The following is a 288358-nucleotide window of genomic DNA, read 5'->3' as shown; positions in this document are numbered from 1 at the left end:
TAAAACCGTGCCCTTAACTACTATGACTTAGAGCTTCCCTTGAGACTTAATGAATTCCAGAAATAGTTGAGAAGAATTCAGTGTGAGGTATGGAGGAAGATTTTGCCCTTGCTCACATGAAGTTAAAATAACATAATATTGATCTGAGAAATATAAGTGATTTTATTTTGTTCATGACTAACAATAAAAGCATTTATTAATGCTTTTAATGCTTAATAAAAGCATTCCTTTAAAATTTTACCAACTAGACAAAAGCCAATTTCTACTCTGATTTTTTCCTGTTTTTCCTGTTGGTGTCCAAATTGTTTTTCTTATTAATAAACTATTTTTTAGAACAGTTTTAAGTTCAGTGGAAAGTACAGTGAGTTCCCATATACCACCCACACATGTAAAACCTTCCCCAATACTAACATCCACCACAGTGGTACATTTGTATATTCAATGAACCTACAGTGACACATCATTATCACCCAAAGTCCACTGTTTAGATGAGGGTTCATTTTTGGTATTGTACACTCCATGGGTTTTGACAAATGCATGACACGTATCCACCATTGTAGTACCATATAAAATAATTTCACTGCCCTAAAAATCCTCCGTGCTCTGCCTATTTATCCCTCCCTCCTCCTTAACCCCTGGTAACCACTGATCTTTTTACTGTCTCCATGGTTTTGCTTTTTCAGTATGTCATATAATTGGAATTATTATGTAGTATGTAGACTTTTCAAATTGGCTTCTTCCACTCAGCGGTATGCATTTAAGGTTCCTCCATGTCTTTTCATTGCTTTATAGCTCACTTCTTTTTAACACTGAATAATATTCTGTTGCCTGATATACCACAGTTTATTTATCCACTCATCTGCTTAAAGGCATCTTGGTTGCTTCAAAATTTTGGCCAATTATGAATAAAGCTACTATAAACATCGGTGTGCAGGTTTTGTGTGGATATGAGTTTTCAAACCACTTGGCTAAATATCAAAGGGGTGCAAATGATATATAATATGGTAAGAGTATGCTTAGTTTTGTAAGAAACTGCAAAACTGCCTTCCAAAGTATGTGTACAATCTCACACTCACAGCAGCAATGAATGAGTGTTCTTGTTGCCACACGTTCTCACTAGCACTGGTGTTGTCTGTTTTGGAGTTTGGCTATTCAAATAGGTATGTAATGGTATCTCATGTTTTAATTTGCAATTCCCTAATGGTATATGATGTTGAACATTCTTTTCATATGCTTATTTGCCAACTATATATCTTTTTAATGAGGTGTCTGTTCAGATCTTTGCCCATTTTTAAATTAGGTTGTTTTCTTATTGTTGAGTTTAAGAGTTCTTTTTATGTTGTAGATAACAATATTTTATTATATATGTCTTTTGTCAATATATATATATATTTTTTTGCGGTATGCGGGCCTCTCACTGTTGTGGCCTCTCCCGTTGCGGAGCACAGGCTCCCGACGTGCAGGCTCAGCGGCCATGGCTCACGGGCCCAGCCGTTCCGCGGCATGTGGGATCTTCCCGGACCGGGGCACGAACCCGTGTCCCCTGCATCGGCAGGCAGACTCTCAACCACTGCGCCACCAGGGAAGCCCCCTTTTGTCAATATTTTCTCTCAGTCTGTGGCTTGTCTTTTCATTCTCTTAACATTGTCTTCCACAGAGCATAAGTTTTTCATTTTAATGAGACCTACCTTATCAATTATTTCTTTCATGGACTGTATCTTGAGGTTGTATCTAAAAAGTCATCACCTTACCCAGGGTCATCTAGGCTTTCAATTTTTTAAAATTTTGTTTTGCATATAGGATAGCCACTGTTTTAATGCCTAGACATGGAGTGTTTATTTTTTTTAATTTTTATTTATTTATTTTAAAATTTATTTATTTATTTGTTTATTTATTTATTTACGGCTGTGTTGGGTCTTCGTTTCTGTGCAAGGGCTTTCTCCAGTTGCAGTGAGCAGAGGCCACTCTTCATCGCGGTGCGCGGGCCTCTCACTATCGCAGCCTCTCTTGTTGTGGAGCACAGGCTCCAGACGCGCAGGCTCAGTAGTTGTGGCTCACAGGCCCAGTTGCTCCGTGGCATGTGGGATCTTCCCAGACCAGGGCTCGAACCCATGTCCCCTGCATTGGCAGGCAGATTCTCAACCACTGCGCCACCAGGGAAACCCTAGGCTTTCTTTTACATGATCTTCAATGAGTTTTATAGTTTTATATTTAGCTTTGTGATTTATTTTGATTATTTTTGTGTGCGTGAAGAGTGTAAGGTCTGTTTCTAGAGTTTGTTTGTTTGTTTTGCATGTGGATATCCAGTTGTTCCAGCACCGTTTATGGAAAGGTCTATCTTTGCTCTATTTTACTGCTTTATTCCTTTGTCAAAGATCATTTGACTATATTTATGTGGGTCTATGTATGAGCTCTCTATTCTGTTCCACTGCTGTATCTGTCTGTTATTTTGCCTGTACCATGCTGTCTTGAGTACTGTATTTTTTAAGTAAATCTTAAAGTTGGGTAGTGTCAGTTCTCCAACTTGGCTCTTCTCCTTCAGTATTGATTTGTCCATTCTGGGTCTTTTGATTCTCCATGTAATCTTCAGAATTAGTTTGAAGATATCCACAAAACAACTTGCTAGGATTCTGTTTGGGATTGTGTTGAATCTATAGAATAATCTGGGAAGAACAGACATCTTGATGATACTGAGTCTTCCTATCCATGAACATGGAATGTCTCTCCATTTATTAGGTTCTTCTTTGATATATGTTATCAGAGTTTTGCAGTTTTCTACCTAGACATGTTTTACATATTTTATTAGACTTATCAGTATTTCATTTTTTAGATGATAATTTATATGGTACATGTTGTTAATTTCAAATTTCATTTGTCCATTGCTGGCATATGGGAAAGGAATTGACTTTTGTATATTAATCTTGTATCCTACAACTTAGCGATAATCACTTACTAGCTCCAGGAGTTCATTTGCTTTTCTTGCCAATTCTTCAGATATTCTACATGGAGACTAACCATATCATCTGCAAACAAAGACAATTTTATTTCTTCCTTTCCAATCCATATACTTTTAATTTCCTTTTCTTGTCTTCTTGAATTAGCTAGGACTTCTGGTACAACGTTGAAAGCAGTGTTACAAGGTTTCTCACCATTAAATTTATCACCATGAAGTATGATGTCAGCTGTATGCTTTTTGCAGATATTCTTTATCAAGTTGAGGGAAATCCCTCCTATTCCTAGAGTTGTTTTTTTTTTAAACCATGAATGACTGTTAGAATTTTTCAAATGATTTTTATTCATCTATTGATATGGTCATGTGATTTTTCTTCATTAGCCATTAGTGTTAACATAAACTGGATTTACTAATTAATTTGCAAATATAGAACCAGGCTTGTATACCTGGGATAACTCCCACTTGGTCGTAATACATAACTGATTTTATACATTGTTGGATTTAATTTGGTAATATTCTGTTGAGGATTTTTATGTCTATGCTCATGAGAGATATTGGTCCATAGTGTTCTTGAAAATATCTTTGGTTTGGTATTAGGGTAATTCTAGCTTTATAAGATGTGTTAAGTAGTATTCCCTATGCTTTTATTGGGTTGGCCAAATTTTAGTTTTTTTTTTTTTTTCTGTAAGATGGCTCTAGTAGCACTTAGTTGTCTTTAACTTCATTCAAAACAATTTTGTTACATTGTATGTGAAAACTGTCATATCAGCATGCATTTAAAAAAAGACATCAAAATTGGTGAATTTTTGTGTAGCCATTTTAGTACTGAAGATGGAAGAAAAAAAGCAATATTTTGGCATATTATGCTTTATCATTTCAAGAAAGGTAAAAATGCAAGTGAAATGCAAAACGAGATTTGCGCAGTGTATGGAGAAGGTGCTGTGACTGATCAAACATGTCAAAAGTGGTTTGCGAAGTCTCTTGTTGGAGATTTCTCACTGGACAATGCTCCATGGTTGGGTAGACAAGTTGAAGTCAATAACAATCCAATCGAGACGTTAATTGAGAATAAACATTATACCATGTGGGAGATAGCTGACATACTCAAAATATCCAAATCAATCGCTGAAAATCATTTGCACCAGGTTGGTTATGTTAATTGCTTTGATGTTTGGGTTCCCCATAAGTTAAGTGAAGACAACCTTCTTGACTGTATTTCCACATACAATTCCCTACTGAAATGTAATGAAAGTGTCCATTTTTAAAACAAATTGTGATGGGCAATGAAAAATGGATACTGTACAACCATGTGGAATGGAAGAGATTGTGGGACAAGTGAAATGAACCACCACTAACTACACCAAAGTCCAGTCTTCATCTGAAGAAGGTGATGGGATTGGAAGGGAGTTCTCTATTATGAGCTTCTTCTGGAAAACCAAACAATTAATTCCAAAAAGTGCTGCTCCCAGTTAGACCAACTGAAAGCAGCACTCGACGAAAAGGGTCCAGAATTAGTCAACAGAAAACACATAATCTTCCATCACGATAACACAAGGCTGCATGTTTCTTTGATGACCAGGAAAAAACTCTTACAGCTTGGCTGGGAAGTTCTGATTCATCTGCCGTATTCATCGGATTTGACATTGCACCTTTGGATTTCCATTTATTTAGGTCTTTACAAAATCCTCTTAATAGAAAACATTTCAATTCCCTGGAAGACTGTAAAAGGCACCTGTAACAGTTCTTTGCTCAGAAAGATAAAACGTTTGGGGAAGATGGAATTATAAAGTTGCCAGAAAAATAGCAGAAGGTAGTGGAACAAAAGGGTGAATACGCTGTTCAATAAAGTTCTTGGTGAAAATGAAAAATGTGTTTTGTTTTTACTTAAAAACCGAAGACATTTTTTGGCCAACCCAATATATTCTGAAGAGATTGTAGAGAATTGGTACAATTTCTTCCTTAAATACTTGATAGAATTCACCAGTGTACCCATTTGGGTCTGATGCCTTCTCTTTTGGAAGGTTATTAATTATTGATTCAATTTCTCCTATTCAGTTTCTATATTTCTTCTTGTGTGAGTTTTGGCATATTGTGTCTTCCAAGGAATTGGTCTATTTAATCTAGGTTATCAAATATGCGAGCACAAACTCGTTCATAATTCTCCTTTATTATTCATTTACCGTCTATGGGATCTGCAGTGATATCCACTCATTTCTGTTATTAGTAATTATGTCTCCTCTCTTTTTTCTTTATTAGCTTGGCTAAAGATTAATAAATTTTATTTACCTTTTCATAAAACCAGCTTTTAGTTTTGTTGATTTTTCTCTATTGATCTTCTGTTTTCAATTGTGTCTTTAATTTTTATTATTTCTTTTCTCCTGTTTATTTTGTATTTTTTTCTTCTTTTTCTAGTTTCCTAAGGTGGAAACTTAGAAGACTGATTTTAGATCTTTCTCCATTTCAAGTGTATGTATTTAATGCAATAAATTTCTCTCAAGCACTGCTTTCACAGCTTCCCACAAATTTTGATAAATTGTATTTTCATTCAGTTTAAGATATTTATTAATCTCTCTTGAGATTTCTTTTTTGACCTATGTGTTATTAACAGTGTGCTTTTAATCACTAAGTATTTGGGGACTTTCCAGTTTTCTTTTGTCATTGATTTGTAGTTTCATATCATTTTTACCCAAGAGCAGACATTGTATGATTTCTATTATTTTCAGTTTCACTAGACTGTGTTTTATGGTCCACATTGTTGTCTCTCTTGGTGAATCCATGTGAGCTTGAGAAGAATGCATATTCTGCTGTGGTTGGGTAAAGTAGTCTATAGATATCAATTATATCCAGTTAATTGATGGTGCTGTTGAGTTCAAATATGTTCTTACTGATTTTCTGCCTGTTATATTGGTCCATTTCTGATAAAGAGGTGTTAAAGTCTCCAACTATAATGGTGGATTCATCTATTTCTCCTTGCAGTTCTATCAGTTTTTGCCTTGCATATTTTTATGTTCTGTTTTCATACAGTAGAGATTGTTATGTCTTCTTGGAGTACTGACCCCTTCATCATTTTGTAAAGCCTCTCTCTATGCCTGATAATTTATATTGCTCTGAAATTTGTACAGTTTGACTTTCTTTTGATTAGTGTTACCATGATATTTTTTTCTCCATCCATGTAGTATTATTCTATACATGAATACATGGTCTATGTATTCAAAGTGGGTTCCTGTAGACAACATATAGCTGTGTCTTGTTCTTTGATCCACTCTCGTAATCTCAATTTTTTAATTGGTATACTTGATGTTTAAAGTGATGGTTAGATTAATATCTACCATATTTATTACTTTAAAAAAATTTATTAGCCTATTCTTTGTTCCAATTTTTTTTTTTTTTTACCTTCCACACTTTTCCTGTTCTTCATGGTTTTGAGCACTTTATATGACTCCATTTTATCTCCTTTCTTAGAATATTAGTTATATTTCTTTTCCCTTCTATTGTTTTAACATTTTTAAGCAGTTGGCCTAGAGTTTCCAATATATATTTCCAACTAATCCCAATCCTTTTTCAAATAACATTATACCACTTCCTGAGTAGTGCAAGTTATAACAAAGCATTCCTAATTCCTCCTTCTTGTCCACTGTATCATTAGTGTCATTCATTTCAGTGATGCATAAGCATAAGAATACACTGTCACTATTATTATTTTGAACAATTATTGGTTATATCAATTAAGAATAAGAAATAAATATCTTGCATTTTATTTCTATTCATTCTTCGATGCCCTTTCTTTATGTAGATTTGTGTTTCTGACCTGTATCATTTTCCGTGTTTCTGACCTGTATCATTTTCCTTGTCTCTGAAGAACTTTTTAAACACTTTTAACAAGGCAGCTCTACTGGTGACAAATTTCCTTAGTTTTTATTTGTCTGAGAAAATCTATTTCTTCTTCACTTTTGAAGGTTACTTTTGTAGGGTACAGGATTCTAGATTACTAGGGGTTTTTTTCTCTTAACACTAAATATTTTACTCCACTCTTTTCTTGCTTGCATGGTTTCTGAGAAAAAGTTGGGTGTAATTCTTATCCTTGCTCCTCTATAGGTATTATATTTACATTTTGCTTCTTTTAAGATTTTTTTTTCATTTTTGGTTTTCTGAAGTTTCAATATGATATGCTTAGGTAGAATTGTGTGTGTGTGTGTGTGTGTGTGTGTGTTTATTTATCTTGCTTGGTATTCTCTAAGCTTCCTGAATCTACAGTTTGGTATCAACGTTAATTTGGGGAAATTCTCAGTCATTATGCTTCAAATATTGCCTCTGTTCCTTTCTTCCTTCTCCTTTTGGTATACCCATTACGTGTATGTTATACTGTTTACAGTTGTCCCACAGTTCTTGTTATTCTGTCTGGTTGTGGGTTGTTTTTTTGTTTTCGTTTTTGTTTGGTCTTTTTCAACTTCTAAGTTTTGGAAGTTTCTATTGTTATAGCTTCAAGCTCAGAGATTTCCTCAGCTGTGTCTTGTCTGTTAATGAGCCAACCAAAGCATTCTTCCTTTCTGTTAGTGTTTATCCCTGGCATTTCATTTTGAATCTTTCTTAGAGTTTTTATCTCTCTGCTTACATTATCCATTTGTTTTAGTTTATTGTCTATTTTGTCCATCAGAGTCCTTAGCATATTATTCATAGTTGCTCTAAATTCCTAGTCTGACAAGGCCAGAGGGAACTGAAGGTGGAATTTTCTCTTCCTTAAGTACGTTAGGCTCTGGGAAAATAGTTTTTCCTGATGGCAGGGCTTATTAAAAAGAACAGAATGTTCTGGTGTATTCAAAGATGGTCACTTTTCCCCTCTCTCTGTTGAAAACATGAAGAAATTTTTTTCAGATATTTACTGTGAGAACCTGGTAGAGCTCCTAAAAATAATAGTTTCAAAAGGAAGCCCCCACTCCTTTCCCTGTGATGGATCCCTCTGGAATTTTTAACTCTCCAACTTGTTCATAATGAGTCTTCAGCAATTTACCAAATACAGTTTAAGTTTTCATACCCCAGCACTGGATCTCACGGAGGTTTCTGCTTGTGGGTTTCTGCTTTGCTAAGTTGTGATTCTCTTTTTCCACCTGTCTCTTTCTTCAATTTAGGGGATAGCAGTTTGCCTTGTGACCTCACTTCTCTGATGGACTGAAGAAGAGTTCTTGATTTTGAACATTCATTCAGCTCTTCACTTGTTTTGTTAAGACAGTGTAGAGACTTCTAAGTTCCCTATATGCCAGACTGGAAACTCCAAGTCTGAGTTCCAGCTTAATGATATTGTCCTCTACTGCCAGCTGAAAGATAAGGACATTTTCTAATGCCAAGGCATCTTCAGATACTATCCCTCTAATTACAGAAAAATCAAATATTATGGCCTGGATCTTAATTTCCAAAATTAATAGAAAGTTCAAGTTCTTATTTATTAATTTACTTTAATTTACTATTTAAATAATGTATGGAATTTTAATTTGAAAGTAATGGAGATAACCATTTACACGTGTGAAAGAAAAAGAGTGTGGGGATGTGGGGGAGAGAGAGAGAGAGAGAGAGAGAGAAAATGAGTTTAGGGATATTTAAGTGAGTACCTTCTATACAAAATTTCAGTAACAGAAATATAACCTCAGTGGTAAATGAAAGAAAAGCCCATTATGAAGTAATGGTGAGTAGTCTCCATGAAATCTACACTTTCACACTAATCCACTGATTCATTTTAGTTTCTGTAACCCTGTGGTCCTGCCAGGAAACTTCATGATAAATTAAACCCTCTTAGGCTTCCCTGACTCACGAAATCTCATACTTACCTCCTCTCATTCCAGAGAGAAATGGAAAATTAATTAATGAATTGTTAATTTTACTAATAACATAAAATTAATACAACTCACTCTTCTTAGGCTAAGGAGAAGCTGCCATCTAATTAAAAGAGCAATTGCTGCTCCCATCTTAGGAGATGGAGTGCTCATTTATTAAGAGGAACATTACCTTTTAGTCAAGGCTGAAATGAGATCACTGGAAGTACAATGTCCTTTCAGAATTGTTTTTATCTTAATGAGGTATGAACATCTACTTCCACTGAGTTTCACTTTCCCTAGAAAAGCCTAGTGTGGATATGATATTGATGTAGCAAGTAGTGACAAGAGAACAAGAAAAATGAAATAATGCCATTTGCTGCAACATGGATGGACCTAGAGATTATCATACTAAGTGAAGTAAGTCAGAGAGAGAAAGACAAATACCATATAATTTCGCTTATAAGTGGAATCTAAAATACGACACAAGTGAACATATCTATGAGACAGAAACAGACTCACAGACATAGAGAACAGACTTGTGGTTGCCAAGGGGGAGGGGAGTGGGGGGAGGGAAGAATTGGAAGTTTGGGATTAGCAGATGCAAACCAGCATATATAAGATGGATAAACAACAATGTCCTACTGTATAGCACAGGGAACTATGTTCAATATCCTGTGATAAACCATAATGGAAAATAATATGACAAATAATCTATATATGTATAACTGAGTCACTGTGCTGTACAGCAGAAACACAACATTGTAAATCAAATATACTTCAATAAGTTTTTTTTAAAAAAAGAGAACAAGAAGAGGGTAATATTGTAACATATTTTCTCTATGTTCTCCTCATCATCTAGTACAGAGGAAGTACTGAAGATGGGCTCCCTGGTTTGAATTTTCTAAAAAACTTTATCACTGACTACTGAGAAACCAAGATAATGGCATCAATTTTTACACCTTTTAAGCTGGTATTCTTGTGCTTCCAATTTATAGAAACTGACTTCAAACATTTCAACCAATTAAGGGAAATACATTAGAGATACTGGGTGATTTCTTAGAAGCCAAGGATAGTGAAAGGTCTAGAACCAGAGACCAGAAAGCCATTCAGGACTATGGCTGTAATTTACTTTCATCTTTCTCCTATTCTTCTCTCCCATAGTACTAGCTTTCCCAAAGCTCCAAGGTTTACATTTCCTCTATTCAAGCAAACAGGTCAGACTGAGACATATCTCAATCCAAATGCCAAATACCTGACAAAGAAAATACAGCTGATCGACTGCAAGTCAGGTGTCTACCCTGGTCCATTCAGTTATGGCCATGAGAGGGAGATAGGGTCACATCATATAAACATGGCTTCTAGAGCTTACCCCTCCGAGTGGCTATGGCAGCTGTCAGAGGAACAGGATCATTATAGTGTGACTATATGTCCACCAGTCTACCTAGAGCTTTGTCCTGAGATGTATTTCTCTTTCTAGAAGTCTCTGCCCCTGTCAAGGGGCATCATAATACTACAGAGACACACTGGTAAGTGGTATGACAATTAATCCAACAGATCTCCATGGTAACCTGTTTATCACCCACCCCCACATACTTATTATGATTCTTTGGTTTCTCTTTGGCTGTCTTTTCTTATTTTTTTCCCCTCAAAGAGCAGATGTGTCCTTTGAAAATTAGATTTGATATAGCATTGTCTCCAGATGTGTCCAATTTAGCAGCTCAGTCACAGGATGGCAAACAAATGCTTTCTAGGGAGAAATCAAATAATGACATTTAAGTCTTAATTGCTGCTTAGAATAAAACCGTTTTTAATGTTTGATTCAAATATACTGACTCTCATGGTTCTGTAAGTTTAACTTAAAAGAGCTGTTGAGTTAAAAAAAATACAATTCACTTCTATAGCATTTCTTAAAACTAAAAGAAATGTAATTTTGTACAACTGTTTTTATATTCATGAAGCATGACTACTATGTATTTAGTTTTATCATAGTTTATACCTCATCTCCCACATACCTACTGATGTGCAAAATATATTTCTTATTGTAACATGGAAATACTGCAAACACCTGTCATCTTATATCCCTCACAACTATATAACAATAGGATCTTTTGTTTGTGAAGAAGCAAATTAGCATATTTTCTTTCTGACAGCCCTGGTGCCTAAAACTGTGCCCTCAAAATATAAATTATTTTATTTAAAGAATGTGCTTCTAGTAGTCTACTGTTAAAACTCGAATACTACGAGGAGAGGCAGTACATTCATTTATTAGCTGAGTGACACAATTTAGTTCAACATATGGTGAAACTTTGCAAGCCTATGCTAATAGACTTGTCCAAAGGAAAAACGGCATGCCTGAAGAGGTGATGAATTCCCTACTGTAGAAGGTTCTCAAGTAGAGGCCAAATAGCCACCTGGATAAAGTATCAAATATACATATTTAGGCACTAAATAGAATATTAAACATAATGATTGCTCATATACATGAAATTCCATCAGTTTGCATCTTTCCCCATTCATTCAGGCATTCATCCATACATGCATCCATTCACCACTGTGTATTCAATGTCTGTTACTATTATAAACTCTGGCCAATCAGTTGTAAACAAGAAACAGAGACTGATGCTGAAGAGATTATAATCAAAGGCTCTATGATTAGCCATTGGTATTACAGAATGAAGTTGGCTTACGAAAAATTTAGGCATGTAACTGCTCAAGCAGTTACAGATAATTATATGGTGGGAAAACTGCTAAATCTGGTCCAGCAGATCCCTAAGATCATAGGGATAGGGTACCAAGGATAGAAGAGGCCAGGAAAACACTGGACATCAGTGAAAATGTACCTGGTTACCTATAGTATGATGCCAGAAAGGCACTTCTAGAATCAAAGGGTCATGAACATGCCCAACCCATGTCAAATCCTCTCCAAACCCTTTGCTTCATCCTTTTTAAAGTCAATAATAACTACTTTGCTGTCTCCTCTTGAAGCAGGCAAACTTTCATTATATTCTAGACCTAACTACTAATAATGTTAACAAGAACACCAACCACAACTAGCAATTATTAAGTATGTACTATGTGTCGCACATTGTGTTATTTATCTGCATGTAAAATGTCATTTTAATCTGTGCAAATGCCCGATGAGATAAAGTCTAACATCATCCCCACTTCACAGATGAGATTACTGAGGCTCAGGACAGTGAAGTAATGTGAACATGGTAACACAGGACTGGCCATGCTGGAACTCAAACCTAGGCCAATCTAATATTCAAATTCTTTCTCTGATTTTTTGTATTGGGCCGACGTCGGTTTCTCTGGAGCTTCAAACCACTAGTTCTGATTCTACTGTCTGGACTTTCATAAAAGATATACTGCACATGACATTAAAGATGTTCCCCAGACTAAATATCTGATTAAATATCCCCATTTTCTTCATTCTGGCTTCATAGGATGTGGCTTCCAAACGCCACCTCTGCTTGGTCTCTTGTCTCCCTATTCATTAGAATTCAGCAACATTCTTAAACTCCCTAGAAGTGGAATACAGAAGTGATCTGACAAGCCCTGAGGGGGGCAGGGTCAACAATGTCATCAATATCATTCATGACCATCATCCACTGCCATTATCACAAAAGCAATTAATATTCCAATTCAAATTCAGAGTTTACAAGCTCAGGATTTAAATACACAAGAGCTCCTGATCTTTACAATTTCCTACTGTTTCTAGACACCAGTAATACAGCCAAAGCCCATTTAAGCTTTTTTTTCCTAGAAAATTCCTCCATGTCATGAGTTGAAGCCTATCTTCCTGTAGCTTTTAGGCTTTATTCTCAATTTTGCCAGTAGAAGTTCACAAAAACAGTGAGAGGAGGGGTGGGGATTCAACCCAGGTCTATATAACTCCAAGACCATCCTCTTAGCCACTTTGCTTTAATTTGTTTAGTGTCATGTTCAAATGTAGTCAGCATGTGCTACCCAAATTACTAACAGAATTGGTCAATAGAATTAGGCTGAGGAAATAACACTGTTAGTTAATCTTCATGTACTTTTTCCTTCACCGAGGATTGGGCTCTTTGTCCAACCTAGAACTCATGAGAACATTTGAAAAGTCAATTAGAATCTCATCATACCACCTGGCAAATTACTCGTCCCTATTGCCCAAAAAGCTATAAAAATGGAGTCCTCTCATCTATTTCATATTACTCTGAGGAGCAGAACATTTTGATCATTGCTCAGGTGACAGCAGTTTCAGTACCAGAATCTTTGGGCAAGACAAAAATACTGGATTTTAAATGATGCTTTTAACTCAGAACCACATACTTAGTTGACAATTAATTATTATCCCTTTGGAGTTATGTTTAACTCCTTTAATACTAATAACTGAAAGCTGAATCTAAAAACTATATTATTCCCATAATTTTTATATCTATCACTCCCTTTTTTCTCATGACAGAATAGATAGGAGAGGGATTATTTCTCCCCCAAATGGTTATGAAGCAATTTAGACACAGAATTAACATTTATAATCTGTAAAGAGTCTCATAATAGCAACAACAACAGGATTAGGGTGGCATAAAATAAGACAGATATTACTTGAAGTGAGAGGAATGTCAAAAGAATGAAATCTATATAATTAGGAAATGGAGAAGGGTATTATTATTGTATGAAAGAACTCAGACTAACAAGAGTTACTACTATTTTCTATGAAAATTAACTCCAGGCTTCTTGGCAGCCAAGAGGAAAAAGGAAAACCTACAGACTCCATAGGGTCCATCATTTAGAAAAGGAAGGATACCAATCCACTGGGCAAGAGAAATGTGCATCACAGAAGTCACAGAACTGCTTACATAAAATATACCAAGGAAGGAGTTTAAATAAACATATAACCACACACTTCAAAAACTGGAAACAAATTCAGATCTCCTTGAGTGACCTAATTTCACAGACAGACTTGGGCACAGAGAAGAGAAATAAATTTCCTAAGATCACCCAGGTCATAGAGTGACTAATGCTAGGATCAGGAGCTCAGAGTCCACCATGTTTCCCATATTGCTACATTACTTACCTTGAAATCCACACAGCTCCTTCCTGGGGAAGGAAAGAGGAACCACATGGGTCCTGATTCCCAGCTCTGTGCTGAGAACTCAAAATATAGAACCAAGCTAGTTCAGATTAAAGAAAGGCTCAAACTTCTTTCCCCTTTTTCTCTTTTAAGAAGTCTAAGTTTAGAGAGCTATCTTTAGCTAAGTCTTGGTTGACAAGTAGAACTGAACGAAAAATTATAGGGCACAAAGTCTCTGCAGTTCTCAAGGAAAAATATGACAAAGGAAGGAGAACAAAAAAAAAATGGTTTGCACCAATTTTAATCAGAGAAACAGAAGCAACAGTATCTATGGCAAAAACCAACAGTAACTGGAATCTGAATGTGTGCCAGACACAGCACTAAGTACTTTACATGCATTATCTCATTTAATCTTTACAAGATTCCTGTAAAGTAGGATCCTCATTTTATGGATAAGGAAACTGAGGCAAAGAGGTTATATAAATTTTCTAGAGATAAACAACTTTTAAGGGATAAAGCCAGAATTTGAACAACGGTCTGTGTGAGTCAGAAAATCCTCCTTTCTCATTTTGCTATGGCATGAGAAGAACCTAATTCAAAAGTAAAGTAAATTCAAAAATTTAATAAATGTGTCTGTTTTGTTCAGGTTTTGTTTTGAGCCTCTTTTTTAGATTTTTATTCTTTTTTTAACTTTTCCGTAACATGGAAACCAAGTTTCTGTTTCCAATGATCAAAAGAATCTTGACCAATACAAGCAGTACCGTACCTCACCCTGTAGGTCAGAAGTCACAACTAATAAACCCAGAACAGCAAGACTGCTGGTCTGGAGCACAAAGGTGGCTCTGATCCAGGACTTCTCACCCCATATATTCACTGCCGCACTGCATTCATTGCTCTTGGTCATATTTTAACTATCAAGAAAGGACAGTACTTCTTCCTTATTTGTGTCCTACTTCTTTATGTGCCCTGTTCGTGTTTTACATAATTAGAAAACAAGATAACTTTTTAAAATTTCCAGAATGAAGGGCAAAAAGGAGATGAATGAATTCAAGCACATATCAAATGCACATAACCACAGAGAGAAGAATTATTTCAAGTGACTTTTGAAGGACAGTAATTTAGAAGTACTGATACTTCCTTTTGGGGGGATATATCCTAAAGACAGAGGTAACTGCAAAGAACTTTTAGCAGCTTTTGGTTATATTATTAGTGAAAATACTATTGACAATGTACTTCCAATATAATATAAATAAATTATAGGATAGAGCAAAAAGTCTAGATTTGTCATTAGAAAACAAGAATTTCAACGTAAGAGAAATGTGATATAAATATAAAATCAAAGAAGTTAAAGTCCTGTAATCATAAATTTCAATTGGAAATAATAGTATATATTCAAGAAGTATGTTTCTTTTCTTCTTTCATTTTATTTTCACTGCTTATTTCCTAGCTCTGTCCACTGAGAAGAACTATAAATGATACATTAAGCTGGTAGCAGTGAAAACCCTGGGTATCCACCTTATGGTCTCCAAATGTAATTTCCTAATTTAAAGGGACCAGGGATTTTTGAGAAAGGCTGATTTGAGTTTTGAGATAAGAAATGCATAAGAGGACCCTAGAATTTTGTCATATCAGGCACCAAAGGAGTTATCCATTACTACTAGTGTCACGTCAAAGAGACTCAGGAGCCAGGTTGAATAGGCTCAACTAGGAGTGTTATGGGGCTTTATTCATAAGAATAATAACTGCAATGGCTTAAAACATATCTAATAATTTTATAAACATATCTAATAAATGTATAATTCATAATAAAGACAAATAACAGCATGTGGGAAAATGTATTGGTCAACCTTACCTTATGACAGAAAACAGAGTTTATCAGTTTGAAAGCTGGGAAGTAAAGGAAATGAATCATGTATTTATCCTGCCTTTCTTAAATGAACAGTAACTTGGGATACTCCATGAATGGAAGTTTCCAGCCAACCACTTTCAGTTCAACCACTGATAAAATCAACAAACAAATAAAATAGCTATTATGTGCCATCTGATGGATCTACACATTCCACTTATGAAAATTCTTGCCAAAAGAAAAACCATCGATATAATTCTCAAATTACAGAAAATTTGGTGAGAGAAAAATATGAAATCAGAAGAATCAAGAATATAGGAAATTCTATAAAAAATAAAATTGTTTCTTTAACAAATACATTAGAAGAAAAAAGTAAGAGATGGAAGGAGAACTTAAAGATTAAGGAACTTAAAAGACATATCAACCAATTAAAATGTACAGACCTAAGTTTTATTTTTGGAACCATTTGTGAAAAACAGAAGAGAGAGAGACACAAGGACATAGAGCTTCTGAGACAACTGTGAAACTGTCAACTACTTTAATAATTATTGTTTGTATCTACTTAAATGTGATAATATTGTAGTAATTCTATATTTTTAAAAGAATATTTTTAGAGATATATGCTGGTATATTTATGAATGAAATGACATGACAGGGTTTGATTAAAAATCACTCAATATGGGGTATACATATGGAACAAGATTGGCTATGAGCTGTCTCATAAAAAACAATTTGAGAATTGTTTTCTTTTTTTCATTATCTAAAATAAGCACCAAGATTCTGTGATCTTTCTATCTTTGTTAGAACTCCCCTGTGAATCATCTCGGTCTGATGCTTTATTCGTGAGGCAAAGGAGTGATGTGGTTTTAAGTGTACACCTTTTGAGGCTAGACAGGAATTTGATTTGGTCCTGCTACTTCCAACTTAAACTTACCTAGCTTCAATTCAAGAGTAAAATGAAGATAATAATGCCTAGAACCCAGGCTCTAACTTCCCATCATCTAGAACATTTACACATGATGTTTCTTCTGTCTAGATTTCTATTCCATCTCCTCTTGGCCTAGTTAATTCCTACTGATCCTTCCTATGTCAATGCCACCATCATTTCTTGAGGAAATCCATCCCTTTTCCTTCCTAGCCAGGTCAAATCCTTTATTACCTGTTCCTGTAAATTATACACTTCTCCTTTGTAGCTCTGATTACAATTGCAAGTTCACATTCGTTAGTTGATATTTGTTTCACATCTACTCTCCCCATTAGACTCTAAGCTCCATGACATCAAGGAAAAGTGCCTGTGTTCAGCACTGATTCTCTGTGACAGCTAATATGATACATTTACACAAATATTACTTGAATATCTAAATGAATCAGCAAATCAATCAAGTGCTTAGCACAGTACCTGACTCAGAGCCAGAACTCAGTAAACACTGTTTGTTAATGTTACCTCCACTGTTATTGTTTTCTGGTATTAGACTCCTGTAGTAGCTGAGAAGAAAGGGACAGGGAGGTTAAGAAGAATATAGGGTGTTAAATGTAGGGTAGCAAATATAGGGTGATAAGATTTAGAGCAGTTCTCCAAGCTTAGTAGAAACCAAGAAATTTATATGGTAGCTGAACAGAAACCCAACTGTACAACCTGTTCATTGTGGACCTGTGGTTTAGAGGGTCTCCTGCCCGACACACATACACTGAGTCTATCTACGTTCTATGACATTCTCAAAATCCAAGCTTCCCTGGTCAGCAGTTTAGGCAGAATGGGGTTGGAAAAGGTAGAGGGCTCATTCTCCACCTTACTTTCTGAGTGTTGAGAAGTACAGTTTCCTCTAAGTTTTCAATGTGTGTATTGAGTTGATTCTCACTGTGTTGAGCTCAGTTGGTATAGAAGCAATGACATGTCATCAGAACATGTTGATCACAAAAGAACAAAAGGTTAGGCTTCTGGTTTCAAAAGTCTTGTGATATGAAAGCATGTAAAAGGAATAGATTGATCCAGTTTTGTCATGATTATTCATTTGCTAAATTTCACCCCCTGCTTTTTGAGACAGAGGGAATAAAAAAATAATGAATGTCAGTTCTGTAGGCTGCTGAGAAAGGGACTACAAAGTATCCCTATACCATTTGCTAAAAGTTTGTTTTAATTCTGCAAGCTGGAGATGACGTGTAAGTATTTTTATAAAACATCTAAGGCAGCGTTCTTCAATTTTGCAGTTTATAGTTCTCTCTGAGATTCCAAAGATAAAAGCTGATCTTACTCTGAAAAATTCTAATACAAACACCAAGTTTCCACAATCTGCTTCAGGATGTTCATGGAGTTCTTGGAGCTTAAACAGAGATCCTAGGGCAGGAACAACTGCTGTGGTGCTATGACCATGTGAGTGTGTTCCATAGATTAAATCTAGCTTTTCACAATGTGATGGCTTCTCATATTTGCTAAATCTACCAATTAATGGTCAATGTTCATTGAGAAATAAACAAAAACAACCACAGGAAAAAACACCTAAACATACTACTGAGTTACTAATTATATCATTTGGATTAAATTGATCATTTCAATTCCTTGCAACAGTAAAAACAAGCTGTATCTATATGTACCATTACAAGTTTCAAAATCATTCAGGTAAAGAAAAATATGACTTATTGATACATATGGTTAATGTTATTTATATTAAATGCAAAATATATGTATATATATTTTGTGGGAAAAAATAGGTAGCAGAAAAATAATAAAATATTCATAGAAATTGTAAACACCCAAATTCATGATAATGTTTATTTCTGGGCAGAGTGGGAGGGAAATGAATATAGGTAGAATATAGGGGATTTTAACTGTAATGTTTTCTTCATAAAAAAGGGAGAGAGAACTGGAGCAGATACAATTTTAAAACTTGAAAAATATGAACTGGTGAGTACAAAGTGGTTCATTATGTTATTCTTCCTTATTGTCCATATAAGTATATCAAAATAAAGATTTGAAAAATGAAAATAACACACTGCCTAGGTCACAGGGATGTCATTAAAAACAAACAAACATTTAAGTGAAAGTGCTTTGGAAAATGCAAATGCCACTCAAAGGTCACACAGGTGTGTCCCCCACCTAAATTCAATTCATCTCATTAAAATTCAACCCAACAAATATTGACTAAGTACGGCTAAGATTTCATCAGACACAAGGACCAAATTAATATAATAATCACAGACTCCAGATTCTGTGGGGCCTTGCTATTCATCTTGTTCAGCAGATTTCAAAGGGGGATATAAATAGGGATAAAGGCAATGTTTAATTTGTCAGACGTTTGGGCGCTCATCATGCTTCAACCAGAAGAATTCTTTATGTTATATGTATTTTGTGAAATAATTCATTGGTAATATTGATTCAATGCTAAAAATTTACTGAAAACTATTAATCTGATTTTATCACTTCTCTAGGATTCCAGTACTATGATGGAAACTTGTCACTTCTGCTACTGACATTTCATTTCTTCTTATGCCACCAGAGACTCGATTTTGTTTCATGTAATACACTTCACACATCGGATACTGTCTGCTGAGAGAGCAGTGAAGACACTTCTGGTCAGGAGTAGGAAATCTTATCCAGACCATGATGAAGGTCAGGGGACTCACACTTAAACTCTGAGCCAGTGCTGAGACTTCAACATGAACACTTGACAGAGAGGGGTTCTTATTTTCGTTACACTCAGAATTGATCCCATAGCATGTAAATCTGACTCTTCTAGAAGCCATCTTGCCAGTATGAGGGACCAAGACTTGCCTGGGATGATGGAGCTGACAGATGAAGACAAATGGATCTATCATAGAAGATAATAGAGTCAAGACATAGATAGACACTGGGTCCTAATGATACTGCTTGAGCCCCTGGATTCTGCTGGGACTGTACTATTCAGTCACCTGAAACAATATATTCTCTCTTTCCATTAAACAGACTGAAGAGTTTTGATATGTTGTTATTTTTCACTTGAAACTGAAAGATGTCCAAATCAAGTGGCTCTCAATGTTGCCATACCCCCAATTACTCCAAGTGATGGGGACCTTACTGCTATATGTGAGTTCCATCCTTGGGCTGACTTTAGAAAGTTCTTACGTTTAGATAAAATTTGTTTCCTAGTCTATACCCGTTTTTCCTATGCTTTCATTTGGAGTCAGATGGAATATGTCTTCTTCTTCATGTAGGAATGTAGATATTGGGATATAATACCATCCCTTCTTCTTCACCCATCTACTCTTCTTCACCCATTCTCTACCTACCCCCTGCCCAGAGTTTCTTACACATTGAGACTTCAAACCTAAACTTTAACCTTTTCTAACCCATAAAATGTTTTAATACGGGAATCTCAAAATCACTCTATTTATTACTGTGAATAATTGTTCAATTAAGATTAAATTATCTTTAGGTGTCTATGCACAAGTTGAACTTTCTTCTTTTTTTTAAACTTCTGAAGCTGCTTATAAAATGTAAACACTTGAATGGAGAATGATTAATACATTCCATTTATACAGAATAGTGGAAGCCCACATATCCCAAAGCAACATGGAAACAGCTGCCAAACCTACTCACTTCACTTTTCATGGAATGGGAACAGCTGCTGAGTGTCTCATAAACCTCTAGGGCAACACATAAAGAAATTGCAAGGGAAACCCTTTCAAAGCAGGAAGTATATGTTCCTAAATCCTTGAAAAATAATTTTAAACAGTGGTAAAATCGGCAAGATGTTAAAATTTACATATGGGTTCCAGAGAAGACAAGAGATTTTCCCAAAGTCAGAAAGAGATAGCAATGGATCTCAGGTCTTCAGACCTTTGCATTCTTTCTGTTTTGATGCCAATTTCACACAACAGCATTTGATTAATTATCAAATAAATTGGTTAGATAGAAAGTGCCCTGGATTTGGAAGAGATAATCATAACCAAGTGTTCCAAAAAAATTAGAAGTGGACTTGATAGGCATTTTGTGAGCTTGGCCAATGGCTGAGATTTAGCAAGGAATTTCATCTCCATTCTGCCTAAATTCCTAATCTAAATGTAATCTAATTTAAAAGAAATTCTATGAACCAAAGGAAATTTTATCAGAGTCAAGGTGCTCAAGTATTCACGCAGATATGTATTTACCAACCATTTTTGAGTACCATCGACAAGGCACTGTGCTGAATGCATTGTACATGTCGTGGAGGCAGAGGGTGTGGCAGCGGGTGAGAAATAGATGATGCCTGCTCTCAAGACATTTACAAACTCTGAGGAAGTCCCTATGATATGTATTTTTATGTGTTAACTAACAATAAATGTAGTGTTACGTTAACTTTGTCCTCTCTACCTCATGGGGAACTCTCTTTGTCTCTAGAACAGAGTAGACCACGCTGACCTTAAGGGGTAAATAAACGTTTGGATGAAACGTTGAGAGTCTTAAATTGTGACCTTAAGTGCCCTATCTCTCTCTGCTTTTATTTTTTCAAAGACTACCCATCTTCAAAATCTATGCTAATTCTGTGCTCATCTCCAAACTTTCTTTGAAGTCTCCTGCACGGACATTAACCGTTCTATGAGCCCTTGTAATATATATTACCGGCATATTTTTTGGATGCTTAAGCATATGCTGCCTAATATAGTTACTTAACTGCTTTCTATGTTAGGGCTTAGTTCTCCAGCTGGATTGAGCACCTGGACAATAAATGCTTTACATTTTCCTCAGTTCCTAGAACAGCTCAATTAAAGTGTTTCCTGTGATTCAAATGAATAAGTGAGCTAATACCACTTCCCTTTGATCCTCCATGGCTAACCAAGACTACTCTAGAAAACTTTTCCTGTCAGCTGTCTAAACCCAGTCATGCTTAAGTTACTAGAAAAATGTATCTTCAGGACAAGCACTGATTTTTATTTTAATTGTACCACACTTTCCCTAAATGAGGAAAACTCCTTGGTTCACCTACTTCATCCACTAACTAGCCTGTGGGATGTGTGTGGAGGAATGAAATTTGGTGATAAGAAATAATTAAAATCAAATTAGAATGGTATAAGATTATCACTGAAGCACAAAATAATCCAGAGAAGTCTAAACTAACAGAAGTTCAGCCATTGAAAACTACAATCAACTTGTCAATGATCTTACTGGAAAATGCAAGAAATTCCAAAAATCTGGTGTGTGGAGGGAATATGAGAGATATTTCAATGAATGTGTGGAGTTCATTGTTTAAAAAATACAAATTTAGAGCTCAGTCAATTCTAGAAGTGACAGTCTAAGTAGCTGAGGAGGAAGAAGAGGACTAAACTTTAATGATCCTTAATGGGACCTTGGTAGGCTACAAGGAAGATTGATCTATCTATCATCTATATATATAAAAATTTATATATATTAAGATATATATATATCAAATATATTCATGTGTTTATATACATAAGTATATTTTCATGATATTGCATGACTTCCAACCATAAAAACAAAAGAAAGAGCTTCCATGTCTGATCACTTAGGTCCCTTGGAATACCCTCTCAGTAGGTGAGGAACTTATGTTGAGAATTTCCTCTTAGGCAGAGGCAATTTTTAAAGACGACATCAGGCAAGATCAATGCTCATGATCTGCCCTCAAAGGAACCACCTTAAGGGAGAATTTTTACCTTTTTTGTTCTCCTTAGTCTCCAACAAAAGTAACATATGTTAACTGAAATACAGAAAAAGAGAGAACAATACAATAGGCCCACTTAAACCCAGTTCAAAGCTGAAGCACATCCAGAAGAATGCCAATTCAATTATTAAACGGCAGAATGTATTTGTTCTAAATGAGTAGCTGGAGCTTATGTAAGTGGCAGGTCTTTGCAGATTCTCACCTGCTAGAAAGAACATCCTTGGCTATAAGGCAGTGCACATTTCAATTCATTAGGGAAAAGAGAGTCAAGATAATGTGGTTTATCTGAAAGCTTGTAGCAAGCAAAATCCTCACCAGCCTTCTTTTCAATTTACAAATATTCTACATTCCTTTTTGCCTCTTAGCCTTTGTACATACTGATCATTCAATCAAAACTACTTTCCCTGCAAGTTGGATTACTATAGAGATCATGCTTCAAACCAGAACAATTTTGATAGTGAAAGGTTATGCTAAAAATTACAACTCATGTACTATTGAAATGATTATGGACCCTTAAATTGGTTTTACAATATTTATGGTTCTATTCCTAAACAAGTCTCAAAAATAAAATATAAAAGCAACATATCTTTGTACACAAAATTTTTAAACTTTACATTGATTACTTAAATATTAAAAATAAAATGATCAGAAGAAGCTTTAATCAAGTACTTTAATCAGTTTCCTGGCCATATTTGTCTTTAAAAACATGTCACATTTTTTTCCTGAGGAATGTATGTTTTCCCCAATATTATGGCTTTGTTATCATAATTACTTTCTTCCTAAAATTAGCTTTCAACTTCTTCAACATTGCATTTTGTGTTTAATAAATTTGAAAAATTTGACAACTTCAAATGACTCTATAAAATTTTTTAAATTATAGTAATACTATAAGACCCATAAGGTGACTTTAATAAATACTCAAAATTTTCTGAAACCCAACTGAATTTGGGTAGCAAAGAGAAAAAGTGAGTATGGCCACACAGAAGGTTTTTTACAAAAATACATTCAACCTCACTGTTGTTAAACAAATGTTGTGGTTTAATTATTCTAACTCTGCATGCATAAAAATGTTTGTAAATTTTGACAATTGCTGTGTCTATTTTGTTTGGTAAAAAAACTGTATGTTGTTTAGAGGCAATTATGTATGTGGATGTCTCACAAATAGCACCAAGGACATTTCAGCTTCATAGATTTAATTTAGTAAGAACACTTAATTTACTAAGAATATAATACTATATCCTAGCAAAACGTGCATTCCTTTTACCACCACAAAAATTATTTTCAATGATGAAGTTTTAAATTAAATTTACATTAACAATCAAAATAAGTCATATTTCACAACTGACAGGTGAAGTTTTAAAAATTTTACATTGATTCCATGAATTGCTTAGCACTGAATCATGGTTGGAATGAACTAATTTTATATTAGAAGCATCTGATGATAACAATGGAAAACAGGCATCATTAACAACTTGAAAGTCCTTTTTCTGCTAAACTGAGGCCATATATTATCAGTTATTGTTTCATTTTCTGTGTATTCACAGAAATTAGAAATGAGAATGAAAAATATTAAATGAAGAAGAGTATAAATTTGATTTTTGATTAGACATTTGTTAAATATGCAAATTCTTTGACCCTGATCCAGACCTACTTGAAGCAGAAACTTTGGAGGTGGACCTCAGCGGTCTGTTTTCACAAGGCCCCCAGGATATTCAGCTGCACGTTCAAGTTTGAGAATGTTATCTCAATGAAAAATCAGTGTCACAGAGTGCTCTGCAAATGTACCTTCTGCAGTTAGAAGTGTTAAATCCATGTTTTGGAGAAAGTCTTCATAAAACAACCACTGAGTCCGGAAATAGACCCACACATATATTTTTAATTGATTTTTCAACAAAGGTGCCAAGGCAACTCAATAGAGAAAGGATAAGCTATCAATAAATGGTGCCATGTGCAAAACAAAACATAAACAAAGAAACCTCAATCCAAATCTCACACCATATACAAAACCTAACTCAAAATTGATCATAGATCTAAAAATAAGTGCTAATACAATAACCCTTCTAGAATAAAAAAGAATAGGAGAAAATCTTTGTGACACACGGTGTGGAAGAGACTTTTAAACAAGACACAAACAGAACTATAAAAGAAATCAATAAATTAAATTTCACCAAAATTTCAAACTGTGCTCCTCATAAGACTGTGAAGAAAAAGAAGAGGCAATCCACAGCCAGGGAGCAAATATTTTGCAAGACTCATCTCTTAAAATAAAATAAAATAAAACAACAAAAAATCTTTGCTTTGTTTTCTTTAATATTTTTGTTTTTATAAATATCTTCACCTAGAAATAAAATATTGGTCAAAATTTGAACAAACACTTCACCAAAGAAGATATAAAGATGGCAAATAACCATATGAAAAGATGCTTATCATCTTTGTCTTTAAGGAAATGCAAATTTAAAAAGCGGGACAGTCCTGCACACCCATTAGAATGGCTACAATTTAAAAAACTGACTATATCAAATGTTGGCAAAGATAGGAATGGGAAGTCTCATACATTAGATTGTAAAATGGTACAATCTCTTTGGAAAAGTTTGGGATTTTCTTAAACATATTCTACCATACAACACAAGCACTCCACTACTACGTATTTACCCAAGAGAAATAAAAACACATATTTACCCAAAGACTTGTACACAAATGTTCATAACAGCTTTTTTGTTATAACCAAAACCTGGAAACAACTCATATGTCCATCTACAAAGAATGGGTAAAAAACATTGTAGTATATCCATACAAAAGAATACTACTTAGCAATAAAAAGAAACAAATGATTGACACATACAACATGAATGAATTTCGAATAGTTACACATAGTGAGAGAAGCCAGATCCCCCTACATACCCATAAGAGTATATACTTGATGATTCTATTATACAATTCTCTTGAAAATGAAAATAGACCTATGGTGACAGAAAGTAGATCAATGGTTTTCTTGGGACAAAGTGAGAATGGGTGGTGGGTGAGGAAGGGCCAGGTTGCAAAAGTGCTGAAGAAAACTTCTGGGAAGATGAATATATTCATTATCTTGTTTGCGGTGATATTTTCACAAGTGTACACATATATCAAACTTCATCATGTTAAACACTTTAAATACATACAGTTTATTGCATTATTGGGTCAATGGCAAAATATGAGTAGCAAGTGTATTAGCATTACATCTATGTTAAATTTCCTGATTTGAAGAATTGTACTGTGGTTATATGTAAGTGAATATTCTTGTTCTTAAGAATACACACTTAAGTGTGTGAAGTGCTAAAAGGGCAATATGTCAGCAACTTATTTTCAAGTGGTCCAAAACCAAAATCACAGGGAGACTGGGAGGGGAGAGGGAGAGGTGGAAAGATCAGCAGAGCAAAATGGAAATAAGAGTACTTTGTAATATTCTGACAACCTTTCTGTGAGTTTGAAATTTTATCAAAATAAAAGTGACAAAAATCAGACAAATGGAAGAAAACAGAGGGTGCCCACCTCTGCACCCTCTGCTTTTCCAGAGCCCCCTGTTCACACCTCCATTCACAGTGTACTGAGCCTCCACTGTGCCCTGAAGTCACTATGCTCTTTGTGGTTTACACTCAACTACCCGGAATGTGTGGACCCCATTTCACTTGGGTAATTCCTACTCCTTCTTTCAAATTCATGGCAGGTTTTCTGTCCTCTGTGGAACTTTCCCCGGTGGTCCCCAGCCCACCTCCCTTGCCTTGAGTGCCCCTCCTATAGCACGTTCTGTGCATTCCTCTGTCATAGTTCTGGCCACACTATCCTACTGTCCATCTCCTCCACTGAACAGTGAGGGCTTTTTGTTATTGTACTTCAAACCCCCAGTCTCTCACAAAAAAAGGCAAACTGTCAAAAAATGATGAATTGATGGTTGAATAAATGCCTTCCTTTAAGAATCAGCATCCAACACTGTATATATTTTAGTAGATCTTTTAAGAATGGGAAAAGAAGATTGCTGAATTAACTTATTTCTATGCTTTTTCTTTCAGTATATATTTATCAGAGCATATATTACATGCACTTCACTGTATAGATGATAATAGAACCCTTAAAAATTGCTATCTTCTGACACAGATAGTTATTTTTCCTCTTCCCGTTTCTAGGGAGACTAAGTCCTAACAACTGAGCAGCATTTGTTGAGTGAGCACACATTATCTTTCTGCAAACATCCTCATATTGAAGCATGTATTAATGATGGGTATGGCTGGGCTGTGGTGGACTTGAATTACTCTGCAAAAGAAGACAAGGATACAGGAGGAGGATCTGGGAGGAGGACAGGGCTGATGGCTGCCCATGGGGAAGTGTGAGAGGAAAGTGAGAGACCCAGAGACACAGAAACTAAAAAGAGAATAATGGGGAAGAAGAGACATTCTGGTATATGGTAGGCATTTAAGAAACATTTCCTTAATAAACCATGAAAGTGTGATGTATATTTGGGAAGTGAAATTCTGTGTACTATAAAATCCTTTTATCTTTGAACAAAGCCTTCAGTAAGATAACTAGTTTCATTAATGTCTAACAGAGCAGATTGAGGGTAGGAAGATGGACAGACTTGCTGAGCAAGTGCGAGGCTGGCAAGAGAGAAAAGAGGATGCCCATGGGAGCCTTCTCCTTGCTCCATTTGAGGTGCATGACACGGGCACTCAGTGAACAGCACAGAGTGCTGCTAGGATGAAAAATCTATTCCTCTTTTCTCAAAGTTCTAACTAATGAACAGTCAGAATTTCATGCAAGCAGAGTTCAATTAACATACTTAATACATTCATCAACTACTAATTTAATTAGGACATTCAGCAAATTGCCATCAATGTACCCAAAGCTGGTGGAGTGGCTTGGATACTTTGGGGAAGTCAGGATTGCAACACAGACATGTTTTGCATCTTTAGGGACCTACAGTTGAAAGGGAAAAAAAACAAAAACAAAAACTGTTTCTCCCATCATTCTCACTCTCAAGCAATTTGGAAAAGTTGACTTACTCCTAAGAAATTCAGACCACCAACTGATTTTTCCAGTGGCCAGAACAACTATTTCCATTTTCAAACCTATATTTCATATTTCTCTAGAGCACACTTTACCCTTAATTCAGCAGAGAATCTATTAATCGTGAGCTTTTGTCTTAATAAAACCAGTCTTGGTTATGTTATGCTATGTTCAATTAGATTAAGTAAAGAACTAACATTAGTTGTTATTACATTTAAAGGTTCAATCTGGTAAATAACTAATACAAATACAAGTTCCACTCCTCGATAGCTTGCCAACAGCAGACATGACTAATCAATTACTGTACTTTTCCCCTGCATATCTCCAGGACACATTAATTACCTGAGTCCATTCTTATCTTTCTTTTCTAGTCTCATTTGACACCCTAAGACTGACCACTTTTACCAAACAATATAGTTCCTCAAATCCCTCCCTTGATGCCACATCTGAACTCTCCTACTCCTCTTTTATCACTCTCCACTAAACCTAGAAATCATTTGATTTTTACTGATGCTTAACACAAACTTCACAAGCCTAGTTAGAAGAAAAAAAATCAATATATTGTCAGAGCTCCAAATTAGCAGCATGTACTATAAACTCTTTCTTTTTCCTTACCATACCGCCCCCCCTCCTATCACACTCCCCCTTATCCTTCCCTCTCACTCTTTCTCCAGGGATGCTCTTCTCCTGAAAGCTTAAATGTGGGCAATTACTTTAACCAGAGCAAGCCAACAGTGAAGAAATCACCTCTGTTGTTTTCCCTCACTCCTCAGGCTGCATGTTAATTATGGCTGTCAGAGGCTACTAGTAAAGGAATTGGGTAGGGAGCCCTGGGACTGGGCAATTGGGTTATTTGAGCTCTGCTACTTCTTCCTACCACCCAGGATGAAAGGGGTGATGAATTTGATAGATTTTAAGGCAGACCAACTATGCAGGGTGGTGATTCAGTAAAACAGGAGTAGAGGCTTTTTAGTCATATAAACCTGGGTTCCAACCTGACCTCTGCCACCCTCTGGTCCAAGGACACTGGCCAATTCTGCCTTTTCTACACAAGGGTATTAGTAATTACTTCTCACTGCATTGGTGCCACATTAAATGGGATAATGAAAGTAGAGTTATCAGAACGTTGTTTGGAACAAAGTAATCATATAATAAATTCTTATCAAATTCCATCAACATGCAACACCAAAAAAAGAGATGACAAGTTTCTCTTGATAACCAAGAGTGTCAAAGACACTGGACACATTAGGAGAATTACAGTGGTTGCCAAATATTCTTATGTGATATAATAACGGTAAGTGCTTAACACATAGCTCACACTCAGTAAATCACCTATTTTCTTAATTCTATAATACTAGTTTTTATAAAATTTTACTCTTTCTGAAATTAGGATGAGCCTTAAAATTGATTCATGCATTTAACATGATATGTACAACTATTTTCTCTTGAAAACTTGTATTGAAATCAACAGGGCGTCTTATAATCAATAGTGTTTTAATTACATAATTAAGTAAAATAGTATTATTAAAAATGCTTCATCTCCTTTAAGAAATGACCAGATCTATACTCTCAGAAGTCTGAAAGACCTAGCTGACAGTCTGAAGTGTCACCAAACTTTCCCTTTGAAGTTTTACTATGTCCTTGAGTCTCTCACCTTGATTCTTTACTGCCATCCCTATCTTCTAACTACTATTTTCTGATTACTTGCTATGTTCCAACTACAGTGCAAAATGCCTTATAAATATTTTATTTTACTGCATACAGCCCTAAGCCGAAATGAAACATGAGGATATTGAGGCTTCGATGAGAAAACTGAGGTGCAGACAAGTAAACATGGCTCTAGTTCACAGTAGCTGATATATGGGTCAAGTTCAGGTGTGACTCCTAAGCTGTGATTCTTAACCATGACTGGAGTTCCTTGATTATAAGGAAACGACTTCAACATACAAAGCAATAATCCAGTTCCCATAGGAATAACCTCAGAGTTAGAGCCTAAGGGAAAGCAGAGGAGGGGGTTATCCAAGTAGCACCAGGGAAATAAAATTATCAAAATCAAACTACATAATGTGTGCCTTCAGAGGTATTTTTATATCAGTTCATAGTATATATTTTGAAGATGTACTTTAAGTACAATGGAAAATAATATGCAAGGGAAAACAAGATGGATATTGTAAAGAATATATTTAATATTTTTATTCCCTATATTTTTGCATTTTAAAAATAATAATTTAATAAAGTCTATAGTGGGAAATATTTTGTTGGGACTACAATTCAAAATGTGACAGTTTCATCTTTTAAACAATGTGGTTGTGAAAATCACTGGGGTAAAAACTGTAAATAATAAAGGTGTTAGGATACAGAAAAAAGAAAAAAAAACAAACAAACCTAACAAAGGTAGACTAAGGAAGCAATAATTGACTAGTATTCCTATGTTATGCTAAGTTTAAGTCACTTATCTGTTGCATCCATAAAATATCCTCAACCACACATACTTTATTCAGTTAATGCCTAGAACAACCCTGAGTCTCCATTTGCCTAAGGTGGCCCTGGCTTATGCTGATGTCCCAAAGCAATTGTCAATACCCTCAAAATTGTCCCAATTTAGATGATAAATCATATGGTCACCCTAATAATACTCAAGAACCTTAACTTTTTATTCTAACCTTGCCTATTATAAATCATGAAATATTTTTTAATCATCAGATTCTTCTATAAGGCAATTCACCCATGTGAAATAGTAGAAATATTTATTATAGCTCACTCAAAAAAAAAAAAAAAAAGCACCACAGAGTTGCAGAAGCTTAGAAGGTAAGTATAAGTTGATGTCTACCTCTCTCTACCAGAGCTCCTCTTTGTGAGAGTGTCTATTTGTTTGACCCACAAAAATGTATTACAACCGTAACTTGCCACTGCACCAGGCTTCTTGGAAAGAGAATGGGGTGGGCTATAACTTATAAGGAGAGATGAGGCCTAAGAGTTGTTTATCAGCAAAATATCTCTCATCAGAAGCATGTCTGGCCAGCCACAATTTCTAAAATTTTTACAACTAAATAATTCCTTTGGACAAAGTCAATTTTTTCCTCTAGGTCCAGGTGTGGCCTAGTCAGAGTTTTCAACAGGTTTTATTAGGCACTCAACATTCCTTTCTCCTTTATTTATTCTTTATAGAACTCTACATATGTTCGGGTTGCTAAACTTTTCAAATATGACTCAAGGAAAGATGACCTTATCATCTAGTCCAGGTACAGATTTTGACTGGTCCAATCCAGCAGCCCATGGTCTTTTCTGGATGACTTATAGGGTTCAGAAGTGACCTCATTTGGTCTAAATGGAACATCTCGGTCTATGCTTGTTTGACTGGCTTCAATCTCAGTCTGTGTGTGTGTGTGTCTGTCTCTTTTCTACAGAAAGTAAACAACAAACCACATAAGTCACAAATATCAGTAGAAGTCACATTGTCACCACAAAGTAATCAGCATTACAATAAAATGAATACTGAGGAAGGCAGAATGGAGACATGGAAAAAATTGGATCCATGGTAACATTATTAAGCCTAACCCACCTCTGAATTTTCAGTTATAGACATAATAAACATACTATATTTTCAGCAGCTTTGAATCAAAGATTTCGTTACTTGCATCCAAAAGCATGCACGTGGATCCATTGCTTGGGGAGGCATAAACAACTGATCAGAGCTAACATGGAAAAGGAAACTGTCTTAGTAAATGGCAGCAACATCAATCCAAATGCTCAAGCCCCAAATCTAGAAGTTATCTTTGGCTTTTTAAAAATTATTTTTCACTTCAGGTCTGTTAGAAACTTGTGTTTATTTGCCTCCAACATATTCTACATTCTATCTACTTTCCTTGAACTCCATTCCAGCACAAGTATCCTGCAATTTGTTCCTGGGACATTACCATATGCACATAAATGTTCTCCCACTACCAATAATAACACACTCCAATTATTCTCATTTATGCCACTAAGATAATTTCAAAACCTTTTCATGGCTTCCTATCACACTTGGAATAAAAGCTGTATATTTTTAAAAATCAGGACACAGATTCTTGCATGACCTGCCACCCACCTCTGCAACCTCTTCTCTTTTCCCAACACTTGTTCCATCTCAGCCATCTGGCCTCTTCACTGGTTTGCTTATATTTTTTCCTGCCCTAGTACCTTTACACTTTCTTCTCTACCTCAAATGCTTTTTCTATGGCTTTACATAGCTAAATCCTTCTCATCCTCCAAGTTTCAGCTTAAATATTATCTCCATCAAGAAACATTTCTTGACCCCTTCATGTTTCAGCCCATGATTCTACCCCACTGTGTTAAACACCGATCACATCATCCCATGTATTTCCTTTATTGCACTTGTGAAAACCTAGTTATATTTTGTTGTTTGTTTATATGTTTTTGTTTGCTTGTTTCCATCTGTTTCTCAAGGAGATCAGCTCCATGAGAGAGGAATCTTAGTGGTTACATCTGTCTACCTAAGACACTGACTTAGAAGGTAACTGGTTATGGCAGGTTTAGAAACTGGCTGTAAATTCTTTGATACTCGTTCCACTGAGAGGTGGGATCTATGCTACTTGCTCTCCAATCTGGGAAAGGTTTAATAAATATGATACAGTGGAAGTGATGCTTTGTGACTTTCAAGACTAAGTCATGAAAGTCCCATGCAGCTTCTGCCTTGTTTGCTGGGAATGCTCACACATGGATCCTGAGCTGCTATATAAAAGTTCATAACTCATGGACTACCATGCTGGAGGGGCCACACATAGGTGCGTTGGTAGCTGATCCCTTTCTTTAGCCATCCCAATCCAGGATCCAGGTATGTGACTAAAGAATCTATTCTCATTCAAGCCATCCCAGGTGAAGCCCTGGAAATTATAAAATCATAGAGCAGAGAAAAGCTGTCCTGGTGGTGCCTGTTCTGATTTCTGATGTGTGTAATCAATAAGCATAAAAAAAATGATTGTTTTTATGCCACTAACATTTTAGGATGTCTTCTAATGTAAGGATGTTTTCTAATGTAAAAATAGGTATCTGGAACAAAGGCCCTCCAAATTTTGAAAAATATTTGTTGAATGAGGTTGACCACCCACCTTGTGGGGACACTCATCCAGAGACCTGGGTTTTAGTCCAAGCTCCATCACTAATATATTATCTAATCTTAGGAAAATCCTTCCCATATACAGGTCTCAGGTTCCTCCCACGTGCATTGAGGTGATATGACTAGCTAACTCTTAGGTCCTTTCCACTAAATTCTTAGTCTATAGATGAGAACTAAGGGTTTCAACAACAATTAAAAAATGTAAATAGCCAGGAATTAGGGGCTCTCTCTTCTCTGGGCATTAAAATGAGCTTAAATGATGTGATCCTTAGAGTTCTCAGCATGCTTGGTGGAGGAAGGGATTTGACAAGGCAGTTATTTTCCTGAATATTGGTATTCCCAAGGAAACCATGCCTTTGTCCCTAAAGTGGATCATGTGGGTGGAAGGGCTTAACAGACAGATGGGTTAACTAGGGGGGAGGAAGGGAGGGAGGGGCTGCAAATAAATGGCTTCAAAAGCCTTCCGTTTTCTAACTAAACCATTTTCCTTGTTTCTTTCCAAGATCCTGCAATGTCTCTACAGCACTGACTCCAGAACTCAGAGGATGGAACTATGGCAGCAGCAAAAATGTAGTAGAAAGACTGCTGGGTCTGTGGGCTATCCCTGAAAGCTGGGAAGCCTTGACCAGTCACCACTCTGAACTTCTGCTGTGTAAGATGAGGATAATAACTCCTCTCCGCTCTTCTTCATTAGGAAATGGAGGTGCCTTTTCCCAGGGCACACAGAATATCAAATGAAAATAGGATAAGAACATGGGTCTTCCAATTTGCAATCCAGTGCCATGTTATTGCCTCAAGCTCCCAACCCCTCCCTTCATACATCACTCAGCATAGGAATCAGGTTCTAAAGAAGAGGAAGCATGGACAGCCAGGTATGAGGGATGTGAGCACAGTTTTTCCACCTTTGGAATTTCTGTGAGATTATTCACTGGGACTAGATCTTGGAGTATGATTAGGTGAGGATCTAGAGAATAAAAAAATAATTCCTGGGAAAGGTCATTCCCATGATGAGTAGGAGTAGGGAGGGTGATGGTCTTAGCTTGTAGACTTATTAGTTGCTATGGTTCAGACCCTGAACATAGAAGAAGCACATTCTGGGAAGAAGAACTAAGAATATGGGGTGGGGGGCGGTTGAAGGGGCTATCATTTAAAAACTCATTAAGCAAACAGCTCAGCTTATACTATGTCACATGTTGCTTTAGAGTTCCCTGACCTTCCTTCTGCTAAGTTCAGATGTAGCCTCAGAATCTTTCTAAGCCCAGAACAATAATAGCCATAGCCAAGAGATTAGAGCTATTTTATGAGACCAAAAATATTTTCTATCTCTGCATTCAGACTTCCTCAGAGGGAGGAAGTGATTCTGAATATGGCCTGATGTTCAGGAATCAAATACTTTCCAATTGCAGCCCCCTGTGAAAACATAAGGACAGATATGTGTACAATAAGAGGTATCCAAGGTGGAAATATTTTAATATAGTCACACAATGTGACAAAAAACCCAGGTTGCCATTTCTGTGGTTCAATGCCCCTTGTATTACAGTGCAATGCTTTTACGAATTCTATCTAAGGATGCAATGGCCTATAGTTAGAACAGGCTAGAAGAGCCGTAAGAAACAAAATAAGTGGCAATAATTTCATATGATATGATTCTGTTTCATGTTACCTGTTTGAATTTAAGTGAATTTTATAGAGGGACTTAGTATAGAACATGCAAAAATATTTTTCTACTTGGCTAGCTAATCTATATCATTCCTTTAAGCATAAAAATGAAAAAAAAGTGGTCTATAAAATAAAGTACTATAAACGTAAGTGATTATTACCATTAGTAGTCTCAGTGTACCTTTAATATTCTGATTTCCTTTCAAGGCAAATAAACTGGTAGAAGATGGATGTTTATTGGGCCACCAAACAAGTATTCCACATTATCACTTTAGCTAAAATAAATTTAACTCTAATCAATCTTCTGTTCAGAAAGAATGGGGTTAGAAATCAGAATGCAAGTGAAAGAAAGACACCATCATGTAAAGAAAAAAAAATACTGCATTTGAAATGTAGTTTACTGCTTATGTGAGTAGTCGTCCAGCCATAATGAGGCAGGGAGAAAAAGAGGACAGGGCAAATGTATGGTGGTAAACACTCAGGCCACCATCCCCTTCTCCCATACACAGTACAGGCATTACAAATTAATCACAGAGCTCTTTTCTTTTAAGAATTGGGGTGATCTCAGAATCCTTCTCCAAAAATAATCCAGACAGCTACAATGGCCAACTGGACTTGACATATGAGATAAGATCCATTTGCAGAAAGTTGGGTGCTAGTCACAGACTGGGAATTAAGATCCCTGTGTTCTAGTCCCAGTTTAGCCAGTGATCTACTCTGTACTAAGGACTAATTTCTTCCCTTTCTAGGTATCAACTGCCCCATTAGTAAACTGAGGTAAAAACTTTCAATACTGCCTATGCTAGAATCACCAAACTTCCCTCCCTGCCACCCACCCTGGAAGGGATCTTACAGATTAGCTAGGCTTGCCAAGCCACTGCAGGAAAGGGTGTGGATGGCAGGCAATGTTTCCCTGCTACTTTTGTAAAGATATTTTAAATTCACAGTTAAATAAAAGTGGAATAATGTCATCTCAAATTATTACCAATTGCTTTCTTTCCTACTGTAGCTGGTTTAACTCTAGCCATTGCAGCACAGTTAGAGAGAATTCCTTGGGGACATCTCAGAAGGATGCAGTGGATCCTGAGCAAATCTGGAAGCCTGACTTTTGCTCCTCACCAGTTGTGTAACTTTGCTAAAATAATTTCTTCTCTAGGATGCTTCCTGTTCCAAACATATCTATCCCTGTGTTCCATACTCTCAGCTCCTGAAAAGGACACTCGAGTGTCCCACAGAACAAATGAGCAACCATATTGTTTCTCTCTTGTGAATCTAAAATATGATTCACAGAAACCAAAGCCAATCCGGGGAAGGCTTTTTGGTGAGAGGTTACAGAGACAGGATTTGGGCAGCAATGTTGCTTCATGTTCAAAATGAGTAGGGAGAGATAAGTGTTCAAGGGAGCACAAAGCAGAGGCCATTTAAGAGATTGAGTTATTTGCCTAGGTTCCAACTGTATAGTTTGGGGGGGGGGGTTGTTGTTTAGTTAATTAATTTATTTATTTTTGGCTGCGTTGGGTCTTTGTTGCTGCGCACGGGCTTTCTCTGGTTGCGGCGAGAGGGGGCTACCCTTCGTTGTGGTGTGCAGGCTTCTCACTGCAGTGGTTTCTCTTGTTGCAGAGCACGGCCTCTAGGCACGTGGGCTTCAGTAGTTGTGGCACACGGGCTCAGTAGTTTTGGTGCACGGGCTTAGTTGCTCCATGGCGTGTGGGATCTTCCCGTATCAGGGCTTGAACCCATGTCCCCTGCATTGGCAGGCAGATTCTTAACCACTGCACCTCAAATAATTTAGCAAATCTTGAAAATGATAAGGATTAAAATTGTGGATGTATAAAGGACACAGAAGCTTGGAGAACTTTAAAACCATCTATTTCTCTCCTGTTTCCCTCAGACAAGGAAATGAAGGCTGACACTTTAGCATGGTTTGGAAATCCTTCTAAAAAGTATCTGACTTTCTCTTAGAATTAACAAGTAATTTAAAGTTTTAAGAACTGCAGAACTGATCACATGAATTACCGTAATTTAGTCAAGAATTTTTTTGAATATCCACTTTTGACAAACATTGTACATATATATACCAGGTTGTAGAGATGAATAAAATCATCCTTAGTCTCAAATAACTGAAAGAAAACTCCCCCAATATTAGTGAATACTGAGGAATTAAGGATGATGCTATGAGAAAACTTTTATAATGTGAAATTTATTAAGTTAAATAAAATATTGTGCTTTTGAGATTAGAATGACTTGATTTTGTTCTAATGATACTGATGATAGACAGTGGTTGTATTTTGCAGAAGTTTTATGGGAGCAAAATAAAAACTTGATAATGTGATATAAAAAAAAATAAAAAAAAATAAAATATGTATGTAAAATATCTTATACTTCATATGTATGAGTTTTGCTCCACAAATGTGAGATCTTTAAGAGCAAGAACTTGCTGTGCCTGGCACTTTTTTCTTTCTCATCCCCCAAACAATTCATCAACGTACTTTTGATTTTACTACCTAAATGTATCTCAAATCCATCTCTCTGGGCTCTTGACCTCTACTGAGATGAATAATTATGATGTTAGTTAATGGTTATACAAGGGCTCCCAAATAGGTGCTCATATCCATATACACAAAAGAAGTTAGGAGGATGGAAAGAGGTAAACTGCCCTAGAATCAAGGGATGCTTAGCTCACGGTTTACCAGCTTCAAAGCCTTCCATAGGAAAGCTTGTTCTGTTCTGTTTAAATAAAAGCTTGTTTATACATTTCCTAGATGGATAGCTCTATCTAATATATAATGCCCCCTTCTTATTCAGCTAAAGTTCATCTTTCAACAACTTATATAATTGCTAGTTCAAATTCTTAAACCCTTCTGGATAAGTCTCATCCTTTGTCCTTCTGATATCCCTCCAGACACTTGAAGTCAATGATCTTATCTCCATATATTCTTCCTTTGAACCTGAGCAATGCTGCCAGGTCTATCAGATTACAGCAGAAATAATTAGACTGGCTGGGGAAGTGTAACAGGGAAATATTCCAGGCAAGGACCAGAAAAGTCAGTCTCTTCAGCAGGGAAAATGGAGAGAGGTAAGTGTTACTTGATATGACAGAGGAATCTAAACGAAATGCCATAGGACATCTAATTGGGTGTTCCTTGCTACCTGGTCGTGTTGCCTACCCGGAAGGGGACACTAAATGAAATTAGCAGAGCCAAAATTTAGAGAAGATCAAAGGAAATCCTTCTCTACACAATATGCAATTATCCACTACTGCAGAATATTATTGAGGCAAACTAAAGCAAAAAGAATTTGGAAAAGGATTAGGTGCTTATATGAATAAGAACAGCTTGTGCAGTTACTAGCAAGAATAATAATTACATGGCCAATTAGTCCCCTGGTGTCAGGGTATGCACTGAGCTCAAGCTTGGGTCAGAGAATGAACAGCCTATAGAATAGTACAGTAGTATCCAATATTCTAGGTGCATTATCAGATTTTCCTTTGACTAACTGTTCTGAAGAATCTAAGGGAAAATACTTCAGTTGGTAAAGCGTGAATTGCTTCAGGTTTGGCTTTTGCAATCTGGGTCAGAAATAGAAATGGCCTCTGAGAAATCTCCCTATAAAGATGTGGCACCAAAATCCTGAAACAACTTTTTAAAAATGGCAGAATGGGAAAGTGCATTAGTTGTCTAAGGACCTGGGTTTCTGGTCCTGTTTCACATTAGCTGATTGGCTTGGCAAGATCGCCTACCTTTGTGAACTTCAGTTTCCTCATGTACAAAATGACAGATGCTATCCTAGCCCTGTCTATGTAAAATATAACCCTAGTTCCTCAGGCTTCATGACTAGGTGGGTATCACCAAGAATAAAGTGATTTTTAAATTTACATAGAATCAACGGGCAAATCTACACAGAATACATAAAGGCAGTGAAAAGTTTGTGCTCCAGCTGCCCATGAGAAGAATGTCTCTCACATATGTAACTTGGGGGCCCACGTGTCCTCATTGTTGACAATCACCCCCATCTTCATATGCCATGGAGTCACTGATGCTGACAACTCTCTCACGTAAAGGTCTTAGCTGGTTCTTTGCTTCCATATCTCCTACAACCAACCTTTCCCCAAGTCTCTACAACATGAAAGGCCCACCCTTAGATTCATATGTAACCTATGTGGGAAAACTTTTCTGTTTGATTCCCTTGGACAAGTTTCTTCAAGGTGAGGTCAAAGGGCAATGTGCACCTATAGGTAAAGTTTGGGAAGTGGGGACATTCTTTTAGCTTCATGCACTTCCTTCTCTTCATTCTGCCTCCCCACTCAAATGACCAAAAGAATACGATGAGGGGAGAAATCCAAAACAGAAATGGAAATGAGGAAAGGACTGCACGTGCTACAAAAAATGGGAAATATTTTGAAAGAAAAAATACAGAGCACACCAAAATGAGAGATGGACAAACTGACCCATAAATAACCACAGGTAAAGGATGTATTGGCTTAGGAAATAAATGAATCTCCAGTGAACACCCACTTATCTATATTCTCTAATTTATAAAGGGACTAGAGGAAAAGAATAATTAACAAATGGCACATTTTCATTCTAGAAATGTATCTGGGAAGTATCCATATGGCATATTGCTGTTTATTCTACGTTCTACCCAAAGAATATGGGCACAGTAGTAGAATCTCCCCCCCAAAGACCACTCCTTGGTGAGAGACAGGTTATCCCAGCTAATTTGGGGCTACTGCAACGAACGTAAAGAAGGAACTTCTGACTATGTTCAAGCTCTCTGGCTCAACCACTGCCCACCAAGCTCTTCTGCACACATGGATGGATATCCCAACCCTCAAGTAAAGCTACAATTTTTGCTTGTACAGTGTTTGTTGGTTTGGTTTATTTTTAAATCTGAATTTAGAAGATTCAAGTGCAGAAACACACAGAGTCTAATATTAAGTAGCTAAGCCTAAGATTCACTTTGGAAAGATGAGAGAAGAGAGAAAGATTTCTGAACAACAGGAAAGCTACCATGGTTCCAGTGAAAAACAAACCAGGGATAAAGAACAGCTGTCCCCTCCATTTAATGAATGTTGTTTCAGAGATATGGGCTTTTTAGATGGCTCTAAAAATAAGGCGTCCAGACAGTTAATAACATGTGAGATGTGGGGAGGGGATGAAACTGTGGACACAAGATGTGCTATCCCCTACACCCTGCTCAAAGGCTTCAGCAAGTAAGGGGTCTTCTTCCACCTACTCTCATCAGGCAGCAGGCTAACATCATTCTGAAAATAAAACCTAACCAAGATATACATATATATATATATATATATACACACACACACACACACACACACCTATATATATATGTATGTATTTTTAAAAATCCTCTCATAAAATGGAGAAATACTTGTTCAAAATAAATCTAACTTAACGCCATTTAAAAAGAATAATGTATCATAAACATACAGGGATTATTTAGGCGTGCAATGATGTACAATATTAGGGAAACTATTTGTGTAATTTATCAATCAAGAGATCAAAGTAGAAGTAGTATTCTCTCAAATGAGGCCAAAATTCAACTGACAAAATTCAACAGACATTAGGGATAAAAAAAAACACTTGGTAATTTATAAAAAGAGTACCACTATCCTAACATGGAAAAAAAAGTGTATTTAAAATCAACTGTCAACATCGTACTCAAGGTGAAACTATTATGGCATTCCAACTAAAATCTGAAAAAAAGAAAATAATGCTATCACCACTAGGTTCTAGAAATTCTACACATTAAGATTGGGTGAAATCATGTAAGATAAATGGAATAGGAATATGAAAATTATTAGAAAAGTCAAGGACAAAATTTCATTAACTACTGAGGTATTGTGAATAAGATGATTTATATAATAAGCCTAAGGGAAAATAGAATAATTATTAAATCTTACTAGAGTTTGGTAAGATAACTTGTTACAAAAAAAAAAAAGAAAAAAAATGCCTAGAATCCTGCAAAAACCAGTCAGAAATATGATTTTTAAAAATCCTATTCATATAGCAATCAAAATTAGAATATTCACTGAACTAAACTTAACTAAAAATGTGTAGGATACATTTGAAATAGACCTTTAATTAGAGACATAAAAGATGATTTGTAGAAGTGAAAATAATTGCTATTTTTTTAGTAGAAAAGTTCACAGTTTTAAATATTTTAATTTTCCCCAAGTTTATTTTAAAATTCTGTATTATTCTTATTCTCAGTGAATCTCAATGGAAATTATGTTTCCTTCATAACTGAGCAAAATGATTATAAAAGAGGTAAATGAGAAAGAAAAGTGAAGAAACCTTTCAAAGACAAACAATAGTGAGTAACTTACATTTCCGAGCATTCAAACTATGTATAACAATTTAGTTAATAGAATTCTGGTAATGGCTACAGAATAAGCATTCAGATGAATAAAAGAGAAGTGAAATACATGAAGGGGGGTTTGTTTTTGTCAACTGTGACATCAGCTCCTGTCTGTTTAGCTGTTTTTTTCACAGTAATAGAACACAAGTAGCCAGGGGAACAGCAAATCGTGGATGTCAAAATTGGTTCCCACCCACGTCCCTCATCACATACACACAAAGGTTGCCACTGCTAATCCTGAAAGACTGAAAGTCTTATTGCTAAGCAGATTTAAACATGACCTAACACAAAAACTTTCAAGACAGGGCATTAACAGAAAGAATGTCCATCTAAAAGAATCTGGCATGACAGATGGTCGAAGGAAATAGCACTGAGGACCTAACAGTCGGGTGGTATTTTTGGTCAGCCAAGGCCAAAGGGAAACTGCAATGTGTTATAGAGATTCATTTTCTGACAGTAGACATTATATAAATGCATATGCAGAGACCATTTTGTCTTTCATAGGGATTAAACTAAAGCAAGAATTTACCACATAAATCTAGGTATAAAGGACATTTAGTGACGTAGTGCCTCTTTCCTCAAAGTGAAGCCCAGGGACTAGCAGCAATAGCACACCTGGGGAGGGTTAGAAATGCAGAATACCGGGCCTCATTCCAGACCTCCTGAATCAGAGTCTTCAGCCTAACCAGATCCCCAGGTGATTCATATGCATATTCAAACATTGATGTAGTGGAAATAATGTCTTCAGCTCTGGTTTTACAATAGGATGTAAATCCTGGTTCTCTATGGGCCAGAGGGATTCCTTAGTGGAGAAGATCAATAAGGGTTAGTCTATAGTTCTGATACTACCCACTCAGGACCAGGGTCACTTCTTATGGGCATCTGTTGAAGAACAGAACTAGAGAAAATAATTGTGTGAGGGCAGAAGAGATCTTAGCAAATGTTTGAACAGGGCTCTCACGTGAAATAAGAAGAAATACAAGTTGTTTGTCATTAAGAAGGGTATGCCTACACTGATTGCCAGAAACTGAAGATAAAACATTCCCTCGATATAAGTAAGAATTATCTAACAAATCAGTACAAATGGAATAGACTATCAGAGGGCTAATGTTACTTCTATTACCCCCACCACTCTCTCAACCAGCAGGAATTAACTGCATCCTTATTCTGTTCACCTGTTTTTCTTCGTAGGTATTTTACCTTTATATAACTAACCTTTTAAAATTGTTGTCAAATCACATGAAATTCAAAGATGTTAGATAATTTATCTAAGGTCAACCAGTTAGCAAGTGGGAGAACTAGCATTCAAATCCAAGCCATACTTATTCCACAATGATTCTGAAACTAGAGATACTGAAGAGGGTCTTCATGCATCAGATAAACTAGGGGCAACTTAATGCTTCCCAAACGCTACTTGCTAAGTACTGGAGCCATCCTAAGTACTTTTATAAAAATGTAGATTCTAGAGCCTCATTGCTGGAAAGTATGTTACAGTTAGGTTGGTGGAGGTGGGTGGGAGAGGGGTGGAAAACATGCATATTTTGAAAAGTCCCTTGATATTTGGGGTAGATTTTTATTCTGTGCTTCCTTTGATCTAATTTAACACAGGTGTGGGACAAGGGAATGTGATGTACTACACAGCTAATAATTCTTCCCATATCAGTCCCTGGTTGTTACAAATAGTCGAAAGCACCCAGAGCCAAACAATTTCTCTAGAAAAACACATTTTTAAGTGCATTAGGTGTCCAAAAAAAGACAGAGTTGCTTTCAATTTTCTTTACTCTCATAAAGCTCATTAGCCAGAAATTACACAAAAAATATACATGGAAAAATAGCTATAGTCTTTGAATTCTGTCTGCTGGGATGTCTCAATATACGAATGAAGAATAAAAGAAAATTCATACGAACTTAACAATCTAGTCAATTTGAAGCCATAAGTGCACAAATCAGTTCAGCGTACTATGATGAAATACTTCCTGAATGGAGGAAGAACATGTTAATACCTAATATATGTTAGAAATGAACAGTAATTTAAAATTATAAACAGTCATCACCAGGAGACCTTCAAGATGGCAGAGGAGTGAGGTGTGGAGATCGCCTTCCTCCCCACAAATACGTTAGAAATACAGCTACATGTGGAACAACTCCTACAGAACACCTACTGAACGCTGGCAGAAGACCTCAGACTTCCCACAAGGCAAGAAACTCCCCCACATACCTGGGTAGGGCAAAAGTAAAAAGAAAAAACAGAGACAAAAAAATAAGGATGGGACCTGCACCTCTGAGAGGGAGCTGTGAAGGAGGAAAAGTTTCCACACACTAGGAAGACCCTTCACTGGCAGAGACAGGGGGTGGGCAGGGGAGGAAGCTTCAGAGCCACGGAGGAGAGTGCAGCAACAGGGGTGCAGAGGGCAAAGCAGAGAGATTCCCCCCCAGAGGATCGGGTGCCGACCAGCACTCACCAGGGGCGGGTGGGGGCTGGGAACTGAGGCTCAGACTTCTGAAGTCAGATCCCAGGGAGAGGACTGGGGTTGGCTGCGTGAACACAGCCTGAAGGGGGCTACTGCACCACAGCTAGCTGGGAGGGAGTCCGGGAAAAAGTCTGGAATTGCCTAAGAGGCAAGAGGCCATTGTTTAGGGCTGCACGAGGAGAGGGGATTCAGAGCGCCACCTAAACGAGTTCGAGAGATGGGCATGAGCTGTGGCTATCAACGCGGACACCAGAGACAGGCACGAGACGCTAAGGCTGCTGCTGCAGCCACCAAGAAGCCTGTGTGCAAGCACGGGTCACTATCTAAACCTCCCCTCCCGGGAGCCTGGGCAGCCCGCCACTACCAGGGTCCCGTGAGCCAGGGACAACTTCCCCAGGAGAACACACGGCACGCCTCAGGCTGGTGCAACGTCATGCTGGCCTCTGCTGCTGCAGGCTTGCCCCACATTCTCCGCACCTCCCTCCCATCGGCCTCAGTGAGCCAGAGCCCCCTAATCAGCTGCTCCTTTAACCACCTCCTGTCTTGGTGGGGAACAGACGCCCTCAGGCGAACTACATGCAGAGGCAGGGCCAAATCCAAAGCTGAACCCCAGTAGCTATGCAAACAAAGAAGAGAAAGGGAAATTTCTCCCAGCAGCCTCAGGAACAGCAGATTAAATCTTCACAATCAACTTGATGTACCCTGCATCTGTGGAATACCTGAAGAGACAATGAATCATCCCAAAAATGGAGGCGCTGGACTTTGGGAGCAAAGATATATGTTTTTTTTTTTTACTTTTTCTCTTTCTGTGAGTGTGCACGTGTATGCTTCTTTGTGTGATTTTGTCTGTATAGCTTTGGTTTAACCATTTGTCCTAGGGTTCTGTCTATCGGTTTTTTTTTTGTTTGTTGGTTTTTTATTTTTCTGGTTTTTTTTTTAGTATACTTTTTAGCACTTGTTATCATTGGTGGATTTATTTTTTGGTTTGGTTTCTCTTTTCTTTCTTTCTTCCTTTTTGTTTTCTTTAAAAATATTTTTAAAAATTTTTTTATTTTATCATTATTTTTTTTTTTTTGCGGTACGCGGACCTCTCACTGCCGTGGCCTCTCCCATCACGGAGCACAGGCCCCGGACACGTAGGCTCAGTGGCCATGGCTCACGGGCCCCGCCGCTCCACGGCACGTGGGATCTTCCCAGACCGGGGCACGAACCCGTGTCCCCTGCATCGGCAGGTGGACCCCCAACCACTGCGCCACCAGGGAAGCCCAAATTTTTTTATTTTTAATAATTATTTTTTATTTTAATAAATTTCTTTTCCTTTCTTTCTTGCTTTCTTGCTTTCTTTTCTCCCTTTTCTTCTGAGCCATGTGGGTGACAGGGTCTTGGTGCTTCGGCTGGGTGTCAGGCCTGTGCCTCTGAGGTGGGAGAGATGAGTTCAGGACATTGGTCCACCAGAGACCTCCCGGCTCCACATAATATCAAATGGTGAAAGCTCTCTCAGAGATCTCCATTTCAACGCTAAGACCAAGCTCCACTCAATGACCAGCAAGCTACAGTGCTGGACACCCTATGATAAACAGCTAGCAAGACAGGAACACAACCCTACCCATTAGCAAAGAGGCTGGCTAAAATCATAATAAGGTCACAGACACCCCAAAACACGCCACTGGATGCAGTACTGCCCACCAGAAAGACAAGATCCAGCCTCATCCACCAGAACAGAAGCATCAGTCCCCTCCACCAGGAACCCTACACAACCCACTGAACTAAACTTAGCCACTAGGGGCAGACACCAAAAACAACAGAAACTATGAACCTTCAGCCTGTGAAAAGGAAACCCCAAACACAGTAAGTTAAACAAAATGAGAAGACAGAGAAAAACAGCAGATGAAGGAGCAAGGTAAAAACCCACCAGACCAAACAGATGAAGAGGAAATAGGCAGCCTACCTAAAAACGATTTCAGAGTAATGATAGGAAAGATGATCCAAAATCTTGGAAAAATAATAGAGAAAATAAAAGAAACGTTTAAATAGGACCTAAAAGAACTAAAGAGCAAACAAACAATGATGAACAATACAATAAATGAAATCAAAAATTCTCTAGAAGGAATCAATACAGAGTAACTGAGGCAAAAGAATGTATAAGTGAAACTGGAAGATAGAACAGTGGAAATAACTACTGAAGAGCAGAATAAAGAAAAAAGAATGAAAAGAATTGAGGACAGTCCCAGATACCACTGGGACAACATTAAAAGCATCAACATTCGAATTATAGAGTTCAAAGAAGAAGAAGAGAAAAAGAAAAGGCCTGAGAAAACACTTGAAGAGATTATAGTTGAAAATTTCCCTAATATGGGAAAGGAAATAATAAATCAAATCCAGGAAGAACAGAGAGTCCCATATATGATAAATCCAAAAGAGAACAGTACGGAAGTTCCTTAAAAATCTACCATATGACCCAGCAATCCCACTACCGGGCATATATCCTGAGAAAACCATAATTCAGAAAGGGTCATGTACCACAATGTTCATTGCAGCTCTATGTACAATAGCCAGGACATGGAAGCAACCTAAGTGTCCATCGACAGATGAATGGATAAAGAAGATGTGGCATATATATACAATGGAATTTTACTCAGCCATAAAAAGAAATGAAATTGAGTAATTAGTAATGAGGTGGATGGACCTAGAGTCTGTCATACAGAGTATCATAAGTCAGAAAGAGAAAAACAAACACCATATGCTAACACATATATATGGAATCTAAAAAAAAAATTGGTTATGAAGAACCTAGGGGCAGGATAGTAATAAAGATGCAGATATAGAGAATGGACTTGAGGACACAGGGTTGGGGGATAGGTAAGCTGGGACAAAGTGAGAGAGTGGCATGGACTAATATATACTACCATATGTAAAATCGATAGCTAGTGAGAAGCAGCCGCATAACACAGGGAGATCAGCTCAGTGCTCTGTGACCACCTAGAGGGGTGGGATAGGGAGGGTGGGAGGGAGATGCAAGAGGGAGGAGATTTGGGGATATATGTATATGTATAGCTGATTCACTTTGTTATAAAGCAGAAGCTAACACACCGTTGTAAAGCAATTATACTCCAGTAAAGATTAAAAAAATAAAATCATCGCCTACAACCAGTTTCATTTTCTGCTCAAAGGAAGATTGTTTCTCTCTAGACAAATGTTATCTTTTCTTGTACATGATCAACAACATCATCACCCTGAATAACTTCTCATTGAAAATAGGTACAGTGGAAAAAATAGGAACATCTAAAAGATAGACCTCTATTAAACCTCATTTCCAACACCTATTAACTATCTATATACTTGGACAATTTCCTTAATTTCTTTGGGAGGTTAGAATAATAGTTCTTCCTCAAATAAATGTTTTGACTTTCATACATAATTTATGTAAAATATTTTTCATAGCACTTAGCACAATGTAACCATTCAGCAAGTGCCATTTTCAAATTCCCCCTTTTGGCTAGAGTGGTGGAAAAATGGGAGGATGTCTCTCATGTATGGTACCCAGACCCTCCAAATAAATGCTGCTTTGTAAAGAGGCTTCCTGTCTTGAGCCAACAGAATGGTCCTCTAGTCCTTGAATTATGCATAAGACAGTTTGAATTCAGGTACAAATGTCATGTGAATCTAAGAATGTGCTTGGTTTTTAATGCCTGGGGAGAGATGCAGGGTACTTGTACATATGAGGTCTATAGTGCCTGGCCTCTCTTAACAGGAGTCATGGGTGTACATTTAAGCCTCATAAAAGAAAGTTTTTTGGCCCTCTAACATCCAGATGGAGGAAGATACATACACTTCAGTCTGTGCTAAAGCACCAAATAGAACTTGTGGACAAAACTGCCATCTCTGCTATGAGTGGACGAGGTGGCCCAGCATCCTGGGGGAACTGAGTTTTGTGGAACGATGCCTACTTCTCCCCATCATCTGCTCATTGCACACACTACTATCCTGGAGTGGTAATAACATGACCCTTATTCGCCCCTGAGTTCAAGGCCCTCCTTTTCCTTCCACTGGGTCTGTAATTGGCAGGAATTATCATTACAATTTATTTTTAAAAAATTCTTATCTAGAGAATCTTGTATTCCATATGAGAACCCACTCAGTTACAGGAAGAGAGTTAATTCTTAGTTTCAAACTTGGAACTACAAAGTGTGTCTCTAACTCACCTGAAATATCACCAAAGCAAATTTATGTGGCTCTCTGAGCAAAAGCAAAAACATCAAACAATGTCTGCCCCAAAGCAGCCTTTGCCCCACACTCCCCAGTGTGTGCTTGGCCCTGCATGTTGGAAGAGAACCCAGTCTCCAGCAAGCCTGGTTTGCTCCTTTAGCTCAGGAAATGGCTCATTTTCTCCCCACGATTTTACACCGAGGGGCTGAATCCCTTGTTTCTTGGGGCCTTTTCAGACCTGACTGTGCATGGGCCAATAATTCCATTAGTTTGAGTTTTCCATTTGTTAACATTTTTGATGAACTTGGACTGTCATTTGTTACCATCTCGTCACCCTTTCTCCCACTTAATTTAGCCTTATAAATTAGTGAATCTCTAAACCCAGCTCTTGCTCTTTTGTTCAATTCCAAGTTGGCTTGAACACTCCTAGGTAAGTAAATTCAAGGACAGGGCTGCAGATAAGATGTCCCTGGGCATATGATAAGAAAGCATGCCCTTTTCCCATGACATATGGTTGGAGCTGAGCCCCTACCTCTCCATCTCCTGGATATAGGTAGTGATAACTTGCACAAGATATACTGGGGACCTGTCAAAGAGTACTAGAAACATAAATGTGGGTGAATCTCCTTAGATGACCAACTTTACTCTCCTCAATTTGCGTAAGCCCTGAGCCATCAATACTACTTGGGAACTGCTCTTAAATATTTAAACTACCTAATGCAAGTGAGAAGGGCTCACTTTTGGTTTGTTTGTTTGTTTGCTAACCCTGCATGCTTCCTAATCAGCCTTAGAATTAAGGGTTACAACTAGAATCTGTTTCACTTATTCAGAAAATAGATATTGAATGCTGACTGATGCAAACACTGTGTAAGACATTTTACATTCATTAACCTGTTTAATATTCCTAAGCACTCTATTTTGTAGATAGTATTGTCATCTTTAGAGATGAGAAAACAAAGATGCGGAGAGGTTAAAGAGCTTGTCCGTGTTTGCTCAGCTAGTGGATGGCAGATCAGGAATATGAACTAAAAGCCTGTGGTTTTTCTAGGATACTAAATTGCTCTACTAGAAATTTCATTTTCACTTTATAGGAGCTATTAAGAGCCCCTTTTAAAATTTTTCAGGGACTTCCCTTGTGCTCCAGTGGGTAAGACTCTGCGCTCCCAATGCAGGGGGCCCAGGTTTGATCCTTGGTTGGGAAACTAGATCCTGCATGCATGCTGCAACTAAGAAACCTGCATGCCGCAACTTAGAAGCCCACATGCCGCAACTAAAGATCCTGCGTGCCACAACTAAGACCTGGCGCAGCCAAAATAAAATATATATATATATATTCAAAGCTCATGGGTTCTTCCTTATTCATAGGATATGTTTTTTAATTGAAGTATAGTTGATTTACAATATTATATTAGTTTCAGGTGTACAACATAGTCATTCACTATTTTTATAGGTTATACTCCTTTTAAAGTTATTACAAAATAATGGCTGTATTTCCCTGTGCTATACAATATATCTTTGTTGCTTATCTATTTTATACATAGTAGTTTGTATCTTTTAATCCCCTATCCCACTTTGCTCCTTCCCCCCTTTCCTCTCCCTTCTGGTAACCACTAGTTTGTTCTGTGTATCTGGCAATCTGTTTCTGTTTTGTTACCTACATTTGTTTGTTTTATCTATTTTAGATTCCACATATAAGTGATAAAATAGAGTATTTTTCTTTCTCTGACTTATTTCATGAAGCCTAATACCACCTAAGTTCATCCACATTTTTGCAAATAGCAGAATTTCATTCTTTTTTATGGCTGAGTAATATTCCACTATGTATATATACCACATCTTCTTTGTCCATTCATCTGTTGATGAGTACTTGGGTCATTTCCATATCGTGGCTATTGCAAATAATACTGCTATGAACTTTGGGATGCATGTATCTTTCCCAATTAGTGTGTTCATCTTTTTCAAATATATACCCAACAGTAGGATTACTGGATCATGAGGTAGTTCTATTTTTAGTTTTTTGAGGAACCTCCATATTGTTTTCCACAGTGGCTGCACCAATTTACATTCCCACTGACAGTGTACAAGGGTTCCCTTTTCACCACATCCTTGCCAGCATTTGTTATTTGTGGGCTTTTTCATTACAGTCATTCTGACATGTGTTAGATGATATCTCATTGTGGTTTTGATTTGCATTTCTCTGATGATTAGTGAAGTTGAGCATCTTTTCACGTGCTTATTAACTATTTGCATGGCTTCTTTGGGAAAATGTGTATTCACGTCTTCTGCCCATTTTTTAATTGGGTTGTTTTTTGATATTGAGTTGTACATTGTTGCTTTATAATGGTGAGGGAATTTCTGAAAGAGGGAAGAACATGTAAAATAATCAAGGCAGGAAATATGACAGATATGATCAGGTCACAGTGTGTAATTCAGGTTAATCAGTACATAGAATACGTGAGCAGAGGGCTTTTCCTTGCAGATGACTGAAATGTTCATAGTGAGAAGAGAGGGAGAAGCCATCAGAGTAGCAGTGAGAAGGGGAAGCAGAAGAGTAAACAACCATTGTTTAGTGGAAGGCAGAAGGATGGTACAGGTCAAGCTGTCATTTTTTTCTGGCTACTTTTGACTTTTTTATCATTGCAATTTCACTATGACGTATCCAGAAGTACATTTCTTTTCTTATTCCTTTTTTAGATTTGGCTTTAGATTCACTGGTATTCTTGAATCTGTGGTTTGATGTTTTTCATGGCATACAGAAGTATTTTAAGCCATTAGCTTTTCAAATACTGCCCTTACTCCATTCCCTCCCTCCCTTGAACTCCAAGTAAACTTCCATTAGACACCTCCTTCTGTGTTCCCTATCTCTTAACAATCTTTGATGTTTTCTATCATTTTCTTCTGTGCCCCCTATCTCTTAAGAATCTTTGATGTTTTCTATCATTTTGTCTCTCTCTGCTGCATTCTGGATAATTTATTCTTACCCATCTATTAATTCTCTCTTTAGCTGCATCTAACGTTTTTCAATCTCATCTAATCAATTTGGAATTTCAGGTGTAGGTTCTATTTTTAGCTTTTATTTAATTAAAAAGTCTGCAGTAGTACTAGTTATAATTTCTTCTCTTTATATACTCTCGTTTGTATTTTTTTAGATTAAATATACTAAGTTTAGCCATTTTATAATCTGTAGTTGACAATTTTACTACCTGAAGTTATGGGGACTCAGTCGCTACAGCTACTGTTTCTGCTGGTTTCTACCCTTGGGCGGTTTATTGTTTGGGGTGTTTGCTTATCTGGGACTGCGGCTTGGTTATTGGCTTTGAAAATTTATTTTCAGGGATTTCTTAGGACCTAGAATGAGGAAACATTCCTCCAGAGAGAATTTTTGCCTCTTTTAGTCTGGAACCTGGAGACTGAAAATGGGTAAAGATTTTAGACTGAATACAAGGTTTGAGGGGTTTTGCAGTCATATTTATAATGTAAAGTTGGACTGAAATTTCACTAAAGAACCAGAATATAATGTCCTACCTGCCAGAGATGTGCCATCTTCCTGCTTACATCAAACCCGAATCATTCATCCAAGGCAATGATCACTCTAGCCCCAGAAGGGTAGGTTGAGGAGGATGGTTTACTCTGGTTTGCCTTCACCTAGATTCATGTGCAAGTAGTGCATATTAGACTACCCACCTTAGGCTAGTTTTGAGTTTCTACTTTATCACTCCCAAAGATATCAAACACAAGCTCTTTTTCTTCAACTCTGCTATTTCTTCTGGATGGGCAAATGCCATCAATGTAAAATGAGCTTACAGGCTTTTCTTACTATTCTGAGATCCTGTAATTTCCTGGACCTTGACATGGTAATTCTCCATTATCTTTTAGCTTTATAGTAGATTTAAGGAGAATTTTAATATATATTTTGTCCAGTGTTATTAGTAGTTTTTTAGGCAATGTGGGCAATGTGGTTTGGAGAATCTAGCTCATTATTCCTAGAAGTAGATAATGGAGGGACAATGGAGCTACAAATAATTCAATGATTGTTCAGAGAAGATTTTTTTCATCCTATTCAAAAGGCTCATTATTTGAGAAAAAGGCAATAATAAGAGTGACCACAGAAAGCATTTTTACTAGTATTAGCTCTGTTTTATGAATGAGGCCCTTTAGGCACAGAAGTTAAGCTAACTTCTTGAGATTACCCAGCTAGTGAACAGTAAAGCCAGGATAAAAACCCAGGCAGACTATCTACTGAGCCCACATTCTTAACCATGACAAAAGCATGATTTTGGTTCCATCCAGGCAGCAATATGGAAATTGCTTTATTTCATAGAATGTCTTGATACAACACTCTATTACCTGGCCCTAACTTACTAGGTTTTATCTTTAAATATTCCCTTGACCAACTTTGTATTTTTACTATTCTTCTCCTTTCAGTGCCATGGTTGCCTGAACTGGTGTATGCCTTAGTTTCTTCTACTTAGACTCCTTTTATACCTCACTCAATTTCACCTATCCAAATATTTTCATTCTTCAAGTACCAGTATAAATACCACCGCTCTAAGCCTCCCAGTGTATAAAACACCAGACACTTGGCTAATTTCATCCATCGTGTCAGTGTTATTTTAAAGTGAAGAAACTGAGTCTCTGATGAGTTAAACAACTTTGTTATCCCCAAACTGGTATACAGTCAGGCAGGATTTGATTCCTTATTTCTTTGCCCCCAAAGCCTGTGTTCCTAACCATTATCCTATATGTATCTCCTGTCTCTGAGTATAAATGCCCTTTATGAACTTTCTGAGGTTCTTTTCACTTTATACCTTGTAGGAGCATTCTTTCAGGACATGTCTTATCTTTTCCACTGTACAATAAACACCTTGGGACCCAGGATTATATCTCATACAGTAAGACTAGCATGATGTTTGTACATAATAAGTGAACAATCTGTCTTTTGATGGCTGGATAGTCTGTTGAATATAAGGAGGAATATTTCCCCACTGACTTAAATTTGGCTTATTTTTTGAGAGTTTTCACCGATATTTAATATCTCCTGTGCTTAACTACTTTATTAATATATTACTCTTGGTGAGATGTTCCATATTAGCTTGATGTCAATGGATTTCTGAAAGGACCTTCATTGGTGTTTTAATTACTGATTGTGAGATAAGCCCTGATTAGCAAATAATGTTCTAAAAATTACAAAGACACTGTCATTGGTTATTGGAAGGAGCCCATGAAAGTTATACAAAAATTGCTGGTGTTTAATGAATAGTGGGAAAACAATTTTAGGTCATCCTTTCAGATATCAATTGGTTATCAATTTAAAGTCTTTAAAAAAATGTTTGGTAACTAAATGCTGCAAGAAGCCACACAGCTTACAAGCAAATTGGGAATGAATGCAGGTAAGGACACAGACTAGGAGAAGTGCAGAAAAGAAGATCAATATCTCTTGTTTCACTTGTTACACTGTACACATCATTATGTTAATCCTGCTGGTCGTGCTCATCATAAACAGGTGAAACTAATTACCCAATAGGGAGCCACAGAGCACTGGCCTCTAAATTTATTTATAAAACCTTATGAGGTGTCCTTTGAAACAGGAACTTGGTCTCATTAACACATGAGAGCGATGTGCCTATTAAATTGGAAACACAGCCATTTGGAGAGACATAAGGGTTCGTATGCTCCCCACGGTTGCACTGCAGAGTCAAAGGCTCCCAGTGATGTGCCCCAAACAACTGGGCTGCGCTGTTGACCCTTGTGCAGATTGAGAGGTTTGGGGGTTTCTTCTCCATTCTGAGCCTTAGGTTCCTCATCTTTAAAAAGAAGAATTTGAGCCCAATAATCTCTAAGATTCATTCCAGTTCTAAAATTTGTGACAACATGGTACATGGCACATTTTAATCAACAGGCAGTTCTTTTGCTGCTCTTCTATAATAAACTCTTGTCATAATAAACTTCAAAGCCCTTTGTGACTAAGTAAATGAGCTTCAGGCAGAGGTGAGAATGTCGAAAGACAAATGTATAGATGCAGACTCTTTTATGACCAGGCAAACTTTTGAGGACTGTGATGGAATTAAGAGTGATAGGCTTAGGGGTGCAAATGATGGTGACAATGAAGATGACTAACATTTGGTGAATTTTTACTATACTCCAGGCATGGCTCTTAGCATTTTGGAGATAGTATTTTTATTGATTTCCCAGACAGACCTAAGAGGCTAGCACTATAACCACCCTCATAACACAGGTGAGGGAACCGAAGCACAGAGAAGTTAGATAATTATCTTAAAATCACACAGCTGCAGAGTGGCAGAGTCTGGATTTGAATCCAGGGAGTCTAGCTTCAAACAGTGCTCTCTTCATCAGGACAATTTTCTGCCTCTTTAAAGGTAAGTGTTGTTTGAAACAATGTGAGACTTTTGATGGTATTAAGAGGATATTATGATTGTGCCAATGTTTTCTCAGGTCAGTATCCCAAGGCAATAGAAATAAAAACAAAAATTTAAAAATGGGACCTAATCAAACCTACAGGCTTTTGCACAGCAAAGGAAACCATAAACACACACACACACACACACCCAAAAAAACAAAAAAACAAAAAGACAACCTATGGAATGGGAGAAAATATTTGCAAATGATGTGACAGACAAGGGCTTAATCTCTGAAATATACAAACAGCTCATACAATTCAACAACAACAAAAAAACAAATAACCCAATCGAAAAATGGGCAGAAGACCTTAATAGACATTTCTCCAAAGAAGACATACAGATAGCCAGTAGGCACATGAAAAGATGCTCAACATCACTAATTATCAGAGAAATTCAAATCAAAACTGCAATAAGGTACCACCTCACACCAGTCAGAATGGTCATCATTAAAAAGTCTACAAATAACAAATGCTGGAGAGGGTGTGGAGAAAAGGGAACCCTTCTACACTGTTGGTGGGAATGTAAGTTGGTACAGTCACATGGAAAACAGTACAGAAGTTCCTCAGAAAATGAAGAATAGAATGACCATATGATCCAGCAATCTGACTACTGGGAATATACCTGGACAAAACTATACTTCAGAAAGATACATGCACCCCTATGTTCATAGCAGCACTATTTACAATAGCCAAAACATGGAAACAACCTAAATGTCCATTGACAGATGAATGGATAAAGAAGATGTGGTGCATATATACAGTGGAACACTACTCAGCCATAAAAAAGAACAAAATAATGCCATTTGCAGCAACATGGATACAACTAGAGATTGTCATACTAAGTGGAGTAAGTCAGAAAGAGAAAGACAAATGCCATATATCACTTATATATAGAATCTAAAATATGGCACAAATGAACCTATCTACAAAACAGAAACAAACTCATAGACATAGAGAACAGACCTGTGGTTGCCAAGGGGGAGTGGGGGAAGGAGAGGAGTGGACTGGGAGTTTGGGATTGGTAGATGCAAACTATTATATTTACTATTACATGGATAAACAACAAGGTCCTACTGTATGGCACAGGGAACTATACTCAATATCCTGTGATCAACCATAATGGAAAAGAATATAAAAAAAGAATGTCTCTATGTGTATAACTGAGTCACTTTGCTGCACAGCAGAGATTGCCACAACACTGTAAATCAACTACACTTCGATGAAAAAAATTTTCTTTAATTGGAAAAAAAAAGAGGATATTATGGAACATAGCTATGACACCTACAGAGTCCCCAAGGGAGAGAGAAACACAGGGACATCAGTAAACATAAAGCAAATACCCCTTTTCTGTTTAGTGAACTTGTAAACCTAACCATGATGCCAGGAAGCTCTGATGAATGCGGCTGGAACACACATTAAGATGAAGCTTTAAGAACCTCCCATTACTCCCAAACTGTACCCTGCATTCCTTACCACCTCAGATCCACAATCTCAGTGCACGAAAGGAACTGCTGAAGACAAAAGAGAAGAATTTCCTGGAAACTGGCTGGGTCATTTCCAGGAGAGCAGACACTAATTCCAATCACTCCTCTTGCTGTTAAGAATAGACCACAGGGCTTCCCTGGTGGCGCAGTGGTTGAGAATCTGCCTGCTAATGCAGGGGACACGGGTTCGAGCCCTGGTCTGGGAAGATCCCACATGCCACGGAGCAACTAGGCCCGTGAGCCACAACTACTGAGCCTGCGCGTCTGGAGCTTGTGCTCCGCAACAAGAAAGGCCCGCGCGCCGCGATGAAGAGTGGCCCCCACTCGCGGCAACTAGAGAAAGCCCTTGCACGGAAACGAAGACCCAACACTGCCAAAAAAAAAAAAAAAAAAAAAAAAGAATAGACTACAGTGTAAAGAGAGAGGCACATCTTGACACATAGCTTGGAATTAAGTGATTCTACTGTCAGCAAAAGTTTTCCAATAAATATCCTAGAACTTGGCCAATCATATTTATGTATTTTCCTGGGGATAGGGTGCAAGATGGAAGAATACATGGGAAGAAAAGCAAAGACTTTCCCTTTCTTCCTAGAGTCTTGTAATTTCTATTGCCTTGGGAAAATTTAGAAAGTCTTATTTGTAGAGACTAATTTTGAAGTGAGCCCAGGACTTGTGCAGGTTGAGAAGAGAGATCGGTATTCCAGACAGAAAAGGCAACGTGCAAAGACAGAGCAACTGTATGGCAAAGGAGAAGACTAGAGTGTACGTATAGGGTAGCAGGACAAGATAAGACAGAAGAAAAAAGAATGGAGCCTCAGCAGAAAGAAGAGGTTGAGGAAATGACTACATAAGATTTCTGTCTACAAATCCAATCAGAAGCTTGTTAAAAAGGAGAGCCTGAGATGTGGAGAACAACGGCATTGCCAGAATTTCCCTATTTCGTTCTATTTGACCAGCTACTGTAAACAGTTATCAGAGAATCAACCTCACTGCTTCGAGGCAGCCCTTTGGCTGGTTCTAAATGCTGTGCTCTGGTCCCCCTGCGGTTACGTCCTCTTTCACTTTGCTCTTTGCTGTGGTGACAGGACATTCCCAAGAGGTCAAGCCCGCCTCCCTCCTTTGCCTTCCCTGACATAAACTGCTTTATTAAAAAGCTATTCCCTGAGTGGTTGCCTCCTTTCCATACGTCTGAGTAAGCAATTGTTGCCTCGGGGTGGTTCAGAAAGCAGCCCCCAAAGCATCATCTCCTTCCTCAGCAAGAGCGAGCCAGGAAAAGCCCAAAGACTTGTTATTCTCCACTTGAAGGAGCAGCAGGGACAGCACAGTGTTTCCACAGGAGGGAGTAATTAAACAGAATGAGTGGCAAGATGACATTTCCAAAGTCAGATGGAAGACTTGGAGAGCCTCCACTCTCAGTCAGTAAGTAGACAGCAACTTAAGGAGGGGCTGGGATTCCTAACTAAGGAAAAACAGTTAGATAGTGTGGGTAAGGCACAGGGATAGGAGCTAGGAACAGTGCTACTTTCTCTGACTGATCATTCCTTACTGCAGCCCCTGGATGATCCATATACACCAGTGTTGGCAACGGGCAGAGTACCAGTGAGAGTCATATCTTTTGGTCCTTTCCACCTGAGAGTTAAAGTGGTCAGTAAATGTGTGACGTTATAGCCACGTATCATAGAAGGAGCCCGGGACTCAGAGACGGGTCTCTTGGGCTAGAATTCAGAATACACTACTTAGTGGGTTCAGGGTTCTTAAATTGACAACTTTTGGGTCAAATACAGCTTGAAGGCATAGGTTGCTTAGATCACACACATTTTTTTTTTTTTTAAGTTCTCATTGGGTGCTAACATTTAAAGACTGGGAAATTTCACACACTAATCTAGTTTTTCAGCTTCTCTTGGCAGAAGTTGTGTGGATCTTACAATCTTCCAAGTCCTCTTTGTATGGTCCTGATTACTCCCTGCTGTTTTCCAATAATAAATAAGAGTAATCTGCATTTATCATGCTTGCAAGGGACTTTTTATCCTACATATTTGAGAAGTGTCTTCTATCCCCTTATTTTTAATACAGTGTTGGAAAATGAAAGACCAAAAGAGCTGCATTTTTTATGCCTGACTCATTTACGTGATCTTCCTGGCCCCTATATGGGCACTAGAGCTTGTGTCCCCCTGTGGCAATAGCTTACATTATTCAACACTCTGTACGTGCCAGGGATTCTTCTAGTCTCTACATATTAACTCATTCAACAAAGCACCTAGCTACTATACAGTACTCCTATTATCTCCACTTTGTAGATGAAGTAACCAAGGCACTTAGATATTAGGTAACTTAACCAAGGTTACACAGCTATTGTGAAACAGGGCTCAAACCCAGATTTTCTGGCTCCAGAATCAAGTCAGAACCTCTCCAATACACTGCTTCTATCATAGTAACCCAATGGGAACAGAAAGAGAAACAACCACAGTGAACATTGGACGTATCCCTGCCATTAAAAAGCAGCATGGCTCATTCTCATGACAGGGCATTTAGTTACCTCACATTATTAAAACGTTTATGGGGAGCAAGGTGTCCTGAGCACAGACAGGTGTGCAATAGGGGAAAGATACAAATAATAAAGTACATTTTTCCTGAGCTCCAAAGTTATAGCTCATTTATCTCTTATTATTTAAGCTCAATTTCCCAAATTTTGTTCAATGAACTTTTACTGTTATCAAGAGAGAAAACAAGAAGTTACATTCAACAAAATAGTGTTGCTGCTGTAGCTCAGAAGAATAATTCCTCCATGCCTCTCCATCTTGAGTGTGCTGGAGACTGACTAGCAAATGGGACGAAGGTACCTATCCACAGGCCATTACAAAAGTTGGCCAGATCCCAGGATTCTATTTTTCTTTTCCCTTTCATTAGCAAATGGTTTGGAGGAGGATGACCTGTATCAGTAATACAGAAGGCCAAGACTTAGAATTACGGCACTGACTGCCTGAAAAAAATCCATGTATCTCTGCTTATATAATTACCTCTGGCCTCTTTCTCCAGCACAAATAGTTGTGACCACTCAGTCTACAATTGACTAAAAGAATGCCTTTCTTTGGGTATTTGGGACCCAGGATCTATTTACAGATCTCCTTCCTGGGAAATGGTCTCTCTATCCAGAAAATAGCCTTGTATGTCCCATTCTCAGAAGTTTCTTACACAACCCAGAAATGACCACACTGTTTGTCGCAATTCTATACCTTTTGCTCCAACCCTCTCCCCCAACCAAACTATATGTTCCAAGCCTAACTCCTACTGCCAAGCCTGACATCTATTTAGTATACAGTAAACATATGAAGGACAAAAAGAGGAAAATGTTGCTTGTGCTTTGCAAGAAAAAACCTTCCTTACACGTCTTTGTTTGTAATGAGGGTGACCATGTAATTTTGCAGAGGTAACTAGAAAAGAGGCTAGAAATTTCTGGGTTCTCATAAAGCTGCAATCTTAGACAATGTTTCATTATTGAAAGTGTTTTGGAATTGACATGTCTTTTTACTGCAAATAAAATCATGTTACCTGATGGGAGGTTATCAAAGAACATATAAACCAGAATGGTCACATGTCAGACGTGGGCAAACCTGATCCTGAATTGGGGCAAATTAAAAAATATCATCCCTCTAATATTAAAGGCAGTTCTAAAGAAAAGGAGAAAGAAAAGAAATGATTTGGAAGAAATCTGGATATATTTAGATTGCTAAAAATCTGGATATATTTAGAAGAAAACAAAACACAGAGGGAAGAACACCACACCTCCCACCTTTGGACACCAGCAACATTTGACTTGAAACTTCCGCCATGAAGCCTTCCCAGACCACACGTGTAGATTTTTGTCTGTTTTCTGCACTCTCACAGAGCTTCTGTAACTCTGCTATAGTACTTCTACTGTGCGCACTTATCTCTACCATAAGCTTGTAAGCTCTATGATTCTACTGTAAAATGTCTATCTCCAAAAGTGACATATGCCACACACTGAGAGATTAAAGAAAGATTGAAGATCTGAGCTTGTGCTCTTGAAAACTGCTGGGTTGAAGGAAACAGCAAAATTATCTATCTAGTCCAGATGTCCAAGCTGCTCTTAAATGCTTGCGTGGCAGGGTCGTGGACAAAAGGAATCACGAACAGAAAGAGGGTTGTTTTGGAGGACGCTGGTCTTCTGTGTACCTTCTCTGACAGTGACACCGTGCTCTGCTATGAGGATGCTTGTTTGCAGTAGGCTGCTGACTCCATTCCAAACTTGCAAACGTTACTTTCTTGCTCATGTATCTGGTTCCAGGAACTTGGCTTCATTCTGCTTCTCTAATGTCCTAAGGCTGTTTATATCTCATCACGCTTCAACTTGGAGTTCCCTTTGCCTGGTAAGCACCTTCCCAGATCTTGGCACCTTAGGCTTCAAAACTTACTCACGTTACAGCTGCAAAATATCACTTTCTCCAAGAGGATACAACTTACCACGCTACAAAAGTAGCGCTCCCTCTAGCATACCCTGCTTTTTACATCATTGTTTTTATCTTTATGGCATTTATCACTACCAGGTATTATTTCGGTTGTTTTACTCATTTATTTTGTTTCCCCGCTTTGTTTTTTTACTCGTTTATTTTCTGTGTCTCCACTGAAAGCTTCAAGAGAGTCTGCCTGTTCTGTTCCTGTCTCATGTCCCCACTAATGCCTGGAACACAGAAGTTACTGAGTGAATATCTATGGAGCAATGAGTGCAAAGGAGAAACATGCTTATTCAGCATCTACCATGTGACTGGCACTGTACTGAGTGCTTTCAAATACATTGTCTCATTTGATTCTCAGGTTGGAAGGAGGCAGTACTAATCCCCAATTTGCAAGTGAGGAAAAAGCCTCAGAGGGGTGAAGTAATCTGCCTAAGGTTACACAGCAAGCGCTCAATAAATATTTATGGAAGGAAGAAAGGTAGGCCGGCAAGCAGGCAGCTAGAGAGGGGCAGCTCCACCCAGGCGATGTAGCTCCAAAGTCATGTGTGCTTCATTTCCTCATACAGTTTTAATGTGCAGCAACCTCTTTTTTGACAAGGTGAGCAGTATATTTTGTGACTCCCAGGTCTGACCTTTTGACAGTTATCTTGCCTACAGTTGGAATCGATACTTTTTGTGTCAAGCTGTCATTTTTCACCACCGATCTGACACACTATTCCCATGTAACTCTGCCTCCTTTGATCCAGGCTGAAGACTGTCAGCCTCCATTTGGGAGAGAACAGAATTCGAAGTGAAGATTGTTACCATTAGTTCCCTACCACAGTCGGGAGAGGACCCATGCCTTCAGTGATCGTTTTTAAAAATGCAAAAAGCAGCTCCCTCCCTTTGGGCAATCTGACATTTGCAGTCTCCTTTTCGCCATCTTTTCAGTCAGATGCTGTTCTCCTGTTGTGGTCTGGGTGGAATCTTAAATGGCTTCACATGGCCTACAAGGTGCAGCCTGATCTGGTTGCTGTCTACTTCTTCATCTCCACCTCTTGCCCCTCTGCCTTCTCACATCGCGTCTCAGCGATTCACTTCTGATTTGTTTTCAGACAGCACTCCGAGAGCCTCTAACGTCTTCCTGCTTGGGCTTTCTGTCAAAAGACCCTTCAGCTACTTCTTCGTCTACCCTAATTCCTCTTCATTTTTAAGATTTTTTTTTCTAAATGTGGCTTTCTCTCTAAAGCTTTCCCTGTTCATCCACATTTTCTTGGCCAACTTTGATATCTCTTTATTGATATTGACAGTGTACCCTGTAATATCTCCATAATGATTATGTTGCATTTTCATGAATTGTATTTGGTTTTTCTTTCTACTAGATTACCAGCATTTTAAGGCCCAATATCTGTCTCATGATAGAAGTAGTAGCAGAAAGAGTTCACATTTATGCAGTGCTTACAGGGTGTTGGGCGTTGTATCAGACACGTTACATGTATTAATTTCTTTAATTCAAGCAGTAGTAGCATTACTGTAGATTGAGCATATCATTTGCTCTATTGAGTATATTATTTTGAAGGTATCCCTCAGACATAACTTTGAGTTCTCATAAAACTATGTAATATGTATCATTATTCCCATTCCACAGATGAAAAACTAAAGTCCAGAGATGTTAAACCATTCACTCAAGGCAAAGAACTAGCAAATAACAGAGCCATGATTCAAACCCAAAAGGAACACTCATTCTGTATTAGATTATGTACCTGTGGAAATATCTATGCTTCATTTCTATCAATATCTGTTGAATGAACGAATTTGTTTACTGAGTGTTGTATTTGATGCCAACCATCAGCCAGTGTTATCACCTATTCAATCTCATCTATCCAAAGACTCTCTGAGCAAGCCAAACTAACGTTTTATACTTCCCAGACTCATTCTGTTCACTCCTGACACGCCTCCTTTGGCTCAATCTGAAAGGTTGGCATTCTTCCTCCTTGTCTATACAATATCCCCTCAAATCCCAAGTTCATATTTCAGAACCTCAAATAGGAAACTATAGCAAACTTCTTCTAACTCTGATATCACTATCTGGTGGTGAATCTTGGTACATCTTTAGCATGCAATCAAGCAATAGATGATATAGGAAGAAATTAGCTGCCTAGAGTTCAGCTCCAGAGTTCAACAACTTTAGTTCAAGTACCAGGCCCTATGACTTTGGGCCAGTACTTAAGCTTCAGTTTCCTTTTCTATAAAATGAAGATAGCATTATTACCTGACCTCGTAGAGTAGCTTGTAAGAATTAAACCAGAGAATTCACTTCCGTCATTAGCATAGCTGCTGCTTCATTCTAAGGGATCAAGAGATATATATTATCTCGTATTATTATCTCATTAGATAAGAGGTCATCAATACTGAAGTGGACTAAATCTTTGCATTTACAAATGGAGAAACAGGCCAAGAAAGGGAAAGCAACTGATTCAGTCACACTACTCAACTAAGAATCTCATCTAAGATGGTATGACTTCCAACCTCAAGCAATTGTTTATATAGCTGCTTCATTCTGAGAAATATGTGCAACTGTAAAGAACACTTACTTAATGTTCTATAATATTCTTCATTGCTCCTAAACAAGTGCATATTAAACATTTTCCAAATAATGGGTTCCAAAGTTTCTAGAAGAGCAATATTTAGCTGAGTCTTAACATTCAGCAGTATTTTTCTCTGCCATGGTATTGGCTTCCTTTGAGATTGAGAATAGAGCTAGAGAGTAGCAACAGTATATTCAGAAAGGAGGAGAAAGAAAGGAGGAAATGAGGAAAGAGAGGCCCATTATGAACAATTCTAGAAATAGAATCACGAGGCTTGCAAATTCCAAGCATCTGGGGAAGGAATCAGACTTGTTACAGGAAATGGCTATTTACTGAGAGATGAAGGGACTTTGTTTCCCTAATCCAGGACTTGCTAAACCTTATGTTTCTCAGTTTCAAAGAAAATGCAAATTGAAGAGAGAACAAAATCATTTCTCTTTCTCAAAGTTTCTCTTATCTAACCCAAGACAAACTTTCCCCAGACTTCTAGACCATTGTGAGCAGTTTCCTCTTTAAAGTCCAAAGACACAGGGTGTGATGAATCCCTCAGAGCTGTATAGTTTAAATGTATAACTCTTCTTTTATGGACTACCATTAACAAAGTTAGGAAGGAAATAAAGTTTATCAACTCCTATCTATGAATCATCTCTGCTTTCCTCCCATCTCAGGCATTTATTCATCATCTCTAACCAGGCTCTCAGGCCACATACCACCCCCTGGATGGCCAAAGCTTTCACCAGAGGGTAACATCCCACCCAACTCAGGTTCCCAGAGCTCAACATTCACAATCTTCTCTCAACATTCTGATTCTCTTAATATGAGAATCATAACTCTACTGTAAGATGCTGGACAGTGGGGGCTTGTCTTATGAATATGTCTCTCCTAGAGTAGCAAAAAATACATAGTGGGGGCTTCCCTGGTGGCGCAGTGGTTGAGAATATGCCTGCTAATGCAGGGGACACGGGTTCGAGCCCTGGTCTGGGAAGATCCCACATGCCGCGGAGCAACTAGGCCCATGAGCCACAACTACTGAGCCTGTGCTCTGCAAGGAGAGAGGCCACGACAGTGAGAGGGCTGTGCACGGCGATGAAGAGTGGCCCCCGCTTGCCACAACTAGAGAAAGCCCTTGCACAGAAATGAAGACCCAACACAGCCAAAAATAAACAAATAAATAAATTAATTAAAGAACCCTTAATTTAAAAAAAGAAAAAAAAACATAGTGAAAAGTCAGTCCACATTTGGTAGGCCTGTAGGTGGAATTCACTAAATGTAAGAACAGAAGAAGCTACACAAAATAACTTATGACCAATATCATAGCTCTCCCATTGGTCCTTTCATTTTAGTAGGCTATTTATTTTTTTCCAAAGGCAGTATTTCTATAGAAGATATGTGGGACAAATGTCTTTCTTCATAACCTCCAATAACACCTGTAGACAGCCACATACTCTTCACATTTAGTAAGATCTGGATGTGTGATGTATACGTATCTAACTTTTTCTAATAGGCAAAAGTGGGAATGGGTTTTAGACCCACTCTGATCTTGATAAGCTCAAACTATATTCCTGCCACTCCCAAAGGATATATTAACACAGAAAAAAAAACAATAAATATAAGAATATAAAGCCAAATGTTAGGGATAGAGGTAAGAAGTTAGATAATATAAAGAGAACTTGAGTTCAAAATATCTAGTATAGAACAGGCTATGTCCAGAGCCAACGGATGAAACTCATTTGAGGAGAAATTAGAGTTGAAAACTTTGTGGGGAAAAAGCGAAGATATACATTCTTAAAAGGGCTATGGGGACTTCGCCAGTGGTGCAGTGATTAAGAATCCGCCTGTTAATGCAGGGAACATGGGTTTGATCCCTGGCCCAGGAAGATCCCACAGGCTGCAGGTTAACTAAGCCTGTGTGCCACAACTACTAGCCCCCGTACCACAACTACTGAAGCCCACGTGCCCTAGAGCCCATGCTCTGCAACAAGAGAAGCCACTGCAATGAGAAGCCTGTGCACCGCAACGAAGCCCCTGCTTGCAGCAACTAGAGAAGCCTGCACAGCAACAAAGATTCAATGCAGCCAAAAAACAAACAAACAAACAAAAGGACTATGATAGGATGATAGGCAGTTGAAACTGATATAAAGGAGCTTTGCACCATAAATGTGAAGACCTGAATTTGATTTCTACTTCAACACACACTTTCATTCTAGGGTCTAGGGCCATTTATTTCATTACTCTAAACCATGTATCTCATGTACAAAATAAGAAAGCCAACTGCAAAGTGCTGCAAGTATTCATTTTAATGGGAGGGAGGCAATGTTCCCACTAAAGAAACATCATTACTGGAGAAAATCATCAGGACCCCGTGTGAGGAGCCATTCTCTTTCCTCTGCTCCCACAGAGAGAAGGACCAGGGGGCCAGATGAAGCTCCCTCCTCACAGCTCAGGCCAAGCTTTCATCAATTCTGTATTGCATTTAGGATTTTGCAATACCCAAAGTTTTGAGGAGACCAGTGATTCACCCTCTTTCTTCAGCCAGCCGACAGATCACACAGTGGCCGTGGCTCTGTGGTGACATGAGCAGTTGTTCAAAGTCAGAACTATTTCAATTTATCTCTTCCTTTTCAATATAAGCTTCTTTCCAAAGGGGCTATAAACTATTCTGATTGAAGCCATTCCTTTCATCAATGCTCCCTCAGATGAAAGACAAGGCAAACATCAGCCAGTATGACGATGGTATTTGGGGGCTTTGCTTTCTATCTTGTTGAAAAAGAATGATGAAATTCTGACCTGAAGACCATCCGATAGGAACACTCCAGGCAGGCCTCTTATGGTCTTAATGTTTATATTGTAAAAAAGTCTAAAGCAGCACCATTCAATAGAAATATTGATATTATCATAGTAAGTAAAGTCAGACAAAGACAAATATCATAAGATATCACTTATATGCACAATCTTTAAAAAATGATACAAATGAACTTATTTACAAAATGGAACTGTTTCCAGACAGTTCCAAGTCTGTGGAACTCACAGACTTAAAGAAAGAACTTATGGCTACCAGAGGGGAAGGGCTGGGGGGAGGGATAGGCTGGGAGTTTGGGATTGACATGTATACATTGCTATATTTAAAACAGATAAATAACAAGGACCTACTGTACAGCACAGGGAACTCTGTTAAATATTCTGTAATAACCTAAATGGGAAAAGAATTTGAAAAAGAATAGATACATGTACATGTATAATTGAATCACTCTGCTGTACACCTGAAACTAACAAAACATTGTTAATCAACTATACTCCAAAATAAAATAAAAATTTTTTAAATTTAAAAATAAAATTTAAAGAGATAAAAAATGTGAATCACACATGTGAGCCACATTATTTAAAATTTTCTAGTAGCTACATTAAAAAAAGTTAGAGATGGGTGAAATGAATTAGCCTATTATATTTAGTCCAACATATCTACAATATTATCAATATAGAATAATTTGTAGCATTTTTTTCCTAAGCCTACAAAATCAATGTGTATTTCATACTTACAGCATATGTCAATTCAGACTAGCCATTATTCAAATTCTCACTAGATCCACGTAACTATTGGCTGACTTATTGGACAGTGTAGCTCTAGACCTTGGCTGAATTTGTATGTTTAACATATATTTCATTAGTAGGGTATACAGAGGCTTTTTCTCCAGCAGGAATGAAAAATTAACACAGAGTAGGCTATCAATAAATGTTTGCTGCTTTGGAGATGAAAAAGCATATTAATCATTTATTTTTTTAATGTCAGGAATCCTCATTTTTTGGGGGGGTTGCAAGGTCACTGTTCTACAAAGAATTAAAGATGATAGAGCCATGATAGAGATGGCACTTATAAATGGAAATAGCATCTTAAGCCATTACATTCCTACAGTGAAGATAAGACAGTTGTTTTCAAGATATTTAAACATCAATAAAATCAGTAAATATCTAAATCCCCAAATGAGAGAAACAACCAATACATTTTATAGAAACTGAAGGGACAAAATTCTACCTCTTAGATTGTTAAATATTGTAAAGGTTGCTAATGTTCATGGCTGAGGGAAGGGGGAAGGGGCCACACTTCTAGTTGCTACTGCAAGTAAATGTGACAGCACTCATGAGGAAAATTTGTCAAATATCCTTAAAACTTGTATCTTTCAACACAACCATTTAAATTCTGTATCTTTTTTTTTTTTTTTTTTTTTGCGGTGTGCGGGCCTCTCACTGTTGTGGCCTCTCCCGTTGAGGAGCACAGGCTCCGGACGTGCAGGCTCAGCGGCCATGGCTCACGGGCCCAGCCGCTCCGCGGCACGTGGGATCTTCCCGGACCGGGGCACAAACCCGTGTCTCCTGCATCGGCAGGCGGACTCCCAACCACTGCGCCACCAGGGAAGCCCTAAATTCTGTATCTTAAGGAAACTACTGAATGAGGACATATAAATGAGCATAAAGGATGTCTACTTCACTGACATAAGACTTTTGAAAATTTGTAAACAAACGTAAATAGCCACTAAGAAGGCAATAACATATTGTAGCTTTTTTGTGTAGATATATACACAGATAGAATATTATATAGCTATTAAAATGCCAATGCAATTTTATACTTATTGAAATATATATACATATTTATTATTAAACAAGAAATTTCAGGTTTTGGAACAATGTATAGAAGACACCATTTAGGACAAATGTATCGGAGTGGGGATATTTAAATTTCTGTTTTGTATTTTTTTGAAATAACACTATTTTAATAAGCATACAATCTTTAAATCAGAACACAAAATAAATCTCTACATTTTGATAATGAACTATACCCTGGAAACTTTTAGAATAACAAAAATATATAAATAAAGGATTATTGTGTGCTGCAGTGGTTAGGCAAAGTTTCTTCAAAGAGAAGAGCACGGGGGCCCTGAACCAAGATGGAGGAGTAGAAGGACGTGCTCTCACTCCCTCTTCTGAGAACACCAGAATCACAAACTAGCTGCTGGACAATCATTGACAGGAAGACATAAACTCACCAAAAAAGATACCCCACATCCAAACACAAAGGAGAAGCCACAATGAGATGGTAGGAGGAGTGCAAGCACAGTAAAATCATATACCATAACTGCTGGGTGGGTGACTCACAGACTGGAGAACACTTATACCACAGAAGTCCACCCACTGGAGTGAAGGTTCTGAGCCCCACGTCAGGCTTCCCAACCTGGGGGTCCAGCAACGGGAGGAGGAATTCCCAAAGAATCAGACTTTGAAGACTAGTGGGATTTGACTGCAGGACTTCAACAGGACTGGGGGAAAGAGAGACTCCACTTTTGGAGGGTACACACAAAGTAGTGTGTGCATCAGGACCCAGGGGAAGGAGCAGTCACCCCATAAGAGACTGAACCAGACCTACCTGCTAGTGTCGGAGGGTCTCCTGCAGAAGCGGGGGATGGCTGTGGCTCACCGTGAGGACAAGGACACTGGCAGCAGAAGTTCTGGAAAGAAATAATTGGTGTGAGCCCTCCCACAGTCTGCCATTAGCCCCACCAAAGACCCAGGTACACCCCAGTGTTGGGTCACCTCAGACCAAACAACCAACAGGGAGGGAACCCAGCCCCACCCAACAGCAGAAAAGCAGATTAAAGTTTTACTGAGCTCTGCTCACCACAGCAACACCCAGCTCTACCCACCACCAGTCCCTTCCATCAGGAAACTTGCACAAGCCTCTTAGATAGCCTCACCCACCAGAGGGCAGACAGCAGAAGCAAGAAGAGCTACAATCCTGCAGCCTGTGGAACAAAAACCGTATTCACAGAAAGACAGACAAGATGAAAAGGCAGAGGGCTATGTACCAGATGAAGGAACAAGATAAAACCCCAGAAAAACAACTAAATGAAGAGGAGATAGGCAACCTTCCAGAAAAAGAATTCAGAATGATAGTGAAGATGATACAGGACCTCAGAAAAAGAATGGAGGCAAAGATGGAGAAGATGCAAGAAATGTTTAACAAAGACCTAGAAGAATTAAAGAACAGACAAACAGAGTTGAACAATAAAAAAAGCTAAAATGAAAAATAGGGCCTCCCTGGTGGCGCAGTGGTTGAGAGTCCGCCTGCCGATGCAGGGGATACGGGTTCGTGCCCCGGTCTGGGAGGATCCCATATGCCGCGGAGCGGCTGGGCCCGTGAGCCATGGCCGCTAAGCCTGTGCGTCCGGAGCCTGTGCTCCGCAACGGGAGAGGCCACAACAGTGAGAGGCCCGTGTACTGCAAAAAAAAAAAAAAAAAAAAAAAAAAAAGAAAAATACACTAGAAGGAATCAATAGCAGAATAACTGAGGCAGAAGAACGGATAAGTGACCTGGAAGACAGAATGGTGGAGTTCACTGCTGCAGAACAGAATAAAGAAAAAACAATGAAAAGAAATGAAGACAGCCTAAGAGACCTCTGGGACAATGTTAAACGCAACAACATTCACATTATACGGGTCCCAGAAGGAGAAGAGAGAGAGAAAGGATCCGAGAAAATATTTGAAGAGATAATAGTCGAAAACTTCCCTAACATGGGAAAGGAAATAGCCACCCAAGTCCAGGAAGCTCAGAGAGTACCATACAGGATAAACCCAAGGAGAAACATGCCAAGACACATGGTAGTCAAATTGGCAAAAATTAAAGACAAAAAAAATTACTGAAAGCAGCAAGGGAAAAACAACAAATAATATACAAGGGAGCTCCCATAAGGTTAACAGCTGATTTCTCAGCAGAAACTCTACAAGCCAGAAGGGAGTGGCATGATATACTTAAAGTGATGAAAGGGAAGAACCTACAACCAAGATTACTCTACCTGGCAAGGATCTTATTCAGATTTGATGGAGAAATTAAAAGCTTTACAGACAAGCAAAAGCTAAGAGAATTCAGCACCACCAAACCAGTTCTACAACAAATGTTAAAGGAACTTTTCTAAGTGGGAAACACAAGAGAAGAAAAGGACCTACAAAAACAAACTCAAAACAATTAAGAAAATGGTCATAGGAACATACATATCAATAACTACCTTAAATGTGAATGGATTAAATGCTCCAACCAAAAGACACAGGCTCGCTGAATGGATACAAAAACAAGACCCATCTATACGCTGTCTACAAGAGACCCACTTCAGACCTAGGGACACATACAGACTGAAAGTGAGGGGATGGAAAAATGATATTCCATGCAAATAGAAATCAAAAGAAAGCTGAAGTAGCAATACTCATATCATATTTGAAGTAGACTTTAAAATAAAGAATGTTACAAGGGACAAGGAAGGAAACTACATAATGATCAAGGGATCAATCAAAGAAGATGATACAACAAGTATAAATTTATATGCACCCAACATAGGAGCACCTCAATACCTAAGGCAACTGCTAACAGTTATAAAAGAGGAAATTGAAAGTAACACAATAATAGTGGGAGAATTTAACACCTCACTTACACCAATGGACAGATCATCCAAACAGAAAATTAATAAGGAAGCACAAGCTTTAAATGACACACTAGACCAGACACATTTAACTGATATTTATAGAACATTCCATCCCAAAACAGCAGACTACACTTTCTTCTCAAGTATGCATGGAACATTCTACAGGATAGATCACATCTTGGGTCACAAATCAAGCCTCAGTAAATTAAAGAAAATTGAAATCACATCAAGCATCTTTTCTGACCACAACGCTATGAGATTAGAAATCAGTTACAGGCAAAAAACATAAAAAACACAAACACATGGAGGCTAAACAATACGTTACTTGATAACCAAGAGATCACTGAAGAAATCAAAGAGGAAATCAAAAAATACCTAAAGACAAATGACAATGAAAACACAACAATCCAAAACTTTGGGATGCAGCAAAAGCAGTTCTAAGAGGGAAATTGATAGCTACACAAGCTTACCTCAAGAAACAAGAAAAATCTCAAATAAACAATCTAACCTTACACCTAAAGGAACTAGAGAAAGAAGAACAAACAAAACCCAAAGTTAGCAGAAGGAAAGAAATCATAAAGATCAGAGCAGAAATAAATGAAATAGAAACAAAGAAAACAATAGCAAAGATAAATAAAACACAAAGCTGGTTCTTTGAGAATATAAACAAAATTGATAAACCATTAGCCAGACTCACCAAAAAAAAGAGGGAGAGGACTCAAATCAATAAAATCAGAAATGAAAAAGGAAAAATTACAACAGACACTGCAGAAATACAAAGCATCCTAAGAGACTACTACAAGCAACTCTATGCCAATAAAATGGAAAACCTGGAAGAAATGGACACATTTTTAGAAAGGTGTAACCTCCCAAGACTGAACCAGGAAGAAATAGAAAATATGAACAGACCAATCACAAGAAATGAAATTGAAACTGTGATTAAAAATCTTCCAACAAAAAAAAGCCCAGGACCATATGGCTTCACAGGTGAATTCTATCAAACATTTAGAGAAGAGCTAACACCCATCCTTCTCAAATTCTTCCAAAAAATTGCAGAGGAAGGAACACTCCCAAACTCATTCTATGAGGCCACCATCACTCTGATACCAAAACCAGATAAAGATTGTACAAAAAAATAAAATTATAGACCAATATCACTGTTGAATATAGATGCAAAAATCCTCAACAAAATACTAGCAAACAGAATCCAACAACACATTAAAAGGATCATATACCACGATCAAGTGGGATTTATACCAGTGATGCAAGGATTCTTCAATATATGCAAACCAATCAATGTGATACACCATATTAAACTGAAGAAGAAAAACCATATGATCATTTCAATAGATGCAGAAAAAGCTTTTGACAAAATTCAACACTGATTTATGATAAAAAACTCTCCAGAAAGTGGGCATAGAGGGAACCTGCCTCAATATTAGAGGCCATATATGACAAACCCACAGCAAACATCATTCTCAATGGTGAAAAACTGAAAGCATTTCCTCTAAGATCAGGAAAAAGACAAGGATGTCCACTCTCACCACTATTATTCAACATAGTTTTGGAAGTCCTAGCCATGGCAATCAGAGAAGAAAAAGAAAGAAAAGGAATAAAAATTGGAAAAGAAGAAGTAAAATTGTCACTGTTTGCAGATGACATGATACTATACATAGAGAATCCTAAAGATGCCACCAGAAAACTAGCAGAGCTAATCAATGAATTTGGTAAAGTTGCAGGATACAAAATTAATGCACAGAAGTCTCTTGCATTCCTATACACTAATGGTGAAAAATCTGAAAGAGAAATTAAGGAAACACTCCCATTTACCACTGCAACAAAAAGAATAAAATACCTAGGAATAAACCTACCTAAGGAGACAAAAGACCTGTATGCAGAAAACTATAAGACACTGATGAAAGAAATTAAAGACAATACCAACAGAGGGAGAGATATACCATGTTCTTGGATTGGAAGGATCAATATTGTGAAAATGACTCTACTACCCAAAGCAATCTACAGATTCAATGCAATCCCTATCAAATTACCAATGGCATTTTTACAGAACTACAACAAAAAATGTTAAAATTTGTATGGAGACACAAAAGACCCCGAATAGCCAAAGCAGTCTTGAGGGAAAAAAACGGAGCTGGAGGAATCAGACTCCATGACTTCACACTATACTACAAAGCTACAGTAATCCAGAGAATATGGTATTGGCACAAAAACAGAAACATAGATCAAAGGAACAAGATAGAAAGCCCAGAGATAAACCCATGCACCTATGGTCAACTAATCTATGACAAAGGAGGCAAGGAAATACAATGGAGAAAAGAGAGTCTCTTCAATAAGTGGTACTGGGAAAACTGGACAGCTACATGTAAAAGAATGAAATTAGAACACTGCCTGACACCATACACAAAAATAAACTCAAAATTGATTAGAGACGTAAATGTAAGACCGGACACTATAAATTCTTAGAGGAAAACATAGGAAGAACACAGTTTGACATAAATAACAGCAAGATCTTTTTTGATCCACCTCTTAGAGTAATGGAAATAAAAACAAAAATAAACAATGGGACCTAATGAAACTTCAAAGCTTTTGCAAAGCAAAGGAAATCATAAACAAGACGAAAAGACAACCCTCAGAATGGGAGAAAATATTTGCAAATGAATCAATGGAGAAAGGATTAATCTTCAAACTATATAAACAGCACATGCACCTCAATATTAAAAAGACAAACAACCCAATCCAAAAATGGGCAGAAGATCTAGATAGACATTTCTCCAAAGAAGACATACATATGGCCAAGAAGCTCATGAAAAGCTGCTCAACATCACTAGTTATTAGAGAAATGCAAATCAAAACCACAGTGAGGTATATCACCTCACACCAGTTAGAATGGGCATCATCAGAAAATTGACAAACAATAAATGCTGCAGAGGGTATGGAGAAAAGGCAACCCTCTTGCATTGTCAGTGGGAACTTAAATTGATACAATCACTATGGAGAACAGTATGGAGGTTCCTTAAAAAATTAAAATTGAACTACCATATGATCCAGAAATCCCACTACTGGGCATATACCCAGAGAAAACCATAATTCAAAAAGACACATACACCCCAATGTTCATTTCAGCACTATTTACAATAGCCAGGTCATGGAAGCAACCTAAATGCCCATCGACAGATGAATGGATAAAGAAGATGTGGTACATATATACAATAGAATATTACTCAGCCATAAATAGGAACAAAATTGGGTCATTCGTTGAGACGTGGGTGGATCTAAAGACTGTCATACAGAGTGAAGTAAGTCAGAAAGAGAAAAACAAATATCATATATTAACGCATATTATGTGGAACCTAGAAAAATGGTACAGATGAACTGGTTTGCAGGGCAGAAATTGAGACACACATGTAGAGAACAAACAAATGGACACCAAGGGAGGAAAGCAGCGGTGGGGAGATGGTGTGATGAATTGGGCGATTGGGTTTGACATGTATACACTGATGTGTATAAAATTGATGACTAGTAAGAACCTGCCGTATAAGAAAATAAATAAAATAAAATTCAAAAATTAAAAAAAAAGAGAAGAGCATTGGCACAAGAAGAGAAAATAAAAGAATATTCTTCTTCAAAAGTACTGCATTTTCCGATGACTCATTTATCTCTAAAGTAATTTAGTTGCAAGCCCTTGATCTTCTTTAACTTGAAATGTAGGAGAAAAAAAAACACATCATAATAGGACTGTAAGATGAGTCCCTATTTGGAAAATTTAAAGATTACAACCTTCACTTGGACGTGCATTCAAGTTTACCTGGGGAGGGGGGGAATGGAAGTGTTGAACTGGGAAATAAATAATAGCAAAGCAATTAAAACATATTTTCAGCACAGAGAAAGGTCAACTGAGGATGTGTCCTACACAGGGAAAAACACAGGCAGGGCCATTTGATGAGGAAAAACAGAACACAGGGTTTCTCTTAGTTCTCTGAGAGAGATCCAATCTTACTCTATCTCCCTCCGCAGCTCGCACTGTGCCCCATCTACCTCTCCCTTTCCCTCTCGTTTCCCAGAGCCACGGTCAAGTCCACCTCACCCTTCCCCACCTGGACTACCCGATAGCCTCACACAAGCTCTCAAGCCTCTCCCTCTCAGTCCCCTCCTCTCAGTCCCCCCTGAGTGCTGTCCTTTCCAGATTCCTGTCAAGTTCTCCCTGGTACGTTCTAGACAGCCCAGAGGCTACCAACATGCTGTCAGCAGATTATGCCCTTAAATGTTTGGAGTTTTGTCATTGCTGTTATTTTGCTTCACACAGTGGTTAAAAAAGGTTTAGCTGGCCAGCCTTAGAATGTAGGATATTTCATATTAAGGCCTAGATCTGTCCCTCATCCTGAAAAATTACATGATGAGCAACACTGAGCTCCCATCCATGGTACACAAAATGTCCTTGAACTGAAAACCAGCTGCCCCTTATCAGTAGCAGCAGTGTCCTTGGTGACTTGTTTTCCTTCTTGCCTGCTTCCTCTTGCTCTCTCCTCTCCTTCTTTCCCTCCCTCTGCTCTTTCCCTCTCAGTTTGCTTCACTTATATTCCCTACTTTGTCACTGCAGATACAGAACCTACAAGCCTCCTATGGTGTAACTTGGAATCCTTCCCAATATAACCTAACCTACTTTCCCAGACTTATTCATTTGATATCTTCATTTACTGGTCTATTCTCTGTGTACTTCCAGACCTCGTATGCTGCCTTCATATCTTGAAGACAACCCTTAAGTTTCATGCATAATGTTTTTACTGTGTCCTCTGAGTTTTTCTGACCACCTGCAAAAGTCAACTCTTCTTCCTCTAGGTTTGGTCAGAAATTAGCATCCAGATCTTTCATCTGATAACTATGAATTACCCTCTGCCTGTGTTCTGACACTCAGTAATGCTTCGCCCAACAATGTTGTGTTCCTTAGAGAACAGAGGATGATGCTTGACAAATTTCTGTGGATTGATCCATATAAAAATTAGGCCATCTGTGTCTGCTTTTCTCATCTGGTCTTTTTTCAGCCACATGTCATTCATGAAGCAGAAAACAATCAGATCTAGAAAGCATGATCTTGGTGATGGACAGATTAATTGGAAAGTTGCCAGAAAGTCACTCAAGTCATATCCAGTGAGCAGCTTCTTAGTAATGCAGGAAGGATTGCTTTGATAATTATCAAGGCCCTTTTCGAATGAATGAGTGCTATGATTATGAAAGAGCTTTTGCTTATTTCACTTTTCCATTGAACCTACAAAAAAGACCTCAGTTCCAGGGTCAATTTGTAAACTTACATTTTCTCTAGCTCCCTTGCTTACTGCAAAGCATTTCTTATGACTTGTACTTTCAACAGAGACAGGCTCTTTTCCTGAGAAAAAGATACATCAATTTTATCTCGTGCACATCGGCTGTAAGTGAAGCCTTTAGTAGTTCTGATTCGTATCTCAGCGATCACACATTACTTGTTGGCTTTCACTGAACTATTTTTCTCTGCTTGTTCACCCCACAACTAGGGTTTAAATATCTCTTATCTTGACCATTCATTGAAGAGGTCCTCGTTAGTCTTTAAGTCCAAGGAAAGAAATTTAGGTTAAGGTATAAGAGCAGAGAGAGGGTAAATGCTTATCCTTGGCCATAGTTAGCAAAAGGCAGCTCTAGGGCTAAAATTCAGCCCTACCCTTATTTAGTACTATTTCTATTGTCTTCCCTTCACACGCTGTAGGTTATTAAGCCCCTCATGCCAACTCTAATCAGGAATTTTCTGAAATATTGGATGTTTGCATCAAATCCAGGATGGCCCTAGTTCAGCAATCAGCAAACTAGAGTATGTAGGCCAAATATGGCCTGCCACCTGCTTCTGTAAATAAAGTTTTATAAACAAAAGTCATGCTCATTTGTTTGTATACTGTCTACAGCTGCTATGCATAGGAAAGTATTTGAATAACTACAATAGGGAGCATATGGCTGCACAGACTAAAATATTCACTATATGACTCTTTACAAAAAAAAAAAATTGTAGATGCCTACCTTCTTGGTTAAACAGAATGAACTGCAAGTACTACCAAAGGCCGATCATCCCCCTTACAGAACACTAAGTCCCACCTGATAGATAAACAGGCAGATGAATGAAAAAATAAGTGAATAAATGAACTTTTGGGGGATTAATTTAGAATACCCAGATGTGGAGCAGGTCAGACGGGTCTCACCAAGGTCACAGAGATGGAAACTGAATCCAGGAACTTGGATTTTCTTGGTGGGGGCTCCAAGTCTCTAAGCTCACCTTAGTTGCTGCTTTTGTGAGTAAATGTGACAGCTTTCACATCTTGACTATTTTATCGACTCATCTTTGGTTCTCTTCAAACCTTAATGATAAAGTGTTATTCCTACACTCCTAAAGTCTTGGTGCATCACAGGGATTCAATGCCTGTACAGAGATGCGTCTACACACAGCTCACATGAGACTGCTTCCAGTGGTCCTCACCCATCGTGGGGGCTTTTGCTCTTCTCACTCTCATTGAACTGACAGTGAGGGAACAGTGAGAAAAGTCTGAAGGCTCTCTGACCTTTAGTTAATTGAACAGCAGATTCTGCAGCTTCCAGAAACAGCATGAAAAGGAAAAGGAAGTGATGTATCACACCAATAAATATTTTCTGATCTAAGTATCAAGTAAGGTATATGTGTGATTATATAATATTTTCTTGGGGGGAGGGGAGATAAAAGGAAAAGGTAGGTGTCACCTCCAATGAAAGCTGTTAATGTCTACTTTGCGAGACTTGCCATAATGTTGTGTAAATTTAAATTAGTGTAATACCTCATGCCAAGCCGGTATTTTATATCAACAATTAAAATGACAGTTTTACAGACACTAAAAAGATGCTATCAACCTAAGCTACTACCACATTGGTACTTGATGTCAGTTTTAGCCAGCATTAATTTTATTTTACACGGGGTTGAGGGTGAGGGGACCTGAACAGAGATATTTTTAGAGGAAAGATTACATTCACTAATGGTATTCTCTAAAGCTCTAATGCTACTCACTCATGGGTACTGTTTAAAATTTCTTTCCTATGGGGCTTTGCTTTCCCTGTTGGAATTTCTCCATGTTGGAATTTGGGGTAACAAATGTGTTAAGAGCCTATTATGGGCTAGAGCACTATGTTATATTTAGGGTGGGACAGAGAAAGACCTGCACTCAAAGGGCTTAGAGTCCAGTGAAAGAGAGGAAAAGAAAAAAACAGCAAAACCTTGAGGGAAGATGCTTCCACTTTGGTTTCATTTCTTAGCATTTGCGTCAGTGAGGAGTTTGAAATGACTGGAAGCAGGGAGAGGGGGCAAAATGGTGAGGTGAGCTAGGCCAGTGGTCTAACCATGAGTTCTCTTCAAATGATTCCTCTTGCTTTGGTATAACCTGTGATAACCATTTTTGAATGAGATTCCCCAGACCCACATTCAGGACAGAGGGAAAACAGGATCTCTGATAGTACAGCCTGGGGATCTGCATTATAACAAATGCCCCAGTGGATCCTTGAGCACATTAGAGTTTGGGAACCAAACACATTCCCTTCCATCAAACCCTAAGTCAGAAACCATAGGTCATCTTCCATGTGTTCTCCACATCCCTGACATCAGTGGGCACCAAACGCTATGTTTTTCAGAGTCAGCTGGTGGGGGTGGGAGGGGAGTGGCTAAAATGCACTGGGCTCTGCTTCTGGGAGCCTGATTCTGTCTCTCTAGGGTGGGGCTTTTAATGCAAGTAGATTCCCAGTTACGCCATGAGAAATAATCCCATAAATCCAACTGGCCAGCAAATCCTTTTGCTTTTACTTCTTTAACATTGCTAATTCTTCTTTCATCTTCTCTCCTTCCCCACAGTCATAGCATTAGGCTGCTCTCATCTCTCACTAGAAATTTGGAAAGAGCCTGCTTATTATTCTTTCTGCCTTCCGTCTTGCCCTCAAACCAGTTGTTTAAACTGTTATGAAGTATCTCAAATATACACAACTAAGCATGCTTCTTCTTGGCTTATGTTTCATCTATGATTTCTCATCCCTTTAGGATAAAGCCCACATTTCTATTCCTGGGGTACAAAACCCTCTGTGATCTGGCCCCTACTTTCCTATCTCATTCGACCCCATTCTACACAGTCTCGGAAATCTCACTCGAAGTTCCTGTCCTCTCATTATACCACCGTGCAGTATTATACTGTTATGTGATGACTTAATGAAAGCCAGTCTCCACACTACAGTTTAAGCTTCATGAGGGTAGAACCACATCTGTTTGATCCTAGTGTCTAATACCTTATCTGGCCTTATATGAGAACTCGTTAAAATTCTGTTATGTAAAGGAATAAAATATAAGGCAGTCTAAAACATGTTAATGCTCAATGCCTAAAAATGTTAATTTTCTGGCTTGGGATGACTTCTTCTCTTTATCTCTCTGCCTCTACCCATCAAATCATTCAGGTCCTAGTTCATGTGCTCTGAGCTTACTCCTTTCTTGCTTACTTTCCTTTTTTTTTTCACATCTTTATTGGAGTATAATTGCTTTACAATGTTCTGTTAGTTTCTGCTGTACAACAACTACTTTCCATTTTTAAAGAAACTTCTCAGTCATATCATATCCTTTGATATGACTCAAAGTTTACTGGTCCCACCTACTGTTCTCTTTACATACCTGACTGTACTTATCACACTATATTGCAATTATTGGCTAGAATGTCAATCTCTGCTATGGTACAATGAGACAACTGAGAGCAGGGGCTGTATTTCATTCAATTTTTGAATTCCAGTACATAGCACAGTACCCGACATAGACTAGTTGCCTGATAAACGTTGGTGAATGAATCATCATAGAAATGTATAAGTCAGTGAATCAATAGGTGAAACAATCTATGGATGAATTAATGACCATAGGTTGGAGCAGCAAGCTTTTATGCAAACTCTCCTGACAGCAGATGGAGGTCAAAACCACAAGTTTCCAGTCCAACAGGAGAATATGGCCAGTATTTAGATTTCTCACAAATAGGTTACTGACACTATCTGGAAGCCCCACTGGGGCTGGGAACACAGGTAGAGGTTGGTCAGAATTTATCATCTTGGAGTCAGAGTCTTTTCTAAATACAGATATGGACATGCCATGGCTTTCATCATGGACTTTCAACCATTTCCCAGTTCCTGTAAGAAAATGTTCAAATGCTTTAACCTGTCATTCAAGACTACCTAATATCAAGGTCCAAATTATCTTTTAGCCTTTGATCCCTATTCTTTCCTCACACACACTGTTGCCCCTATAAAGACCATTGGATCTTCTCCTGGGACTCCTACCTTTCTGTATTTTATCTTATGCCTCTTCTCCTTTAGTGGGCAGTCCTGGCCCATTTTCTCCAGATGAAATCCTATTCATCTTTAGCAACATCACAAATACCACCTCCTTCATGAAGCCTTCCTTGATTCTTCCTAATATAAGCATGCTGGCTTTTATACAGTACAGTGGCAAAGTATACACATTTCAGGGTCAGACTCCTTGGGATTGACTCGGCTCTATTATCGATCTGTTGTACAAGCTGGACAATTCACTTACTGCCACTTTAAACCTGTTTTTTTTTTCACCTGAAATAGGATCCATAATAGAATCAATCTCATAGGAATTATGTGAATTAGAGACTAAATGAGTTAGTCCATTGGAGGAATTATACATAATGCCTGGCAAGAAGCAGACATTCAGTAAGTCAGTTGTTCCACTTTTTCTCCTTCTCCTCCTCATTATGGCATTCCCACTATCCTTTGTCAGCACATGCTTTGAGTCTATATACCATTTGCTCTGAAAACATCATTAAGGATTGCTGGTATGTCCAGAATCCTTTTTCATTTATTTTGTTTCATTCTGATACCTTCTGTACGAAACTTTCGCTACTTGACTTCATTCTCTTCCACTGGACCATACTTATTTTTGATATTTTCAGGGTTATTGGTACCTGGCTAAATTTTTCTGAGCCTTGTTTTATTCCACCTAGGAAATTAGATAATACCCCTATGTTTCCAGGATGTAAGTATTTAATGAGAAAATGTGTACAGAGTGCCAAAGTTCAGTCACCTTCCCATTATGACCCACCCAAGGTAGTCACTCAGTCACTCACTGGATGTAACTGAGTACATGAGATCCCTCAGAAGTGTTTTGAGAGTATACATTATACCCCAAATCACTGGTTATCAAAGCAGGGAGGAACTTTAGAGTTAGTCTAAAGTCATTCCTCTCTCTAAAGATCAAGGAACTAGTGAATGCGTTTACCTCTCCGGGACTGGAAGTCCACACAGTAAATGAATCTAGGTCTCCTGAGTAGTAGTCCTCTGCCGTAATTTTACCCCACTGTGTTTTAACTTTATACCATACCTTCCTTTCACCTGACATTGCCTCTTGATTTGTGTGTCTCTGTGATCCATATCTATGACAGTCATTCTGAAATATTTTGCTTGAAAAAATTAATAATTAAATGATTGACGTGACTATGGACATCATGTGTTTCTTCTGTTGTCGCTCACTACCAATTTGCCATTCCCGTGTTACTTTATAGCTACTCCCTTCTCAAGGCAGAGAAAAATGGTTTCAGAAGGAAATATATATAACAAGTCTAGGAGCTGAAAGGAGATAATAAGATCTTTCTTGAGTGTGATCTCTGCACTTTCCCACTCCTCAAGCAAGCAAAAATAAGTTCTACTGACTGCCCAATAAACAGCACAGGGTTTTCCTCCTTTTATCCAAGACCACTGTTAGTTTTTCCCTTAAGAGACAGGAGTACTTTATTTTATATTATTTTATTTAAACATCTTTATTGGAGTATAATTGCTTTTCAATGGTGTGTTAGTTTCTGCTTTATAAAAAAGTGAATCAGCTATACATATACATATATCCCCATTATCTCCTCCCTCTTACGTCTCCCTCCCACCCTCCCTATCCCATCCCTCTAGGTGGTCACAAAGCACTGAGCTGATGTCCCCATGCGATGCAGCTGCTTCCCACTAGCTATCTATTTTACATTTGGTAGTGTATATATGTCCATGCCACTCTCTGACTTCGTACCAGCTTACCCTTCTCCAGCCCTGTGCCCTCAAATCCATTCTCTATGTCTGCATCTTTACTCCTGTCCTGCCCCTAGGTTCTTCAGAACCTTTTTTTTTTTTTTAGATTCCATATATATGTGTTAGCATACGGTATTTGTTTTTCTCTTTCTGGCTTACTTCACTCTGCATGACAGACTCTAGGTCCATCCACCTCACTACAAATAGCTCAATTTTGTTTCTTCTTATGGCTGAGTAATATTCCATTGTATATATGTGCCACATCTTCTTTATCCAATCATCTGTCGATGGACACTTAGGTTGCTTCCATGTCCTGCCTATTGTATATAGAGCTGCAATGAACATTGTGACATGTGAACATGTCACAGCAGACTCTTTTTCAATTATGGTTTTCTCAGGGTATATGCCCAGTAGTGGGATTGCTGGGTCATTTGGTAGTTCTATTTTTAGTTTTTTAAGGAACCTCCATACTGTTCTCCATAATGGCTGTATCAATTTACATTCTCACCAACAGTGCAAGAGGGTTCCCTTCTCTGCACACCCTCTCTTGCATTTATTGTTTGTAGATCTTCTGACAATGGCCATTCTGACCAGTGTGAGGTGATACCTCATTGTAGTTTTGATTTGCATTTCTCTAATGATTAATGATTTTGAGCATCCTTTCATGTGTTTGTTGGCAATCTGTATATCTTCTTTGGAGAATTGTCTATTTAGGTCTTCTGCCCATTTTTGGATTGTGTTGCTTGATATTTTGGTATTGAGCTGCATGAGCTGCTTGTAAATTTTGGAGATTAATCCTATGTCAGTTGCTTCATTTGCAAATATTTTCTCCCATTCTGAGGGTTGTCTTTTCATCTTGTTTATGGTTTCCTTTGCTGTGCAAAAGCTTTGAAGTTTCATTAGGTTCTATTTGTTTATTTTGTTTTTATTTCCCTTTCTCTAGGAGATGGGTCAAAAGGGATCTTGCTGTGATTTATGTCATAGAGTGAGTGTTCTACCTATGTTTTCCTCTAAGAGTTTGATAGTGTCTGGCCTTACATTTAGGTCTTTAATCCATTTTGAGTTTATTTTCGTGTATGGTGTTAGGGAGTGTTCTAATTTCATTCTTTTACATGTAGCTGTCCAGTTTTCCCAGCACCACTTATTGAAGAGGCTGTCTTTTCTCCATTGTATATTCTTGCTTCCTGTATCAAAAATAAGGTGACCATATGTGCGTGGGTTTATCTCTGGGCTTTCTATCCTGTTCCAATGATCTATATTTCTGTTTTTGTGCCAGTTCCATACTGTCTTGATTACTGTAGCTTTGTAGTATAGTCTGATGTCAGGGAGCCTGACTCCTTCAGCTCTGTTTTTCTTCTCAAGATTGCTTGGGCTATTCGGGTTCTTTTGTGTTTCCATACAAATTGTGAAATTTTTTGTTCTAGTTCTGTGAAAAATGCCATTGGTAGTTTGATAGGGATTGCACTGAATTGAGACAGGAGTACATTAAATGACAGTAAAGGAGGCTACCTTCTTTCCTTCCATAACTGAGAAGCACACAGTATGGACTACTAAGGTTCAGAATACAAGACACTTCAGCAGTTGGACAGAGCCACAAACTGGTTTAGGAGAGCCTACATTCATAAAAGTAAAATATGTATGGAAAACACTATAAAATCAAATAAAAACTTTTAAAATTATCCATTATCCAGAGATAATTTGCTAAGCTAGCACAGTTGCTAGAAAGAGCAGGATCTAAAGAGACTATGCCTATCAAACTACTTCCTAGGGAGAAGAGAAGAACTTGGCAAAGACTTGAGGGGATAAGGTTAAAGCTGACTGTTGAGGCTCAGCCAGCAAGAGTCTACTTTGACAGCCTCAGCTGACCTGGAATATATTTTAAGGGGCCTTTCTCTCCCCCCTCTTCTAGAAATGAGCTCTGCTGAGGCCTGGGGGCATCAATCATGTCACACATGTCTGCATGGATGTGGGGACAAGGCAGAGAGGAAGGTCATATCAGGGAAATGACATGATGTCAGATAGCTTTAATGAAGAAACCTCAGCAAGAAGACAGGAAAACTCAGGTTCATGTTCTGGCTCTGCCACCAATGGGCCATATGACTTAGGGCCCCCTTCTTCCTCTTGCCTGTTCTCAGCTTTTGTGTCGGTAAAAGAAATGGACTAATTGTTCTCAATCTTAGATATACATTAAAATTACCTAGGTAGCTTAAACAAACAAACCAACAGTGATCAAGTCCTACACTGGATCAATTAAATTTGAATCCTAAAGATAAGGTTGAAGCAACAGAAAGTTTCCCAGGTGCAGGCAGGCCTGAGAACCGGGTTGGACAGGTCATAAGTCTTCAAAGCTTAGAAGTATCAGAGTCGATTGCTCAGCTTGACAAAAGCTGAATGTGCTATGATCTCACAACAATTCAATAATTATAATGAGAATGAAGAATTTACATTCTTACATACTACCCGAAGGGATTTTAATAGACAACAAAATCTGAAAATATTTGGACTAGATGGGTTTTGAAGATGCTTTTAGAGTTTTACAAGTTACCATTTTGTGGGCTCCATAACTGTGGGGCAAAATCATAGTGATGGTAGAAAAACTGAAGCATCAACTGATTAGGTTCCATTCAATCTCCAAGCAACAGTGTTTGAAACAAGCTAGGCTTGAGAACCAGTGTAACATGTGTATTCAAGTAAATGTGTGAATGTATGTTTTATGAGCCAGAGTAGAGAGTGGTTCAGAGATAAGGCTGGATTCACATTCCATGGTTTAAAAATGGGTTTCTCATTTAATAGTTCAGCAACATTGTGTACTTTAAAAAATATATCCAAGTCTCATTTTTGTCATCTATTAAGCAGGGATAATAATAGTGGACACACTGTCAAAATACGAGAGAATGCAGGTAAAGCACTTAACACTGGCAAGGCCCGGCACAGAGTCAGCACACAGTAAATGAAACTAATCATCACCACTATCATTCATAGCACTAAATGGACTAGGTTTTCTCCTCCTCTGTACATTTATAAATGGCCATTCTTCAAGAGGTCGGCTCAAGCCCTGTGTCCTTCATGAGCAAAAGTTCTTGATGGCTCCAGTATTCATTCACCTCTTTTCATCTCTGATATACTAGAGCATCAATAGCAATACTGTACGCTTGTGCTTCCTCTATGTCCTGTATCATATGTCATCCCTGTACAATGTTCCATGCATATACAGTGGACCTGTCTTCCCAATAGTATTACATACTTCTAACAACCCTTTGACTTGTTTCGAGAGGAGAAAATGGGAATAGAGAAGAAAAACATCATGGTATTATGAGAGATGAACTGTTTTCCTTAGAGGCACCTACTGTATCTTCCATCCCAGCATCAAACTACCCTTTGAAAAAGTTTCCCTCCTCCAACCTCAGACTACATATTTGACTGACTTCACTCCTAACCCCAAGAATTGGATATAATGTAGACTGGGCCAACTGGTACACATAATATCCCTGAAACATTGATGTGTGTAGGAATAGGCACATGTCCTAAATATACCCAAATAGAATAATCCCAAAACTTATGCAGGAAATAATGAGAAAGAAGTGGTTCCTTCCTACTGGAGATCCCAATCTGATAGGATGATGGACTATTTTTGCTGGTGAGCATATTATCATCATAAGATAAGAGTCTACCTAACAATAAAGCCATAAGAGAAGTAAAGTTTCTTAGAGATAATGTCTCTGACAATACGGAACATCTGGATCCAACAGTACCTGAAGTCAGTATACCAATTAATTTTTCAGATATGTCAAATCCTTCCCTTCCCTTTGCCTTGACTTTAATCAGTTTGAATCAAGCTTGTATCATTTACCACTGGTGGATAAGTTTCTGACTAATACAACTGGAGAGAAATTTCTAGACAAAACTATCCAATTATATCATTATCCCATAGATCTCTCAACTGAGGAAAGAAGAAAGGTAGTAGCATTGGTAATATCCTTATGCTGTCTTAGGATTTATATGAGCACTTTATCCATATTATCTCATTAATTACTTACAACGATTTTTTATGATGCAAGTGTTACTATTTCCATTTTACGGAAGAAGAAAATTAAGACTCAATAAACTCAGAAGACTTTCCTAAGGAGGTGACTTCTAGAATGGCAGAATAAGGACCTCTGAAAACTCTGCTCCTCCATAAAAGTAGGGAGAACACGAGCAAAAACTGTCAAAAATCAGCATTTTTAGAACTCTGGAAATTAACTAAAGGCTTGCAATAATCTGAGGAGTGTTTATTCAAGTATCTTGTTAAGAACAGCAAGCTTTGTGGCAATTTAAATTGCCCTCACCCTATTCCTGACTTCCCGGTACCACTGTAGCCTGAAAAATCAGTTTAAGAGTACAGTGATTATGAATACCAGCAGGATAGAAGCCACCAGAAGGGCCAGAATGGACGTGGAGATTCCTAAAAAGTTCATCCCCCAAAAATTGTCACTATTTGACCTGACAACTACTACAATGAAAAGTTCTGTTTTCAAGGGTTATCTTTATTCAACCTCACTCAGAGCTTTGTTTGTGTTAAGAGCCCTGCCTGTAGGGTATTTGTTTAAAATAATCAGTTGCAATTGTTTAACACTATAACTGCCTGAGGTGGCCTTGCCAGCCTGTTTAACAAGATATCAACTAAAAAGCTTAAGGGTGAAACTGAGCAATAAGATGTTTACAGGAGATTTTGTAAAGCTCTGATGTACTCTTTGGAATCTAGAAGATCATGTACAAGCATAGGGCTGTTGGTATGCCAAGGAAAGACCCAAGAAAGACATATTGCTGACTTTGAGGCACTTCACTAGTAGGATGTAAATGTTAAGGCAGAGTTGGGGTGTTGGATGCATACTCCAACCAACAGACACAGCCCCTCAGCAAAGACTGAATAATTCACTGGTTTGAGGCATTTAAGGAAATCTCTGTCTACTAAGCTAACTGAGCAGAGACTTCAGTGAACACACATGACAAAGTATACAGACATTAAGGAATTCATCCAGGAGTCACTGAACAAACAAGCATCAATAATAATAAATCCTGGGAAGGGAGAGAATTTAATTTCCAGAATTACCACACCATATTATTTAAAATGTCTAGTTTTTCATATATTTTTTGGCATAATGAAAATCATAGAGTTTGATATACAATTTATTTTAATTTTATGCTGGTATGTGCCCTATAAGTTTTGTCCACCTTACTTTTTTTCTACATAATTTTCAATATTAGTGGACATTTTTATACATAAAAGTTTGTGGAATGTTAAAAAGAATCTAGTTTTCAACACAAAATTAAGAGACAAACAGAGAAACAGGAAAGTATATTCACAGGATATCAAAATCAGTCAATAGAAATTGTTCCTAAAGGAACCCAGACATTGGACTTAACCAACAAAGACTTTAAATCAGCTATTTTAGACATGTTTAAAGAAGTAAAGAAAAAGAATTAAAATAAATTAAAGGAAAGTATGAGAACAATGTCTCACCAACAAGAATACATCAATAAGGAAATAATTTGGTATAAAAAATTCTGGAGCCTAAAATAAAAAAACAACAAATAGAAATTTCATTGAAAGTGCCCAACAGCCTATCTGAAGTGGAAGAAGTAAAAATCAGTGAACTAGAAGATAAATTGAAATTATCTAATCTGAGGAAAAGAAAGAAAAAAGAATCAAGAAAAATAAACAAAGCCTGCCACAATGGGAGAAGCAGAAGGAAAGAAGAGAGAGAAAGTGGCAGAAAGAGTAATTGAAGAAATAATGGTCAAAAATTTCCCAAATTTGATTTTAAAATATTAATGTACATGTTTAAGAAGCTTAATAAACTCCAAAAAGAATAAATTCAAAGGGTTTCATATCTAGAGGCATCATAGTTAAATTGCTGAAAGTAAAAAACAAAGAGAATATTGAAATCAGCAAGAGAATCAGGACTTATCACCTACACGGGATCTTCAATAAAATTAACAGCTGAGCTATCATCAAAAGCAGAAGTCAGTAAGATGACATATTTAAAGTGTTTAAATAAAGACACCACCAACCAAGAATTCTACATATGACCAAACTATCCTTTTAAAATTAAGGAGAAATTATGAAATACCCAGGAAAGACAAAATCTGAGAGAATTTATTGCTAACAGACCTGCTCTCCAACACTTCTATACAACAGGCCTAACAATAGCAAAATATATATTCTTCTCAAGAACACAAGGAATATTCTCCAGGTTTATAATATATTATGCCATTAATATATTATAAATCTCAATACATATAAAAATATTGAAATTATACAACATATGTTCTCTGACTGCAATGAATTGAAATTACAAATTAACAATAGAAGAACACTTGGTAACTTCAAAAATACATGAGAATTCAAGAATAAACTTCTAAATAACCAGTGTATCAAAGAAGAAATCACAAAGGAAGTTAGAACACACTGAGTTAAATGAAAATGAAATCATAACCAAGACTTGTGCAATTTAGCTAAAGCAGTGCTTAGAGGAAAAGGTATAGCTGTTAACACATATTAAAAAAGATGAAAAATCTCAAATTAGCAACTTAACCTTTCACCTTAAGATGATTTTTTTCAAAAAGGAAACTAAACCCAAAACAAGCAGAAGGAAGAAAATAATAAAAACTGAGAAAGAAATAAAAACATAAAATAGAAATAATGAAACAACAGAGAAGATAATAAAACTAGAAGTTGTTTCTTTGAAAAAAATCAACAAAACTGATTAGCCTTTAGTTAGAATGACCAAGGTGGGGTGGGGGTGGGGGAAGCAGGAAAGGAGAATCTGTTTACTAAAATCAAGAATAGGAGATATCATTACCAGCTTTTCAGAAATTAAAAAAAAAGATTATAATGGAATACTATAAATTCTGCAAACCAGCAATTAACTAACTTAAATGAAAAGGATCATTTCTTAGAGAGACACAAACTATTGAAACAATCAAGAAAAAGAAAGTATTCAATATGAATAGACTAACAGTAAAGAGATTAAATTAAAAACTGTCTGCAAGAAAAAATCTAGGAACAGATGGCTTCATGGATGGGTGAATTCTCCTAAATGTTTAAAGAAGGATTAATACAAATCTTACACAAATTCTTGCAAAATTGAGAAGAGGACTGAACACTCTGCAGGTCATTCGTTGAGACAGAATTACCCTGATACCAAAACCAGAAAATCATACGACAAAAAAAGAAAACTGTAGACCAACAGACCTTATGAATATAGATATACAAATCCTCAACCTAATACTATCAAAATGAATCTAGCAGCAGAGAAATGATTATACAGTATAATTAAGTGGAATTTATCTTAGGAATGCAAGGTTGTTTTTAACATACCAAAGGTAAGTTTACTACAACACATTACTAGAAAGAGTGGACAAAACCACATCTCAATTGATGTAGAGACAGAATTTTACAAAACTAAACTTCCTTTCATGATAAAACAAAACAAAACAAAACAAAAACCTCAAGAGCCCAGGAACAGAAAGGAACTTCTTCAACCTGATAATGGGCATTATAATATGTTGAATGGTGACACCCAAAAAGATATGCCTGCTTCCTAATCACTAGAACCTGTACATATTACCTTGTATGCAGAAAGAGTATGATCTTACAATAGGTGTAATTAAGTTAAGGATCTTAAGAGGAGGAGCTTATCGTGGATTATCCAGGTAGGCCCTAATACAATCACATGCACTCTTATAAGATACAGACACACGGCAGAGAAGGTGATGTGAAGATGGAGACAGAGATTGGAGTGATGTGGCCACAAGTCTAGGAATGGCAGAGCAATCACCAGAAGCTGAAAAAGTCAAGGGATAGATTTTCCATTAGAGCCCCCTGAGGGAGTGAAGCTCTAACAGATTTTGAGCTTTAAGTCTACATATCTGTGAGAAAATATATTTCCATTGTCTTAAGTCTCCAAGTTTGTAGTAATAGTATCCTGAAGAAATACAGGCATCTACAAAAATCCCAAGGCGAAAAATTTAGTGCTGAAAGATTAAAAACTCTCCCCCTCTGATCAGGAACAAGATAAGAACACCCATTCTTGCCACTTCTATTCACACTGTAATGGAGGTTGCACCTAGGGAGTTTGGGAAAGAAAAAGAAAAAACAGAATCTAAATTAAAGATAAAAAAGTAAAACTATATCTCTCTTTGTAAGTGACATGATTTTATATATAGAAAATTCTAAGGAAACAACAAAAAGTGTTTCTGCTAATATACATGTTCAGTAAGGTTTCAGGATACAGAGGGCTATACAAAAATCAATTATATCTCTATACAACAACAATGAACAATATGAAAATGAAACAAAGAAATCAATTTCATTTATAATGACATCCAAAAACTACAATATTCAACAATAAATTTAACAAGGACATTGTAAGACTTTTACACTAAAAGTATGGAATGCCATTAAATGAAATTTTAGAAGACCTAAATAAATGGAAAGATATCTCATGTTCATGGGTCTGAAGACTCATTTTTTTTTTTTTTGGCAGAAATTGAAAGCTGACTCTAAAATGCATATGGAAATGCAAGAGACCCTGATTAGCCAAAACCACCTGTCAAAATTTACTACAAAACAGTAGTAATCAAGACAGTGTGGTACTGGCATAGAAATTACATACAAATCAATGGAATAGAATTGAAAGCTCAGAAGTAAAACCTTACTTTATGGTAAATTGATTTTTGACAAGACAATTCAATGGTAAAAGAATGGTCTTTTCAACCAATAATGCTGGCACAACTGGACAGCCACAGGCATAAAAAAAATGACCCCATACTAAAAAATTCTCATTCTGTACCCAAAAATTAACTCAAAATAAACCATAGACCTAGATGTAAGTGCTGAAACCATAAAATTCTTAGAAGAAAATATAGGGTAGATATTCATGGCATTGGATCAAGCAATGGTTTCTTAGATTTAACACCAATAATACAAGTAATAAAAAGAAATAGAAATTGGGCTTTGCCAAAATTTTAAAAAAACGCTTGAAAGGATATCATCAGTAAAGTAAGAAGACAGTACACAGAATGAGAGAAAATATATGCAATCATTATCTGATGAGGGACTTTTATCTAGAATATATAAAGAACTCTTACAACCTAATAACAAAAAGACCAACAACCCAATTTAAAAATGGACAAAGGATTTGAATAAACTCCAAGGAAGATATTCAATGTGCAGAAAGCACACAAAATATGCTCAATGTCATTAGTCTGTAGGGAAATGCAAACCAAAAGCACAATGAAATACCACTTCATATCTACTAGGAAGACTGTAATAATAAGACAACTGGAAAATAAGTATTGGTGAGAATTTGGAGAAATTGGAATGCTAATACATTGCTGGTGAGAATGTAAAATGGTTTGTAGCCACTTTGTAAAACAATATTGCATGCCTCAAAAATTAAACACAGAGTTACCATATGACTCAGCAATTCCATTTCTATGTACATACTCAAGAGGACTAAAAACACACCCACACAAAAACTTGTACATGTACATTCATACCAGCATTATATGTAACAGCCAAAAGGTGGAAACCCAAATTTCCATCACCTGACAAAGAGATAAACAAAATATGGTATTGAGACAATCAAATATTATTCTGTTATATGAAGAAATGATGTGCTAATATGCTACAAAATAGAGGAACCTTTCAAATATCATGCTATGGGAAAGAATGCAAACACAAAACGACATATATTTTACAATTCCATTTATATAAAATGTTCAGAATAGACAAATCATAGATTAGCAGTTATCAGGGGTGAAGGTAAAGAAGACAGAATGAGAAGTGGCCACTAATGAGTAGTGATGGTTTTTTTGAGGTGATGTAAACAGTCTGGAAATAGATGGTGGTGATGGACGCACATCTCTGAGTTTTTTAAAGGCCAATGAAAAACACACTTTTAAAAAGTAAATTTATGCCATATGAATTATATCTCAGTTAAGCTGTTTTTTAAGAAAAGAATAAGAAACTTCCTCAAGAACATGCAACTAGAAGTGAAAATTAATGATGGATTTGAAATAAATTTATATGCCCTTAAATCCTGAGATTATTGTACCATAGTACTTGCTTGGTTAACTCTGCCTACTTGAGTAGGATAAAGTATATAGTGTTTGATCATACTCTACTTTGTTTTCAGCTTTCATGTCCTTTTAAAGAAAATAATGCTTTATAGAGGACAGGAGCCTCAGAGAACTGTAAAAGATGCTCAGAAATTCCAGGTCATGCTTCCCTGAAACACAAAGCAGAAGAAAGAGGATATGGCTCACCCAGTGTTATACTTTTCCTCTGAGAAGTCAAGAAACCTCAGAACTGAGACCACACTCAGACTTGGCTATGGAAATCAGAGTTCATAAAATCAGGAAAGAGTAGTGAGATGCTTTATTAAAGTACTGAAGGTCAAGCCATGCCCTCACACTATCTGCTGACAAGGACAAAAAATAAAATGTAGCTTTAGGTTGAAAGCCAGGTGACTGGGGACAAAATCTTTGGGCATACCTTGGTTGCTCTCTTAAATTGGAGCTTTTCATTGAAAAAGCAAGAACATTAGCCTTTGTTGATTTTTTAAAGGTAGGTGAGAAGTTTGACAGGCCAGGGTAGAAAGAATAAGAGGTCAGGGAACTGGTAATTACTGCTATTCAGAGACAAAGGCATGGGGGGGGGGGCGCGCGCATGTGCCCGCAGCCTTGTGTGTTCACCATTCTCTGGCTCCAGTTTATTATTTAATTTCTTTCTTTCTGCCAAAGGAGACAGTTTTCTCCTGTGACCCTGGCAAAGGGAAGTTACAGAACAGAAAAGATATCAAATTTACCAAATGCATAAAAGATTTATTTTCCAAATTGAAAAATTAATTATTTTTCCCCAAATTTAGTATTTGTATTGTTTTAGGAACATAATTTGGGATTTCTCCTCCTTCAAACCTGTATTTCTCTTTTGTCCATGTTCTTCCATACAGTCAACTGGTGCATCGTTAAGTGCTTTAAATGGTAAAAGTGTTGCCATCTTAAATGCTCTATGAGTGAAGCTGTATTAAGAACATGTTCATGAGAGCAGAAGCAAGAAGAACTACAATCCTGCAGCCTGTGGAACAAAAACCACATTCACAGAAAGACAGACAAGATGAAAAGGCAGAGGGCTATGTACCAGATGAAGGAACAAGATAAAACCCCAGAAAAGCAACTAAATGAAATGCAGATAAGCAACCCTCCAGAAAAAGAATTCAGAATAATGATAGTGAAGATGATCCAGGACCTTGGAAAAAGAGTGCAGGCAAAGATCAAGAAGATGCAAGAAATGTTTAACAAAGACCTAGAAGAATTAAAGAACAAACAAACAGAGATGAACAATACAAAAACTGAAATGAAAAATACACTAGAAGGAATCAATAGCAGAATAACTGAGGCAGAAGAACGGATAAGTGACCTGGAATACAAAATACTGCTGTGGAACAGAATAAAAAAAAAAGAATGAAAAGAAATGAAGACAGCCTAAGAGACCTCTGGGACAACATTAAACACAACAACATTCACATTATAGGGGTCCCAGAAGGAGAAGAGAGAGAGAAAGGATCCGAGAAAATATTTGAAGGGATTATAGTTGAAAACTTCCCTAACATGGGAAAGGAAATAGCCACCCAAGTCCAGGAAGCTCAGAGAGTACCATACAGGATAAACGCAAGGAGAAACAAGCTGAGACACATAGTAATCAAACTGGCAAAAATTAAAGACAAAGAAAAATTATTAAAAGCAGCAAGGAAAAAATGACAAATAATATACAAGGGAACTCCCATAAGGTCAACAGCTGATTTCTTAGCAGAAATTCTACAAGCCAGAAGGTAGTGGCATGATATACTTAAAGTGATGAAAGGGAAGAACCTACAACCAAGATTACTCTACCTGGCAAGGATCTTATTCAGATTCTATGGAGAAATCAAAAGCTTTACAGACAAGCAAAAGCTAAGAGAATTCAGCACCACCAAACCAGCTCTACAACAAATGCTAACGGAACTTCTCTAAGTGGGAAACACAAGAGAAGAAAAGGACCTACAAAAACAAACCCAAAACAACTAAGAAAATGGTCACAGAAACACACATATCGATAATTACCCTAAACGTGAGTGGATTAAATGCTCCAACCAAAAGACACAGGCTCGCTGAATGGATACAAAAACAAGATCCATCTGTATGCTGTCTACAAGAGACCCACTTCAAACCTAGGGACACATTCAGACTGAAAATGAGGGGATGGAAAAAGATATTCCATTCAAATGGAAATCACAAGAAAGCTGGAGTAGCAATACTCATATCAGATAAAATAGACTTCAAAATAAAGAATGTTACAAGAGACAAGGAAAGACACTACATAATGATCAGGTGATCAATCCAAAAAGAAGATATAACAATTGTAAATATATATGCACCCAACATAGGAGCACCTCATTACATATGGCCACTGCTAACAGCTATAAAAAAGGAAATCAACAGTAACACAATAATAGTGGGGGACTTTAACACCTCACTTACACCAATAGACAGATCATCCAAAATGAAAATAAATAAGGAAACAGAAACTTTAAATGACACAATAGACCAGATAGATTTAATTAATATTAAATTCCATTCAAAAACATCAGATTACACTTTCTTCTCAAGTGCACATGGAACATTCTCCAGGAAACAGCAGATTACACTTTCTTCTCAAGTGTGCACGGAACATTCTCCAGGATAGAGCATATCTTGGGTCAAAAATCAAGCCTCAATAAATTAAAGAAAACTGAATTCATATCAAGCATCTTTTCTGACCACAACACTATGAGATTAGAAATGAATTACAGGGGAAAAAATGTAAAAAACACAAACACATGGAGGCTAAACAATACGATACTAGATAATCAAGAGATCACTGAAGAAATCAAAGAGGAAATCAAAAAATACCTAGACACAAATGACAATGAAAACATGATGATCCAAAACCTATGGGTTGCAGCAAAAGCAGTTCTAAGAGGGAAGTTTATAGCTATACAAGCTTACCTCAAGAAACAAGAAAAATTTCATATAAACAACCTAACCTTACACCTAAAGGAACTGGAGAAAGAAGAACAAACAAAACCCAAAGTTAGCAGAAGGAAAGAAATCATAAATATAAGAGCAGAAATAAATGAAGTAGAAACAAAGAAAACAATAGCAAAGATCAATAAAACTAAAAGCTGTTTTTCTGAGAAGATAAACAAAATTGATAAACATTAACCAGACTCATCAAGAAAAAGAGGGAGAGAACTCAAATCAATAAAATTAGAAATGAAAAAGGAGAAGTTACAATAGACACCACAGAAATACAAAGCATCTTAAGAGATTACTACAAGGAACTTATGCCAATAAAATGGACAACCTGGGAGAAATGGACAAATTCTTAGAAAGGTATAACCTGCCAAGACTGAACCAGGAAGAAATAGATAATATGAACAGACAAATCACAAGTAATGAAATTGAAACTGTGATTAAAAATCTTTCAGCAAACAAAAGTCCAGGACCATATGGCTTCACAGGTGAATTCTATCAAACATTTAGAGAAGAGCTAACACCAATTCTTCTCAAGATCTTCCAAAAAAACTGCAGAGGAAGGAACACTCCCAAACTCATTCCATGAGGCCACCATCACCCTGATACCAAAACCAGACAAAGATACTACAAAAAAAGAAAATTACACACCAATATCAATGATGAATATAGATGCAAAAATCCTCAACAAAATACTAGCTAAGAGAATCCAGCAACACATTAAAAGGATCATACACCATGATCGAGTGGGATTTATCCCAGGGATGCAAGAATTCTTCAATATATGCAAATCAATCAATGTGATACAACATATTAACAAATTGAAGGAGAAAAACCATATGATCATCTCAATAGAGGCAGAAAAAGCTTTTGACAAAATTCAACACCCTTTTTTTTTTTTTTTTTTTTTTAAATTTTTATTTATTTATTTATTTATTCATTTATTTATGGCTGTGTTGGCTCTTCGTTTCTGTGCGAGGGCTTTCTCTAGTTGTGGCAAGCGGGGGCCACTCCTCATCGCGGTGCACGGGCCTCTCGTTGCGGAGCACAGGCTCCAGACGCGCAAGCTCAGTATTTGTGGCTCACGGGGCTAGTTGCTCCGCGGCATGTGGGATCTTCCCAGACCAGGGCTCGAACCCCTGTCCCTTGCATTGGCAGGCAGATTCTCAACCACTACGCCACCAGGGAAGCCCCCAACACCCTTTTATGATAAAAACTCTCATAAAAAAAAAAGAAAGTGGGCATAAAGGGAAGAAAAAAAAAAGAACATGGTCATGAGCCAGAGAAAAAGAGAAAGGTCAAGAGAAGCAAGGACAAATGTCACTAATTCACATTGTAACACAATTTCATAATAGAAAAGCACTTCAGAAGATGGTGAAAGAGTAAGACACGGAGATTACCTTCCTCCCCACAGATACATCAGAAATACATCTACATGTGGAACAGCTCCTATAGAACACACAGTGAACACTGGCAGAAGACCTCAGACCTCCATTCAGAAAGGCAAGAAACTCCCCACATACCTGGGAAGAGCAAAAGAAAAAACAGAGATAAAAGAATAGGGACGGGACCTGCACCATTGGGAGGGAGCCGTGAAAGAGGAAAGGTTTCAACACACTAGGAAGCCCCTTCACGGGCAGAGACTGCGGGTGGCAGAGGAGGCGGGGGGGAAGCTTCGGAGCCACGGAAGAGAGCGCAACAATATGCGTGCGGAGGGCAAAGTGGAGAGATTCCAGCACAGAGGATCGGTGCCGACCGGCGCTCACCAGCCCGAGAGACTTGTCTGGTCACCTGCCAGGGCAGGCGGGGCTGGGAGCTGAGGCTCGGGCTTCGGTCGGATGGCAGGGAGAGGACTGGTGTTGGCCGCGTAAACACAGCCTGAAGGGGGTTAGTGCGCTACGGCTAGCCGGGAGGGAGTCCGGGAAAAAGTCTGGACCTGCCGAAGAGGCAAGACTTTTTCTTCCCTCTTTGTTTCCTGGTGCGTGGGGAGAGGGGATTAAGAGTGCTACTTAAAGGAGCTCCAGAGAGGGGCGTGAGCCGTGGTTATCAGCATGAACCCCAGAGACGGACATGAGATGCTAAGGCCGCTGCTGCAGCCACCAAGAAGCCTGTGTGCAAGCACAGGTCACTATCTACACCTCCCCTCCTGGGAGACTGTGCAGCCCACCACTGCCAGGGTCCCATGATCCAGGGACAACTTCGCCGGGAGAACACACGGTGTGCCTCAGGCTGGTGGAGCATCACGCTGGCCTCTGCCACCCCAGGCTCGCTCCACATCCGTACCTCTACCTCCCCCCATCCTGAGTGAGCCAGAGCCACCAAATCAGCTGCTCCTTTAACCCTGTCCTGTCTGAGCGAACAACAGACGCCCTCAGGCAACCTACATGCAGAGGCGGGGCCAAATCCAAAGCTGAACTCCGGGAGCTGTGGGAACAAAGAAGAGAAAGGGAAATTTCTCCCAGCAGCCTCAGAAGCGGCAGATTAAAGCTCCATAGTCAACTTGATGTACCCTGCACCTGTGGAATATCTGAATAGACAACGAATCATCCCAAATTGAGGAGGTGGACTTTGCAGCAAGATATATTATTTTTTCCCCTTTTCCTCTTTTTTTGAGTCTGTATGTGTATACTTCTGTGTGAGATTTTCTCTGTATAGCTTTGCTTTCACCATTTCTCCTAGGGTTCTGTCCGTAGGGTTTTTTTTTTCTATTTAAAATTTTTTTCTTAATAATTATGTTTTATTTTAATTATTTTATTTTATTTTATCTTACTTTATATTATTTTACTTTATCCTCTTTCTTTCGTTCGTTCGTTCTTTCTTTCGTTCTTTCTACTTTTTCTCCCTTTGATTCTGAGCCATGTGGAGGAAAGTATTCTGGTGCTCCAGGCAGGAGTCAGGGCTGTGCCTCTGATGTGGGAGAGCCAACTTCAGAACACTGGTCCATAAGAGACCTCCAAGCTCCACCTAATATCAAATGGTGAAAATCTCCCAGATATCTCCATCTCAACACCAACACTCAGCTTCACTCAACGACCATCAAGCTACAGGTCTAGACACCTGATACCACACAACTAGTAAGACAGGAACACAGCCCCATCCATTAGCAGAGAGGCTGCCTAAAATGATAATAAGGCCACGGACACCCCAAAACACACCACCAGACATGGACCTGCCCACTAGAAAGACAAGATCCAGCCTCATCCGCCAGAACACAGGCACTAGTCCCCTCCACCGGGAAGCCTACACAACCCACTGAAACAACCTTAGCCACTGGGAAGAGACACCAAAAACAACGGGAACTATGAACCTGCAGCCTGCGAAAAGGAGACTCCAAACACAGTAAGATAAGCAAAATGAGAAGACAGAAAAACACACAGCAGATGAAGGCGCAAGATAAAATCCCAGCAGACCTATCAAATGAGGAGGAAATAGGTGGTCTACCTGAAAAAAAATTCAGAATAATGATAGTAAAGATGATCCAAAATCTTGGAAATAGAATAGAGAAAATGCAAGAAACATTTAAGAAGGACCCAGAAGAACTAAAGAGGAAACAAGCAATGATGAACAATAAATGAAACTTAAAATACTCTAGAAGGGATCAATAACAGAATAACTGATGCAGAAGAATGGATAAATGACCTGGAAGATACAATAGTGGAAATAACTACTGCAAAGCAGAATACAGAAAAAAGAATGAGAAGAACTGAGGACAGTCTCAGAGACCTCTGGGACAACATGAAACACACCAACATTTGAATTACAGGGGTCCCAGAAGAAGAAGAGAAAAACAAACGGACTGAGAAAATATTTGAAGAGATTATATTTGAAAACTTCCCTAATATGGGAAAAGAAAAAGTTAATCAAGTCCAGGAAGCACAGAGAATCCCATACAGGATAAATACAAAGAGAAACATGCCAAGACACATATTTATCAAACTATCAAAAATTAAATTAAAAGAAAAAACATTAAAAGCAGCAAGGCAAAAACAACAAGTAACACACAAGGGAATCCCCATAAGGTTAACAGCTGATCCTTCAGCAGAAACTCTGCAAGCCAAGGGAGAGGAAGGACATATTTAAAGTGATGAAGGAGTAAAATCTACAACCAAGATTACTCTACCCAGCAAGGATCTCATTCAGATTTGATGGAGAAATTAAAACCTTTACAGACAAGCAGAAGCTGAGAGAGTTCAGCAACTCCAAACCAGCTTTACAACAAATGCTAAAGGAACTTCTCTAGGCCAGAAACACAAGAGAAGAAAAAGACCTACAATAACAAATGCAAAACAATTAAGAAAATGGGAATAGGAACATACATATCGATAATTACCTTAAATGTAAATGGATTAAATGCTCCCACCAAAAGACACAGACTGGCTGAATGGATACAAAAACAAGACCCATATATATGTTGTCTACAAGAGACCCACTTCAGACCTAGGGACACATACGGACTGAAAGTGAGGGGATGGAAAAATATATTCCATTTTTTCCAAATATTTTCCAAATATATTCCAAATATTTCAATATTTCCATTGAAATGGAAATCAAAAGAAAGCTGGAGTAGCAATCTCATATCAGACAAAATATACTTTAAAATAAAGACTATTACAAGAGACAAAGAAGAACACAACATAACGATCAAGGGATTGATCCCAAAAGATGATATAACAATTGTAAATATTTATGCACCCAACATAGGAGCACCTCAATACATAAGGCAAATACTAACAGCCATAAAAGGGGAAATCGACATTAACAATCATAGTAGGGGACTTTACCATCCCACTTTCCCCAATGGACCAATCATCCAAAATGAAAATAAATAAGGAAACACAAGCTTTAAACAATACATCAAACAAGATGGACTTAATTGATATTTATAGGACATTCCATCCAAAAACAACAGAATACACATTTGTCTCACATGCTCATGGAATATTCTCCAAGATAGATCATATCTTGGGTCACAAATCAAGCCTTGGTAAACTTAAGAAAATTGAAATTGTATCAAGTATCTTTTCTGACCACAACGCTATGAGACTAGATATCAATTACAGGAAAAGATCTGTAAAAAATACAAACACATGGAGGCTAAACAATACACTACTTAATAACGAAGTGATCACTGAAGAAATCAAAGAGGAAATCAAAAAATACCTAGAAACAAATGACAATGGAGACACGATGACCCAAAACCTATGGGATGCAGCAAAAGCAGTTCTAAGAGAGAAGTTTATAGCAATACAATCCTACCACAAGAAAGAGGTAACATCTCAAATAAACAAACTAACCTTGCACCTAAAGCAATTAGAAAAAGAAGAACAAAAAACCCCCAAAGTGAGCAGAAGGAAAGAAATCATAAAGATCAGATCAGAAATCATTGAAAAACAAACGAAGGAAATGATAGCAAAGATCAATAAAACTAAAAGCTGCTTCTTTGAGAAGATAAACAAAATTGATAAACCATTAGCCAGACTCATCAAGAAAAAAACGGAGAAGACTCAAATCAATAGAATTAGAAATGAAAAAGGAGAAGTAACAACTGACACTGCAGAAATACAAAGGATCATGAGAGATTACTACAAGCAACTCTATGCCAATAAAATGGACAACCTGGAAGAAATGGACACATACTTAGAAATGTGCAACCTTTCGAGACTGAACCAGGAAGAAACAGAAAATATGAACAGGCCAATCACAAGCACTGAAATTGAAACTGTGTTTAAAAATCTTCCAACAAACAAAAGCCCAGGACCAGATGGCCTCACAGGCGAATTCTATCAAACATTTATAGAAGAGCTAACACCTATCCTTCTCAAACTCTTCCAAAATATAGCAGAGGGAGGGACACCCCCAAACTCATTCTACGAGGCCACCATCACCCTGATACCAAAACCAGACAATGATGTCACCAAGAAAGAAAACTACAAGCCAATATCACTGATGAACATAGATGCAAAAAATCCTCAACAAAATACTAGCAAACAGAATCCAACAGCACATTAAAAGGATCATACACCATGGTCAAGTGGGGTTTACCCCAGGAATGCAAGGATTCTTCAACATATGCAAATCAATCAACGTGATACACCATATTAACAAATTGAAGGAGAAAAACCATATGATCATCTCATTCGATGCAGAGAAAGCTTTTGACAAAATTCAACACCTATTTATGATAAAACCCAGCAGAATGTAGGCATAGAGGGAACTTTCCTCAACATAATAAAGGCCATATATGACAAAACCACAGCCAACATCATCCTCAATGGTGAAAAACTGAAAGCATTTCCACTAAGATCAGGAACAAGACAAGGTTGCCCACTCTCACCACTCTTATTCAACATAGTTTTGGAGGTTTTAGCCACAGCAATCAGAGAAGAAAAAGATATAAAAGGAATCCAAATCGAAAAAGAAGAAGTAAAGCTGTCACTGTTTGCAGATGACATGATACTATACATAGAGAATCCTAAAGTTGCTACCAGAAAACTACTAGAGCTAATGAATGAATCTGGTAAAGTAGCAGGATACAAAATTAATGCACAGAAATCTCTGGCATTCCTATACACCAACGATGAAAAACCTGAAATTGAAATCAAGAAAACACTCCCATTTACCATTGCGACAAAAAGAATAAAATATCTAGGAATAAACCTAACTAAGGAGACAAAAGACCTGTATGCAGAAAATTATAAGACACTGATGAAAGAAATGAAAGATGATACAAATGGAGAGATATACCATGTTCTTGGATTGGAAGAATCAACATTGTGAAAATGACTCTACTACCCAAAGCAATCTACAGATTCAATGCAATCCCTATGAAACTACCACTGGCATTTTTCATAGAACTAGAACAAAAAATTTCACAATTTGTATGGAAACACAAAAGAACCCAAATAGCCAAAGCAATCTTGAGAAAGAAAAATGGAGCTGGAGGAATCAGGCTCCCTGACTTCAGACTATACTACATAGCTACAGTAATCAAGACAGTATGGTACTGGCACAAAAACAGAAATACAGATCAATGGAACAGGATAGAAAGCCCAGAGATAAACCCACGCACATATGGTCACCCTGTCTTTGATAAAGGAGGCAAGAATATACAGTGGAGGAAAGACAGCCTCTTCAATAAATGGTGCTGGGAAAACTGGACAGGTACATGTGAAAGTATGAAATTAGAACATTCTTTAACACTATACACAAAAATAAACAAATGGGACCTCAGGAAACTTCAAAGCTTTTGCACAGCAAAGGAAACCATAAAGAGGACCAAAAGACAACCCTCAGAATGGGAGAATATATTTGCAAATGAAGCAACTGACAAAGGATTCATCTCCAAAATTTACAGGCAGCTCATGCAGCTCAATAACATAAAAACAAACAACCCAATCCAAAAATGGGCAGAAGACCTAAACAGACATTTCTCCAAAGAAGATATACAGATTACCAACAAACACATGAAAGAATGCCGAACATCATTAATCATTAGAGAAATGCAAATCAAAACTACAATGAGGTATCATCTCACACTGGTCAGAATGGCCATCATCAAAAAATCTAGAAACAATAAATGCTGGAGAGGGTGTGGAGAAAAGGGAACACTCTTGCACTGTTGGTGGGAATGTAAATTGATACAGCCACTATGGAGAACAGTATGGAGGGTCCTTAGAAAACTACAAATAGAACTACCATATGACCCAGCAATCCCACTACTGGGCATATACCCTGAGAAAACCATAATTCAAAAAGAGTCATGTACCAAAATGTTAATTGCAGCTCTATTTACAATAGCCAGGACATGGAAGCAACCTAAGTGTCCATCAACAGATGAATGCATAAAGAAGATGTGGCACATATATACAATGGAATATTACTCAGCCATAAAAAGAAACGAAATTGAGTTTTTTGTAGTGAGGTTGATGGACCTAGAGTCTGTCACACAGAGTGAAGTAAGTCAGAAAGAGAAAAACAAATACCGTATGCTAACACATATATATGGAATCTAAGAAAAAAAATGTCATGAAGAACCTAGGGGTAAGACAGGAATAAAGACACAGACCTACCAGAGAATGGACTTGAGGATATGGGGAAGGGGAAGCTGTGACAAAGTGAGATAGTGGCATGGACATATATACACTACCAAATGTAAAATAGATAGCTAGTGGGAAGCAGCCGCATAGCACAGGGAGATCAGCTTGGTGCTTTGTGACCACCTAGAGGGGTGGGATAGGGAGGGTGGGAGGGAGGGAGATGCAAGAGGGAAGAGATATGGGAGTATATGTATAACTGATTCACTTTGTTATAAAGCAGAAAGTAACACACAATTGTAAAGCAATTATACTCCAATAAAGATGTTAAAAAAAAAAGTAAAGCACTTCACTGAGAGGCTTTTCTTACAGTTGGTTTAGATTCAATTATACCATGTCTGGCCGTGGTAGTCACGTGGAAGTGAAGGGGATCAAATTAGGAGACAATGTGGAACTTTCACCAGGTCTTGAGTCTTGGCAGATGGCGCTAGACTCATATTCCTATCCTTTACTGGCTGTCTGTTCTATGGAAAGTTTCTTAAACACCCTGAGGCTCGTTTCCTCAAATGTGAAGTGAGGAGAATAGTGCTTCACTATATTTTAAGAATTTGTGAACATTAGAGGTGGTATGTATAAAAGCCTGGGATAGACTGGGGAACATAGAGACATCTGATACATGAATAAAGCACAGCCATTACCACTCTAATTCAGTACAATTTAAAAAGTTATAGAATCTTTTCTATGAAAATATTCAAGATACAGAAGAGAAGCTAGGACAGGAAGGTTAAAGTATGGAGGGGGAGAACAGGAATGGCCAAGAGCCTTCATTGAGCCCCTAGGTTCCTACCCAGTGTGATCCCTGAGGAGTTTCAAAGTCATGCCTCATCATATCCATATCATCATGCTCCTTTTTCAACTGAGAAACCCAGGAATGAAAGAAAGCAACTTTCCCAAGGTTCTCAGGCTGGTTGTTGGCAAAGCCATTAATAAAACCCAGTTGCCATGACTACTAGTCCAGCTCCTTCTCCCTACACTGCAAGCCTTCCCCAATTCATTTCTCATTTTGTTTCAATAGGTAACAGGCACAAAAGTTACCTTCAGAAGAGAAACTAGATTGTGTGAAATAGATACCTGAAACACAGGAATACATAACAAGACACTGTGAGAGAGGAGACAAGGAAACTAAAAAGACAAGGAATTAACATGTATTGCCATGGAGGCAAATTTAGTTTAATGACAAACAGAGCTATTCAATTGTGCAGAGTACAAGAACACATTTCTTATGATAACTCTAGTCTCAAGGAGGAATTCAAAAGATGTGTGATAAATTCTTCATAAAAAGTTAAGTCAGGGCTTCCCTGGTGGCACAGTGGTTGAGAGTCCGCCTGCCAATGCGGGGGACACGGGTTCGTGCCCCGGTCTGGGAGGATCCCACATGCCACAGAGCGGCTGGGCCCGTGAGCCATGGCCGCTGAGCCTGCACGTCTGGAGCTTGTGCTCCGCAACGGGAGAGGCCACAACAGTGAGAGGCCCGCGTAACGCAAAAAAAAAAGTTAAGTCAGTCTAAAATCTATCGTGTAAGCATTTATATACAAAATGGGTAAAATGTAAAAAAAAAACAGTTTTGACATTTAGAGGGTAAGCTTCAGTAACCTGGAAAATTCACTTTTTATCAAACACTACATGCCTCACGCAGGGAGCTCTTTGAGGAGGTTTTTCTATTTCTGTAGTATATTTACTGATTGCTTTCATTCAAATAATTCCCAATATTTGAAAAAACAAATGTTGTTGTAAAGCAGATGTACATAAATAGAAGGAGGAAGAAAAGCTCTGCTAAAGGTCAGATGAGGAGAGAAAGTCTCTCACTGCTTCTCATAATTGCTAGGTTTACATGTATCTGTAATATTTTCTGGTATCAAATGCCCTTCACCTTCCCCCAATACCTAGCCAAACAAAACAATCACCTCCTCCTCAGCACATTCTCTAACTATTCTCAGCCCACAATGACTTCTCTTTATTCTACTCCTGTGGCATCTAAGTGCCTTGTAACATTCCTTGAATTATTTGTCTTGTACTCTATCCAAATTATAGATTGTTTATTAATATCTGATGTGCATGATTCTTAAATATAGTTAATTTAAAAACATCTGAATACATATTAAATGTTTACTCTTTCATGACATCAATCAGAATGCACGATGCTCAGAAAATGTGTTAAATCAATCAATGAATAAATGTATGAACAAATAGATAATGAATAAATTTAGGAGCTGCATTCAAAATATTGAGTGAAAGCAACCCTAGCCTAATGAATGCTTTAACAATGTTTACATATGAATTAAATTAATTTCACACCTTTCAGGCATGAGATACAGGCTTGTTCAATGAGGTCTCAGCATGGCATAATGGAGAAGAAAAATGGAACTGAAATAAATGCTCAGTTCCTGACCAAAAAACACATTGACTCAATTTTAAGCAAAGTACATTATATATAGGCCTGTTTCCCCGAAAGTCAAATAAGCAGTCCAAATTTGGATCTCTGAGATCCCTGCCAATTTTGACACTACTGGATTTATGATATGATGGGAAGTAAGGGGAAATGACCAGATAGAAGGCCCCAGTTTATTGTTTTTTCTCAGAGCCCCTTGGTTCTCAAACCTGACGGCTCTTCAGAATCACTCTTAGCATTTCCAAAAATAGATACACAGATTAGTGCTTACAATATTGTATTCCATGTGTGTTCCACAGTTTTAAAACTACTAGGCTCTACTCAAGCTCAGGGAAGGCAGAGCCCTCAAACACAAATACCAGCATAAAGAGGTCTACAATTTTCTGTAATGATGTAATATATGAATGGACCCAGTACCTGCCAGTAGAATACACTAGACAAAAGTGTGGCAGAAAGACTTGGTCTGACAAGGAAGAATTGCCAGGAAACCTCTGGAAAAGAAAATAAATAAGGGGGTGTATTATCTGTCTTGTAAGATATTAAGACCCACATCAAGACTCTTTAGTTAGGATTGTATTGGCAGGTGAATTAATAGAAATATCCATAGAATAGAGTATGAAATCCAGAATTATCCGTCAAACATATGAAGGCTTCATATATACTAAAGGAGGCATTTCTAATGAGTGGGCCCAAGATGTATTCTTAAATGATGCTAAGGAAGATGCATGAATCCAACGCATATTTTTCTTAGGAAGTTCAGTTGATAAAATGTATTTAAACCTCTTAGCACAGTGCCTGGTCCAGCTGCTAAATGTTAGTGATCATTATCCTCATCCTCACTGTTGGTGTCCAGTTACCGCTGTCCACTGAACAAATGAGTGAAATCAATCAATGAATGAGATCCACACAATCACTGCAAGAGGAATTGGCCCAGCCTTCAGTTTTCCCCTGCAGGGCATTCATGCTCAGTCCTCTGAGTAGCTGCTAAGGACGTTCAGGCTAGGCAGGCTACAGTAGGATGACAAGTGACAGTAATGTAAGGACAGGCCGCTAAGTGCTGAAAAGCACAGTTACCTGCCTCTTCTCTTACAGGCACAGCAAGACAGCACATATCAGGGAGGTAAAGCTGTTAGCAAAGTTATGGAAACTAAAATCAGGTGTTTGTCAAAAGCAGAGGTTGAAAAGGTATTGTATATGACAAATAAGGAAATTCAGCCTAGTAGGTTCTTATTAAAGCAATCTTAAAACTGTCTTGTTTCTTCCCCGAATGATTGAGTCAAGTTAATGGGCATGTACTTAGTTTCTTGGATACACTGAAATAAAAGTCTCCCGTGAGTTTAAATGAGAAATTAATGAGAGTCGGACAGAGAAAAGGGGTATATTTTAATGGCAGGGAAGTGGAAGGGGTCCCTTTTACAAATCTAATCTTTAAAACACTGGTTGTCCTCATTTATTAGTAGACTAGGAGATTTCATTGGTAATAAATTAATCCTTGTAGGTGTAATAATAGTAGAAGTGGCATCAGTAATAGCAGAAGTAGCTATAAGGATACAACATGTGGAACAAATTTGAATGTTCTCTCCATTTACTAGTACCCTGCATTGTCAAGTGACCTGGTAGTTGTTGTTGTATGTATCTTACAGAGGAGAGAACTCATTGACCAGATTGTTGCCTGAACCCATGCACCTGGTCCATAACGTGCCTAGCTTAGAACCCAGGATGGCTGACACACAGATTCTCCAAATTTTTCTCTTTTAACAGGGTTTCTAGATCATGTCTTCTTCTGCTGCCTTTCTCTGAACACATACTTATTTGCCTGTATACCAGTAAAAACATGAAGACAAAAGTCAGAGATGAAACACTTTAGAGCTATCTCCAGCAATTCAACTTCATATCCCAATATTCACTAGGATAGCCCATGAAGTTCAAAATCAATTTATCCTAAAAACTAACCATCTTCCTCTCCGTAAACCTGCTCCTCCTCCACTGTTTCCCTATGTTAATGAACAGCATCACAATTGGATTCTTCTAGTGACTTAGGTCTGAATCTTAGAAATCAGTCCTCTCCTGCAGTATCCAATCCAGTCAATCCCATCTCACTGGCCACCTCTTCAGCCTCTTCACTCCATCAAGCTACTTACTTATCTCAGGTCACCTGCTCTCACCCTTCCAACCTTTAGCCTTGAACCTCTCCAATCTGTCCTCCATTGGTCCTCAGCAATTTTATGTGTGTCTATTTTTGAACGGTCAGAAGGATTGGCACAGCTAATTATTTCTGCCTTCTTCAAACCCTTTTTCTTTCTTCACTTGACTTTTAGATCCCCATTCTTGATTTCCCTCTGATGTTTCTGACCAAACTGTCTCAGTTTTCCTCTGCTGGTTATTTTGCTTTGCCTAGATGTCTATTGATAGTTATTTCCTGGGAGAGATCTCTATCAATCATATTAAATATTTAAATTGTAAGCCCATTTATATGCTGGTAACATCCACATCTATATCTGCAGCCTGGACCTATCATGTGAACTCCAGAATCAATTATTTATCTGTCCCCATGTCATCTTTCTTAGATGTCTAAGAGACATCTCAAGTTTAACACGTCCAAAATCAAACTCCAGATTTTCCCTCCTGGACACAGCTGCTCTTCCAGCAGTCCTCTCCTGCCCAGTCAAAGGACAAGTCACTCTTCCAGTTGTTCCAATTTATTTTTCTACATAGACTGGCCTCCTTACTATTCCTCAGATAGGTCAAGTGTACTCCTGCTATAGGGCCTGTGTACTTACTGTTCCTTCTACCTGGACTATTGTTCCCCTAGACCTCACGTCACTCCCTCACTTACCTTAGCTCGCTGATCAAATGTTCTCTAATCAAAAAAATTTTTTCTGACCACCTATAGAAAATTACTATCCTCATCACTGTTCCCCATTCCCTGCTCTGTATTTCTCCATACAGTACTTATAACTATTTGAAAGTCTTTATAGTTGTTACTGATTCTTTTTCTCTCTTCTTCTACAAGACTAAGTTCTGTTAAGGGAGGAATCATCTATTTTGGTAGGTATTATATCAGTATTTGTATAGTAAGATCCAGTAAGCACTCAAATATTTGTTGGATGGACGGATGGATGGATGGATGAATGAATAGCTCATGTTTTCCATAGCACTATAATTTATATATCTGCCAGAACATTTATGCTATATCATAATTATTGGTTAATTTTTTTTTCTGTCATCACCAAACTGCAATCTTCTGAAGAGGAGAGCCATGTCTTAATCATAATAATGTCCTTATGCCTAAAATAGTACTTGGTGCATATTAAGTACTATATGTTTGTTTATTTGAAGAAAACAAAGTAGGGGGAGAGGAAGGCAGACATGTTTAGTGTATGGCCAGGTCAGCATAAGGTAACTGGGATTTATCACTTCCTTCTACTTGGGAAATATCCTCTTTTTTTGTAGCCTAAGATGGATTTACTTTTTCAAATAATCAAATAAAGACGTATTTCCTCCAGGAGTCAGAATTTTAGAAGGTAATGAGTGAACATGCTAATGAACATAATGCCCAGGAATGACAGTTATAAGCCTTGTGTAGAGGTAGGCACTATACAGAAATCTAAATATGCTGCCCTGTCATCAATCTTTACTGAGTAATGTAAGCACATTCAGAGCTCACAAAACATTAACGACAGAAGGGAACTTTGAGTCCAGCTTCCTACATTTATAGATAGGTAAACTGAGACCAGGAGAGTCACCCTCCTGCCACAGAGCAAGTCAATGGCAGCACCAGAATATGAAACTATTCTCCTGAGTCTTAAGTTTTGTTTTTCCTAACACTCCAAAGCCTCATCAATTCTCTTCTGTATCTGATACATATTTAACAAATGTCTGTAACTTTCTCTTCATTGATACGACCCTATACATAATATAATTAAAATGATGAAGAAAACATATTCCCAAACCGATCAGTCACTTAAAGTTGAGGTGCGAGGCTGCTTGTTATAAGCATCAACTTACCAATAAGGAAATGAGGAAGGCTGGACCATAAAGACACTAAGCTGTTTTGAAAATTAATATTGTCAGCATCAAAGCATATAACTATAGCCAAAACCATCCAGTTAATTGATTTTCAAGGCCCGGGTACTCACATTTGCCCTTGACCACAGTTGAAAGATTAGAGTGGCTTTGGGTTGAGCTTGCTACCTTTTCTATCCAAAATGTAAGATCTGGCGCTGAAAGATCAGTCAGTATCTCTAGGTTTAGACCCATGAATTGTTAGAATATCCCCAATAGATCATCCATCCTAAAAGGAAACTATTTCCTATGTTTCTCTATTAACAGTTCCTTAATTTTTCTCTTTCTTCTCTGATTTCTCTTCTAACTCTTCTTTTCATGACCTTCCATGGTAGTAACACTTACAGTCCTGTTCTTAACCCCCCTCTCACCTCCTGTACTTTGTTTATATAAATAATCTCCTTCATTCTCATAGCTTGAAGTATCTTTTAACTGCTAGTGACTCAGATCTATGGCTCTAGATCACCTTCCTGAACACTTATCCTAATACTCCATTTCCCACTGCATTTATCTATATACAACAGGAAGTCTTGCTGCGCACTTCAAGTTCAACATAGCTAAAGCTTAGATCTTTGCTTCCCTCTCAAATCTTTTTGCTTCTCCAAGATCCCTGTCTTATTAGAAAAGCACTATCATTCACCCACTTGATCAACCCAGAAACACGGAAGTCAATTCTAATGCTTCACTCTTCCTCCTGCTACCCATCCCCCCCTCACATCCAATCAACCACCAAGTCCTGTGGCTTCCACTTCAAATCCTACCAGCTTTCTAGTTTATGGCAGGAGCTTCCCCAATGATGTTCCCTCCTCAAGGCTCATGCCCTCTTATTCATGGCATCCAGAGTGATAATTCTAAAATGGCTTTCATATCGTATCATTCTCTTGATTAATAATCTTTAACAGATCCCTGTTACTCTAAAGATCAAACTTATAAGCATGATTTGGTACCTGCTTGCATCTTTTATCTTCACCAAAAAAAAAAAAAAAAAAAAAAAGCCCACTAATCCCTTCTTGCCTAGACAACATTTACTCATCTTTCATTCCTTGGATTAGCTATCCCTCTATGCTGTGTTAGGTGCTCTCCTAACACTTTCAATTCCCTCCATCAGACATGTAGTTTTATAAACTCTTATGATTTGATTTGTCTCTCTTCCTAGATTGTAAGTGCCATGAAGGCAGGACCACCTATTTACACTTCACTGTATTCCCAGCATGTAGAACCATTTCTTAGAGGGTAAGAAACAACGGAAGAGTTGTTGGATGAATGAGAGGGTGGGGTAGAGAGGACAATTAATGAAAATCATGCAGGAAGATTAAATAACAGAGAACATCCTGCCATAAAAATCTATTACTAAAGCCCCTTGGGTGATAAGTAGCAATTTCTCCCAGAGTCCACTTGAACTAAGCTGAAATAACCTCTTTACTTTCCATTTTCTACAACCACCAAAGGAAGAGCCACTGATCCTCTTCAGCAGGTCCTGTCCCTATTGCTGGGTCACACAGATGAAACGGACAGAATCAAGAACTAATGTTGGACTAATGAGGCATGGAGGAATCAGCACACATGATGTGTGCCCATCAGGGAATACCTGGTGAAGCTAGACCAAGAGCAACCAGAATTGTGCCTGAGAAGCACTCAGGGTCAAGGCTGCCTATTGGGTCCCAGGGTTTAAAGCAGTGGTGACAAGACAGGCACACAGACAGGCAGTTTGGCTGGGCCAATGGCCATACATCCTGAGGGCAGAAATAACGGTCCTCTGGAGCTAAAGAATAATTAGTACAAAAATCACTGAAAATGTGGCCAGAACAGCCCCAGGAAGTCTGTGGAAAGTAAGTGCTGCCTGAGGGCTTCCAATGCCCTTTAAGAGATACCAGCCTCATCTCTCCATTTGGTTCTGACTACTGGTCATCCGCTTTTCCTGCTCTTTGTTAAGTTGATCATGAACCACTGGCATCTGACGAAGTTCATGTGGTGCACAGATGAGTGAATTCATAAAGAACACATGGATGGCCTCAGTCCCAGAAGGTGTCTTAACATTAACAGTTTCCTCTGACAGTGAACAGGGATCTTGGTAAGAGAGACTCTGATGTCATCATGCCTAAAAAGGAGACACAGCTGGACATTTTACAGAAGAACACTCAGAAAAAAGAATCTGGTTCACAGCAGCCACTGTGGAAAACAGAGAGGAGGTTTCTCAAAAAACTAAAAATAGAACTACCACATGACTCAGAAATTTGACTCCTGGGTATATATCTGAAAAAAACAAAAAGACTAATTCTAAAAGATAAATGCACCCTAGTATTTATAGCAGCATTATTTATAATTGCCAAGGCATGGGAGCAACTTAAATGTCCATCAACTGATGAATGGATAAAGAAGATGTGGGGTGTGTGTGTGTGTGTGTCTGTGTCTGTGTGTGTGTGTGTGTGTGTGTATATATATATATAGAGAGAGAGACAATATATACACAATGGAATACTACTCAGCCATAAAAAAGAACAAAATTTTGCCATGTGCAGCAACTTGGATGGACTTTGAGGGCATTATGCTAAGTGAAGTAAGTCAGACCGACTTATCAAATACTGTATGATATTGCTTATATGTGGAATCTAAAAAATACAACAAATTAGTGAATATAACAAAAAAGAAGCAGACTCACAGATGTAGAGAACAAACTAGCGGTTACCAGTGGGGAGCAGGGGAGGGGCAATATCGGGGTGCAGGAGTGAGAGGTACAAACTACTGGGCATAAAATAGGCTACAAGGATGTATTGTACAACACTGGAAATATAGACAATATTTTGTAATAACTGCAGTGTAACCTTAGAAAATTGTATAAAAATATTTAAAACAATTTTTTAAAAAAGGAACAAATAGAATACACACTAAAGACTATGGGATAGTGACTGCACATTTAATTTTATTATGAGTACTTTTGAAATGTTTACTATATGCCTGACACTATGATAAATGCTTTCATACATTGCCCCATTTAATTCATATCACAACTTTATTAAAATCTGCATTTAAAGGATGAAAGAATTGGGGCCCAGAGAATGTAACTCACTCAAGGAACAAAACTGGTAAATAACAGAATTGGGGCTTGAAGCCTTTCTCTCTTCCACGGAGCTCAAGTTCTCTCATTTCTCCCCTGTCCTGCACCTCCTTCATTTGAGGTTCTCTGTCTAGACCAAGTGTAAACTCTCTCTTTGTTCATTAAGCAGCTCTCTCAGTTCTCAGGAGTTCCTAGAAGGCAGATTATTTCAGTCCATTTACATTTACACCTGCAGGCCAGAAGGTCCCTGGATACCCCACAAGTTTTGCTAAGAACTCCAGCATCACATCCCTAAGTACCACAACTTCAGTTACCTACATATGATGTGTGAAACAGGAAAACCACACCGTCAGAGAAGGCTGATGGGAGGTAGTAAAATAGCCATCACACATTACTGGAAGTCTGGGGAGAAATGCCAACTCCAGAAAGAGGGTTTTGTTTGTTTGTTTGTTTGTGAGAGTTTGTGCTTGTCAACGATGGTTTAAAAGGAACTGAGAAAAGTGGCAGTGCAAAACAGAGCTCCAGCTCCCTACCCACCAGATGGTCTGGGTTTTGCCACTTCCCTTCTTCCCACAGCAAACGTTAACTCTGTGAAGAGGGGAGTTGGCCTATTTAGAATGAAAAGATATGGGGATCTCAGTCTCCTGACCCATGGCAGTGGGTGGGTAGGGAGCAGCAATAACAAATTGTGTGAAATCACAACTCATCATGATCAGGCAGGACTGCTCAGCCCCTGCACTGATGCACTAAATCATCTTTGGGCTAAAGCAGTAACTCAACGGCCCTTCAGGACCAGGCTGGTACAGCTTTCTTCAGAGCCAGATACCCTGGTTGGAGTTAAAAAAAAAAAAAAAAAACATAAAGCAAAGAAGAGTATCTGATCCAATTTTGGAAGAACTATGCTTTCCCTGCTACATGCCCATGCTGTCCCCTCTACTTGAACTCCTCTTTACCTGGTTAGCTTATACTAACCCTTCATTTACCAGCTGAAGAAGCCTTTCACCCCAGAAATCATCTCTGAACCACTGCACCACAAGGACCGGTTGACATAGGCTCCTCAAGAACTCAGTTGTCCCCCTGCAAAGCACTACTCAGCTGGTAAATACAGCACTAGGCACCTGTGTGATTATTTGATCAATATCTACCTTGCAGGGGTGGAGCAGGCTGGCAAATCCTGAAAACAAGAACCATTTCTCTCTCTTGTTCATTATACCTCCAGCCATTAGCACAATACTTATTATAGGTATATTCTTTCATAATAGGTTTTTGTTAAATATCTAATGACTTAATGGCTGGAGTTCATGTCCCAAGATGGTAGAGGAGTACTTTGCCCTGATAAGCCTCTTTCTAACCATGTTCGCTGAACTTAATTAACCACTATGCCTTCTTCTCCAAGAAAATTGTATTAATATTTGCAGATGTAGTACTTTCCAGGGCACACTTCGGGAAAAGCTGGGAAAGAACACAGAGTCAGGTGTCAGCAGACGTAGATTCTCATTCAGACGTTGCCAATGACTTTCTGCAGTACCTCAGGGAAGTCTCAGACCCTCCCTGCTCCTCAGTGATCTCATCTGTCATCAAGTCAGCTTCTTCCAACTCTACTACTCCATCATTTCTATATTATAATCCCTTTCATGCCCTTTTCTCCAATTTTACATCTTCTCTCCCTGGTATGCAGTATCTATGTATTTCCTTCTGAATGTGCCAATTGGGCCTGTCTGTCCCAGCATCACCTAGATTCCTCTCCCTTTCAAATCTGACTTGTCCCATTTACTTGGAGATGCAGATTTCTCCTTTAGTTACCCCATTCAACTCATTCCTCTTTAGCTTAAGGGCTAGCTAGTGGCTGGGTGAGTTACTCTGCATAGGGAAACGTTATCATTTTAGTAAGTGCTCAGTCTACTTAATCCAAGTGGGAATAGTTCAAGCACCATGGCAGGGTCAGTAGATGAAGTATTTTGGACCAGGGAAGATCTTCCAGTGATTTCAAGTAGTGTTTCACATAGGCCTCTATCTATATATAAGGTTGATGTTGAAAAGAGGCATAATAAGTGAATTAAAAAAATCAGAGTGTTGAGCTCTGTGAGTCTCTGTAGTCAAAACTGAAATGCTGCTGTTTCCTCAGGGGTAGGAAGGCACCCTGCTGACAAGCCCGCTGAGTCAGCAGGGAGACGGATTGGGCTGGTATGCGTCTGGCAAAGCCTAAAGGACACTGCAGAGGGGAAGATAGATGCCAATCCGGTTCAGAACACACAGCAGGAACATCAAGAACACTGTAGCAAAGAGGAGAGAAGGGATCCAAGCCAGATGCCTCACAGCTGGAAGTGAAAGCTCTGTTCATTGCTCTAATTCCATATAGCAAATGCTGCACAGAAGTGGAAATTCACCAGTCACCAGATGGTAAGAATTGCCCTTGCACCATCACAGAGCTTATATTAGGTAGTTTCAAGTGAAAGCCCCTCTGGGGTGTAATGAGCTGAAAAGCAGCCCCCTCAAACGTCTCACCCAAAGCAAAGCCTTATAGGACCCAAGGGCCCCTCAGCCTCAGAGAAACGAAGGCTTCAGATCCACCTCCGTGAACCCCCTACAGACCCTAGCCTCATGAGTCCTCTTCAGATTTCAGAGAGCAATCTAGTCCAAGCTCCACCATCACTGACTCTCCCTCTGTAGCATAGGTTGGCCATCTTTTTCTGTAAAAGTTCATAAAGAGAATACTTTAAGCTTTGCCGGTCCTATTCGCTCTGTTGCAACTACTCAACTCTGCCGTTGTAGTATAGAAATAGTCACAGACAATATGTAAGTAAGTAAGCATGGCTGTGTTCCAATAAAACTTTATTTACAAAGGTAGGCAGTGATCCGAATTTGATCCATCGACTGCAGTTTACTAACTCCTGCTCTACAGCTGTACCAATGACAACAGCCAATACTGCCCCCTCTTCTTATTTGCTCAAACCTAGTACTCCAGCAGACAAGATCTCTGAAGTCCCCAGATTCAAGGAGTTGGATTACCTACCCTTCGCCTATAAGTCCTTCATTCCCCCAGGTCACACTTAACCTTCCTTCCCCAGCAAGACTTCACTAGCACAAATCTGTGGATTTAGTCACACAGTGTTTTTAATGTCGGGATATAAGATAGCAGGCATAATGGCACAGGAGAAAAGAGCGCCCCAGAATAAGCAGCAGATTATCAATGGTTGAAATAGTTCTACAATGATTACTACTGGGGAAACTGGACTCAGGAGGCTTACTCCTTAGTTTTGTTTTGATTTTAAAATTTATTTGTTTATTTGGCTGCACCGGGTCTTAGTTGCAGCATGCGGAATCTTTAGTTGTGGCATGAGGGATCTAGTTCCCTGACCAGGGATCAAACACAGGCCCCTTGCACTGGGAGCATGGAATCTTAACCACTGGACCATCAGGGAAGTCCCACTCCTTTGCTTTATGTCTTATTATACTACAGGTTAATGACAAAGATAAGATGATTACAACTGAGGGAATTACTGGCCGATTTTATTGATTAAAATTTTAAATAAAAAACACAAAACAAAAAACAGAGGAATATGTAAGACCTTGGATCACAAGTCAGAAGGCCAGAGGCCCTGGCATGGGGATGACTAATTGTCTGATGTCTTTAAATTAATGGTTAATCTCTCAGAGCAATTCCTCTTACTACTAGACTGGGGTAACACTTTTTGATATATCTTGTCGGCTCCCTAAATAAAATCCTCTAAAGACTCTCCCTAAGCTATAGATAAAAACCAAACTCCTTGCTCACCTCTCTAGTCTCACCTCTTACAAATTTTCCCTTCATATTCTACCCTGCAGCCATGGGAGCAAGACATCTCCCTATTCACAGACCTGCACATAGATTCTCCCTCCCAGTAGATCATTAACTATGCCCCACCCATACACTCCTTACCTCTCAATCTTGTTTACTTCTAGTCTCTGTTCAGACATCTGGACCCTCCAAGGCTGGATTAGATGTTCCTGTTTTAGAATTCCACGTAAATCTATCATTATTCTCATTACTCATTAATCTACTTACTCACCCTATGAGATAATGATGTTTTGAGCACTAGAGTTTTTTCTTAGTCACCATTGTATCACTGAAGTCTAGTACTCTTCCTGTACAGCAAGAATTCAATTTGCTGAACTAATTAATAAGACAGTATATTTCAGAAATGAAGAACTCCAGAAGCATTTAATTCTCAGACAAAATTCTTGTGAAAAAAATTCATCAAAGTGTTGCTTTGATACAAATGGTTCCCCTCGATGAACAGAAAATAGTTCATCCCTCACCTCCAAACCCTTGTCAAAACATTTTGAAACTAACTTTGCTTCAAAACAATCCAGTGGGGAGAGTATAAAGGAACTGACATAAATGAAACAAGATTGGCTCTAAGTTAATAATTGTTAAAGTTGGGTGATGGGTACACGGAAGTTTAGTTTAATATTATGTGATATGCTTTTCTATATGTTTGAAATGTTCCATAATGACAAGTTTTATAAAAGGCAAGAATTTATAACAGGAAAAGCAAAGGGAAGGTCTATAGCAGCTTTACCCCTCCCACCATATTCATATACACTCCATTTAAAAGAATGTTCTATGAGAATTACTTTGGATTTTAAAAAGATAGGAATTCACATGTAGGATCAATTGAAAACTTACAACTCAAAACCACAATTTAAAATTACATGTCATTATAGTCCCCTGCTTGTCCCACGTGAATGAGTTATAGGTATCTGAAATTTAACATGTCTCAAACACTACTTCTGATCTCCTGCCACTCCTCTTCCAACTGCCCTTCCACCACCACCCGTGTCGCAGAAAATAGATCCATCACTCATCCAGTTCCCCTATACATTACATCCAATCTACCAAGAACAACAAAAAATAAAATAAAAAAATAAAATAAAAATAAAATAAAATTACATGTCATGCTTTGCCTTACTAATTGTAATTCCTGAAACTGTGTTATTCATGATTAATCATAATTATACAAACTATAAAAAGAAAACATCTAATTTAGGTAATTTTTGTGGAAGAGTGGAAAAGACAGCACTATTTCAAAAATAAAAGCAACTACAGCCTTCAAAAGAAACTCTGCACGGGGTAGAATGGAAGAAGAGGTAAATACGACTCTCTCTGTGCCTGAGGAATCTGAAACAGCTTTTGTGTGATCAGTGGTCTGTTAAGTGTTAGAAAGGACCATTAAAAGCCTTTGTGTAAGTGTTGCTTAACTTTACCCTCTGTCCTGAGTAATCTGAAAAATGGATGTTAGGTCTGGAATCTAGATTGATTAGATCCAGGGTAAGTATTTGTGGCAAGAATAGTTCATAAATGACGTTAGGTGCTTCAGATCAGAATGCTGTAAAACAGGTTGCCACAGACCATTAGGTAAGATTGTGAAAGATTACGATTGCTTTAGTGAAAACACATAGAGGTACATTTTCCCCTTAGTAATTAGTAAGAAATCAATACATAAATATATATCTGTAATTATTTTGTATACCTGTGTGTGTAAAATAAACATATGACAAATTTCTAGGGGGAAAAAAAGGCTTTGGGTAAAAAGGAGTCTCAGTACTTCATTAAAGTAGCATCGATCAGTTGCTGGTGTTTACAGCCTGGCACATCTTGGAGAGACCATCATGCTGACTCACAGTAATGAGCTACACAACTAATTGCTCAGTGCTACCTAACAGGGCATTCAGACAGACAGTTTACTCACCAACAAAGCAAACATCAACTAGAAGACCAAGGAGTTTTGTTTTCCTTAACTCCTTCTTTTTCCTTCTGTTATTAACCCATAAAAGGTAGAAATGTCTTTGAGGAGATATAGAGTCAGCTTTCAAATATACCATGAGAATGTGTGCTAGAGAAAGAGTGAACACTGAACTTGTAAGTTTTAAGAACCAGGGCCAAGTCCTAGCTAGGATGGTTACTCTCTGGTCTGGGCTAAAGTCACATTATGCCTCCCAGTTTCAGGTCTTTCACATACAAAGCAGAGATGACAACAGGGATGGTGGTAAGTCTCATATGATATGACGCACAGTAGATTAGGTAACTGCTGCAGCTGTAGCAGACAGCCATAAACTTAGTGGCTTACAACACTGATTTCTTATCTTACAGTTCTGGAAGTCAGAAGTTAAAAACGGATCTGGTCTTCCCTGGTGGCGCAGTGGTTGAGGGTCCGCCTGCTGATGCAGGGGACACGGGTTCATGCCCCGGTCCGGGAGGATCCCACATGCCACGGAGCGGCTGGGCCCGTGAGCCACGGCTGCTGGGCCTGTGCGTCCAGAGCCTGTGTTTCGCAGTGGGAGAGGCCACAACGGTGAGAGGCCCGCGTACCGCAAAAAAACAAACAAACAAAAAAAAAGGATCTCACTGGGCTAAAATCGAGCTTCAGTTCTTCTGGAAGCTCAAGGGGAGAATCCATTTCCTTAAGTTTTCCAGCTTCAAGAGGTTGCATGCATTCCTTGGCTCCTGGCCCCCTCCTCCATCTTCCAAGCCAGCACCATAACATCTTCAATGTACACAGTATGTGGACACACACATACAGACACACATGCTTCTATATGGAGATTTATTTCAAGGGACTGGTTTACTTGTGGGGGCTGGCAAGTCCACAATATGTAGGACAGGATAGTTTCCTGTAAACTCTAGGGCAGGAGCTGAATCGGCAGTCCACAGTCAGGATTTCTTCTCTCTCAGGAAAACCTCTGTTTTGCCTTAAAACCTTTCAGATGACTGGAGGAGGCTCACCAGATCATCAAGGATAATTTTACTGATTATAATACAAATCACATCTACAAAATACGACCACAGGGATTAATGTAAATAAGGATACAGTTGACTCTTGAGCAACACGGGTTTGAACTGCACAAGTCAGGTGTACAAGGATAGTTTTCACTGAATACATACTACAGTACTACACGATCTATGGCTTCAGAACCACGGGTACAGAGGGCCCACTTAAAGTTGTGCAGGGATTTTCTATTGCATGGAGGTTCAGCATCCCTAACCCCTGCATTGTCCTAGGGTCAACAGCATACTGTTTCTTCCAGGGAAATCATGAGCTACGATTACGTTTTCTTTTATATGCTTGTGTGTATCTTCTGGAGTTAAAATGTTTTTTTTTTTCTTTTCTATCTCTCTATGTGCCTATCCTTATTAACTCTTTCAAACTCTCTGACTTTGTGTAATATTGATACATTTTCATTGATACATTTTCGAGTGCCCTGGGTAATTAACCATTTCATTATTTTCAGGACGACCTGCCATCTAGAGCAATCTGTGCCTCTGTTTCTATATAAATTGGGGCATTCTAGAACTTCTGAACAATTGTTGTTCTCATACATTTCCTTTGCTGCCTTTCAGGGAAATTCTGTATCTCTCTTCTGTGTTGGATCTCCTGTTACCTGGATCTCATGTCTTCTTTCAGTTTGCTTCCACATTTTATAGATTACACCCTTCATAGTTCCTGGGAAAGGATGTTACAAGTAAACTTCTTATGCAGCTTTGCATATATACCTTCACATTTGATTGGTAACTTAGCTTGTTATAGAAATCTAAGTTGATATTAATTTTTCCTCAAATTTTTTTGAAGGCTGCCCTAATTTTATCTACTGTCCAGTGTTATTCTGATTTCTGTTCCTGATTTCCCTATTCTTTTCACCTCTTTATATACTTATGAGCTCTTTTTATCTTACTGGTTTGAAATTTCATGATAATGATGTGATAGTTTGATCAGACCATTTAATGTAGAAACATCTTCCTCAGGTGCAGGAATCTTTTTTTCTCTCCCTTCATCTGTGGGGTGGTGGCCATCTTGAAATAATTCTTTAATTTTATTTGTTCTCTAATTTTCCAACTTGTTATATTTCTGTTCTAGTTTACAGATTTCCTTGACGTTATCTTCCAATTGTCTACTGGTTCTTTTTACCCCCAAACATACTGTAGTGATTAAAAACACAGATTGTCTGGGTTCTAGTTCTAACCCTACCACTTAGTATTTGAGTGGGTTTCAGCAAGTTACTTAACTTATCTAGCCTCAGTTTCCTCTCATGGAAAGTGGGGGGTGATAACACTATGTGACTCTCAAGACTAAATGAGTTAAGATTTATATTTTAAAACACTTCCTGACACATAATAAATGATACACAGTTAATTTAAATAATTATAGGTGTCTCCAGTCCCAGCTGTCTAAAACACTGGTGAACATCAATTAACAAAAAGTTATACCTTACATTAGCCCTAACTGTGTGTCCCTACTTTCTCCTACCCATTCACTCCTTTTAAAAACAGAAAGCACTCACCTCTCTATTTTGTCTCCAAAACAATTATTCGCATCACCCCATACACATATACACACCCTGAGAAAATTCCCTTCAGCCATTTCTTACTTGGTCTACACATCACTCGACATCTTGGCTACAACCCTGTAGAGGAAACACATATCCTCTAGAAGTTATTCAGAGGAGAATAACCATGTTATTAGGAGGACCCTGAATCTTGCCATTTGAAGAATCCTTGAAAAACTAGAGCTCCTTATCCCAGAGAGGACTACTCAGTCGAGCAAGTCAGTGTTTTACCCTTGCCTGTGCAGCACCCAGTTCCCTTCAATTGGCAGTAACTTTCTAATTCTCCTTAGGAAAACCATTCTTCCCTCACTATCAGTCTAAGTCGTTCAAGAGGGACTGACTCTACCCATTAGCTCCAGGAGTGGAGGGGACACACAACTGGTCCAAAGAGGGCATCAAATTTCCTTGTTTCACTGATTCAGAAGTGGACTAACTGTACAATTCACAGTAATTCTGGGACTCTTCTAGATCTATGGGAAAGTCATACTAAGAAATATTGCATGACTCTGAAGCCAACACAGAGGAAAGACAGGGAGAGAGGACAGAAACAGATTACCAGCAACAGTCACCCTAAATCCACTTGTACCTGAAGCTATTCACTATGAGACTTTTCACTGATACAAGCCAATAAATGTCTACTTTTTGTAAGACAATTTAAGTTGGGATTCTGTCATTTTGAGGCAAAATAGTCCTAACTCAGTAGACATAATGAAACCTGCCTTTATGGGTATGAAATAACAGTATAACTGAACTGAGTTCATTCACTGGGAAAATGTTTAGCTTATACCCATTCTGTGCCACAGTGTAAAGGATTTCTGAAAAAATTCTGGTCGTGACAGATGACCAATTCATAAGTTGATCTTGGCATACATAATACAGCAACATTTTATTAAGCCCAACACTTGAAAGGATATTCTTTAAGGGGATAGGATTAAGGCAGGGATAATCTCTTCTACTCATATAAATATTTATAGTCATCCATTTCTTTTTCTTTTTGAGTAAGGTAAATGCTTAAATGCTGTAAAAAGCATATATCCTCATGATAAATTAAGTAAAAGTGGTTTATAAAAGGAAAAGGGACTGGCCCAAGAAACTCAAGAGTACAGGAAAGAAAGAAAAGAGACAACAGAATGTAAGAACACAGGCCATGAACTCAGGCTCATCAGATTTTAAATCCTGACTCTGTCATTTATTAGCTGTACACTTTTAAATAACTGATTTCTTTATGTTTCAGGTTCCTCAGTTGTAAATTATCAACAGTTGTTACAAATCACAGATCATTGTGAGGTTTAAATGAGCTTTCATATGTAAAAAAATTTAGCATGTTTTCTGCCATACATTTTACTGATATCATCACCAATAAATTGGGTTTAAATCTAAATATGTCCCCCCACCCCAACAAAATTCTTGACTTCATATGATTGTTTTATCCATTATGTTCTACCTCAAATTTTGTTTCTATTCTCCAAGAATATTTAAGAAAGATCTGCCCCCTCTCTTGTCTTGTGTGATTTAACGTGCTAGTTACAGGGCTTTAGCCAATAACCTTTGCAATCCTGAGGACCTCATGTCAAAAATATAAATGACTCCAGGTATGCAAAGATTCTTCAATATATGCAAATCAATCAACGTGATACACCATATTAACAAATTGAAGGAGAAAAACCATATGGTCATCTCAATAGATGCAGAGAAAGCTTTTGACAAAATTCAACACCCATTTATGATAAAACCCAGCAGAATGTAGGCATAGAGGGAACTTTGCTCAACATAATAAAGGCCATATATGACAAACCCACAGCCAACATCATCCTCAGTGTTGAAAAACTGAAACCATTTCCACTAAGATCAGGAACAAGACAAGGTTGCCCACTCTCACCACTCTTTTTTTTTTTTTTTTTTTTTGCGGTATGCGGGCCTCTCACTGCTGTGGCCTCTCCCGCTGCGGGGCACAGGCTCTGGATGCGCAGGCTCAGCAGCCATGGCTCATGGGCCCAGCCACTCTGCAGCATGTGGGATCCTCCCGGACCGGGGCACGAACCCGCGTCCCCTGCATCGGCAGGCGGACCTTCAACCACTGCGCAACCAGGGAAGCCCTCACCACTCTTATTCAACATAGTTTTGGAAGTTTTAGCCACAGCAATCAGAGAAGAAAAGGAAATAGAAGGAATCCAAATCAGAAAAGAAGAAGTAAAACTGTCACTGTTTGTAGATGACATGATACTATACATAGAGAATCCTAAAGATGCTACCAGAAAACTGCTAGAGCTAATCATGAATTTGGTAAAGTAGCAGGATACAAAATTAATGCACAGAAATCTCTGGCATTCCTTTACACTAATGATGAAAAATCTGAAAGTGAAATTAAGAAAACACTCCCATTTACCATTGAAACAAAAAGAATAAAATATCTAGGAATAAACCTATCTAAGGGGACAAAAGACCTGTATGAAGAAAATTATAAGACACTGATGATAGAAATGAAAGATGATACAAATAGATGGAGAGATATACCATGTTCTTGGATTAGAAGAATCAACATTGTGAAAATGACTCTACTACCCAAAGCAATCTACAGATTCAATGCAATCCCTATCAAACTACCACTGGCATTTGTCACAGAACTAGAACAAAAAATTTCACAATTTGTATGGAAACACAGAAGACCCCGAATAGTCAAAGCAATCTTGAGAACGAAAAATGGAGCTGGAGGAATCAGGCTCCCTGACTTCACACTATACTACAAAGCTACAGTAACCAAGACAGTATGGTACTGGCACAAAAACAGAAATATAGATCAATGGAACAGGATAGAAAGCCCAGAGATAAACACACGCACATATGCTCACCTTATCTTTGATAAAGGAGGCAGGAATGTACAGTGGAGAAAGGACAGCCTCTTCAATAAGTGGTCCTGGGAAAACTGGACAGCTACATGTAAAAGTATGAGATTAGAACACTCCCTAACACCATACACAAAAATAAGCTCAATATGGATTAAAGACCTAAATGTAAGGCCAGAAACTATCAAACTCTTAGAGGAAAACATAGGTAGAACACTTTATGACATATATCACAGCAAGATCCTTTTGGACCCACCTCCTAGAGAAATGGAAATAAAAACAAAAATAAACAAACGGGACCTAATGAAACTTAAAAGCTTTAGCACAGCAAAGGAAACCATAAACAAGACCAAAAGACAACCCTCAGAATGGGAGAAAATATTTGCAAATGAACCAACTGACAAAGGATTAATCTCCAAAATTTACAAGCAGCTCATGCAGCTCAATAAGAAAAAAACAAACAACCCAATCCAAAAATGGGCAGAAGACCTAAAGACATTTCTCCAAAGAAGATATATAGATTGCCAACAAACACATGAAAGAATGCTCAACATGATTAATCATTAGAGAAATGCAAATCAAAACTACAATGAGGGCTTCCCTGGTGGCACAGTGGTTGAGAGTCCGCCTACTGATGCAGGGGACATGGGTTTGTGCCCCAGTCCGGGAAGACCCCACATGCCGTGGATCGGCTAGGCTCGTGAGCCATGGCCACTGAGCCTGCGCGTCCAGAGCCTGTGCTCCACAACGGAAGAGGCCACAATAGTGAGAGGCCCGTGTACCACCAAAAAAAAAAAAAAAAAAAAAAAAACTACAATGAGATATCATCTCACACTGGTCAGAATGGCCATCATCAAAAAATCTAGAAACAATAAATGCTGGAGAGGGTGTGGAAAAAAGGGAACACTCTTGCACTGCTGCTGGGAATGTGAATTGTTACAGCCACTATGGAGAACAGTATGGAGGTTCCTTAAAAAACTACAAATAGAACTACCATATGCCCCAGCAATCCCACTACTGGGCATATACCCTGAGAAAACCATAATTCAAAAAGAGTCATGTACCAAAATGTTCACTGCAGCTCTATTTACAATAGCCAGGAGATGGAAGCAACCTAAGTGTCCATCATCGGATGAATGGATAAAGAAGATGTGGCACATATATACAATGGAATATTACTCTGCCATAAAAAGAAACGAAATGGACTTATTTGTAGTGAGGTGGATGGACCTAGAGTCTGTCATACAGAGTGAAGTAAGTCAGAAAGAGAAAGACAAATACCGTATGCTAACATATATATATGGAATCTAAGAAAAAAAAATGTCAAGAAGAACCTAGGGGTAAGATAGGAATAAAGACACAGACCTACTAGAGAATGGACTTGAGGATATGGGGTGGGGGAAGGGTAAGCTGTGACAAAGCAAGAGAGTGGCATGGACATATATACACTACCAAACGTAAAATAGATAGCTAGTGGGAAGCAGCCGCATAGCACAGGGAGATGAGCTCGGTGCTTTGTGACCACCTAGAGGGGTGGGATGGGGAGGGTGGGAGGGAGGGAGACGCAAGAGGGAAGAGATATGGGAACATATCTATATGTATCACTGATTCACTTTGTTATAAAGCAGAAACTAACACACCATTGTAAAGCAATTATACTCCAATAAAGATGTTAAAAAAATTTTAACATAAGATTAATAAGTTCTGGGGATATAACGTAAAGCATAGTGGCTATGGTTAACAATACTATATTATATACTTGAAATTTGCTAAGAGAGTAGCCGTTAAATGTTCTCAGCCCCCCTACACACACACAGAATATGGTAACTAACTAACCTTATTGTGGTAACCATTTTGCAATATATATGTGTATTAAACCTTAGACTTATATAATGTTATATGTCAATTACATCTCAATAAAGCTGAAGAAAATAAAATATATATATATATATATAAATGACTGTCATCGCCCTGACAGGAGAGAGAAAGTCATCCGTGTGATGGTTAATTTTATATGTCAATTTGACTGGACCATGGATGCTCAGATATTTGGTTACACATTATTTCTGTGTCTCTGAGGGTGTTTCTGGGATGACCTGAGCATTTCAATCAATGGACTTCAGTAAAGTGGTCTGCCCTCCCCAAAATGGGTGGTCACCATTCAATCCAGAATAGAACAAAAAGTCAGCAAAAGGAAGGATTCAATCATTCCTGTCTGAATGCTGGAGATAGGACTTTGATCTTCTTCTGCCCACCACAATCCTGGTTCTTAGACCTTCAGACCGAACTGGAACCTAATCTTCAGCATCTCTGGTTCTCAGGCCTTCGACTTGGACTGAATTACACCACCAGCCTTCCTGGCTCTCCAGCTGGCAGATGGCAGTTCATGGGATTTTTTCAGCTTCCTTAATTGTATGAGTCAATTTCTTATAATAAATCTCTTCCTATATATATCCTAGTGGTTCTGTCTCTAGAGAATCCTGCGACTTAAACTGATACTAAGAGCTGGGTGCTGTAACAAATACCTGAAAAGGTAAAAGTGGCTTTGGAACTAGGTAAGAAGTAGAGGCTATAAGAGTTTTGAGGTGCATGCTAGAAAAAGCCTACATCCCTATGAATGAACCCTTAAAGGCGATTCTGATAAGAGCTCAGAAGGAAAAGAGAAGAGCTCATAGACAGCCTCAATCTTCTTAGACAATACCTAAGTAACCATGGACAAAATATTTGTGGAAATATGGACAGTAAAGGCCATTCTGGTGAGAGCTCAGGCTTAAAGGAGGAAATGAGGAACGCGTTATTGGAAACTGAAAGACATGCAATTCTTGTTAAAAAGTGGCAAATCAATTGGCTGAATTGTGTTTGTGTTCTAGTGCGTTGTGGAAGGTAGAACTTGTAAGCAATGAAACTGGATATTTAGCTGAGGAAGTTTCTAAGCAATGTGTTGAAAGTACAACTTAACACCTACTGACTGTGTATAACAAAATGAGAAAAGAGAGAAATGATTTAAAGATGGGGTTGTTATTCTAAAACGAAGCAGAACTTAAAGGTTTGAAAAATTCTCAGCATATCTATATTGCAAAAACGGAGAACACTAATGGTGTGGCCAGAAAATCATTTGATAAGTTTAGTGTGTATCAGCCATCTCAACAGAGGTCAGATGCTGTTCTTCAAGACAATGGAAGAATGACACTAAAGCTTATTCAGAGAACCCCACACTCTCACCACAGGATCAGAGTGCAATGGACTGGGGGCAGAGAAGTTTCAGGATGCCCCTGTCCAGTGCCTCAGGGGTGGGACCTCCATAGAAGACTGCAGTGTGGGCTGTGCCTTCTGGAGCCCTGGGGGGTGAGGCCACTCAGAAGAGCCATGGGTCAGGGACCCCAGCCTGGAAGGTATAGGGCCCTAGCAGAGAACCATAGTGGAGATAGGGCCTAGGTAGAAAGTCATAGCTGTGGGGCAGTCTTACCAAATCATGGGGGTCATGTTTCTACCCCAGTGGGCTTGGAAAGCAGAGCGTCAAGTCAAAGATTATTCTCGAGGTTTAAGGGCTCATGAAATCGCACCATTAGGTTTTCAACCTACTTGGGACCTGTCACTCCTCTCTTCTTTTGCCTATTTCCCTTTGGGAAAGGGAATGTCTATTGTATGCTTGTCCCATTGTTATAGTTTGGAAGCATATAACTTACTGGTTTCACAGGTGGAGAAGAAATTTGCCTCAGAATAAATCATACCTCAAAGTCTCACTCATATCTGATTTAGATGATATTTATACAAGAGTTTGGACTTAGACTTTAAAGTGGATACTGGAATGAGTTAAGACTCTAGGGGCTCCTGGGATGAAATGAACATATTTTTCATGAGAAAAGAACATGAATTTGGGGGTCCAGGGGCATAATGCTATATTGCATGTTTGTGTCCCCCCCAGTTCGTATGTTGTATTTGGAGGTACGATCTTGGCAGGGGTCCTAAGAATGGAGCCTTCATGCATGGGACTAGTGCCCCTACAAATGGGAAAAGTGCCCCCAGAGAGCAGTCTTGCTCTTCTTCCATGTGAGGACACAGCGAAAAGACAACTATGATGGGGATCATGGGAACTTCCAATAGCCAAGTTGGACAGAAATTGTGGGTAACCTGGGATCTACTACTTGTGACTGGCATTTGAAGTGAGGGGCAGTCTCCTGGGACTGAGCCCTTAAGCTGTGGGGTCTGTGCTAACTCTAGTTAGTGTCAGAATTAAGTTGAATTGTATGACACACAGCTGGTGTCATGGAGAATTGCTTGGTATGAGAAAACAACAACAACAGCAACAACAAAACAGCCACCAGGTGTCAGAAATTTGAGTGTGAAAGTGAGAGTCAAGTAGAACAAGTGTTTGACACAGCCTCAAACCCACATTCTTTACCACCAATTCGATATTACTCCCCCACGTAGGACCCAAACTCTCGTCAACTTCATATGTGTGAATAAAACTATCTACAATTAGTGTAGGCCAGATTCCCAGGATGGGCAGCCACTTAATTTGAAACTAGAAACCTTTGGGCTCCACTACTGAAAATACAACCAACACAAACACATACATATACCTAACCTTTTGAGTTCGAAACAGAATTTTAAAAATAATTATAAATATTAAAACTAAGTAGTATTTAACTTATTGGTTTTGCTATTATCTTAACTAAAAGAAAATAACTTAATTTGATCAAATTCATCTTATTCAACAGATTGTATTCCATACACCCAATTTACTTACTCTGTTACTTTAGGCAAATTTTATCAACTGACTTGGAAATTTGTCCTTTATGTTAATGAGTTAATTTGTGTGTGTGGACATGCATTTATAAAGAATGTGAAAATGAAAAAAAGATAAGAAAGTGCTCATGATTTATAAAATATTAAACCCAAATGTACAACTTTAAATGTTCAATCCCTTTTATTTCCAGGTGAGAAAAGTCCAATTTCTTTTATTTCCAGGTGAGAAAAGTTAGAGCAAGAGAGGTAAAGGCACACTTGAACCTAATACTTTAAAAGAATGTATCAAAAAGTGACATTTATCTATTGAATAACTCTAGAATAGCAAATTTTGGCAATGTTATGTAGCAGCAATTGCTCTGATTTTTCTCACTTTTGGTGTTTTAAGTATAAATGTTTGGCATATTCTATTATGTTCTACAACGTTTTTATGACCAAAGACTTCATATTATATCTCCCCAGTCTCCATTTCTTGCTGTGAACATAATTCACTTTAAAATATTTTGGCATAGACCATGGATTTATATACGCATGTGTGATTTAGTTTTAGTATTGATATATAACCTGAGAATAGCTAGTTAGTATTTACCCCTATTTTAATGGAAAATGCTCATTCTAGGGGTAAAGACGCACATAGGATTTTTTTAAATATCTTTATTTGAGTATAATTGCATTGCAATGTTGTGTTAGTTTCTGCTGTATCACAAAGTGAATCAGCTATATGTATGCATATATCTCCATATCTCCTCCCTCTTGCGTCTCCCTCCCACCCTCCCTATACCACCCCTCTAGGTGGTCACAAAGCACCGAGCTGATGTCCCCATGCGATGCAGCTGCTTTCCACTAGGTATCTATTTTACATTTGATAGTGTATACATGTCGATGTTACTCTCCCACTTCGTCCCAGCTTACCCTTCCCCATCCCCGTTTCCTCAAGTCCATTCTCTACATCTGCATCGTTATTCTTGTTCTGTGCCTAGGTTCATCAGAACCTTTTTTTTTTTTTTGGTCCCATATATATGTATTAGCATACAGTATCTGTTTTTCTCTTTCTGACTTACTTCACTCTGTATGACAGACTCTAGGTCCATCCACCTCACAACAAATAACTCAATTTTGTTTCTTATTATGGCTGAGTAATATTCCATTGTATATATGTGCCACATCTTCTTTATCTAATCATCTGTTGATGAACACTTAGGTCACTTCCACGTCCTGGTTACTGTAAATAGGGCTGCAGTGAACATTGTGGTACATGACTCTTTTTGAATTATGGTTTTCTCAGGGTATATGCCCAGGAGTGGGATTGCTGGGTCATATGGTAGTTCTATTTTTAGTTTTTTAAGGAATCTCCATACTGTTCTCCATAGTGGCTGTATCAATTTACATTCACACCAACAGTGCAAGAGGATTCCCTTTTCTCCACACCCTCTCTAGCATTTATTGTTTGTAGATTTTTAAAGATGGCCATTCTGACAGGTGTGAGGTGATACCTCATTGTGGTTTTAATTTGCATTTGTCTAATGATTAGTGATGGTGAGCATTCTTTCATCTGTTTGTTGACAATCTGTATATCTTCTATGGACAAATGTCTATTTAGATCTTCTGACCTTTTTAGGATTGGGTTGGTTTTTTTGGTATTGAGTTGCATGAGCTGTTTGTATATTTTGGAGATTAATCCTTTGTCAGTTGCTTCATTTGCAAATATTTTCTCCCTTTCTGAGGGTTGTCAGTTTCTATTTCAGTGCTTGTGATTGGTCTGTTTATATCTTCTACTTCTTCCTGGTCCAGTCTTGAAAGCTTGTGCTTTTCTAAGAATGTGTCCATTTCTTCCAGGCTGTCCATTGTATTGGCATATAGTTGCCTGTAGTAATCTCTCACGATCCTTTGTATTTCTGCAGTGTCAGTTGTTACTTCTCCTTTTTCATTTCTAATTCTATTGATTTGAGTCTTCTCCCTTCTTTTCTTGATGAGTCTGGCTAATGGTTTATCAATTTTGTTTATCTTCTCAAAGAACCAGCTTTTAGTTTTATTGATCTTTGCTATCATTTTCTTCATTTATTTCTGATCTGATCTTTATGATTTCTTTCCTTCTGCTAACCTTGGAGGTTTTTTATGCTTCTTTCTCTAATTGCTTTAGGTGTAAGGTTAGGTTGTTTATTTGAGATTTTTCTTGTTTCTTGAGGTAGCACTGTATTACTACAAACTTCCCTCTTAGAACTGCTTTTGCTGCATCCCATAGGTTTTGGGTCATCGTGTTTTCATTGTCATTTGTTTCTAGGTATTTTTTGATTTCCTCTTTCTCATAGTGTTATGGTTGGAAAAGATATTTGCTACAATTTCAATTTTCTTAAATTTACCAAGGTTTGATTTGTGACCCAAGATATGATCTGTCCTGGAGAATATTCCATGAGCACTTGAGAAGAAAGTGTATTCTGTAGCTTTTGGATGGAATGTCCTATAAAAATCAATTATTAAGTTCATCTTCTTTAATGCGCCATTTAAAGCCTATGTTTCCTTATTTATTTTCATTTTGGATGATCTGTCCATTGATGAAAGTCAGATGTTAAAGTCCCCTACTGTTATTGTGCTACTGTCGATTTCCCTTTTTATGGCTGTTAGCATTTAACTTATGTATTGAGGTCCTCCTATGCTGGGTCCATAAATATTTACAATTGTTATATCTTCTTCTTGGACTGATCCCTTGACCATTATGTAGTGTCCTTCTTTGTCACTTTAACAGTCTTTATTTTAAAGTCTATTTTGTCTGATATGAGAAATGCTACTCCAGCTTTCTTTTGATTTCCATTGCATGGAATATCTTTTTCCACTCTCTTTCAGTCTGTATGTGTCCCTAGGTCTGAAGTGGGTCTCTTGTAGACAGCATATATATGGGTCTTGTTTTTGTATCCATTCAGCCAGTCTATGTCTTTTGGTTGGAGCATTTAATCCATTTACATTTAAGGTAATTGTCAATATGTATGTCCCTATTACCATTTTCTTAATTATTTTGGGTTTGGTATTGTAGGTCTTTTCCTTCTCTTGTGTTTCCTGCCTAGAGGAGTACCTTTAGCATTTGTTGTAAAGCTGGTTTGGCAGTGGTGATTTCTCTTAACTTTTGTTTGTCTGTAAAGGTTTTAATTTCTCCATCGAATTTGAATGAGATCCTTGCTGGGTAGAGTAATCTTGGTTGTAGGTTTTTTTCTTTCATCACTTTAAATATGTCCTGCCACTCCCTTCTGGCTTGCAGAGTTTCTGCTGAAAGATCAGCTGTTAACCTCATGGGGATTCCCTTGTATGTTATTTGTTGCTTTTCCCTTGCTGCTTGTAATATTTTTTTCTCTTTGTATTTAATTTTTGATAGTTTGATTAATATGTGTCTTGGCATGTTCCTCCCTGGATTTGTCCTGTATCAGACTCTTTGAGCTTCCTGGACTTGACTGACTATTTCCTTTCCCATATTAGGGAAGTTTTCAACTATAATCTCTTCAAATATTTTCTCAGTCCTTTTCTTTTTCTGTTCTTTTTCTGGGACTCCTATAATTCAGATGTTGGTGCATTTAATGTTGTCCCAGAGGTCTCTGAGACTGTCCTCAATTCTTTTCATTCTTTTTTCTTTATTCTGCTTTGCAGTAGTTATTTCCACTATTTTATTTCCCAGGTCACTTATCCGTTCTTCTGCCTCAGTTATTCTGCTATTGATTCCTTCTAGAGAATTTTTAATTTCATTTATTGCATTTTTCATCATTGTTTGTTTTCTCTATAGTTGTTCTAGGTCCTTGTTAAACGTTTCTTATCTTTTCTCCATTCTATTTCCAAGACTTTGGATCATCTTTACTATCATTACTCTGAATTCTTTTTCAGGTAGACTGCTTATTTCCTCTTCATTTGTTTGGGCTGGTGGGTTTTTACCTTGCTCCTTCATCTGCTGCATAGTCCTCTGTCTTCTCATTTTGTTTAACTTACTTTGTTTGGGTTCTCTTTTTCGCAGGCTGCAGGGTTGTTGTTCCTGTTGTTTTTGATGTCTGCCCCCAGCAGGTAAGGTTGGTTCAGTGGCTTGTGTAGGTTTCCTGGTGGAGGGGACTGGTGGCTGTGTTCTGGTGTGTGGGGCTTGATCTTGTCTTTCTGGTGGGCAGGGTTGCATCTGGTGGTATGTTTTGGGGTGTCTGTGACCTTATTATGATTTTAGCCAGCCTCTCTGCTAATGGGTGGGATTGTGTTCCTATCTTGCTAGTTGTTTTACATGGGGCATCCAGCATTGGAGCTTACCGGCCATTGGGTGGAGCTGAGTCTTAGCGCTGAGATGGAGATCTCTGGGAGATCTCACGCTAACTGATATTACGTGGGGCCAGGAGGTCTCTAGTGGTTCAATGTCCTGAACTCAGCTCTCCCACCTCAGACACTCAGGCATGACACCAGGCCAGAGTGCCAAGACCCTGTCAGCCACACAGCTCAGAAAAAAAGGGAGGGAAAAAAATACAAAAAAATTTAAATGTTAACATAAAAATAAAATAAGATAAAATAATTAAAATTAAAAATTAAAAAAATAAATTATTAAAATAAAAAATTTTAAAGTAATATTAAAAAAAGAAGAGAGCAACCAAACCAATAAACAAATCCACCAATGATAACAAGTGCTAAAAACTATACTAATATAAATATAAAAATCAGAAACAAGTCAGTTGCAGACAGCAAACCCCCAACTCTACAGTTGCTTCCAAAGTCCACCCCCTCAATTTTGGGTTGATTCGTTGTCTATTCAGGTATTCCACAGATGCAGGGTACCTCAAGTTGATTGTGGTGATTTAATCCACGGCTCCTGAGGCTTCATGGAGTAATTTCCCTTTCTGTTCTTTGTTCGCACAGCTCCCGGGGCTCAGCTTAGGTTTTCGCCCCACCTCTGCATGTAGGTTGCCCTCAGGCTTCTGTTTCCACCCAGACAGGATGGGGTTAAAGCAATGGCTGATTAGGTGGCTCTGGCTCATTCATGCCTTTTGGGAAACCTGAGGTCTTCTGCCAGGGTTCAGTAGGTGTTCTGTAAGAGTTGTTCCACATGTAGATGTGTTTTTGATGTATTTGTGGGGAGGAACGTGATCTCCACATCTTACTCCTCCGCCATCTTGAAGGTCCCCAGTAGTTGCAGTCAGGTCAAATATTCAGCAAGTCTGATTGTGAAGGCTTGGTGAGTCCAAAATCTGATGAGGTAGGCTAGCAGGCTGGAGACAGACCCTGGGAAGAGTTGCTTTGCATCCAAAGGTAGTTTGCTGCAGAATTCCTTCTTGCTCGGAGGAACTCAGTTTTGTTTTTAAGGCCTTAAAGGCCTTTAATGAGGTCCATCCACATCATGGAAGGTAATGGAGGATAATCCACTCAACGTCCATGAATTTAAATGTTAATCTCATCTACAGACCCTGCGGGAGCGGTAGCATTCCTCCAGTTCCCAGTCAGAGGGCCATGGCACCGGCAGCCCTCCTTTGCAATGTGACCCCAGTTCTGTGCAAGGCCCGGGGCACCTTGGAGCTGGAGGAGCTGTGGTGCCACTTGTGGGCAAGCTTCTGTGGGGATGTACTGGCTGGGCTGCTGCAGTAGCGTGGGTGCTTCGTGGAGGCCGGGTGGGAGGCTGCAGGCCACCTGGCTCCACACATAGGATTTAGCTGCCTTTCTCTCTAATCAAAATCAAAGGTTTGGTTAATTAGCATAAGAGATATTAGAAACACCCTTGTACGAAAATGAAAAGATGTTAAGAATGTGGCAAGCCTAGAGACACCCTTTAGAATGGTGCCTAGGATTAGGATTCAGAAGTGTGTTAGTTTAAATATTAATGTGGAATATTTGTGCCACTTGACTCCAAGTATATGTTTCCACAACTCAAGTAGGCTTGTCCACCTCTAATGAACTTCTCATATGGTCAGGACTTGTCTGTCTACTTGCTTATATTTGTGGCAGACATCAGTCTGTGAATTACATTTTTCTAGCATATAACTCAGTTGTAATGTCATGAAGGAATATACCTATAAGCACATACCTACTTCTAAATTATGGAGGCCACTGATATTAACCAAAATCACCAGATAATTATACAAATGACCCATTACATTAGCTCAGGTCAGTTTGCAAGAGCAGAGTTCAGTTTGCAAGAACATTCTTTGAAATGTTTTGGTTTTTGAACAGGGGCTATTTATGTACCATCAGGATATTCTGGAGCTAGATACATGGTCCAATTATTGAATAGACCCTAATGCAATGGTTCCTGAGTCCAGTTGGGCTGGAGTCACCTCAAGAGGGCTTAAAAACACAGGTGACTTTGTGGCTTCTCCATTGAAAAATGTCTCCTATTTGGTTCTACTCTGCATGTTAATTTTTCTGATCTGGGTTCCCTCAATACAGAGAGATAGTACTATGTTTTTATTAGATTATAGGTCTGAGGACTCCGCCATAATTCTAATGAATTGACAGCAATCATATCACTATAATTATTACAATGTTTATTCTAAAAAAATATATAAAGTAACCTACATATCAAGAAATAGATTTAATTTAAAACTAAAAACTGTAGATATCTTCACCACTAATTTGTAGAAATTGGGTAAAAGGAAAAAAAAATAAGAAGAGAGTGAAGGAATTTTACCTGTAAAATGCGTTTTATATTTAGATTTATTTTAGTTTTGGAGTCATGCAATTAAATTTTCTCTTCTAATGGCATAAATAAATAAACAAACACAGGTGACAGTAGAGCTCCAGATCTACTGAATTGGGATTTCCAAGAATGACACCTGGAAATCTATATCTATATATATGGGTATCTATATTTCTCAGAGTTCCCTGGGTGGTTCTCAAAAAGCCAACCTGACACAACTTCATGAACCAGCTGCCCTTTGGAAATCACAGAGTAAAATGACAAAGTTTATTCTGTGATTCTATGTCTATACGACTCCTGGTTAAAGAAGACTTTGCAAGATCATTTGAAATTTCCATAGTGGAGACGGCCAGCTAAAGAGACAGGAAAGAGAATCAAATAATGGATCATGGAGAGAGATGGGTGGTATTGGGGGATGGGGAGATGCTACAGGAATTCTAATGAAGGATTTCTTTATAGTCTGTGATAATTACAAGGGCCACCAAACAGACACCCTTCTTTTCTTGTAACTGAGAAATCACTCATAAGCTAACAGCTTATCTTTGCCAACTCTCAGTTAAATCCCTGGCTAGAGTTTGTCTCAAGTAAATGAATTTTTGTTATTCCTCCTAACTCTTGTTGGCAGAGCACAAGACATTTACCATCTGCTCAGCTTTGCATTGGCAGTAGGTATACATTGCCTATTTCCCCAAGGCAATGAGCAGAAAGAGGTAACACATCACAGTAGACTTGAGGGTGGGATTCCAATATTCTGGCTATGTGATTCCACTGGAAAGGATTTCTGAAGCTAGAGGGGGGCTTGCTTAGCTAGCTGGGGCCAAGGATCTAACTCCTAGGCACTATACCAATGCCACTGGAGAGCTCTATGATGGTGGGAATTCAGAAATCTTTCTTACATAATTTTTCATCTGTTAAACTTTCTTTCAGCTTTTGCAGTTTAAGCCTCGGGTTTGCTGAGAGGTTACTTTCTGTCAAGCCCTCTGTATTGATGACTAAGACCCAGGGTTCCCTGCTCTCATAAAGCTTATAGTGTAGTATGGAAAACAAGTGAATAAGTAACTGACAGTCTTCTAAGTATTATGACAGGGATAACAGGTGCTCTGTAGGCACCTAGAAAGTCTTGCTTATTGGAATTGAGGTGGGTGATGTCAGGAAAGAATTCTTTAAGAAGTTGTTGCTTTTGTTTTTGTTTTTTTTAAGACCCAAAAGATGGGTATGAGTTAGCTGGTACAAAGTAGGAATCTTGTCTGAGAAAGCCTAAATATACCCAACAATGTCAATATGTCTAAAGCCCAGAGGCAAAGGTGGAGAGTGGAAAGAGTTGAAGCTAAAAAAGATACTCAGAATCTGGATAATAAATATGCTATGGAGCTGGCCTCTTTTCTCCTTATAGCAGTAGGAAGACCCCGAAGGATCTGAAATCTGAGAATAATAAGATAAGGCCCACTATTTAGCCACAGTTTGCCTCAACATATTCATTCATTATTCATTCAACAAAGATTAACAGTGCATCTTCTATCTGATAGCACTGCTATCAGCAAAGAGATTTAGTGAAGAACAAACATAAAAGGCCCATGTTCTCACCAAGAATGAAAAACAACACACACACTCATAAGATAATTTCTGACGGTTATATGTACTGTGAGGATGATAAAATGGAGCAATACAATGAAGACGGATGGAAGCAGGGCATGCAAGATTGCTTTCTGACAGTGGAGACAGAAAAGGCCTCCCTGAGGAAGAAATATTAGAGGTAATACAGCCCCATGAAAATCTGGGTAAATGATATTCCAGTCAAATGGAACAGCAAGGGCAAAAGCCATGATTAAAAAAAAAAAAAAAAAAAAAAAGAACTGGCATGTTAAAGGAAGGGAAGGAATATTGGAGTAACCTCAAGGTAATTTGGACTGGAGAAGTAGTTCTCATCACTGACTCCTTTTAACTGCTGGGAATACAGTATTGAACATAAGAGAAGCTTTTCCCCTCATATACTCCTTCCTACTCTGCTTCCTTTTATATGGATGCTAGACTTTTCCTGACATACAAAGTCCTGCTTTATTTCTTTGTTCATCCTTGAGGATCCTGACCCTTTCTGATGTCTTCCAGGAACAATGTGACCAACCTACTCTGGATTTCCTAGGACATGCCCAGTGTTAACACTGAAAATCTTACATCCCAGGAAGCCTCTCAGTCCCAGATCATCAAGGATAGTTGGCCACCCTGTTGAGGAAGCCTACTCTGATCACCCTAAGGCTAGGATACCATAGACACTCAATACCTATTTCCCACACCAATGTTTCTCAAGAGATGGATTTGAAGAAGAAGGAAGGAGCCAGATCACCAGGGCCTTGTGAATCACAGCAACAATTTTGGACTTTATTCAAAGAATAGAGGGGTATAACCCTAAAGCATCAGTAATGTTATATTAGTTACCTACTGCTATATTGACAAATCTCTCCCAAATTTGTATGCACAAAACAAGAATCACTTACTTAACTCATAGTTTTTATGGGTCAAGAATTCAGGAGTGGTTTGGTTGGACAATTCTGGCTTGGGTATCTCATGGGCTACAGTCAGATGTCAGCCAAGACTGCAGTCACCTGAAGGCTTCACTGGGCTGCAGCATCTGCTTCCAAAGTGGATCACTCCCATGGCTGTCAGATTGGTGCTGGCTGTTTGGAAAACCTCAGTTCCTCTCCATGTGGACCCCTCCACAGGACTACCTGAACATCCTCACAACATGGCTGCTGACTTCCTGCAGAGTGAGTGACCCAAGAATTCAAAGTAGAAGCTCCATGCCTTATAACACTGGAGTCAGAAATCACACACTGCCCCACACTGGCCATGGTATTCTTTAGATCACAGCCTTGATTCAATGTGTGATAGGACTATGCAAGGGCACAAACCCCAGGAAGTGACAATCCCTGGGGACCATCTTGGAAGCTGGCTACCACAGATGTCACTCCAAATCCTGGTTTACTAACTCACTAAAGAACGCTCTTGGTCACAGAGGTAAATAGATGAATCAATATTATAGTTTTCCACAAGTTAACTTCTATGGATGGAACTACAACTTCAGAAGACAGCTGTAAACTACAAGCTACTGGAACTATCTTTTCACAGGTGCTTGAGGAGCTCATGATGCCCAGGTTATGCTTATTTTTGCCTTTAAGCGTCATCAGACCTCCATGAATGGAATTAGCCTATAGGCTAATTCCTATAATTTGTATAATACAAACCCACTCACTCATCCTACTGATTTTGAACTGGCCACCATATCTATAGTGGGCATAGCCAAGAAGGAAGAGTCACACATACCAAGACTTGGGACATTGATGTTTCTTAACTCAGGACACCAGGTAGTGAACTTTGTATGTGTATCTCTTTACAAAAAACTCATAGAAGGCTTGGGGTCAGAAGACGAGTTACAGCTCTGCCTCTACCTGAAATAACTCAAATGTGAGAGACACCTGACAGCGTCCCAAAAGTACAAAGCCTGTGAGGCAGAAGTGTTTGAAAATGCAGGGGGACAGGATAGTTGCAGAGGAGTCAAGCGGGTAGTGGAGGAGTTCAGAGAGGTAGCCAGGGGCCAGATCTGCCAGGTCTATAATATAAGTTAGGGTGTTGGATGTTTCCCAGTGTAAAGGCAGACACTGAGAGTTCATGCACGGGGAAAACATAGTATGACTTCTTTTAAAAGGATCACTCTGTCTGCTCTCGTTCTTCTATAGTCAGCCAGAGAGTTCTCTGTCTGAAATACTACCTTAGGTATTCACATCCCCCTCCTCACTTCAACCAGGTCTCAAATGTCACCTCACCAAACAGGACATCCCTAACCACTCTATGATAACCAACAAGGACCTACTGTATTGCACAGGGAACTCTGCTCAATATTCCATAATAATCTATATGAGAAAAGAATCTGAAAAAGAATGGATATATACATATGCATAAGTGAAACACTTTGCTAGTAAACCTGAAACTAACACAACATTGTAAATCAACTATAATATAAAATAAAAATTAAATTAAAAAAAATAAAATAGTGGTTCCAACCCCTCTCACTCTCAGCTCCCTTACCCTGCATTGTTTTTCTTAATAGCACATATTATTGGATGTAACAATATCCTTGTACATTTTAAAAGTTATCTACTCCCCTTTCTCAAGAGCAGCTCCTTGTTTTACGCATCGCCACCACCCTAACACAGCCTAGAATAATTTCACAATTATTATTTGTTGAATGAATGAATTTCAAATGACCACTGAGAATATTTTTAATGTCCCCAGTAAAGGCTCTCTCACTTTTTAAGTTCATTGGTCATAGATGACAAGCAGTCACATTAGATAAAAACTCATAAGTTGGCATGGCTATCTGGAAAGCTCTGTGGAAAGAAATTCTTAGGCCATATTTGGGACCAGTAAGAAAGAGTGTCATGATTAATTACCAATGTCTGTTGTGTGTGAGGGAAAAGAGTAGGTGAACTATATGCTGTCAATCTTCCATCTACACATAGATATTTAGTTTCACCTTGAATACAACTCATCAGCCACTGCTTTGACTTTGACCATGTGTGCCCAGGCCCTATATGCCCTATCTGACAGGTAGCTTGTTTTTCTTTTTTATAAATTTATTTATTTTTGGCAGTGTTGGGTCTTCGTTGCTGCGTGCAGGCTTTCTCTAGCTGCGGCGAGTGGGGGCTACTCTTTGTTTTGGTGTGTGGGCTTCTCATTGTGGTTGGCTTCTCTTGTTGCAGGGCACGGGCTCTAGGTGAGCGGGCTTCAGTAGTTGTGGCACATGGGCTCAGTAGTTGTGGCTCATGGGCTCTAGAGCACAGGCTCAGTACTTGTGGCACACGGGCTTAGTTGCCCCGCAGCATGTGGGATCTTCCCAGACCAGAGATAGAACCCGTGTCCCCTGCATAGGCAGGTGGATTCTTAACCACTGCGCCACCAGAGAAGTCCCTGACAGGCAGCTTTTTAAGGGCAGGAATTATGTGTCTGTGCTTCAGTTTCCCAATCTGCAAAACAGAATTAATAACGGCACCTGGTCCACAGAATGTGCTAAAAAATGTTAGTTGCTTATGTTACAATAATGGCGATGATGATGACGTTCATGATAAGGAGGAGGAGAATGTTTGAATACCTAGGACTAAATACTATGGCTTACACACAGTAGGTAACAAAAACAGCTATTAAATAAAAGCAAATAAAAGTTGTTCTGGAGGCTAAAGCAGTGAGTTAGTTGCTATGATATATAAGCATTTGTTGTTTTTAATGACACACTTAAAACACGTGAGTCATCTTTCTCCCAGTTTAATGGGGTCTGAGCAAAAGATGGAGCAGCACTTTGCCATTTGCTGTAGGCCTAAGCTCACACCTAACAATAACCTTATCCCAGGTTAAGAAAGTTCCTAACAAAGAAGGTGTAGTATCACCTCCCAAGTCTGGGATGGATGCTTAATGACAGATGGAGGGAAAACATTCAGCACCTTGTACCTAGGTTAACACTGTCCTCTTCCTCACCATAAATTCAAGAGAGCACCCTGAGAATGTGTGCCAAGGCGTCCCTGCTGGCTGAGAGCCTTCTTCTGTGAGGTCCTTAGACAGTGGGAACAGATCCAGTGACCTTCAGGGACAAGCACAAAACATCCATTTTCTCTCTGTCAGAAGCACCCTAGGCATAAAAATACATCTGCCTTCACCCCAGTGATGCAGGATAAAATCTGTTCTACCTCTCTTTACCAGCCTGTCCCCAGTTGGTTATAGCCCCAGGTTAATTAAGTTGGAGACCTCACTTCGTTTAAGCCCTTGAGATACCACCTATAATTACTCTGCTATTTAGAGATGTCAAGTCTTTGCATTTAAGGTATTCAAAGTGCATTCAGTCCCTGAGGATGGGGAAATGGTGTTATAATAGAACTATAAGCCACTCCGCTTGGAGAAAGATAGAAATCCCAGGCAGCACTAAAGCACACAGGAAAGAATTCCTTCAGTGCCAGTCAAGTCATGTGCAAAATAATGATATTAATCTTCCACTCTGTGCCACGCATAATGCTAGGGAGTGTGTGAGCCATAAATGAAATGATGCATGGTCCCCCCTTCAGGAATCTTATCCACAATTAGGGTAAACAAAACAGATCTGGAAGCAAATGAGAAAGCAGGTGTTTTTGACCAAGAAAGAATCATACAAATAACAAGAGCATGGAATCTAGGCTTGGGATCCACATAGAACAGCCTTTGAATCTGGCTCAGCAGTATGACTTTGGGTAATACTTCCTCTAAGTATTCTGAGGAGAGAGGGGCTTCAGCTGGATGTTGATAGTGAGTGGTACTTAGCACAGACGACCAAATACAAATACGATCTTCAGTTTCCCTATCTGCTAATGGCAGGGCTTATTCCAGATTGGTATTATGCAGACTCAATGAGAAAATACATGTAAAATGCTCTAGTGTCATGGCTGGCACAGAGAAAGCACCCAGTGTGTCCATTCCCTCCACCAATATTTAATGTGTGCATAGGGCAAGGAATTGTTAGATGCCGCAGACAAGACAGATACAGTTCCAGCTTTCACAGAGCTTACATTCTAGAAGGAGCAAATGATTTGCAAGAAGCTGGTAACACTTAACATCACCTGAGATCTTACTGGGTGCCAGGTCCAACAATAAAGCAAGTAAGCAGGTACTCTCACTATTTTCCCATCAATAAGATTTACGAAGAAAATGACAAAAGTTGCTCTGTTAAGGATCTGATGACCTGGTGGGGGAAGGTGGTATTTGAGCTGCAGTTTGAAGAGCCTGCAGAAGCCTGCCATGCAAAGATCTGAAGAAAGAACATTCTAAACACAATGGACTCAGTAAGTGTTGACACTACTGTTAATATTCTAACTCAGTTCCCAGTTTTATGGTACAGGCTATAGTACTGGGAGGAGTTCAGTAAGTGATACACCAGAGTGGGATGGAGAGAACAGGAAGTTCTGAGGAGAGAGGGGTTTCAGCTGGATGTTGAGAGTGAGTGGTACTTAGCATAGACGACCAAATACAAAACCTAGCACTGCACACTCATACAGCACTTTAAAAGAGGCATCAGAGGAACTGAAACTCACATTCATTTCGCATGTGTGTACGACCGCTTTTGTGTGACAATGGCAGAGTTGAATAAATGGTTGAGACAGAGACCCATCCATCATCTAGCCCACAATACATAAAATATTTACCATCTGGCCCTTTACAGAAGAAGCTTCCCAAGTCCTGATTTAGAGGTTACAAAGCACATTTAAATAAATAATACGGTTGGGCCCTCAAGCAGATTTGGGGAGATGAGTGATACTGGAAAGCCTGCTAACAGCACAGAAGTCCAGTGACATCCACCTTGGTCTTTCTCCAAAACTTAGAGTATAGCTGCAGGCATCTGCTTGGTACTCATTCAATCTTGGTTGAACATGAATGAATGAATCTGATGTCTCAGAGGGGTTTTCATATAAAATAGCTAAGAAGGTCTTCCTCACTTTACAGACAAGGAAATTCAAGACTTAAAGTATGTAAATATAAGACACGTGGTTGCTGTCTTAGCTTTTAATTCCCAGTTCAATGCCCTTTTCTACCGAGGTACCATGGGTGACCTCTATTCTGGCATGTCCCCCTGCCAGCCCACACCAAACCTGACGTATGAAGAGTGACTTCTTTCCTTGCCTTTAGCAAAGCCTCAGCCAAACCTCAGGCCTCTGATCACTCTGACACATGGGCCTAATTAATCACCGTATGGCATTACTTCTGCCAGACCACCTACTCTCGCCAACAACTCTGTTCAGTCCTGGGAGGATACAGGGGAAGGGTATTTGTTAATGATCATTCCCAGACAGAGATCACTGGAAGCCCCACTGTCAGACACAATGTTATGACCTCTGGAAACTTCCTAAACGTATGTCTCTTTGACCTAGTCCATCACATGGGAAGTAAAAAGTCCTACCATTCAGGGGTTGATTGCTCCTTTGTGCATACTGGGAAACTTGAGCAAGGAGAAAATTTCTCTAATACTCTATATATTGAAGACAAAATGATGCTATATCACCAGGGAGAGTAGACTAAGGGTCAGAAGTCTGAGTAAGTCTAAGGCTGCAGTGAAATAGGTAGTTAAGAGTTTGGGCTGTGGAGACAGTGCTTGCTGAGTTCAAGTCTCACCAGCTTTGCCACTCACCAGCTTTCTGGCCTTGGACAAGTTACAAGATCTTCCTGAGCTACAGTACTTTCACTTGGTAAAATAGGAACAATGCTCTTACATATTTCATAGGATTACGTGGTCCAAAGGGACCAGAACAACTTGTGCCAAGCATTCATAAGAGTCCTTGTTAACAGAAAGCACTTGATGATAAAAGAAGAAAATGACACTGATGCAAGTGATGTAGCAATGGCTCTGCTCTGACCACTGTCAACCAGGTGACTCTGTGCAAGGCATTGAATCCTCAAAACCTCAAATCATTTATCTAAAAAACAGGAACAATAATATTCCCTAGCTAACAGAGCTTCAGCAAGGACTAAATGACCTAAGGAAAGATAAAGTACTTAGCAAAGATCCTGGCATTTATTAATGGGTCATTAAATGTCACCAGATGAAAACAAATCCAACAGAAGATGTTAATAGCTGCCTGGCCAAGCTCACACAACTCTTTGGGGGAAAAAAAAAAAAAAGACTGTGAATATAAAAATGACTTTGATATGCTAAACTGCACCACATATTTCACGGGTTGTCAGGATTACTACCCAGCCAAGGAAGCTGGTCTAACGTCTGTTTACTTGGCCTGTGATTTGCACGTCATTCATGGGAGTTGGATGCTTCAGTGGTCAGGTGCTAAGTGAAGCTGAGGATTAATTAACCTGTGATCTATGACTTTTAATTATTGTTCTGAAGTCTCACCTTATATTTGCAAGTGACTCTTAAAAAGCCAAATGGCTGAGCAAAAGCATTTGGGATGGAAACATATTGGCTGAGAGACTCTTCTGTGTGATTTCACTCCCCTGATTAGATTTATGGAGAGAGAAGACACTTGCTGCTGAGCTGAAGGCTGGCCAGTTTACAGACTGGAAATTTAGACTTTGGAGTTTAAATCCAACACAGGTGTTCGTACTACATACATGTGTGCACAAGCTCACACCAGGGCTGCTAGGCAGCATGGCATACTAGAGAGAATATGGGCTCTGACGTCAAACAGGACTCCAGATTCCATTATTCAATAGCGTTATGAGTTTAGACAAGTCACGGGGCCCTCGTGTGCCTCAAATGCTTCACTTAAATAGGAATAATCAAATCTACCTGGGAGGGCCGTGGCAAGACTGAAAAATGAAATATTTAGACACCTAGCCATAACTGACCATCAATATATGGTTATAGCTAGATCAACTGAATTTTTAAATGAGCCCTATAATTTTATATGTGACCCTAAGTCATTTAGTTGAGTCTCAAATTCACCATGAAGACAATGGGGCAAATCTAACCTACCCTGTGGATTTTTCTAACCAATTTTAACCAGTATTTATGCAGCATCTTCTCTGTAGCAGGTACAGCAGTAATTACAAGGAACACTGATGAACAGTAAAAGCACTGTCCTTTCCCTAAAGGAGCTAAAGTCCAAGGAAAGAGAAACAATAAATATAGGACCACTACTTAGAATAGATGCGGTAAGAGATGGTCTACAGACTATAAAGGGAGAGCCTCTTTTGGATTGGGAAGTCAGGGAATGACTTTCAAAAGGGGTTACATTTAAGCTTAGATCTTGACAATGAACAGGAGTAGAAGAGCAAAGCATGGCATGAAGAATGTCAGAAAGACGGGGCAACAAGTACAAGCGCCCTGAACAAACAGTCGACCGGGAAGCTATCCTCTAGGTCTTGAGGACAAAGTTGTAACAAGACAGATCGTTTCAGACTGTGTGTTGCTCGCATCAGGGAAAGAATAAGGAAGAAAGGGCAGTTAAATTACTGAGCACAAGGCATGGCACAAACGCAACTTTCTATCTATCGAAAACAGAAATTAAGACCCATGCAGCAATGACAATAATTGGATAAGTGGCAATACATGTCCCCAGGGAAAAATCAGCTCTACCTATTCGAGGCAAAGCATCATAACCCTTTTTGCAGCTTATTTGGAAGAAAAAAAAATCCCCCCAAAAAAAGTTTTCCTAAAAATTTCTGTTTTAAATCTTATGGTTACCAGCGGGAGAAGGAGGGGAGGGATAAATTGCGAGATTGGGGGGCTTCCCTGGTGGTGTAGTGGTTAAGAATCTGCCTGCCAATGCAAGGCACACGGGTTCGTGCCCCGGTCCGGGAAGATTCCACATGCCATGGAGCGGCTGGGCCTGTGAGCCATGGCCGCTGAGCCTGTGCTCCGCAACGGGAGAAGCCACAACGGTGAGAGGCCGGCATACCGCAAAAAAAAAAAAAAAAAAATTGCGAGATTGGGACTGACATATATACATTACTGTATATAAAATAGAAAACTAATAAGGACCTACTGTATAGCACAGGGAACTACACTCAATACTCTATAATGACCTATATGGGAAAAGAATCGGAAAAAGTGAATATACGTATATGTATAACCGATTCACTTTGCCGTACAGCAGAAACTAACACAACATTGTAAATCAACTATACTCCAATAAAAATTTTTTTTAAAAAATTCTGTTTCAGAAAAAGAACACATTTGGAATTCATATTAGAATTTGAAGAACCTGGTTACCATTCGGTCTTCCCTTAGATTTGACCACCTAGTAAAGGTGGGATTTGGCACCAGGTCTGTGAAGTGGCAAGCTTGGTCTCTCATACCTTCCTCAAGTGAACAATGACAGAGGGCTCATTGTTCCAAAAGGTCCTGCATGTTCCATAAATGGAAGGGTACAAGGACGACTAGGCAGGGCTACATTTGAAAAGATACTCGGCCTCCATTTGGCAACAGCTAACACGGTCTCTGAGGTTCCCAGAAACTCAGTGATTTTGAGTGCTGGAGCCAATGGTAGGGAGAACACAGATAAAACCCAGAGACAAGAAAATAACTGCCCTTTCTCAGAGACATGGGTGACATGTAGAAAAGTCTTGTCTGGCTAAGTCCATCTCCTGTACTGATGTCCCAAATGGCACCATGGATGACTGGTTCTTTGGTTCAAGGAGAGCTGTCTTGTAAACACCTGGCAATTGACATTAAGCACTCCACAATCATATAGGCAAAGAGATGCTGTTTTTCTTTATTTAAAATGAGTCAGAACTTGGAATGACCTATTCCAAACTCCCCGCCTTTCTGAGGTCATTCAGACCCAGAGACATGAAGTGAAATGTTCAAGGTTACACATCATGGCAGGGACAGACACAAGACCAGAACCCAGATTTCCTAACTATGATTCCCTATCCTGGGCTTTCTCTCTCTAAATCCACTTTGTGCAAATCATTTTATTTTCCCAAGTTATTTCTCCACCAATGGACAATAGGGCAATTAGATAGCAGTAGTTCAGGAGCTGGTAGTTGAGACAGAATTAAGGAATAAGAAGGAACAAAGCACTCAGAATAATTAGAAACTTTCCCTCGAGTTGGCCCCTTCCCGACAGGTTTTGCCAAGCCTCTGGAAATCTCTTCTATGACATCAATAACCCATTGATAACAAGTAGTGAGAGCCGTTTCACCTCTCACACACTGCCTGGGGCTCAGGATCATCAAGGCTTTAAGTTTTCCTTGCTGGCTGCTGGTTTCTTCCACTGAGATGCATTTCAGAACTCAGCCAGTGCCTCAGAGGATCATTTCCCTCCTCCTTTTTATGAGAGTTATCAAACGTTTGCCCCTGAACCTTTCTGTGCCCTCCCACAGTCTAGAAAATGAGGCTCTTTGCTTTGAGACGCAACCTCTAGGACATTCTGTTTCTTGAAAAGTTCATGCAATAAGAGTGGCACTCTTTCTTTAAAGACGCTTTTAAGAAGAGACTGAGTCAACTATTCCCTGGGCCTAAAGTTGTGTGTATATAATGCTAGGCTACCAGCTTGCTACCAACTACTCTTGAACCTGTAGACTTCTTTTTAAATGGCCCAATATGATACTTAAACATCTCTCCACCGTTCTGATAGGGCGGTGGAGAGACCAAAGCAGAAACTGTCTCTTTCATGAGAGACAACCGTGAGCTTTAGGACACCATATTCTAATCCTGGCTCTGCCAACTCTGGTTGACCTGGTCATCTTGGCCGAGTCCCTTTTCCTCTCTGAGCCTCAGTTTCATTGTCTAGAAAAATATTTATTTTGACCTTCACAGTGCTGTTTTTTTGCTTTTCTTTAATATCAAAATTTTAAAATTATAATTTTCACATAAATATCCTTACCTCCCCTAAAAACTAGAAGACCTAACCAAATGGATTAATAATACTACATGAAAATCTGTGGAGCTGTATAGTGGCTGCCCAGTGTAAAAGGGTGTGTCTACTGTGGTTCAATCCATTCTCCACTATGTCTCTATGCCTTGATTTGCTTATCTATCTGGATCCAGTAAATCTTGGAGTTTCTGATCCTGGACTTAGGAGTAAGTAGCTACACCTGGCAAAACATCCCCTATTCAGGCAGAGTTTATGCATTCATAAAACATTACTGACTGTATTGGTTGTGTGACTGTTTTTCTAGCATCTCAGATTACAGCACTTTCATAGTAACTCACAATTTTCTGTACTATGCTTTTACATTTAATTAAGGCTGCTGGACTATTTGCACCTAGTATTTTTATTCTATCAGTCCCGGGATGTTTTATTTGCTTCTCACTCGTCAAAACCCTTTGTCCGTAATAATCATGACTTTGATCTTCGTCTGTGTGATCCTTACCTAACATTCCTTTAGGGTTTTTCCTAGCTTTCTCAGGGGTTCTTATAAATTTTAAGTTAAACTTACAGTCTATGAAACTTTTAGGTCTTAAATTAGTACTCAAAATGCATACAATTGTTTGATTAGATGTGTACAAATGCATTCAAGTCTTATGAACACTCATTTTCTTCATGTCACCTATCATGCCAGCAGATAAATTAAGAAGCAGCATTCTGAAAAAAGAAAATTACAGACCAATATCGCTGATGAATATGGATGCAAAAATTCCCAACAAAATACTAGCAAACAGAATCCAACAACACATTAAAAGGATCATACACCATGATCAAGTGGGATTTATCCCAGGGATGCAAGGATTCTTCAATATATGCAAATCAATCAATGTGATACAGCATATTAACAAATTGAAGGATAAAAACCATATGATCATCTCAATACATGCAGAAATAGCTTTTGACAAAATTCAACAACCATTTGTGATAAAAACTCTCCAGAAAGTGGGCATGGAGGGAAACCGCCTCAACATAATAAAGGCCATATATGACAAACCCACAGCAAACATCATTCTCAATGGTGAAAACCTGAAAGCATTTCCTGTAAGATCAGAAACAAGACAAGGATGTCCACTCTCACCACTATTATTCCACATAGTTTTGGAAGTCCTAGCCACGGCAATCAGAGAAGAAAAATAAAAGGAATACAAACTGGAAAACAAGAAGTAAAACTGACACTGTTTGCAGATGATATGATACTATACATAGAGAATCCTAAAGATGCCACCAGTAAATTACTAGAGCTAATCAATGAATCTGGTAAAGTTGCAGGATACAAAATTAATGCACAGAAATCTCTTGCATTCCTATACACTAATGATGAAATATCTGAAAGAGAAATTAAGGAAACACTCCCATTTACCACTGCAACAAAAAGAATAAAATACCTAGGAACAAACCTACCTAGGGAGACAAAGGACCTGTATGCAGAAAACTATAAGAAACTGGTGAAAGAAATTAAAGATGATACCAACAGATGGAGAGATATACCATGTTCTTAGATTGGAAGAATCAATATTGTGAAAATGGCTCTACTACCCAAAGCAATCTACAGATTCAATGCAATCCCTATCAAATTACCAATGGCATTTTTTACAGAACTAGAACAAAAAATCTTAAAATTTGTATGGAGACACAAAAGACCCCAAATAGCCAAAGCAGTCTTGAGGGAAAAAAATGGAGCTGGAGGAATCAGACTCCCTGACTTCAGACTATACTACAAAGCTACAGTAATCAAGACAATATATTACTGGCACAAAAACAGAAACATAGATCAATGGAACAACATAGAAAGCCCAGAGATAAACCCACGCACCTATGGTCAACTAATCTATGACAAAGGAGGCAAGGATATACAATGGAGAAAGGACAGTCTCTTCAATAAGTGGTGCTGGGAAAACTGGACAGCTACATGTAAAAGAATGAAATTAGAACACTCTCTAACACCATACATAAAAATAAACTCAAAATGGATTCGAGACCTAAATGTAAGACTGGACACTATAAAACTCTTAGAGGAAAACATAGGAGGAACACTCCTTGAAATAAATCACAGCAAGATCTTTTTTGATCCATCTCTTAGAGTAATGGAAATAAAAACAAAAATAAACAAATGGGACCTAAAGAAACTTCAAAGCTTTTGCACAGCAAAGGAAACCATAAACAAGACGAAAAGACAACCCCCAGAATGGGAGAAAATATTTGCAAATGAATCAACGGACAAAGGATTAATCTCTAAAATATATAAACAGCTCATGCAGCTCAATATTAAAAAACAAACAACCCAATCCAAAAATGGGCAGAAGACCTAAATAGACATTTCTCCAAAGAAGACATACAGGTGTCCAAGAAGCACATGAAAAGCTGCTCAACATCACTGTTAGAGAAATGCAAATCAAAACTACAATGAGGTATCACCTCACACCAGTTAGAATGGGCATCATCAGAAAATCTACAAACAACAAATGATGGAGAGGGTGTGGAGAAAAGGGAACCCTCTTGCACTGTTGGTGGGAATGTAAATTGATACAGCCACTATGGAGAACAATAAGCAGGTTCCTAAAAAAACTAAAAATAGAACTACCATATGACCCAGGAATCCCACTACTGGGCATATACCCAGAGAAAACCATAATTCAAAAACACACATGCACCCCAGTGTTCACTGCAGCACTATTTACAATAGCCAGGTCATGGAAGCAACCTAAATGCCCATTGACAGACGAATGGATAAAGAAGAAGTGGTACATATATACAATAGAATATTACTCAGCCATAAAAAAGGAACAAAATTGGGTCATTTGTAGAGATGTGGATGGATCTAGAGACTGTCATACAGAGTGAAGTAAGTCAGAATGAGAAAAACAAATATTGTATATTAATGCATATATGTGGAACCTGGAAAAATGGTACAGATGAACCGGTTTGCAGAGCAGAAATTGAGACACAGATGTAGAGAACAAACGTATGGACATCAAGGGGAGAAAGCAGCCGGGGGGTGGGGGTGTGGGTGTGATGAATTGTGAGATTGGGATTGACATGTATACAGTGATGTGTATAAAATTGAGGACTAATACGGACCTGCTGTATAAAAAAATAAATTTAATTTAATTTAAAAATAAAAAAAAAAAAGAAGTAGCATTCTGTCTAATTGGTAGAAGTTTGCCCATCAACTTCACCATGAAAACTGCCAAGCCAAACTTTGGCAATACGAATAGAAGCATTAGGAGAATCGGGGCAGATAGTATTAATTCTGCCTCCGTGGTAGAAGAAATTTAATAAGGGGTTGATTCTGGATTCAACTTTATTTTTTTCAAACTTCAGATTTTGTGTTTTTAACCAAACCACAGGATCTCTTATAATTCTCACAATAATCTTATGATGTTCATATTGTTTTTTTCTCCATTTTGTAGTTGATGAAACCAACTTTCAGAGAATAAATAAATTGCCCAAAATGACAGAGTCCATACAAGGCATCTCCAGGACCCACTGCTCCAGTGCCTGGATCTAAACCAACTCATTATGCTGCTTCTCAAATCAGGGACTTCTACAGCCCTGCCCAAGCCTTGGTTGCTCCTCCTTGGAGTTCTAACTATGTAGACCGATAAGCAAAGATCAATCTGACCACAACTTACCACTTTGCAGATTTATTTCATGCTTATTCCTTTCACGCTGCTGTTGTTCAAGTAGACCTATATTTCCTTGTATATTAGCCATTTCCAAACTCTAGGTGACACTGCCCCTCCTCCATCTCTAGTATAGCTTCTCCTCTCCCATCTCAGCTGATTCCAGCACAATCTAATTCTATTCAGTTCATTGAGAGTTATGAACTGTGGCACCAATAATAAAAATCATTATCCTGAGCTGCGGTGCTATGGTGAGGATGTGAACACATGGCCAGTGGTCTGAATTGTATCCATGGAAACCAGCAGCAGTGGTGTGGAGTTTGATTGGTGATGCTCTGGTTCCTGACCTCTGTACTGTTTCTACATGCACCAGCTGGCAGGACCTTCTTGGGCCACATGAATGAGACAGTCAGTGTTGGAACAGAATGGCAATAAGGCTGCTAATCTATGAAGAGGGCAGGCCACACAAATTCAGGCCACAGAAGGTGACAAAAATCCTATTTTCAGATTCTGTCCCTGGGCTACAAATTCTCTGGCATGTCCCTGGTTCTTCTTGTTGCCACCTCTCAACTGGCATCTATATTCATTATCTTGTGTTGTTGGCATTTCCCCCATGTGTTCATATCATAGCTCATTTCTTAAATTTAATATGAAGATATAAAGGAATAATTTCTGTAATGTAAATTTTTTTTAAAAGGCTCTCAGAAATCAATGAAACAATTAGGCAAATTAGACAACGGGCATAGGTGGTTCAAAGAAAGCCAAATAACATGAAAAGATGCTCAGCCTGAAATGTATTTAAAGAAAAGCAAATTTTAAAAATGGCCTAGCATTTTTCACCTAATTGATAAAATACCTTAAAATTTTTTAGTGCTTACAATCGGCAAAAGTATGAGATAGTTGGTATACTCTACTACTGAGTGTGTGTGTATACACACTACCCATAGGTAATACTAGTACATTTTTTGCATTTTACTTTATGTATTTCTATCTCAAAATAAATTGGCATGACACACAGAGGACAGTTATTCAGTATTTATCAAAATTTTAAATGAACATATTCTTCTGTCCAGTGGTTACAGTGCTGGTGACTTCCTATGACTCTCCTCTTACAAAGAGGCTAAATATAAAAAGGAATGCGTAATGAAAAAATTGTTTTCAATAGCTTAAATCTGGAAATGACCTATCAGTTCTTTCATACATAACTAACTAAATATTAAATACTAAATACCAAACTAAATCTCTCCTTGGTGCAGAAATTCCAAAGAAGATGCTATTACAAAAGTTGTGGGAAAACTTGAAAGCAGAGGTGGCTTGTGATCAGCTTTCTATTTGGAATTCCAGAAGGAGACTTCCAAGTTGAGTGGGGCCGAAAAGGAGTGGCCTCAGAAAAATAGAAAGAATGATACTGGAGGTGGAGGACAGCGGGGCTGTTCAGCACTCCTGGTCTTGCTCCATAACCACCTCTGCTCCCAAATGCTGCTCTCTACACTCACGGTGCTCTTGCGGGCATTTGCAGACATGCACAGAGCAGTGAAAACCTAAACCACAAAACAAACATGTTCCCAACATGTCCCGGTATCAAACAAAAGGACACTCTGCCTTCTCATTTTAGTTCTCATACTGTAAACAAGTATCTCTTTTGTACTCTATTGAGTCTCACGTTTTCCACATTTGTGTGCTTTTAGTTGCTGCTATCACTGTTTAAAATAGCCCCCTGAAGGCTTCCCTGGTGGCGCAGTGGTTGAGAGTCCACCTGCCGATTCAGGGGACACAGGTTCATGCCCCGGTCCGGGAAGATCCCACATGCCGCGGAGCAGCTGGGCCCGTGAGCCATGGCCGCTGAGCCTGCGCGTCCGGAGCCTGTGCTCCGCAACGGGAGAGGCCACAACAGTGAGAGGCCTGTGTACCACACACACAAAAAATAGCCCCCTGAGTGCACAGCACTGAAGTGCTGTCTAGTGTTCCTAAGCACAAGAGGGCTGTGATGTGCCTTCTGCAGGCATGAAGTTACATTGCTGTTGGCCGTGAATTTAATGTTAATCAATTAATAATGTATATTAAACATGATGTCTCCGAACAGAAACACACATCAAAGTTATGTATTGTCTAGTTAATGAAAATGTGACCAGAGGCCTGTAGGAACTTAACTCTTTATTTCACTTAGGGGTAATGGTCCTACCACTAAGTCGCTGCTCGTGGCAACTTTGTGGAACATAATTACCCACAGCACAGAAAAGAGCAACAAGTTTCCAAGTAACCTGTAGGAATATAGAGCATCAATGTGCTGAGAGCCAGTCAGTGCTTTCCGTGGTTTTTTTTTTCACTTTTATAAATGTTTATTTTATTTTTTATACAGTTTTTAAAGGTTACACTCCATTTACAGTTACTACAAAATACTGGCTCTATTCCCTGTGTTGTACAGTACATCCTTGAGCCTCTCTTACACCTAATAGTTTGCACATCCCACTCCCCCACCCCTGTACTGCTCACCCCCACTGGTAACTGCTAGTTTGTTCCCTGTATCTGTCAGTCTGCCTCTTTTTTCTTATATTCACTAGCTTGTTGTATTTTTTAGATTCCACATAAAAGTGATATCATACAGTATTTGTCTTTCTCTGACTTATTTCACATGGCATAATGCCTTCTCCTGGCTATATATCTGAAAGGAACAACAACACTAATTCAAAAAAGATACATGGGGTCTTTATAAGAGTTGAACAGACCGCACTACAGAGGCCTGGTAGGTGCAAGAGGTAAACAGGCAGCCCAGTTCAGGGACTGGATGGAGAATAGGGCCACATTACAGATCGATAGCACCTCCTAGGGTGGAGATGGTCCAAGACAGTAAGAATGTCTGATTGAGTCCTGTGTTTAAAGGAGGGAAGAAGCTCTGCACATGCTGACATTAGAATATGTCCCACATTTGTATTTTAAATTTAAATAAGCCACCAATTAGATATACATAAAATATATATTACATATGTTTATGAAATGAATCTGTAGGTTAAAAATATATCTATACACACCTTCCTATAAATACATACAATTTTTTTGGAAAGATGCACAGAAAAGTATTGTAAAAAATATTTTCAACCATAAGTTTTGTCAAGGCAGGGACTGTATCTGTCTTTTTCCAGTTGTATTCTGTGCCCAGCCTGCTGCCTTGCATATATTACATACTGTTTTAATATTTGTTGAATGAATAGGTCATTGAATAAAAATGAGAAGGGGGTGTGTCAGGAGGATTTTCTTCCTATTTATTTTTCTTATTTTTTTATTTTTTTGCTGTACACGGGCCTCTCACTGTTGTGGCCTCTCCCGTTGCAGAGCACAGGCTCCGGACGCGCAGGCTCAGCGGCCATGGCTCATGGGCCCAGCTGCTCCGCAGCATGTGGGGTCTTCTGGGACCGGGGCACGAACCTGTGTCCCCTGCATCGGCAGGCGGACTCTCAACCACTGCCCCACCAGGGAAGCCCTTCAGTCTCTTTTTGATGGCCAGTTGTATCACCTCTTAGGTCCTGTAAGATACTCTTTTACCTTTTTAACAAAATAAACAATTATTTAGCATGAGCCACTTTGAGCTGGTTTCTGTTAAGTAGCCATTTTAGAACTGTGACCCCTACATCTCCCCACTGTCTCAACAATAAACACTAAGCATTACTGTCCATATACAAAGCCATAGAGAAGACCTTTCAAGATCTGGCCCTCACCTACCTCTGCATCTTATTCTCCCTCTACTCCCTTACACACTTCCTTCCTGCAGTGCCATGGGGTACCACTCCACCCTTTTCACTGAGCTCGCACTGACTAAGTTCAATGCTCATTTCTTTGGAGAAGCTTCGTACGGCCATTGTGGCCACCACTACCACTACTGCCACCACCACTGTATCCAGGTGACAAGTCCAGTGTGCCTCCTTCTATAAAAGGGGCACTCGTTACACTATACCCCGTTCGTCTTCCACATGTTTGACACTTCTACTCAACTTCAGCTTCCTTGAGGATGGAATCCTCTGCATTCACAGCTTTATCATCAGCGTTTAACATGGTTTGTGCCTCTCACATTCAACCTGTATTTACTGAATGAATTACTCTTTCTGTATCCATGCCCTACAGAATCTTAAATTTCCATAGAAGTTCCATATTTCATTGATTAAAATATCTAAAAAAATCTAAACAATGAAAAATTGTCCAACCTGATACTTTTATATGCCCAATTGTATGAGTTAAAGATACAGGTAGAATTGGTGGGTGCCGCGAACACACACAGACTTGGGTAGCTCAAGATACACCAAACTGGAAAATGCTAGGAGAGGTGAGCTAATTACAATTGATTTCAAACTGTGTACATGACAAACAGACATCAGGCAATAGAAACAACTCTCATTAACTGCAGACTTTTCATAGTTACAGGAAATCCTCTTGAATCCGAAAGATAAAAATGGTAAGAAATCCCTCAAATCAAGATAATGAATTCCTCCCTACTTTAACCAAGTTGCTGTACTTTTATCTTTTTCATATACTACCTCACTTCATGACAAGTTCTAATCTCCATCTTCCTGGTTTTAGAGATGAGGAAATGAAGATACAGATAGAAGTAGTGAGACCAAGGTGAGAAAGCCAACTAGCAGCTGAGCTAGGAACAGAACTCACTGCTTGCAGGTTCCTCCTTTGATCCAAACTGGCTTCCCTCATCTTTCACAGAGAGTTTGCAGCTCGATCTCAGTGCCCTGAGCCCCTGAGCCCACCTAGAATTTAATCTTGCAGACTTGCTGAGCTCTAGCCCCTGGATAGCAGAGGTATGTAAAAGCCAAAAGAAATTTTATTGGAAACCAATCTCACAGGCAGAAATCAAAATGGCATCAGCTACAATAAATAACTGCAGTGTAGTCTTGAAGTAAAGGCTGGCTGTGTCTCGGGGAGGTCAACTTTTGGCATCCACAAGAAATAAATATAAGGCAGCTTATCTTTTTGAAAGCAGGAGACTATAAAAACACAATTGCCAGAATGGGAGAAAATTGAAGCTGATTTCCATGGCAACAAAAGAGTTACGCAGATGAAATAGGGGCACATAAAAATCTATGTACGATACATTAAAGGGAGAAAAATGGAAAGTAAACAACAGGGATTGGCATTCATCAAAAATTCCCTGAGAGAGGCGACTACCACCAACACTCCTTGAGTCTGGGGGTCAGGAGAGAAAACACTTTTTCAACTAGAAATCCCAGGTCTGGCTACTGCAATCTAAAAATGCCTTGGTGGTTACTGCCCCCCTATACTTGTGTAGGGTGGACTCTTCATTTATCATTTGGGTATTTCCTACAGCAAACTTTGATAGACTCATTGCATTTCTCGGTGAAAGTTTTGGTGTGGGGTTATTGGACACCTCAATAATGTTAGAAGCCTCTCAAAACTGTCACTTTTCTCTATCCTACTACCCTCACCTTAGTTCAGGCTCCCATATTACCTTCCTGCTCAGGATCTTTCCCCATTCAGGTATGTGTGCCATCCTCCTGACCTTCTTCTTCTAAAACGAATCTGAGTCTGGATCACCGAAAGCCCTTTCTGTGGATCCCGACTGCCAAACTCTATGGTATGGCACACCAGCTCTTCATATTTTAAGAGCAGGCTCCCCATCCCATGTCATGTTCCCAGCACTCAGAACCTACCCTTCCCCCATCATGTCATCTTTCTTGGGACTCCCATTTTTGCACCTGCTGCTCTCCTTGTCTGCACCATCTATCTCTATGAGAATGTTCTCCATCCCTCTCTTGTCCAGCTTTCCCTAATTGAGAGCATCAGACCTCTTCCTGAAATCCTCCACTAACTGCTCTAACCCCTTAATGGTCCAGATGTTTCTGATAAGATGCTCCCCTAGCACTCTCTGCACGCCCTTATTACAAATGCTTATTATACTGTATTGCAATCGCAGGCTCTCTTTCCAGTCTCCCTTGCTAGGCTGTGGGTTTGTTGTGATTTGTCTGTCATCACGGCCCTAGCATCTGGCACAGAGTACACATTCAATACATACTTATGGACTGAAATGAACTAAAGATAAATATTCCCCATGAGTGTTTGCCCAGGTCCTTTTGCATGCCATTCCTAACTGGAAGCTCATTTGCTCTAATAAAATCCCAGTCCACTTTTAATAGTTCAAACATGTAGGAAATTCTTCCTCATTTTCATTTTTAGGTTCACGTATTTGCAGCCTCATGAATCATTACATTATGCTTCATTATTTAGAATTCCCATGACCTTCAAGCAAGCTCCTAATGGCCTCTTCCTACTACTCAATTGCTCATAAAAGAAAATTCACAGAAACATAGAATCCAATAATCTGTGTGTCCTTTTGGTATTTACCCACTACCTGGGGCTGCCCCTTAGAGTACTCTCAATCTACAGGGAAAAGGAGTGAAGGCAAAGAAATGAAATGAATGAGAGAAAATAAAGCCTATGACCACACAAAGACTTACACACCAATGTTCACAGAAGCTTGTTTCAATAGTCAAAACTAGAAACAGCCCAAACACCCATATCGAAAGGTGAATACATAAACAAATGGTAGCATATTCGTACCGTGGAATACCACTGAGCAATAAAAAGGAAGAATACAAGCAACAAAACAAATGATCCTCAAGATAACACTGAGTGAAAGTAATCAGGCAAAAAAATATCTATTGTGCTATTCCATTTATATGATTCTAGGAAATGCAAACTAACCTATAGTGGTAGAAGGCAGTTCAGCAGTTGCCTGGTGTCAAGGAATGAGGAGGGAATGGAGGGAGAGATTACAAAGGGCCAGGAGGAAACTTTGAGATGATAGATATATTAGCTAACTTGATTTTATGATGGTTTTGGAGGTATATACATATATCAAAACTCAACTGTACACTTTAAATATATGCTGCTTATTGTATGTCAATTATACATCAATGAATGAAGGAAGGAAGGAAAGAGGGAAAGATAGGGAGGGAGGGAGAAGGAAATTAGCTGAAATATTGCAACTGTGATATTTCCTTCAGTAAACATAACATTCTACCAGAAAAAAAAAAAAAAAAAAAAAAAAGGCTTACCCAGGGCTGTAAATCTCAATGTGGGGATAAATAGGGGAATCCAGTAAGATTTTTCTACTCTCTAACCATACAGGAAGATGTTGATAGGGCCATAACTCCAGGCACTAACAGGTAGGAAGCAACAAATCACGAGTTCCCTCTACTCCCTATCTTTTTGTGCCATGGCGATACTCTGTTCACAACCAGTGATGGCTCTCTATGGGCAGAATCAGGCCTTATCTCAGCAGGTATTTGGGGAAGCTCTAAAACATGGGCTCTGAATGTTAAAATTATATTTTACAGTTTTATTTCCCATTATCCTTCCTCTGTTATCTAATTGAAAAACTCTACATTATGTTGCACTGGGCTTTTCTGTTTTCTTAGTAATCAATCTCTCCTTTTCAGCCTCAATACAAGCAACTACATAGATTATCCACTCTGCCTACACGAATACTCAATTTATAAAGATCATTAAATGACTTAGAGAGCCCTACTCAACTCAGATTCCACCTCCTTCCAAGTGAGGTACCACTGTCTTCCCATCCCCTCATGCCCCTCGTGGGATCTATGTTACAGATTGGTCCATAGTCTGCCTTACCTGTGAGCTGTTTGCATATGTATTTACTCCCTGTTAGTCTTGGACTTCTGTAAGGTAAAAACATTCTTTCACTTCTTTATTCCTTACACAGGCTAGCACATATTCTTTGGAGATGTTTTCTTCTTGGAAAGTGAAAAGAAGATCCTTTTATCCAGATAAAGGAGGCAATCGTTGCTGTGCTATTGTTGAAATAGTCACTAGACCTTTATACTCCACATAGGACAAAGACTGTCTGTTCTGTTTGCACTACACTCAAGGCCTAACACAGTGCTCAAGGTGGGAGATGCCCATTAGTACATACGGGTGAAATCTGGCCTTCGTGTGGATCTGAAGCAAAGATGTGTCACTTTTACATAATCTACCGTGCATGCTTGGATCTGCTTTACCCTCCTTAAACCTCAAACACCCCTATGAGACTGACAGGAAAAAAACTGTAGTTTACAGATTTGGAAATGGAGGCTTAGAAGATTGTCCAATTTACAAGGCTCATAATATCCGGGTTAGGACTCAAACTAGTGCCCGCCTTCCTTCCTTTCCTCAAATAAGTATTTAGTGAGGCCTGTGCTCAGAGATGGGGATAACAGTGAACAAGAAGGTCAGGGCCCCTTCTTTCATGGACAAAGAGACAAAGAGAAAGGCAGAAAAGCAAAATGCACAGTTACAAAGTGGTACTGTGACTCCTTCCATGGTGTCTTGAGAATGGCATAGCTCAGACAGGGGTAGGAGGGTGGGGGGATAGGAAACACTTTCCAGACAGAAGAGTAATAAGTTGAGGCTTGATGGATGAATAGGAATTGGCCACCAGTTGCAAGGGTGAAGGGGGCAGTGTTCCAAGTAAATGCCTTCTGACATTTAAAAAAAATATCATCTTTGTGTAAATTTGTAGTTTAGGAGTTTCCTCAAAAACTAGTCTCTGTTGGAAAAATTTAAGCATCTTGCTACAAGCCTATGGTTAGTACTGACCATATTTCTGAGCCTCTCTCAGCATTCTCTTATAGAACCTGTAATATAACCCTCTCTATAACCCACTTCCCATTCCCAAGGTGAAGTACTCAGATCTGATTATTTTCTTGTGTATAGAAGAAATACAACAGGCTAAACAAGTTTTTTTCCTGAGGTGGACTATGGTATACATAGACCTGTTACAATTCTTAGATTTAGAAGTTAATTTCTATCATTTTGAAGCTGATGAAATATGAGAGCAAAAAACAAAAGATAATATTTAGTGGCATTATAAAAACCATTAATCAGCCTCCTAGTATGTGACACACAGGGCGCAAGTATCTTCCATGCACTGTCTCATCTAATCTTCATAACAATCCAGTGAAGAAAACACTATTATCATCTCTTTGTAAATATTAGGTAATTGCTACTTAGACATAACTTGCCTGAAGTATGAACTTACTAAATGCAGGAACCAAAATTTAAGCCTTACTTCGTCTATATTGTTTCCTCTTGCTGCTGTAAAAAATTACTGAACATTTAGCGGCATAAAACAAATGTATTATCTCAGAGTTCTAGAGGTCAGAAGTTCAAAATGTGTCTCTCAAGGCTAAAATCAAGGTGATGGCAGTGCTGCATTTCTTGTTTCCTTCTGATGACTTGAGAGGTCAATCTCTTGCTTTTTCCACTCTCTAGAGGTAGCCTACATTCCTCGGCTCATGGCCCCGAGCCAGCAACTATATCACTCCAACCTCTAGTTTTACTATAACATATTCTTCTGTGACTCTCCTGCCTCCTTTCACTTATACAATTGTTATTACATTGGGCCCATGTAGATAACTCAAGATAATCTCCCCATTTCAAGATCCTTAACTTAACCACATCTTGAAAGTCCCTTTTGCCACGGGAGGTAACAAAGTCATGTGCTCAAAGGATGAGAATGTGGATATTGGGGAGGGGGCATTATTCTGCCTACCATATTCTTTTTCCATTGTGCTATAGGGTGTGACTGGGGCTAGTGACACAGTGATATGGTTCTAATTAATGATACCCATGGCAAAATGTAACTGAATTTACTCTTACTGCTAAAATTGCCTTTCTCGGGCTTCCCTGGTGGCACAGTGGTTGAGAGTCCACCTGCTGATGCAGGAGACATGGGTTCGTGCCCCGGTCCGGGAAGATCCCATATGCCACGGAGCGGCTGGGCCCGTGAGCCATGGCCGCTGAGCCTGCACGTCCGGAGCCTGTGCTCCGCAATGGGAGAGGCCATGACAGCGAGAGGCCTGCGTACCGCAAAAAAAAAAAAAAAAAAAAAAAAAATTGCCTTTCTCCTATGGGCTTCTGGATCTCTGGGAGACAATAATTCAGGTATCCGTACCCATAAGAGATGCTACTGACTCTATAATGCCTTCTCCCTTTATGACAATCATTTTCACCTCCACATGTGGTGCTATCTCATTGGCCATTTTTGTGTTTCTCTTCCAGCTCAGCCCCCTTACTCCCATCACCATGATAACCCATATCTCCTGATAAATGGATGAACGGCAGAGGTATCAGCAGAAACCCTAAGTAAAGCAAACCTCCAAACCCTCCCAGTCTGAGAAGTTTACCTTGTCTTATGAACACTGCTGAAACTCCTAGAACGCCACATGTTAGATCAACTAGTTCCAGGGAAATCAGTCCCATTCAGATAAAAAAAAAAAATTAATGGAAGGCACACTGTGTTAAGAGTCAGTGACCTACATTCCATTTGCAGAATCAAACGATGGCACTCTGCTTCATTAGTGGACAAGTCACATGGCTGTTCTAGGCCTCAACATCCTCAGATGTGAAATGAGGTGAGTAACCTCCTCCTTTCTTCCCTCCCTCCCTCTTGGGACTGGTGAAAAGACCAAATGAGATCATCAACACAAAAGTGCTTTGCAAGCTGTAAAATTCATAGCTAGATGAGCAATCAGTGTAATTATTATTGGTGAAGACTCTGCAAGGAACTGTGGGAAATATAAAGATATATAAGGCATAGCTTCTGCCTCTAAAGGAATCTACAATTTGATAAAGGTAAGTCATGGACACAGATTAGCTTGTTCATGTAACCCCCTTCTAGCAGCAAGATTGCTTTTAACCCCAGTTATAGATAAATGGCAGACTTATCATGGAGGATTGGGGGCTTTGCAGAACTTCAGAGACCTTTTAGTCATGGATGTTTGAGTATACCCTTAAATCTCCTACTTGAACTCCAATAACAGTAATAGCTAAGATGTATTGAGAAATTACGAGAGTGGTGAGTGTTTCTCCACTCTTTTTTTTTTTTTTAATTTATTTATTTTTGGCTGTGTTGGGTCTTCGTTTCTGTGCGAGGGCTTTCTCTAGTTGCGGCGAGCGGGGGCCACTCTTCATCACGGTACGCAGGCCTCTCACTGTTGTGGCCTCTCTTGTTGCCCAGCATAGGATCCAGACGCGCAGGCTCAGTAGTTGTGGCTCACGGGCCCAGGTGCTCCGCGGCATGTGGGATCTTCCCAGACCCGGGGTCGAACCCATGTCCCCTGCATTGGCAGGCAGATTCTCAACCACTGCGCCACCTGGGAAGCCCCTCCACTCTTAATATTCATTTCTTGTGATGGGAGCTCAGTTAGTATAACCCATGGCCTGTCTCCACTCTTTTATTCATTTTGTCCCTGGGGTAGTGGAGAGATTTCTCTGACTGACGAATTTGGCTAGAGGACCTAAGGACATCTCATTCAGCTCCTCCCTTGACTTCTTGGAGGAGCACGACTCCTCTACCCCTTCATGTCACGCCCGGTAAAAGAGGCTCTTTTGTGAAGTCAGCCTGTCTTGGATAAGCACTGCCATGACTGGAGATCAATTCTGAGCTCACTTATTAGCAAGGCCATTTGGCAATGACACTTAAAGCCATATTCTCCAACCTGCCCAATAAGGTGATATTTTGCTTTCTAGCTTTTTTTAAATTTCTTACTCTGTTCAAAGTTATGTAGGAAGGCTATTCCAGGATCTCCATGACTAGTGCGTCCTAAGGACCATGCTCAGTATGTTTCATGCCATATTTCATGTAATCCTGATAATATTAATAACACACGCTTTGGAGGGTTATTATCGCATGCATTTGAGGAAGTTGAAATAGTTTGTGCAGCTTACCCAAGGTCTCCCAGCTAGTAAGGGGGTTGGGAGCCAAACCCAGTTCTCTCCAAATCTGAAACCTGCACACTTAGCTGAGCTGGCTGTACACAGAAGAGTCATGGAGGGAATTGTCATTTCCACCAGAGATAACTTACACTCCAGCAGAACTGCAGCAATGGTCGGAATTCAGGAAATCTCTCTTCTATTTTTCCCCTTATGGGCTGTATGACCCCTGGATTTTCATTTCCTTGTATGTAAAATAGAAATAATAGTAATACTGGGACTGCCTTGGGTACCTGAATGTTGTAATGAGCACATGAGAGGGTGGATGGACGGATCCTTTGAAAAACTGATGGTATGATACCAACAAAGGTGGTCAGAGTTTTCATAATTACTTCCTTAATGTTTCATGATGAAGACTGCTTTCTGGCAACATTTTAGGAACTCAGTATTGATAAACTGTCATATGGTTCACTACAGATTCCTGACCGAAGTTTTGATCCAACAACCCTACCACTGTTGCTCTGCCTTCCTCACAGGCCCCAGCTCCCTCAGTACCCATTCTTCTCTGTGATCAGAGGACTCACACTTCAGGTGCATGACCTGAACCACAGTCCCCAAGTCTGAGCTTAGTGACTGACAACTCCGCAACCTCAGTTCAGATTCAGAAATGTGCCTTATGTGTGAACTACAGATTTCTTTGTAACAGAGGAACTTCTGGGGATTGTCAAAAAGAATTTCTACGTAACAGGGACAGAATTTTAAAGTCTCTATTTGTTCTTTTTATAAAGATTCATAAAGCCACAATCCTCATCTCAATCATAATGACGAAGCCTGAAATTAGGTTCTGACATTGCAGATGGGTTACGTGTCATGACTGAAGCTTCTCTAAGTCACCAGAGAATTGAAAACTCAATTAATTAGGCAGCAATAATACTCCACAAAAAATCTTGATATTAAAGCTAAATAGGCTATTGATGTATTTAATTTTATCATCTTTGCTTGAAAAACCAAGTGGAAGAAACTATACCCATGATGAAGACAAATCAGTACTTAAACACAGTAAAATGATTCACAGTACATTTTGATATTTGATACTGAATTTGAGTTCAAATTAAAGACTCAAATTGGTCTTTAATTTGAACAAGGAATAATTTGTGAGAAAAACTATAGCCAACATGATTGGTTTTACAACTTTCAAAGACTAAACTATTAACTCTAGGTAAACTGATTACCTGCCATTTTATATTATCTTACAGACCCCACAACATTACCAATTGGCCACTCTATCCAACTAAGCCTTGATCATCAGCTCTAGACAGGATATCAGGTATGTAGGAACAGGATCTGTCACTGCCTCAAGTTTGACAAACTCCAGGGCAGGATTAGACTAGCATGGTAGGTGCTTTCTTGGGTGAAGCATACTTCCTCATAACTATGACTTTGGGCTGGGCCATGTGCCATGCCTGACTCATGGAAAGTGGCCATGTACCAGTTCCTGGTAGAGGCTTTTAAGAGGCATTCTTTACCACCTCACACTAGACAGAATGGTCATCATTAAAAGGTCTACAAATAATACATGTTGGAGAGGGTATGGAGAAAAGGGAATCCTCTTGCACTGCTGGTGGGAATGTAAATTGGTGCAGCCACTACGGAAAACAGTATGGAGTTTCCTCAAAAAACTAAAAACAGAGTTACCATATGATCCAGCAATCCCACTCCTGGGCATATACCCAGACAAAACTATAGTTCGAAAAAATACATGCACCCCTATGTTCATAGCAGTATTATTTACTGCTATGACAGTAAATGGCCAAGACATGGAAACAACCTAAATGTCCTTTGACAGATGAATGGATAAAGAAGATGTAATAAACATCACAGTGAAATATTACTCAGCCATAAAAAAGAATGAAATATTGCCATTTGCAGCAACATGGATAGACCTAGAGATTATCATACTAAGCAAAGTAAGTCAGAAGGAGAAAGACAAATACTATAGGATATCACTTATATGTGGAATCTAAAATACTACACAGGGCCTCCCTGGTGGCGCAGTGGTTGGGAGTCCGCCTGCCGATGCGGGGGATGCGGGTTCGTGCCCCGGTCTGGGAGGATCCCATGTGCCGCGGAGCGGCTGGGCCCGTGGGCCGTGGCCGCTGGGCCTGCGCGTCCGGAGCCTGTGCTCCACGGCGGGAGAGGCCACGGCAGTGAGAGGCCCGCATACCGCAAAAAAAAATAAAAAAATAAAAAAAAAAATAAAATACTACACAAATGAACCTACCTATGAAACAGAAACAGACTTACAGACATAGAGAACAGACTTGTGGTTGCCCCAGAGATGGGGGGTAGGGGGAGGAGGGAAGGATTGGGAGTTTGGGATTAGCAGATGCAAACTAGTATATATAGGATGGATAAACAACAAGGTCTTACCATATAGCACAGGGAACTATACTCAATATCCTGTGATCAACCGTATGAAAAAGAATATGAAAAAGAGTAAGTTTTATAAATGTGTGTGTGTATATATATATAACTGAATCACTTTGCTGTACAGCAGAAATTAACACTTTGTAGATCAACTATACTTCAATAAAGTATTTTTAAAAAGAGGCATGCTGTGGTGTGAGTCCAGCCCCATGACCTTCAGTCTTCTGCCATGAGAACGTCATGCCCTGGAAGTGGCTGCTCCTTCAACCTGAGCCGTACATGAGAAGACATAATGCACCTGACAGTGGAACTAGCTACACGGTTTACACGACCTGGTAAAAAATGACAATCTGGGGCCCCTTGTTCTAAAATTAAGAATTTTAAGAACGTGACAACAGAACATTAAATCAAATGCGGGACCCCTCTGAGCATAAGACCCTTTGTGATCCTATAGGCGGCACATCCACGAAGCCAGCCCTGCTGGGAAGAGCTTGGGCTGAGCCCCAGGTCTCACACAATGTGAACAAGCAATGTTTGTTGTTGCACTCAGTTTTTGATGTTGCCACTAAAATTTTGGAGTTGCTTGCTATAGCAGATGCTAACATAACAGACACCTAAAATGAATAAAGCAGTCGGTTGTAAAAGTGTTGTTATCACGGCAAACTGGATGTCTTGACCCCATCCAAGACAGGCAGGAACTACTCAGGTCCTGCCAATGGTTGCCCTGTGAGGATACACCCTTGCCAGCATGCACCCCCAGTGCTGCCAGTCTGTTTTTCATTACTGGGTGGAAATCCCCATTCTATGTGAAATAATTACACTTTTTAACATGGGTAGCTTAATTTTTAAGATATTTTACAGGGACAACAAAATCCTTCTGTTGTCTAGATCTTGCTTAGTACTGAACCATGAGGTTTCTTTCCTGATACTGATGAAAATATAAGGTGGTTGAAACTAAGAGGAGCTAAAATAATGACTGAAATTCCTTTCCCAGTCTACAAGTGGATTCCTCAAAAGTCAGAGCTTACTCTTCAGATAGTAAAGTCACAAAATAAGAGGAGAGGATCATCACCTGAAACACCATGTAGGTAAATAGGCTCTTCCCCCAAATCCCCCATAATATAAAAGTTGCTTTTATGGAGTTTAAGAGAACATAATAAAAGATATCCTTTAAATCAAAATAAAATCAGAGAACTCACTACGCCAGCAAGCAAGATAGACCTATCTATCACATACATGTACACACACACACACACACAAACACACACATTATTTTAAAAGGATTCATGCAAAACTTGGCTTGAATCTTACCTTTGTCACCTTTATCAAGATTCTTAACTGTTTTGGGTCACAGTTTTCTCATCAGAAAAATCGTGATTTTGGGGCTTCCCTGGTGGCACAGTGGTTGAGAGTCTGCCTGCTGATGCAGGGGACGCGGGTTCGTGCCCTGGTCCGGGAGGATCCCACATGCCGCGGAGTGGCTGGGCCCGTGAGCCATGGTCGCTGAGCCTGCGAATCCGGAGCCTGTGCTCCGCAACGGGAGAGGCCACAACAGTGAGAGGCCCGCGTACTGCAAAAAAAAAAAAAAAAGAAAAGAAAAGAAAAATCGTGATTTTTAATAGAATGTATCCTATAGTGTTTTAAGGATTAATTAAAATAATGCATGTAAAGTTTGAGAACTGTACCTGGTACACTGTAAGCTTAGCTATTATTTTTATATTAATGGTTGGGATCCCATCTGATTTTACATACCACTGTATATCTAACCCCTAGAACAGTCTCATCATATAGATTTTTAAATAAATATTTGTTGAATAAAATAATGAATTATGTCCAGTAGCATTTGTTGAGATCTTACCAGCCAATGTGAGAAATGCAGAGAGAGCTAAGTCAAAGCTGTGGCAAATATTTCATCTACAGGACACAGATTCAATGTATTTAAATACTCTTGATGCTAGTTAACAGAGCCATTTCCTCCTTGATTGCTAATAGAACTCCAGTTTTATTCAGCAGACAGATGGCAATGTGCTCAGCAAAGACAGGCCCCTCCCTCAGTCCCAGGGGATAGATTTTAACTGATCTAAACTTAGACTGATCTTAACCAATGGTGATAATCTATTCATTCCCCTTTGCTAGTCATTGGTGCAAGGGCAGGCTTGTGAAGCAGTTCTGGCTAATGAAACACAGAGAAATTCTAATGGAGAACTCTTGGGAAATCTTTTCTTCCCAGATGAATAACTGGGAATAATAATGTAAAGTATATAGAGGCAATGGACCTGCTTCCTCCGTCTTCTTGAATGTTGACCTCTGGGGAGGTGTTGTTTGCAGCCATGGCAGCCATCTTGAATCTATGAGGGACAAATGAAGAGATCCATGGAATAGAATCTCCAGGCCCAGAATTGTGGAGTTGAATTAAGCAATTCTGGAACTCTATGTTAACTCAGAACTTCTGTTAAATGAGATAATATTTCACTGTGTAAGTCAATTTTAGTTGGGTTTTCTGTTTCTTAAAAACTCACAGCATCCTAATTATACAATAATTTCTACATTACTAAAGCACAGACTAGAGGGATGGGACAGGTACAGAGAAATATATTGTACAAAGTATACACTGTTAATAGTCATAGGAGGGAAAAGCTAAAACACTATGAAAGTTCAGGGGCAGGTGTAGTCTTGTCTAGTTGTTTTGTCTGTCTCTGGTGGAGTGGGGTTGGTAGGATAGGGTCAAATGAAAGGATCAGGAAAATTTTGTGCCTGAGGTATCTTCTGAAATGAAATCCAAATGATGGGTAAAATTTGAATAGGCAAAGATTATGCCTTTGTTATAGGTAGATAATACAACAGAAGCAAGACGTAAAGCTAATAAAATGTAAGTCTTGTGAAATAAATTCATCGTTGGTATAAATATAGTGAATTACTAAGGAATACAATAGTGTTTTGAAAAAATGAACAGTAACTAGAACTGCCCAAAGGGATGATCTACCTCATGGTCTAGGAGTAGTAGATACATTCACACAGAAAAGCATGACCCACCCTCTCCTTCATAAATAAGAGAATTCCTGTTCATTAGAATTAATTATGAGAACGTGAGACTTGTACAACTCAGAAGGCGTATCTCACATTTGAAGTTGCCATCAAGGGGGCAGCTGCTGTCCAGCAATATCTCCACACAAGAGGGAGGATATAGGAAGAAATGATCCATGGGTTTGTTTTGGAATTAAAACTCAGGAAATTACAGGCTTTTCTAGGGTTCTAATAGACACATGAAGGTGAAAGTGATGGCACAGTAGCCATGGTGGGTTTGGGTCTTCTCCAGTGGCTCTGAAGCTTAACCACTAACCATGAAAGGATTGGAATCTATGTCATAAACAAGTAACTAGTTCTATGACAGTTTTATATGACAGAAGGTTAAGTATGCTTGGTCCCTATTTGCTTTATGGCACAGTAGGTAAGATGCTGTGCTTGGAGTTAAAATAGCCCAGATTTCAAATCTTGACTCTGCCTCTTACAAGCCATAACTTTGGATAAGTTACATAACCTCTCCCAGTTAAGTTATTCAACCGAAAAGTGAAGATAATGCTGACTTTAGCTGTTTTGCATGAGGTGAATAAAATAATTATGTGTATGTAAACATCAAGTTCAGTGATTGACCTCTAATAAACACTCCAGAGTTTTTGTGGGAATGATGGGAGAGAAGAATGGTCTAGATCGTGAAGATACCAGAACTAGGTTTTATTTGAAATTGAAGGGGAAAATGGCATCTATTGAAATGTACAAAACAAACAATGATCGGTTACCTTCCAAATAAATTACAAATCTCTGGCATCAAAGAAAATAGTATGCGAAACTCAGAAGGTTTTTTAAAAATGTCACTGAAGGTTTAATGATAATACAGAAGAAAGAAGGAAAGGAACATAAAAAGTAAGACGGCTGGCATTTTTTGAGCCCACGTGGGTCAGACATAGTGATAAACAATTTGTGTGTGAGGCATGTAACAACTGCTCTCTGGGATAAGCATTCTTACTGCCCACATTTTACAAATGAGGGAAAATTAGACTTAGAAAGTAAGCCATCCCCCTCTTGCTGAATAAACTATGATTCACAGCCCACCACACAGCCACTCCTTTGCTACGTGATCACAGATAGAACGGGACCTGTGTTCTCTGTCACCAGCTCCCAGACATGGTCCCTTCCAGCTATAACATTCTGTGATTCTATGTATTTTAAAAGATTTCTCTCTGTTACAACTGCAGCTTCAGGTGCCAAATATTTTTTAATCTCCACAGAAACAGACTGAAAGGAAAATATGCATATAAACACATTTTCCTTTTCAAATTTAGTCAGTTGTGTTGTTCTTATAAATTGTACCCATCCATTATTTTAAGCACAAGTTCAACCAAACCTCCAAAACCAGGGAAAGAGTAACAGCACTGATGTACAGGAAGAAAACTTGTAAATCAAGGTCTCTCTGTGGGTGGTGAAATTGCTATTTAAAAACCATATAGCACTAGGCAGTCCAAGGAGGAAAAAAACCAGGAGAATGTGGAAGAGACTGGTCCTTTTCCCTTCCCTATGAAAACTACTTTTGTGCTGCATCTACTAACGTGATTATTTATTTAGGTGGTACAGATAGAGACATTCATTAAAAGAGATAATAGATGTGTGGGCTTATTGTAGAATTATTTTGCCCCATAAGTATATTAAATCTGATAATAAATAGGAGGCTATAGAATAAGACAGATGTAGTTTTCAATCCCAACTCTGTAACTCAGCTAGCTGTGTGGCTTTGAACACAACTGTAAAATGAGGAGAGGCATAGGACCCAGGTCTCAGGGTGGATGTGGGGATTCAATGAGGGAACATGTGATGTAAAGTAATCATTAGCTAGTAAGGATTTAATAAATATAACCTGTTAGGAAGGGCAGACGAGTGAATCAAAGTTCCTTTATATACATATATATATATATATAGAGAGAGAGACAGAGAGACAGACAGAGACAGAGAGACAGACAGAGACAGAGAGAGACAGAGAGAGAAACAAAGAGAGACAGAGACAGAGAGACAGAGAGAGACAGAGAGCGAGCGAGACAGAGGGAGAATAAAGAAGAAAAGTAAAGAAGGACTTTCTCCAGCAAGAGTGCCAGTATCCACACTGTGCCATTTATACACAGCAATCCTATCCTCCTGGATACTAACAAAGGGAAGTAGATATTTAACCAAGCAAGATCCTATGGGGCCTCCCCAGAACAGGCCTTCCCCCATATCCTCTGCTTTAGCTTCTCTCTGAAATATGTAGGTAATATTGTCTGATGCACATTTCCTGAGTTGTTTTACAGATGTGAAAGCCACTACCAAATGCAAGATGTTAATTACTTGATGACCATGAGCATGTATGCCCCAGACCTACTAGCACCTAAGGACTAATAAAGTGAATCCCTGTGACACTGCCCTGTTACCTCACCGTCAACCAATCAGAGAGTTGTGATGATGATCATATACCCTGGGAGTTCCCTCCCTCACCTTGCCTTTCAAAATGCTTTGCTGAAACCCATCAGGGAGTTCAGGTGTTTCGAGTACCAGCGGCCCTGGGCTCCTTGCTTGGCAGCCTGCAATAAATGCTGTACTTTCCTTCACCACAACCCCAGGTCAGTAGACGGGCTTTACTATGAGTGGATGAGCAGACCCAAGTTTGGCCTGGTAACAGAAGCACTGAACCAGGGCTAGGATTTTCTGGGAACAAAATGATGGATGTAGAAGAGCACAAACAATGAGGGCAACACAGGGTAAGAAAGAAAGAGGGGTCCACAGGGGCTGGTCAAACAGAGCTTCCCAAACTTTTTACACTGTGGCACCCAAAGAAAGAAGTGATAACCTACTGTACCAGAAGAAAACTATAGTAAATTAAGATGCTAGAAAATGACGAGCTGGAGAAATGAGGTACCTCAGATTGTGAGGTTAAAAAAAAGCCCTCTCTGAAGAATGACATTTAAGATGTGGCTCAATGATTAGAAGCTATCCATGGAAAGGTTGTAAAAGAGCATTTCAGACAGAAGGCCCAGCAAATGCAAAGGCCCTGAGGCAGGATATAAAAGTGGTCATTTTCTAAGAATCAAAAGATGACAATAAGCGTGGAGACCAGTAAGAAAGGGGGCTTGTGACGAAAAGACAACCCTCAGAATGGGAGAAAATGTTTGCAAACGAACCAACGGACAAAGAATTAATCTCCAAAATATATAAACAGCTCATGCAGCTGAATACTAAAAAAACAAACAACCCAATCTAAAAATGGGCAGAAGACCTAAATAGATATTTCTCCAAAGAAGACATACAGATGGCCAAGAAGCATATGAAAAGCTGCTTAACATCACTAATTATTAGAGAAATGCAAATCAAAACTACAATGACGTATCACCTCACACCAGTTAGAATGGGCATCATCAGAAAATCTACAAACAACAAATGATGGAGAGGGTGTGGAGAAAAGGGAACCCTCTTGCACTGTTGGTGGGAATGTAAATTGATACAGCCACTATGGAGAACAATATGGAGGTTCCTTAAAAAACTAAAAATAGAACTACCATATGACCCAGCAATCCCACTACTGGGCATATACCCAGAGAAAACCATAATTCAAAAAGACACATGCACCCCAGTGTTCACTGCAACACTATTTACAATAGCCAAGTCATGGAAGCAACCTAACTGCCCATCGACAGATGACTGGATAAAGAAGATGTCATACATATATACAATAGAATATTACTCAGTCATAAAAAGTAATGAAGTTGGGCATTTGTAGAGATGTGAATGGATCTAGAGACTGTCATACAGAGTGAAGTAAGTCAAAAAGAGAAAAACAAATATCATGTATTAACACGTATATGTGGAACCTAGAAAAATGGTACAGATGGACTGGTTTGCAGGACAGAAATAGACACAGATGTAGAGAACAAATGTATGGACACCAAGGGAGGAAAGTAGGGGTGGTGGTGGTGGGATGAATTGGGAGATTGGGATCGACATATACATTAAATGTAGAAAATAAAGAATTAATAAGAACCTGCTGTATAAAAAAATAAAATAAAATTCAAAAAATTAAAATTAAAAAAAAAAGAAAGGGACCTTCTGTTCTATAAGCAGATCAGGTCTAGAGGACAGGGAAGGAGACAATACAAATCTTGACTTTCAGCCCAAATTCACAGGAAAGCCACTGGAATTTTAAGTATGGGAATGTCAATGATGGGTTTATGTTTCAGATGCATGCTCTGACTGATGAGTAGAGAACAGACTGGGGCACTGGGGGTGTTACCAGAGTGCAATGAGAGAGGGCAGTTTAGGGGACCATCACCATATTCCTCCTGAAAGGTCACAGAGGCCTGAGCCAGTTAATATCCACAGGGAAGAAGAGATGTGAACAGATCCTAGGTATATTTTTGTAGGTTACGCTCAAAGAATTTGATGATTGACTGAATGCAAGATGAATGGAGAAGAAAAATCGAGATGGAGTTGCAAGTATTTGAATTAAGCCATTGGGTGAGTTATGGTACTGATACCTAGCAGAAACTTGTGGGGCTCCTGGGCACAAAAGCCTTTCTGTGTCCCCCATTAATTGATTAGAGAAAATAGGCTTCATTTAGCCTCCATGACCTTCCCTGAGTTCCAACGAGCAGGTTCAAACAGCTTTAATTAGGGAAGGAAAGAGATGCAGAGACAAGGGAGGAAAAGTCAGAAGTTCAGCCTTGGAGCAGGGTCCTGGTTCCCCCTCAAGGGACACACATAACAATATCTTTGGGCTGTTTTGCAGCTACTAAAACCCCTGCCAGGTAGGAGGAGTTAACTGTTGCCCACAAGCACGCAGACCCAAGACTGACTGGAACCAGAAGGTTGGTGATGCTGACTCCCAATTACCTCACCACCAGCCAATCAGAAGAGTGTCCATGAGCTGATCACACCCTCTTTGAACCATTACTAGAAAATTTCTCACTACCCCCTCCAGGTCGGGACACACAGTTTTGAGGGTATGAGCCCACTGTGGCCCCCTTTACCTGGCAAAGCAATAGAGCTATACTTTTCTACGTCACCCAAAACTATTTTTTTTAACATCTTTATATAGTAATCGCAAATATTTTTCCCCTATTCTGAGGGTTCTCTTTTCATCTTATGTTTTCCTTTGCTGTGCAAAAGCTTTTAAGTTTCACTGGGTCCCATTTGCTTATTTTTGTTTTTATTTCCATTTCTCCAGGAGGTGGGTCAACAAGGATCTTGCTGTGATTGATGTCACAGAGTGTTCTGTCTATGTTTTCCTCTAAGAGTTTTATAGTGTCTGGCCTTACATTTAGGACTGTAATCCATTTTGAGTTCATTTTTGTGTATGGTGTTAGGGAGTGTTCTAATTTCATTCTTTTACATGTAACTGTCCAGTTTTGCCAGCACCACTTATTGAACAGGCTGTCTTTTCTCCATTGTATATTCTTGCCTCTTTTATCAAAAATAAGATGACCATATGTGCATGGGTTTATCTCTGGGCTTTCTATCTTGTTCCATTGATCTATATTTCTGTTTTTGTGCCAGGACCATACTGTCTTGATTACTGTAGCTTTGTAGTATACTCTGAAGTCTGGGAGCCTGATTCCTCCAGCTCCATTTTTCTTTCTCAAGATTCCTTTGGCTATTTGGGGTCTTTTGTGTTTTCATACAAATTGTGAAAATTTTCCTTAAACTTCTGTGAAAAATGCCATTGGTAGTTTGATAGGGATTGCATTGAATCTGTAGATTGCTTTGGGTAGAAGAGTCATTTTCACAATGCTGATTCTTCCAATCAAAGGACATGGTATATCTCTCCATCTGTGTGTATCATCTTTAATTTCTTTCATCAGTATCTTATAGTTTTCTGCATACAGGTCTTTTGTCTCCTTAGGTAGGTTTATTCCTAGGTATTTTATTCTTTTTGTTGCAATCATAAATGGGAGTGTTTCCTTAATTTCTCTTTCAGATTTGTCATCATTAGTGTATAGGAATGCCAGAGATTTCTGTGCATTAATTTTGTATCCTGCAACTTTACCAAATTTACTGATTAGCTCTAGTAGATTTCTGGGGGCATCTTTAGGATACTCTATGTATAGTACCATGTCATCTGCAAACAGTGACAATTTTACTTCTTCTTTTCCAATTTGTATTCCTTTTCTTTCTTTTTCTTCTCTGATTGCCGTGGCTAGGACTTCCAAAACTATGTTGAATAATAGTGGTGAGAGTGGACATCCTTGTCTTTTTCCTGATCTTAGAGGAAATGCTTTCAGTTTTTCACCATTGAGAATGATGTTTGCTGTGGGTTTGTCATATATGGCCTTTATTATGTTGAGGTAGGTTCCCTCTATGCCCACTTTCTGGAGAGTTTATCATAAATGGGTGTTGAATTTTGTCAAAAGCTTTTTCTGCATCTATTGAGAGTATCATATGGTGTTTCTCCTTCAGTTTGTTAATATGGTGTATCACAATGATTGATTTGCATATATTGAAGAATCCTTGCATTCCCTGGATAACCCCCACTTGATCATGGTGTATGATCTTTTTAATGTGCTGTTGGATTCTCTTTGCTGGTATTTTGTTGAGGATTTTTGCATCTATGTTCATCAGTGATATTGGCCTGTAGTTTTCTTTCTTTGCGACATCTCTGTCTGGTTTTGGTATCAGGGTGATGGTGGCCTCGTAGAATGAGTTTGGGAGTGTTCCTCCCTCTGCTATATTTTGGAAGAGTTTGAGAAGGATAGGTGTTACCTCTTCTCTAAATGTTTGATAGAATTCGCCTGTGAAGCCATCTGGTCCTGGGCTTTTCTTTATTGCAAGATTTTTAATCACAGTTTCAATTTCAGTGCTTGTGATTTGTCTGTTCATATTTTCTATTTCTTCCTGGTTCAGTCTCGAAAGGTTGTGCTTTTGTAAGAATTTGTTCATGTCTTCCAAGTTGTCCATTTTACTGGCATATAGTTGCTTGTAGTAATCTCTCATGATCCTTTGTATTTCTGCAGTGTCATTTGTTACTTCTCCTTTTTCATTTCTAATTCTATTCATTTGAGTCTTTTCCCTTTTTTCTTGATGAGTCTGGCTAATGGTTTATCAATTTTATCTTCTCAAAGAACCAGCTTTTAGTTTTATTGATCTTTGTTATCATTTCCTTCATTTCTTTTTCATTTATTTCTGATCTGATCTTTATGATTTCTTTCCTTCTGCTAACTCTGGGGGTTTTTTGTTCTTCTTTTTCTAATTGCTTTAGGTGTAAGGTTAGGTTATTTGAGATGTTTGTTGTTTCTTGAGGTAGGATTGTACTGCTATGAACCTCCCTTTTAGAACTCCTTTTGCTGCATCCCATAGGTTTTGCATTGTCGTGTTTTCATTGTCATTTGTTTCTAGGTATTTTTTGATTTCCTCTTTGATTTCATCAGTGATCTCTTGGTTATTTAGAACTGTATTGTTTAGCCTCCATGTGTTTGTGTTTTTTACAGTTTTTTTTCCTGTAATTCGTATCTAGTCTCATAGTGTTGTGGTCGGGAAAGATACTTGACACAATTTCAATGTCCTTAAATTTACCAAGGCTTGATTTGTGACCCAAGAGGTGACCTATCCTGGAAAATATTTCATGAGCACTTGAGAAGAAAATGTATTTTGATTTTTTGGATGGAAAGTCCTATAAATATCAATTAAGTCCATTTTGTTTAATGTATCATTTAAAGCTGTGTTTCCTTATTTATTTTCATTTTGGATGATCTGTCCATTGGTGAAAGTGGGGTGTTAAAGTCCCCTACTGTTATTGTGTTACTGTCAATTTCCTCTTTTATGGCTGTTAGCATTTGCCCTATGTATTGAGGTCCTCCCATGCTGGGTCCATAAATATTTACAATTGTTGTATCTTCTTCTTGGATGGATCCCTTAATCATTATGTAGTGTCCTTCTTTTTCTCTTGTAATAGTCTTTAAAGTTTATTCTGTGTGATATGAGAATTCCTACTCCAGCTTTCTTTTGATTTGCATGGAATATCTTTTTCTATCCCCTCACTTTCAGTCTGTACTTTTCCCTAGGTCTGAAGTGGGTCTCTTGTAGACAGCATATATATGGGTCTTGTTTTTGTATCCATTCAGCCAGTCTATGTCTTTTGGTTGGAGCATTTAATCCATTTACATTTAAGGTAATTATCGATATGTATTGTAATAGGATATGTTCCTATTACCATTTTCTTAATTTGGGGGGTTTGTTACTGTAGGTCTTTTCCTTCTCTTGTGTTTCCTGCCTAGAGAATTTCCTTTAGCATTTGCTGTAAAGTTGCTTTGGTGGTGCTGTATTCTCTTAGCTTTCACCTGTCTGTAAAGGTTTTAATTTCTACATCAAATCTGAATGAGATCCTTGCTGGGTAGAATAATCTTGGTTGTACGTTTTTCCCTTTCATCACTTTAAATATGTCCCGCCACACCCTTCTGGCTTGCAGAGTTTCTGCTGAAAGATCAGCTGTTAACCTTATGGGGATTCCGTTGTGTTATTTGTTGCTTTTCCCTTGCTGCTTTTAATATTTTTATTTTGTATTTAATTTTTGTTAGTTTGATTACTATGTGCCTTGGTGTGTTTCTCTTTGAATTTATCCTGTATGGGACTCTCTCCACTTCCTGGACTTGATTGACTATTTCCTTTCCCATATTAGGGAATTTTCAACTATAATCTTCAAGTACTTTCTCAGACTCTCTTTTTCTCTTCTTCTTCTGGGACCCCTATAATTCGAATGTTGCTACATTTAATGTTGTCCCAAAGGTCTCTAAGACTGTCCACCACCTCTATTTTGCAATGATTCGTTGTCTATTCGGGTATTCCACAGATGCAGCATACATCAAGTTGACTGTGGAGACTTAATCCACTGCTCTTGAGGTGGCTGGGAGAGATTTCCCTTTCTCTTCTTCGTTTGCACAGTTCCCGGAGTTCAGCTTTGGATCTGGCCCCGCCTCAGCCTGTAGGTCACCCTCTGGCATCTGTCCTTCACCCAAACAGGAGAGGGTTAAAGGAGCTGCTGAATAGGGGGTTCTGGCTCACTCAGCCAAGAGGGAGGAAAAAGTACGGAATGGGGGACAAGCCTTTGGTGGCAGAGGCTGGCATGACATTGCCATAGCCTGAGGCATGCTGTTTGTTCTCCTGGGGAAGCTGTCCCTGGATCACGGGACCCTGGTAGTGGTGGGCTGCACAACCACCTGGGAGGGGAGGTGTGTATAGTGACCTGTTCTTGCACACAGGATTCTTGGTGACTGAAGCAGCAGTGTTAGCATCTCATGCCAGTCTCTGGTGTCCGCACTGATAGCTGTGGCTCACACCCATCTCTGGAGCTCGTTTAAGTGGTGCTCTGAATCCTCCTTCCTCATGCACCCCGAGACAATGGTCTCTTGCCTCTTAGGCGGGTCCAGAGTTTTTACTGGACTCCCTCCTGGCTATCTGTGGCACACTAGCCCCCTTCAGGCTGTGTTCACGTAGCCAACCCCAGTCCTCTCCCTGTGATCTGACCTCTGAAGCCCGAGCCTCAGCTCCCAGCCCCCACCTGCCCTGACGGCTGAACAGACAAGCCTCTCAGGCTGGTTAGTGCTGGTCGGCACCGATCCTCTGTGCGGGAATCTCTCTGCTTTGCCATATGCACCCCTGTTGCTGCGCTCTCCTCCATGGCTCTGAATCTTGCCCCCCTGCCCACACCCCATCTCCGCCAGTGAAAGGTCTTCCTAGTGTGTGGAAACTTTTCCTTCTTCACAGCTCCCTCCCAGAGGTACAGGTCCCATCTCTATTCTTTTGTCTCTGTTTTTCCTTTTTTATTTTGCCCTACCCTTGTACGTGGGGAGTTTCTTGCCTTTTTGGAAGTCTAAGGTCTTGTCAGTGTTCTGTAGGAGTTGTTCCACATGCAGATGTATTTTTGATGTATTTGTGGGGAGGAAGGTGATCTCCACATCTTACTCCTCTGCCATCTTGAAGGTCCTCCCAGATGATAGCACATCTTAACAACTTAGTGCACTCTCTCCGCAAAAGTGCACTCAAAGCCCACCATGCAAAAGCACCTCGCTGTCTAACCATACTGATAGCTTGTCATTCTCCCTCAGTTCCAGGCCTGTGTACATGCTGTTCCTTAGACTGGAATAACTTCCTTTCAGTGTCCATGGTGGTTAAGCCCTACTCACTGCTTAGTCCTCAGCTTAGATCCTGTCCTCCAGGAAACCCTCCCTCCCTCACCAGACTGGAGTGAGGTAGCCCTTCGGTATTATCTACAAGACTATATGTACTTATTGTCATCAAGAAAAGATTGTCTCATCAAAGCAAGACTGAACTCACTTCTTTGTATCTAACGGTAGACTGGAAGCTCCGTGAGGACAGAGTCTGTCCTGTCCCCACCATGGGAGCATCAGAATCTTGCTCCCATCAGAGTTCTAGGGTGGGAAGGAGAAGGAAAAAACAAAGCAAGGAGGGCAGACCAGCGGGCAGAGTGGAAGAGGGCTGGTGATCCTGTTCTGCTGTCCTGAAGGATATGCCCCAGTCCCCAAATGACCCTACTTGCCACATTTCCCCACAGGAGGCAGCAACAATTATCTGAGCCCTCAGGGTACATTTTTTTTTTTTTTAGGCTTTTAATCAGCTTCTGCTGTGTGGCATGCCTGCTTCCCCACTTCCTGAGTTATTTCTGAATGGGCATAAAGGGATGCTCTCGCCCCCTTTCATAGCCAGGTCTGAGTCTTATACAATCTTGTGAGCCTCCATCAGACACATGCACCACACTTTCCACTTTTCATGTGGGTGTATCACTGTTTTGTTTATTTCTCTGTTTTCATCCTGAAGAGTCATATTCCTATTTCTCCTTTTAAACCCAGGGTGCCTACCATAACAGATAACACACTGCAGGCCCTTTACAAACGTGCTCTGCATTGAATTAGCAGATCCCGCCAGGTGGATGTGGCAGAGGTGGGAGCAGAGACTATCTCCAAGGTAGTAGTGCCTACATAATAAGAAGAGACACTGTGAGAATCAAGGAATTTCACCAACAAATCAGTGGAGGGTCTCCCTCAAAGTGCAATGAAAGCTAGCCAGACCACATCATGCAACCAAGGGTCTGACAAACTGACGTATTTTTACTTTCTATGTGCTGAATGCATTTTATATGCCAGGTACTATAAAAAGGGTTTACATCAATTGTATATTGATCCCCATTTTACACAGAAGACAACTAGGGATCAGAGACTCCCCTATTTTTGCGTGGCTAGTTAGGCTGCAGAGCAGAACTTCAGACCCTAGGTTTGTCAATCTTCCAGCCCAAAGCTTAAGTCTCTACCCAACACTTCTTCCTTGCCTTGCCCTGCCATTGCTCTGTGTCACACTGCGTGGTCTGCTCCTCAGCCAGCCAGGAGACCCTGTAGTGCCTGGAATGCTAGTGAAACCACCTGCCATAACAGTTCATAGTCCTAAATCAGGTCTCCCTGGCTGATGTGTGTTCTATCTACTTGGCCCTGATAGATCACATATTTCTCTCCCTCTGGTTTTAGGTACCCAGGAATATTCTCTCTGAAACTGGAAGAGAATAAAAACAGGTTGAATTGGGGTGAACCCTTTCTCTGGCCCTAATTTGCTCCTTCCTTCTTAACAGATAGGAGGAGAAAACAAGACCCAGTTTACATTACACATACACTGAGGCAGCTACATTATCATTGCCACGCACCTGTTTTCATTCAGTTTCAATGAAACATGACCCCAATTTTGTGAGGATTCACATATGCACATCCACAAAACTGTACACACACATCCATACAGAAGAACTTGGAAGGAAATACACTAAAATGTTAACAGTGCCTCACCGGATGGTGGGAATGAAAGCATTTCTAATTTTCATCTTTATACTTTCTTATTTTCTCTTTATTTTCTGCAGTGAAAATGTTACTTTTATAATCAGTAAAAACAAAGCATCCAAAAGTCACAATGAACCAGGAGTCAGAAGAGCTCAGTCTATGTCCCCACCCTTATTCCTACCAGTAGTGAGTCCTAGAGCAAACCACTTAATTCTCTAAGACTCAAGTTTTTCAACTGTAAAATCAGAGTGTTGATTCCTAAACAGCCTTGAAAGAATTATTCCAAGGATTAGAGGGATAATGTACATCAAAGTCCTTGTTAAACTATATTTAAACCTGTGACAGCATTGTGGTTATGTAACAGTGCAGGTTCTTAGGTTATTACTTGGCAGCAAGTATAGTTTTGGAAGCTCCATCTCACTGCTGGATCTAGCAGAGGTCTGAGCAACAGGCTCCCTAAAAACAAATGAATACTGGAATTCAAAATTTTAAATGATATGGCTTCCACTGGGAGGTTACATAATCTTTTCATTACCACAGATGCTTATTATGAGATGGTAGCCCCAGAGACAGTAATGGACTTAACTACTATTAAGGGAAGGAGGGAAGGGGGAAAGAATATAAGGTACTTGCTTAAACATTGTATTTTTTCCCAGATGTAAAAATCTCCAGACAGAGGATTAAGTTACAGAGGTGGAATGCCCCCCAAAGGGAAAAATTAGACTCTAAAAGTGCTTTGTTAGGTGTACTTTTATTATGATTCAAAAGTACATTTTCAACCTTTTAATGTGCTGGGTTTTAGGAAGAGTAATGAAGGCTGAAAGAAGCCAAGCACATAAAGTTGAGTAGGAAAACTAAAAAGGATGGTTACAAATAAAAACTTTGGACCCTATCTTCCATTACCCCAAACTCTTTCCCTAGAGACTAAATAAAGAATTTTTAATTTTTTTCTAAGAACAATGGATGGACACAGAAGGGATTTCAGCAGGGAAATGAGAAGATCAAACTTAGGTTTTAAGAGAGAAATAAGCAGAATTGACTGTGGCTTTCATAAAGGCTGAAGGTCATGTTAAGAAAAATATAGTGACTAGAATTAAGGAGGTGACAATAGTCCTCCATGTTTATCCAAGAAAAGTTGGAGTATTATGCTTATTTCCAAGAGCCAAGGTCTCAAGGGAGCCTGGTCCACCAGGGTTACCACCCTGGGGAGAGGATTAGAAAACATGGCCTCTCGGAAACATTTCAATGAACAGAGATATTTCCTAAGGAAGATATTGCATGGGAAACACAATCATTAACTTCTAGCATTTGAAGGACTGTTCACACTTCTTGCCGTCTTAGAGGGCAAACCAGCTTGGCAAAGATACTCTGCCCAGAAATATCAAGTGTGCATTTTGCTGTTCCCATCGGTCTATTTCTCTCCAGGAGTCTGAGCCTCAAGGATAGGGAACTGAGATTGGGGAACGCCAGTATAAAACACTCTAGGAAAAGACTGGAACTGTACGTAACTATCTAAATAATCTAAACTGAGAACGTACTTCTGACCTAGGGATAGGGTATGTGATCAAAGAAAACACTGAGTTTCAAGTTATTTCTGAAGAGATAATCTCAGTGTTACAGAAATCTAAAACCACATGCTATATTTATTTATGGACTCTTTAACAAACAAAAATATAAAAGGACGATAAAAACATTCCTCAGGCAGAACTTCGGTTTGGGTGGAGTAAACACACAATAATAAAAGTTCATGACTGCTTCTATTCCTTCCAGCCATCTCTTTTTATTAAGAAAAAAACTTTTAATAGTACTGCCTTCTGTATTGAGAAAGGATATCCTTTACGTGCATAAACAGGAGAAAATGTATATAATTTTTCTTTATGCTTTTATCAAGTAACAAATTCTTGTTTTACTTATAAATGCACTTATAGTATGAATATAGAGTATTAGCATATTTTTAAAGGCTTTTTGTAGTAAAATATAACATAAAGTTCAGTATTAACCATTTTTAAGTGTACTATTCAGTGGCCTTAAATACATTCACATTGTTGTGCAACCATCACCAGTATCCATAGCCAGAACTTTTTCATCATCCCATAGTGAAACTCTGTATCCATTAAACAATAACTTCATCCCTTCCCCCAGCCCCTGGTAACCATTATTCTACTTTCTGTCTATGAATTTGACTATTCTAGGTATCTCATATAAGTGAAATCACACAATACTTGTCTTTTTAAAAGTGGCTCATTCCACTTAGCATAATGTTTTCAAGGTTCATCCATGTTGTAGCACTTGTCAGAATTTTGTTCCTTTATTTTTTTAAAAGATTTTTTTGACGTGGACCATTTTTAAAGTCTTTATTGAATTTGTTACAATATTCCTTCTGTTTTATGTTTCAGTTTCAGAATTTTGTTCCTTTATAAGGCTGAGTAATATTCCATTATATGTATAGACCACATTCTGTTTATCCATTCACCTGTTGATGAACTTTGGGTTGATCCCACTTTTTGGCTATTGTGAATAATGTTACTATGAACATTAGTGTACAAACATGTGTTCAAATCCCTGCTTTCAATTCTTTGGGGTATACGCCTAAACGTGGAATAACTGGATCAGATGGCAATTCTATGTTTAATTTTTTGAGGAACTGCCATACTGTTATTCACAATAGCTGCAATATTTTCCATTCCCACTAGCAATGCACAAGAGTTCTAATTTCTCTGCATCTTCATCAGCACTTTAGTTTTTTTAATCATAACCATCCTAATGGGTGTGAAGTTATAAGGGTATCACTTTTTAAACTGTTGGTAGATATGTGTTTTTAGAGGTCCTAGCATACGTCATATGTGTAATTATATTAAGTTCATATAAAAATTTCAACAGGTATGATTTGTTTTATGTTGGGAATGTACATCCAAGGCAACATTGTGATTTCCCAAGTCCATTTAAGGTCTTTGTCCTATTGGGATATTCCCAACACTAGGGACTATCAGAGGTTCTTTCTGTAGGTCACCCGAGAGTCAGAGGTGTGTGTTCTGGACTGAACTTTCCTGTATGAGGGATATGCTACCTTGGGCAAACCCTCTATTGACTCTATGAGCCTTGGATTTACAAAATAAGAGCATGGACTACACAGCTTTTTATTATTTTTACAATAAAAGACAAAACTCCTTAAAATAGCCTTCAAGGTCTTACACGATCTGCCTACTCATCTCTAGCCATCTTCACCCGCAACCACCCTGCTTCTTGTTCTAAAAGCTTGCTACACAGACCTCTTTCCCATCCCCGATCATGCCTCGTTCCTCCCACCATAGGGCATTTATGCCATGTTTCCTCCCACCTATTCTGTTTCCTCTCTTTGAAATGTCTTTGCCTTTTTTGTTCACCTACTTCATTCCTAGTTATTCTACAGATTTAAGCTTAGGTATTGCTTTCTCAGGAGGGCCTTTACTAGTGTTCTTTTCCAGTCTGTTATAAATTCTCATTGAACTACATGCTATACTTTTTAGAGTGGATGTTTTAGAAATATCTACTAAATTGGTGTTTCCCCAATTAATGTGTCTGTTCCTCTAACCATGTACACCATGGGGACACGCAACAGTGGTTGATTTCCATAGAATTCCCAAAGCCTCAGCCATGACCCCACACATAGATGGCACTTTTATCAGAATACTTTGGTTGCAAGTGACCGAAAACACAATCCTAACTTGCTCAAGAAAAAGTAACTTAAAAATCACAGGAGGGGCTGGCTTTAGGAATCTCTTAAAATGAGAGATAAATTCAAGAGCCCTATCGACAGATGCAAAAGATCCTTTCATAAGCTGTGGACACAGTGTTCCTCTGTGTCTCTCTGGTAACAGGTTGAGGGCCCTAGAGGTAACTGCCAAGAACATAGGAATGAGGTTCCAAGGAACAGCCTGTCAGTTCCAGCTTTATTTTATTAGCATTGGTGTGTGCACTGTTGCACGTGAGAGCAAAATATGAGCCCAACTGTGCAAATGTACACCACTCTCTGAAAAATCAGAGTTCCTCTATGGGGGATTAATGTGCATTAGCAGAGAAAAGTGAGGCCAATTTTCCCTGCAGTGAATCTACTTCTTCTCCTTCCTGTGGCTTTGCCAGGTGCAAGGGGGAAAAAAATTACATGTTCTTTATTTCATCTCTTGATTTTTTTATTTTTTTCATTAAACTAAGAGCAGAGAAACTAAGACTTGCAGTCTTTGATTCTCAGATTTAGAAGAGACTTCAAATGGCAATGAGCCCAAGGTCTAAGAAATTCCTTTCACTCATGCATTCATTCCATAGAGTCATTGTCAATGTCACACAATCCATGAATCTCTTCTTCCACAATGTCTTCTAAGTTCAAACTAAACCCAAATTTGTTGCCAAAAACTTGAGTTCCAGGGACCTATTTGCTATCTTTCCCAGTTACTTAACCTTTTGATATAAATTAAATTAATTTCTACCCAACATACAGCTGGAAGGTAGTCAAGATGTAGATTAAAAGCTGAGAAAGGAATTGTGAGATTTTTTAGCTGATACAGAATGAGTATTACCTGCAAGTAATTACGAATTGGCCTACAACTCTAAATCATTTCCAAATTAACTTTTCTCTGCTGAAAATTCTTTCATTTTATCTAGAGAATGCCCATGAGATTTCATGGGTATTAAATATTAGCACCTCTACTTTATAAAAGATGAGCTAAGAGCTCATTAAATCTCACCAGTTGGCAATCTGTATATCTTCTTTGGAGAAATGTCTATTTAGGTTTTCTGCCCATTTTGGATTGGGTTGTTTTTTTGTTATTGAGCTGCATGAGCTGCTTGTAAATTTTGGAGATTAATCCTTTGTCAGCTGCTTCATTTGCAAATATTTTCTCCCATTCTGAGGGTTGCCTTTTGGTCTTGTTTATGGTTTCCTTTGCTGTGCAAAAGCTTTTAACTTTCCTGAGGTCCCATTTGTTTATTTTTGTTTTTATTTCCATTTCTCTAGGAGGTGGGTCAAAAAGGATCTTGCTGTGATTTATGTCATAGAGTGTTCTGCCTATGTTTTCCTCTAAGAGTTGGATAGTTTCTGGCCTTACATTTAGGTCTTTAATCCATTTTGAGCTTATTTTTGTGTATGGTGTTAGGAAGTGTTCTAATCTCATACTTTTACATGTACCTGTCCAGATTTCCCAGCACCACTTATTGAAGAGGCTATCTTTTCTCCACTGTATATTCTTGCCTCCTTTATCAAAGATAAGGTGACCATATGTGCATGGGTTTATCTCTGGGCTTTCTATCCTGTTCCATTGATCTATCTTTCTGTTTTTGTGCCAGGACCATACTGTCTTGATTACTGTAGCTTTGTAGTATAGTCTGAAGTCAGGGAGCCTGATTCCTCCAGCTCCATTTTTCTTTCTCAAGATTGCTTTGGCTATTTGGGGTCTTTTGTGTTTCCGTACAAATTGTGAAATTTTTTGTTCTAGTTCTGTGAAAAATGCCAGTGGTAGTTTGATAGGGATTGCACTGAATCTGTAGATTGCTTTGGGTAGTAGAGTCATTTTCACAATATTGATTCTTCCAATCCAGGAGCATGGTGTATCTCTCCATCTATTTGTATCATCTTTAATTTCTTTCATCAGTGTCTTATAATTTTCTGCATACAGGTCTTTTGTCTCCTTAGGTAGGCTTATTCCTAGATATTTTATTCTTTTTGTTTCAATGGTAAATAGGAGTGTTTTCTTAATTTCTCTTTCAGATTTTTCATCATTAGTGTATAGGAATGCCAGCGATTTCTGTGCATTAATTTTGTATCCTGCTACTTAACCAAATTCATTGATTAGCTCTAGTAATTTTCTGGTAGCATCTTTAGGATTCTCTATGTATAGTATCATGTCATCTGCAAACAGTGACAACTTTATTTCTTCTTTTCTGATTTGGATTCTTTTTATTTCTTTTTCTTCTCTGACTGATGTGGCTAAAACTTTCAAAACTATGTTGAATATACAGATTGCCAACAAACACACGAAAGAATGCTCAACATCATTAATCATTAGAGAAATGCAAATCAAAACTACAATGAGATATCATCTCACACTGGTCAGAATGGCCATCATCAAAAAATCTAGAAACAATAAATGCTGGAGAGGGTGTGGAGAAAAGGGAACACTCTTGCACTGCTGGTGGGAATGTAAATTGATACAGTCACTATGGAGAACAGTATGGAGGTTCCCTAAAAAACTACAAATAGAACTACCATATGACCCAGCAATCCCACTACTGGGCATATACCCTGAGAAAACCATAATTCAAAAAGAGTCATGTACCAAAATGTTCATTGCAGCTCTATTTACAATAGCCAGGAGATGGAAGCAACCTAAGTGTCCATCATCAGATGAATGGATAAAGAAGATGTAGCACATATATACAATGGAATATTACTCAGCCATAAAAAGAAACGAAACTGTGTTATTTGTAGTGAGGTGGATGGACCTAGAGTCTGTCATACAGAGTGAAGTAAGTCATAAAGAGAAAAACAAATACCATAGGCTAACACATATATATGGAATCTAAGGAGGAAAAAAAGGTCATGAAGAACCTAGGGGTAAGACGGGAATAAAGACACAGACCTACTAGAGAATGGACTTGAGGATATGGGGAGGGGAAAGGGTAAGCTGTGACAAAGTGAGAGAGTGGCATGGACATATATACACTACCAAACGTAAAATAGCTAGCTAGTGGGAAGCAGCCACATAGCACAGGGAGATCAGCTCCATGCTTTGTGACCACCTAGAGGGGTGGGATGGGGAGGGTGTGGGGGAGGGAGATGCAAGAGGGAAGAGATATGGGAACATATGTATATGCATAACCGATTCAGTTTGTTATAAAGCAGAAACTAACACACCACTGTAAAACAATTATACTCCAATAAAGATGTTAAAAAAATAAATAAATAAAATAAAATAAATCTCACCAGTCATGGTTACAGGTTCAGAGGAACAGAAAAAGAATAATCTCGTGGATGATGGGTAAGCATGTCTTTCACCAGCTGCTCTGAAGTACTTTGATACGACTATGTGTCTGGCACTGTGCTAGGGACTTCAAATAATCTTCACATCAGCTCCATAAAAGTGAGTATTATTATCCCCATTTTACAAATGGGGCAAAAGAGGCTCAGAGAATTTTGAGCCACAATCACAGAATTAGTCCCTCTCAGAGGAGTGTCTCTGTTCTACTCCTAAGTGTACAATTTTAACAATTGATACAAAGTCTCCCACTTGGAGGAACAGTTGCTCTTTCAGTGATAATTTCCCCCTATTCATATATTGAGCTACCACCCTGGGCCCAGATCTATTTTGGAGGCTGTGGAAAAGCAAAAAAAAACATAAAAGTTTTGAAGACCTTACACGTTATTGCACATTCGACCAGTGAAAATGACTTAGACCAGTACAGATACATCATACATCATGGGGGAACAAAAGTTGCCACCCCAAAATGTCTCTTTGGCATGCTGATTATTTTGAGCTGAAAGCAATTAAAGCTCAGAAGACTCAGGAAGAGACTCTGACCTTCCCCTGAACTGCCTGAAGTATTTTGATAGCTCTATTCCTGCAATAGGCTCTTTATCACCAGAGATATCTGCAATGAATATAGGCTAGGTGTGATGGGGGAAACCTGGCCTACAGATCAGAGTCCACTCTGTGTCTCATTGTCTTTACATGGTGCAGCAAACATTTATTCACCAAAAATTTGCTTTTCCATCTCCATGTAAATTGCCTTCCTTCCCTCTGAACTCTCAAACTCTTACTCAAGAGTCTCCTTTGTCTTAAGCTGAAGATGGTATTTAAGGTGAGGGTTTTGCCATTTTAGGGAGTTACTCAGTTTTTCTGGGTCTCCCCCATGTATACCTGTTATTAAACTTTGATTTTCTCCTGTTAATCTGTCTCATGTCAATTCTTAGACCAACCAGAAGAACCTAGAAGAGTAGAAAAAAATCTTCTAACAATATTTTCTATAACATTTCATTTCCACAAACTTGTATTGTTTTACAGAGAAAAAGCAATAAAGATGTATAAAAGCAATGCAAAGCATGGGCATCTACTACTTTTTGCTTAGTGACTAATACCCCTGTATTTCACTTCTGGCTGCCTTTAGCCACTCATTCAAGAGTTTTAACCAGCAAACATAACGTGTTCTAACAAAAGCATGGTGTTGTATACACTGAGGTCCAATTACAATCCACTGACCTAGAATATCCTCATGCATGAACAATTTTTTGAACCATTCATTCAGTTAAAGCTGAGTACTTACTACCCTCAAGGTACTGGCCAGGGGCCAAGCATAGGGCATCGAGGCCTTCCTTCTTCACCACACCAGGCTCAATTCTCTTTGCTTTTGTCCCCAGCAACTTTGCAAGAGCCAAGCCTTAGGTAAACCATGAAATCTTTCAGACCTGTTCAGATCTCAGCTACGAAATCCCTATGTGATAAGAAAAATGGAAGGAGAAAAGCAACAGCACCTGCTCCCACATGTTTTAGGATAGACAGGCTAGTACAGTACAATCTACCAAACTTTTTGAAGAAATTGGATGCAATATGCAATATTGATTTAAAAATCTATAATTGATATTTTAATTTCTATTTTATATAACACTAAGAGCTAGTGAAGATGCTCAAGACATGTCAATTGAGCTAAGTGTTGCCAACTAAAAAATCTCACTTGCCATCTGGTTCTACATGAATGAAGTCACTAGTCACTTTAGCCACTGACACACCCTGAAAGGAGTTCAGGGCAGAGATCAGGATGAGGCACTCTATGCTCTGGGATAACTGGCAGAACGGGCTTTGATATAGTTATTATTTTCAGGAGAAATTTTTTATGTTCCTGGATTCTTTCATCTTCCCATGCTTAGAAAAGCACTAAAATCATTAACTGAGACATCTGTTCCTTGTGACCTTGTACTGAGATGTGTGCTTGCCTGCACATAGCTGCTTCATTTAAGTCACATATACTGACCTCCCCCACTTACCTCTTTGGGACAGTCCCTCAGAGCTATCAGAAAGGCTGTCCCCCAGGTTAACAGTCCTCAGTAAATCCCCAAATAAAAGTGAAACTCACAGCTCTCACATTGTGCATTTTCATCTGTCAACAGTGGTTATACCCGTTTTGCCTTACAAGAACCCTATGAGGTAGGTGCTATCATGATGTTCATTTTACAGACAGCAATGAGAACACAGAGAAACTGCCCAAGGCCATTCCAGAGCCTACAGCAGGAACTACTGCGGCATCACACTCTGTTTGCTACCCAGGTGTGCTCGGTGTTGATGATGGAATATTGGCAGAGACAGAAAAAGAAATGTTATTTTCATAGGATGAACAGAAGCTCAGGACAAACAAGAGTAACTTGCTAAGGTGTTCCCTGGGTTACAAAACATCAACATCCCCACAAGAAAAATGCAGGCTAAGAGCATCTGCATGTGGATACTGGATGTGTGTCACAAGCATTGAGCCTGTCAGAGACTCACTTGCCTCATCTGGGAGAGGGAGAAGATGGCCAGAGCAGCTCCAAGTATGTAAACGAGAGAGCGCTTATGAAGCCTAGCACAGTTCCTGGCACAAGTCGGTAACTGGTCAATCAAGCTAGCCTAAATCTGAAGGGATAGATTTTATGATTCTGTCTAGTACCTGAAGACAGAGTAGAAGGAACATGTACACTAGATGAAAGGTTGTACTGAGTAATCCCACTGTTTCTTCCTCCTATACTGCCACTCCGTTCTTGTGCAGAGCTAGTTTAAGACAATGCACCAGGTAAGTTCTATAGATACGAAATCATAGGCTCTGCCGAAATGGACTTTCATTCATAACCCCTGGATTAGATTATCAACAGGTTCATTTGGGGGGTTTTGTTTTGTTTTCCTGCAACACACTGCTCAGGAGTTGTGACGCATTCCAGCAACAACAGTAGTTCATAATGGCCAAGAATCTCTACAGCATATGGATAGAATAAAGGCAAAGGCACCAAGGAGCACACCCAGTAGGACCTCCAAGGAGGGAGGAGCATATGACTTGGGAAAACCTTCACCAGGTTATGGTTCCATGTACCCTAGGGAAGGGGGGGGTGCTCTGAGACTCCCCACATTCTGGTCTAGTAATTTCTAAAACTAGGTCAGGGACAGTGCTGGTCCATCCCTAAGTTCTCATCAGCTGGAATAAAACTAGGAAAATAATGACATTTTTCACAAAAATAACATTCCCTTTTAATCAGTACCCTTCATGCTGAGTTCATGTACTTCCTACACTTGGAGAGTTAAAACATCCTTCCTTTTATAAAAATCATAGTGATTATAGATGGTGGTATGTTTTGTTTTTGTCATTTAAGCTTCTAGTTGAGGGAGGAAAATATTTAGCAATTCCATGTCAAGCATTTCCTTTTCATTTTTAAAATTTTACTCCTTAAATCCAAATATATGGGAATTGACGATCTAACCCAATATCTTAACTAGAATAATGAGTAGAAAAGCTGTGATAAAGTACTAAGTCCCATTCAAACGTAAGTATTATTAGCACTGGCTTCTGAAAGTGTTAAGGACATTACTGCCAAATTCTCAACAGCCCTTCATGGATATTATGGCTTGTGAAACAGTTTATCTAAAATGTTTTTGACCCTATTTCTAAGATCATAGCTTCTTCTTGGTGTTATTCCTTCCTAATCACTAATCTTCATTCATCTTTAAAGACTAGAATCAGCCTTAGCTAGAGGCAAGAAAATCCATCACTTCTCTTGGCTACAATTTGAAAGCAATTGCCAAATAAACCTCTAGGTCAGCCCTCCCACTTATATACAGATATACATAAAATTATAAAGGAGAACATTATTATATTAATATCACAATTTCTACTCTTCATGAGATCAACTATGTACAGCCTTGATTCCAGCACTGCCAGTTGCTATGTAACCTTGAACGAGCCTCTTCCTTACTCAGATTTCTAGAAAATGAGAAGGTCAGAATAAGATTCCACTTGCCTCTGAAGGCCAAGCATAACGGGCTATCACTTATGAAGGACTCACTGTATAATAGGCATCACTTACATACTTACAATGCAGCATCTCATTTAGTTTTTTCAACTACCCTATCAGGTAGCTACTATTGTAAGTGACTCCATATATAATAAGGCACTGAATGTCAGAGAAATTAAATACATTTTTAAGACTATACTTGCCAGTAAGTGACAGAATCTACGTTCAAACCAGAGGCTTGTTTTTTTTTTTTAATGAGGAAGGTTGCAGAAACACTGCCTACTAAATTTAAATTCGTATTTGATCACACTGGAAATAATGTAAAGTATAAATCAATTAACACTATTAAAACTTAGCAGTCTGCAGCTCAATATCAAAAAAACAAACAACCCAATCCAGAGTCTTTCTTAACAACTAAGTTTGGGAGCCTAAAATTCTGGTACAAATTATTTTACCAGATAAAGAATTAAAGAGTAGAGTTCAGTAGATAAATTAGATATTTTCATATCTGTAAAATAGAGCAATAGCTACCATAAAACATTTAGTACTGCACCTAGTACTAAATAATAGTACAAAAGTAATTATTCTATAAAATGTTATTACAAAACATAACCGTATATGTTTTATAGAGCCCTTAACCTTGTAACTAAAGCATGTAGAAGGGAGGAAAGGAAAAGAAAAACAAAAATTCTCTTTCCTTTAGAGCCCTATTTGAACTCTAGTAATGGTACCTCTTGGACAGTTTCTTGTTTCCATTCACCCCATCCAACCACCCAGCTCTACGGCATGTTAGAGCGCTGTTAGGAGCCCTGGTTAAAAGTCTGGGAACTTGGATTCCAGAACACTGTGGTTAAGAGGATGAGCACGGAAGTCAGGATGTCAGCATTCAAGTCAGATTCTACCATTTAGTGAAGTTATCGAAACTCTTAAGTCGCAGTTTGTAGAATGTGGATAATAGGATTTTTAAAATAATAATCCACATAAGGAATTTAGCACACTGCCAAGGATACAGTTAGTCCACAGGCACTGGGTTTGAATTCCAGCAATTTATCAGCTGTGTGACCTTAGGAAATTTACTTAACTTCTCTGGGCCAAATTTCCTTACAATAAGTAGAATATTAATAGTAATGAGCTGGGTACTAATCCTTCTTCTGAGGATTCCATCAAAGAATACAGGTACAGCAAATGCTTAAAACAGTGCTTAGCACCGAATAAGAGTGTTAGTTATTATATATATATTTTTATGTTTACATAGCTCACTATTAAGATCTGGGGCAACCTTGGCCAAGTCACTTCTCTCTCTCTCTGGAACTCAGTTTCTACAATACCTGGTGGTTTCCCATTACCTGTATCTATGTTTGGAAGCAGCAAAGCCCCTGTTGATTTTGCCCAGTACTATCTGGCAGCTGTGATTTTTGAAATCAGCTAGGAGAAGCTGAAAGAGTATTGTAGAATAAGCCCTGTCTTTGCCCAGCACCTCCTCCTTTGTGTTTGTCTTTGGCTGCAAGGGACACCAGGGAAGGTCATGTGGTACTCCTCCCTCTCACTTTAGCATCCCCTCCATCTCCAAGCAGTCTACCCTCCTCAAGGCCACCTACTGCAATCCTCATCAGATGAGGAAACCCAGATCCACGGAACCCTAAGGATGGCCCTTTCCAGGCCTGTCTCTGACCCAGAATGATCCTATATTTAACCTACAGTAGCACCCCAAAGTGAGGCTTCTTTTATTTTTTTCAAGTGGGCCACTAGCTGACACTTTTTATTTGCAAATATAAGTTTTTAGTCTTCCGATTCTATTAACAGAGCTAGACACTGGCCTTGAGACCAGAAGAGGATTAAAAGTAGAGGCCATGGACTGTTTTTCAAGGCAGACAGTTTCCAAACAGAAGGTGTTCAATCAGGTGGAAACACACACTGTTTCTGGAATGAAGCCTCTAGGCTTTCCTCTGCGCCTTCACAACCTCCAATTTGAAGAATCCAACTACTGGTGAGTTTTAAGAAGCCACACCAGGAAAAGACAGTTTATGATCTCAATATCATTAGGATTTATGTATATATGTGTATATATATGTGTATATATATGTATGTGTATATAGTATATATATGTTGATGCTACTCGCACTTCGCCCCAGCTTCCCTCTCCCTGTGTCCTCAAGTCCATTCTCTATGTCTATGTCTTTATTCCTGCCCTGCAACTAGTTTCATCAGTACCATTCTTTTTTTTTTTTTTTTTTTCTTTTTTTGCGGTATGCGGGCCTCTCACTGTTGTGGCCTCTCCCGTTGCGGAGCACAGGCTCCGGATGCGCAGGCCCAGCGGCCATGGCTCACGGGCCCAGCCGCTCCGCGGCATATGGGATCCTCCCAGACCGGGGCACGAACCCGTATCCCCTGCATCGGCAGGCGGACTCTCAACCACTGCGCCACCAGGGAGGCCCAGTACCATTCTTTTTTAATTTTTTTTTAGATTCCATATATACCACAGCGTCCATTGCAGCACTATTTACAATAGCCAGGACACGGAAGCAACCTAAATGTCCACTGACAGATGAATGGATAAAGATGTGGCACATATATGCAATGGACTACTACTCAGCCATAAAAAGAAACACATTAGTTTTTAAACAGTTATTGAAAACTTGGTGTAAAGTTTACATGTAATTAAATAGGGGTTTGAATCATTTATCAAGAAGGTAGTTTTCCTCCTTGACACTGATGAGAGGTAACAATAGGAAGTAGGAAAATAGGTTTTAAAGACTACTGCCAGAGGAAAACCTGAACTTGACAGTGTGGCTCAATTCAGCCCTAAAACCACCTGGGACTGATGTGCATTTCAAGCCAATGGTGCTGACTAAAACTCTTCTTATATACTTACTTAGTGCCTACTATGTGACAAGTACTGTTCTGACTCTTAAGATACAACAGTAAACTTGTAAAGGATAATTTTTTTAAAAAACTGTAAAATCAGGACTTTCATGCAGATACAAATGACATGTATTAAGGATTTTATTTAACTCATTACTAATGAAGAACCAGGAAGATATTAAATCAGGAAGTTCAAAGGTGGAAACAAAGAACAGGCACTTTAATAATCAATATTTAAATGACCTTGTAAGTAGATGCAAAATTGGCTTCTTCCACAATAGGGGAGGGAAGTTGGAACAAAAATGGTTTACATTCTAGTGGAAAAATCAATAAACTAGATAAATACACATAGTACATAGTACATTTGATTGTGTGGGTGGTACAGGGGAGGTGGGGTTCAATTATTGATTGACTGGCCTGAGAAGATTCTAAAAGGGTAAAGGAATTGAGGGAATATGTTGATATCTGAAACCGGGTATCTTCTTCTGTAAAGTTAGGAAATTAGACTCCAATTCTAATAAACTTTAGATTCCTTCTAGCTCAAATATTTTATGCCTCTAATTTTATCCTGGTGTTATGAAGTTTATCTTGGCTATTTTATCAAATGATTCAAGACTCCATTACCTATAGGCTTAAGAACTATGACTACTGCATCTGTGTTAGAGAAGAAGTAGTGAATAATGCTCACAAAGCACGGTTCAACATCGGAAGAAACTTCAGAAGTGGAATTCAGGCCAGGAAAGATATTACTCACCAAATCCATCTATCGTACCAGACTCTGTTGCACCTGCTTATTATTAATTTGGTTTCTCTGCTCTTTCACATGTATTCACATGTATCTCACACATGTATTCCTTCATTCAACGTAGATGAGAACTCAAGAGTTAATGATATAACTTGTAGAAGTCATCCTACCATTGGATTGCTCACAGATTGAAGGGGATGACTTCGCAGACACACAGGCAGGGTCACAGGGCTCACAAGGACATGTGGCACACTGTATAGACAGCAGGCATCAGAGAAAGCTCATGGAAGGAGGTTGATAGTAATAGGGCTTTTAAAGGATAAGTGTACTTTGAAAAAGTAGAGAATATGGGAACCTTCAGTTCAGGCAGGAAGAAATACACAAGCAAATGTTTCAAGTCTAAAATGATCATCCATGACAGTGGGAATGTATTCTTTTGCCTACACACTCATTATTTTTATTCTGGTATAGAGCCCCGACTTTCCTTTGGGGAGCCACTCCTCAAGTCACGCTCAGGTGATACTATGCTCTTGGCTTTAGGAATAGCCTCTGGCTTTGGCCTGGCTCATCAAAAACTGGACATCCTCCCTGTGGCTACTTGGCTCAGTTCAAAAAGAAAGTCAATTCTGAACTATTAGCAAAGAAAAGTACCCTTTTCTTCAGAGATTGCTAGACTTCTGTAGGGCATAAACCTGGAAATACCAAGAATTGTAATCCTAGTGAGAAGTGGCCTGAGCATAAAACCAACATGGAAAGAATCAGAACCAGAGAGCTATCTCTGGTGATCAGAATACCTGGATCCAGCCAAGTCTGAAACTATCCAGAGTTACTCCCTAAACATCTCGATCGCTTTGCATGAGCCAAGAAATTCCCTTTTTGCTCTAGCCAATGGTAGTTAGGTTTCTGTTACTTAAAACTGAACTATTATTTAAAAATACATGCCAATAAGACAATGAAAAAGCTGATAATCTCAGAACAAAGAGTCTACTATGTAGAACAGTGTGAAATAAAATTGAAAAGTAACTTGAGACAGGAAGACTTTAATAAAAGGTCAAGTGATAGAATTTTATCCTAGAGTAGGTATTCTCAAAATACAGCATGCATCAGAATCACCTAGAGGGCTTGTTAAAATACACATTGCTGAGTTCCATGTGCAGAGTTCAACACCAAGCCCAATGGCACCCACCCCAAGGTCTGGATGGCAATCTATGGCTCAGAAAGATGAGCAAGAACAATAGGATTTCCTCTCTTGATTGATCTGATTAAAACATATAATAAGTAAGACAGTTGGCAGTGGAAGTTGAACTTGGCGGGTCTAGATACAGGGAGAGGCTGGGGTGGCCCTGTTGAGCCACAAGCAAAAGCTCAAGAGTTAAAATAGATGTCAGCCCTTCCTGGGGCAAGAGTATCAAATACTGTCAATACTCCCTGTCTCAGCTCTACTTTGTCCACTGTGAAGGCTTTATTCTCAGGTAGGCTTCCCACCAAATGGTGACAAAGATGGTCACCAGCAGAGCCAGGCTCACATCTTCACAGCTTAGCAACTGTAGTAGAAAGTTGGCTTTTCTTTCTGAATATTTGAAACCGAAGTCCCAATAGCCTACCTTATTGGTCTGGCTCAGGCCACATACCCATCTCCAAACTCATCACTGTGACCAGGATTGGAACAGGCCCACTGGCCAGGACTTCTATCCATCCATCTATCTATCTACCCATCCATCCATCCTTGGAGCTGGGGATAGAAGGCAGCCCTATTCTGAGCAAGGTGTCTTAGAAGTGGGGAGAGGGATGTTCTATATATCAAAGAAAGAGGTTCTGAGAAGACAAAAACTACAAAGCCCACTTTCACAGCACAAATTGCCTGCCGTAGCTTTGTCCTTCTCAAGAAAGCCATCTTCAGGGCATGCTGGTTGGAAGCGCTTTATGCTGTTAGGTTTTATGTAACTTGAGCAAAATAACATTAAGAGGATGCATCTGGAAAATCCACCGTAGGAGCATGTTAAGACTATCAACCAACATATATGATAGTCTTAACTAGGGTTGAAGCAGAGGAGGAAGAGGGGGACAAGGAAAAAAGGGGGGACTGGGGAAAAGCCCTGCTTTGGGTTATGTTTGGTTAGGAAGAGTCTTTCGACATTCTTCACCTCACAGGGTTTATGAAGCAAGTGAGAACGTACTTCGTTTGTGAGAACTCTTCCTTCTAGTAATACCTTGATCTCACAGGGTACCTCATTTCCCAAGACCTCAGAGGGTATCACAAACCTAGTGTTCCTTTGATATTTGACTTATTCCTTTCAGGGGAGAGAAACTGAGGCAAAAGATCTGGGCAATCAGAAATCATAGTATAATCTTACCTAGGCTAGGATTTGGAGCAAAGAAGTGGTTAGCATTCTAAGACATTAATGCCAATTTTCTCTATCAAACACCTCTCTTTTTTACTCCAAGAGGCTGTGACAATATTTTTCTAGTCAGGAACATAGAATTCACTGAATGACCATATCAAGAAAGAGATGTTCAATCCTCTCTCATTTCTAATCATCCCCGTTTCCTTCTCATTTCCAAGATACGGCTAACGTTAGAAAAAAATGAAACTAAACTCTCTATTATCATATTAAAGCTTACTCCTCTTCTATATATATTTTGAAAGTAACTATCATAATCGCCTTAAACATAAATGAAAAAAGATATAAAGAAGTTGATGTGTGTTACCTGCCTTGAATTCTAGAGATAGCACAGGCCAGATGCAGTCTGAGTCCACTGTTATTTTGATGCCAGTCTGTAGGCTGCAATTAAATTACTCAAGGACACAGGAGTGACTAAGACTGGTTTGTTTTTGATGTTGATAGAGCGAATCAACCCAGTGGTTAAAAAAAAAAAAAAGTCACTGATACTGATGAAAGAACTTGATAAAGTCACAGCTCTCACATGTGCTGTATCCTCCAGTTAATGATGTCTGTACTGACAAAAAGAACTAATAGTGGCCATGAGAACACCTGAGCAAAAAGCTATTTTGTAAGTATTAACACGACATCGAATTTTTTTCTTCCATGAAAATTCTTTTTACCAGACACAACTTCTACCAATCCCTCAAAGCCCTTCTCAAACATCTCTCCTTTTCTGATACTCTCCTTTAACTTCTAGATCTTACCAGACCTTGGTCCGAACTCCTTTCTAACATATGCCACCTTGGGTACAAATGCTTTCTTTACATGGCTATCACCCCCCAATGAGCATTTAGTGACCATATTAACGTCTATCCAAGTTTATTTTCCAAGCAGAATCGCTAGCATAGAGTAGGCCATTTTCAAGGGTTGTGGGATAAGTGAATGCATATTGTGAGATATCACTGCAGAAACAACATTTCCTAGGAGACAAGAGTCCTGAGATCAAAGTGATAAGGTTGTATTTGCATTTTCTAGGAGACAGAGAACTTATGTGAGTTTCAGAAATCTTCATCCACAGATTAAGGATAGCAGTAACTACATTATCAGAATTCAGGTAAAGACTACCTGAGATAATCCACTGTATAATGCTTCATTAATTGCCAAGCCTCATAAGAGGCACTCATGACTATTTGAAGTCATGGTTGAAACCCCTACTTGAGAAAACACCAGACTGCAAAGGAATCCAGAGTGGAGCTGGGACTTTGTCTTCTGGGTTTTTACCAAGAGACGTTTTGGTTCTTGTGAAGACCATAGACTTGGAAGTCCCCCTACCACAAATGAATCTAGGCTTTGCCACTCAGTGGTAGTATAACTTTGGGGAAGTTACTCAGCCCCTCTTGTACCTCAGTTTTCCCATCTGAAAACTTGGGATAACAACAGTACGTATCTGTCCTTCATAGTATTGAATAACTGAGATAAGTAAATTCATCTAAAGGTCCTTAGTTGGGTAGAGAAAGGAATCAGATTTTTCAAAAAATTTTTGAACTTTCCCTGTCTCCCTCTCTCTCTCTCTCTCTCTCTCTCACACACACACACACACACACACACACACACACACTTTAAACCGAAAATAATAAAAGTAGAAAATGTATGGAATGCTTATATATTCTCTGTTAAGCAGATTTTCTTCGTATCACATATATTCTCATAATTTCCTTTGAGGTAGGCATTAAATTATGATTCACATTTTAGAGGTGAGAAGATTAAGGCTCAGAGAATTTAAGAAATTTCCTCTAGGCAAAGAGCTCATAAGTAAAATGGCAAAGTTAAGGAGCTAGTCCAGGCCTGTCATATCAAAAGCCTGAGCTTTTAAATATTATATCATGTTTATCTTTCTAGGTAAAAAGCCAAAACAATCCTAGGAGTGAATGTGTTCATAAAACACGAATTCTGTATACTAAATTTCCCCAAAACCTGCCAGAAAAACTTCTGTCAAATAATCTTGCTTTTGTTTGGGCTCTGACTTGTCTGAATAAATTGACCCAATAATTCTCTTTTTCAATTTTTAAGTCAGGGATCGGCCTCATCCTCAATATTTCTTTGCTTAATTCCATTTCCCTCTAGATGCTGAATTGAAATTTCTTGCTACCTAATTGCATAAAAGGTAAAGAAGGAAAAGATACTTTACATTTAAATCCCTTTAGATCTAGAAGGACCCACAATAACAGTAGGCTTCCCTTGGGGAAACCTTAGCGTGTGTAACTTGCATAAATCCCAGGGCCTCAGTGGCCCTATAAAGGTCAGAACTGCCTTTAAAGATGCATATTCTTACAGCCAAAGATATGTTATCCAATATTAACCCAAGTCTCACAAGGACTATTAAATGAGTTCTACAATGTAACCTACAGAAAGCTTCTGAAAAGTGTCATACTCTACTGAATCCCTAACTTCCACAATTTAGAAGCTGATGTCCCAAACCACTCGATGTTACTGTCAGCCTGTATTTACCTTCTTTCGAAAATCAGTCTCCATCTTGTCTGGTACACACCCCCTATTCTGGTTCTTCCAGTGCTCCCTTCCCATGAAATAGTCCCAAGTCCCCCTTAAACTTTGGGGAGGGGGACCCATGGAAGTATCAACAGCAGTGCATTAATAACCAAGGTCCTATGTACACAGAAAAATAGACAACACGGAGACTGAAGTACAGTGCCACAGTTTTCCTCAAGTTTAATGATAATTTTTTTTTTTTAAAAAGACTTCTCTCAAAATTGAGAATCTGAGACCTAAAGAGGCAAAGACCACATCACACCATATAATAGTTCCAGACCTGTGGATAGAACCCTTAACAACTCATTTGCAGTCCACAGGACTTCCCAGAAGACTACATGGCAACAAATAAAGCCAGCGAGAGAAATGGTATGCTGAACCAAAAGCCTGTGAGGTCTCCATAGCATGGTTACCTGGGAGACCGTCTGCCGCTGAGCAGGTCTCTCAGGGCTGCAGACACTGGCCTGCCCCACCTGAACCATAGCCAAGAAAAATACCTCAGCTCCATAAGTCATCATCTTGCCCTCTCCAGCTCTGCACTTCATGCTCCACAAATGGCCCTGCTTTTTCCATTTAATCGATTGCATTATGCGTTTATTGCGTCGTTTTTCACCCTGTTGTAGAGATTACTTGAATAAGTCTTTGTGAATTGGAAATGAGCAGAAAAGAATCATTTACAGACTTGTTAGGAAGACATGCTTTCCTTGCACTGATCTAAGAACTTTATATACCATGAATAAACCAAATTCATCCTAACTTATGTCAAAGAAATGAGAAAGGCTGCATGTATATGTATACACACACACGCACACATACACACACACATATATATACAAACATACGTACGTATGTAATAGAAATTCCCCTCTTAGGAATTCTCTACAGCATACTTCCTCAGGAAGAGGACACAATGTGAAAGAACAGGAGACGCTGCTGTGAATCACCCTCAGCCGTGTTTGGCAGTGAGCACCTCAGCCCCCAGTCATTGGCCTGTGTCACCCTGACAATGAAGTTACGGCAGCAGCACCTGACATTTTTATCTCCCTCCCTGTTTCTCTTGGTTGTTTCACAAACATTATTTCAGATCCTCATAATGCCTGGTGCGGGAGACAAGGAGTATCAGTCCTGCTTAATCAACTCATTTGATTTGCCCAAGGTCACAGAATTAACTCAAGGCCACATAGGGTCCAGAATGCATGCTTTTCAGTACACAGGCCTGAAAACCTCTATGACATTTAGAACTTTTCCCACTGGAAGGAATAGAAACGTGACAGGGTTTAATTGCTATGAATGTTATGCGTTCATAAAACTGGAAAGCTAGAGGTGGGGCAGGCTGCCACTAGAGCCCTTCAGTCAGGCCTCTGGAGGCAGAAAAGGGGGGAGAGAAGACAGCGAAGCAGGAGGGGGGCGGTGCAGATGCAGAGGGGAAGGGGGGCGGATGGAGGAGGGAGGAGGGAGAGAGCAAGCTTTTGCTGAGAACAACTGAGCAAAACTGGGCCTAAGACATCTCAGAAAAATGAGAAGATGCATTTGTTGGGAGTAAGGTGCCCAGTAAGTGGAACAGGAAGGAGGTGGCCACACTGCCTGGCAGGTTGGCCAACGGAAGGGTCAAGGAGAACTTCTGGGGTTAGTGGACAGAAAGATGCCTTACTGACTCTGGTTGGGAAACGGGCCCTTCTCCGGAGAGCCGGGGCTTGCCTATGCGCTCCAGACAGAGTTAGAGTAGGCAGAAGAGAAGAGACAACACTTAGTCTAGGCCTCAAGAGAAATGAACTCATGGCTGACTTTCCTAGCAGGCAGGAATGATAACAGCCTTTGCCTTTGAAAGCTAGATGAGAAAAATATCACCAGGTCCGTGTGGGGAGCCGTCCTAGCTGGCAATGAGCAAAAGATATGACTGGACGGATCATCTGGATGCCTAGAAGCTCATCTCTCATGTCTGCCATCTGCTCAGTCCTGGGGGGTGTACTGGAAAAAGCCCAGACACCACGAAGCCCGGGGAGGTTACAAACAATCAACCTCTGAAACGCCCTGCAGATGCTTTTTCTCACTTCTCCCTTACTTGAAAAATAATTAGTCATGGACTAAATTAACACACAGGAAAGTATAGGGACTCAGAGACTAATCAGAGATAATCGTGTGCTTATTGCCTGGAATTTAATAATCATACATTTTTCCCATACCTTTTTTTCAGAATTTCTACTTGAAGAAAAAAATGTGTCATAAATTCACTGGAACCTCTCCCCCCCTCTATTACTCCCCATCCCAGTCTCTCCCACCCTGCAGTAAACCAATATCCTGAAATAGGTGTGTATCTCTCCCACTCATTTTCTTATGTTTATTACATACGTACATAACTTTCATACTTTAAATTACATATTCAAAATAATATTTTATGTATTTTAAAAAACTTCATATGGGTCACATTTTTTACCATTTGCTTTTGCAATGCAACAGGTTTTAGTTTTATCTACATTTATGCATATTCATTTATTGTAAATGACTAGTAGATATTTATTGTAAATTATACCATTTATTATTACTGTAAATGTATTATATTATTGTATGATATGAAGTTATCATAATTATGAACCCATTCCCTGATTAGTGGACATTTGTTTCCAGTTTTTACCACAGCAACAGTGATGCAATAGACATTCTCAGATGTGTCTTCTTATGCACACTAGGCGAGTTTTACACACACATATATATGGTTGTACATATATATACTCCCGGATATATATATACAAGGGCTGGGTGGTAGGTGTGCACATTTACATCTTCACTAGATATTGACAGATGGCTCAAAGTACATGAAACTCTGACTTCCCTGAGCTACACCAAAGTGTTCACTCCTCCACGGAGGAGGTAAGGTCCAGCCCATGTTGTCTCCTTACCCAAGGATTTTCTACAGGAAGTCTCATATAAAGAGATCAGTTAGCTTCAAATTGGTGCAGACATGGTCAGGTAAAATTAGAGAGATGTTTGTCTGCTGTCTCTTCTACTACTCCTGGAGTGACCTGAGACAAAGTAGTCTCTCTAAGTTTCTTTCCCCCATATGTGTAATGGAAATAAGACCACTATCACCTATTAGAGTTACTGTTAGGGTTCAAGGAAATGGTACCCATTTAGAGAACCTGGGTCCAGTGTCTGACTACCTAAGGGGAACTCAATGAGTGAATGAGTGTCCTTTTTTAAAAATTGTTGACCTCCATGCTATAGATCCCAAAGTTCTTTTGGGGTGACCCAGGCAGTGCAAAACTGAACAGACCATGAGAAGCTAGTGACAAAGAGACATTGCCAAGGTTTCTCCCATGTACTGAGGAGGTTTCACAAAAGGATAAAGGAAAATCTCATGGGTATAAGGGCTTGGCAGGTATTGAAAGTAACAGCAAAAGGTCCTGCTTATTAATTCATGCTCCAAGACTCTGTAAGGGGTCTTTTCTTCCTTCCTCCCTTTGTTTAAAAAAAAAAAAAAATCCAAAGAACACATCATAGGAGCTCTTTGAAAAAAAACTCCAAGGAACCCTGTGTGGCAAAGAAACCTAAAGGCTGCACTTACTGCTTTGTATTAAGCCTCAGGGAGGCTACTGATTGTCCTTCACACACCTGGCACAAGCTCCCGCAACCCCTCCGATGCAACACATTTCTCTAGAGGTCACAGGAATAAAAATAAATAAATAAAAAGGCGCTCTCTCTAGAATGTTAGCAGAGGATTCCAGCACCTAAAAAATGAGTGGGAGGGAACACAGGAAGAGGGGAGAGGAAGAGGAAGAGGGAGAGGGAGAGAGAGGTGCTAAGAGTGACAGAATTAAAGCAAGTAGCGACTGAGAGCACAAGAATGCTCAACACCTATATTGCTGTCTAAATAGGGCAACCTGCAGGGTATTTCTTTTCCCCGACAAAGTCAGTAATGGATCGTCTGCACTAATAATGCATCCTCCCCTTTATTTTGCAAGAAAGAAAAGCACAGTAAGTAGATGCCCAGAAGAAGTGTGGCTGCTTAGGAGTCCTGAGCAGGAGACAAAAATGGGATGTCAGTTTGTTCAGTCATTAACAAATGCACTGGCAAGACTGAATCCAGGAATGTTAGGATTTGGAGCAAGAGTTCGATCCTGTGAGCCACAGAGTCTAATGGGGTTGGTGCTCCTTCCTGTCTAATATGGAGGAATTTAATTGAGTGAAGGCCCTGATGGGAAAGGTCAAAGTAAGCATGGAGGTACCGTGCCCTTTATTCCATCCCTCATCCTTCCAAGTTGAGCAGGATGAAAGCCTCTGAGCCTAAAATTATCAGGCCAATCAGCAGGATGGATGGGAAGATACTAAACAAGAACTGTTTCCTAGTTCAGTAAAATCTCATTAATTCAAATCCCATTTGCTAAGTTGCATGTAAGCTAGAATGAAATTTACAATAGAGTGCAGCTGTGAAGAACACAGTCCCAAGAAAGGAGGACGTGTTCATTAACTTCCCTAAGCCTCAGTCTTCTCACACGTAAAATGGGGATGTTAATAGTAGCTTCTTTATTACTAGGTTGGTGTGGTGATCACGGAACGGGGGCTGTCAGATGTTTAGCACAATGACCAGAATGGAGCTAGTTCTCAATAAATTGGAGCTAATATTTTTAATCATAATAATCATTGGTATAACTCAAGTCACAGAATGATAGAATTTCTGAGCCCTAAGTGATCTTAGCCATCATCTGGTGTAGCGCTCTTCCAGAAAATGAAAGGGGCCCAGACAGGCTCAGAGACTTGTGTGAGGTCACTCAGCCATTCTCTGCCTCCTGTGTAGGAAAACACGTCCAGGAACCTCTGCCACCCATGAGACACCGGGCTTAGCACCTTATGGCTGAAAGGGAGCTGTCATTAGAAAGAACTTTATGTCTTCATTAAACCAAAGCCACAGAGAATTCTACTTAGAAGTGCTAGATAAGCAGCTAGTTCAAGGGAGGATGGTACTAAAAAGAACACAGCTGTTTTAAAATAGAACAGGAAAGACCAAAACAAAACAAAACAAAAACCAAAAACCCCACTGATTCAGACTTGCTGGTAAAGGGAACCATCTTTTCTTCTCAAAGTCCCACAAAGTATTTGGCTTTTATCCGTTAAAATAACTCAATTTTTAAAATATATAAATAAATAAAAGGAAGCCCCTTTTGCAGAAGGTAAGAGGAGAAAAGCAAATTGAGAATGAGGACAAGGAAAAAGGGTAGAAATCCACAAAAAGAGGACTTTGTAAAGAATTCAGCATTACAATGGCTACTGGAAGCTGATGGCCTGGAGTGATGAGACTTTTCTTTTGGCTTGTGCCCTAATCAGGGCAAAGCAGTTATATTAAAAAACACATTGAAAAATATAAACTTAAATAATATAAACTTAAATAATAGATTAAGTTTGCTTTTCAACTAAAATGTCCTTTGCTGGAAAGACTTAAGGTATCTGTTTTGAATTCTCAACTCTGTATTTGATGGAACTGGACCCATCAAGGACATTCTATTTTTTTCCAATAATTCAGTTCTCGATGCGTGTGGTTAGTGCACAGGCACGTAACATTCACATAGCGTTGAGATTTAAATTTCACTGAAAAGGATGTTAGTCAACTTGTGGTTGTTTCTATTTTAACCAGAAAAACACAAAAAGATATTCTTTGTTCTCTTTCTTCCTTCGCCCTCCTTCTCCTTGCCTCCCTCCCTCTCTCTTTCCCTCCCTTTCTTCCTTTCTTAAAGGGAATCTAAAACAAATTGAACATGTTTAACCTGACTAATGAAAGCCACTTGTGTTGTTCACTGGAAAAAGCCAAGTACGGGTGATAGTCACGGGAGTATGACTGATACACTTGATTTTTAAAATCCATTTATTAGTGTATCCTCCTAACTGACCCCCCTAAAAAACACAAACTGAAACCCAGCATCCCATGACTGACTTTTTCCCTAGTCCTGACAGCCCCACATTGCACATTCAGGCCCCGCTTTCAGTGGGGCTCTGGTCTGCACGTTGGCTGCCAGCCTCTGACAAACATCCTCACTTCTGTCAGGGCTGCTTGTGGCCCAGAAAAAAAAAAAAAAAAAAAGGGAAAACAAATGTCGCTAATGGACTGGAAAAATAACACACTTGTAAGAATCAGCATAGAGATTACATGTTTCCTATTCTCAGAAAAAGAAAAATCAACTCAAAAAAAAAGAAAGAAAACATCTCCCCACCACCAAACATTCCCACCAAGTTACAGGGAGTAGCAATCCTGGTGCTTGATCTCTCTCCTTCCTGTCTTACTGTGTGTGTGTATGTGATGTATGGGTCAGCGTGTCTGTCCGAGTGTCTGTCTCTCCCTCCCTCCCAGGATCATAGCACCAGAAGATGCTATGTTACAGAATTGTTGTACAGCAACTTTGACAACAGAGTAAAACCTGCTGTCCAGGCTGTACAGAGGGGAAGATTCTACATCTTAAGTGCCAGGAGTGGATGGGTAAGAAATACCATACTGCAAAGAGGACAGTACAGCCCCGTTCCATCGGCTAGACGGCACTAGCCCTGTGCCGTCTGCCACGTTACACATCACAGTCCTGTGGGTCTTTCTGTTATTTTTCCATTGATGAACCGGGTAGCTTAAATTCCATATTGTCTGTTAAATGAGGTGTATCCCAGAGGCTGATAGCACAGCTGCATTCCTAACGGACTGGAGTGAGAGTGAAGTTAACGCTAGCTGAAGTCAGTACAAATCCCCGTCTGATCTCTTGGTAGTCACGTGACTTTGGGGGAACACTCCACACCAGAATAACCAATACTTGCTGACTGTAGTAAACCTCACTAGTCTTTACTTACCCCATGTATGTCCTTTAACAAATTATCACAAACTGGTAGCTTCAAAGAGCAGAAATTTATTCACACAGTTCTGGAGGCCAGAAGTGTAAAAACCCTGGTGTCAGCAGGGTTGATTTCTTCTGGAGAGATTCTCCCATGCCTGTCTCCTAGCTTCCAGTGAATGCTGGCCACCCTTGGGATTTCTTGGCTTATCGATGCATCACTCCAATATGTACTCCCAAATTTACATCGCTTTCTCTGTGCGTCTTCTTTCTTTCTCTTCTGAGGATACCAGTCATTGGGTTTAGGGCCCACCCAAAGCCCAGACGATCTCATTTTGAGATCCTTAGTTACATATGCAAAGATCCTTTTTCCAAATAAAGTCATATTCACAAGTTCCACGTAGACACATCTTTTGGGGGACACTACTCAAGTCACTACATCTAGTATCTATTCTCTAGTCTACTAGTAATAATACCTCCGTTTTTCATTAGGATACCCCAATTACTTCATGCTCAGCCCACAAAACATGGCTGGGCTCTCCTGGACTCCAAGGGTGAATCCGTGGCACAGACCAAGCCAATCAATAGCCCATCCCTACAGCCTCTCTGCCTGGATCAGCCTGCAATCTAGCTGTCCATTTAGATTCAGACTTCGGTCATTTTCAGGAAGTTAACAGGGGTAAAACCTTTTTCTCCCAGAGCTGTTGGGAAAGTTAGAGGAAAGGGTCTGTCTGAAAGAATTTATCCCTGTAGAGTAGACTCAGGATGGGGAAAGAGAGTTCCTGGATCCACCTGTACCTGAAGGCACCCTGAGATTTCACAGTTACATGTTCTACTTAAGACCCACCCCCCTGACCTCATCTACTTGGGTGTTGAGTTTCCTTCATTTCCGAGTGATTTTTTTTTAAACTAAGTAATGCCTTATCATTCATTCCACTAATATTTGAATGTCCATCAATAACCATGCATGGTACTAATCACTAGGATAAAGTGATGATAATCAAAGATGGAGTCCCTGACTTCCAGAGTTTAAAGTCTCATAGGGATTGTTAAGATGTTCTAATGGGATTTCTGCAATGGGTAGGAGGGAGGCTTCGAGATCATCTAGCATTCAATCCCACCTTTTCACAGAGGCACAGAATATAAGAGTAAGATCCATAAGCCAGAAGAGTCTGAGGGCAAATTTGCAAAACACTGTCATCAATCCCAAAGCTCCGGGGAAAGAAAAAGGTGTGGAAATGAGGGTAGACAGAGAAGATGGATTGCAGTTTGGCTGGCCCTGTTCAGCCCAGAAGGAGCCTGCCCTCTCCCCAAGGTATTTTTAGCTTTCTAGCCTTAGAGATGATCACAGCACCCCGATCTGCTCAGTAATTCCAGATGAGGAAAGACCAGCAATAATAGGAAAATACAGGCTCTGGAGACACAGGCACCAGGAAGCACTCGGGTGTCCCAAAAGAAAAGCTAGCAACAGCCCCTCCACTGGGTAATCTTTCTAAATAAACTCACTGAGTAGTAAGCTGGCTAAATATCTGCTAACAGAAACCAGTTACAGGTTACAATTTAAATACAATTGTGTTTAAAACACCATCACCTCTTTCCAGTTCTACTGTAAATTCCTAGAGGATAGGAACTCTAGGGCATATGGTTCCTTGGTTTGGCCCTCAGTGTCTAAACCTCCTTCTTATATAACGGAATCTTGTATTTCATGAAACCCAATCTACATGCCTCCATAGGAGCTAAAATACCAGCCTCTTTTGGGTCTAGGGTATGGGTATGGCATCTGGGCTCTGCCAACTGGGAGTATCAGCACCAAGTATTGAACTACACATCAGTGATGGGAGAAGTGGGGGTAACAAACTGATGAGCGGCCCCTGTGCTTGTGGGCAGTGTGCAGGGTTGCTGCTTTCAACAGTACAAGGTGAAGCATCTGGTGCCCAGTGACAGTAACATCTTGGCCAGTCTTGCTAGATGATTTTAGGTGTTGCTGGCTCCACGGCCAGTCTTGCTAGATGATTTTAGGTGTTGCTGGCTCCACAGCCTCTGAACCTGCTTCTCCCATCTTCCTGGAGATTCCTATCTGCTTACTGAATTCCTTTTCTGTTTAATGAGAGTTGGTTTCTGCTGTTTGTGACTAAGAATGCTGACACTGTTTCTTTGCTTTAATCCTCTAGCTAACCCCAACAGAAGAGGTGTCCATTGAGTAGTTATTTAAATATAGTATCCTCGTTGACAACCCCCATGTTAGTTTTGCCAAGCAGGTATTATGTTCCCCCTCCCCCAACAGGTGGGAAATGAGGTCCAGAGAAGTTCAACGACTTACAGTGTCACAGGGCTGGCAGTGAGCCATCCCTTTGCACGCTGTACCAGAGGACACAGAATGCTGCTTGTGAATGCAACACATAATAATGAAGACACCTCTTATTTCTAACCTGGATATTCAGCTTCGCTTTGAAAAGTCATGAAATAAGGGTAGACTAGCCCTGCACTCCTGCTGCTAATGACCGACCAGAGCCAGGCGGGCCCTACTGTCTAGGGACAGAGAGCATACTGCCCAGCTCCTAGCGGTCCCTGGCATCCCTTTTATCTCACACCCCACCCTCTTCACTCACCTTATCTGTCTGGTTGAGGAACTGTACCCTTCTACTTTGTAGAAAGCAAGAAAAAAGAATCCACATCTTACTGCTTCAGCATTAGAACAATATTCTGGATCTGAAGTGCAAAAGCTCAAAACAAAAAATAGAAACCTAACAAGCCAGGATTCTGGCCAGTGGGTCAGGGTCTGATGAGGGACTGGGGGAAGAAGGGTATCAAAATGCCTTGACTGCGCTTCACGCTTTACTCCTTAGGTGCTAACCTAATTTTTTAAAACTAAAGTTCAAATGAGATCATGCAGAGTGCTTTTCATTTTTCATCAGTTTCATTTTCAGATTACAAAAGTAGTGTGTGTTGTGTGGTTAACTTAGAAAATAAAAAGGCAAGAAAAGGAGAAACAACATACATACACACCACTCAATTTCTCAATCATTGTTGGGGTATATCTACCATCTTGAATTCTCTCGTGAAGTGTTTTAAATTATAAAGTTCTCTACAAAGGTACATTTTTGTTTTAATACACTTCGCCCACTGCTCAACTCCCACAAAACATAGAAACGGATAATTTGGAGTGCTGGAAGTCAAAAGCAGGCATTCACAGACCTGGAGTCTAGGCAGACTAGGTACCCTGGTCACAGAAGAATTCTGGGACAGTCAGAGGTGAAGGAAGGGAGGGGGAAAGTTCCTCCGTCAGTCTCCAGGAAGGACAGGGTCTTGCATCCTAGTTGGCAGAGGTAGGGATTCAGTGATGTGGAATAAGTGCCCCAGAGCTTGGGATCAAAACAGACACTCCCCCCGGCCCCAACCCCGGAAGGAAATATGGAGGCAGTGAGGCATGATTCATGTAAAAGGGTAACCTTCCATGGCTGGGAGAACGAATATAACAGACAAGATATGCCCCCTACCACCGAGGAAAGGATGAGCAAAGCTGAAACTTTACGGGGGAGGGGAGGTAAGCTCAAATACCTCCAGGAGGCAGGCAAGTAATGTAAATGAATGAAGTAGGCCGGGTGTGAGGAAAACCAGATGCTTTGCTGGAATATTAAACACACAGGCATATCTTTCATTTCCACAAACAAGTATTCTGTCTCACTTTTTGGAAACATGGCAGCCTTCTTCATTTACTTTTTGTTTTCACACTTTTGAGAGAGATTTCTTCACAGTAGGAAAGACAGCAGGTCTTTGGATAATAAATGGAAAATTGACAACAGATCTTGGTTTCAGGGAGACAATTTCAAGTGGAGGTGCATCTATCAGACTGGAGAACTCATATCCCCTCTAAAGCGCTGTGCCCCAGCTAATAAGAATAAGAAAGTTAGAAATAAACATTGTTAGATGTTTCAAACTTCCAAGAGAAGCCAGAAATCCAAACGCTTACGTGTATTTTTCTGGCTTTTAAAGCGGGATCAAGGCTTATTTTTAAATTAAGTAGATTAACCAAATTAAACACATTCCTGTGCTCCCACAGGTACAATGCACTGCCCATGTGTGACTACCACCTCATGCCTGTTGAGATTTCCTGCTGTAGTGACACAGCCACTCAACCCAATGGGATGGACACCTGTGGCTTTCCTTCTCCTATACACTGTAAAGCCATGAGGTATGATTCCTAAAACTAGCACTTCAGGGGGTCAGTGACAAATTCAATTAGGACCAAAGGACAGGAAAGGAACATGACACTGAACACACTGGGCAATACTTCTAGGAAAAGACAAATAATAGAGTAGGCTCTAGTGATAAAAGATTATATAGAATGCTATATAATGCTTTCTAGTTTACATGGTATTTTCACATCCCCCATGTCATTGGAACCCACAATAAATTCCAAAGGTAGGCTGAAAGGTATTTTTAACACCATTGATGAGAGGGAAGTACCAAAGGAAAGAGAATGCATAGGAATGGTGGCTCAGAGGTTATATGACTTGCCAATATCATAACAATAAGCCCTAGGAAGAATGACTCATTAATTTATGAAAAAAGGAAAACTGACGCTGAGTGTCATTTATAGAAAACACCATAAATTAGTTTTCCTCTTTGTAAAAATACTTTCACAAAAGCATTGAAGTCAGTAGAGTAGAAATGGTTGTGGGGAAGAAAATGGTTAACGTTTTTTGTTTTTTGTTTCACTCATGCTTTGAAGAATTAATGCTGACGTCTAATAAATCTGTTTCATGTAAAGTGTTCAGTATTGTTACACTTAACCTTTATCTGTAAGAAAGAAGGTGGTACAGGGCACTATTTTAGGTTACTGTAAAGAACAACTTTCCAATATCAAGAGCTATTTACCTATAGAAAATAATACAGCACCAAGAGTCTGGATATTGGGTTCTAGAACCAACAGTGCATGCAGCTTTAGCCAGGCAGCACTCTTCCGAGCTTCAGTTGTCTCTTATTTCAAATGGGTAAGATAATACCTGGGTATGAAAAGGGATATGTGTGTATGAACTCTCTCTGCAAATTGACAAGCATTCCATAGACATATATATATAATGTAAGGTAGGCTAATATGATTGAAAAATCTCTACATGTCTTTAAAATATTTTGTTTTAAATTTAAACTCCTTATTTTGGAGTTCAAGGATCGTATGTCCTCTAGTCCAACCCTACCCACCCAACCTCATCTCCCCCATGTCTGATCCCAACTACACTCTGGAACCCTAGGAGCCTCCAATTCCTGAGGCAGGAGACCCATGGATACATGGCAATTCAACCCACGTGCTAAGCACTTAGTTGCTTCTCTCACCCAATCCCACACATCTTCTTGCCTCCAACCCTACAGAAGTTCCCCATGGACTATGCTCCCCCCTCCATTACCACTCAGCTCTAGCATGCTCGCTACTCTGTACCCAAATCCTTCCTGTCTCAGAAATACTCAAGTCTGAGCTCCAACAATTCTCAGTCTATAAAAATTGTGTTTTCCTGGAATTAAGATAAGAATTAGACCAACAAAACGTAGTTCAAAATTCAACTTCACAGGCTTAGCCTCTATGATCCTGTTTCTTGAACCAAAAAATTGTGATCCTAAGGCCTATTTTCAGAGTCTGGTTTACACAGAGATTTGTTTTCCCCTCATGACATGGAGAATAGTTAACCCTTGATCACTCAGACCTGTGTAACTGTATCTAGTATCATGTGTGTGTGCCCTGTCATCCTCATCACAATTACTACCTCACAAGCTTTGGAGGACAAGAACTGTTCATTATATTTTGAATACCTTCTCTCTCATAGGCACTCTTCTCAGCCTGGGGCTCTCAGAGAGGCTGGCCACCTCTGTTGTCACAGAGCTCACATCCTGAGGAGAGGCAGCTGATCAATTAATTATAACAAAAAAATTAAACAACATGACCAAAAATTAAAAAGCTGCTCCTAGCAAATGGTATAAATGAAATAACCAAGCCATGTGATAAATACACGCGGGGGTAGCAAAGATACTGACCTGCATTTTATAGAGAGTGAAAGGAGGGCTTTTTGAAGCCACAAGGCCTGACACATGAGAAGCCAGCTACACACAGATCTGAGGGGGAAAGCAACACAGGCAAAGGGAACCAAGTAGAAACACAGAAGAAGGAACTTGCTCTGGGTCTTTGAAGAACAGCAGGAAGAGTAAAGAAGCTGAGCGAGGGGGGAGAATTACACCAAGTGATGTTGGAGGGGGCGGGGTGGGCTCCATATCTCATGTAAGCAGGGGAGGGGCTCAGAGCATGTGCCTCTGATTTCACCATCATTTCCTGGTGGCTGAGCTGCAACATCAGTTTTCTGATTCCCTTTTTATTTTTGTTTGCCATGTGATTTCATCTAGGTCATCCTTACCTTCGCACCTGGCAAGAAAATACCTGATGTCACTCCCAGAGTCGCTGTCCCCCACCACCCTGTCATCTGCAGGAGAGGCAGGTCAGGTGAGCGACCCCTGACCCATCTGAAAGTCCTCTCCTTCCAGCCACCAGTGCTGCACTCAGTGTGACAGCCCAGTGAGAACTGCTTCAGCCCATATTGTGCTTCTTGCTGGCATTTGGGAAGTTGGCTCCATTGCCTGAGGGAGACATTTGAGGAGAGGTTTCCATAGAAACCCAAACTTTCTCTCCAGCTGCTCATGTATTGTATCCCTTTATTTTTAAATACACATCATTTTTCTTTTATCAGCTTTTGGGCTCTTGATTCTTTGGGTACCAAAGAAACAGTATCAAATCTTGAGGAACATGAGTTCTCTTATTCTCCATTCAACACTCTTTCCTAATTGTGCTTCTGCGGCCGACAGGAAGGAGACTAGAAGCTTTGATGACAAACTAACCATTTCTCCTATTAATATACACTTGCCTTCTCAGAATCCCTTAGGTGGCTAGCTCTTCAGCACCAATGTACCATTGGCATCACTGGCTTAATAGAAAAGTCTTACTAAACCATTGTCCAAGCCTCTGTCTCCTTCCCCAACCTCCTCCCTGGATGACTATATTCCAAATCTAGAAACACCTGCACTTTTTTTCTTATTCCTACAAGCTTAGGTCTTGTCTACTTTGGGCCATTAAAAGTGGCATTTCTTTGAGTTTCCTATCTCATACCCATTCTTAATTTATGTTAAACCATAGGCATCATTCTGAAAGTAGAAACTTCCTGACCTGCCAGAACAAGGTTAGATTCATCTGCTATGTTTTCTTCCTACCAATTTCCATAATTATAATGAAATCATTTTGGTGGTTATATGTTTGATATCTGTCTCTCTCCATTAAAATGTAAACTCCTTATGGAACTGTGTCTTATAAATGTCTGTATCGATAGTATCTAGCACAGTGTTTTGGGATGAATAAAGAAATTAGGGGAATACTTCTATTTTAGCCCAAGAAAGAAGAAGAATCAAGTAACTAAATAAGGGCCTCCCTGGTGGCGCAGTGGTTGAGAGTCCGCCTGCCGATGCAGGGGATACGGGTTCGTGCCCCGGTCTGGGAGGGTCCCATATGCCGCGGAGCGGCTGGGCCCGTGAGCCATGGCCGCTGGGCCTGCGCATCCGGAGCCTGTGCTCCGCAACGGGAGAGGCCACAACAGTGAGAGGCCCGCGTACGGGGAAAAAAAAAAAAAAAAAAAAAAGTAACTAAATAAATTCTGTTTTGTGCATTTAGAGGGATGAAGTTTATTTTCTCCAAGGAAACAAGAATGTATGTCACCTGTTGTGAAACAAGTGGGAAAAGTAAATCTGTTTTGGTTTTAGCGAAGCCCTCATTTGATATGGTATGGCTCAAAGCAAAGGATAACCTCATTTAAGAATTGTATAGAGGGTTTGATGTGGGAATCATGTAACTCTTCACCTCCACTGTGTACAGCTGAGCAGCAGTGAGCAGTAACGTCAGCGAGGGCCAGAATTTTTCCCTCCACATGGAAAGACAAGAGAGAAAACAGAGAGGAAGGGAAGACAGAGCAAAAGAAGGCAATGAGGGAGGTAGAGGGACAGACAGAACATTTAAGAAAAGGAAAAAGAAAAAGAGACCACACCCAAGGAGGAAGGAGAAGAAGAGAGACTCATGGAGACTCCAAGTCCACCTTAGAGAGGGAGGAGGGAGGGGCAATGCAAATGAGCTGGAGAGGAGAGGCCCAAGGAAGGGAAAGGCGCCAACCTGCATCTCAGGAGATGAAGAACTCTTGGTAATTTACAATTCTGTTCTAAGGAAATGGACAGATACTTGGCTAGATACCTGCCATGAGGCTGATGTGTGAGATGATTTTTATAAGCCTGCAGGTCAAACCTCATCATAGCAGCCAAGACTTACTGAGTCTCTGATATGTATGCTGGGTGCCTTCGACACACTGCTGTATTCAGTCTTGACGAGCCCGTTTTACCCATGAGGAAACAGACTCGAAGGCACTTGCTTCAAGGCACCCAGATAAAATGTGGCAGAGCCTAAGTCTGTCTGTTTGTCTTCAAAGCTGGGCTCTGTCTATTGTGCTACCCTGGCCTGACTCATAGAAGGGGCTTAAAAAAAAAAAAAACACCAAAGAAACAGGTCCATCATTCTGCAACAAAACAGAGGGGGAACCCTACAGAGTGAATATAATATGTGACAATCAACTCAACTCAACTTTCTAATAATGGAAAAGCTGCTCTAGAAGGGACAGAGCTTCTCTGTGAGGAAGGAACCTCACTACGTAGAATCCAACCTCATGTTCTTTTTGAAGTAAATCGGATTACCTTACCCCCTTGCCTAATACTCTGCCGTGGTTTCCCACTGTACTTGGGATACAACTCTGAGTTCTCACCACGGCCTGTAAGACTCGGCACGATCTAGCCCGTCTGCCTCTGCAGCCTCATCCCAACTCTGGTGTGCAGAGCCACGCACGTCCACCTCTTCCTGGTCAAGCCACACATCCATCCCAGGAATTTCACACAGTCCCATCTGCCCTTCATAGAAGCTTCTACCCTCCATTCTTCACTTGACTTCAGGTGACTCTGACCTTCAGAAAAGTCTCCCTAGATGTCATGATGTAATTCAGGCCCATTCTCTCCTCTTCGCTGTTACACCTTGCGCTTTGCCTTTCTACCACAAGATTGTGAAAACCTCTGCATATGTAGCCATATAAAGGTTTGGTTACTATCACTAGACAGTGAGCTCCAGAAATACAGGACCATGTCTCTAGTTCACTGTAGTCTCCCCAACCCATAGTACAGTGTCTCAGACGTTGTGGGATTATAAGAACTCAAATACTTTGTGGACTACTGACTGCAATGAACTTCATTCAGGAACGTTATTGAGGAAATGACAAAAGGAGTGGAGTAATTAGATGACCACTGAAGAAACTTCCAGTTACAACCATGACCTATGTTAATAGCTTGCAATATCACTTCCCACAACAAGAATTAACTTAAACTACTCAAATAGTGGGCATCCTCTGGAAAACAGTGAAAAGTGGCCTGTACACCCCACCTACCCATAAAACTGTTTTACCCTACTTGATGAGTTTTGTTATGTCTTTGTTCTCATATGCATTTTGTTTTACATCCATTCCCTCTTCAGAAAGCCAGGGCCATAGAGATCCAGGTCCTCAACTACCACTAGGAAAATGAAAAACAAAATGAAGTACCAACAGTATTAGCATCAAGACAGTCTCTGAGCCAGACTGGGCCCAGATCTGCTCAAAGTCATCAAGGCATTGCCACACCAATGACTTTGATATCACCATCCTAGGATTTTGAGTTCACGTGGGGTCCAACTCAGAAACCTGAACTTCAGGAAAACAACAGATCTGTTATTACACAAATAGTTTTAGATGCTGAAAAAGAGAGGAAGTGAAAAGATAAGCAAACACAGACTGCATAATGCCACCTGGCTTCTAAAATAGTTCTCCCTCCAAAGTTTTAATAGGATGTCAGCTCATCTGAAACAAAGGTCTCTAATCACATAGAAAGTTTTTTACTCAAATGATTTCATTTTCTATTTTGGTAGCTCTTGCAATGGCGCAATTGTGCTTTCAGAGAAAAGAATAACAGGAGATCCTGAATGTTTTTCTTGTACTGAGAGAAATTTCCACTTCTGCTGCCAAGTAACAAATGGGCCATCAGGCCCCGTGCTTCTTCAGCCAGCACTGATTGTGTATCAGGCACAGTGCTCGGCGCTGGGGGATAAAGTATGGAGCAGGAATAGAAAGGGCCTGTCTTCTGGAGTTGGCAGTCTAGTACAAACATGGGTCCGGCTTACACATCACAAACATGTTTGCCTTGCTGTTGTAATACATGCATTATTGCGCTTTGTGTTTTACAAAATCCTCTCACATCTATCATTTTTTGTCATCCTCCCAACAACCTTGTAAGAACAGCATGAATGTTAAGACTTCCTTCTTTTCTAAAACGAAAGTAAGGCTCAGAGCCCAGAAAAATTGGCCATCAGTCACATCAGGCATGTTCTTTCAATTACACCAACAGCAACAGAAGAACAAATGTTTAATAAGCATTTATAAATGCTTAACCCTTTTCACGCAACACCATAGTGAATTCTTGCAACAAGTCTACGATCCTGACCTTAAAAATGAGGCTCAGAGGTTGAATAACTTATTTTAAGTCATTCAGCAAAAAAAAGATTGAAGTAGAGATTCCAATCTAAGCAATGTGACTCTATAGCTAGCATTCAACCAGTGATTTACTGCAAATACAAGGCTCCGGACGCGCAGGCTCAGCGGCCACGGCTCACCGGCCCAGCCGCTCCGCGGCACGTGGGATCCTCCCGGACCGGGGCACGAACCCGCGCTCCCCGCATCGGCAGGCGGACTCTCAACCGCTGCGCCACCAGGGAAGCCCCATATACCTTATTTTAATTGGAGCAACTATCATAACAATCAATTTGAAAATAGAGTAACTGAGGTCCACAGAGGTTAAGAGCCACATTCAAGGTCATACATTTCAAAGTGTTGAAGTTAAAACAGCATCTAAATCCCCAGGACGTGAAATCCAACTCATTTTTCCACTCTGCCAAGGGTTCTCTCCCTGGCACAACTGAAAGAGGAGAAGCCATTTAGAGAGATCATCTGCTCTAAACCTCTGCTTCAAAGTGAATTGAGAGGTTCTCTCATACTGGACCTAGACTGTGTCAACATTCTGAGTGTAAGCAAGAGCTGAAAGTAGAACATTTATAGAGTCAGAAGGCTCAGGGCAACCCAACACCTCATGGGTACTGGAATCTCTTTTCTAAATGAAAGTCGATTCTCACCGACGTGTCAAGTTTTGCCAATCTAAGGAAGTTGACATCTTTCTCCCTTTCAAAGAAACATGTCAAGAGAGCAATTCTCATTAGTAAGAGTATAATTAACTGGAGGTACACTTGGGTAGAATATAGGGTTAATTCAAGAGAGTCAAAAGATAAAACGCAGAGCAAGATTAAGTCCAAATCGTCCAAATCAGCCGTCCATTCAAAAAATCATTTACTACTTTCTGTAAGACCAGTACTATGTTTAGTCCTAGGGAGCAAAGACGGACATGACAGACACAACCCCTGACCTCTAAGACCTTACAATCTAGTACACCATGAATCAGAGGACTCAGTTTATACTTTCTTTTTTCAGGTGCTGGAAAGCTACTGAGGGTTTTCAAGAAGGGAATAATTTGACCACAGCTGTTCCTCCCACAGATTCAGAAATTGAGTTGAAAAGGACCTCAGAGGTTATAAGCACCCTCCCTGTGGATGTTCATAGCTGCACTTTGCACTAATCACATATGGCTATTTAATATTCAAAATCCATCTAGTCCCAACTGAGATGTGCTCTAAGTGTAAAAAGCACACTGGATTTTGAAGAGTTGGTATAAACAAAAAGTGTAAGATCTCATTAAAACTTTTTTATAATGATTAGCAATAGACATGATAGTATTTTGGATATACAGTGTTGTTCCCTTGTATCTGTGGGGGGCATACCGAAATCCGTGCAGGATAACAAAATCTGCTGGGGCTCAAATCCCCAGCTGGCGGTCTGTATCCACAGATTCCACATCCACAGATTTAACCAACTGTGGATCTTAAACACAGTGCAAGATCTGGGGTTGGCTGAATATATGGATGTTGAGCTCACAGTTACAGAGGACTGACTGTACTGGGTTAAAGACATTACTAAAATTAGTTTCGTCTATTTGCTTGTTTAATGTGGCCACTAGAAAACGTAAATTTACATAAGTGGCTTGCACCATATGTCTTTTGGACAATGCTGCCCTGTAGAATTCCTGATAAATGTTCAACCAGGCTTTCTTGAAAACCTGTCCAGACTAAACATTCACTGGTCCTTGAGAAAGTCCATTCTGTGGCTTAATGGTTGCATACTAGAAGTAATTCTTTTTGTTAAACCATAAATTCTGTCTTTCTGCATATTTTACCCATTGAGAATCAGGATGCTCTGCGGTGTCCTTCCAATAGCAACCTTCAGCTATCTTTTTATACCCCCTTCCATTTTCCCCAGGCCTTCCAGCCTTCCCTTGTTTCAAGTAAATACCTCCAGTTGGTTTCATTATTCCTTGCACAGTATGTTTTCTGGGTCTCTGATGAGCCCTATCCCTCTTCTCTACACATTTTCTCAATTATCAGCATTCATTCAAAAAGAAAAACATAACTTCTCTGGTTGTCTGGTTGGAGGTAACAGTGTATGATGGTAAAATGACACTTAGGTTAGAACTTAGAGGTAAATTATTTCTCATCTCGTCCACCCTGTGCAAACTTATATAAGTAATTTCACCTCACAGACAAAAGCTTATGAAAGTGAACTTAAAAGCAAAAGCAAACCAAACCAGAGGAAAAAAACTTGCTCCACATACAATCTCAATAGTGAATCTTTATTTTTAACTGCCCAGCATTCATATCTCCTGCTAATTGAACCCATCTTCTCCACTTTCAAATGGTGCCATTTTTCAGTTCTTGGAAAGAGGAAGAGTAGATTCACCCTGTACCTCCAGCTCCAGGGAAGGCTGAGGCAAGGCTTGGAGAGGCAAAATCACAGAAATTGGTTCAGTGACCAGCAGAATACTCAAATGAGGCAAACGCTTTACATGGAGAGAACCTGCTGCTAACAGAGGAAGCACAACTCTAATACTTTGGGGTGGGGGACAAGACCCGATAATGCATTTCACATCATTGCAAACCCTGCTTCCAGCTGTGCTTCAAGTGATGCATTTTCTGGCCTTTTCTTTTTTTAACTGAATTAATCTATTTCTTTTTTCCCTTAACATCAGGTTGACTCTACATCTAAGAGGCCTGTTGCTCTGTTTTCAGATGCTGAAATGCTTCCAGATCCTTGACCTTGTTTCCAGAACTTCTGATTTGTCATGTATGTACCTGGCTTCACAAATGAACAGCAATGTTTTGCAAATAAACATGGAAGGACAGGGACTTCCCTGGCAGTCCAGTGGTTAAGACGCCACGCTTCCAATGTTGGGGGCAAGGGTTCGATCCCTGGTCACGGAACTAAGATCCCAAATGCACACAGAAGGACAGACACGTTGAGATGGTAGAAGTCAGGAATAGTTGAGCTCCGATTCTGAGTCTCTGTCCTTTTCTCTTAAGTAATACATCTAGCAATCTTTCACCCATGTCATGGAAAAGCTACATGGTCAACACTTCATTTACTCAACTTGAATTTTCATGTTAAAATGATACTTGTTCTATAGTTCCTCTGAGGTGTATGGCAAGTCATTAAGTAATAGCACAGCATACCTCCTTTTATAAAATCAATGTGTGTGCAAAACCAAATCAACTTGCATTAGGATTCACAACACACTTCATCGGCACTGCTCAAGGATCTTCAGTAGGCTGTATCTTACAACAGTTCTAGTTCTCTCCCCTGCACTCCCCCACCCCAGATCCTAACAGGTAGGTTTTTATTGTAGCATCCAAGACCTAGAAAGGGCTTTAAGACATCGCTGCTTTATGCCATTTCTTTATGCTCTCAGTGTAAAACGATTTCTAGAGAATGGGAAGTGACTTTCTCAATGTACGATACAGTTGGAGACAGAGCCTAGACAAGAATTTTTGTGCTCCTAAAATATGGTATCATACAGCACCTGTATTCTAAGTGGAACCCCCGTTTAGAGGCCTCTTTGGGGAATGCAAATTGGGAGATTCCAATTTTCTTCTTTCACAAGATCATTTAACTGCATCTTGGTTTTTATAAAGTGGGCTTAACTCAGTTTGGGTGTATAAGCTGTTATTATTATTATTAATAGGACTAACCACTACTGTTTATCAACCAGGCAGCTACTATGTGCCTATCAGTACTATCTGGCTTAATCTCTATAAATACCTCTGAGGTTTATACTCTTAGATTTTCCCTTTTTACAGAAAAGGAAGCTGGAATTTAGAGAGGCTATGTAGTTGGCCTAAATCAGACATCTGATAAACGGTCAAAAGGACTGAATTCAATTTCCAGCTCTGACTCTAGAGGCTGAATTTTTAACATGAATATTCTATCTTCTCAGAAAGATTAAGCAAACTTTTTCATTAGAACATGTCTGGAAACCGACAAGGCTGTAAAATTAGAATGATCACTTTCTGAGCCCTCGCTGACCTGTAAAACATTTCAATATATCACCAGCTACGCTCAGGAATATCCCTGTCCAAGTCTTCTGACCCACTATTTAAATGCACAACAACCAAAAGTTCATAATTCATTTACATCTGGGATACATGTTCAATTAGTACAGAAATTTTTTACAAAAATTTTTAAAAGACACAGAAATGTAAAACAAGAGACAGAAGAGCAGGACTTCCTGCTCTTCTTATTCCCACTGCATCTTCTGCCCTCACAAATTGCAGACCACACCTCTGATCCAGCTGAGTGTCTCTTTTCAACACATGCAGAGGATCGTACTTCAAAAGCCCTGGATTAGCTGTATGGTAGTTATCTATTGTTGTGTAACAAATTTTCCCAAAACTTAGTGTCTTAAAACAACACATATTTTTGGCAGAAATTAACAAACTTATTTTAAAATTCATATGGAAATTCAAGGGACACAGATAGCCAAAACAACCTTGAAAAAGAAGTTGGAGGATTCACAATTTCCAATTGCAAAACTTACTACAAACCTAGAGTAATCAAGACAGTCTTGTACTGACATAAGAACAGACATATAGATCAATGGGATAGAATTGAGAGTCTAGATATAAACCCTCAAATTCACAGTCATTTGATTTGTAACAAGGATACCAAGACAACTCAATGAGGGAAAGAATGGTCTTTCTAACAAATGGTTCTGAGGCAACTGGATATCCACATACAAAAGAGTGAAGTTGAATCCCTACTTAACATCATATACAAAAAATAACTCAGAATGGATTAAAAAAAAACCGAAATGTAAAAGCTACAACTATAAAACTCTTGGAAGAAAACATAGGTCTAAATCTTCATGATCTGGGATTAAGCCATGTTTTCTAAGATATGACACCAAAAGCAAATCAATGAAAAAAAATAGATAAACTGGACATTATCAAAACTATAGACTTTTGTGCTTTAACAGACACTATAAAGAAAGTGAAAAGACAACCCACTAAATGAGAGAAAATTTTTGTGAATCATCTGCGTGATAAGGGACTTATATCCAGAATATACAAAAAACTATTACAACTCAAAAATAAAGACAAAAAAGTGACCAAGGGTCACTTGTAATCCTCCAAAGAAGATATACAGTCAGTAAGCACATGAAAAGATGCTTAACATGATTAGTCATCAGGAAAAGGCAAATCAAAGCTACAGTGAGATACCAATTTATAACCACTTCTATGGCAATAATCAATAAGACAGATAAGTGTTGGTAAGGATGTGGAGAAGATCACAACAGGCACTTTGGAAAACAGTTTGGCAGTTCCTCAAAAAGTTAAACATAGAGACTCAGCAATTTCATATACATATATAGACCCTACACATACATGTACCCCCAAAAAATGAAAACATATGGAGCAATACCCACCTTGTCCAGAAATCAAAGAAGCTGAAAGAAGAAGCACTTTTAGTTGCTGCAAGCTCACCTGCTCTTCCAGGCCAACCAGGTGATGCAGGAGACAAGCTGCTATAGGTATGAGCTGCAGCAGTGCTTTGTGTCCTGCTACAACTCAACCTACAAGGCAAGATGGTTATAGTTCCATTTCTGACTTCCAAATCTCAGGCAAAATGTCTCCATGCTAATCCATAACTAGGTAAGAAAGGGAACTCTGGGAAGTGTAGTTTCAGTTTAGCTAGATTAATACAACACAAACTAACCTCAATTATTATTAAAGAATTTGTAAGTGAGGTAGGGAATGGTGTTCAGTACACAAATTACATTTCAGCCTTACCCAGAAATGGAAACTTGTACTAAATTCTCTGGTCTAAATTTCTCTTAAATTTAAGAAAGCTTCTCCAAAGGGTATGCTCTTTAAAAAAGGTTTCTCAACCACAGCACTACTGACATTTTGTATTGGGTAAATCTTTGTAACAGAGTGTTTTCTGTGCATTATAGGGTGCTGAGCAGCACCCTTGGTATCTACAAACTAGATGGAGTAGCACCTCCCAGTCTTCACAATCGAAAATATCTTCAGACAGTGCCAAGTATTTTCTGGGGGCACAAAATTGCCTCCAATGGAGAGCCACTGCTTTCAATGATAGTAAATATGCAGCATCTTTGTGTTGGAATAAACTCATGTTTAGCTGAAAATAGATTATATGTTATGCTGCTTATACAGTTAATTCCCTAGATGATGTTTTTTGATTATGTAAAATTCTGCTTTACATAAATATTAATTCACTACATTGGAAGAGACTGTCTCTGTTTGACTTTGAGTTAAAGCTTAATAGCAAGGCTCACTTGGTCAAGGTCACTAATTAAAAGCAATGGATGTATTAGCTTTAGAAGAACCCATCTTTTATCTCAACAAGGGGAAGGATACAGCAGATCATGGATGGCCCTAGGCAAATCTATGCCTATTTCAAGGAAGTTTAACAAACTAGTTCCCTTGGTATAAAAGGCTACAGAGATGATACTCTTTCAATGGTGAATCATCTTTCTTGACCATTTCAAATTCTCATTTGTTATTACAAACAAATTATGCTCTTTTAGAGTGAAATGGTTGGTCTCAATCTTACACTACTGAATGACATATCCTGCAAAAGTTTCACATATTTCAAAAATGACTTTCTGAGGAAAAACACTCTTTGACATAAACCACAGCAAGATCTTTTTTTACCCACCTCTTAGAGTAATGGAAATAAAAACAAAAATAAACAAATGGGACCCAATGAAACTTCAAAGCTTTTGCACAGCAAAAGAAACCATAAACAAGACGAAAAGACAACCCTCAGAATGGGAGAAAATATTTGCAGATGAAACAACGGACACAGGATTAATCTCCAAAATATATAAACAGTTCATGGAGCACAATGTCAAAAAGACAAACAAATCCATCAGAAAGTGGGTGGAAGACCTAAACAGGCATTTCACCAAAGACAATGGCCAAGAGGCTCACGAAAAGATGCTCAACATCACTAATTATTAGAGAAATGCAAATCAAAACCACAACGAGGTATCACCTCACACCGGCCAGAATGGCCATCATAAAAATATCTAGAAACAATAAATGGTGGAAAGGGTGTGGTGAAAAAGGAACCCTCCTGCACTGTTGGTGGGAATGTAAATTGATACAACCACTATGGAGAACAGTATGGAGGTTCCTTAAAAGACTAAAAATAGAACTACCATATGACCCAGCAATGCCACTACTGGGCATATATCCTGAGAAAACCATAATTCAAAAAGAGTCATGTACCACAGTGTTCACTGCAGCCCTATTTACAATAGCCAGGACATGCACCCAACCTGTGTCCAACGACAGATGAATGGATAAAGATGAAGTGGCACATATATGCAATGGAATATTACTCAGCCAAAGAAAGAAACAAAATTGAGTTATTTGTAGTGAGGTAGATGGACCTAGAGTCTGTCATACAGAGTGAAGTAAGTCAGAAAGAGCAAAACAAATACCTTATACTAACACATATATATGGAATCTTAAAAAAAAATGGTTCTGAAGAACCTAGGGGCAGGACAGGAATAAAGATGCAGACATAGAGAATGGACGAGGACACAGGGAGAGGGAAGGGTAAGCTGGGACAAAATGAGAGAGTGTCATGGACATATATACACGACCAAATGTAAAATAGCTAGCTAGTGGGAAGCAGCCACATAGCACAGGGAGATCAGCTCCGTGTTTGCGACCACCGAGAGGGGTGGGATAGGGAGGGTGGGAGGGAGACGCAAGAGGGAGGGGATATGGAAATATATGTATGCATATGGCTGATTCACTTTGTTGTACAACAGAAACTAACACAGTATTGTGAAGCAGTTATACTCCAATAAAGATCTATTTTAAAAAATGACTTGCTGGACAAGTTAATATTATCAAGAGAGAAGATTCAACTGGTTGCATCTTATCCTTTGTCAAATCATACTCTAACTCAAGGACAGAAAACTTGAGTATCTGCAGGGGTCAAGTAGGCAAGGTTAATTGCACACTAATTCTTACTACGTTGAACTGGTAAGTCTATGCCCCACCTAAAAAGGTATAGAACTTCTGGTTACAGATGCCACTTAGGAAGGTGCAATTTTTTGTTATGAAGCCAGGAGTCCATATATTTACATGAAATAAGTTGTCAACCAATTCAATTGTTAAAAATCATTACAAGGCAACACCTCATAGGAATAAGTGTGTGTGTGTGTAAGTACATACCTGTGGGTAAAAGCAGGGCTCAGTTGGTAGAGATGGTGTGTATTCACTTGTATATACATCTGTGTACATGTGTGTATATACAGGTTTTGAGTTTGTCTCTAGAGTGCATTCACCCATCAGGAGGCTAGATGATCATTTTTATTCTAATCAATCAACCAAAAGGCGAAAAAATTTACTAATAACAAGGGAGGTGGGAAGACTAGTTATTTCAGAGGATTTCTCTCTCCCTACTCGGCCCTAAGAAGTTTCTCAATAACATCAAGAACTCAGTATTGCCCACACTGTCGAAGTATCCATGGGAAGCTTACTGTTATCCCAACCAGTAATAAAGATTTGCACGTTCACAAGAGAAAACTGAGGATCAGGTCACAAAGCCTAGAAATAGAGAAGCCAAGGCTCAAACTCAAGTCTCCTGAACGCTCGCCCAGTGCCCTTTGGCTACTACATAATTTATGTCTAGGACACTGCGGAAATTACCTGCCTTAAATTAACATAAATCTATGAGGGCTCTGTGTGCAATCTTTATTCTTGAAAAAGACTATTTTACCCTGCAGGTCCCCAAGTGGAAATCTGACAAATGTGCTGAAAACAAATTATGCTGTATTGTGTGTGCATTAATTTCTTGGCTAATATTTCAGTTCACTACATTGTAAATCCCTTCAGAGTCACCATGATCTGAAAGCGCATGCTTTATTGCTTCTTAATATTTGAATTCCAATACCGAAGCCTGTCAATCTACCCAGACTCATAAGTTGGCTTAACCTCATTTTCTCTGCTTCATGACAACATTGTTTAGTATTCGCTAGGCTGTATTTGACATAAGGAAATCTCATATTATATTTAGTCAAATAGACTGAAAGCTGCTAAATGCCCCCCTTTCCCCAAATTTGTATAGCATTGCATTTTTTCCCCTTTTTCCTTTTGACTCTGGTGAGTGTGCTATCAAAGCAATTACTGAGTTTATCTACATTGGAAAGCTGTCAAATGCATAAAACTCAGCATGGCGTGAATCTCAGGTTTTAAAGAAAAGATTAAAAAGAGTTCCCTTTATTCTCCTGAGAACTCTCTCACAGAAGAAGCTCCTAGATCTGTAGATAACTTGGCTATCTAGTGGCCTTATGTATATATGTGTGTGTGTGTGTGTGTGTGTGTGTTATCTGCAAATCAAAAATAAATAAATTTCACATTTCTCCCCATCCTGTCCAGTAACTTTCTGTGTCTCTTTCTTACTTTATAACAGAAAGAAACATGCTAAAAGTCAAAAAGTCGTCCTCAAATCCTCGATTATATGAATAAGGGAGAGGGAAATCTCAGTCAATCCTGTCTGTTCCAACTTCAGAATAGCTCTCATGTTCATCCTTTTCTCCATCTCTAACTTTTTACTCCATGACCACCCCACTCTTCATTCTAGTTTGAGCCAAAAATTTCAACCTTCTACATCTCAATGGTCCTTCTCGTTTATATTATGTCACCTCCAATCCATCGGCCATAACACATTTGTGGCAGAAACTGCTGGTTGCCTTCCTAGTAAGCATTCTTGCATAGTAAAAGAATCTTGGTTTTCTTCTGGGTAGCAGTGTAGTTAGCTTAAAAGGCTCTATTTCCTGTTATCTCTTGCAGTTAGAAGTAGTTAATTATTTGGAAGTCAGTGAGCCAACAGACAGCTATCATATGATCCCACTGTCCTTCCCCCACCCTGCCTCCCCACTGTGTGGACAATGGAAGGGATGGTGGAGTTCCAGCAGCTATTTTGTATATGTGAGGATGCAATCCAGGGCTAAAGATAGCAGAGCAAAAAGACAGGGGCCTAGGTTCCTGATGATTTCATCAAGTTCCCGTGTCAGTCTCAGACTGTGTTCTCTACATTTTTTTCTGTGTAATTAACCCTGATGTGTTTGAACCACTGTCACTATAATTAAAAAAAAAAAAAAAACAACTTCTTTCTTCAAGCATACAAAGTGATCATTTTAAAAAATAAATCAGACCCAGTTACTAAGCTTTGTAAATTGTTCAGATTCTCACCTTCTTGCCATGGCTTACATGGCTCTCTATGATTTCACACCAATCTCTAGCCAAACTCCTTCACACCACACCTTTGGGGGCCTTTCAGTTTTTTGTTTTTTGCTTTTTTTATAACTTTTCCCTTTACACTCGCTGGCCTCAGTGCCTTGACAGTGTGGTTGGCTCCTTCCCCATTGTTCAGATATCGCCTCAAATAGCACTTCCTCAGAGGACAGCTCTCAGCTTTCTCCAGCTAAAAGCAGCTTCTCAATGTAGCTTTCATCTTGCTCCTGCCCATGATAGCATCTGTCCCAGTCCTTAATTGTCTCATTTAATCGTTATGTTGTCTGTCTCCATAGAAGAGAGGCCTTGTTTATTATGGAAGCACATAGTATTGAGTTGACAGACTTGTCAAGATTCTAAGGGAATAAAGTTTCCACCACTCCTGTCTAAAACACTTACCCCCAGCCCCACTGCTCTGGTCACATGTAAATCTGACTGCATAAAACCCTCATCTTAAACTCCTCCTGTACTTATAAAATCAATTCCATCATCTAGTAAATACCTCCTTTTGGGATCTGGCCTTTTATCTAGCCTCCACTACCCACACTTCCCGAAATATATCTTTTTTCTCTCTACTTTGAATGTGTAATTAAAATTCACTTAGCTGGATCCTAACTCCTTGAAAATTTCCCCAAGGCATCACCTCCTCCAGAAGACTTGTTGTAGTCCAACCCTCAAAGCAGTGTTAGATGTCCCTTCTTACAGAGGTATGGAGACTGTTACATAAAGCATTGTGCTTTGGGAGCAAATGTTCTGGCTTTGGAGTCAGATAGTTTAGGTTCAAATCCCAGATCCACCACTGAGTGATAGTGTGGCCTTAGAATAGTTCCAGTCCTCATCTATAAAAACTGAGATGACGGCAGCCCGGGGCAGAACATATGACTGATAGCACATAACACGTGGTAACCACATTGATGTTACTACCTAACAACACATAACATCCTGTATCTGCTACTATCACTTTAATAGTGGAATAAATATCATGCATCTTCTTGATTTCCTTCCCCCTAAATTGTGAGTTCAATAAAGAGAGGGATTTGTTCTGCTTCTTCCTAACCCACAGTGCTGAGCACCATAGGTTGCACAAAATAAATGTTCAAGTGATAACTGAATCTACTATGATGGCGATGAATTCAACTTATTAAAACATAGTATTAAGTGCAATTCTGTACCTGGCACTGTGCTCAAGGCACAGCAGCTAACAGACTGGTGCTCACCTTCACAGAATTATAGTCTATTATGAGAAGATAATCCAGTGAGTATTTGCAACTGTGAGAAATGTCATGAAGGAGAAAGCACAGGCAGCTACGGGGACACACACAAGAGGATTAAACTTTATCTAGAGAGACAAAGATTCATCACCTTCTGCAGCTTAAGCCCACCCGCCACAAAGCCCCACACATGGAAGGTATTAAACGGGTGTCTGTTAGTTTCTTTGTAAGAAGTGTCTACTGTATGCTCTTCTGTTTAAGGTTTTTCCCTTCAAACATCAGGTCTCCAAATATCCATCAGATTTCACAACCTTGATAGAGCTTGATGTTCACTAGATGATTAAATTCCCTCAGAAAAAGGGAAGAGTAAAATGTGCAAACAAATGCAAACGTCATTTAACTTGCTCTTATTTAGAAGGAAGCCCACTATCCTGCCAGGCCAGGAGGAGAAAAGCAAAGTTTTTAAAACTTAACCAAAAAATGAACACTGACCACAGGGTAGATGCTGGGAGGGTGGGAAAAAATACAGAGGCATCAGAGAAGAGAGAAGGAAGCACAGAAAAATAACCACAAGAAAGTGGAAATCCTGGCAGGGTTAATATGCTAGGACAGTTTCATAACAAGTAGTTTCCATTACCAATCTATATAAACAAGGTTTAGAAACAAGCAATTATAAATAGCTGCTGAGGCATACATTTCACATTTTGAAATTTTCTTCCAATCAAAGATTATGAAGTCACTCAACAAGCCCATCCATCTTAGCTTCATTCTCTGAGTGATGAACACAGACGTTAGAATTACACAGAATTGGCTTGAATTCTGGTTGTGATGTATAATGGCCATGTGACTTGCATAAAATAACTTCTGCTAACCATCACTTCCCCCTCTGGAAAACTGAGGTAATGTCTATTTCCTAAGGCTGAACCCAAACAGGAAAAAAAAAATCATAGAAACCTATGCTGAGGGTTAAATTTCTTGTCAACAATGTAAAACAGTTTTCTCTGAAATTCAAGCTTTGTAAAGCACAGCAGACCTTGACTTTCCGGCGCCAACAAGGCAGTGCCAGGTGAAGCAATTACCAGGTTGATTGCAGGGGCTGGAAACTGCTGGAGTGAGTCACTGATTAAGAGATTGATTTGGATTTCTGTCTGAACTGTGTTTGATTAGCTTGTCCATGAAAGTGAGCAATCCAGTCTCCATGGACACATTCCACTGGACACAGAATAGCTCTGTATCCCCAGCCCCAGCTGCCATTCAGGAAAGAGCCATGAGTTGGTATCATTAGCACATATTCATTTATTTTAATGGGGGTATTAAGACTGATTTATATGATGGCTTTCAAGGCAAAAAATTATTCCAGAATTACACCTGTATAAGAGCACTTAACATTATCTTGCCAATGGTCTTTTCAAAAGGATGAAGACCAGTGTCCCCAATTCAGGAAACTTCCATTTCACTGAGCCATCAAGTTGATTGGTCAGCCAAAAAAAAAAAGGGGGGGAGCAGTAGCGCACAAAGAATCAGGTTCATCTCATGTTTCTTTTTGGAAACAAAGCTCATGTTACTGCTAGAGAACTCAAAGTATAGCAGAGAACAAAATAATACTTATTCACTTGAATTTCTAAGACTATCCTAAAGGTGGCTGTAATTCCTTTTAATAGAAATGGTCCTCTTTCTTTTATTGGTAATACTTTAAAGTACTGATATAACCGTTATTGATTTTGCTATCATACATGATGACAGCATTAAGAGAGCTCAGTTCCCCATTTCTTTACAATAAGTAGTAAAGTCAAGAAGAACAGCTTTGCAGATTATTTTTCTCTTTAAGCAATTTTCCCCTGAATATTAGTTCCTCCCCAAGTCCTGTTTGTTATTCTACCTCCACTTGCCTAACGATTGTCCCTTTATCCTCACTGTTAATTGCTGGTGGTTCTATCAGCAAAGAACAATGGGGGGGGGGACATTACAAAAATCATGCCCACTAATATCAGGCTTACTCAATTGAAAATATGGGGAAAATAACTTTCTACGAAGGACTTTGAAACATTAGTAGGAAGAGATTTTTCAATGCCTGCACTGGTGCTGATGTGAAGAGAGATAAAAATTTAGTGATTTAATACTTAGGGATTTATTTGTAAGCTATTCCTTTAATCTCAGACTTGCCTGTTAACCTTAAACTATGAAAATAAGATCTGACTCTGAACATTCACCAATGAATCCCCAGTTTTTTGTTCATTAGTATTTGTCAGATAAGCTGCTCGATAAATCCATCAAAGTAATGAATAAGATGGAGGCTTAGTTTACCAGGACTATTCTTGCCTGTTCACTGTCAACCCTCCTCGTTAGGGAAGTGAAATTACCAGGAACTATGGTCATATTTGTCTTTATTCAGACCTTCCCAGGCTCACAGGATGGACATATAGCCTCTCAAGTGCATCCTTGGACCCTGATGCAAGGATCCACCCATTACGCAAACTGACAATAAAATATTCATAATAATAAACAGTTTTTAAAAAGTAATTTTAGAATTTAAGAGCTGGAAGGGAAGAGAGTGCTAAAAATAACAGCACTATTCAAGTTGCTACTTATGTTCTGACCCAACAGGATAAAAATTTTACTTTCAGCCCAGGTATGGAATCCAAACCAAATACTAAAAATATATATATATTTACAAAGGCGCTCACATTTCAGTACAAGATTCTCTCCAGATTACTATTTATTATCAAGGCAAGAATATCTCAAGAAACGGGACGTGTTTCCTAAGTGAAACCACCTTGAGCTTGCTTTGAAACCCTGGGAATATACCAGTGTTTGTATTACCAGCACCTCACCCTTCCAAAAATAAATGCAATCAAGCCTCCAGATACTTCTAAACATATTGCACTTTTACTTTCTACCTGAACACAAGACATCTCCCAGGTGTTTGTGATCTTTATGTATTAAAAATAAGGTTTAGGGCTTCCCTGGTGGTGCAGTGGTTGAGAGTCCGCCTGCTGATGCAGGGGACACGGGTTCATGCCCCGGTACGGGAAGATCCCACATGCCGCCGAGCGGCTGGGCCCGTGAGCCATGGCCGCTGAACCTGCACATCCGGAGCCTGTGCTCTGCAATGGGAGAGGCCACAACAGTGAGAGGCCCGTGTACCGCAAAAAAAAAAAAAAAAAAAATGTTTAAGGTATATATCCATTGATCTCCCGCATCTGATTTCACATCTTGTTAGTTTGAACTGAATTCATTTATTTTATCTTTCAGTCTAACACCATCAGTAATTTCACATGAGAATCAACTCTAATATGTTCATATCTCATAAAGAAAGATTAATGGTCCTGCCAAGAAGATCTATTCCTTTAGGTGTGCTTCTCCAGTGAAGGAGAGCTCTGCAGATGCAAAGCAAGAGGCTAGAATGATGATTGATTTTCATAGATTTAACTGACCCTGTCATATTCTCAGGAACAACAGCTCTGTCAATCAGGAGAACATTAGCTTTAAATTGCTTATTTTGATATTGCTACCTATGGCTTCCCTTTATGCCAAACATCTAGGCTGTTGAATTTATTATACTATAGCTGGTGGTTTCACCCATGCTATAAAATGAGAACAATTCAAGTAAGTAATCCCAGGGAACAAACTATTACATCATGAAACTTACATCTCCCAGCAACTATTTTAAACACTTAAGTCCTTTGGACTATCAAAACAGTGGGACAATATTAATGATTTATTTATAGAAAATTGGTCATTTCATTATTTTTAAGTATAAGAAAGAAACGGTGCCTATCCAAGTAGATTGAGCAAAAAGGAACATTTTCAGTAAGACAGAGGCAACTGACCATATCTAAATATAGTGTGGGGTGTTGGGATAACAAAAACTAATTTCTGATCCCATCAATATGACTGATGTCCAGGTGCAAGCATCAACCTGGTTTTGATGAACTTTACAACATAAGTTCCCAGCACTCCAGAGACAAAGAGGGTAGATCTATTGTTTAAAAAAAAAAAATTAGGGAAAGGTAAAAATCATGATTCTCATAGAGGTATAAAAATTAACATGGGTTAAAGATTTTATTCAACTCATGCGGGAACCAGCAGATGTTGTAAACTGTGCAAAGCAAAAGTCACAGATGCATACCTTTCTATAAAGAAATCTTGAAATAAAGTACAAAATGGAAATACAACTAATTTATTTTTGAATTTTATTTTATTTTTTTATACAGCAGGTTCTTATTAGTCATCCATTCTATACATATCAGTGTATACATGTCAATCCCAATCTCCCAATTCATCACACCACCACCCCTGCCCCACCACATTCCCCACCCCGGTGTCCATACATTTGTTCGCTACACCAGTGTCTCTATTTCTGCCCTGCAAACTGGTTCATCTGTACCATTTTTCTAGATTCCACATATATGCGTTAATATATGATATTTTTCTCTTTTTGACTTACTTCACTCTGTATGACAGTCTCTAGATGCATCCACATCTCTACAAATGAACCAATTTCATTCCTTTTTATGGCTGAGTAATATTCCATTGTATATATGTACCAAATCTTCTTTACCCATTTGTCTGGATGGGCATTTAGGTTGCTTCCATGACCTGGCTATTGTAAATAGTGCTGCGATGAACATTAGGGTGCATGTGTCTTTTTGAATTATGGTTTTCTCTAGGTATATGCCCAGTAGTGGGCTGGCTGGGTCATATGATAGTTCTATTTTTACTTTTTTAAGGAACCTCCATACTGTTTTCCATAGTGACTGTATCAATTTACATTCCCGCCAACAGTGCAAGAGGGTTCCCTTTTCTCCACACCCTCTCCATCATTTGTTGTTTGTAGATTTTCTGATGATGCCCATTCTAACTGGTGTGAGGTGACACCTCATAGTAGTTTTGATTTGCATTCCTCTAATAATTAGTGATGTTGAGCAGCTTTTCATGTGCTTCTTGGCCATCTGTATGTCTTCTTTGGAGAAATGTCTGTTTAGGTTTTCTGCCCATTTTTGGATTGGGTTGTTTGTTTTTTTAATATTGAGCTACATGAACTGTTTATATATTTTAGATATTAATCCTTTGTCCGTTGATTCATTTGCAAATATTTTCTCCCATTCTGAGGGTTGTCTTTTGGTCTTGTTTATGGTTTCCTTTGCTGTGCAAAAGCTCTGAAGTTTCATTAGGTCCCATTTGTTTATTTTTGTTTTTATTTCATTACACTAGGAGGTGGAACAAAACATATCTTGCTGTGATTTATGTCAAAGAGTGTTCTGCCTATGTTTTCCTCTAAGAGTTTTATAGTGTCCAGTCTTACATTTAGGTCTCTAATCCATTTTGAGTTTATTTTTGTGTATGGTGTTAGGGAGTGTTCTAATTTCATTCTTTTACATGTAGCTGTCCAGTTTTTCAAGCACCACTTATTGAAGAGACTGTCTTTTCTCCATTGTATATCCTTGATTCCTTTGTCAGAGGTTTGTTGACCACAGGTGTGTGGGTTTATTGCTGGGCTTTTTTTCTTGTTCCATTGATCTGTATTTCTGTTTTTGTGCCAGTACCATATTGTCTTGATTACTGTAACTTGGTAGTATAGTCTGAGGTCAGGGAGTCTGATTCCTCCAGCTCTCTTTTTTTCCCTCAAGACTGCTTTGGATATTAGGGGTCTCTTTTGTGTCTGCATACAAATTTAAAAATTTTTTGTTCTAGTTCCGTAAAAAATGCCATTGGTAATTTGATAGGGATTGCATTGAATCTGTAGATTGCTTTCGGTAGTATAGTCATTTTCACAATATTGATTCTTCCAATCCAAGAACATGGTATATCTCTCCATCTGCTTTTGTCATCTTTGATTTCTTTCATCAGTGTCTTATAGTTTTCTGCATAAAGGTCTTTGCTCTGTCTAGGTGGTTTATTCTTAGGTATTTTATTCTGTTTGGTGCACTGGTAAATGGGAGTGTTTCCTTAATTTCTTTTTCAGATTTTTCATCATTAGTGTTTAGGAATGCAAGAGATTTCTGTGCATTAATTTTGTATCCTGCTACTTTACCAAATTCATTGATTAGTTCTAGTAGTTTTCTGGTGGCATCTTTAGGATTCTCTATGTATGGTATCATGTCATCTGCAAACAGTGACATCTTTACTTCTTCTTTTCCGATTTGGATTCCTTTTATTTCTTTCTCTTCTCTGATTGCTGTGGCTAGGACTTCCAAAACTATGTTGAATAACAGTGGCGAGAATGGACATCCTTGTCTCATTCATGATCTTAGAGGAAATGCTTTCAGTTTTTCACCATTGAGAATGATGTTTGCTATGGGTTTGTTGTATATGGCCTTTATTATGTTGAGGTAGGTTCCCTCTATGCCCACTTTCTGGAGAGTTTTTATCATAAATGGGTGTTGAATTTTGTCAAAAGCTTTTTCTGCATCTATTAAGATGATCATATGGTTTTTCTTCTTCAATTTGTTAATATGGTGTATCACATTGATTGATTTGTGTATATTGAAGAATCCTTGCATCCCTGGAATAAATCCCACTTGATCATGGTTGTTGGATTAATGTGTTGTTGGATTCTGTTCAGTAGTATTTTGCTGAGGATTTTTGCATCTATATTCATCAATGATATTAATCAGTGATTCATCAGTCTGTAATTTTCTTTTTTTTGTGGTATCTTTGTCTGGTTTTGGTATCAGGGTGAGGGTGGACTCATAGAATTAGTTTGGGAGTGTTCCTTCCTCTGCAATTCTTTGGAAGAGCTTGAGAAGGATGGGTGTTAGCACTTCTCTAAATGTTTGATAGAATTCACCTGTGAAGCCATATGGTCCTACCTTTTTGTTTGTTGCAAGATTTTTAATCAGTTTCAATTTCATTACTTGTGATTGGTCTGTGCATATTTTCTATTTCTTCCTGGTTTAGTCTTGAAAGGTTATACCTTTCTAAGAATTTGTCCATTTCTTCCAGGTTGTCCATTTTATTGGCATAGAGTTGCTTATAGTAGTCTCCTAAGGTGCTTTGTATTTCTGTGGTGGCTGTTGTACCTTCTTTTTCATTTCTAATTTTATTGATTTGAGTCCTCTCCCTCTTTTTCTTGATGAGTCTGGGTAATGGTTTATCAATTTCGTTTATCTTCTCAAAGAACCAGCTTTTAGTTTTATTGACCTTTGTTATTGTTTTCTTTGTTTCTACTTCATTTATTTCTGCTCTTATCTTTATGATTTCTTTCCTTCTGCTAACTTTGGGTTTAGTTTGTTCTTCTTTCTCTAGTTCCTTTAGGTGTAAGGTTAAATTGTTTATTTGATATTTTTCTAGTTTCTTGAGGTAGGATTGTATAGCTATAAACTTCCCTCTTAGAACTGCTTTTGCTGCATCCCATAGGTTTTGGATCATCCTGTTTTCATTGTCATTTGTCTCTAGGTATTTTCTGATTTCCTCTTTTATTTCTTCAGTGATCTCTTGGTTATTTAGTAACATATTGTTTAGCCTCCATGTGTTTGTGGTTTTTACATTTTTTTCCCTGTAACTGATTTCTAATCTCATAGCATTGCGGTCAGGAAAGATGCTTGGTATGATATCAATTTTATTAAATTTACTGAGGCTTTATTAATAAATAAGTTTATTTATTTTTATTTATTTTATTTTCGGTTGTGTTGGGTCTTTCTTGCTGCGTGTGGGCTTTCTCTAGTTGCAGTGAGTGGGGGCTACTCTTTGTTGTGGTACGTGGGCTTCTCAGTGCAGTGGCTTCTCTTGTTGCAGAGCTTAGGCTCTAGGCATGCAGGCTTCAGTAGCTGTGGTTCACAGGCCCTAGAGTGCAGGCTCCGTAGTTGTGGCGCGTGGGCTTAGTTGCTCCGTGGCATGTGGAATCTTCTTGGACCAGGGATGGAACCCATGTCCCCTGCACTGACAGGCAGATTCCTAACCACTGCACCACCAGGGAAGTCCTGATACAACTAATTTTTGTTTGTCCCTCACATAGAAGGAACAGGAAAGGAAGCCAAGTGAACCTCTTCCAGACCAGACAGAATTCACATGCCTACAAGGTATCTGCAGTTCACAGAATTTTTAAATAGTTCCCATAGAATCAGAATATAATGCATAAGGGTGCACTACAGGTAATGCCTACTTTTCCACTGACACAAAGTATTAACTAGGAAGAGGGAATAAGCATAAAATAAAGCTGCAAACATCCCCTCTGGGTAAAACAGGAAGCCTACCCAGCTCACACTTAGTCACTTGTATCCTGACTAGTTGTTATCTCTGTTCCACACACACCTCAGTTATTACTGTTCAAGCTAGAACCTGACATTTTTCTACTTGTTTTGAAATAGAGAGAGACATGGAACAGACTCTCCAGACACAAACCCCAGTGTAGGTATTCAGAACAGATCTCCCCAAGTTGCACTACTTTGGCACATGGAGTATTTTGAGCTAAAGGCAAGGGACACACTGTGGGCTCAAAACAAACAATGGCCCCTCCCTTAACTACCCAGAAGAATTTAAGTTGGGGATCTTCTCCAGAAATAGAGGTAAAATTTATCTAAGTGGCCCCATCTATATGGCAGGGCAAACCTCTCATTACCAAACATCTGCTCTCCTTCTGCTGTGAATAACCCTCTTGTCCTTGGAAGCCCCAGGCCCCAATCTCATTCCTTAGCTTAGCATGGTATATGGTTGACTCTTGAGCAACACAGGTTTGAACTGTGTGGGTCCACTTATACAGGCATTTTTTTCAGTAAACACATACTACAGTATGGCCTGACCCACAGTTGTTTGAATCCATGAATGTGGAACCATGAATACAGAGGGCCAACTGTAAAGTGACACACCAATTCTCAACTGTTTGGGGGTTGGTGCCCCAACTCCCACATTTTACAAGGGTCAACTGTATATACTTCATCTTACCTTTCTGTAGCTGAACTTTTCAAGTCTGGGGGGTCCTTGAACCTCTCATGTAAGTAGGGTTCCTGTACATATGAAGTTAAATTTGATTTTCTCTTGTTCGTCTGTCTCATGTCAATTTAATTCTTCGACCAGCCAGAAGAACCTAGAAGGGTAAAGTTTTCTTCCTCTCCAACCCAGGATTCTAACAGCTGTGCATGTATAGATGCCATTTAGATACTCAACTATTTCATGAGTCTGTATGAAGTGCCTGTACCAAGAGCCTCTCTTCTAAGGTTATGACATCTTCATGTTATAAGATACAAATGAAGGCAGAGACCATACTCTATCTCAGGAGACTTTATTGGCACAAAGAGAAGAAAACATCCAGTCCCCAAGCCTTCTTCAAAGCAAGGGGCCTCCATGAGGAATACATGCACCATTCACTGCCCAACATGACTAAGTCTTTTTAAATTTCCTCCCAACTTCAGTTTCCTCCCACCATCATCACAATCAATGACCTATAATGATCAGAATAACAGGTATCGTTTTTGCTTTCTGGGCTATTTGTGATATCCCATAACTTATACCATCTTTAATTCAGACTTGAGGGTGGGGGACACTGCCAGCCACTCTAGACGTCCCAGTTTCTTGCCATATTTAAATCTGGCACTGTGTTTTAAAGAACCCAAGTTATGAATATATTATACAGCAGATAAAGGAAGCTAGGTCTTAAAAATATAACTGATGAAGGAAATGAGATTTCTATCAGACAGCCGTAAGAAGGCACGAATAAAGGGAACAAAAAAAAAAGGTTAGCCAAGTATTCAAAAGCAATTTCCTAAGGAAACAAAGAGAACAATGAAAGACAATTAGTAAAAGATAAGCCATTCAGTCTATTCCTGACCAGAGGAAATAAGCTCCATTGCCTGGTTCCAAGCCAGAAAAAGAGGATGAGGGAGAAGATGTACAAAACTCCCCTATATTGAAATTCACTCCTATTCTAATACTGGGCCTCTGTAGTAGTAATGTTATAATAATACAAGGATTTAATAGTAACCAAATGAGCCCAAAATCAAAAGAACAGTTTTGAACAGTTAAAAGATAAACTGAAGCATACATTTAAAAAACAAAACAAAAAACAAAACAAAAACTTAAGAGTTTATTTTAGCAAAAATCGACTCAAATCAGGCAACACCAAACCAGAAGTGGTTACGAGTGCTCCACCAACAGGAGCTCAAGAAGAGACTTTTACAGAGTAGAGGAGGAAGCAAGATAAGGAAATTGTCTATGTGCTGTAGCCTAAAGCCTACTTGGCTGTTTGTGATCCGTGGTCCATAGGTTTCTATTTTATAACCTTGATCCATTTACAGGCTTATTTACTGCTTACATAGTCCTCAATGGCAGTAGAGCCTCCTTAGTCTGATTGCCTCCCTGTTTTAACCAATCCAAGACAAAAATGTTATGAGCAAAGATGGTTCTTTTTCCCATGGCTTTCTCCAAGTTCTTGTTTGACTTCATGTTGCCACCTGACTGCTAATATGGTCACCCTTTGCTCTAGGCTAATGGTTCTCAACTGGGTTCATCTTGTTCCCCAAGGGACATTTGGCAATCTTACATTTTTTTTTTTTTTTTTTTACTAAGTTTTCTCTGCTTATAAAGGGAAAGGAATCAGTTGCCCCCTCTTCTCTTTAAAGAGTCTCCTAGAAGACATAGTGGGACTGAGACATTTCTTTAATACTCAGATTGTAGACAAATCTCTCCAGGGAGTAGAAAAGCTCCATCTACAGTGCAGAGATGTCTCCAAAGCCACAGGCCCATTACCCCTTGAAATGTAAAAATTTATTAACAGAGTTAACATAGAAGCCCATGTCAGGATGTAACTGTCATTCAGGGAGAATCTAAATGCCTTTTGGGGATATAAGACATTTCATTATTCTTTCAGAGGAGGACAATGAACTAAGCAGCTACTTTAATTCCCATGAGAACTTTCTATTTGTGTTGCTATATAAATAATGTGACTTTTTTTTTTTTTACTTTGTTGTCTCTTATGGGCTATCTATATACATGTAGAGTTGTACTAATTCAATAGTCAACTTCCTTTCCATATTGATGTGGAAAGGCCTGTGGAAGACACATTAATTTCCCCCACACTGAAGCCATTTTTATTATCACAGCAGTGTGAGGGTGGGATATGGTTACTAGCAGCCATCGAGTGGGTAAAAGCTAGGGACTCTGCTAAACATTATACAATGCATAGCTCTCAACAACAGAGAATAACCTGGCCAAAAATATCAATAGTGCCAAGGTTGAGAATTCCTTCTGTAGTCCAGTGGCCTTCAAAGTGGGCTACTGGATTGACACACCCAATTTCTATTCATATTATGTAATAGCTGCTGATGGTATCCCACCCAGATTTCCCTTAATCTAGCTGGTGTGCCCGTCCTCCAGCTGCTGCAGATGGCTGCTATTGGCCCCTACCCGCACTACCATACAGAGGATCACCCTTGACTTACAGGAACCGTCTTGCCAACAGCATGCCTTGTAGGCTGTACCCTTCCTGGAGGAGGCTGTCACAATCAAACACTGATGTTGGGTTGAACACTCCACAGACTCCCTTACCTTTGGGTTATACATCCACTGTGGTACAGTTTATACTCCAGAGCTCCAGTGAGATCAGGCTGAGGCTAGACTTCTCCTGAAATTAGGTCCCTGCCAACCTTCCCTGTTCATAATCCTGTTTCCTTCACTCCCTTATGGGTGTATTTCAGAGCACCCCTTCAGTAAATTGCTTGCCAAGAATTCCCATCTTTGGCTCTGCTTCTAGGGAAGCCAACATAAGACCTAGATACATCATTAATCTAAATTAAGAAACTGAGTTTTTCTGACAGTCAGGACTTGGATGGACACTAGCGCAGTCATTCTGTCCTTTATGTCAGCAGTTGCAAGTCACACGTGGCATCAGGGCAACCTGAGCAAAGGCGGGGGTTCTGTGACGGGAGTTTACAAGGATGAACTGACTCATTTATTGCTCTCTGCGTATTGCAAAATATCTTACTTCAACTGTGCCAGGTTAAACAGATTTACAGATTAATTTAGCTATAGCTAAAGCAAACTTTAAAGAATTAACAAGTGGCATTAAGAAAACACAGATGAAGATAGTAAGAATGATGCAAGTATGAGCACACACCAAGAAAATGGCAGAACAGCCACTTCTATTGAGCTGCTTTATCTGCCACAGGATGATGTAGAAGTAATGGAGATCCAGTCAATTCTGCTAAGAAATCAGTAAAATATACTGAAATCGTTAAGGATTTTTTGAAATAAAGGATTTATACTCATAACTAAATATGTAACCAATAACCGTAACCAATAACTAACATCAAATATCACCCTAAGTGTACATGTCGTAAGTTGAGATATTAGATAATTAAGGTATACAGCATTCTTAAGCAAAACGTTAAAATGCCTATGTGAGAGGGTGAAAAATCCCCCCTCCAAAAAAAGACATTCATGTCCTAATTCAGAGAGCCTATGAACATTACCTTACATGTAAGGAGCTTCTTTGCAAATGTGACTAAATTAAGGATTTTAAGATAAGGAACTTATCCTGCATTATCAGGGTGAACCCTGAATTTAATCATGTGTATATTTGTAACAGGGACGCAGAGGGAGACACGTCAGACACAGAGGAGAAGGCAAGATAAAGATGAAGCAGAGAGAGATTGAAGATGTTAGCTTTGAAAACTGGAGAGATGTTGCCACAAGCCAAAGAATGCTGGCAGCCACCAAAAGTTGGAAGAGACAAGGAGTGGATTCTCCCCAAGAGCCTCTGGAGGGAATATGGCTGACACCTCAGTTCCAGCCCATTGAAATTGATTTTGGAATTCTGAACTCCATAACTGTGGGAAAATATATTTGTTTTAAGTCACTCTTATAACTGTTACAGCAGCAACGGGAAACTAATATAGTGAATTTCATCTAATTTTCTTTGGGCTCTATGTAGGTTTAATAACTCACATGATATTAGTAATATTTTATATACGACCAATAAACAAACATTTTTCTCCTCAAAAAAAGTTAGAAAAAAAAAAAACCACCCTGAAAATCACTCCTCCCCAGGAGGGGAAATTACTTGAGATAGTTTTTGTTTTCACTGCTGCCTATAAAGTGTTTTACAACAATTTATGCAAACATTAAATACCAATTTAAGCAAACATTTTTAAATGTTAACTATCGTTTCACATGCAAATCCAAATTTCCAGTTTCTCTTTAAAAATGGGAAGATCAGGCAACCCAGGACCTACATTCCTATAGGGCAACGCCTGGCTGAGGACGAGTATCAGCTGCCCCTTCAGGGATACATGGTCTCGGTTACCACCCAGCCAGCTCACCACCCCTACCTTCCTAGTCCTTGGATGGTGAAAGTTGTCAGCTTCTGACCTTTCCCAGCATCCTTGCCCCATCACTTTCATATTTCTTAGCTCACGTTCTGTATTTTGTCCTCTGATCATCAGCTAGTCCATTGGGGTGGGGGCAAAGAATTCGATGCCATGAGTTTTAGTAGACAAACTATTAATACAGTAATGCCACAGATTTACAAATAAAACACTCTGTATACGCTAATATGTATAAAATAGATAACTAGTAAGAAGCTGCTGTATAAAAAAATAAGTTAAAAAAATCCTTATCTACCTACTATCATACTCAGGAAGAACTCATAAGTCTAATATTAATCATAAATAAAGGAGGATTCTGAAAGAAGGCTTTCAGTCACAGTGTTGAACTTTTGCCTATTTTTCCATTAAAGACAACATGCAGAAAACATCCAGGAAGAAATAACTTCTGAACAATTGTTTCCTAAGTGAAGCTATTTTATAGTTGATTTTCTCCCTCCTCTGACCAGTTTTATTGAGAAATAACTGATATGTATCACTATATAAGTTTATGGCATATATCATGATGGTCTGATTTATTCAATAAATATATTGTAGAATCATTATCACAATAGATTCAGCTAACATCCATTTTCCCATATAGATAAAATAAAAAGAAAAGAAAGAAAGAAAGGAAATAAAATAAATAAATAAATAAATAAATAACTGCATGATCCTAATCAAGTCTTACCCACATTCTGGGGATGATTTCTGGGAAAGATGGCCATTTGGAAAGATTGCTTGACTGGGAGTCACAAGACCAGGGCTCCGGGGCTTCCCTGGTGGTGCAGTGGTTAAGAATCTGCCTGCCAATGCAGAGGACATGGGTTCAAGCCCTGGTCTGGGAAGATCCCACATGCCACGGAGCAACTAAGCCTGTGCGCCACAACTACTGAGCCTGCAGCCACAAGTGCTGAAGCCCATGTGCCTAGAGCCTGTGCTCCGCAACCAGAGAAGCCACTGCAATGAGAAGCCCGCCCACTACAACGAAGAGTAGCCCCCACTCGCTGCAACTAGAGAAAGCCCGTGCACAGCAACGAAGACCCAATGCACCCAAAAATAAAATAAAATAAATAAAAATAAATTTATATAAAAAAAAATAGACCAGGGCTCCAGGCCCAAATATGTCCCTAATTCACATGAGACTCTGGGCAGGTATCGGCCAGTCTCAGTTTTGTTTCCACATTTTCTAAAACAAAGAAAGGTTTTGGAGAGGGGCAGAAAAGATGATGACTACTTTAGTGTTCTAAAGATCCACGTGGTCATACGTCTGTACAGGTGGGGCTGAGGTCAGGGAGGAAGAGAAAGCTCACGGACAGAGTTGCAGACCCCATGCCCACATCCATGTGAACAGAACAGCTGTTACTCTTGACATGATCTGCCAACTCCTGTGTGATCTCCCTCCCAACTGAACAGCCACATTACAAATCCCTCTCCTCTTTGTTTTCTGTTCTCTAGTCTTCTGTGCTTTCTTCCACTTCCACCAGTGCTTCTGCGTACTCAAAGCCCTTGTCCTTAGCAGATCTCTATTGTTCTTAAAATTGAAACTAAGCAGGACTCTCTCGAGTCCTCCTGGGCACAGAAGCCTTTCCATGTCCCCCTTTCTTATTTGCAGGATAAAGGCTTCAGACTCCTAGTCCTTCCTGAATACCAAAGAGCAGATTCAAACAGTTGCTAACTAGGGAAGTAAGGGAATACAGAAACCAAGGAAGAGTAAAGAAGAAACAATAGTGCAGCTATTAAGGCAAGATCCTGGTTCCACTTCAAGGGATATACAGAACAGTATCTTTGAGTTCTCCTGCAAGAACCAAGACCCCCATCCAGATGGAGGATGGCAACTTCAGGCTGAGCACAAGATTCCTGGAACACCACCCTGTTACCTCACCACCAACCAATCAGGAGAAAGTCACACACCCTGCAGCCCTCACCCCAAATTTTGCCTATAAAAACTTCTCCCAAACCATTGGGGAGTTTGGGTTTTTTTTTTTTAGCATAAGCCACCCATTCTCCTTGCTAGGCCCTGCAATAAACCTTTCTTTGCTCTAAACTCCGACATTTCAGTTTGTTTGACCTCACTGTGCGCCAGGCACGTGAATATTTGTGAACAAAACCTTAGAATAAACTTCCCACTCTTAGGATGATGTTCAGTCTCCTTGCCATGGCCTACAATCCTTATATGATCTGGTATCTTCTTACTTCTCAATTCATCATGCACTGCTTTCCCTCTTTTTTTTCTTTTTTTTAAACTCTATTCCATACTGTTCTAATTTCTATTTTACAAACGTGACACAGCACTTCAACCAGCTTCAACCAACTTCTGTCCTGCTTGTGCGTGCAACTCTTCTTACTCCTTCTTCAGCTAGCCAAGAACTACTCATCCTTTATATGCCCATGCTAATGCCTCCTCTTTGGGGAGGCCTCCTTACCATTTAGGAATTTTACAGCTGCAAGCAAGAGCACACTGTAATTTAAATGGTTTAAACAAAAATAAATACATTTCCTCACGTAAAAATCCATCTGGGGATAGAGTCCCAGGATTAACTCAGGTGTTCAGTCACCATATCAGGTCCCTAGGTTCTCCCCACCTGTCTCTTCTCTCCTCAGGTTCCTAAGACAGCTATAGCAGTCCCAGGCATCACAGGGAGACCCTCAGCTTCCAGAGCAGGGGGAGGTCCTTCCCTCCATGTCTATCTTTATGAGGATGTAAAACATTTCCCAGAAGCACCTCCAAAGCTTCTCAGCTCCAACTGGCCAGCACTGGTTACATGTCTTTTTTCCTAACTGCAAAGCAAGTGGGAAAACAAAGTATATTTATAGCTTCTAGGATGAGAGGCAGACGCTGCTAGGAAGAAATTATATCCATGCAAGATAGGGATCTCCTACTGCAAATAGTTCCCATTCTTCTTAATACTTAACAGTAATAATCACAAAATTATTGTTAACTGTTTGATACTTGTAGATTCATGAGAAACAGACCGTTATCTTCACAACAGGCCGAGTCTTACTCACAGCTGTATACGTTTGATTCTTTTTGATGTTTCATGACCAGTAATTCCAATTCCAAAGGTCTCCAGTGGTTCCCAAAATTCTAATACACCATAACATACCCTACCCACAATTTATTGATATGACATCCACATTTTGAAGGCCATATTTTACATAGATTCACTTCACCACAGACAGAGTATCAGTGAATACTTGCCAGTAATAAGGTATTACTGGAGTTAGAGCACCATGGGTTCAAGCACGGTCATGGCCATGAACTTGCAGTATGACCTTAGGCAACTACTTAACCTGGTCGAGAGTCATTTTTCTCAAATGAAATATGGGAACAATGATGGTCACATCTATTGGTGATTCAGTGAGAGTGTGGGAAAATCTCTCAGCAAAAAGCATGGCCATACTTATCTCAAAAAATGGTTATTATTAACATTATAATAATTACTACAACTAATATTATAGAAAGGTACTTGCTTCGTTTTTTCCTTATGATGGGGTTCAGGGAAGGCTGCCCCCAAATATGTCACTTTGGTATATTGATTATTTTCAATTAAAGTTACTTAAACAACTGATACAAGAAGGACACTCTGACCCTCCTTAGTCCCCCTGAAAGCAGGAAATGAATCTCCCACGTCAAAGGTGCCCTCTTTGTATCAGGAGGTAAAAGGACATCCTTATCACCAGAGAAGGCTGTAGAAACAAACCTCATTACTTCTTTACCACTTTACTTTCTAATTTACTACCCTCAGCCCAAACCCCTTTGTCTTGTCAATTCTTTACAAATTTATGTTTTTCCCCTCCAAACATTATAAAAAGCTGCCTCCTTTGTTCATTTATTTCAGTCTCTTATTTCTGTGAGCTCCCATATGAGTTATTCTTTTTTTTCTTCCTGTTAACCTGCCTTGTGTCCACTTAATTACAACAACAGCCAAAAGAATTAAGAGGAGTGGGGGAGATTTTTCCGCTCCCTGAAAGTTACCTGTATCTTCATCACAGGGTTCTCCAGCAAAAAAGGAAACAGAAAGCCCTCAGTTCCCACCTCTGATATTAGAGGGGTTTATGAGAATAATGGGAGTGCATAAGAACTATCAGACCCAGGATAAAATAGAATTCTTCATCAGCCTAAGCTTAGGAGAGGTCAAAGTCTAAAGGCTCCTGTGAATCTGCACAATGCAGTCTGATTCTGTTTTCTGCTTAGGTATTAGGTCTCCCCAGAGGAGAAAAAATAAAAAAGAACCTCTTTAACACCTTCCAACTGAAAATCCTGTGAATCTATTCAAAAAAGCATCTGGCTTTCTTCCCAGCACATTTATCACCATTGTTATTCTTTCCCTAGCCACTTTGGAAATTCAATTCAATATGACAGAGTCCATGGTATTGTGTGTTTTTTTTTTTAAGTGTTATTCTGAGAAAACATAAATATCTGGAGAGAGCAGGTGCACGTGGTCACTTGGGGGTGGGAAGGGGATGACACATTATGGCTTCAAAATTTCCATCACACCTCTCAGAATCACATTTTCACCTGTCACTGAGCCCTGCTTTCAGAGCACTCTGTGGCCGCTGGATCCCCCACTGTGACTTCAACTGGCCCTGTAAAAGCCATTTTTCCATGTTGAAAAGTGCTACCAGGCCTGGGCAAACACAAGCAAGAATAACTGAGTAAACAAAGCCAGGTGCAACTTGAATGCAAGTTTTAAAAAAGAATACCTTTCAAGGGAAAAGACTAAAGATCTAGTTTTTTAACAGTCAAGTAAGTTACTGCTTAACATCCTAATCGGCAATGAACATTGGATTTAAGATGGGGGCTTAAATCTTAAATTTAAGATTTGAGAGGGGGGGCTCGAAGGAATTAATACATTTGCATTTTGTAATATTACTGAACTTCTCACTTAAAAAAAAACCTGACGAAATACGTAGTCTCAGTTTGGTGGTTCTTCCACAAAACTGGGTGAATATTTGTCATTTATAGCTGGGATGACAGACAGAAATAATTGGGGATGACAGACAGAAATGCTTGCACTCAATGATTTGACAAGTCACAGCATCAACTAACCATGTCTATATACCAAAAATTTATGTCGGGGACAAATATAGAACTGTTTAAATTTAGGGACAACACTTAATTGCATGAAAACAACTGAAAAAATTGACTAGGAATAGAGACTTCGTATTAAACTTCGAGAGTCTGAGTGATTGATGGAAATAGTTGTCATTCATATCACAATAGTTTAACATTTGTCCTCACAGAGGAAGTTTAAATGTCTACATGAATGTATTTCCCATGATACCTATACAGCACTTGATGTGAGCTCATTATATGTAGAGGAATTCTTTGTGTTTATTCACATCCAGGGTTTTGTTTAACTTTTTCAATAGTAGCTAAAATGGAGAATGTCTTTTATAGTGTCAGATATCACTACTGGCTTAAACTTGGAACTGGATTCATTCTTTGCACTCAGCTTGAAATTCTAGTTATCTAAACCTGAAAGTAGGCAATATATCAGTCATTTAACTTGATATTTATATGAACATAAAACTGTAACAATTTCATGGATCTTTTATGTCCTCCAAATCAGAGTCCAAAATAATACTCAGGGTCAATAGTGATGGTCAACCAGATTTTTTTTCTCTCTTCCAAAACAAAATGTGTCATTGGGTATATTTTGAAGAAATACTTAAACCATGGAAGTATGGAGGCTCAAGAAGCAAATGAATTATGGAGGGCAAAAGCAAAACAAAACAAAACAGAACATATGGAAGCATAAAAAGAACTATTATTTGAGTTGTTTGCTATCTTGGAAAGTTGTAGCATAGATGAAATATTCAGTGCATCATTGTCTGAGAATAATAAAACCAAAAGACATTCTTCTGTTGAGTTAAATAAAAAGCAAACCAACAAAAAAACTCTTCCCATTATTAAAGAAGGAAACAGATCTTTCTGTACTATCAACATCAATTTACCCCAAATACTGCCCACCCAGGCAATAATAAATAGAGAGATAGGGAGGGGAGAGAGAGATGAAAGAACAATTAAGAGAGAAGATAGACTGAGGATTCTAGCACATACTTGATAGAAGTTTTAAAGAAACAAAAAAGGAAAGATGGAAAAGCAAAATTTGAATAAAAGTAGCTGAAATGTTTCCAAAATGAAAGAAAAATCACATTGTAGATTACAAGAGAACTGCTAGTGCCAAGGATAAATACAGTATGTCCACATATAGACATATTATCATCAGAAAGAAAAAACCGGAAAGCTCAAATTACAACTATTTTCAAAGGAAGGGCAACTAAACTGAAAGCTGACTTTAGTCAGCAACAAAAGATGTCCATTCTGGGCAGTGCTAAAAAAAACACAAATAACAAACAAATGAAACAACAATAAAAAACTCATCAACCAAGAAATGTTATACAACCAATCATTCAAAATCCATTACACAATGTTTACAGGCATATGACATCTAAGATAATTTACCCAAACCAAAACAACTACTAAGGGAAGAAAATCATGTGAATTCAAATAAGAAGGCATGGAGGTTACCAAAATACAGTGAGCACAAATCTTAATTTAAAATACTGGTAAATTTTTAGATGCCTATAGAAAAAACTGTAGAGTCTGTTTTAATTAAACTTTTCTTTTGAAATAACTGTGGATTACTACACAGTTCTAAAATGACCAGTTCAGGAGGGAATACTCAGGATGGCGGGCTCTTGTTCACATTAAAATATTGAGGGCTGACTGGTAAATGTGGAGGACATGCTACAGTGACTAGGAAAATAAAATTGCTATTTTTATTTGATTATAATACAGAGTGATTTATGCAAGAATCATTAACGGGGGATATTATGCTGAGAATCAGGACTTTTTTTTTTTTTTTTAAATAAAGAGCCTGAATTCATCATTTGACATTGAACTAGTGACAGGTTGTAAGCCTCATCCCTCTCTTTTCCCTCTCTGGTCCCCATCTGAGAAAATGGATAAGAAGACGAAGGTGATCCCTTCTTTGACACTGGCAGGAGTTTCAAATCAATCAAGCCCCTGCTCTATAGGAACTCTCATCCCTGAGAGTTCCTAAGCTCAATAAAATGCCAGTCTCCTTTCCCTATTCTCTCTCAAGGCATGTTTGGGCCTGTTTGGGAAGCCTGCCCTCCTGCTGTCTACCCAAGAAGAAAAAATAAAATATCTTTATTTATTTGAATAATATATCTTTTCATACCCTCTAAATATGTGTGTGGCATCATCAATTCCAACACCCAAACCAAATTTTGCATAGGGTCCATCCCATTTATTCAGGACTGAATCCTGAATTCAAGATTATTCTTGTTTAGACTCCCTCTTGCTAGAGAACCGGAATCACAACTAACTGCTGAACAATCATCAACAGGAAGACACTGGAACTCACCAAAAAAGATACCTCATATCCGAAGACAAAGGAGAAGCCACAGTGAGACGGTAGGAGGGGCACAATCACAATAAAATCAAATCCCATAACTGCTGGGTGGGTGACTCACAAAGTGGAGAACACTTATACAACAGAAGTCCACCCACTGGAGTGAAGGTTCTGAGCCCCATGTCAGGCTTCCCAACCTGGGGGTCCGGCAACAGGAGGAGGAATTCCTAGAGAATCAGACTTTGAAGTCTAGTGGGATTTGACTGCAGGACTTTGACAGGACTGGGGGAAAAAGAGACTCCACACTTCGAGGGCACACACAAAGTCGTGTATGCATCAGGACCCAGGGGAAGGAGCAGTGACCCCACAGGAGACTGAACCAGATCTACCTGCTAGTGTTGGAGGGTCTCCTGCAGAGGCGGGGGGTGGCTGTGTCTCACCGTGAGGAAAAGGACACTGGCATCAGATGTTCTGGGAAGTACTCCTTGGTGTGAGACCTCCCAGAGGGTCTGCCATTAGCCCCACTAAAGAGCCAGGTAGGCTCCAGTGTTGGGTCGCCTCAGGCCAAACAACTAACAGGGAGGGAACCCAGCCCCACCCATCAGCAGACAAACAGAATAAAGTTCTACTGAGCTCTGCCCACCAGAGCTCTACCCACCACAAGTCCCTCCTATCAGGAAACTTCCACAAGCCTCTTAGATAGCCTCATCCACCAGAGGGCAGAAAGCATAAGCAAGAAGAACTACAATCCTGCAGCCTGTGGAACAAAAACCACATTCACAGAAAGATAGACAAGATGAAAAGGCAGAGGGCTATGTACCAGATGAAGGAACAAGATAAAACCAAAGAAAAACAACTAAATGAAGTGGAGACAGGAAACCTTCCAGAAAAAGAATTCAGGATAATGATGAAGATGATCCAGGACCTCGGAAAGAGAATGGAGGCAAAGATCGAGAAGATGCAAGAAACGTTTAACAAAGACCTAGAAGAATTAAAGAACAACCACCTAGAAGAATTAAAGAACAAACAGAGATGAACAACACAATAACTGCAATGAAAAATACACTAGAAGGAATCAGTAGCAGAATAACTGAGGCTGAAGAACGGATAAGTGACCTGGAAAACACAATGGTGGAATTCACTGCCACAGAACAGAGTAAAGAAAAAAGAATGAAAAGAAATGAAGACAGCCTAAGAGACTTCTGGGACAATATTAAACGAAAAAACATTCGCATTATAGGAGTCCCAGAAAGAGAAGAGAGAGACAAAGGACCTGAGGAAATATTTGAAGAGGTTAGAGTAGAAAACTTCCCTAACTTTGGAAAGGAAATAGCCACCCAAGTCCAGGAAGTGCAGAGAGTCCCAAGCAGGATAAACCCAAGGAGAAACACGCCAAGAAACACAGTAATCAAATTGACAAAAATCAAAAACACAGAAAAATTATTAAAAGTAACAAGGGGAAAGTGACAAATAACATAAAAGGGAACACCCATAAGGTTAACAGCTCATTTCTCAGCAGAAACTCTACAAGCCAGAGGGAGTGGCATGATATATTTAAAGTGATGAACCAAGATTACTCTACCCAGCAAGGATATCATTCAGATTCAACAGAAAAATCAAAACCTTTACAGACAAGCAAAAGCTAAGAGAAATCAGCACCACCAAACCAGCTCTACAACAAATGCTAAAGGAACTTCTCTAAGTGGGAAACACAAGAGATGAAAAGGACCTACAAAAGCAAACCCAAAACAATTAAGAAAATGGTAATAGGAATAAATATATTGATAATTACCTTAAATGTAAATGGATTAAATGCTCCAACCAAAAGACACAGGCTTGCTAAATGGATACAAAAACAAGACCCTTATATACGCTGTCTACAAGTGACCCACTTTGGACCTCGGGACACATACAGACTGAAAGTGAGAGGATGGAAAAAGATATTCCATGCAAATGGAAATCAAAAGTAAGCTGGAGTAGTAATATTCATATCAGATAAAATAGATTTTAAAATAAAGAATGTTACAAGAGACAAGGAAGGACATACATAATGATCAAGTGATCAATCCAAGAAGAAGATGTAACAATTATAAATGTATATGCATCCAACATAGGAGCACCTCAATACATAAGGCTAATGCTAACAGCTATAAAAGAGGAAACTGACAATAACACAATAATAGTGGGGAACTTTAACACCTCATTTACACCAATGGACAGATCATCCAAACAGATAATTAATATGGAAACACAAACTTTAAATGACACAATAGACCAGATAAATTTAATTGATATTTATAGTACATTCCAACCGAAAACAGCAAATTACACCTTCTTCTCAAGTGCACACAGAACATTCTCCAGGATAGATCACATCTTGGGTCACAAATCAAGCCTCAGTAAATATAAGAAAATTGATATTATATCAAGCATCCTTTCTTCCCACAACGTTATGAGATTAGAAATCAGTTACAGGGAAAAACACATAAAAGACACAAACACATGGAGGCTAAACAATATGTTACTAAATAACCAAGAGATCACTGACGAAATCAAAGAGGAAATCAAAAAATACCTAGAGACAAATGACAATGTAAACACGACGATCCAAACCCTATGGGATGCAGCAAAAGCAGTTCTAGGAGGAAGTTTATAGCAATGCAAACCTACCTCAAAAAACAAGAAAAATCTCAAATAAACAATTTAACCTTACACCTAAAGGAACTAGAGAAAGAAGAACAAACAAAATTCAAATTTGGTAGAAGGAAAGAAATCATAAACATCAAATAAATAAATGAAATAGACAAAGAAAATAAGAGCAAAGGTCAGTAAAAGTAAAAGCTGGTTCTTTGAGAAGATACACAAAATGGATAAACCATTAGCCAGACTCATCAAGAAAAAGAGGGAGAGGACTCAAATCAATAAACTTAGAAATGAAAAAGGAGAAGTTACAACAGACACTGCAGAAATACAAAGCATCCTAAGAGACTACTACAAGCAACTCTATGCCAATAAAATGGACAACCTGGAAGAAATGGACAAATTCTTAGAAAGGTAAACAATAAATTGAACCAGGAAGAAACAGAAAATATGAACAGACCAATCACAAGTAATGAAATTGAAACTGTGATTAAAAATCCTGCAACAAACAAAAGTCCAGGACCAGATGGCTTCACAGGTGAATTCTATCAAACATTTAGAGAAGAGCTAACGCCCATCCTTCTCAAGCTCTTCCAAAAAACGGCAGAAGAAGGAACACTCCCAAACTCATTCTATGAGGCCACCATCACCCTGATACCAAAACCAGACAAAGATACTACAAAAAAAGAAAATTACAGACCAATATCACTGATGAATATAGATGCAAAAATCCTCAACAAAATACTAGCAAACAGAATCCAACAACACATTAAAAGGATCATATACCATGATCGAGTGGGATTTATCCCAGGGATGCAAGGATTCTTCAATATAAGCAAATCAGTCAATGTGATACACCATATTAACAAATTGAAGAAGAAAAACCATATGTTCATCTCAATAGATGCAAAAAAGCTTTCAACAAAATTCAACACCCATTTATGATGAAAACTCTCCAGAAAGTGGCCATAGAGGGAACCTACCTCAACATAATAAAGGCCATATAGGACAAGCATTTCCTCTAAGATCAGGAACAAGACAAGGATGTCCACTCACACCACTATTATTCAACATAGTTTTGGAAGTCCTAGCCATGGCAATCAGAGAAGAAATAAAAGGAATACAAATTGGAAAAGAAGAAGTAAAACTGTCACTGTTTACAGATGATATGATACTATACATAGGGAATCCTAAAGACGCCACCAGAAAACTACTAGAGCTAATCAATGAATCTGGTAAAGTTGAAGGATACAAAATTAATGCACAGAAATCTCTTGCATTCCTATATACTAATGATGAAAACTCTGAAAGAGAAATTAAGGAAACGCTCCTCTTTACCATTGCAACAAAAAGAATAAAATACCTAGGAATAAACCTACCTAGGGAGACAAAAGACCTGTATGCAGTAAACTATAAGACACTGATGAAAGAAATTAAAGATGATACAAACAGATGGAGAGGTGTACCATGTTCTTGGATTGGAAGAATCAACATTGTGAAAATGACTATACTACCGAAAGCAATCTACAGATTCAATGCAATCCCCATCAAACAACCAATGGCATTTTTTTTTTTTTTTTTTTTTACAGAACTAGAAAAACAATCTTAAAATTTGTATGGAGACACAAAAGACCCCGAATAGCCAAAGCAGTCTTGAGGGAAAAAAAAACGGAGCTGGAGGAATCAGACTCCCTGACTTCCGACTACACTACAAACTTACAGTAATCAAGAAAATATGGTACTGGCACAAAAACAGAAATATAGATCAATGGAACAGGATAGAAAGCCCAGAGATAAACCTATGCACCTATGGTCAACTAATCTATGGACAAATGAGGCAAGGATATACAATGGAGAAAAGACAGTCTCTTCAGTAAGTGGTGCTGGGAAAACTGGACAACTACATGTAAAAGAATGAAATTAGAACTCTCCCTAACACCATACACAAAAATAAACTCAAAATAGATTAGAGACCTAAATGTAAGACTGGACACTGTAAAATTCTTAGAGGAAAATATAGGAAGAACACTCTTTTTCTTTTCTTTTTTTTTTTTTTTTTTTTGTGGTACACGGGCCTCTCACTGCTGTGGCCTCTCCCGCTGTGGAGCACAGGCTCTGGACGCGCAGGCTCAGCAGCCATGGCTCACAGGCCCAGCCACTCCGCCGCATGTGGGATCCTCCTGGACCGGGGCATGAACCCGCGTCCCCTGCATGGGCAAGCAGACTCTCAACCACTGCACCACCAGGGAAGCCCAGGAAGAACACTATTTGATATCAATCACTGCAAGATCTTTTTTGATCCACCTCCTAGAGTAATGGAAATAAAAACAAAAATAAACAAATGGGACCTAATGAAACTTCAAAGCTTTTGCACAGCAAAGGAAACCATGAACAAGACAAAAAGACAACCCTCAGAATGGGAGAAAATATTTGCAAATGAATCAACGGACAAAGGATTAATCTCCAAAATATATAAACAGCTCATTCAGCTCAATATTAAAAAAAACAATGCAATCCAAAAATGGGCAGAAGATATAAATAGACATTTCTCCAAAGAACACATACAGATAGATGGCCAAGAAGCACATGAAAAGCTGCTCAACATCACTAATTATTAGAGAAATGCAAATCAAAACTACAATGAGGTATCACCTCACACCAGTTAGAATGGGCATCATCAGAAAATCTACAAACAACAAATGTTGGAGAGGGTGTGGAGAAAGGGGAACCCTCTTGCACTGCTGGTGGGAATGTAAATTGATACAGCCACTATGTAGAACAGTATGGAAGTTCCTTAAAAAACTAAAACTAGAATTACCATATGACCCAGCAATCCCACTACTGGGCATATACCTGGAGAAAACCATAATTCAAAAAGACACATACACCCCAGTGTTCATCGCAGCACTATTTACAATAGCCAGGTCATGGAAGCAACCTAAATGCCCGTTGACAGACGAATGGATAAGGAGGATGTGGTACATATATACAATGGAATATTGCTCAGCCATAAAAAGGAAGGAAATTGGTTCATTTGTAGAGACATGGATGGATCTAGAGACTGTCATACAGAGTGAAGTAAGTCAGAAAGAGAAAACAAATATTGTATATTAACGCATATATGTGGAACCTAGCAAAATGGTACAGATGAACCAGTTTGCAGGGCAGAAATAGAGACACAGATGTAGAGAACAAACGTATGGACACCACGGGGGGAATGTGGTGGGGCGGGGGTGGTGGTGTGATGAATTGGGAGATTGGGATTGACATATATACACTAATATGCATAAAATAGATACCTAATAATAACCTGCTGTATAAAAAAATAAATAAAGTTCAAAAATTCAAAAAAAAAGATTATTCTTGTTTATTCATTTTCAAGTAACTAGTTGTAAGCGAAAAAGTATACACAATGCCTTAACTGGGTGATCAAAGTTGACATCACTAATGAGGAGCAGATACACCTAGTGTGATACCCTGAGAATGACAGGCCACCTATTTAGTTTTCCAAATTTGAAGGCATAATTTAAAACCAACCCTGAGGAAACAACAGATAAATCCAAAATGAGAACATCTCATTAAAAAGGAGAGGGGGTGCAGATTTTATTCTTCAAATATGTCAATGTCATAAAAAACCAAGAAAGGCTATAGAAACGTACCAAATTAAAGAACACATGACAACTAAATACAGCACCTAAGTCTAGACTAGATTCTATATTAAAGGGGAAAAAAGCTATAAAACACATGGGGTCAACTGACAAAAATGGAATATGGATAATATATTTAAGTATTATATTAATGTTATATTTACTGAAGTTGACAACTGCTATTTAAGAAAATACCCCTATTCTTAGGAAATGTATACTTCAGTATTCAGCTTAAAGGGCCATGATTAACTTATCCTCAAACAGTTCAGGAAAAAACTGTGTATACACATACACAGACAGTATGCACATAAATGATAAAACATAAAATGAGTAAAATATTAACAGTCTATGAATCTAGGTAAAGTGTATATAGATATTTTTACTATTATAACCATTTTTCTGGAAGTATTATTTTGAAATTAAAAGTTGAAACATCTTGCGTGTCCTTGGATATTCACAGTCTTGAAAAATAGAAGAAAAACTTCAGTGATAGATTTTTAATCTACTTTTACTGTAATAAATTAATGCTTTACATAATTTTGAAAGAAAAGAAAATTCGATAATGCACTTGGACATACATATCCCTGCACCCAATAAGAAATAAATATACATGTTTCAAAACTCATGTAACATATAGAAAGCCTGCCTAGGTACTATATCACAAAGGACCATTGACAACAATTTATTAGATTAGAAATCAACAAAAAGAAGAGTCTTAAAGATCTGGAAGTTTAAGATAATTCATGTGATAACAAAGAAAATCAATTTGGAAATATTCTTATGAGAATTGGATATTCTTATAACTGAATGACAATCAAATATCATATGTTTCAACTGGTATGAAGTAACTAAAATGGTACTTAGAAGTAGAATTATAGCTATACTGAATTTATTTTTTTTAAACTTTAAATAAGCATCCACCTACAAAAGCTGAAACAGAACATAATAAACCAAATGAAATACGGAAGAATAAAGAAGTAAACATTAAAGTCTAAATTATTCTAATAGGAAACATGATGTGATAAAAAGGGTAAATAAAGTCAAAAACCTTATCTTATAAACTAGACAAGCTTCAGCTAAGCTTATTGGAGGGAAAATAAATACTGAGAAAGAAGAAAGACATAATTGGAGATAGGACAGAATTTCTATCTGTTGTCTGAATGACAAAGATAAATACAAAAACACATAAAATGGCTGGTTTTCTACAACAAATACTAATTATCAAAACCACCCAAAACAGTAGAAAACAAATTAGTTATCAAATATTCCACCCAATTTCACCTCAATATTTTTTAAATCTACCATCAATGACACTAACCAGCAAGGAGCAGATAGTTCTTTTATTATGTAATAGATTCAGAAAATAGGAGAAAAAAAAAGAAAACTTCCAATTATTATGAGGCTGGTATATTTTGACACCAAACCAAAGAAGTTTTTAGAAAAGAAAATTAGACCATTTCCTTTGTGTACATGAATGTAAAAAGATTTGGGTGGGGTGTGCTGGGATCTAAATACATTATTCATGAATGTTCTAATCCAGTATAGATAAGTCACATAGTCCTAATTGTTGAGATACCACACTCTCCCACTAGGCTGTTAGCATTTCAATAACAAGCACTATGAATTTTCCATTTGGACACCATGGTAGAAGAGCTCTTAAATAGGCATGAGCATAGAATCAACTATGGAGGATTTTTTGTGATGGTTATTTTATTCTTTTCATTTAGAACTGCAAATTTTATCCCCAAAGAAATTAATGAGGTATATGTAGACAGAGGGCAGGTATGGGCATGCTTTTTCAAAAACAAAACAAATTCTACAGACGATTCCAATGTCCAGCTCTAATTAATAACTACCATGCTTGAACATAATACAAGGTCCACACATAAAAGATGTTCAATAAATGTTTGTTAAATAGAACTTGGTTTGCGATAGCTACCCTGTCCCTGATTTTTCTCCTGGCTTCTCAGCCCTCTTCAGAGGGTGGTCTTTCCTACCTATTAAGTTTTAGTTTCCTTAGCCCAAATGTGCCTTTGCTTATACTGCACTGAGCACTCAGGGCTCACTCTTTCTGCTTCTCTACCCTACCAAAACCTGTAAACCATGTCAAACCCATTGGATTCCTGGAACATACATGCCCCTGGGAAAACCAGGACCCAGAGACAGAAACCCTCAGCATGAAGAATCCATACTCAGTGACCATATGGCTTAGGCAAGAGTAACCAGACAGGTTCAGCTGACATCTTCCTGATGAGATTTGCTGTCTCATCAGGTGGCTATAGTATTAAAGGGCTTCATGGCCAGCCTCCTGGGATTCAAGGTTTGAGCATTAGACTCTTCCTACCAACAAGGACAAAATAAGCTGAAAAAATGTAAGAACTGAAGTTTATTAACTAGTATTTCTTTCTATACAGTATCTTTGATCAGGTTTAGAAGCAAATTCTCTATCATGGCTAAGCAAGTGATTGGGAACAAGGAACATTCTCATTTGAGGTTCAAAGTCTGATGTCTTTTCAGGACAGGACTACTTGGATGTATCCATCTCTCCCAGTTTCTTTCCTGCCCCCACACATTCAAATCTCCTGCATCAGCTTACTGATGCTGGGAATCCCTTTGAGTGGAGGTAGATAGAGAAGGGAGAGGGCCAAGGGGCCTCCTGCAGGACAGCACATCCCATGAAATGAAGGTGCCAAGCAGAACCATATTGACACAGTGACAAAGTCAACCACAGTGGGGAAGTCCAGTCCTTGCACATACTATGATAGCTGTTATAGATCCATATTTCATCTGATCCTAGACATGTCAAGATGGGGCATGAAGGAGGGAAAGAAGGGGCAGAAAGAAGTTTCTTGATTCACTCAAAGAAAGAGGAAAGAACCGTCCAATTAGCTTATTGGAATAAACTTAGGAGACCCAAGCAGCATTGCTTTGGGGACCACTTAATGGTGAAATTCCAAGGGCAGAGGGGCCTTCCACTCACTTGACCACACACCATTGTGCAGCCATGGCACCAGGGAGGCCCCAGCACATTGGCTAATGTACCCCTTGCAGCTTGGTGCTCTGCAGGGTGGACACACCCGTGAGCACCCATGCACACCTTCCTGCGGATTTGAGAAAACCCACTGCATAGTTGGGGAAGGAGGAAAAGACAGCTGTGGCTAAGATGGATCTTCCCAGAGGGCAGATCACTTAGGGGAAATTTAAATTAATTTGTCAGTTAAAAGTTAGTGTGACCTCATTTATTCTCACAGGCTGATGATCAAAGAACAAAGAAACTTAGATCAAGTACCTTTACTAATGACAGATTTAAATGGGAAAGAAGATACTAATTGCTTGGTAGAACACTGAGGATACTACAGAGGAAGGTAGAGAAACAATTCCTTAATTATTTCATCCAACAGATACTGCCACTGTGCAAAGAACAGTATTCAAAGAACAAGCTGCCCAGTAACTTTTTAATGAAGAGTCCACATGTTCTACTCCAACTGTGTCTACCCAGGAGTACAAGAAAATGTGGGGGGAAAATTTCAGGTGGGCCTGCTGCTAGGAGAGAAGCATGTTTCTTTTATGGAAATATTATCTTCCAGTCACTTTGGAAGTGATCTCATAGTTAGAATAGGTGACATTATTCTAAGTCCCTCTCCAAAGTTGACATCCTTTATGGCTGAGTCCATGCCATGGTTGCTTCTGATCTTCCTTCACTTAACTGTTTATTATACTTATATTCATCTCACAGACTGCAGGCAATTGATATTTTTCTGTGTGTAATTACTGAACCCCATCAACAAGCATTAGTGGATGACCTCCAACAGAGCCACACATGCTCCCCGATACCTAGCTGTGTAAGTAGTCAATATAGAGTCTCCTGTCAAGTTGCTGACGATTGATTTTTGGGAGAACAGACGTGTGCATGTGAGATGATCGGCAAACAGGCCGAAATGGCTTATAATTAGATTTTGTACTGGGGGACTCAGTCTATTAGTGAGATAGATCAGAAAAGAGAGATCAACGTGGTTTGAGTCACTAAGACAGTTTTAGAGGAGGCTAAATGTGTATTGGCACTTGAAGGGTGGGTAAGAGCTGTAAAGGAGGTAAGAGAGAAGGAGTTAAAAAATAATTCTGGCAACCCATTATCTGAACCTTTCTCCTATGTTTGAGGAGTTCCCTGCTATGTAAGATAGAATTGGCCAATACAGAAGCTGAAGATACCACATGATCTTATTTCCAATTAGCCCTTTCAGTTTAGGCATGGACACATGACCTGCGTTTGCCATATCAAATGTTCCTATCTCAGCTCTTCATCAGAAGCTGGATGCTGAAGAAAGTAAGGATCATTTGCCAAGTGACCAGCTGCAGAGGATGTTCTCTACACCAATTTGAGACAATTTGGGGCACTGTTTATAGCTTCATGGTCTCAAAGCTTGGCTTTCTGGCTCTCCTGAATATTCTTATGAGCTACTATACATTCTTTTCATAAACGCATCATGTTCTATTGAAACTAACCAGAAGTGGTTTCTGTTGTATTCTACCAGCAACCCTGAATGAAGTAGGAATGTTGCACACGTAACAACACTAGACATAAGACAGAGACAAATTACCACAAGGAGGCGATAACCCGGCTTGGGGGATAGTGGAAAAGGGAGCACGATCTTTTCTCAAATCTACCTGACAAGTCCACGCAGGCTGATCAAATTAACCACTGAATACCAGACACTTAAAAAAGAGGATGCCAGTTTGGACAAAGAAGTTATGCCAATCTCTCATTCTTCTTCTCCCAAGTTGATCCCAATACACGATCATCTCATGATATGATCATTCTCTCTAGTTGGACTGGCTAGCAGAGGATATAATATCAATGACTTCTTCCATTTGGATCTTAATATCCCTTCTCTGGGTCCCAACAGGACAACTCTCTGGAGAGAAGATGAGGGTGATGAGTCTAAAACTATGCTACATAAACAACCTGCAAAATAATCCACTGGGGAACTTGCTTAAAAATGCAGATTCCCTGGCCAGTTCTCCCAAGACTTTTTTCAATAGATTACTGTGGAAGGCCCTGGGACCTGCATCTTAATAAGCCACCTGAGCTGTCCTTGAACACTTTCACATTAGGGAACCAGTGACCTATGGGCTCAGAGTGAGTTTTAACACATCATACAAAAGTGCTACTTCATCTCCAGACAGCGGCTAGATCTTATACGAGTTTTTCTTCAAGTCCTATCCAGCAGAAACAGGTTCTGCTTCTCTGTGGTTTGTTTCCCCATTGATCAATGCATCAGAATTGGGATTTCTTTATTACTATAATCTCATAGAAACTGGATATAATTATTGCTTTACCCTCTTCATTTTAATTAGGGATTCCAAAATTAACGTAAATATAGAGACATTATGTCTTGGCAAAGACTTGTTAGAAATAGTTTGTAATGGTCAGCAACTATTGAAGCAGACAGTTTAAACCAGAATGTATCCATCATGACCCTTGTGTTTATCCTTTCCAAATATGCTAAGGACTTAATCTTTAACAAGTTTCCCATTCATATGGATCAAAGACATGGGAAGAATAAGTCTCCGTAGATAAAAAGGAAACAGGTGTATGGAAAGATTTAAACTAAAGATTATCAGAAAAGGGAGTTTTTGTGGGTGTAACCAGTATAGTGACATGTTTCTTTTCTTTTTTTTTTTTTTTTTGTGGTACGCAGGCCTCTCACTGTTGTGGCCTCTCTCGCCGCGGAGCACAGGCTCTGGACGCGCAGGCCCAGCGGCCATGGCTCACGGGCCTAGCCGCTCCGCGGCATGTGGGATCCTCCCGGACCTGGGCACGAACCCATGTCCCCTGCATCAGCAGGCGGACTCTCAACCACTGCGCCACCAGAGAAGCCCCACATGTTTCTTAATCATGGTAGTATGGATTCTCAAGAGCCTTGTGTTTACTTTCTGGAATAGGAGGTTGTACTTGTTTGCTTTGATTGCTGTAACAGATTACCATAACCTGGATAACTTAAAGCAACAGAAATTTATTCTTCCACAGTCTTGGAGGCAGAAGTCTGAAATCATGGTGCCAGCATCTCCATACTCCCTCTGGAGGCTCTAGGGGAGAACCCACTCTTTGCCTCTTCCAGCCTCTGGTAACTGTTGGCATTCTTGACTTATGTCCACATCATACCAATCCCTTCCCCTCTGGTCATACTGTCTCCTTTACTCCATTGGTCAAATCCCCCTCTGCTTCACTCTTATAAGAACACTTACTGTTTTTTAGTGTCCACCTAGATAATCCAGAATAAGATTCTTCTCTCAAAATCCTTAACTTAAACACATATTTTGGCATATAAGGTAATATTTACTCTTATCATATAAATAATATTCACAGGTTCCAATTAGGACATGGACATATCTTTTGAGGGCACCATTCAAGGGACTTTAGATTTAGGGGGAGACTATATCCCTTGAAATGCAAAATTACCCATGTTTGTGTTTTTCTGGAAAGAAAATGCATGGTTCCAATTAGATTCCCAAAATGTTCTTGTTTCAAAAAAAATTTTTTAATTACTTTTTTAGTAAAAGAGGGTGTTGAACAATACTTGGAGAATATGTAGTCCAACGTCCTCAATTGCCCATATGAGATTTATTGAAAATTTTCTTTGTATTTTTCCCTCACTTCCTTCTCTCTCCCCACGAGGACCTGGGCTACTCCGAGACAGCTCGTATGGAATCCACCATTAGCTCCCAAACTAATGAAAAGGAGAATTTGCTTGTCACTGTGCTGCTTCATTCATGTCACTGCTTATCTCTGAGCCTCAGATACCGTCATCTTCAAAGACGTGTAACAGTCCTGAACAAAATAATTTTCTAAGGTCTTTCCTGATATCTCCTAAGACCAGGAGATCATTACAAAATGATACCTATTCCTCAGTCCACCATGACTACTTCATGGCTTTTACTGGATAAATTATCATGCCTCCAGATTTCCTGCAATCACTCCCTCCCCATCTAGTTCCCACCCAGAGGAAAAATTAAACAATTTTATTTATTTTATTCTAAGAAACTAGGATGAGATTTCTCTCAACAACTAACAACTATGAAACCCTTCTAACCTTTGGTAAGGGGGCTTCCTAGGCAGGATGATTATAAGAGCTCAATAGAGAAAGAAGAGAGGATAAACCTATAGACAAAAAATGGAAAGATCAGTGTTCTGCAAATTCATAGCATCAGGTGGTTCCTCCTGATTCCTTTCTCATTTCAAGGTACCTCTCTTCATTTCAGTGTCCCCAGCTTTGCCTGTCACACATTTTTTTTTCTGCTTCCACTTTAGATTATTAAGTTTAATTCATATCTTACTACAAATTCACCTACTGTTTCTAAAGATGAACTTCTATGTAAAGCATGCATATATGCCATACTTGTGCAACTCTATTATTTAATTACCATAACTCACTTTTACTGAAATTTATATCCTAGTGTACAGCTTAATGTGCTAATTTTGCTGTAATACCAATTAAAGGTAACTACTAAAACTTGAAAAATGTCCATGAATCAACCCAACACATTTTGCATACCTGTGGTATTCATTCCATCTTTGGGAAATACTGCCTTCATTAATTCATTTACTTATTCAATGTGTGCCTACTGTGTGCCATAATCTAAGGGTTTCAGATCCCAGTGGTATGTCTCTTAATATCCCTAAGGAATAAAAAGGCGTGACCCTGACTTAAAAAGAACCCACCAATCATGCAAAAGAGGAGAGCAGACTTTACGGTGATTACAGACATCTGCTATCACATAGGTCTGTATATCCCATCTCTTGGGAAAACTATTATAGAAAACGTAAAGATTCCAGGAAATAAACACATGACTCATAGATTCCTTGTCAGTTGTTCAGTTTTTTCCCCGTTTAATGATGCCCTACTTAACAATCAGTTTTGTAACTCAGCCAGACTCTGCACTGTGATTTGGGCAGTCTCAGAAAGCCTAAGTCTCTAGACTGTTCACACACTTGCCAAGAGAGAGGTTGTGCCACGACAAATGGAACACGTTTTATTGAAGGAACCAGAGGTGAAGAATGGAGAAAGAGCAACTTTCCACACTGGGATTGAGAATTAAAGCAACAGATCATGTAGATGAGAAGCCCTTGGGTTCTTACAGAAGATAAGACTAGAGACAGGCTTGATCATGGCAAGCTGTCAGTGGCCTACGTGTGTACAGACCAAGCACCTGGAAAAGAACCCATAGCTGAAAGAGGAGTCACCAGGAGGTTCTGTCACTGGCTATAATATTATTGGACTTGGAATCTTCTCTTCTGCTCTTCTGGACTCATGGTTTTAACTATATAATTAAGAAATCTCATAAGTGAGTCTTGATGTATCATTGTTATCAGAAGTGTAGGCTCTAGGGTCAAATATACTTGGGTTCAAATGTTGGCCCCATCACTTTCGAATTATGTTGCCTCGAACAAATAATTTTAAGCTCCCATAATTTTGAGCCTCAGTTGCCTCAAGCACAAAATGTATGATTGGGAGAATTAAAGGAGGCAATGCATGAACACATGGCCCAGATCTGCTACCCAGCAAATGCTCAGGAAATGTAGCCAGAATCATCACCACTCTATTAATCAGCCCAAGTCAGAATCAAACCTGAATAACGGAGAGACTGTGGGTGACTTGGAACAATAAAAAGTGGAAATGGAGTGGAGACTTGGAGATAAAACCCAACTTTGAGTTGTAATTAGACGTTTCCCATGGACCAAGTGTCAAACATATCTGAGAACAGTCATCACAATCTCTGGAGCAGCTTTTAATAACAGGAGTCCCTGGGCCACACCTTAGGAGGGAAGAAGATCTCATGTAGTAAGTCTGTAACCCAGCAGGACCCTATGGGGTCTTCCCAGGACAGACACCCTCCCACACCTCACTGCCCCATGTCCTCCACCTGCCTTTTGTCTGTAGAAAAACTTTAGTCAAAGACTAAATTTAATCAGAGAAGTGAGAAAATGCAGACAGAAAGGCAAACAGTCAAGTAAGACAAAATAATAATAGTTTAGCCGTTAAACAAACTCAAGCACCTTATCTACTCCTCAAGGGCTATAGATAATATCCTGAGCCGTGTCCTTTGAGCTATTTAAAATGCAGATACTGAAAGCCCCACCAGGTGGAAGAAGTTAACTGTATGCTACCCACAAGCACGTAGACCTCACAGGGGTTGAAGCTAGAAGGTTGATGATGCTGACTCCCAATTACCTCACCACCAACCAATCAGAAGAATGTCCACAAGCTAATCACACACACCACAACCCCCACCCTCCGCCCCACCGTCACCCTATATTTAAAAACCTTTCCCTGAAAGGGGTTTTTCAGCACTAGCTTCCTGAACTCCATGCACCCTGCAATAAACGCTGCACCTTCCTTCACCACAACCTGGTTTCAGTAGATTGGCTTTACTGTATTCAGGTGAGTGGTCCCAAGTTTGGTTCAGCAACAGGTCTAAATGGAATCACCGAGACTTTATTTTTGAGCATTTAAGGAAATTAGGGATAAGCACAAAGAACATTAAAAAAAATACTTCTGAGTGTACCATATAGAGATGAAACAATTTTCATATGCTTCCAGGATGTATGTTTTTTTTTTTTTTTTTTTTTGGCAGTACGCGGGCCTCTCACTGATGTGGCCTCTCCCACTGCGGAGCACAGGCTCCGGACGCGCAGGCTCAGCAGCCATGGCTCACGGGCCCAACCGCTCCACGGCGTGTGGGATCCTCCCGAACCGGGGCACGAACCCGTGTCCCCTGCACTGGCAGGATGTATGTTTTTTGAAAAGGAATTACAACCTCACAGATGAAGTCTCCTTCACCCTCCTGTTTGCTCAACATGCCATTCTAATGGGCACCAAAGGTGGACCGGCTCCTTGTTGAAGGCAGATCTTCTTGCATAATCACACCTGGTCTCCCAATTATACCCCTCCCTGTGCCTCAACAAAAAGCCATTCACATCACAGCCCAAATCACACTCTACCGTCAGGTTTAGAGACTTGGAAGCAACATGCTTCATGGCCATAGACCCTTTTCCCTATTTACTAATTCTCCACAAGGGTCCACACACTTCAACATGGTTTCCTCTCCCAGTCCCACATGCCAGGAAGCCGATTCCTGGCAATGGATTTATCAGAGAGGAGCCGGTCCTCGGAGCACTGCTCTCCTCCAAATGGTCTGAAGCGTTCAGATTGGCTTTTTAGTAGTTCAACTGCACCTCTCTCACTTAGAGTTAAAGCAATTCCTCCCCGGAGAACCCCTGACAAAGATGTAAAATTGGAAGAACACATCAATGAATCGGACCCAGTGACACACCAGAAAGTCAGAATAGATCAAATCTCCTTTCTGTCAGTCTGCAGCCTTAATTACAGCACCTCCTCTGCTCATGACCTATCTTTCTTTGCAGACTGTGTAAGCAGAGACCAGGAACACTTAACAAATGCAGAGGTTACGGGGCTCTGAGAGGTACACCCTTGGGACTCTGTGAAGTATGTTTTAAGCAATAGTGAACAGAAAATCAGCCTATAGAGTTATTTGGATGAAAGGCGCCGCATAAACGCAACTCATTATCATTATCATTAAGCAGCTGTTCGGGCGAGATGAGCAAAGCTCTGCCTCCCCATCCTCTCCTTCCCATAGTGAAGAAAAGGACTGAATTGGTCCCTGTCCATTGACAGCAGAAAATGCGGCACAGGAGGAAATTTTGACATTTGATTTTTGAGCCCAGGGTCCTTAATAGACAACATGCCTTGTTCTCCTTTCACGAACGCTTTGAAATTCTTAGGCCAGGTTCTGACCCAAGTCCTTGCCCGCCTGAGCAAACGATACACGCTTTACATCTAACAATCAGAAGTGACTCACCCTAGCGCTGGCACTGAAGGTGGAAGCACACTGTGGGTACCAAGGGAGAAGCTGGACGGAGGAGCAGGCTTCAAGGCCCACGGAGAGGACTGGCTAGAAGAGGGCAGGCAAAACAGCAGAAGCCCACCCCTGGGTTCAGTTAAGTAGAGCCACAGTAATGCTGATGGGAAACACCTGGCTAAAGGAGGTTAGTTCTCGCAATATCACCATGGAGATGCCTAACAACTCTAATGAGGGGCACATGGTTACAGTTTGACTACCATGTACTGAAACCAGCAGCTCTCCAAGAAATGTGGGGTGGAGCAGAGGTTTGTAAATTAGCATGCATCAGAATCACCTGGCGGAGGTGTGCAATACAGATTCTGGGTCTAGAGTTTCTGATTCAGGAGGCCTAGATCCGGGTCTAAGAATTTGCTTTTCTTGGAAGATTGCAGGTGATACTGATGCTGCAAACCCAAGGAAGACACTGGTGGAGGGTAAGAAGCCAGAGCTGAAAAATGAGAAAGGATTGGACCTGTACCCCTGGTGCACTTCGTAACCTTAAGTCCATCAGTTCCCCTTTCTGGCCTCAGCTGAGACGTCTGAATGAGATCATGCTTCTCAGAGTGTGTTTCTTTTCATCTACAACTGAATCACCCAGGCTGCTGGTGCAGTGCAGATGCCTGGGCCCAATGCAAGGGCTGGAGCCTAAGATTATGTAGCCTCACCATCATACCAGCTGATTTTTATAATCATTAAAGTTTGAACATGGCTGAACTCCAAATCTTTTAGTGTATCTCTTAGCTCAAAGATGTCATAAAGTCTGTTGATACAAGAAAAAAATAATGTCATTTTCTACTCCTGAAGAGACAATAATCATCATCTCCACGAGTAAGTAAACCTTGGGGATTAAAATCCAGACAGATTATTTTGAAAGTATAACCCAAATCCCGTCTGCCTATTAAGATCACCCATACTGCTTATAAAACAAAACACATACACAGATTCCCAAGTTTAAATCCACTTTTTGGAATCAGAGAGAAAGAGGTAAGAAGATTCAAGGGGGAAAGCAATAGACTTTCAGTCCCCCTTACCCATCTTCTTATTTTTGCCACAGTGCTTATCACCTATATTAGGGCTGTCCAGCGAAACAGAACCAATAGGATATATTGAGAGTGGTGGGGGTGGAGAGAGAGAGGTTTAATTTGAAGGAATTGACTCACAAAATTATGGAAGCAGACAAGACCAAAATCTGCAGGCTGCAGGTTTGAGATCCAGGGAAGAATAGATGTTGCAATTTAAGATCAAAGAACTTCTGCTGGTATAATTCCTTCCCTTTGAGGCAGGTCAATCTTCGTTCTATTAAGGCCTTCAATTTACTGGATATGGACAACTCACACTATGGAGAGCAATTTGCTTTACTCAAAGTCCACCCATTTAAATGTTCATCTCATATTTAAAAAAAAATCCTCATAGAAACATCCAGAATAATGTTTGACCAAATATCTGGGCACTGTGGCCCAGCCAAGTTGACATATAAAATTAACCATCATATCACCCTCTAACCTACTACATAGCATACTTATTTATTATGTTTCTTCCCTGTCACATACTGATAGCATGTAAGCTGGCTCCACTGGGGCAGCGTTTGTCTGTTTCATTCACTAATGCATCCCCAGAGTCAGGAACAATATCTGACTCATTGTAGGCACACAATAACTATCTACTGAATGCATCTTTATCATCATTATCATCCTCCTCACCTTCATCCAATGTCATATGGTTATTTTGGAAAGAGCAAGGCTGAAACTCTCATCCCTAATCCTCATATGCAATGCTCTCTCCATTTCTATTATGGAACATCCATCTTCAGAAATACCTTTAAGTCTCAGGATTCTCTCAAATAAAGTGGGTGTATTTATTCCTTGAATAGGGTCTGTGTCCTTTAAAATCCAAGGATGACCCTTGGGCTGGGCTATGGGTGTTCTCTCTTCTGCCAGAGAGGGTGTGAGGGCTTTTCTTCAGCATGGTGAAGGAGCATCCCAACTCTCTCATTACCAACAGAAATCTGAGTGCTAAGCAGCCCGAAACATAGAAAATGGTGCTAATTAGAAATTATTTACAGCTTTAATATCTCTTTTATATCTTGGCTGTCTGAGTTATGGAATTCCTACTGCCAAGATTCACAGTGACAGGCTGTGGCGCCTGTGGTTTCTTGCCCTCCTCCTTTCCCCATCTCAGATTCATGGCCCTGAACTTGCCAGCTGTTTATGAACAATTCCTGGGCAAGGCCCTCAGTGGTGAAGGAACAGTGCTCTCTTCCAAAGTGCTTTGGATATTCATAACCTGTACAGGAAGATGTTTCAATAAAGGACTGCCCAGTCCTGTCAAAAAGAAACAGAATGAAAATTGATACGGCCTTTTGGAAACCAATCAGCGATAACATGGATCAAGAAATTTAAGTGACCTTTTTCTTTGACCCAGTAATTTCACTTTGGAGAATCTATTCTAAATGTCAGGAAAGATTTATATTCAAAATGTCTATCATGATATTTGTTCGAATAGCAAACACTGGTAACAGCTTAAATGTCCAACATAGGGTTTTGCTTAAATTGCAGTCACTCAGTAGAATAAAAACAGGCATCCTAAATATCGTTTGTAAAGTTTACAACATGTATATAAAATTCTTCATTATGTTTAGTGAAAATTCAGTACATAACATTATTTTGTAAATTATGATCCAATACAAAAGTGAAGAAAAAATAAACTCATCCAAAAACAAGACTGAAGAGGGGAAAAAAGATGATATTAACATTATCTTTATTTGGTTAAAATATGAGCGATTGTCCCTCTTTTTAAAAATTCCTCAGGTTTTAAATACAATGCATATATACAAATTTTTGACCCGCATGCTAAGTAATGACACAGTTCTAGTTATTAATTTTCAGGGGACATATTTTTATTAATGTTTAAATCTCTTTTCACCCATAGCCAAGGCTAAGACGGATGCTTTCTCTCCTTCTCAGTATCTCTCTCTCTCTCTCTCTCTCTCTCTCTCTCAGAAGCTGGATGCTTTTTCTCTTTCCTTGCCCATCCTTTCACTAAGTAGCCCTTGAGTAGACTGACAGTGTCATTCATTGTCCAAGCCTGGGTATTTCTGAGAGGGAAGCGGGTGCTATTAGTAATGATACAGAGAAAATGGGCATAAATCATGACTGTCCAGGGCAAGTGAGAATGTGGGCACCTTCCCCCTGAGAGTCTCTACTTTACCAGGCAAGGATTGGAGTGGGGTCTCATTCCCAAACACCCACCAGCTGCAGATGTAGGGCCTGGTCTCCTGCTCTCGGTTTGTCTGATGGAAATCAGGCTGAGGTTCCTAGTGTCCCTCAAGGCAGCTACTCTTTCAGTCTTAATTCTTTGCTTTAGTAGACTGGATTCCTGCCTTGATCTTGTGTTTGGATCCTGTAAAATTTCCTCAAGGTTTAACAAGGTCAGCTGTGTATTTAAATAACTCTTCCTGAATTTTATCCAGGATCATTTGTGGTTAGTAGAAGTTTCCCTTTCCCCTCCAACCCAGCTTTCTAGTCCATGAATTGCCAGAATTTTGCAGTGGTTATTAAATCTTCTGGGGAACTTTTGGAAAATATACTTTCCAAGATTCTCTCCAGAGGTTCAGTAGGTGATTCATGGACCAAAAGTGAGATATTTGCATTAGATTGCATTGTCCATGGGGCAGGAGTCATTGCTGAATTCACAAAGCCTGGCACTTTGGCACAAAATACACACTCAGTAATTATTTCTAGAATAAAAGGATAAGTGAATGAATGAACAATCAGTTACAAAACTACATGATGATTTATTGTATTTTACAACAATATCCCACTTTCCCTCTAGCTCAAAAAGTATGTAACTCAATTATTTAACCTCAGTACGGTTTAAGTAATTGTATTTGATTGTTGCCCACTTGTAGTTGTTTGAGGAATAAATACCTAGATACTTTTTGACTAATACACTTTACGGAATGTGGATGTTGTGAAAAAGTCAATTTACAAAAGGTCTAATGGAGAGAGAAGATAAAACTGTCCTTGATTCTCCAAAGACTGAAACACACGTTCTATTAGCAAACTAAGTACGTCACTTAAAAAAATATTAATTCAACTCCCCTAAAGACATTTTATTGTGGGACAAAACTGTAGACTGAGATAATGAGTGTGACAACGAATTCTTTCATAAATGTTACTGAGAGGTAGGGTAAAATCAAGACAAAAGCTCAGGTGTCTGAACTCTGTGTCAGGTATTTGCACTGATGGCTGATTCTCACCACTTTTCTTTAGCTAATAGTCTATGTCTGCTTCCTAAGGTCCTTGTCCCATGTATCTTTTCTTCTATTCCTTCCCAATTTGGCCTTTAAACAACAACAAAAATCCCTTCCCTCACCCACAGTTCTCCTTGCCTCTTTCATTTAAATTTCTGATCTTTGTTACAAGACAATTTTATTACAGTCTTTACATCTTCCAAATGAAACCAAACTCAAACTCCAAGATTTTTATTTCTGGGCAAATAAAAACACATAAATAAATCTACTATGTTTTATTTTAAATTTTATTCAAAAAATCTGATATTGACAATGTGCAATTGTAATTCCAGGAGTGTCTTAAATATGAAAGGGAATGAGAAATCTCTTTTCTCCCATGAAATTTACTCTCTACTTGGAGGGAGGGTAGGGTAGGCTGGGAGGGAATAGAGACAAGATGAGAAACTAGGGAATTAACAAATGTAATTAACACATACATCAGTCCTGTCTGACAGAAACAAATGGCATTTGTATTTTGGGTAGTAGAGAGACTGTTTCCCAAAGGCGTGAATAGAGGAAACCCAACAAGGAATAGTGCAGTGCCCTGAAGCTAGAAGAGCTGGGAGCTCTTCTGATGCCTGGGTCTAAAGGGCCAGAGGAAAGGGTAATTACCAAGGAGAGAGCTGTGTGGAGGGAGCTGCTTGACAGAAGCTATAGCCTGGGGTAGAGCCGTGAACAACCCACCGCAGCCCACACTCTCTCTCCCTCGCCTCCCTCCCCACTCATCTCCTGCCTGGTAAAACCTAACTGGAAACTGCAGGGCAAGGATCCTGTTGCAGTATAGTCTAAAGGTCAGCCTTCTGATCTTTAGACTATACTGGCACATGGGAGGATGGAGAAGGATCGAAGTGGATCAGAAGGGGGGCAAACTGAAGAGACCTAGCACAGTAGAGCAGGGTTCTATGACAGCCCTTCTGATGGCTCTTAAACACCCAATCACAGGGCCAGAGGAGGAGACGTTCCTTGGAGGAGGCAACACCTCAGCAGGGATCTGAAAGCTGGGGATCGTTTACTCAGAAAGAGCATCATGAGATGTCCTACGGGGAGGCCCCTATGTGTGAGGGAGTATGGTCTGTGTAAGGAGCTAGAGAAAGACCACCACGCTTAGAAAAGACAAAAGGAGCAGGAAGTGAAAGGGGAGGAGGCGTGAGAGGCATGCGTGTCCGTGGGAAGTTATCAGACTGTTTTACGCAGGGAAATGGGACAGCTGACTTTACCTACTGCTGTAATATCAGGGAGAACGGAAACTCAAATGGAAGAGCTCTGGATGTCACAGACCAAAAGGTCATCAAATCGTGTTCTGGCTTAAGAAATAGTCCATACCCTAGTGAGGACTTCTCTAATTTCTGTACTAATCCATCATGTACAGATAAAGGTCCTTGGCTTTAGGAGAACAGGGACATCTTTAACTCCCAGCTTCTTAAAGGGTATCTTAAAGGGTATCTTCTTAAAGGGTATCTTCTTAAAGGGTATCTTGCTACCGCTTGTGCACAGCCTGCAACCTCCCTGGGGCCTCGCAGTTCAAAAGGGCTAGGCTCCTGTAATGTGATGATTCCTCACTGTTATAGAGGGCTTTAGGAAGAAAGGAGTACCTTGAAGTCCAACAAAAAGCCATAACGGTAGGGAATCCCTGTCCTAGTTTGTGAGTTTGTACTTTGTTCCTGAAACAGCTAGTGAGATTCTCTACCAGATGAGAAAGTTCCTGTGCTTTCATTGTCATGCAAAATTACATTTCCCTGGTTCAAAAGCAGTTCTGTGGAGGAGTAGAATAGAAAACCCCAATTCTGAAAGTCCAACCAACAGGGGTTGCCTTCTCTCTCTGGAGAACTGAATTTCTCCCCTTCCTTTGTCTCTATGCTAATGTGCTAAAGTAAAATGCCACTCTGTAATCTTTAAATGCATAGCCATTTGATAACATCAGGACTCCCTATCTGGAAATACATCATGATGTGGTGGGATGTGAACCGAAGCAGGAGTCAGGAGACCTGAGTACCGATGGGTGATAAATTCTCTCTGCCAGGAAACTTCTCCAGTCACCTTGGGAGAGTCACTTCATTTCTCTGGGCCTCTATCCGCCCATATAACATGTCAGTGTGGTTATTTATTCACTTAGTCATTCAACAATATATATTGAATATTCTATGCCTGCCACAGAGGTCACGTGAATATAGCAATGACCAAGACTGATAAAAGTCTCTGTCTGCTCTCACAAGGTAGAGGTTAGTGAGGGGAGAAGGCAATGATCAAAGCAGAGCACACTAGAATACACAGTATGTTAGAGGGTGATAAGTGCTATGGAGTAAGATATATCAAGGGAGTGTTAGGTGGGATGCCAGAGACAGTGGATATGGAAGTTCTCAATAAGGGAATGATACTGGCATAAAGACCTGAAGAAGGCGAGGGTTTGAGTCATGTGGATATCTGGGTGAACACTGCTCTAAGCAAAGGCAACTGCTAGTGCAAAGGTCCTGAGACAGGAGTACGTCAGGCATGGTGGAAAACAGCCTGAAGGCCAGTGTGGCTGGAGAAAAGGAAGGGGGGTAGGGATGGATGGGGCCTGGGGGAGGGGGAAGGAAGCAAGAGGAACAATAAGAAATGACTCCAAAGAGAGATGAGGGAGCCAACACAGTACAGCCTCATAGGTTGTTGTAAGTTGGGTTTAATTCTAAGTGAGGAACTAACAGATAATATCTATTGACTTCTGTATTACTTTTGTCTTTTGCTGAAACAAAGAAGATTGGAATGAACATCTACCCTCTCCTACTCTGCCCAAGGAAGAAGGTAGGAATGATTTTCCCAGACCTTTGCAACCTAATATTGTCCTTTGGACAATGTTTTATCAATGGGAATGGCTCCTACCCTTTAAAGTCAGGAAACTGGCTTGCTCCCATTTCCCACTGCATACCTAGTCACACCTGATTAGTGGGTCTCCCCGTGGTGTGCAAGCTGGCCGTTGTCCTGCTGTGTAGCCTTTGAAGCTGGCCTCAAGGCCTGCTCTGTGGACCCAGTTCTGCCAAAGGCTTGGTGGAAAGGATGGTTTGAGAAGGCAAAAGTAGGTCCTAATCAGCCTCAGGTCTAGGGTTTATTCTCCCAGTCCATCTTTCTAGGCTACCCTGCTTTAGGTGGAATATTGGGTTGCTTCTGTGGATGTTAAAAATGCTGTTACTTTTATCACACTGAACTAGTGACCCTTGTGTGTATTCTTCACTGGTCCAGACTTATGGGAAAGGATAAATTCCAATATTTGTTCCACCTTTAATTCTCTGGTCTTCATTACATAGGATCTACAATTTACAATGTTAGAGGAGAGGACTGTTGTTTATATGACTTGAAAATCCAAAAACAAATAAGCACATGTTAAAGTTCAGCCAAGAGTGGATTTGTGCTGATATGAAACCAGTTTCAGTTAGGAAATCAAGAAACCTACATTCTAGTCTCAGTTCTGCAAACTAATCCACTGTAAATCATTTAGATGGTCACTTAATTTCTCTGTATTTTATTTCTCTCATCTGTAAAAGTGGAGAAAGTTCCGACTCATTTACTCTACTCACTTCACTGGTATTCTATGAGGGTTGATGAAGTAATATTTGTGAAAATGATTTGGAAGCATAAAACATTTATACAGTGTTCACATATACATGATTACCTTTACTATTGTAAATATTGAGTAATATTTTCCATTTGCCCTTGGATTTATGGAATATAGTTTGACCAACACATTCTCAAAGCCAAATCTTATCAAAACTCAAACTCCACCTCCCTGGGAAATTCTCTCTCAGCCATTCAACACTCATGTTAATGATGGTAATGATAATAAGAAAAGGGAATAACAACATAAAAACCATGTAAAAGAGGGATCCTGGATTTGAGGTTTAATCCAGCTTGAGGAAAAGACATATACCGTTAGAGAATAACGTAAGATGCTCTGCAATCCAGCTAAATTTTACAGTATAAAAATAAATGCTGGGCTTCCCTGGTGGCGCAGTGATTGTGAGTCCGCCAGCCGATGCAGGGGACACGGGTTCATTCCCCGCTCTGGGAAGATCCCACATGCCGCGGAGCGGCTGGGCCCATGAGCCATGGCTGCTGAGGCTGCGCGTCCGGAGCCTGTGATCCACAACGGGAGAGGCCACAACAGTGAGAGGCCCGCATACCGCAAAAAAAAAAAAAATGCTCTGGGAGTTTCAAAGAGGGAAAGAACAGTGCAGATTGGCATTGGGTGGGGGTTAGGGTTAGAGGGGAGATGTACCTCTTGCTCTTATTCCTCCTTGAGAAACAGAGGCAACCTTCTAATGAAAATGCTTCCCCTCGGTGAGCTCGAAGTGGACTCAGTGGGAAGTTTCAGCAGTTGAAAGAAGATATAGTTTTAAAGGAGGTGAAAGAACCCTTGTCAATCCATCAACATGGCTGTTTTATCGAGGAAACAGGGTAACACAAGGGGCATTCGCCAAGGAAGAATGAAATCCATTTCAAATCCATGTTTCTTCAATACTGTCAAGTACCACTGGGTAAGATTTGTTCTTTTTCCCCTAATACTTATCCCCTTATTTTTTAAATTGTAGAGAAATCAGAATAGAGAAATCATTGTAGAGAAATCAGAATAACTACAAGCAAAAAGATAAAAATTAAATAACGTATTATTCCACCAACGAGACATTCCTGTTACCCCTTGATGTGTATGTTCCAGACTCTTTTGATGCATATGTACCTAGGCTAGTTCCATTTCAATTTTTTCAAAAATGTGTACTGTTTGTAACCTATTTTCCACTTAAAATGTATTCACTTCCTCCTACTAATTAAAGAAATTTCCACAATACCATGTTTATAGTTTGCATACTACTTTGTGTAAATGAATTAAAATATATTTAACTCGTATTCGATTGATAAACATCTACATCTTTGTCGATTTTCCACTCTAATAGAAAGTGGTGTAATGTACATCTCTGTAGCTCACTTTTCATACAATTGTGTTTAGTTCATTGGGATAAAATTCTAAGAGTGGACTCATTATTATAACAAGAATGAATTACTCGATATTACTCAAGTACAAGAGAGAACACATGGATTTATTTTCTTAGATCTAAACAAATCCAGGCCTGAGTCACCAGTGACTTTAATACTCATCATCCTCCTGTTGCTCTACCACTCCCTTGAGTTACATAGCCCCGGGGGCCTCAGGTATTCCAGAAAAATGGGGGCAAGGCCTCTGTACCTCAGTGCTCTAGTAATGCCATCACCATGCCTCCATTGTTGCAGTCAGTGACAAGTTTCCCACTTGCTTAGGGTACAGACACTTTGGGATCTGTTGGGTCCTGTTTGAGCCAGTTGACATGGAAGTCAACTGTAATGTAGGGAGTTGACTTGTAACTTGTAACTGTAATGTAATCGAGTTTCAGAAAATAATTGCCTCATAATATGGTCAATGGCCCTTCAAAGTACACATGTGGCAAAAGTCATGGAGCCCATGGTTCCTTTACTTCTCCAACCTGGAGGGACCCTCACTGCCTAAAGACTACAATGACCCTGGAGGCTGCTTCCATTCACTTGTATCTCTATCTGGTGCACTTTCTTTGTACTGCATGTTTGCTGGTGGTTCAACAGCAATATGAAGTGAAGGCAGCTTGAACTGAGATTGAGCTGTCAACCTCCCCAATTTTGGAAACCAGCCCCAGCTGCCAAGGTCAAAGGGATGAGTTCCCAGCCCTGGCAAGCATCCACTTCAGGTAGCCCCCACTGGAGGTGGTACCACCTCAAGGGAACTGCACTGAGGGGTTTGGGCCTCTGCCCCAGAACCCACAAAAATCTAAGTCCCCTGTCAGAATCCCAAGGAGTACAATCAACCCTTCCCTGGGAATAGCACCACCTGTTTTCTGCTCTTGAAACAGGAATCCTCAGCCCTCTCCTCTTCCCAGGTAATAAAGCTTCAAAGGTCTCATTGGGCCTTCAAAAATCAGTCGTTTCTTTGGTGTTGTGTAATTGAAACTAGACACTTAACTTCTCTGCCTCCAACCCTGCTACCATTTCCATCATTTCAAATGGTCTGCAAAAAGCTACTTAACTGTACTCTTTAAATAAAACAGAAAATCACCAACTACCATCTCCACAATTTCATCATGCACACATTTGAAGAATCTAATGCATACTTATGCTCAGTTTTCCATTCATTCACATCTTACCCATCTATGAAGATTTCATTAGATTGACACCTTGCCATAGGAGCTTTGATCTCTGTAAACCACAAGTGTTTTCAAGCAAGGGCAATTTCAAGCGAGGCCAGCGGTGCTGCTAAACATCTTGTGATGGGCGGGGCAGCCTCCACCACAAAGAGCTGTCTGGCACAAACTGTCAGCAGTGACGAGGTTGAGAAACCCTGCTCTTAACTGGTATCATTTATTTGATACTTAATTAATGTCTGCAATCCATATTTTGCTTGTTTTGTAAGGTCCTGGGGGTAAGAGGCCTGTCTGAGAAATTTTTCTGCCATCTTCCCCAAAGCTTCTGTCCCCATGCCTTATATGTGGCTGGCATTCAGAGATTGTCAATTGCCTGGCAAATCCCACTGCAAAAATCCCCAGATGACGAAGGGGACGTCTTGGCACAAGCTGTGTCTTCCAGAAGCCTAATCTTTAGATTAGTTGCCCCAACTCTGGCTGTACCATACAATCATCTGGGGAGCTTTCAGAAAGTATCTTATCCTGGGCATCATCCCAGACCCCTTGAATCAGAATCTTGACATGAACCTGGGCGTGAATATTTTTAAAATCTTCCCAGTGGCTGTAATATGGAGCCAGGCTTGAGAATCCCTCTTTACACTGTCTTTCAGGGTCTGCCCCTCTGTCCTCACCTCCCATCTCTCAACACACACTTACATCTACTGACGCTAATGCTATTCACAAAGAGATAGAAAAGAGAGGAGCTACAAGCCTTACGCATTTCGGATGGATGTGTTTTAAAAATAGGGATCTTTTTTTTTTTTTTTTTAGTTTCTGCTTTATAACAAAGTGAATCAGTTATACGTATACATCTGTTCCCATATCCCTTCCCTCTTGCGTCTCCTTCCCTCCCACCCTCCCTATCCCACCCTCCTATCCCACCCCTCCAGGCGGTCACAAAGCACCGATCAAAGTCTTAAGCGACCCCCTCAGGCTCTGATGGAGCGCAGTTAAGGCCTTATCCAGGGAGGACAGGAGGCACTATGGAGCTGAAAGCCATTTCTACCACTTCTGAAACTGCATCCTTTCCCCTGTGGCTGAAATTGGCTCTTTACTTAGGTGGCATCACATTGTACCCGTCAAGGCTCAGACCAACCCAACACCTTGCTTAACTACTCTGAGTTTTGAAGCCATAAAGAGCTGAATTCAAATCATACACAGAGTACTATTCCATTTCCTTGCAGTGTGGTTATGAAGATGAAGTTATATCACAAGAGTTTTAAAAGAAGAACATCCAGCATTATACCTTGTCAGTAACGTGACTTTCCTCCGCCTCCTCCTCTCTTTACCCCTTTTTCTTTTTGTCCCTCCCTTTCTTTCATTTTTCCATCCATTTTTCCAACTCATATTCCCTGAGCACCTACTTTGAGACCTGCACCGCTCTAGAGGCAAGAAGACAAAGTCCCTGATCTCAGAGCTCTTATACGTCAGTGGGGCTGACAGTACACAGGAAGCAAAGGGTAAATAGGATAATATCAGGTGATGATTTATGCTATAAAGGCAACAAACCAAAGTTAAGGGTCAGAGGGTGACATGTTATAGGGGGATTGCTTTTGTCAGTGTGATCAAAGGGTGGTCTCAATGATGAGGCATCATTTGCACTGAGAACTGAATGAGAATGAGCTTCATTCACATGCAAAGGTCTGGAGAGAGGACATTTCAGGCAGCACTAACAGCAAGATCAAAGGCCCTGGGGTAGGAACCAGCCTGGAGTTTTCAAGGAACAGAAGACAGGTCTGAATGCCTGGGACACACTAACCATGGGATGAGGATGAGAATTGGGATTGCAAAGATTAATAGAGGTCAGAAGGTGAAAGATTTTGTAGGCCACATGGGAGTTTCTATTTTAGAGTTTCTATTTCTATTGTACACATAAGGAGGCCGATGTAAGCAGGGAGTGATGCCATCTTATTTATGTTGCAGAAGAGCTCTTTGGCTGCACCTGGATACAAAAGTGTTGAGGTACAGGAGTGGCTCCCGGGTGGCCAGGGAACGGCTACAATAGTCCCAGCAGGAATGACGGTGGTTTTCAATGCCCAGTTCCCTCTCTGAAAGCAAATGAAGGTTCAGGCTAGATGCCTGAATAAAAACATAATTATTTGGGTAGTTATCTAATCGGTGGGAACAAATATATAGATTCTGAGATCACCAATTCGGCCACAAATCTAGTTGTATAGAAGTGGCAGGTGGAGGTGCTGAGGATGCAAGGGCTGATCTCTGTTAGATATTGATGGGACAGGGTAACTGAACTTGGACATGAAAATTTAATCACAGACTCTTCAAGTTAGAAGTCACCCAAGAAATTGTGCCCAACATTCCCATGACATGGCTGGGAAGACTGAGCCTCAGAAAGAGATTGACCTGCCCAAGGTCACACCGTGAGCTGGCACCAGAAGGCCATTCTCCCAACAGCCACCTGAGGACTCGTTTTAGTATGATCACCTTTTGGCATCACATTAACTGTTTCAATATAAAACCAGTGTTGAGCCAGAGGAAGACTGCACACCTGGATGTTCCCTCCTTCACCTGTCCTCTCCCCTTCCCCACAATCCTTGAATCAAACTGCTTTCGGCTTAGCCCCCTGTTATTCAGGGGATGGGAACAGCCCCTGTCTCCTTCCGGGTGGCTGGCTGTGTGTTCAGGTGTTCTTTTAGAAAATTTCATCCCTGCCTGGTACAGATGCAGACTGCATCCCTTCTCCACCCATCTGCTTTTCCTTTCCTGACTCACTGCTTCTGGCCCATTGGGAGCTAAGCGGGGGCGAAGATGCTGCCTTTGTCACATCCCTACCTGCTTCCTCTTTGCCTGAACTCCAGAACAGACCCCATTTTCAGCCAGGGGAGTAAATCTTTCATCAGCAGGGTGCTAACAGACAGTCGTGGCATGGGAAGGCATAGAGAAAGCAATCATGGAGTGAGATGAAGTAGTCAAGATTACTGATCAAAATAATTCCTCTCCAATACCCACAGCTGTGCCTCCCTTGGACAAAGGAGTTCTTGAGTGTCCTCAGAGATAGAGAGACGCCCTTTATACATGCATTTGACAGTTTTCAGCCCTCTTCCACATGATCTGTGACTTTCTGACATCTATGCCCTCACCCTCCCATCCTCAAGTCAATCACTCCTTCCTTGTTCGTGGCATCTCTTTTCCTTATACAAACTTCAATTTTGTTATTTATCAGACTATTTTGAAATGATCTATTTGTTTCACTTCCCGATTGGACAGTATTTCCAGTTGGTAAAACCTGGTCTTCTTTATCTCAGTATCAACAGCCCCTAGCAGAGTGCCTGGCACATAAGAGGAAGCAAATAAATGTGTGTTGACTTCTTAGAGTTAGCCTTAGAAACTAGGTCTTGGGACTCAAAGGACAGTCCAGGCATCCAGTTTCAGCATCACCCAGGAATTTGTTGAAATGCAGACTCTCAGCCCTTACCCCAGATCTACTGATTCAGAATCTGCATTAAAAAAAAAAATACCCAAGGCATTCATAAACACGTTACAGCTTGAGAATATTCCATCTAACACAGTTCCATCTTTCGGAAGGGAAAACTGAGGCTGAGAAAGGGGAATGCACGTGTCCAAGTTCATAGAGCCTGTTGGTTATTGGTGGCAAAGCTGTGCACAGGACCTAGGTCTTGCATAGGTGTCTAATGCTCTAGTCACTACCGTCTGCCTCTCTGTCTTACAATCCCCAGCATCTGACTCATCCTCATCAGGAATCGGTCCAGACTTAAACATGAGAGCTCACAGGCCACAGAATAATTATTTGTCATTTTAAAGTGTGACATCCATTATCTCCCATAAATAGAGTCCTGCACTGTGTAATCTGAAGAGCCCTCAACACCATTAGCTTAAATCTTTCATCTCTTCCTCATGCAGGGTCGAAATTTCACCATTAGAAATCAAATATTCAGTCCTTAAAGTAAATACCCTTGATATAGGCAATGATTGAAAGCCTCGTCAATTATTAGCTTAGTGGGGATTATCTGATCCCTAGCTAAGATGCAATGGGAGTGGTGTCTAAGAGCACATGTTTAAGAACTGGATGGACCTAGATACCACTGGGTGACTTTGGGCAATATGGCAGTCACCAGTCTGTTCACTAAATATTCTAAGTTCTTCATGGACTAGATTATGAGATTGGACGTCCCTTCCCTCTTGAAGGGAAATGTGGCCTTGTGACTTGCCATGTCCATTGAAAGGTGAGAAGTAACACACATTATTTCTGGGTGGAATGCTTCAGAATAAGCACCCTATTCACCATGTTTCTTCTGTCCCTCTGCCTCGTGGACTGACCATGATTGAGAGTGTTCTTTCTGTTGGCCTAAGTGCCAGGCTGAAGACATGTAAAATGGAGCTTCCAGAAAACCCAGGATGAATAGGAGCTTTTGAATGAGAAAGACAAAGAAACATACCTTCATTATTTCCCCCTGAAATTCAACGTTCTTTTTGTTTCCTGTTTTTTTGTTTGTTTTGTTTTTTTTGTGGTACGTGGGCCTCTCACTGTTGTGGCCTCTCCCGTTGCGGAGCACAGGCTCCGGACGCGCAGGCTCAGCGGCCATGGCTCACAGGCCCAGCCACTCCGCAGTATGTGGGATCTTCCCGGACCGGGGCACAAACCTGTGTCCCCTCCATCGGCAGGTGGACTCTCAACGACTGTGCCACCAGGGAAGCCCTGTTTCCTGTTTTTGACTCCTACAGACAGGGTACTTAATTTTTCTCAGCTTCAATTCTCTAACCTCTAATGAGATAACACTACTTACCTATGTGCCTGTGACAAGGTATATAAAATGTTCCCTACAGTGCCTGGCTCACAGAAGGAGCTCAGTAACTCCTTTACCTACTTCCCTTCATTGGCTGAAATTTAGTCCTACAAAATGTATAGAAATGGTTAGGAGGGAAGGAGAAAAAACATCAGGGAAGGCTATTGAGGTGAGGGTAGTAAAGTGTTCAGAATGTCATAAGAAGAGCCTTGTAGTATATTTATGTAGGTGAAAGAATACTAAAACTGGGTATCATTGTCCACAGGGAGATACAAAGCCACAAAGAGGCACCATGTAATTCATTGGAAGGGACATGAGGGAAAGATGGGTAGAAGGTAACTGGAGGATGGTAGTACCTACATTATACATACATCATATTATATATACAGCCTCCCTGCTCCCTCCCCTTATCCCAGTTCTTCCCATCCTTCATTAATCAGATCCAGTATCACCTGCTCTGTGATTTCCAGATTCCCAATATCTCAGCTGAAATGTATGCTTTCTCTGAATTTCCATGATGCTCAATCTGGATGGTACGTGTCAGCCATTAGACTAAGTATGGACTTCTGTAGACAATGCCCTTACCTCATTCAACTTTGCATCCTCCAGAACATCAAGTAGAGTACACCCTCTAATGGTAATTGTTCTGTTTATCAAAATCAGCCTATACAGAGCACTTTAAATGCCTTATTTATTTAATTTTCCAGTCACCTTACAAAGCAGATACTATTATCATTTCCCCTTTACACACTAAGGGACAAAGACTGGGAGAAGTTAAGAAGTTAATATGGCTGCACAAGGTTACCCAAACCATCTCACAATAGAGCGGATACACAAACCCAGTCTGTCTGACTCCACAGATGCACATTGTTTTTAACACCCTCCATCAGTGTTTGTTGAATGAAAAAAAGACAGATAATAATTATCAGCTATCTTGCATACACAGATCAGGCCCAGCTTTCTCCTTTCCTGCCTGCCTTGCTGAGTGTCTGCACGCCCATGTCTGAAGTTCTAAGGAAAGCACTAAGGCACAATAGAGCAAAGAGAGAGGTCCTGAAAATGCACTCAAGACAACCTCTTCTTTTTCTGTTTTTCTATAATGGATGCCTGCTTCCTTACCTCCCGAGTATTTTTCTGCAAAGCATGAGGGTTTGTAAGGATCAAAAGGGAATGGTAACAATGTTATAGGGGAGAGATTTAAAGCAAAGTATGACTTCAGATAAGAGAAGGCCTCATAAAAAGGTTATAAAGGCTGATGGTTTATAAAGCAAACAGGGAAATTTCCATGTGGTGGTTCCAAAGGTTCATCTCACCCCCAAACTCTTGTTTTGATCAAACTTTGATCAGATTTCCCCAGTAGTTTCTCCCCACCTGCTTCTCAGTTGACTATGATGGCTCTATTGACCTTGCCCAGAGCAAGTGAGCCTTAAGGTGATTCCAAAGCCCTAAGGCTGAATTATCACCTCCATCTTTCAGATGACCCGTTATCAATTTCAAACAGCTCACTGGCAGCTGAGCTCTGAAGAAAAAGCAGATCTCCAGACTCCCAATCCAGTGCTCTTTTCATAAGTAACTTCTGGTGGCCAAGATCTATTCTCAGAGAAATGTGCCCGCTGATTTTCCATGGGATTCAGAAACAATTCTAAGTATTGAGAACAACTGGTGGCAAATTCTTTCATCCGAATCTTCATGATAGTTCTATTCTGATCATAATGTATCAGCTAGAATCAGATACTGAGCCTTCCCAAAACCTGTCATTCCCCCCTACTCCCCCAAATATTGATTGAGGCCGGGCTCCTGCTAAGAAACGCAAGTGAAATTTGAGCACGTCATTGCTTCCTGGCAGGTGGTAAAGGCTGTAATAAATTAAAATGAGCTCAGTCCCATCAGATGATTTTAGACACCAATATAAATGTAAATAGGTTCCTCATGTCTAAATGTGCTAAATGTTATCCCTGTTAATGGACATTGGCTCGAGTTTGGTAGAGACCCAGATGTAGCTCTAGATTTGTGGTCAGGCATAGGCAACAAAGTTTGGGATACTAGTCTGGGTTCCACCTGTGGTTTATTCATTCAATGCTTAACACTGATTACACACAAAATGCTGTGCTAAGTATTGCATGCCTAGGAAAAATTAAATCAAAGGTCAGTCCTACCCTGAAAAAACACCAAGTCTATTTAGAAATTAGATAAAAATACACAGAGATAGGGACTTCCCTGGTGGCACAGTGGTTAAGAATCCACTTGACAATGCAGGGGGCACGGGTTTGAGCCCTAGTCCGGGAAGATCCCACATGCTGCGGAGCAACTAAGCCCATGCACAGCTACTAAGCCTGCACTCTAGAGTCTGTGAGCCACAACTACTGAGCCCACGTGCCACAATACTGAAGCCCGTGCACCTAAAGCCCATGCTCCGCAGCAAGAGAAGCCACTGTAATGAGAAGCCCGCGCACCGCAATGAAGTGTAGCCCTCTGCTCACTACAACTAGAGAAAGCCCACACACAGCAATGAAGACCCAACGCAGCCGAAAACAAATAATTTATAAAAATAAAATACACAGAGATAATAAAAGGGGGTAATGAAAAGCTTCTCACACACTTAACTACCTTTGTCCTTCTGAGCTGGACATGAGTATGTACATTTGGGCTAAGAACTGGTAAGATGAAATTGCTCTGTGAGATAGAAGGAGAGTACTGTGGGGTTCCTAGGGACAGTCCAATTTCAGGAGCAAATGCCAATGAAATCTGGGCTATTATTGTTTCTATGGCTCCATCTCTAGCCACAAGATCTCAAATATGAAACCTAGATACATAAATATATCATGAGTTCATCTATCATTCTTTATAAAACTCCTAGTCTAGGGTAATAGCCTCATCTAATAAAATGTTACTTACCTTCTAATGCTCTGATCAGATCACACAGCCTCTGCAAAGGCTTTAGAACACATCCCTTTGGCTACCAACACAATAAAATCTGCACCCCTTAATCTGGCATTCTAGGCTTTACATAACAAATCCTATCCTCCTTTGTCTTCTACCATGTCCTGGCTTCCGTTCCACAATCCTGCTTCCTCATACGTGGCCTGCCCTGGCCCTACTGCAGTGCTTTTGCTCAGGCTGTGTTCCCCGCCTGGGATACTCCTTTCTCCAGGCTGTATGCTGAAGGCTTGACCCTTCTTCTAGATCTCATACCCTACCTTCTCCAAAAGGCCTTTTCATTGCTTCCAATGTTTTCTAACAACACAACCTCAGTCAACTTGTTTCTCCTCAGCTTCCTCATATACAAAAATGGATAACAGGGCTTCCCTGGTGGCGCAGTGGTTGAGAGTCCGCCTGCCGATGCAGGGGACACGGGTTCGTGCCCTGGTCTGGGAAGATCCCACGTGCCCCAGAGTGGCTGGGCCCGTGAGCCATGGCCGCTGAGCCTGCGCGTCTGGAACCTGTGCTCCGCAATGGGAGAGGCCACAACAGTGAGAGGCCTGTGTACCACAAAAAAGAAAAACAAACAAAAAAAATGGATAACAGTAGCTACTTCACATTAATGTGGGGATCACTGAATGAAATAGGATATCTAAAGCACTCAATAAGTTACATGGTCCACAATAAGCATTTAAAAGGGTTTTAGGAGTAACAACCTTATTATTATTATTATTATTTCATTAGTACTGTTACTTATCTGTTCTCTCACTGAGTTTGATTCCTCTGATACAGCCTCTGCACACCCAGTGGGCCTTGGGTGATAGCTACAATCTTTCACTTAGTTGTGAGGGAGCCCGCAATGGACAGGGGCCTTGTCATATCCATTTCATTCCCCAACATTGCCCAGTATCTGGCATAGCCTTGCTCTTAGCACAGACTTGACAAATGATTGTTAAATCTTACTGAACATGAATATTATGTGTGTCATAAAAGCTACAACTTATATTCAAGAAGAGTCCAATGGCAACAAGAGCCTGAAGGATAATGTTTCACAGCCCAAACTGAGTCAGGCAGAAGAAAATATATTTTCATCAATGTGGAAGAATTTAATTTACAAGGTTAATTAAGAAAAATACAACCATGGGGTATTGTGTGTGTGTTTATTTCTTCTTTTTGTTTTTATGATTTGCCTTCTCTAGAATCCCCATTTTGTGCCAAAGGCTAGTCAGGACAACGGCATAATTTTACCTGAGAGGAAAAAGAAGACTAATACCCAGGATGTAGAGAATCAAGAAATCCCATTCCCTGCTACCGAGAATATAATTTAGTGCCCCTTATAATCAGTGGTATATATCAGGAGCCTTAAATAAGCACAATCTTTGACCCAGCCATTCTGTCACTAGGAGTTTATTCGAAGGAAATCATGAGAAATATGAGTGAGGGAAATTGCACAAGAATATTAATTAAATTAGAAATAAATTGTCTTGAAATTAGATTTGGATGTGTTACATAAATTACGGCACAGTCACATATTAGAATACTGTGCAGCCATTAACATCATGATGTGAATGAATAAAAATGGGGACATGTTTAACATAATTGGGACATTATTAAAGTGGACTACACTTGGCAGATAGACACATACATACACAGACAGATAGACACATACACTTGGTAGATAGACACATACATACATAGATAAATAGATACATAGATAGAAGGTCCCAGTAATTCACCAAAATCTTTGAGATGATACTGAAGGACAAGGACAACAGATATCATATGATATCACTTATATGTGGAACTTAAAAAAATGATATAAATGAACTTATTTACAAAACAGAAATAGACTCACAGACATAGAAAACAAACTTATGGTTAGCAGGGGAGAGCAGGGTGGGGGGGATGTATGGAGATAAATTAGGAGTTTGGGATTAACATATACACACCACTATGTATAAAATAGATAAACAACAAGGACCTACTGTATAGCACAGGGAACTACACTCAATGTCTTATAATAACCTATAATGGAAAAGAATCTTAAAAAGAAGAAAAATATATATGTATATATAAAACTGAACGATTTTGCTGTACACCTGATGCTAACACATTGTAAATTAACTATATTTCAATTTAAAAAAAACTGATTATTGAAAAAAAAGCAACAAGGTCAAGAAATTAGGCCCCTGAAGGTAACCTTACCCAAGTCTATCAAAAGAAGATACAAGAAGTGTCAGCTGACATAATTATTGATTTTAAAATCATATGCCAAAAGGATACAGTCATATATATTGATATGTATAATGCATATTCATAGCTTTATAAATAATTTGCAATGTATTTCTTTATATGATACCACATCATATGAAAAATGCTGGAAAGATATTTGTTAATTTTGAAGCATGAGTTTAGAAGGGTATAATTTAAAAATATTGTCTCTGTGGAGTTCTGGGAGGCACCCCAGGGAAAAATAACAGCCCCCTTCATGAGAAACTAAAAACAAGAAAGATTCAGTGGGAGATCAAGTGACTCTTACTCCCAAGCAGTACTCCAAACACATTAAGATACCATGGACAGAAAAAACAAACCATAGTTTTAAGTAAGAATCTCAAGTCTAGGCATAGGAACAGATGCCCAAATTGCAGGTTTGTTTGCCACTGAGTTGCTTTTCACAAGGACAACTCCCCAGGAAGGTCTGGCAGGAACTGCTTTATTTAATGATGGTTAAAGATCTCCCAGACAACAGTGTGGAGAGAGGTTGCTATCTATACAATATATGAGCAGAGACATGTGAGCCCTGACTGTCTGATCTCTTGGTCTCCCACAATGGAGGCAAGATCAAAAGATGAAGTGTTGGGGACCTAGAGATAAATTTTGCCTGCTTCATGATTTCCATACTCTTAACCAGAAGAAATAGGAAAGATGTAGCTTGGTAGCAATATAATCTAGTGCAAAGAAAGTCATGCTTTGGTCCCACTAATGAAGGCCACATTCAGGTCATAATTCTCTGAAAAAACTCTGGTTTTCCTTTTGCTTTCCCAATTGCTCTCCACTGGAAGTGGCTGCCTCATAGCTTGTGTGCTTGGTGGTCCAAGGAGGCTTATGCCTACCATCTATTCCAAGGAGGATTTCATCCTTAAGGGTGAGTTTAGACTGAATGGCACTAAGAGAGCTCTCTTCACTCAAAAATCTTCTAATTCCCACCTATCCAGAAATTGTGTATCAATGAGGATTTTTTTCTAAGTAGTCTTCCTGCACAAGAACCTTTATATGGGCTCCCTTCATTGCTAGGGCAGTGAAAACAGAGGTGTCCCAGCTTTCTTATTAAAGGAACATTGTACACACAATTAAACTCAACAGATGAGAAATATAAGACCAAAGCTAGGATTGTTGGCCTGGTGGCCAGGCTTCTTAAGAAATTGCATTGAGGATAGTTTATTAGAGGAGACTAGGAATCTCCTAGGAACAGCCATTTGTAATAGAGACCCATTTTTTTGCCTTTTGAGCAAATCCCAGTGGTAGTGATAGTTATAGTTTAAGGCTTGGCTTCCTCCCCCAATACTCATGTAGATTAAGTGAAAGTTTCCAGCTGCAGGCTAAAATTTTGATTCTTCCAGACATGCTCACAACAAAATCTCAAAATATATTATATTTGAGAAATCACTATGAACTCCTAGGGGTTCAGAGAGTGGAAGGAGCATGAATATCTAGAGCCAGGCCCATGCAAGTTCAGATCCTAGCTTCACCACTTCCTTTTCCATGTGATCTTGGGCAAATTTCTTTATATATCAACCTCCTCAACTGTAAAATTAGGATAATGATATTTACTCTTCAAGATTATTGCAAAGATTAAGCACATTTAAGGTCCTGATTGCAGTTCCTGAAATGTAATAACACATATTTTTGTCTCTCTTGCTCTTCTGCTCTCAAAACTATTACCACCTATGTGGAGGGACAATCCTTAGTCACTTGGAAATTGTGACAAAAGGGAAGACCACAGGGAAGTTGCAAAGGAATGCTGCTTTCAAGTACCCCATGATAGAATGCTTACTCAGTATCATCACGGTGAGTTGAGCAGGTGCTACTTCACACATATCCCCCTTGGGCCTTCTCCTTTCAGCTCATATCACCTTACCTGCCAAACATGAGTCAGTTTGTCTTTGGCTTTCACTAGCCACTGGAATATACTCTGTTCACCTGCCCGGCCAGAGATGCAGGGGCAGCCTTTAGGAGCAGCCTTTAATCAATCCTTGGTGAGAAGTGGTAAATACCAGAGGTTCTCAAATTTTAGTGAGAATCAAAATCACCTGGCAAGGCTTTGATTAAATCACACACTGTTGGGTCTATCCCAGAGCTTCTGATTCAGTAGGTCTGAAATGGGTCTGAGAACTTACATTTCTAACAAGTTCCCAAATGATGGGCATTCTGCTGGTCCAGACATCACACTCTGAGTAACAGTAGGGTGCACATATCCTACTGTCATCACTCTTCAGCTGGGTTAACTCTGAGGTACGTCATCCACACTGGCTATATTAGTCTGCTGCTATAACAGAATACCACAGATAGGGTGATTTAACAACAGAAATTTATTTTCTCACTGTTCTGGAGCCTAGAAGTCCAAGATCATGTGTCATCAGGGTTGTTTTTTCCTGAGGCCTCTCTCCTTGCCCTTCAAATGACTGCCTTCTTGCTGTGTCCTCACATGGCCTTTGCTCTGTATACATGCTTCCTGAGTGTATTTTCCTCTCCTTGTAAGAATGCCAGTCTAACTGAATTACAGCCCACCCTTATGACCTCATTTAACCTTAATTACCCCTCTAAAGGCTCTGTCTCCAAAGGCAGTCACATCGGAGGTGAGGGCTTCCACATATGAATTTGGGGGGG

Source organism: Mesoplodon mirus (genome assembly GCF_964341445.2).
Source record: "Mesoplodon mirus genome assembly, chromosome: 5".
Lineage (NCBI taxonomy): Eukaryota > Metazoa > Chordata > Mammalia > Artiodactyla > Ziphiidae > Mesoplodon > Mesoplodon mirus.
This window is presented reverse-complemented; position numbering follows the sequence as displayed.